Source organism: Typopeltis vanoorti, chromosome 5 (assembly GCF_054136105.1).
Source record: "Typopeltis vanoorti isolate ZY-2024b chromosome 5, IOZ_Tvanoo_1.0, whole genome shotgun sequence".
NCBI classification, from domain to species: domain Eukaryota; kingdom Metazoa; phylum Arthropoda; class Arachnida; order Uropygi; family Thelyphonidae; genus Typopeltis; species Typopeltis vanoorti.
In genome coordinates, this window is record NC_143553.1 from 2,124,935 (window position 1) to 2,362,940 (window position 238,006).

General features: G+C 36.8%; 1 protein-coding gene across 3 annotated transcripts; it reads left to right on the plus strand.

Annotated features, from left to right (window-relative positions):
- The first annotated feature begins 18,929 nt into the window (after positions 1-18,929).
- Positions 18,930-204,217, plus strand: LOC150106188 (uncharacterized). Of its 3 annotated transcripts, none has more exons than XM_090392218.1 (7): positions 18,930-19,129; positions 38,688-38,819; positions 79,091-79,249; positions 112,317-112,446; positions 161,060-161,196; positions 189,541-189,605; positions 203,853-204,217. In XM_090392218.1, exons 1-7 carry the CDS (start codon positions 19,039-19,041, stop codon positions 203,934-203,936), a joined length of 798 nt encoding a protein of 265 aa, XP_090248344.1. In that variant the 5' UTR covers positions 18,930-19,038; the 3' UTR covers positions 203,937-204,217. The 3 variants fall into 3 exon arrangements, with proteins under 3 accessions (XP_090248344.1, XP_090248346.1, XP_090248345.1); XM_090392220.1 differs by having other exon boundaries at positions 203,867-203,936; XM_090392219.1 differs by lacking the exon at positions 18,930-19,129 and adding an exon at positions 19,273-19,343.
- The last annotated feature ends 33,789 nt before the right edge of the window (positions 204,218-238,006 follow it).

A 238,006-nucleotide genomic window follows, 5' to 3' on the forward strand; every position in this document is an offset into this window, starting at 1 on the left:
TATTTATACAGAAAACAGATTACCTTTAATCGTCATCATTTACATGGTCTTTTACGAAGTAACTACCGTGAGACTCGATGCATTTGTCCCAACGTTGCGTCCACTTCTTAAACACATGTGAGAGTCCGTTTTTTGAGAGTTCTTTCAAAACCGCTTCCGCAGCTTTTACATATGCTTTGTTGCTTTCGAAATGGCGGCCTCTTAGTGGTTTCTTGAGCTGAGGAAACAGCCAGAAATCGCACGGTGCGAGACCAGGACTGTATGGAGGGTGTGGTAGGATATCTGTGTTGTTCTTCTGCAAAACGTCCCCTACACAACCAGCAATATGTGGCCTTGCATTATCGTGGTGCAATAAGAAGCCATTCTTCAGCAATAGACACTTCTTTTTTGACGTGCTTGATGATAATCGCTGCTGTGTTGTCATTGTCTCTGTGATGGACGTTGAAGGTCTTCCCTCACGTTCAAGATCTTCCACACTTTGGCTTCCTTCCTTAAAAGTTTTATGCCAGTGAAAAACACTTGCCCTCGACATTGCTTCATCGTGGAAAGCTTCGCGTATCATGTTAAAAGTGTCCGATGCCGATTTTTGCAAACGCACACAAAATTTAATCGCATAACGCTGGTCCAAGGACGCTTCTATTTCGAAAACTGGCCTCTTTTGTTAATACAGACAGCAACATTTCTTTATTCCACAGAAATTAATATTGTGATGAGTGGTTTCGCCACAGTAAAATTAGTCTTATTACTTATTGAACAGTCCACGTACATCACCGATATTATATTTTTGCATTTATTCCCTCTGAAGACTTCTCTAATTGTTTCTTGGCTTCGCATGATTCCTAAAATTAAACATATGCTAATGCTTCATGAAGAGGACACTTTTCGACATGTTGCATCACACTCGCGTTAGTAGCCCGGGCGTGCGGTCATAAATACGGTCACCTTTTTGCTCTTTGAAACGAACAGATGGCGCAGAGGATCAAAGTCTTAGCATTCAAGTGGTTTTAAACCACCCAGAAGGGGAGACTGGGTGTGTGCAGAGACAACAGCACCCAGAAATCAGTGACTGTGATTGGTTATTGTGTCAAACAATCCAATTGAACGTTGTCATTTGTCGTGAGTTGCTGGTTTTGTTTTCTGAGTTTCATCTGTTTTGTGTGCGCGAAATGTAAACTGAAGTGTTCAGAACACCGATATAGACAAATTTTTAATATATAATTTTCTATAAATAATTTATTACTTTTTTTGCCCATATTTGTAATGGGAAACGATGTTGACAATCTACTGAATGTCCCGTTTTTTACCAGAGTTTTCGCGGATTGTATGACTATGATTATAGTTGAAGGAGATTAGAACTTATGTATAAATAAGTAAACGAGTTATTTCAGCCTTTTTTTTTTTTTTTGGTTCAATCCAGAAAAAAAATTCCGAAGTGATTTTTTTCCCGATTTCTGTGCATATTATATGGCTGTATTTAAAATTCGCATCAAAATTCAAATTATCAGTGTCTCACTATAGTATTTCCCTATGATAATCTAATCTCACCACGAAGCTTATACTCTTTGTCACATAAACGGCACGCATGAAGCATAGATATTGTTCATTTGATCTTTATGCTTTCCATACATAAAAATACTTTAATCGATAAAGTATTCAAAGTTATCTTATAATTAATTACATTGGACCAATTAAGAGGAGCATTGATGCGCTATGCTTTCTTAATTCATTATAAGTGACGTCGCGTGTCCATTTAGGTTGGTTGTGCTGTCGTGTAGCTTATGTAACACGCGCTACAGACTTCACGTCAGTTTAACCGTATGATTGCATTTTTATTGATGTATGAATTAACCGAGCATAGCGCATCAATGCTCCTCTTAATTGGTCCAATGTAATTAATTATAGGATAACTTTGCATTTAGTTTTTCTTCTAGGGAAAAAAAAGTTTTCTAGTTCCCCCCCCCCCTAGATTAACTCAATCAAGAAGTATCTAGGGGAAAAAAATAGAAAAGTTCTTAGAGTCAATGATTAGATTTAACTTAAAATCTTCATTTGCTGTCTCAGCGTTATGGAAATTACCATATGAACTATGAAGGCATCCATTAGATTAGTAGTTCAGAATCACACAAATCTCCAGATATTTCAAGTGTCTCCTTGAAAATCGTTTACTGCTGTATCTTCTCCATCTTGAGTAGAAATGAAGGCAATGTTAAATGCATGACTGCAGAAAATAAAGCTTCATTGTCAAGAAAGGAAAAAAAAGTCAAAGAAGTGCGTGATAATCAGAATTTCGATAGCGATCGAAACAGTAAATAGATACAACCAAATGAAGTAGAGAAATTTGAAGTCAGAAGAGACTAAGAGGAGATGAGATTCTAATTCGGTATTTGCTAATGTATGTCATATTTAATGAATGCACAGATGTAACGCTTATGACAGAAGAAATAGCGTAATGTTCAGAAAACGGAGATGAACAGTAGTGGGTGGCAACATTTGAAGTTCATTTAAAGATAAGTTAAGTTTAACTGTCTCTGAGGATACGATGTATGTTAGTAATTTTTTCTAACGAGTTTGCTCTTTTTTAGGAGTTTTACTTAATTTTTTCCTTTCGCTTGTTTTCTGAAGATGTTTATTTGTAGTATTATTGAAAATAGCGGTGGTTGTCTTGCATTGTGAGAATTAGGGAGGAGTTAATTCTTGTACGGAGGCTTATACGCTGGTTAGACATGATAACTAATAATTAAGGAATTGACAGCGTAGACTAGAAATATAAATTAAATAAACTTTAATATATACTTTCCGATATTTCGGCAAACGTCACGTTGCCATCATCTTGGGAACTTAATACAAAGACAAGTGCACGCAAGTACTACATAACAGCATATGAGAACAGAAGCTAGGAAGCTACCGTTTTCCTAAAGCCCTGGTGGTGCCCCCTGGTGGGCTATATTGGTAGTTCTTGGCCTTTGGGCTGAAGTTCTTCTGATAAATGTTTCCCAAATTTGGGGCAGTCTCATGCATCCAAATTTGTTGAGGTTTGGCATGTTCCTAAGGGCTGAGGCTGATTCCATGAATAGTCCTTTCATACTTGAACTTGCTGCGGTGTATTACTGTGGCTTTCTTCCATCTTATTCTGTGGCGAGTATCCAGAGCGTAGTCTGCAAGTCCAGAGTGGCTGTACTGGTGAAATCGGATGTAATCCTTGTGTTCTGAGATTCTAATATTTGCTGTCCTGCCTGTTTGGCCAAAGTAGGATAATTTACAGCTGCAAGGGACCTGGTATACACCAGGTATGTCTAGGGGAAGTGGTTTGTCTTTAGTGGAGCGGATAAGGGATGCCAATTTTCTATATGGTCTGTAACAAGTGATCAAGTCATGTTTCTTTAAGATTTTGTTGATTTTTCCGAGGCGCCTTGGATGTAGGGAATGGTGATGGAATAAGAGTAATCTTTTTTGTGAAGGGGGGTTATGGATAACTGGTTTAAGTATTTTTTGGATTCTTTTTTTTTGGGGGGGGGGGGTAGCCATTGGCTGAGAAAGTGTCACGAATGTGATTTAGTTCGGTGGTTAGGGCTTGATCATTTGAACAGATTATTTTTGCCCTGTTGAATAGTGTCTTAATAACTCCATATTGTTGTGAGGGGGGGGGTGATGGGATTGTTGGTGAATGTATCTGCCTGTATGGATGGGCTTTCTATAAACTGAGAAAACCAAGGTCCCATTAGGTTGGCGGGTGACTAGTGTGTCTAGGAAGGGGAGGTTATTGTTTTTTTCTTTTTCCAGGGTGAACTTGATTCTGTTGTGTTGGTTGTTTAAGTGTGTTAGGAAGGAGAGGAGTGAATCCGGGCCATGTGGCCGAATAGCAAACACATCATCAACGTAGCGAAGCCATATGGTAGGTTTTTGTGGGGCTGAGTTTAAGGCTTTCTCTTCAAAAGTCTCCATAAAGAAGTTGGCCAAGGGTGGAGAAAGTGGTGAACCCATGGCTGTCCCCTCTATCTGTTTGTAAAATTTTCCCTGCCAAACGAAATAGCCTGAGTTCATTGTAAACTGAACATATCCATTAGTGAATACACATCAACACATCCAACCAACAAACCAACATATCCATTAGTGAATACAAGTCACTACAAGAATTGAAGAAAAACAAAGAAATAGTTATCACCAAAGCGGATAAAGGGAACGCCACTGTGGTACTCAATCTTAATGACTACACAGGTAAGCTTAAGGCATTACTATTAGATCGAGCCACTTACCTCCCTATTGAATACAATCCCACTAACTCTCAAATTAGAAAACTCCATAGGCTCCTTAAGAAGGTCACTTCTTGGCCTGTGGAGATTACCAACAGACTAAAACCATATAACTCTAGATACCCCCCGCATATATGGGCTCCCAAAAATACATAAAGAAAATGTGCCATCACGTACCATAGTGGATGGCATTGATTCCCCCACTTACAAACTAGCCAAGCATTTAGCCAAAGCGCTCTCACACTGTACTGGCAACACACCATCACACATAAAAAACTCAGCCCACTTCAAAGCCAGTATTGAAAACCTTACACTCCAACATAATGACATAATGATCAGTTTTGACGTCTCCTCCTTATTCACGAATGTCCCCCCTCAAAGAAACCGTAGAGCTAATCCAAGCTAAATTTCCTCCCGATATCTCATCCCTATTTCAGTTTACAATGAACTAAAGCTATTTCGTTTGGCAGGAAAAATTCTACAAACAGATAGATGGGACAGCCATGGGTTCACCACTTTCCCCACCCTTGGCCAACTTCTTTATGAAGACTTTTGAAGAGAAAGCCTTAAACTCAGCCCCACAAAAACCTACCATATGGCTCGCTACGTTGATGATGTGCTCACTATTTGGCCATATGGCCCGGATTCACTCATCTCCTTCCTAACACACTTAAACAACCAACACCTTAGAATCACGTTCACCCTGGAAAAAGAAAAAACAATAACCTCCCCTTCCTAGACACACTAGTCACCCGCCAACCTAATGGGACCTTGGTTTTCTCAGTTTATAGAAAGCCCATCCATACAGGCAGATACATTCACCAACAATCCCATCACCCCCCCCCTCACAACAATATGGAGTTATTAAGACACTATTCAACAGGGCAAATATAATCTGTTCAAATGATCAAGCCCTAACCACCGAACTAAATCACATCCATGACACTTTCTCAGCCAATGGCTACCCCCCCAAAAAAAGAATCCAAAAAATACTTAAACCAGTTATCCACAACCCCCCTCTTCACAAAAAAGATTACTCTAAATCCATCACCATTCCCTACATCCGAGGCACCTCGGAAAAATCAACAAAATCTTAAAAAAACATGACTTAACCACTTGTTACAGACCATATAGAAAATTGGCATCCCTTATCCGCTCCACTAAAGACAAACCACTTCCCCTAGACATACCTGGTGTATACCAGGTCCCTTGCAGCTGTAAATTATCCTACTTTGGCCAAACAGGCAGGACAGCAAATATCAGAATCTCAGAACACAAGGATTACATCCGATTTCACCAGTACAGCCACTCTGGGCTTGTAGACCACGCTCTGGATACTCGCCACAGAATAAGATGGAAGAAAGCCACAGTAATACACCGCAGCAAGTTCAGATATGAAAGGACTATTCATGGAATCAGCCTCAGCCCTTAGGAACATGCCAAACCTCAACAAATTTGGATGCATGAGACTGCCCCAAATTTGGGAAACATTTATCAGAAGAACTTCAGCCCAAAGGCCAAGAACTCCCAATATAGCCCGCCAGGGGCACCACCAGGGCTTTAGGAAAACGGTAGCTTCCTAGCTTCTGTTCTCATATGCTGGTATGTAGTACTTGAGTGCACTTGTCTTTGTATTAAGTTCCCAAGAAGATGACAACGTGACGTTCGCCAAAATATCGGAAAGTATATATTAAAGTTTATTTAATTTATATTTCTAGTCTACGCTGTCAATTCCTTAATTATTAGTTATTATATAGGGAGGAGTTAATCCGAGTAGCAGGATTATTAGATAATTGCTCGCGAAGCCTCTTGATGCGTGTATATTCGTTATGTGATATCGAAGACGCTGAGCGGATGACAGAAGCCAAAGATCCACTCCTGCTGCTAAATTCCACTTGAAGTCTCTAGTAAGCATGTATTTCACCTTGATGAGTCATATCCACCCAACCACCCAACCACCCAAAGTCTAGTTAGCTCGTAACTCCATTTCGGACAGATGTGCATTTTTAGTGTACACGTTTCTCTTTTATACGACGAAAACAAATAAAAGGGACATGAATAAATAAATCTAATGCATTTTATTTCCCTAATAGGGATTGGTGTAGCGTTTTAGTCCAATCTAATATATATATATATATATATATATTTTTTTTTAAATTTATTTATTTATTTTTTTTTTTTTTCAAACATTGCATTGTGGAGTGTTACAATAAGTTTCATCTGCAATCTCTAATTATATTCCTTACCAATAAGAATTAAATAAAAAATAAAAAAAACAAAAAACTTTCCCGAAGGAAATAGGCAAGACCATTTAACCTTAACTAAATCTGAAGCCTTCAAGGCCAATTTCTACTCTTCAGTAATCACAAATAGCTGGCTCTAAACTATCGATGATTTTTAATAGGCATCTGCGAAGAACAAATCACAGATTCCCCATCTCATAAACCCTAATGCTGTTTTGTCTGAATAGTGCGAGTTCTACGGTAGATTTTTTTTAGTTACAGGATTAAAAGCGCTAGGGAAAAGGAATAAAAACCCTAGTTTTCCCTTCCTGAGATCGATTTATGGAAACCAGTCGAAGAAAGGCTTAAATGACTCGGAAAAAAGTTCGTCTAGTCAATCACTAGAATCGAACTTATAACGGTCTTTCTGTAGGCAGCTGTATGGATAGATTTATCATTTCCAAACGGCTACACAGGCTTTATATGCTCGCGAGAAAATAAAAAATTTTTACAAAATTTTACCACATCGAATTTTACATTTAGAATGAAACTAAATTATTCTCGATGCCCAGTACAAGAGCACCACTCTGCTTATTGGAAGCGTAGAGGCTTGAAATTCCCTTTGTGATCTAGAGCAGAATTTCTGATCCTTATTCCACTAACAGTAATGACGTGCTTATATTCTTTCTTGGATGAATTCGCGTATAAAAATACAAGAAACAATTTCTTTATCTTTTTGTGTGTGTGGGGGGGGTGAATTTATTTAAAATTTATTTACTTCTCTATGTCTGATGTTCCCCCCACCCCCACCTCAAATGTATACAGCTTATTGCGCGTGGAAAAGAACTTACTTTGAAAGAGTGTTTCAAAATATCTGTGACGTCTGAAACAACTGCTTTCAGACAATGCCAGTGAAAAGAACATTGTGGCTAGCCTGAACAGCATCAACTCGTGATATTTAGCAATAAATAAACGAATACCCTATGCTCACCACATAGAAACGTATAAGGTGGACACTTGAGAATGGACACTTATAAGCAAATATCTACTTTCGACTGCAAAATTTTGGTGGAAGTGCTGGTTTAGAGGTGTGCTGTGAAATATATCACTTTTTATTGGAAATAATATTTATTTATAAGACGTCGATGACTTAAAAATTAAATATATGAAATTAATTCCCGAAAACATTAAATCCAACACAATATAAGGAATAATATTATTGGAAATAATATTTATTTATAAGACGTCGATGACTTAAAAATTAAATATATGAAATTAATTCCCGAAAACATTAAATCCAACACAATATAAGGAATATACAGGGTGTTCGGGATAAATTTGACAGTTTCGTAAGGAAAAAGAAAATCTTCTTTGTATCTATTAAATTTAATGAATTGACAAAAAACATTACAGGCAGAGTTAATTACAATACTATCAACAAGATTTACTCAAAATAACTACCATTAGCATCGATCACAGCTTCAATTCTGCTTCGGAACCTCGAACAAGCTGATGCTACAGTCTCCCTGGGAAGGGCCGCAAAAACTGTTTTAATTTTATCCATTAACTGGGCTTTTGTATTACTGGAAGTGCGATTGGTGTCTTTTTCAACTGCGCCCCATACAAAATAATCCATGGGGTTAAGGTCTGGGGAGTTTGGAGGCCAAACATTTGGACTGGTGAAGTCGTAGAAATTTTCAGACAACCATTTTTGACTTTTCCCAGAGGTGTGGCAAGGGGCCGAATCCTGCTGCCATACATACGGCCTACCATTGGCTACCCTTGTTATCCAGGGCTTGACTACAGTTAGCAACTCCACGAACAAAGCCCGAATTCCAATGCCAGGGTTCTTCAACACCTGTTCCTGCAGATTTTCGAGGAATTCTGCTGTACGAACGCAATCAGATCGTCTGCTAGGGATCTTTCTTCTTGCTACATCCTCGTAGTCACCATTGCAAGTCTCTAGTTCATGCCTGATTGTTTTTACTGCATTCAGGGAGCATTGGGCAGCAGTCGTAATATCCTTATTTTGATGGCGGGCACGAATCATCATGATACAAGTTATTCTCTTCCATGATTCAGGTGGGTTCCAGCTATCCATCCTTTCTGACATCTTGTATATGAATGAAGAAGGGTCCAAACTTTTAAATGAAGAGAAGTGTGTGTTAATACATGTAACTTACGGAAAAATATAATTAATTATAAATATGTCAAATTTATCCCGAACAACCTGTATTCCTTATATTCTGTTACATAAATAATATATATATATATATATATATATATATATATGTTGCATTAATAAAAGAGGTATAGATGCTATTTGAGATGTTTTAAAACATCATTCTTGTTTAAATTAAGGGGATATTAAATCCCACATTGTTTTAAATTGTTTTAAAACCGAATAAGAAACTCAAAGATTGGAATCAGAGAGTTTCTTGCCGAATATAGTATAGTAAACTATAAAGTATCGGCGATCACTAAGCGTCCGCTAAATGCAAGTGGCCCAGCACGTAGTGCAATACCGGAAATCTCGCAGCAAAGTTCTGATCACTATTCTTAGGTATTTACCATAATGTAAAAACACATTTCCTAGGAAATGTATGCTGTTATTACATTATGGTGGTGGGTCACTACCCAGACCGGTTTCAGCCTTTTTTGAGGCTTCATCAGTGAGTAGCTAGACCGAGTTAATACCAAAGTGTATAGCGAAAAGAACTTTATACTCTGCTATACGAGTTTCCGAACAGGTGCAACCATTAAGTTACTTAAATATAAAGAGCTAATAAGCTTCATTTCGGCAACAAAAACATTATTTAAATTAAGGGGATATTAAATCCCACATCGTTTTAAAACCGAATAAGAAACTCAAAGATTGGAATCAGAGAGTTTCTTGCCGAATATAGTATAGTAAACTATAAAGTATCGGCGATCACTAAGCGTCCGCTAAATGCAAGTGGCCCAGCACGTAGTGCAATACCGGAAATCTCGCAGCAAAGTCGGTAAAGTTCTGATCACTATTCTTAGGTATTTACCATAATGTAAAAACACATTTCCTAGGAAATGTATGCTGTTATTACATTATGGTGGTAAGGTCACTACCCAGACCGGTTTCAGCCTTTTTTGAGGCTTCATCAGTGAGTAGCTAGACCGAGTTAATACCAAAGTGTATAGCGAAAAGAACTTTATACTCTGCTATACGAGTTTCCGAACAGGTGCAACCATTAAGTTACTTAAATATAAAGAGCTAATAAGCTTCATTTCGGCAACAAAAACATTATTATTTTTTTTTTTTTTTTTTTTTTATTAATACTTTTGTATTAACTCGGTCTAGCTACTCACTGATGAAGCCTCAAAAAAGGCTGAAACCGGTCTGGGTAGTGACCTCACCACTATAATGTAATAACAGCATACATTTCCTAGGAAATGTGTTTTTACATTATGGTAAATACCTAAGAATAGTGATCAGAACTTTACCGACTTTGCTGCGAGATTTCCGGTATTGCACTACGTGCTGGGCCACTTGCATTTAGCGGACGCTTAGTGATCGCCGATACTTTATAGTTTACTATACTATATTCGGCAAGAAACTCTCTGATTCCAATCTTTGAGTTTCTTATTCGGTTTTAAAAAATGTGGGATTTAATATCCCCTTAATCTAAATAATGTTTTTGTTGCCGAAATGAAGCTTATTAGCTCTTTATATTTAAGTATCATTCTTGTTATTATTATGTTATTATGACAAAAACTGAATCCATAGCTGGTTTATGTAATGTATCCAGTTCATTAATTTTTTGTATTTTTTTGAAGTTTGTTAATAAATGCGTTTACAATTTAAATTAAAACATATCGCAGACCTGTGTAGCTCGGTGGAAGTGACGCTTGCATCCTGTGTGCTAGACCCCAAGAAGATGGATTTAAGTTCAAGTCCAGTCGCCGACTTGGGGCTTATCATAAGCCTTTCTTCGACCGGTTCCCGGGTTAATATGTGTCTGGCAAGGGAAAGCGTTATATATATATATATATATATATATATATATATATATATATATATATATTATCTCCAGGAAACTCGACTTTTTCGTCCCGTAATCTCAAGAAAATCGACAGTTGACCGCACATTATTCCAGACAAAAACATATCCTGTTAGGGTTAGGTGCCAAGAGATGGCAAATCCTTTGCGGCAACAACCACCGGAACACACATCATGGAAGGCTGTCTACAAGTTGCTGACACTTTCTGGTGGGAGCATTGCCATTCGGCTTTCAAATACTCCAACAATTAATGATGGTATGCTTTCGCCTGTAAATTGTGTGTTGTTTGGCCTATTCTATATGTTGGATAAAAAACCATCCTACTGCTCTATGAAATAAGCTAACTGATTTTCAACTGAAGTCCCTATAATGATTCCTCTTGTTACGACGAGATTCGAACTCAGTTGTTTTCTAATCTTAAACTGCCCCTGCATAAGTACGGCCCTGTATCTCTTCTGCCGAATCCATATTCGGTTTGTGCCACAGCTTTAGTATCTCCTCATCATACATCTGAGTTTCTTCCTCCAGTGTAGAAATAGCATTGCGTTCTATCCAGTTAACAAGCTTAAGTGTTGGATGTTTTTTACAACTCATTTTAAATGTATTATAACACAAAACAAACTAAGTTGTAAAATATGTTTATTAACTTGCTTATATGTATTTTGCTGGATTTCAACCAGCATCTTCAGAGCAGGCATGTTACTTTACATGTGACAATGTATAAGTGAAGTAATTTGCACTGAAATGTTCAAAAAATCTGAAGTCCTAATGTGGCACCCTCTACTTGGTTTTGTTCCATCTTATCCTATACGAAGGGGTGTCCACAGCGTAGTCTGCCATTCCAGACTTGTCATAACAATGGTAGCGAAGGTATTTTTTATGTTCTCCAAAACGGGTGTTAACAGATCTATTTCATAGCAAGCTAAGACTCAGGAAACATCACTCTAGAGGGTGGGTTTGTCCTTAAAAGATGTGGCCTGAAGGTTATATTTTATTCTTATTTTGGCTAACTTTTCAGACGTATCACAGATATATGGAATAGGAATAGTGATATTTTGCTCTTGTGTGTTTGGGGAGGGAAACGTAAGAGGGTCGTGGTGCATATTTTATCTATTTTATAAGAACTACGACCATTAGCCAAGAAAATATGGCAAGGATTGACGAGCTCTGTACGAACTTAAACGTTTGATGATGTGATTGTTTATGTTTTGTAGATATCTTCCTGTGTGTATTGTCTTTTTGTATTTTTATGAATGGAAAAATATGTATTTACCATTTGAAAGGCGAGTGACTAATGTGTCAAGACAAGGCAAGCAGTTGTTCGATTTTTTTTCTAATATGAAGTGAATTTTGTGTAACAAAGAAGGTTTCACTCCAGAAGAAGTTCATTCGAAGTTCATAAAAGTTTATGGGCACTTTTCTCCTTCGTTTTCTACAATTAAGAAATGGGCTGCCAAGTTTAAACGTGGCCGTACCAGCAGTGGCGGATTAAGGATAGTTGGGGCCCTCTAGGCAAATTATATTTGGGGGCCCACAAAAAATAATAAAAATAATAATTAAAAAAAATAAAAGTTAGGCGGTAAATAAATGAAATTTTGTACTTTTGAATTTTTTGTACTTCTGGATGTTTCTGGCTGTTAAAGGATGATAAATAATAAAACTTTTTATTTTATTTTTTTATTAGTTTTTTTTTTACAATTTTACAAAGTTTTTTTTTTACTTGCACTACACTCAAATAATGAAAACATGAAAAGTCACACTAAAAAGTTCTTTTTGAAACAAACACCTCACTCTTACACGATTCAGTAACAAATGAAGTTAAGAAGCAACCAGGCGAAACTTCCTATCTCGGCAATGCAATCGGTTTTCGTGACCTCGAAGCTGTCAACAGCGCCGTGCGCCGACATTTGTAATGCGGTTTAATTTAAAGCGTAGATAGCGTGCGCTGTTCAAAGTACAAAGTTTGTCAACTAGCGCCGACATTGGTATTGTGGCATTATTTAAAGCGTAGGTAGCGTGCTCTGTTCAGAATACGTATTAAAACGTAATAATTGTTTTGAAAAAATTTTCGCCTCAAATAATCAAGATTTTTATGATGTTTACTGAAAACATTAATCTATTTTAAAACACTATAGGAAAATGTCTTGGCGTGGGGCCACCTAAAGCTTGCGGGTCCCTAGGCACGTGCCTAGGGGCATCAAGCTTTGGTAATGAGTAATCCGCCATGGGTAATGGGTAATTCGCCACTGCGTAGCAGCCTTGAAGATGATCTACGTGAAGGACATTCAACAACACCAGAAATCATTGATCAAGTGCACTATGTATTATTCGATGACCGGCGAGTCAAATTGTGTGAAATTGCTGAGACTATAGGAATTTCAAAAGAACGTGTAGGATATATTTTGCATGAGTTTCACTTCTCTGAGTCTCCAAAAGTTAGATATTGCGAAAACAGTCCAGCATACTCCCAATATAGGAATAAAAGGCGTTAGCTGATTTTTTTTTTTTTTTTGAAATCTTTACTTGCATCAATTTTATAAAACCCCTTCGATATCTTAAAATTTCTATCACCTATCAAGTAAACTTTGTAACGCACAAGCCTTCAACCTATCCACGTAGAGAGTATTCCACAGACCTATCGCCATTTGGTCACTCTTTTCTGAACCGTTTCGACCACTTCCTGGTTCCCCAAGAAACCTACGTGACCATATCTGTGCGGAGTAGTCAAGATGTGATCTTATAAAGAGAGAGATAATGACTTCCTTTTTTACCAACTTTTGCAATATGCCCACTGGACTTGAACTCTTTGTCCACCATTATCCCTAAGTCAGGCCTCAACAATTTCCTGCAAACCTACACCATCAATATGATACACCATGTGCAACTTTTTCAACCCGAATTGCATAACCATATATTTTGTAACTTTAAATTGACAAGATTATCCTTTGTCCACAATGCCACTTTATTTAAATCATCCTGGAGGATATCTACATCACATTTATCAACTATTGCTCTATCTAATTTTGCATCATTAGCAAACAACTGAATATCCCCTCTTAAATCTTTGCCTATGTCATTGATATACAAATTAACCACCTTAACGGCCATTATGGATCAAATACGCATCCTTATACGCTCCGAATCCATCATATATTTCAACAAAAGATAAAAAACGCGATGTTGTTTCAAGTGCGACAGATATACCTATATTTTGTATATCTATTGAAAATTCAAGGGAGAAGCTAAACCGAACCCTACTGCAGTCGAAAACATACAGGTAAAATTCCAGAATTTTACCTGTATGTGGTTGGGTGTAATTAAATGTCTAAACGAAAAGGATCTGCGATATGAAACATAGAATATTCTCATAAACAATGACGCTTGCAGATGATATACCACATGCATGATTAGTGTTTCTGCTTATCGTCGTCGTCGTCCGGTAGCATTCTCTAGCAAGAGGTTGCAGCAGATGAGCAGCTCTTCTCCATTTTTCTCGGTCTGTCACCTCCGTCATTCTTAAACCAGTCCATTCCACGATGTTATTGAACCATTCTCTAGTTGGTCTTCCACGTCTTCTCTTCCCATCAACCTTCACTTCTAATATAGTTCTTGTCAGGTGTCCCAAAGAACCTTTCAGAAGATGTTCTGCAAATCTGGTCATTCTTTGCATAATATTCTTAAGCAGTGTTCTTTCCATCCCAACTCTTCTTAAAACTTCTTGATTTGATATTCTCCCTGTATAGCTAATCTTTTCCATCTTTCTATAACACCACATTTCGAATGCATTAATTCTTTCTATATCTCTCTTTCTGAGTGTCTGTGACTCACTTTCATAACTTGCAATACTCGAAACTGTTGCTTTAACTGTTCCAACACTAACACCTATTTTAATATTCTTGTTTATTAAAATTCTCTTCATTTCCTTAAATGTCGATTTAGCTTTGCTTATTCTATTTCTAATGTCCAACTCTGAAGTTCCTTTCTCTGAGATCCAGCTACCTAAATATTGAAATCTTTCCTCCACATCTTATCTTTACATTATCTCTTATTTTTCTGCCCATTATCATTATCATGGTCTTCTTTATGTTAATCCTTAGTCCGTACCCTTTACAGGAGTTTTCATTTCTTTGAAGAGTTTGTTGTAATCCATTTTCACTTTCTGCCATCACCACTACTACATCTGCATACCTTAAGTTATTAATGATTCTTCCATTTATTTTTATTCCTTCTTCTACATTCTCAAGTGCCTCTTTAAGCATTTGTTCACTATAAAGGTTAAACAATAATGGTGGTAACTTGCATCCTTATCTAACTTCTCTCTCCACTGGGAATTCTACTGTTTCCTCTCCATTAACACATACCGTTTCTTTGTAACTCTAAGGTGGTTTTTAATAAATTATTAGTTCTATTGTGTAGTTCCATCGTAGGGTAACAAGCAATTTCTGAGTAAGTCTCACTATTTAAAAGTTCCAAGATTTTATTATGGTAATCAGACTTCTCTAAGATGACAGTTGCATTCCCTTTGTCTGCTGGAAGAATAACATGTTACTATTATCTTTCAAGGACTTGATAGCTGTCCTTTCAGAGTAAGAAATGTTGTCAGGTGAAGGTCTAGCTTTATTTATAGAGAAAATTGCTTCCATACGGAGGAGATTAGCTTCTTTGTTTGGTAATAAAGAAGCTGCCTTTTCTATCTTTGTTAATAGATGTTCTCTAGGGATGGATGTAGGAGAGTGACAAAGTTGAGACCTTTGATGACAACTTTTTTTTAGATAGGTAGAGTCTAAATGAGAAAATGTTATCAGAGAAAATGAGTCAGAATGTTATCCTTCCAGCAGACAAAGGGAATGCAACTGTCATCTTAAACAAGTCTGATTACCATAATAAAATCTTGGAACTTTTAAATAGTGAGACTTACTCAGAAATTGCTAGTGACCCTACGATGGAACTACACAATAGAACTAATAATTTATTAAAAACCACCTTAGAGTTACAAAGAAACATTCGGCTTTCTCTTAGGTCACTTCATCCCTTGATATCTCGACTGTATGGTCTCCCCAAGATTCAGAAAAATAACTGCCCACTCAGACCTATAGTTGAGGGCATACACTCTCCTACTTATAATCTCTCCAAATATCTCGCGAGTTTTCTAAGAAATCTTTCTGGAATTTCCTCTTCACATATTAAAAACTCTGCAAATTTTGTTTCTAAAATCAAGGACATCAAACTTAAAAAAACAGATTTAATGGCCAGTCTTGATATTGTTTCTCTCTTTACAAATGTACCTGCTCAAGAAGTCCACGATCTTTTCAAGAACAAATTATCAAAAAAAGACTCTTTGCTCTTCTCTCCCATTGCATAAAGTCAGGATACTTCAAATATGATAATAAGATCTACTTACAAAACTCAGGTCTGGCTATGGGGAGCCCACTCTCTCCGATTCTCGCGGATATATTTCTCAAGGATTTTGAAGAAAAAGCTATTAACTCCTTTCACTTTAAACCAAAAGTCTGGTACTGCTATATTAATGATATTTTCCTCATCTGAGAAGACAATGTCAATGACCTCTATTTATTTTTAGATCACCTAAACAAGTGCCATGAAAAAATCTCTTTCACTTTCGAACTGGAATCAGATGACTGCCTTCCCTTTTTAGACCTCAAGCTTACCAGATGTGCTGAGAGCATTAAAATCTCAATTTTTAGAAAGCCTACTCATAGTGACAGATACCTTCATGCTTCATCCCATCACTATCCCCCACAAAAATGTGGTATTATTTTCACCTTAGCTCACCGAGCCAAATCATTACTTACAGAAGAAACAGAAATTGAAAATCAACTTCGTTTTCTTGAAAAAAACTTTTATTAATAATGGTTTCTCTCCAAATAAAATTGACAAATTTATTTCCCCCAGGCACTCAACTACTCCTAAAGATCCCTCTCCCCCAAGAGCCTTCATCTCCTTGCCTTACATCAGCTCTCTTTCACCAAAACTGGCCAAGATTCTCAAGAAATTTAACTTCAAAACTTGCTTCACTACGCTTCCAAAACTTCGTTCATTACTTAGCAAACATAAACAGAAACATCTTCCTACTCAGTTTCCAGGAGTGTACAAGATTTTGTGTGATTGTGGAAAGCCATACTATGGACAGACCGCTAAATCCATCCTTCTTCGTGTGGATGAACACCGTAGAGATATCTCCTATAACAGGACTAGAGCCAGCGCTCTCTCTAGCCACGTTCTCTTTTCAGCTAACTCAGACGAAGGCCGCCAACACATTGTAAACTGGACTCAAACTTCTAACATCCATGTGTGCTACGATGAGCTCGAAAGAAAGATTGTCGAATCGAAGGAAATTTCTCTAGATTCCTCTCATATCAACAACAGCCTGAGTTACAATTTCTCTGACGCACACGTTGCTTCTGTTCAGTACTGGCGCACTCGCGACAGCGCGTAGTATACGTTTGTTTGGAACTCATACTCGCATTTGTTTTTCAAACACGCTACTGTCTTTTTATACTTGTTCTGTTATAACAATTTTAAGTCTCTGTAATTTTTTATATTCATTCTTTGATTGTGATACCTGAGGATGTTGATCTATTCAACGAAACTAGTAAACTAGTAGTATCTTTTTAAATATATCTTGTTATCTTTTTATCTCTCGGTAACATTCATTAAAGTTTTTTTATAATATTCCAACCGAGTATAAATGAATTCTGAAAAAAAAAAAAAAAATATATATATATATATATATATATGTATATTACTGCAATGAGATTCTCTCTCTCTCTCTCTCTATATATATATATATATATATATATATATATATATATATATATATGTATATATATATACTGTATATATATGTTTATTTATGTTTATATATGTTTATTTATGAAATTACTTGGTAACCCTAATATATATATATATATATATATATATATATATATATATATATATATGTAGAAGGTATTTTACCTTGGGTATAATAAATGTTAAAAATACCAAGCAATTTTTAAACCTAGTTTTACTCCAATTCCCAAGTAAGCAAACAGACAAACACGTCACGTTTGCACCTGCTAGTGATGCAAGTCTAACTGATCCTACAAGTAGTGCAAGACCAAGGCAACTCGTGGAAAAGATGGTATAAGCTCTGATCACTAATCTTAATATTTACCCTTAATGCCAAAATACATCTCCAAGAAGGGGATGCATGATGTTTTGTATTAAAGGCAAGGGGCCACTACCCAGACCGGTTTCGACCTTTATTGAGGTCTCGTCAGTGGGAGCTAGGCTAGAAATATCAACATTTAGTAATACAGAGCTTATAAGTATTTTACCAGAACAAGTTGCCATAAGGTGTTTTAACCTTATTGTTTGCTTACTTGGGAAATGGAGTAAAACCAGTTTTAAAAATTGCTTCAGAATTCATTTTTCATAAATTCATAAATTCATAAATTCACAATAAAACTACGCTCTGCTAATAGTTTTTTTGAGCACCTCCATAGCGCAATTGGAAGAACGACTGTACACTGCACCCATTAACTGGAAGAGGCCAAGTTCGATTCTCGTTGTGACGGGAGGAATCTTTATATGGACTTTTTTCAATCGAATGTGAGTTAGCCGATCTCATATGGAAGTAGCAGGGTTTTTTCTCTCAGAAACTCTGGATTTTCATCCCACATACAGACAAATTGGTCCTTCAGAACACATGTAATTTACAGACAAAACATACTAGTTGTGGTGGTCGGCAGTAGATGCCATTGATGTAGATTATTGGTAGTAGAGGTTCGGTGTAGTTGCAGAGGCAGAGAGTTGTATAGTAGGTGTGCTCGCTCAATGTGCCTTCGGACTCCTTGGATGTGTCACGAATAATAATAAAACTCATTGTAACCTATAGTACAATGAGTGTTGTGGGAAACGTAAGGGGTTAAGTGACCTGAGAATCCCTCTCTAGACAACATAGACTTTTTTCCAGGTCTACTTCAGCTGCCCAATAAGTGGGATGGTGGTCTCAACCTAGTATTGAAAATCACGTGCCACCTAAAAAGTATTACAAATTTGTAATCTGCATTTGAAATACTTTATCCAAGTGTAAGTAAACAAATTTTGTATGTGAAGTAACTTCATGACTGAAGTACTTGTACACAGAGGTTAATGACTTCACATCAATTGCCTTAGTACCCCATAATGCAAACACACATATCCTTATGGACATATACTGTATATATATATATATATAATCTCATTGCAGTAAAATGTGTGATTTCTTAATATTAGCCGATTATTATACTGTAGAATCTTATTTTGAGTCAAATAATGTAATACTGTATTGTAATAGAGCTCCAGGTCTGGGGATAGTTCATGCTCTTATTTCCGAGAGAGGACGCAGTTGTAACTACTATAATGTGGATAGGGATTTATGTTAGTAAGATATGTTGGTATGATGAGTTTTCGAAGTGGCTATTTAAAAACTGGCAATTTGAATTATGTTGTAAAGCTGTTTAGATGAAGCGTGAACATTAATTAAAAATGGAATTATTCACGTTGGACTACTTTTTTGCGGAAGTTCTCATTTTTGTTTTACCATTTCGAGTTTCGACAATCGAACAAAGTGTAAATGGTAAGTTTATCTGTAATAGAATAGCACGAAAAGGAATAACAGCTGATTTTGACACAGGGTGATATGGAAATTGGTGTGGGTCAAAGGAAATGCTTAGTTACATTTTTATAAGAGATCTTGCTACTCGAAGCGCTGGAGTTGATGAAATTATTGTTAAGATAATCAAAATTTCTTTCTAGAATGATAGCAATAATAGTCTTCTTTTCCTCAAAAGGTAAACATTTTAACAGCAATTGGCGGTCAACAAAAAATACCGACTTTTAAGTTGAAAACATTAATTATACATTCAGATAGTAGGTAAGCTGTAGAAATAGGAAATTGTTTCAATTAATTCAGGAGCATTAAGTCCGTAAGCAATTTCAGTACACTAAATGCTCGTTATTACTTCAAAATAAATCAATAGTTTTGCATATCAATACATGAGAACCATTGAGGCATACAAAAAAAAAGCTGCATTATTATATTTCTACTGTAGAAAAATACAGGAACGGGTGGGAAATTGACCAATGCAACAAAATAATGAGATGAAAACAAGTACTGTGATCGACCAAAATCCATTCTAGCAGACAGATCATCAATATATATATATTTGGCAATTTAAAAAAAAAAAAAATGTTTGTGATCTTCTTTTAGTGCATCTCACTCAGTGAAGCAGAACAGATTTCAGTGTAGCAAATTCTGCGTTATATGGCCTGTAGCTGCACCCTAATAATTATCAGTAGAATAGTCCCCATAAATATATATGCGCAGAGGTCATTGTTAACCTGAAAGTGGCAATGGTGTATGCACCACTGTCACTTTCAGGATGAAACGAGACAGTCTAACTGGAAAAATGTACTTGAAAACGCTACAATTGGATGTGAGTAGAGGAGTAGGTTCTTTGCATGGTGAGTGGAATGCATTGCCTGAGTGTGTTGCTTATGTAGACACATTGAATCAGTTTAAAGCATGGTTGGATGAGCTTTGTGTATAATAGTGTGTACCTTCCACAATGAGTCTCCAACTCCATGGATATCAGATGTTAATAATAATAATAATAATAGTTTGAGTTTGTTGGAAAAAGTGAGTAGTTTTGTAGAATGGAAGTGGAAATGAACACCATTGTGATTGGAATCTTAGACTACATATATTTGTGAAGTTAATCTAGAAGCCATTGGGCGGTTTCCCTTTATTCACTTAATTATTTTCTTTCATTCATATGTAATCTGTTTGGCTTGACTTATGTCTCATTTGAAACTTAATGGCACATGAAATATACAGTAAAGGATTCTGTACTAAGCCATATTCATAGAGAATTTTATCAGTTTCTTTTGCAAATTGTCAAATTCTAATATCAGGTTTAATGCTGCTATTTTCTCTAAATGCTGACTTATAACTTAAATAAAGGTTATGTATTGCTCTGTATAATGTTCCTTTACTGTATAAGTGCAGTATTTTGAAAAGCTTTTCTCTGGGCAACTTGTTGAATGCCTTTTAAAGATCTACAAAACTTAAGTACAGACTTTTTTTTTAATATTCAAATGAATTTTCAAGTATTTGTTGTAAAGTGAAAATCTGATCTTGACATATCTATTTGACCTGAACCCAACTTGTTCAGGTTTTTCTTCCACAATTATTCTCAGCCTCTTTTCAGATATGTTTGCATAAATCATACCTGGAATATTTAGTAGAGTAATTCCTCTAATTCTCACATTCAGCTTTATTCCCAAGCTAAGGCAAAACTTTTATCTCCATATTTGAGCATTTTTGGTCGAATATCCTTTACTCCAGCTTGCCTTTCAAGTTTTTGATGGCTCTTTCTACCTGAAGTATTGATATATACTCCTGTTGCATTCCTCTTGAAAATTTTCTGCTACTGCTAGTTTCATATAACTTGTTCAAAGTGGTTACTCAACACATCTAGGATATTATCTTCATTTTCATGTCATCTTTATCATCTGATTCCTTTTACAGTTCCTCTATTTGTAAGCTTTTTTTTTTCAATAGCCCCTAGAACATTTTGTCACTTCCTGATATTTATTACTATTATTACTACCCAAGACCCCATGGAGTCAGACTCATCTAGAAGGTCCTTTTTATCATACACACAGCTCATCATACCATGCTTTAAACACACTCAAATTCTCTGCAGACACCACACTCTCAGGCAAGGCATTCCAATCATTCACAACTCTGCATGAAAAAAACCTGATTCTCACTTCACTACTCACACTCTCTTTATATAGTTTCCAGGGATGACCTCTGATTTTCCCCTGATCTCCCACTATTTGTTGTGGAACCTCTCCAGCATTGATCCTATAATAACCCCTTACTATTGTATCTCCCCTCTTCCTCCTATCCACCAGACTCTGCTAGCTGCATTTTCTCAATTTTTCCTCATACTCGACATTCCAGAGGTTAGAAACTACCTTAGTCAGTCGCCTCTGAACCCTTTCCAACATCTCTTCGTTCTTCAGAAAACCAGGTGACCAAATCTGGGCACAATAGTCCATGTGTGGCCTAATCAAAGCCTTATATACAATGGAACAAGAATCTCCCTACTTCTACAAGTCAGTGTCCTCCGCATCATTCCCAGAAACCTTTGTGTTGTCTTCACAATTTTGGCTATATGTCCCCTAAATTTCAGATCCTTATCCACCATCACCCCCAGATCTCTTATCTCCTCCACCTCCAACAATATATTCTCACCAAGCATATTTTCTGCATCCCATTTTTGTTTTCCAAATTTTAAAACTTTACATTTTGCAACATTGAACTTGCATCCCCCATTCCAATGCCCACTCACTCAATTTATTCAAGTCTTCTTGTAAGGCCACAACATCTGTAGTAGATGAACGGGTGGAGAGACTGATTGTATGTGAGCAAGAGATGTATGGGGAGTTGAGTAAACTAGATGTTAATAAGGCTGTGGGACTTGATAATATATCGGCACGTATTCTGAAGGAATGTGCTAGGGAGTTGATACCTGTCTTGACATATTTTTTTAATAAGAGTCTTGCACTCGGTCAAGTCCCTAAGGAGGGCAAGATTGTGCCACTTCATAAAGGAGGTGATCGAACTCAAGCATTAAACTATAGGCCTATCTGTGTGTCAGGTGTTGTGGTTAAGTTGTTGAAGCTTGTGAGAACTAGGATCCAGAGTTCGGTTGACAACAATGGTATCTTCTTTGATGGACAGTATGGATTTGCTAAAGGGAGGTCATGTTTTAGTAATCTACTTACTTATTACAATAAAGTGACTGCGTCCTTGGAGAGAGGAGAAGGATATGCAGTGATATACTTGGATTTCGCAAAGACTTTTGATAAAGTACCTCATGATAAATTGATAGTCAAACTGGAGCGGATGGGGTTGGATTGGAGACTGGCTGTCTGATAGGTATCAACAAGTTGTGTGTGTGTGGGGGAGTGATGTCAAGGAAAAGGAAAGTCACTAGCGGAATGCCTCTGGGATCTGTTTTAGGGCCATTACTGTTTAATTTGTATATTAATGATATAGGTGAAGATTTGGATGGAGATATTCAGTTGTTTACAGATGATGCAAAGTTGGGATGAACCATAAAGAGTAGTGAGGATGTTGTGACCTTGCAGGAAGACTTGAATAAATTGAATGATTGGGCACGGAAATGGGGATGCGAGTTCAATGTTGCAAAATGTAAGGTTTTAAAATTTGGAAAACAAAGATGGGATGCAGAATTTATGCTTGGTGAGGATACATTGTTGGAGGTGGAAGAAATAAGAGATCTGGGGGTGATAGTGGATAAGGATCTGAAATTTAGGGGACACATAGCCAAAATTGTGAAGACCACACAAAGGCTTCTGGGAATGATGCGGAGGACACTGACGTGTAGAAGTAGGGAGATTCTTGTTCCGTTGTATAAGGCATTGATTAGGCCAAGCATGGACTATTGTGCCCAGATTTGGTCACCTGGTTTTCAGAAGGATGAAGAGATGTTGGAAAAGGGTCCAAAGGCGACTGACTAAGGTAGTTTCTGACCTCTGGAATGTCGAGTATGAGGAAAGATTGAGGAGATGCAATTTGCAAGGTCTGGTGGACAGGAGGAAGAGGGGAGATATGATAGAGACCTATTGGTAAGGGGTTGTTATAGGATCAATGCTGGAGAAGTTCTACAAAAAATAGTGGGAGATTTGGGGAGAACCAGAGGTCATCCCTGGAAACTATATAATGAGGGTGCAAGTAAGGGAGTGAGAGGCAGATTTTTTCGTGCAGAGTTGTAAATGATTGGAATGCCTTGCATGAGAGTGTGGTGTCTAGAGGGAGTTTGAATGTGTTCAAAGCATGGTATGATGAGCTATGTGTGTGAAAAAAGGACCTCCCAGATGAGTCTTTGACTCCATGAGGTCTTGGGTAATAATAATAATAATAATATATCACCTCTCCTTCTTCTATCCACCAAACTCTGTCGTCCACATTCCCTCAGCTGATCCTCATAACTATCACTGTACAGTCCTCAAACCATCTTTGTTATCTGCCTTTACCCTTTCCACAATTAATTTTATCCCCTTCAAATCCTGGGGACCAGATCTGAGAACAATAGTCCAAGTGTGGTTTGATCAGAGTCTTATACAACGGAATGATGACCATTTTATCTCTGCAGGTCAGTGTCCATCTCATTATTGCAGCAGTCATCTGCATTACCTTCACTACCTTTGCAATATGTCCCCTAAATTTCAAGTTTCTATCAATCATCAAACCCAGATCTCTTGTCTCTCCTACCTCCTCCAGTTTAACTCCTCCCATAGAGCATGCAGCATCCCATCGATGTGTCGCAAACCTCAAGACCTTACATTTTGCTGCATTAAACTGACATCTCCATTCCCAGCTTCGCATCATCTGGAAACAACCGCATATCCCCTTGCAATCTACGACAATGTCATTGATATAAAGGTTAAACAATATAGGTCCCAGTACTGAACCCTGTCGAACCCCACTTGTAACCCTCGGCTTCCTTGAAACTGCCCCACCATACACAACTCTGTGATACCTATCGGACAGCCAATCCTGAATCCAGTTGACCAATCTGACATCCAGACCCATGTGCTGCAACTTGAATGTCAGCTTATCATGTGGCACCCTGTCAAATGCCTTTGCTAAGTCTAGGAAAATGGCAGTATATGCCTTTCCCTCATCTAATGCTCTTGTAACTTTATCATAAAAGGCTAGCATATTGCTAAAACAAGAGCGCCCCTTCACAAATCCATGTTGACTCTCACTGATGACATTACCCTCATCTGTCCAATGCTGTATATGGTCCGTCACTACTTTCTCCAAGATCTTACTAACTACTGATGACACACAAAAACTGGCCTATAATTAGACACTTCCAGTCTGTTACTGCCCTTATGCAAAGACTCATCTAGGAGGTCCTTTTTATCATACACACAGCTCATCATACCATGGTGATCATATCATAACATTGGAAAATCCCCCAAGCTGCATTGATCTCTTTTCCAGCTAACTCCTCATTCCATGCTACTCTTGGAAGCTGTCTCCTGAGTCTTCATAATCACTCCCCTTGTAGTTCTGCATATACCCTTTTCTTACAGCAGTCCTCACACTGCTGGCAACCACCCAGGTAATCACCTCATGATCACTCTCACCAATTGGTGGGTGATTTGACACTTCATTTATATTTACATCCCCTGATGAGATGACCAAATCCAAGACCCTCAATCCTTGTGTGCCATCTGTTACATACTGTCTCAGGTAGTTATCCCTCAAAAACTCAAACTTATTTTCTTTACTTCCAGTTGCTATCTTATCATTCCAGTCTATATTGCCATAATTAAAATCGTCCATAATGATCACTCTTTTCTTATTTGCTTGGCTAATTTGATTATACATTTCATAGTCACTACCATCCACATAACCTGGTCTATAACAACATCCAACCAAGTATTTCATTCCATTCACCTCTGTCTCACCATAGTGCTTCAAAACCGCTGTCACTATTTCTCTCTTGTATCTCTACTTTGTATGGACTTAACTCTTTCTCTATCTCCCCCTCCCTTTTTACCACTTCTATCCCCACGAAACAGATCATACCCCTCCATTTCTATTCCTGTGAGGATGTTGTCCTCATCTAACCATGTCTCACTTATTTCAACAATTTTTGGGGGAACCGACTCAATTAGTGCAATCATTTCATCTGCCTTGTTTCTTACACTTCTAGCATTTGTATACATTCTATATTCTATATTTTTATTAGTTTATATTTTAGTTTATATTCTATACTTTTACTGAAGTCTTCTCATGACTTTTGTTTTGCTACTTTTACACATAGGTTAGCTTGCTTACATTTTATTCTGCATTCTTTAAGGGCACCTACTGACTTATTTGTGAGGTACTTGTTTTATGCTTTCTTCTTTTCCAGGACTGCTTCTTTAACTTGTGTCCACCTTGGTGTTCTTATTTTTCTGTCCTTGCAGACAACTTTGAGTCATAAAGATAATTTATCCACAAACTCTGCTTTATATTTGGTAATGGGTTAAACAAGAATATAATTGAGTCTTAGTGATTATATTGTTATATGTTCCTATGATTATGCATATATTGTTTATGGTATCAGTGCAAACTAGAACAATGGTTGGCAAATTGAACATGTGGCTTTTTGTTTACTGCAGATGTGCCGTTGTGTGAGATGTATTCACTGTAACTTTTACTTAAAGTCATTAACTCAGTAACTTTTAATTCAGTAACTCATTAACTCTACAAGATGTTCGACAACAATGAGCAATAATAATACCTCCCTTGCTTGGTTTCTTAAACTGGTGCATCTCTAAGCTGCTTTCTCAGTTGTCATGATCACCAGCTTTGTGTGTCTGTGTACACACCTCTTCATTGAAAACTCCTTGTACTTGACCTTCTCCCAGCTGAAGACTTCTTGTCACTCTCTCCAAAATCGAAGTCAAAGTGGTTATCTTCGTTAGGAACAAATTCTCTAATGCTATCAAAAGATCCATTACTTTTAAACTTTGAGTATCTTTTAGGTAATTATTACCTTCTAGTAGTTGCATAAATTCCATTTTCTTTCATCTGTGCCCTTTTCTCTTTCCAGTCTGACCTTATTGTTGATATTTTCCATAATGTTTACTTGTCCTGTGCCTGTTGAGCTAATTTGGTGGCATATGGCATCTGTATTTCCTTTTGTTCTCTCTGGCCTATAGGAGAAATTCACTAAATGTTTTGTTCTGCTTTGTCACACCAAATAACTTTCAGTATACATTTCCTTCAAATCTACCTTCCTTTCTGAACTTTTATTGGTTGGAGTTCTTTTGCTATCATTAGCAGAAGAATCTATTTCCCAATATCTTATATCTTCTTCGCTTTTAAGGAAGATAGAAAGTTCAGTTCTTTCTATCATCCCTGTGACAATATCTTCCTCTTTAGCCAAGTCTTGCTTCACTAATGCCTGTAATTTTTGGTCATTTCAAGCTAACCTGTACCAGAAACTCCTCTTGTTCTTCATACCTCTGGCTTTAATACGTACAGAGTGATCCTGTAGTCACGCACACCAAAGTTGAAGCTAAGCTGCATCAAAATGTTTCAATTCTAATTACTCGTTTTGCCTATAGATGGCACCCTAGGATTATTGGCCAGTATTGTGTAATCTATCTGCCACGCGTTGGGTATTAGGCATCTGTTGCATAGTTCTGTTTGAGGAAATCAAAATGGCCAGAGTAACAAGTTATTTTTGAATGTTATTTTGCCTATCATTCTTATGCAAATATTGTGGAGGAGTTTGTCAGAAGTATCCTGACTCTGTTGTTCCTTGAAATTTGACAATTTCAAGATTAATCAAACTCTTTTGGGAAACTGGATCAGCTACAGACAAACAGCAGCATGGAAGTTCTTCCATTTTGACTGAGGTGACTGTAGTACACAATGAGTTGCAATGTTCACCTTCAAAGAGTTTTAGGAAACTCAACACAGACAGATGTGTCATATGGCACTACTTTGGAGAGCCACCAAGCAATTACAGTTTCTTCCATGACGTATTCATTCAGTTCAGGAACTGAAGCCACTGGATAAGGAAAAATGTGTTGTGTATTGTATATGGTTTCGATCATTTAGTAAAGAAAATGGAGTTCACAAGCTGGACAGTGTTTTTTTCAGTAATGAGGTGTTGTTCTTTTAAGTGTGATACATCAATAGCCAAGATAACAGAATTTGGGTATTGAAAAATCATGGTTTCCATGAAACGTTCATGCATTCTCTGAAAATTGGAGTGTGGTGTGCAGTGTCACATTGTTGGACCTATATTCTTTGAGATGGTATTGAACAGTGCACTGTACCAAGACAGCACCCAGTTCATGGCTCTCATTGAGAATGAAGAACATGATTGTTTTCAGCAGGATTGTGCCACCTGGAAGTTTCTACCAAGATGTGGGAGAAACAGAGTCAGAAGCTCTGCTCAACTTAAAACCTCACAAAAACCCCTAGGACAGCACTGTCATGGTGAGTCAGTGCTGCCATAAAAGCACCTGCCCTAAAGTAGTGAGCAGCAGTGCTACCAGTGCTGGATTGAGGCTGAAGAAGAATAATTCAGCAAGGCTCAAGACCAGACTAATGTAGACATGGACAATATAAGTCTTTAATGACTACATTACTGTGAGATGGAAGCTGAACTTAAAGATTGCTAAGTAAGGAAAACCAGCTCTCCTGAGAATTGGAGAGTCCTCTCTGTCAGGTGAGGAAATCATTGCAGGGCCTCTCAGGCTTCCAACCAACAAAATCTCTTCAAATTAGGTACTCGAAACTTGAGATCTATGAAGCAATGTGAATAACTAGAAAATGTAAAGTTATTAAACATTGATGTTCTTGGAGTTAGTGAGGCAGGGTGGCAAGACAGTGGAAATTTCTGGTATGGAGATTACGAAATGCTCTACTCAACTTCACCAAATGATAGCAGGTGTTGGATTCCTGGTGAATAAGATATTAGGACATAAGATTAAACCATTTGGGGATGTTATGAAAGAATAATTTTTTTCAAGAGGATAGAAAGGGCAAGAAGGGAGGGGGAGTGCTGCTGATAATAGTAGGCGAATTGAGTCCATATAAGGTAGACATGAAAGGGGGAAATAGTGGAAATGGTTATGAGTCAGTGTGGTGTAACATGGAGGTTGAGAGGAAGACATATTTAGTTGGATGTTGCTATAGGCCTGAGAATGTGAATGGTGGTGATGGAGAAATGTATAAACAATTTGGACTAGTGAACAAAGGATGGGTAATTATTATGGATGATTTTAATTATGGAAGTATAGATTGGAATGAAGAGAGCATTTGGGAGGAAAATAAATTTCTAGAATCTTGAGAGATAACTACCTCAGGCAGCATGTGAAGGAGGGCACACGAGGATCGAGAGTTCTAGATATGATCATTTCATCAGAGGATATAATTGTGAGAGGAGTTTCGCACCTTCCTCCAGTTGGTGAAAGTAATCATGAAGTAATCGCCTGTGTTGTGGCTAATATTATGCAGTCTTTTTGTGAGAAAAGGATAAATGTGGAATTATAAGGTTGGTGATTATGACAAGCTTACGAGATGGCTTGGAGCTATAACATGAAACGAGGAATTGAACAGCAAAGAAATGAATGCTGCATGGGAACTGACAAAGAAATACATAACAGCATAAATGTGTGAATTTATTCCGAAGGCCAAAAGGCTTAATAAGGTAGGTGTTAAATGGATGAGTATGGAGCTTAAGCATGAAATCTGGAAAAGTAAAATACTTTGGAAGGAGTACAAGATGAATAATGATAATAATCAGTTACATGAAGAGTATAAAGAACAATTCAGGAGAGTGACCCAGTAAGGAACACAAAAGTAGAGTGTGAGCAGAAATTGGCAAATCTGCAAAGAAAAACCCTAAAGAGTTTTTTTAGATATGTGGCAAGTAGAAGGAAGAATGATCATGGTAAGATGAAGTTAATGGATGAAAGTGGTAGAATGGTAATTGCTGCAGATGACATTGTTGAAGTATTCAGTGATCAATTTATAAGTGTTTTTCATCCTGATCATGGTGGAATCATGAAAAACTTAAGTGTAGAGGACATAGAAGAGGATGGCTTAATTGTAAGTGAACAGGAAGTATTTGAGGAAATAAACTTGATGTCAATAAGGTGATAGGATTTTATGACATGTCACCTCATATCTTAAGGGAATGTTCCAGGGAATTGACAGTAGCATTGGCATGCCTGTGGAATAAGTCTTGCAACAGAACAGGTTCCAATGGAGTGGAAGGAGGGTAGAATTGTCCCACTGCATAAAGGTGATAATAAGGTTGTAGCTTCAAATTATAGGTTGGTCTGTATATCTGGAGTTGTGGTGAAGGTACTGGAGAGATTGGTGAGAGGTAGGATACACAGCAGTATTCTCTGTGGTTATCAGCATGGATTTGTTAAGGGGAGATCATGTTTAACTTATGTACTATAACAAGGTGACAAATACCCTGTACAGGGGAGATGCACATACAGTGGTGTACTTAGATTTTGCAAAGGCTTTTGATAGACTGCCACACGACAATCTCTTAAAAAACTGAAACATTTGAGATTGGATAATAGACTTCTGAGTTTGATCGGTGACAGGTTGTTGGATAGCTATCAGAATTGTATATGGGTGTGCAGTATCCTGAAAGAGAAAGATCACTAGTGGTGTGCTGCAGTGGTCAGTTTTGGGGCCATGGTTTGTCAGTTTGTATGTTAATGATATTGGGATGGATTTAACTAGTGATATGCAGCTGTTTGTTACAGATGATGCAAAACTGGGAAGAGCAATGCAGAGTCCAGCAGATGTTATGGCCTTACAAGAGTACTTGAATAGATTGCATGAATGGGCAGGTAAGTGGAACTCTCAGTTCAGTGCTGCAAAAGTGTAAAGTTTTGAAATTTGGTGAGCAACATTGGGATGCAAAGTATACACTTGGTGGGGAAACTTAAAGGAAGTAGAAGAGATGAGAGATCTAGGAGTGATGGTGGACAAAGACCTGAAATTCAGGGCCATATTGCACAAGTTGTGAAGACATCGCATCAGATAATGGCTATGATGCAGAGAACCCTGACATGCAGAAATAGAGAGGTTACAATACCATTGTATAAGGCCTTGATCAAGCCTTATATGGATTATAGTGCACAGGTTTGGTCGCTGGGTTTTTATGGTGATGAGGATATGTTGGAAAGGGTTCAGAGAAGATTCACAAATGTGGAACAAGATACCGTGCTGAGGAAATAGAAGTATATGAACAGATTGAAGAAGTACTGATGAGAGTAAATGATCAAGAAAACTTTATCTTGATAGGAGATTGGGATGCTCATTGGAGAGGGAAAAGAGATTGTTGGCAAATTCTTAAAAGCCACAGTGGTCTTCTTTGGAATGTGGAGTATGAGGACAGATTTAGAGATTGTAAGTTGCAGAGCCTCATGAATAGGAGGAAAGGGGGGGGAGATATGATTGAGACATATAAGCTAGTCAGGAGTTTGTTATCAGTTGATATGGAGATTTTTCATAGAATATGAGAGGGGGTGAGAGGCTGTTATCACTAGAAACTGTATAAGGAGGGTGTGAGGAGTAGGTTCTTTGCATGGAGAATGGTTGGTGAGTGGAATGCATTGCCTGAGATTGTTGTGAATGTAGACATATTGAATCAGTTTAAAGCACAGCTGGAAGAGCATTGTGTGCAATAGTGTGTACTTTCCGTGATGTCTCAGACTCCATGGAGGTCAGATGTTCATAATAATAATAATAATCCTTATTAAGATTCAAGCAGAACCAAGAGACCTAGCCCTTATACAGATATACATGTCAACAACAAGATACTATGATGAGGAAATAGAAGTATATGAACAGATTGAAGAAGTACTGATGAGAGTAAATGATCAAGAAAACTTTATCTTGATGGGAGATTGGAATGCTTGTTGGAGAGGGAGAAAAGATTGTTGGCAAATTTGGACTAGGCAAATTCTATAAAAGCCACAACTGAACAATAGCAAATACACTATCTGAACAGCCAAAAAGAAGATATAATGGAAAGTACACACTACTTCATTGATCCAACTTGCAGTGTTTAAGGCTTATTATCTACGGAGAACTTTCACAAGTCCTTTCTGCCACTGAAGGAAATGACCAGACTCTCATGCAATTCTGGAAAACATTCAATATTTATCATGCTATTAAAAATATTGCTGTGGCTTGGAACGAGGTGACCTCTCAACGTATGAGTGGCATATGGAAAAAGACATTAACAAGGTTTGTGCATGATTTTGGAAGTTTTAAAAAGTATGAAGACCTTTGTAAATTGAGTGAAGAAATAGTGGAGCTAGCAAATAATCTGTCTCGAAGTGAATGATGACGACATAGTTAAACTCATTGTTAAATTGACCATATGTTTAAAATGTACTTCTGTTCGTACAAATTGCCTACCGGTTTCGCTAGTAACTGACTAGCTTTCTCAAGGCTTGCGCAGTACAAAAAATGGTAAATACAAAAAGGTTTAAGAATACAAAGAACCGTTAGTACCTGTTAGGTAGCTAAGGTAACACGTTCACGTGACATATCTACTCAACATCATGAACACACGTTACATGCAAATGCGTAATATGATTGTTTGCATACTCTAGCTCTGTTGAACTGAGGGAATTAATTAGATTTTTCCAAGTATCGTTCAGTATGGCCCCCTGATTTCTGTTTAGGTTAATTCCCTTCTGTTTAGTTTAATTCTGTTTAGGTTAAGGAAGCCTGTGAGATTATTATCAACCACCCCCAATCTAAACAATAATGATGGTCTAAAAATCCCAAACATATGGAAGGCACATATTCGACCCACAGAACCTTCCTCTCTAAGAGTAACTATAAACAGGACTGTAGATAATCCAGGATCCTAAATCAAAAATAACAGTTCTAATGCTAAAAATAAGACATCATTGTTACTTTAAGAAAACTATCTATAAGAAAGAGAGTTTGCTCATGTTATCATAAATAAAATTTAGCTTGATGTAGTTTCTAAATAATTAATTAATTCGTTTTTTTTTTTTTTTCACTAGAGGTCACCAGTAGAATAACCTGTGATCAAATCATTGTTTCTCTCTAGCTTACTGTATGTAATGTAACTCAGCTTGTCCTGTATATTTGTATATGCTCCAGATGATGATCTTAATATGAAGATCGAAACGTCAGGAAATTAAAATAGTTATTTATAATGGCTGTAAGTCCATAATTTCTAAAATGAATGCTGATCACCTTGCAACACTAAAAGAAAGGAAAAGGAAATATATACTATTTCTATGTCCTCAAAACCAATCAGAAAAATTTGGAATAGTCTGATATTTTGAACCACGCTAAAAATTATTCAAATTTTGTGAATGTTTTCTTTCTTATAATTTATATTACATTTTTATGTGTTTACATTGTCATATAATCTACATAGTACTTAGATTTAGATGATGCTAATTCACATTTGGTAATAATTATTTTCTATGCAATAAATTGCAAATCATTTGATACCTTTTTCTTTTATTATTCTAATTTTTTGATTCAGAGGTGTATAAGGCTGATTAGGTGACATATGGACTACTGTCACAGATTTGGTCACCTGATTTTCAAAAGGATGAAGAGATGTTGGAGAAGGTCCAGAGGTGATTGACCAAAATGATTTCCGATTTCTGGAATGTTGAATATGAAGAAAAGTTTTGACGATGCAGTTTGCAAAGTTTAGTGGATAAGAGGAAGAAGGGTGCTATGACAGACATACAAGTTAGTAAGAGATTGTTATATGATTAAGAGTGAAGAGGTTTTTCATAAAATGGTGGTAGATTGCGGGAGAACAAGAGTCATTGGAAGCTGTATAAGGAGGATGTAAGCAAGGGAGTGAGAAGCAGGTTTTTGCATGGTGTGTTGTGAGTGATTGGAGTGTCTGAGAGCATGGTGTCTGCAGAGAATTTGAATGTGCTTAAAGTGAGTTATGAGCTGTGTATATGACAACCTCCTTTTCTTGATAAGTCTGTGACTCCATAGAGTCTTAGGATAATAATGATGCATGTCAATCCACCTTCTCTCAACTACAACATCCCCGAATGATGACTTGTTTTCTCTCTCCTTAGAGCAAATTAAAGAGAAAAAACTATATTTACCCACTCCTGAGGACATGCTAAAAATGCTTCCACTGCACAGAAATCCACTTATTCAAAAAATAATGGAACATGTGCCATACAGGATTAAAGACATGTGTCCATTAATAGATGGCATGAACACATCTATTCCCCCACAAGAAGATAAAACAACAATCAATACTACCCTAGAGGGAATCAGTCCTATTTGGTTTTGGATATATTTCATGATAAAGAATTGACAGACATGACTGTCCACACATCTTAGAAGAAAAAAAAAAATCCACGGCTAATGAAAACAAAACCTCTCAATATAGGAAGCCAGTTGATATTGCCAAAAATGTCATGGATTCCCACAAAACATTGACATTGAGGCTCTCTCTTGCATAAGTATAATTCAATATGCTTTTACCTACAGGAAACATACCTGAAGCTTGGTGACTTCCATTTTATGAAACATAACTATCATTCATAAGAACAGGATAGAATGGTCCTTGACCATGGAGAAGTTGCTATCCTCATGCTTAACCACATTCCTTACAGCATATTCCACTTAATACAAATGTAGAATCAATTGTTATTAAACTCTGTCTGTCAGACTTCCATAAGAATATGCTGCATCTATCTTTCTCCTACTGCATTTTCAGGATATCATTTTGCAATTACCACTCTCTTGGGTAGTGCCTGAACAAACATCAGAGGAAGAGTTGTTAAATGAACATGTGACAACAACAATCTCTCCTTCCTGAACATAGGAAACAATGCATTTTTTCACATGCCTATATGCATGTTCTCTATCTGCCCATCCTCCCTTTTCTCACTATTCAAATAAGAACATGTAGACATCTTTTATGGGAATGACCACTTGCCTGTGATATCTGCCTTTTTGCATGGACAACTGTGTACTGCATCATGAATATTATGATAGAAAATCAAGCAAGCTGACTAGTCCCATCTCCTCTACTTTAATAGAATTTGATTTTACAATAGTCAGCTCATATGTTAGTGATGTACTAAACCACATGATGGAGTGTATAACAAGCTGCAACAACTTTTGCAATTCCTAAAACGTAGTTAGTTTTCATATTTCCCTAACCTGTGATGGGATGATGATTGCACAGCAGCCAAGGAAGCTCAGAAGAAAGCATGGAATATGTTCTGCAGATAGATACCCCCTACAACAACAACAAATTTGCTCTCAAATGTGCTTGAACTCAAGCAAGGTATATCTATTCTTGGAGCCAGAAGGAATCCTGCATCCATTATACATCTTTTGTAACAATAGCAAAGAAATATAGGATAAAATCTGGAAAATGAAAATATCCCACCCCACCAGCTTACCATCCTTGAACATAATAGATGCACAATTACTGACCCAACAGCAGTTTCTTATAAACTAGGGAAAAACATCAACAGTATCCCCCAATTTCTGTGCCCAAAAATGCAAAGCAGAAAAACAACAAATTTTGTTTTCCTTTCGAGTTATACTGAATACAATAAGCCATTCATGAAAGGAAAGAAAGCTGCTTTGTTTAAATGTCACCCAGCTGCTCTTGCACTAGATAGCATTCATTATGAGATCGTCCAATATTTTTCACCATCAGCCATGAATCAACTCTTCACCTTAGGAACATAATTTTCTGTGACAATGGGTCTCCTGATCTATCCCAAAAAGCTATTATTGCCTTTCCTAAACCAAGAAACTCTTCAGAATCTCCAATACTATCGTTTAATTGTTCTGATCAGTTTCATCTATACCTGGAACTCAGACTTTTACAAATATTAATCTTTTTTTATGTTGAACCCATACATGAGAGATTGGTGGATCAACCTATAGTACATTAGTACTGGGTTGGGAAAGAAGTTACTTGTTCACATTTGATTTAAATGACTGTGTATCGTATTCCTTGGGGAACACAACAGGGGGATGACTATTCCACAGTACAGCAGTTGCAGGAATGAAGGAGAAGGAAAAGAAACTTGTTCTGTGGGTTTCAGGATGCACTGTGAATGGCTGTTGAGCAGCAGCTGCATGTGTTCTGACAAACTTAGTACTAAGTGGGGGAATTATTGTGCTATTTCAGATGAACATTTTCTATGGAAATATTTGTAGATTACAAATATTGCAGAGACCATTCGTCTGTGCAAAAGTGGGGGGAGTGAGCTGGTAATCCCTGTTGCACTGGAAGTTCTTGGGACTTGTATTTGACAATAAACCTAGTTACCACCTTTTCATATGACAGTTGCAAGATTAGTACCATAAAACAATGAACATCATTTGCACTCTGTGTTTCACATCTTGTGTTGATGACAGATCTTTGCTTCGATTGTACTGGGCACTTGATTAAGACAAAGCTTTGTTATGAATCCCAATCCACCATCAAGCTATAAGAACTGTAACATTTTGAAGTTCGCCGCCTCTAGCCTGTCAAGGCAAATGAACTACTTTTGTTGCTGCTACAATTTCAACAGCTGTCTTTTATTATAAATTAAAGATACCAAGAAATTATATACTTGGTTTAATCCTTTATCCAAGTGTAAGCAAACAAAGTTTGTGCCTGAAGTATTTTCAGGACTGGGGCAACTTGTACATAGAACCTAATGACTTTACATCACTTGCCTTAGTTTTCATGATACAAAGCACATCTCCTTGCAGACATGTATAATGCTGTGCATTTTGGGAAGAGTCGCTACCCAGACTGGTTTCGACCTTTATTGAGGTCTCATCAGTGGGAGCCAGAGGTGATAGTAAGGTTGAAGTAATGCAGAAGTCATATTTTCATATATGAGTAGCCAAAAGGTGTCCCCCCTTATTATTAAAATACTCTGCATTATAGATAGCTGTCTCTACTGTATGCTATAAAAATAAAAATCCCCATCAGTCCATCCCATGTGGACTGATGGGGATTTTTATGGACACAATGGAGGAATCTGTACACCACCCATCAGACTGCCATAAAATCCTTTAGTTAGGGAATAAAAGCTCATAGGTTCTAGATATGGGCATAGACAACATAGTGCCGATGCCACTAAATACACTACTGCCATGCCCTTCATGCTTAGCACCATGCAGCTTCTCTTTCTGCAGGCTACCTGAACATTCTACCCATGCTGTTGTCTGCCAGCTTCTGTGTACTTGAAAGAGCACAGAAAGGAATTTTTTTACTTATGTACATAGGTAGTTCAAAATCAGAAAATCTAGTGGGAAGACCCGTGTTCCAGACAGCACAATATCTGCTCAGATCCCAGTGGAATGTATCAACTCTACTGCTGAGTTGTATGTGATAGAACTTGCTTTAAACTACATAAGACCTCAAACACTACCAAAGGTGCATTATGTATACCAATTCACAAAGTTTTCTACAGCCAATGGATGTTTAGTGCTGCAAAAACATGTCCAAGGTTCTCTCATCTATGCTTCTGTTGAATTCCAAGCTACATTGGAATTAAGAAATAATGAGATTATTATTACAGGCAACTTCAAGGAGTCCATAGCCTCATCGAGGCAGGCCCTAAACATCATGCCAAGAACTATCCAACATTTACTCAGTATCTATCTTACTTTGCTTTGCACTCATTCACAGTCATGGCACCCACAACAGACTCTGGCAACCTATTCCACTCATTCACTACTCTCTAAGCAAAAAACCTAATTCTAACACACTTGCTAACTACACTCTTACTCAGTTTCCATGGATGGTTCCTAGTTCTCCCACCAACACACCTGTTCTGAAAAACTTACTCTGAATTAATCTTGTAAAACCTTTCAGTAATTTGTTTTTCAATCATATCACCCCTTTTCTACCTATCAACCAGTTTCTGTAATCCACAAATCTTCAACTTGTTCTTGTAAGGTTCATTCCATAGACCTGCTACCATCTTGGTCACTTGCCTCTGGATCCTCTCCACCTCCTCATCACCAAGATATCCTGGTGCTTAGAATTGCATGCAGTAATCAAGATGGGATGTTATCAAAGCTCAATAAAGAGGAACAATAACCTGCTTGTCTCTGCTCATCAAAGTATTCTTCAGTAACCAAGTGATCTGATGAGCCTTTAGCCACTTTTGCTATGCTTCCCCTAAACTTTAACTCCCTATCCATTAACACTCCCAAGTCTCTGGCTTCATTAATTTCCTGGAGTACAGTTCCATCAATGTGGTATACAGCTGGTAATCTTTTCACCCCAAAATACATAACCTTACACTTTTGCCACAATAAACCAACATCCACTCTCCTTTGCCAAATCTTCCAATCTATCCAAATCATCCTGCAGAATTTTGACATCATCTGTATTAATTATTGCTGTACTTATCGATACAACTTTGCATCATTGGCAAATAACGGAACGGTTCCTCTCGCATCCTTTCCTGTATCGTTGCACCTTGAACAGCTCATTTCTAAAACTTTCATCTACCTGTACCCTGCGCTGTTAACAGGCAGATCATATGACAAACTTTTATCCTAATTTTATCTTTGATTCCATCGTGGAATCAAGAGACCAATAATAAGCTCCTTTGAATCAAGCCCGAAATTAAATTATGGCAATCTAGTTTATGCAAAGTCTGTAAAGAAGTTGTTGTTCTTTCTTGGCTCCCTAGGTCATAGTCATCTCGTGCACACTTTCTTATTGTGGGTGATGACATGCCTGTGTGTAAGTTCTGTAGTACCAGACATACCATCAATCATATTTTGATCCCTTATACACTCAGTCAAATTCGGTGTTTTATTATTGTTATTTTATATTGTGTTATACTTGTTTTATACACCTTTTTTTTACACTTATATTTTTTTATGCATTTTAATGCATAAATGCATAAACATGCATAAATGCCTGTTTATGCATTTATGTATTTATCATAGTTATTACTGACAGTTTGCCCATAGTTGTCCTTGAACCATGAAACTCCAAACAGATGAAAAATTCTTGCACCTTCATATGAAACTGACTAACTCATCTTTAACTGAAATGTACTTATGATTTGTGCACCCTAGATGGAATTCAGATCCTGTTCTTTCCGATCAACAAATCATGGTCACTTTCATGACTTCATTTAAGGAGATGCTCAAAAGAATTTTTTTCAGTTAAAGATGAGTTAGCTAGTTTAATATGAAGGTGCAAGAACATCTTCTTTACAGACTTTGCATAGACTAAATTGCCTTATTACATAAAGATCTAGATCAGAGTTTCTGGATTATGAAACTTTTTTTCAGGCCTCCAATAAGTGAGCAGTGGTCCCACTCGACTAAAGCCATTCGTACAAATCTGACAGTAGACATTAGATGTTTATGAAGAATGTTGATTAGTCTACAACAGGTTTTTGTGGGCCTGATATGACACTTATAGCTAGAAATTACTTAAGATTAAAAAAAAAAATTCTGTGATTATTCTATGCTTTGCTCTCAAATGTGTTTAATTTATACATACTGTATATATCTTTAGGGTATCCATGCACAAGAACAGAGGACTGCACAAGTGCCATATCTGGTAATGTCCAGTGCAATTTAGAGCAAAATCATTGTATTTGTGTTGAAGGATATGTTGAATTAAATAAAAAGCCAAAATGTGTTCCAGGTATGTATACTTGAACCTTACTATTGTATTATTTCTTGTTATTTCTCTTTAGATGTATTAAATATGAATTTATCCAGGTTATTACAGTCTACATATTGGTTTACATAAAATTTACTTCTGGTATTGAAACTGGTACAAATTTGACTGTTGATTTTGGAACAGTTTCACTATAACAAACTCTGAAAAAGTTCTCACCAAAGCATCTTAACATCAGTTCTATGTTAAAGAAAATTCACTATAACAAACTATTCATTTTATTATTATTATTGCAATCCAAGAACTCATTACCGAAAATCCACCAGTTAAATGAGGTATTTTAAGTACCTCTAATTTAACTGAGATATTTTGCCTGTCCTACTCAACTCTCTGGGATTATCCTTCTAGCTCATGCAGTGTCCATCATCCTTTTTAAATTAGCAGTCAGTGTACTCACCGCTTTCCTGGAAATACATTCCACTAATCATTATCATCATCATTTTCTTCTATCACTTATCAAAAAATTTGCTTTTTGTTTATATATAGAGCTGAAAGTCTTCAGTTTGGCTTAAGATATTAAAATAAAGGATATCATGGTTCCATCCATATTTTACAGCCAAATAGAGAAAGAAAGGTTTTGAAATTTACTGAAGATCTTTAATTATAATATACTTTCTGCATCGGAGTTGCCTTGGTATGCACTACTTATGACACAAGCTCTGCCTAGTAACTCATATTTTCACCTCTTAAATTAGGTTTCACTGGCTTGACAGTTTCAGGCTGTTAATTCTCATCACAGACCAGGCAGAAACTAGTTTCTGCCTGGTCTGTGATGAGATATACTTATCAACAGGTTAAGTATGAGGAAGTGGTATCCCAAAAGAAGGTCACAGGAATCTGTTTTGGTACCATTAGGTAGTTTAACTTGTATATGTTAATGATACTGGGACAGGCTCAACTGCTAGTATGTGGCTTTTTGTAGATAATGTGTGAAGTTGCAAAGAATGATAACAAGCAGTGCAGATGCCATGTCATTACAAGAAAATCTGAATCGACTGCATGGATTTTCAAATGAGTAGAGCTACCAGTTTAATGTTGCAGAATGTAAATTCTTGATATTCAGTAGGTAAGGATGACATGCACAGAACATAATGGAGGAAATTTTTTAGGAGGTAGAGGAGATGATAAATCTAGAAGTGGTTGTGGACAAAGACTTGAAATTTAGGGGTCACTTTGTTAAAATCACAATGGATTGTGGCAATGAAGAGGAGGAGGAATGTATGTGTATGTGTGTTTAAGAAATTTAATGACTTCTGGCCAAGAGATATTAAAATAGAAAAAAACTTATTTGAATGCATAACTAGTTTTGTCTTAGAAGACTTGATCAGGTGCATAAAACATGAAAAGAGAAATACAAAAGTATATATTACAAGAGAACAACAGCTATAAATTAACTCGCAAATGTATTGCTGACATTTGAAGGTAATTCTCAATACTATAGTATTGATGGGCATGACCTCGTGTACACCAGAGTTGGATAGCTGAAGAGTGACAATCATGTTATATCTAAGGTTAGTATTAATTCTGCTCACCCTAACATTGAAGATTCTGTCACTAGATGCTATAATGAGGTTGGAGAGAAGAATTATGGAATCAACAGAAATTGTCCTCAGTCCAGTCCATCTTAATACTAACCTTGGCTACAACCTATCTGATTCACTCTGCAGCTATCCAACTTTGGTGTATGCAAGTAAATGTCGGCATGAACAAGCTCAACAATATTGTGGCATCCAGAACACTTTCAAATGTCAGCAATATGTTTGCAAGTTAATTTATAGCCGTTGTTCTCTTGTAATATACATTTTTATGCCTGTTATGTTATGCACCCAATGAAGTCTTCTAAGAACAAAACCAGTAATATGTTCAAATAGTTTTCTCTAATTTAGTATCTCTCGGCTCTAGTCATTAAATTTCTTTGTCATATAGCCGAGTAAATTCATTGCATCAAATATATATCTTCATCAGCCATTGTCAATCCACTGCTGAATGAGAACCTTTCCAAGATTACTCCAAAATTGTGTATCCATGGTTCTCCTTTCCCATGTCACTCCTGCAAATCTGATGATATCATCAATCCACCATGATTTTGGTTGGTGTCATGATCATTTTGCCTCTGGTGGAATCCAATCCAGTGCTTCTTTTGTCCATCATTGATCTTGTCTTCAAGCAATATGCCCAGCTCATTGCCACTTCAGATGTTTCACTCTTCTTATGATGTCAGAGACTTTGGTTTGATTTCTTATCCATATATTTCTTTTGTGATCCAGTCTTGTGATACCAAGCCTACTTTCTATACTAAATTGTCTTGTTTTTAATTTTTGAATTTCCTTCATTTAGTGTCCATGTTTAACAGCCGTATATCAATATAGGAAGAATACATCAATTAAAAACTTCTTTTTTCAGGCATAATGGCAATTGGCTTTTTAAATAGCGACTAATTTTCCAAATGCTCTCCATTTAATTTCACCCATAATATTTTGTTCCATTGAGATACTTTGTCCTAAGTATGTGTAATGATCTGCTTGTTCAATTTCATCATTACTGATTTTGATTATTTCTAGTTAGACATAGCTATTGAACATAACTTGAGTCTTGTTCAGGTTTATCTTTAGTCCAGCTGCTTTGTTAGCAACTTGGAGTGCATGGATAAGAGTCTGTAATTCACTTGCAGTTGAAGTTGAAGATAATTGTCACCTGCAAAGCATAAATGGCTTAAATATCTTCCATTTATCTTCAGACCTTTCTCTTCCCAATCAAGAAGTGTGAATATTTCTTCTATAGACATGCTGTGGATAATTTTGGAAATATTGTGTCACCCTGTCTTATGCCTCTCTATTTCCACAGTAGAGATATTTCCATTGAAATAAATTGCTGCTATTGCATTGGTGTATGCTGATTTGATGGTTCTGACATATGGCTCCTCCACTTGCTGGTTTTGTAATACTTTTAAGTACTGCAACAAGTTTTTACCAAATCAAATGTTTTTTCATAATCAATAAGCCAATACATAATAACTGATGTTCATTCCTGTCCTGCCAGGTGTCTTCTCCCTCCAGGAGATTGACTACCATGTGTCTCCACCATGTCCTATTCTGCGCCTCTGCTGTATTCCTCATATGTTCATTACACTGTTCAATAATCTGTTGTGCATCTTGAATATGGTCCATTGTGCCAAAGCCACTTCAAAAGTCTGCCTGTTCTTTTGGTTATAGTAGGTCTAGAGTTACACAAAGCCTATAAGCCAAGACCTTTGTAAACACTTTGTAAACCATCAATAGTAGCATGATGAGTTAGTAGTTCATCAAGTCTTTTGCTTAACATTTTGTGTCTCTCAGAATTAGGATAGCATTCTTCCATGTTCTTGGTACGTCATTTCTCTTCAGACATAGGGTAAATAGTTTTGCCAAGATTTTGTAGATTATTTCCCCACCTGCTTTTCGAAGTTCAGCTATAACTTCATCCTCACCTGCAGCTTTTCCATTTTGCAAGGCTTTGGATGTTCCACATAACTTCTGGTATTATCGGTGGCACTTCAGCTACTTTGTAGTGGTCTTCTTCATTTGATTCATAATCCTGATTATTATTATTATTATTATTAGACACCTCCAGGGAGTCCAAAGACTCATCGAGGGAGAGTGTGCCAACAGCATCGAACGATTGGCCCCCTCCAACTACTAACCGCGCTCAAGCTTACTTAACTGAGCCATTAGTAGCAGAGGCTCTACCAATCGACCAACCTTTGCCGGCTGATATAATACTGAGTAAAATTCTTTAGTTCTTTTTGCTATAGCATATCTATCTCTGGTTGTAGTTTGATTGCAACCATCAGTTTATTGTTGTTCGTCAATTGTTTGACTTTTTTGAGACTGGTTGTTTTCAATTGTTAGTTTTATTGCATATTTTTATTTATTTTTTATTTCTTCAATTTTATTCTGTAGGTTATTTGCTTGTTTAATTTCTCTTCATTTCTTCATAAGCTGTTTTGTTTCTTCAGAATATTTGTCCTGTTTCTATTCTCTGGTATCATCTATTTCAAGTGAGCATTGTAAAAGGTGTTGGGTAATAATACTACTTTCTGATGGATCAGCATTGTAATCTGTAATAAGATTTTTAAATCTATAGTTTAGTTCATGTCGGAATATATCTTTTTTTAATGTTGCGTTTGTGTACATCTGTTTTGCTTTAATCTTCTAATATTTTCTTCTTTTTTTTTTTGGCAGTTTATTTGAATCTTACTGCATACCATACAATGGTTACTTCCATTGTTGAAGGTGTTGATAACAGACAGTCCTGAAAGATGTATTGCTAAGGATAGTCAGTTTCATTAGTTTTCCATGTCGACTTCCTATGTTTTTTCCCTTGAAAAAAGATTTTCATGAAGTACAGGTTTACTTTTTCCTGAAAATTCTATTTGCGTTGCTCCTCTCTCTCACACACACAGACACACACAGCATGGTGCTAAAAAGGTGGGGGTCGAACTTTAGTACTGAAGTTAGATACCCCCTTCATTACACACACAATGAGATATGCTGTTCAACTGCATGCACATTCATAGAAGAGCACGTGTAGAGTTTATGCCATTACATTTAGCTATAGCAATGATGTTGGAAGAAAAGACATTTATTGTTGAGCATTATTTTCGTTCATACAGAGTTGGTAGAACAAATGGTCCAAGCCTACAATGTGTTTGCGAGGCGTTTCTGTAAGTGTGCCTCAAGCAATAGTGTCATCATTGCCTTAAGAGGTTTCAATGTACCGGGAGTGTTCTGCTGCAATGCAAAGGGCATTCGGGGAGACCACGAACTGTTAACACAAATGAGAGAATCACAGGCATATGCTGGAGCAAGTGCAATAAACATCCATTTCATGCACAGGTATTCCAACAGGACAAAGCAACCTGTCACACATCACGTGGTTCTAGAACCTATTTGTCAGAACACTTACCCAGGAGGCACATTTCGAGGTTTGCAGATTTCCCATGCCCTTCACATTCTCCTGATCTCGCATCACTTGATATTTTCATTTGGGGTATATTGAAGGAATTGATATTCCACCATGACCTGCCTTCAGACCTTGATGAACTGAGGGATAAAATTGCACATCTTCAGTAGATGCTTCAACCCTTGTTCTTCAAGATCACAGAGAACTTTCACATGCTCTACGAAACCTGTCTTGAAAGACGATGTCCATTTTGAGCACATAATCTACTGTTGTTGATGCTTTATTTGACCAAGATTCTACTGATAGTTGTGGATATACATATCATGTGGAAACATATTTCTTTGTTAATAAACCAATTTACTACATAATATATATCATTATTCAGTACTTTTTTTTTTACCATACTGTGTGTAGCAGGTGGGAGGGGGCTGTCCAGAGAAGATTCAGTACATCAGTGTCAGGTCTCCAGGATATGAAGACAGATTGTGGGAATGCAATTTGATTATTAGATTATGCCTTGTGAAAAGAAATTATATGATTGAGACATATCACCTCAATTTGATGAGGGAGATTTTACCAGGTTAATGTGGAAGGGATTATTCATAGAGTAGAGAGAGGACAGAACAATAAGCCATCCCTTGTAGCTGTATAAAGGAGAGCGTGAGCAAGGAAAGTGAGGAGCAGGTTCTTTGCATGGAGATTGGTTGGGTGGAATGCATTATCTGATGGTATCATGAATATAGAAACTGGGAATGGGATTAATGCACGGTTTTAAATTTTTATTAGTGTGTGGACCTACCACATTGACTCTGTGCAGGTCTAATGTTAATAATAGTCTTAGTTCTAATTGGGTCTTGTAAGAATGGACAGAGGGGATATATTTGTTACATAAAGGAGGCTTCAAACAGATGTAGAAGATTGACCGATCATCATTTCAGGAGTGATGGTGGTCAGGATATTGGAGAAGTTGCTTAAGGGCAAAATTCAGGAATGGTTGAATAGAAATAGTATACTACATGGGGGAAGGTAACATGGTTTTGTGAAGATGGATTATGCTTCAGTAATTTATTCACTTTTTATAATAAAGTGAGCTCCAGGTTGGATAAAAGGAACAACTATTCTATATAGTTGGACTTTGCAAAGGTGTTTGACAACATATTATCCATATTGAACTGTTACATCAACTGTCGAAAATGGGTGCATAACTTATTTTAACAGTATTACAAAATTAAATGAACTAAATTATAAAAAATATGTACTGGCTTATGTCACTGGACTTCAAACCAGCATCTTCAGACCACAAGTTACAGTTAACATGCCTCATTGAGTAAGTGAAACATTTAAATTGTAATAGACAAAAGATCTGAAGTCTTAATTTTTACAGTCAGTGATGACTATGAATCATTCTCCTAAACTGAACAAGTATGGTTGCATTAATTTGCCAAAAATTTGGGAGACTTAAGTTCAACTCCTACATAGTTGTAATACTTTTTTATAACATTAGAGGGTGCCAGTTAATAAACCATATTTTTTATCACTTAGTTTATTTGGTATTGTAATACCATTGAAATAAATTATGAATAATGTTCAACACCTAAGCTTGTATATTAGATTGTAGAAAATGGTGTCGATATGAAGCTGGTGATGTGGATAACTGTGCAACTCATGGGCAGGCATCAGAGAATAGATTACGGAGAGTAGAGCTCTGGGGAAGGCATGTGACTAGTAGTATTTTGCACGGCTATGTATCATGTCACTATTATTTAATTTGTGCATGAATGCTATGGGAAATGATATGAAGGGAAATATTCAGTTGTTTGCTCATGATGTAGAAACTAGGTAGAGCAATAATTAATAAAGATGATGTCCAGATCTTGTAGGATGATTTAAATATTATGTGTAAAGGAGAGTAGTTGTCAGTTAATAATTGAACTGGGCTGAAGGAAATCGAGACTAGGAATGTGGAAGTGCTGGTGGACTGGGAGTTAGTTAGTTATTTTGTATGCATGGCTAAAATAGCTTTTAGGATTATCTGATTATTGAAGAACATCTGACAAGCAGAGATGGCCAAGATGACAAGCAGAGATAGGTGAACAGATTTGTCCACTGCTCTGGACAAATCTGATCACCTAGGTTTCTTGGGAATGAGGAAGAGGTAGCATGGATCCAGTGACCAAAAGAGTGGTCACTTGTCACTGGATTCTTTTCAGGATAAATTGAAGATTTGTGAACTGCAGAGATTGATTGATAGGTGGTAAAAGGGATAGGATATGATAATATAAGTTACTTTAAAGGGTTTTATAACCCTTTATAAGTGTGATACACTGGAAATCATTCAGTATTAGCATGCAACAAAACTAGGATCATCCCTGGAAAATAGGTGTTGGTTAGCATAAGAAACTAAAATGTTTTGCTTGAATGTGGCGAATGAGTAATAGGTTGCCACAGTCACTCATGAGTGCTTTGTTTGTGGATGAATTCAAGTGACCTCTGACAGGTTTTATGGAAATGATGGTTAGTGGTTTGGGAAACTTAGTGGCCTCCTGTGATGAGTCATGGACTTCATGGATATGCTAATATGATATAATGCATTTTTAATAAATGTAATCAGTACTATTTTTAGAGCTTAAATATGGCAAGACAAGTTGAAGTCTGCAGGACTCATGACTTTACCCAGGGTGTTACTGGAATGCAGCTGAGATTAGTTGTTAAATTATGATTATTCTTCTCCTTTCAGTACAGGTAACCCTCATATAATGCAGATGTTAGGTTCCATAGAAAAAGTAGGGTTATGTTCCGAAATCATTTTTTTTAAATTATGTAAACAACAATGACATATCCAACAAAAATATTTTTTCAGTTAATTCAGATAATTCATGTAAGTTAAGAAAACATATAAACTATGAAACAAATGCATACTATAAAAATTACATATTGTACGTAAACTTCATTGCACATAATGTATAAATGTTTTAGGCAAAATAAAATAAAGTGCATATTTTAATCGTCATCAGTGTCTTCAAAAATAACATTTCGTAGATGTTCCTTATTTACGAGTGGCCGGACGTCGTCATCACTTGAAATCTCTTGGACATCATATGCATAATTCTCATTGCTTATTTCGGCTAGTTTAGTTATCAAGAAGTCAGTAATAAGACCTTGCTTACCACCATGCTGCAGTTTTTCAATGTGCACTATAACTACCTTCTTCAATGGTTTTTAAAAGTTCTGCTGGGTATGTCCTGGCTGCTTCTACGTCTGCTGATGTTGATTCTCCCTGGATTTTAAGATTATGCAAAGAAAACTGCCTTTTAAAGTTTTCGAACCAACCCTTACTGGCACAAAATCCATGCTGAGAGCTTTTTATTTAATAAGATTTTCATCCAAAGGAATTTTCTTTTGAGTGCAAACTTCTATACAAATCATTAGCGATTTCTCCATTTTTTCCATTAGAATATCGCATACACGAGCAACGTGCTTAGCACTTACCATTGACCCAACAATAACACTTTCTCGGATTTTAAGTTCATTTTCTTTGATTGTTTGAATTGTTGATTCATTTAGATTCAAAGTCCTTCGAACTACTCATGGTTTTCCTCCATTTTTCAACCGATCTAATCCAAGATTTTATTTTTTAGAGAGAAATGAATTTTCTTTTCAATGTTGGTTTTTTACCTTTTTGTTGCAGTTTTAGTGGCCATTACTATAAAAATAATTTTTTACATAAAAAGAAGCATTACATATTAATTATGTAGGTAACTCACCAGGAAATAAAGTGCTCAGCTTGAGGTTAACACACTTATGATTTTTAATGCTCTTTCCTGGCAGAAAACGAAAACAATTATCAACAATAAGCACTTTGTACAGTAAACAGTTATATTTATATTTCTTATATCTTATATTTCTATCGTCTAAGGCACTTTGTACCATATCAATCCACCTATATCTTGGTCACTTGTTTTGCTAATCTTTCCTCGCCCATTCTGTTTAAGTGACATACCACCTGAGATTAGCTCTGCTAACACATTCCTGGATGCTGACAATGTCGAGTTCTTTCCTAATATCCTCATTTTTAATGATATTGCCACTGATACCATCTGTTCATGCCTTTAATCTTTCTCAGGACTCTCATATCTGCAGTCTCTAGTCTTTGGTCAAGTGTTTTACTTCTGACCCAGATCCATAAGTTAAAACTGGTTTGAACACTGTCTTGTATACAGCTAATTTAGTGTTCCGACTAATTTCTCTCTTATTCCATATGAATTTATTCAATTGACTTCCTACCATACCAGCTTTGTTGATTCTGTTGTCTATTTCCATATTTAATTTACCATCTTCGCTAAAAATCATGCCTAAGTAGGTGAAATGTTTTACTTGTTCCACAGGTTCTCCGTTCACAGCACAGTTGACATTTTCAACGTTTCTACCTATTTTCATTGTCTTTGTCTTTTTATTGCTGACCATCATGCCATATCTATTACAACAGTTATTCAGTTTAGTGAGGGAATCTTGCAGACTTGTAGTGGATTTGTTTAGAAGCATAACATCATCTGCATAAAGCAAAGAGCCGACATTAACATCTCCAATTCTGATATCATGTTTAATACCACTTTCCTTCATAATGTGATCCTTATAGATAATGAATAACAGAGGGGATAATATACATCCTTGTCTGACACCAGATTTAGCATTAAACCATCTTCCTATACTTCCCTCAATTCTAACTGCTGACTTACAACTCGATAAAGATGTAGTATTGCTTGATATAATATGATGCCGGCCTGGTTGGCCAAGTGGTTAGCGTATCCACTCTCCAACCAAAAGGCTGCGGGTTCGAATCCTGCCGTAGGCATGGATGTTGTGATTGTCTGTGGAAGTACTGGTGGTGGCAGTAGTCGGCAGTAGATGGCATTGGTTTTAGATGATGAAGATTGGTGGAGTAGTGAGACGAAGAGTTGTAAAGTAGATGCCCTCCCTCAGTGAATCTTTTGACTCCCTGGAGGTGTGATGTAATAATAATAAAAATGCTCCATTGACACCATATAACTGTAGCGTATTGAATAGCTTCTTTCTTGGCACCTTGTCATATGCCTTTTCCAGATCGACAAAACTTAAATACAGATCTTTGTTATATTCCCATGCTTTCTCAACTATTTGTCGTAAAGTGAAGATATGATCCTGACAGCCTCTATTTGGCCTGAATCCAGCTTGTTCTTCACCAAGCTTTTCTTTCACAGACTAGAAACTACCTTAGTTAATCATATCTGGACCTTGATATTTCTTCATCCTTTCAAATGCTAGGTTATGTCTGTGTGCAGCCTGATCAAAGCCTTATGCAAAGGAACTATAGCATCCTTATTTCGACACATCACTGTGTTCCATATCATTGTCCGCAATCTGCCTCGTCTCCTGATATAAATAAAGCATTTATTTAAAACCTTTCACTTCATAACATTGAACTGGTAATCCCATTTGGTTGTCCATTCTACTAATCAATTCAAGTCCTCTTATAATGCTGCAACTGCTATACTCCATATAGTTCCTTGCATCCTCTGCAAACACTGCATACCACCACTCAGACCTTCCCAATGTCACTAACATACAAGTTAAATAGCAACAGTCCTAAAATAGACTCTGGGGACACACCACTAGAAACTCTCGTCTTCTGGAATGTTACTTACTTCTCCCCCCCCACACACCTTATTGACACCTTGATTGGCTGTTTGATAACAGCAATCTTCAATCCAGTGCACTAGTATCATATCCCATCCATTCCAATTTTATTGCTAGCTTTCATGTGGCAACCTATCAAATGGCTTTGCAAAATTTAAATATATTACAGTAATACCCCACTTTACAATTTCTTTTATTATTACATGACACCTCCAAGGAGTCCAAAGACTCGTCGAGGGAATGTACTTCCTCTACAACTCTCCATCTCAACCACTCAATGTAGCAAACTGTATCATCTACACCAACGCCATCTACTTCCCACTACTAGTATTTTCACAGACAATCACAAACATCCATGCCCACGGCAGGATTCAAACCCGCAGCCATTTGGCTGTAGAGTGGATATGCTAACAACTCGGCCAACCAGTCCAGCAATGATTCACTCATACTTCATTTATGACCAATGGATATTCTGCTTTTGCTCATATGACTGTTTTCAATTATGATCAAGCCTTATTTATGATGCTGCATTCACTCATATGACAGTTGTCCAAATCAACGAAAACAAAGATAAAGTTCTTGATGAAAAAGTGCTACACTAGTTATTACCACAGTTATCTGCTAATCTAACAATCATTGCCAAAATGGAAGAACTTTTAGTGGTGTAGATTGATGATCAAAATGATTGATGTTCTCTGAATCCAAGCTATTCAGAATAACTTATGATTGTGGAAATTATTCTAAATTTTTTTTTTTTTTTTTTTTTTTTTATTTGCGTATCTGACATAAATAAATGCTTTATTTATATCATTTGCGCACATGTATGACTGCTTATAAAAAGTTATTAAACCATTACATGCATCTAAAAGTGGGAGGAGGAGGGGGGGGGATCGTAATTAGATACAGAACCCTTTTGCCTACCTTTATAGAGAATGTTGCTGTAGTCTATCGAAACGCGAGGATAGGCTTATGTGTTCATCACACATGTTGAATTGGATTTAAATGGTATTGATGCAAACACAGATTGATAAGAAAATAACTACTTATTAACTTAAAAGCTAATATTTTGCTGGTATTATATCCAGCATCTTCAGAGCACACAAAGTTTGTTACAAATGCGAGACAACTACAATTCGGTGTAATAACAGTGGGGCTAGTATAAGTAATTGTAGCGTGCAACACAAGACTAAAGTCCTAATACGGTGCCATCTAATTTAAAAAAAAAAAAAAAAAGTAGTCCAAAGTTTTGAAAAAAAATATAGTAGTCCAAATATTAGTCCTTGAAAGTTTTGAAAAAAATAAAATAAAAATAAATAGAATTAAAATAAATAAATATTAATTTAGTCTTAGGATGACTGTCTCCCAAATCTTTGGTAGATTTATGCAAACATACTTGTTAAGGTTTGGAGTATGTTTTAAGGCTTCTGTTGATTTCAGGAACAACCTCTCTGATTTGTAGAAGCTTCTGTGTAGTACTTTTATTTTTTTCAATTGATCCTGTGTGCTGGAGTACTCAAAGCATGGTCTGCCAGAATCGACTTGCCATAGCAAACGTGCCGGATATATTTTTTTTGTGTTTGCTGAGGCGGATGAACTAGAAGCCAGTGACTGCCTGCCTGCCCTTCCTGTACACACTGATCACACGTCTTCCAAAAGATTCCTTATCATTTTCGGTTTATAGAAGACCCACACATAAAGGGAGATATTTACACAAACAATCACATCATCATCCTTCTCAGCAATATGGTATCTTAAAAACACTAACCCATAGAGCTAGAGCAATCTGTTCCAATGACATTGTTCTCACTGCTGAACTTTCTCACCTGTGCCACACCTTCCTAACTAATGGCTATAATTCCCATAAGATAGATAAAGTACTAAATGCTACCCAGAACCCCCCCCCCCCCCGATCTACCTGTTCTTTTCATTGAGCCTACTACGGACAGACAGGAAGAACTGTGGACATTCGCCTCAGTGAACACAAAAATAATATCTGGCACTTTCGCTGTGGCAAGTCGGGTCTGGCAGACCATGCTTTGGATACCCGGCACACAGGATCAATTGGAAAAAAACAAAAGTACTGCACAGAGAGATTGTTCCTGGAATCAACAGAAGCCTTAAAACATACTCCAAACCTTAACAGGTATGGCTTTATAAATCTACCAAAGATTTGGGAGAGAGTCATCCTAAGACCAAATTAATATTTATTTATTTATTTCAATTTTATTTTTTTTCAAAACTTTGGACTACTATTTTTCAAAATTTTCAAGAACTACTATTTGGACTACTATATTTTTTTCAAAACTTTGGACTACTTTTTTTTTTTTAAAATTAGATGGTGCCGTATTAGGACTTTAGTCTTGTGTTGCACGCTGCAATTACTTATACTAGCCCCACTGTTACACTGAATTGTAGTTATCTTGCATTTGTAACAAACTTTGTTTGTGTGCTCTGAAGATGCTGGATATAATATCAGCAAAATATTAGCTTTTAAGTTAATAAATAGTTATTTTCTTATCAATCTGTGTTTGCATCAATACTGTTTAAATCCAATTCAACATGTAGTCTATCCAGTTCCAACTCTTGGTCCTTACTAAATTCTAACACTTTAACCATAACTCTAGACTCATTAATTGGACTATAATTTGAAGTCTTAGGCCAATGAAGGCAACAATTTTGAACTCTTTCCACCCTTTTTTAAATCAGCTAGACTGTTAGAGGTATGTGAAAGCTGTTAACTCCCTGGAATGTTGTTTGAAAACGGTGATATATCATCAAGCTGTACATGTTAATAAAGAATATCAGATATAACATTAACATCAAACTTATCATTATATTAACATCAAATATGCATATGAAAGACTTTGCCTTTAATCTGCCTCTGGCTTAAACTTGAACAAATTTGATTGCATTAAACTATCCCAAATTTGGGAAGTGTTCATCCTCTGTACTTCAGCCCAACAGCTGAGGATACCATTTTAGCCCACTAGAAGGCACTACTTATGACTCAAGGCTTACTCTGTTGATATGCCTCAGCTTAATTGCTTAGCATAGTGCCTGCATGCACATATCATATTATATTATGTTTCCTGATGATGACAGTTTGACTTTGCCAAAATATTGGAAGTATTAAATGTATTTTAGTTAATATTAGTCTTGTAATTTCATTAAAAAAATATGGTGTATAGTAAAGTGCAAAGAAATAGATTTAACCAAGACTGAGAAAATCAATATAGCTATAACAGTCATAAAAAGAAAGTGCCAGAAAAACAAGAAGCATAATTATCAAAAATAAACATGGGAGCATTCTTAATTCTTATAGAAAAAGGAAGAAATCTCGGAAAGATGGAAGAAGTACTATGAAGAACTCTATAATGGAGATCCAGAAATGGGCTATAGTAGATGAAACAAGACTTAATGTGGAAGAAATTGGCCTACCCATATTAAAAGATGAATTTGAATAGGTGCTAAATTAATTACCTGCTGACAAAGACACTGGGCATAACATTCTGTTAGGGATATTACATGAATCATTCCCAAAGATTTTATATTGTTCTATCATTCCCATTCTTATAATTAATAATGTAGACAAGTGTGAAAAAACATTGAACAATAAGTTTTAATTTCACACATTTTGAAAATATTACTAAAAATTATACAAAAAAAGTTTAACAAATAAGGATGAAGAATATATTTGCAAAGGCTCGACATGTACAGTTGCCTGTGGCAAGTAGATTTTGCAAGCTGGCAGTAGCTGCTGGAGTTAGGGTTAAAAAAAAAAAAAATACACATATCATCATCAATCTCCTGATATGTACCCCTAAGGTGTATTTGGGTTACTGTGATACATGATTAAGTTTAAGTTATTATTCTTCTATCAGCAATTTTCCTCCAAATCAGTGTTACTTGTGAGAACTCCAGTATTGTCATATCTAACATTTTGTGCTTCTAAGGCACTTCTAACTGAATCCATCCACCTAGACCTTGGGCTTCCTCTGGGTTTCTTTCCTCACCCATTTTATTTAAGTCGCCTTACCACCTTAGGATAGCTCTTCTGACACATTCTTTAATGCTAATAATGTCAAGTTCCTTTCTAATATCTTCCTTTTTAATATGATTCTGCCATTGATGCCATCGGTTCATTCCTAATTTTTTCAAAACCCTCCTATCTGTGGTCTCTAGTCTTTGATCAAGTGCTTTATCTTTAACTCATCTCTCAGATCCATATTAAAATAATTTTGAATACTGCCTTGTGTACTACTGCTAATTAAGTGTTTCTGATAATTTCTCTCTTATTTGATATACATTTATTCAACTCTCTCCCCGCCGTACCAGCTTTGCTTATTTTGTTGTCTATTTTCAGATTTCATTTACCATCTTCACTAAAATTATTCCTAAATAGTTGAAATATTATATTGTTCTACAGGCTTTACATTCAGAATGCAGCTGAAATTTTTATGTTCCTGCCTATTTTCATAGCATTGGTATTTTTATTGCAGATTTTCATACAAACTTTGTCACAACTGTTATTCAGTCTAGTTAGAGAATCCCTGGAGATTTCTCAACTATTTTATTTTTTTAAAGTCTCCAATTTGGTTTGGTTCTTGTTTTCCAACTGTTTCATTATGTACAGCATTATCTTAATAAAGCAAATAACTAAGTTTGATATCTCCAGTTCTAATATCAGGTTCAGTGCCACTTTCTTTCCTAATGTGATCCATATAGATGATGAATAAGAGTGGAGATAATGTGCATCCTTGTCTTACCCCCTGATTTTACATCAAACCATCTTCCTATATTTCCTTCAATTCTGACGGCTGACTTATAACTGAAATATAGACTACGTATTTCTCCGTATAATGCTCCATTCACCTCATAAAACTGTTCTGAAAAGTTTTTCTCTGTGCAGGTCCATTCCAGATGTACAAAACTTAATACCAATCCTTCTCATATTCCTATGATTTCTCAACTATTTGTTGTAAAATGAAAATCTAATCCTGACAACCTCTATTTGGTCTTAATATAGCGTGTTCTACCGGTTCCCATCCACAATGTTTCTTAACCTCTTTTTAAGTATACCTGCACAAATCTTCCCTGGAACACACAGTAGAGAAATTCCTGTGTAATTCTCACATTCAGCTTTATTCCCTTTTTATAGGTGGTAACTATGAGAGCTATTCCTTAATCATCTGGAATTTGACCTTCTGACAAGGCCCTCTGAGTTATGCAATATAGACACTGCATAATTCAGAGGATTTGTTAATATCTCCATATTTGAGCATTTCTGGTTCACTTCATCTACACCAGTTGCCTTTCCACATTTCAAGTTTTTGCCGGCTACTTCGTACGAGTATTGATATTTTCTCCTGTTTGCATTCCTCTTGAAAATTTTCTTACTGTATCTCTGTTTCATTTATCAGGCTTATCATCAACTTTCATGTCACATTTGTCATCGTTGAATCCTTTTACATAATCTTTTCTTCCATTTCTAAGCTCTTTCAAAAGATCAAGAGCAGTTAGTCCCCCCCCCTTCTTCTGTAAATTTATTTTCTACATTTTTACCAAAACGTTGTGACCCATGACTTTTGTTTAGCTACTCTTACATATGGTTCAGCTCTGTTACATTTTTCTTTGTATTCTTTTAGGGCATCTGTTCAATTATTCGACAGGATCTTTCGTCTTTTCCACGAATGCATCTTTAACTTCCTTTGCCCACCATGGCGTCCTTATTTTTCTATATTCTCAGACAACTTCGCCACTTTCTCTTCAGAGTTAGCCATTAAGACTATAAGGTTTGGTTTTCGTTTTCCAACTGTTTCATTCCTTTTTCAATAATGTTTGTATACATGAGTCTATAGTTTATCTGTCAAAGATGCTCAACTTTAAATTTTTAAAAAGTTTTACATGCTGTTTCGTTTGATATGATATTCATTTTATCCTGCTTAGTACTAAGTAATGGTCACTCCCAATTTCAAATCCTTTGTTACACTTGTATCCTGAACCAGCATATTGATATCACTATCAACAATGACATAGTAAGGCTTTTCTTATTTCTTGTCTTCTCTCCATGTGAACTTGTGCACATCTTTATGTTCTAACATGGTGTTAGTAATGACTAGTCCTTTCCTGAGCAGAAGTAAATATTTGCCATTATTATTAGCTTTGCTGTTTTCTCCATTTCCCAAAGTGTTTCTATATGCCTGATGGGATTCATTTCCTAGTCTGAACCATAGGCTCAAATTTCATTATCCATCTCCCCATTTTGTAGTTTGCCCACATAACTCGACTTGAAACTACCTTCCAATCAAGAAGTGCATCTTCATGTTTGATGTTGAATTCTTTTGCTACTTCTTCCTTTCCTTGATCATTATTGCCTGAAAATGACATCCTATACTTATTTAGTAAGATGTCATGTGTTTTTGTCTTTTTTGTCTTGGTAATGGCAATTATGTCCACATGATACTTTTCCAATTCCTCTGCAAGTTCGATTTTCTTTCTATTAATACTCCTCATATTGATGATTCATATCTTCAGTTCTTCTGATATGTCAGGTTTATTCTTGGAGCTTGTTCCAGTAGCTGACTTTTCACTGTTCACTCTGGTTCCCTGAGAAAACAGGGAACCAGCGTTTATATCCTGATTGTGTGAAGGAGGTTTAATTCCTTTTGTTAGATTCTGAATATTGGTACTGAGATATAAGACAGATTCATTAGACCAATTTTGTAACAATGAAGATTGTAATTGACTAGGTTAGATACCTGAACATATAATTTGACTAAGTTATATAATAAGAAGCATAACGTATTTATTCCATAAAAACTTGTGCAATACTTAAAGCAAGTGGAGGAGCCATATGTCAGCACCACCAAATTGGCATACACCAGTGCAACAGCAGTAATTCATTTCATTGGAAACATCTCTACTGTGGAAATGCAGAGAGGTATAAGACAAAGCGACACAGTATTTCCAAAACTATTCACAGCATGCCTAGAATAAATATTCAAACTTCTTGATTGGGAAGAGAAAAGTCTGAAGATAAATGGAAGATATTTAAGCCATTTATGCTGCTTTGTAGATGATATAATTATCTTTACTTCAACTGCAGATTGAATTATGGGCTTACAAAATTATCCATGCATTCCAAATTGCTAGCAAAGCAGCTGGCCTAAAGATAAACATAAAGATGACTCAAATTATGTTCAATAACTATGTCCAACCAGAAAAAATCAAAATCAGTAATGATGAAATTGAACAAGTAGATCATTACATATACTTAGGACAAAGTATCTCAATGGAACAAAATATTATGGGTGAAATTAAATGATGTACGATGCTTGGGTGGAAAGCATTTGAAAATTAGTCTATATTTAAATATCAATTACCATTATGCTTGAAAAGAAAAGTTTTTAATTGATGTATTCTTCCTATATTGACATATGTCTTTGAAACATGCACTAAATGCAAAGGAAATTCAAAAATTAAGAATTGAAGTGAAGAATTTATGGAGACACAGCACATGTTGGAATAATTACTTTACATAACATTAAGAAATTAATATTCGACATTTCGACCTCTGCGTTTTTCAACGCAGAGGTCGAAATGTCGCAGAAAAACATAGAAACGCAGAAAAACATACATCTGCACAGGATACAAGCTACATGACAATACACTACATAAAAGTAAGATGAATCTAAATGTTTGTTAATCATTTACCCTAGCCTGACCTTTGGCGGGGAAAAAAAAATGTAATAAAATAAAAATTAATAAAATAAAATAATAATAAATTAATTTAAAAAATAAAATAAAATAGAACTACATTAAACAGTTTCTTAAGTCCTCTCATATTAAGATTTTCTTCTGTTTGGGGTTGTTCTGGATGCTATACTAGTTGAAGATAGGTCCTCCAAATTCTTGGAATAATTAATCCATCATTCTTATTCAGATTTGGATGATGTTTCAGCATTTCACAGGCTTCTTTGAATATTCTTTCCAACCAGGTTTGGTGTGGTGTAGGGACTTGGTGTCTTTCCAGTCATTTCTGTGATATGTTTGGAGTGTGTGGCCTGATAGGCCTGTTTTACTATAGTGAAGGTATTTAATGTGGCATTTAAACCCCTGGGTGGGCAAGGTTTACAATTTTTTTTTTTTTTTTTTTTTTTTACCTACCTTACATAGTGGAAACAGGATACACCATCCCAATTAGAAAGGATGAACACAAATGCCACATTAAATGCCTCCACTATGGTAAAACAGGCCTGTCAGACCACGCACTCCAAACATGTCACAGAATTGACTAGAAGGGCACCAAGTCCCTACACTGCACCAAAACCTGGTTTGAAAGAAAATTCAAAGATTCCTGTGAAATTCTGAAACATCATCGAAATCTGAACAAGAATGATGGATTAATTGTTCCAAGAATTTGGAGGACCCATCTTCAACCAGCATAGCTTCCAGAACAACCCCAAACAGAAGAAAATCTTAATATAAGAGGATTTCAGAAATTGTTTAGTGTAGTTCTATTTTATTTCATTATAATTTTTTTTCCACCAGAGGTCAGGCTAGGGTGTTTAACAAACATTTAAATGCCTGTTAAAGGGTGTTAAATGTTTAACAAACATTTAGATTTATCTTACTTTTGTGTAGCGTATTATCACGTAGCTTATGTATGTTTTCCTGATGATGATGATCTCAATATAGAAGTCGAAACATTGAGTGTTACTTAATGTTAAGTAATTATTCTAACACGTGTATTGTGTCTCCATAATTTCTTCAGTATGGAAAGGTTAAAACCATGCTCTGTATTACAAGACTGGATCACAAAAGGAATACTTGGATAAGAAATCAAAACAAAGTCTCTGACATCATAGGATGAGTGAAACATCTGAAGTAACATTTGGCTGGGCATATTGCTCGAAGACAAGATCAGTGATGGACAAAAGATGTTAGATTGGATTCCATTAGAGGAAATACGACCATGATTCTGATCCAAATCACGGTGGATTGATATTATCAAATTTGCAGGAGTGAAATGGGAAAGGAGAACCATGATAGACAATTTTGGAGTAATCTTGGAAAGATCTTCAATCAGCAGTGGATTGATAATGTGTTATGATGGTGATAACTTATTTACATATTTACAAATTTTCCATAGCACCAGATGTATTAGAAGTTATAATTTTCAACAAATGTTTTCATATTCCAGATCCTATAAAAAAAACTCAACAGATTTTCTTGAAAAAAATCAAGGATATAAAAATTACAGATTCTGAAATAGTAGTCAGTTTAGGCATCATTTCTCTGTTCACCAGTATCCCATTAACCAACACAGTCAATTCATTATATGAAGATTACCCTCCAGATATTGCAAGGATATTTGAATATGTCATCCACTCAGGTTATTTCAGTTGGAAAAACAAAATCTACAAACAAATTGAAGGTATTGCCATGGGTAGCCCTCTGTCTCCAACCTTTGGCAAACTACTATTTGAAACAATTCGAAGATACTATGTTCTCATCCATTCATCCTCAACCATCTCTTTGGTACCGTTACGTCGATGATGTTTTTGCTTTTCTAATTTTTTTAAATTGTTTTTTGTGTTCTAATTTTAACGATCTATTGTTAGTATTCTAGCTTGTATTTTTTAAACTTTTCTTGTAATACCACTGAAGATGGTCTGCTATTTCCAGACCAAAATATTTGGTTAAATAAATATCTTTCTTGTGGTTATGTGAGTATATCATTCGATGTTTTTGCTGTTTGGCCACACACACTGAAAATGAACTTTCCACTTTTCTACAGCGGATAAATAACCTTCACCCACGCATCCAATTCACTATGAAAAAAGAAAACTCTGGTACTTTACCATTTTTGGACATCCTCCTTACTAGAACGTCTTTTGGTACCTTATCTACAAGTGTCTTTCGAAATCCCACTTTTACTGGCAGATACATTCACAAAAAGTCTGTGCACCACATGTCTCAAAAATTTGGCATTCTTAAATCTCTAATTCATAGAGCACATAAAGTTTGCTCTTCCCCAATAATCTTACAACAAGAACTTTCCATCATTAAAAAGTTAATGAATCAAATGATTACAACTCCAATCACATCCAACAGATACTTGACTCTTATGTTCCAACACCTACAGTTTCTTCAACAGTCCGCAGAGTTGAAATCTCAGAACTCAGAACCTATAGGTAGAATTCTGAAAAAGTATCAACTGATTCCAACATATATTCCTATCAACAAAATTTCTTCTTTATTACCTTCTACAAAGGATAAACTGTCTTCTCTATCTTTGGCTGGCGTTTACCAAATACCTTGTGAATGCGATGTCTCTTATTTTGGACAAACTGGCCGTTCTTTGGAAAAAAGAATAAAAGAATATCAATATTATATTGATTATAACAAACCTCTGAAGTTTGGTCTGGCACAGCACAGTATTGACTTTACTCATAGTGTCCAATGGGATAAAGCAGTTCTCCATAGATGCAGATTCAAATATGAACGCTTATTCAAAGAAAGTTGTGAAACTATCTTACACTGACCGAATTTAAATAGAAATGACTAAGTCTCTCTCTCTCAAAGATCTGGGAGACTTTTATCTTATGTAAAAAAACATTTATCTTAATAGATTAAATTTGTTATTTCTATTATTTCCTAGCATGCGGTAACAATTGTATTTTAATAGGTATTCCACCAAACATTTGCCTGTATTCCATTCCTATTACTGTTACAGACACTGAAGATTTACTATTATTTTTAGTACGAAATATCTGTCTTTTTACTAATTAAAGATTTCACTGTGGTTTTTATGTGTTACTTTATTATTTACTTATGTTCTCTGTAATACACTTCTGTACTTGCAAAGTTCAACATACTCTACTGAAGATATTAGTTTTTTTTTTTTTTTTTTTTTTTTTTTTTTTTTTTTTTTTTTAAGCTTCATATTTCTGCACAAGACTTTTTTTCAGTCTTTGCTGAAAACTTTTTTCCAAGTTTTTTTAGTTTCTCAGCCTCCTGTCTTTGTGAAACATTTTGGTAATCGCTCTGTTAATTACTATTGTCCCACCAATATGTAGTTTCTTCTCTCCTAAGATTTTTCTAATGGTGAGAAATGGGTTTTTTTTTTTTTTGAGTTCCACCTGAAATGTTTTACGGCTATTCTGAAGGTTTGTTGTAGTGTATCTCTTATTTGTTGTACTCTATCTCGTTATCAATTTCCATCTTTCTGATTGCATATTCAGGGACATTTTGCATCTCACCATTTGATAATCACTGCTATGTTGAATTTATTAAGAACAGTGCTGTGGTGAATGATATATTTTTTAAGATTTTGTTTAGTTTATCCTTAAAGTAGGAGTTCGTAGTGAAAATTTTTTCTGGGATTCTACAAATTCTACTAGAAGGTTATTGTTAATTTCTTTCACCATAGCAAAATTTACCAGTTGATGTATTCTGTTCCTGTTGTTCATTAATCCTGGCATTGAAGTCTTCCATAATAAATTTAAGTTGTTGTTGTTATTATTATTATTAACATCTGACCTCCATGGAGTCAGAAACTCATCATGGGAAGAATGCACTATTGCACACAATGCTCATCTAATTGTGCCTTAAACTGATTCATTGCATCCACATTCACAACACACTCAGGCAATGCATTCCACTCACCAACCACTCTCCATACAAAGAATCTGCAACTCACTCCTCTGCTCATACTCTCCTTATACAGTTTACAGCAATGGCCTCTTGTTTTTCCCCACTATCCCATTCTATGAAATATCTCTTCCATGTCAACCTGATAACTCCTGACAAGCTTATGTCTCAATCATACCACCCCCCTCTTCCTCCTATTCATGAAGGCTTTGAAACTTACATTCTCTTAATCTGTCCTTGTACTCCATATTCCAAAGACCACCGACCACCTTTGTGAATCTTCTCTGGACTCCTTTTTAACATATCCTCGTCACCATAAAAACCCGGTGACCAAATCTGTGCACAATAATCCATTTGAAACCTGATTAAGGTCTTATACAATGTCATCATAACCTCTCTATTTCTGCATGTCAGGGTCATCCACATCATTCACATTATCCAAAGTGACATCTTCACAACTTGAGCAATATGGCCCCTGAATTTCAGGTCCTTGTCCATCACTCCTACATCTCTTATTTCCTCTATGGCATTCCTTTAAAGTTGTCCCACCAAATGTATACTTCACATCCTATTGTTGTTTACCAAATCTTAAAACTGTACACTTTGCAATATTGAACTGATAGTTCCACTTACCTGCTCATTCATGCAATCTATTCAAGTCCTCTCGTAAGACCATAACATCCAATCGACTCTGCATTGCTCTTTCAATTTTGCATCATCTGCAAAAAACTCCAGATCACTAGTTAAATCCATCCCAAGACTATTAATATACAAATTGAACAACAATGGTCCCAAAACTAACCCCTGCAGCACACCACTAGTGACATTCCTCTTTCGGGATACTTCACCCTATATACGACTTTCTGATACCTATCTGACAGCCAGTCATTGATCCAACCCAGAAGTCTGTCATCCAGTTCCATATGTTACAATTTATTTAACAGCTTGTTGTGTGGTAGTCTATAAAAAGCTTTTGAAAATTCAACTACACCAATATATGTATATGCATCTCCCCTATCCAAGGTAATTGTCACCTTGTTCACAAGTAAGTTAATAAAACGCGAGTGGATTTTCTTTTTCAGCGAAGGAAAGGTTACCATTAGGAAGGCCTTACCTTTCCTTCACTGTACATAGAAAACCCACTCACACAGGCAGCTGCATTCCCAAACTTTTCCACCACCACCCCTCTCAACAATATGACAGTATTAAAACTATAACCAAGAGAGCCTATAATCTTTCTTTCAGTGGAACCTCTCTTTCAACCAAACTCTACCACATACACAACACCTTCCTTTCCAATGGCTACAGTGATTACAGAATTAAAAAGTAATCAATTCCTCTCCATTCCTTGGCCATCACTTCAGAAGATTTCATAAATGCCATCTCCATCCCCTGCATCCATGACATATCAGAAAAAATAGCCAGGTCTTTAAAAAAGTACAACCTCTATACAGTTTTTCAGCCCCACCAGAAACTTGCTACCCTTATCCATTCTACCAAAGATTAGCTCCCTCCTCTCTATGTGCCTGGAGTATATAAAGTACCCTGTTCCAAGCTAGCTTACACTGGACAGACAGGTAGATCAGTGACCATCTGTTTAGAAGAACACAAATCATACAACTGCAATCGCGACTATGGTCCATCTGGCCTTGCAGATGGACCATAGTCGTGATTGCAACTGTTTTTAGAATCTGCAGTGGCACTCAGAAGTCCACAGAATTTAAATAAATACAAATGCCTAAAACTTCCCAAAATTTGGAAAATGATAATTGTCAAAGTTCCCACTTTACATCCTAGGCCACCTACAAATACCCATAGATGGTGCTCCACCTAGATAGGACTTTAGTCACCCACATCTTTCATTTAGTATTTTTTTTTTTTTTTTTTTTTTTTGTGTGTGTGTGTGTGTGTGTTACAAGAGTAATTTGTAATCTCTGAAGTTTTTTGAGTGACTGAGACAAAATATTAGAAGCATTAAAATTAGTTTTAATCCTTTCCTAGTGCTGTAAATATTCCATTAAACCTCCAACATGATGTCCTCCTAGCACTTAAGTCTTAACACACAGCTTCATGTAACTGATTATTACCATTATTTCTGCATTACCAGCATTACTGCCTCCAGGGTATCTTCTTCCAGATTTCATGCTTAAGCCCTCATTCATCCATTTTACATCTACCTTATTCAGCCTTTTGGCCTTTGGAATACATTCACACATCGATGCTCTCATGTATTTCTTTTTCAGTTCCCAAGCAGTACTTATTTCCTTACCACTCAACTCCTCATTCCATGCAATAGCTCCAAGCTGTCTCCTGAGCTTGTCATAATCACCCGTCTTGTAGTTCCACATACTTTCTTTCCTCATAGACGTCTGCATATAGCTAGCCACAATCCAGTGATCACGTCATGATAACTTTCACCAACTGGAGGAAAGTTCAAAATGTTACTCACAATTAATGAATGAAATGATCAGATCTAGACTCTCAATCCTGTCTTGCCCTCTTTCACACGCTACCTGAGATAATTCTCTCAAGAACTCTAAAAATTCATTTTCCTTATTCATAAATGCTATCTGTTCATTCCAATCTATACTGCCATAATTAAAATCACCCATAATAGTTACCCTTCCTTTGTTCACTAATCCAATATACATTTCTTCATTACCACCTTCCACATTCCCTTGCCTATAGTAACATCCAACTAAATACGTCTTCCTGTCAACTTCCACTTCACACCACAATGTCTCATAACCACCATTGCCACTATTTCCCTATTTCATGTCAACCTTTTATGCACATAATTCCCCTGCTATCATCAGCAGCTCTTCTCCTCCATTGTCTTTTCTATCCTTGTGAAAAATACTGTATCTTTCCATTTCCATTCTCATTAGGATATAATCTTCATTCAACCATGTTTCACTTATTGCAATGATTTTGGGGCAAATAAACTCAATCAGTGAACCATTTCTTCTCCCTTATTTCTGATACTTCTGGCATTCGTAAACAGACATAGCAGTTCATTTTTGTGTCTATAACCAGTCCTATTCAAGCCACTTGTTGATTGTGATTTGCTTACCACATATATCTGCTCAGTCTCAGCTTCCCCACTCACATCGCAATATACCATCTCCATACACACATTCACTGCTACTTGCAACATCCACGCTTTCTATGCCATGTCGCCCTGTCCACCCAGGCACCCCACATTTCCCTGTTCCTCTTGCATTCCCATTTTCTCTCCATCTCTCATGTTATTACTGTTTCTACTGCCAAAGACTTCTGAACTCTTGTTTGCATCACACACACATTGCACTTCCATCTTGGTTCACCATCCCAAATATGGGATTAATATTCCATGGTTGGGTAGATTTCGTCTATATAGAGTTAGCAGATATGAAGTTGTCAAGTAGTGTCTTGTGCAAAAAAGTACACAAAGATTTTTGGCAACTGCAGAAGCTATAGTTGAAACATGGTTGTGCCAGGAAAGATCTGAATTGCAGGTTAGTCCAAGAATAGAAATCTGATTGTGCTTGGATATCTCAGTATTACTGAATGTAAGGGAGAGGCATGCAAGCTCTTTTTTGCGAGAGATCAGACAGAACTAAATTTTGGTGGCAGTGAAGTTTACAATGTTGTCCTTGACCCATTGACATATAGCCAGATCTGAGTTCAGGTTGCTGGTCGTGGTAGATCTTGAGGATTCTAATACTTGAGTACTACAAGGTTTGTCGAATGAAAAAGGAGGAATGGAATGTACTGTCATCAGCAAAGCTATGCAGAGGATTGGAAGTCAGAGAGCAGGTCATTTATATAGAAGAAGAAGAAAGTGGATGAAAGAACAGAACCCTGGAGTACTCCTGCATTGGTAGGGAATCTGAGGAGAATAAACCATCCACCATGACACATACTGGGAAATCAGTGAGAAAATTGGTGCTCCAGTTGCAGAGTGAGGAAGGCAGACCATAGGATGGCAGCCTAAGTATTCTCCTATGCTAAACCTGATCGAATGCCTTTTGAAATGTCGAGGTCAACCATGTGGGTTTCTCCAAATTTCTCCATGGCTTGAGTCCAGAGGTGAGTGGTGAAAGCAAGATCAGCTGTAAATCATGAATGGCAGAATCCATACTGCTGGTCACTGATCAGTTGGCATGCTTCTAGATGGCCCAAGAGTTCATCGTTGATGACCTTCTCTGTAGTTTCAGAGAGAACAGAAGTTAGAGCAGCTGAATGGTAGTTTGGTGGTTGATTTATCACCTTTCTTTGGGATGGGTTGGATGCGGACCTGTTTCCATGTGTAGGATAGATGCCAGTTGAATAGGATAGATGGAAGAGGTGATACAGAATAGGTGTTAGTTCTCGAGCACAATTTTTTAACACAGTAGGTCGGATACTACCAGATACTATTCTTATGTCCATGCGGTTAGTCTAGTGGCTGTGCACTTCGCAACCATATGCCTGGGGAAGGAGTGTGTCCTAGATTCAATTCCCGTTGATGACATGAGGAGCTGAAGGATTCCTCAGCCATAGCCAAGTTAGCCAGTCTTGGGCGTGGACAGTAGGGTTTTTCCCCCCAGTTTATTCTGGGGTTTTTCATCCTGCAAAGAAGGCAAACTGGCCTTGAGAACTCAACACTACAGACATAGGATAAACTGGGGCATAGGGCTGACCACCTTTGAATGGTTTGAGGTCTGATGATTAATAAACCCTCGACACTGCAAGGTAAAAGAGAGTAAAAGGAAAATGAGATGATTTCTTTTTGTTCGAAGACTATGGGAGACATGAAGGGAGCCGTTCTTTGTGGAGTGAGGGGGAACTTTGCCCAGGTCATCAGTTCAGGAATTGGAAGAGAAAACTGATGCCAGTAAGTTGGCCTTGTCTTTTGGTGGGGTGACTACTGGAATCCTGGATGGGCATAAGTTGCACCCAATGGCAAGGGACCAGAAGGACTGACTGCCATTTGGGCTGGAGGCGAGCTTTCAGCATTTGGCCCTTTCAAAGTCTGACTTGGGCTTGGCGATGATTCTTTTCTAACTGTTGCAAGCTGCAGAGTGGGCAGCTGGAGTTTTGGTCTTGAGCCATTCGTGTTAAGCAGAGGTTTTGTCTTTTACAGCATTGGCACACTTTTTTTAGATCCAAGGCAAGATCCAGTGACTGAGTGTTTAGAGTGGAAAGAGATGTGAACGCCTTCATTCCTGTGACGATGATTTCTGTTATTTGGTTTGAGTAGGTATTTGGATTAAAGTAGCTGAAGTAGTAGTCAGACCATGGGAAGGAGGAATAGAAATCACAGAGGTTCTCCCAGTTGGCACCTGTCTAGTGCCAATGGACACAAGGCTGTGAACTGGTTGATGAAGGTAGTTCTGTTGCAAAAGAGACTTATATGAGGTTGTTGTCCAAGTTACCAAGAGAACTGACAACCACAGTATACCTAGAAGGGGAACTTGTTATGAAGAGGTCAAGTGTATTGGCAATTTGAAGGAGGTTGTCAGATATTCTGGTCGGAAGATTGATGATCTGAGATAGGTCATTTTTGATGGCAAACACCTTGGCATTCCTGCTTGCTGGGTCAGTGAAGGGGAGCCGTGAGTTGTGGATATTGAAATCCCCAAGAAGGATGACGTCAGTATTGGGGCACTTAGACTGCAGAAAGTCGAGCTTTAGAGAGAGATAGTTGAAGAGGTCAAAGTGATTGAGGGAGCATATGAAAAGGGCAAGTTTCTTTGGTAGAGAAATTTTGAGCCAAAGTAGATCAAACAGTAGGGATTCAAGGGTTTGTAGTCTCTGGCATGGTATTTCGATTCTGATGAATACCTAAGTGTCACACTTGTGGTGGAAAGAGATGTGCATGTGTAGTTTGGAAAGTTTTGGTGGACAGTGGTTGTTGAGTTTGCTAGTTGGGGTTATGATAGGAATAGGATTTCTATTTTAGATGACTTTAGGTGGTGGTGCACATTATTTATGTTGCTATTAAGGCCATGGATGTTGGTGAAGTGGATGTGGAAATTTTTTTTGGTAAGAATTAATGTTGGTGGATTGTTTGATTGGATTTTTTTTTTTTTTTTTTTTTTTTGATTCTTTTTTGGTTGGATTTTTGCTGTTTTATTATAGTTAGATTTCTTTGTTTTATTTATTTTTATTTTTTTTTAGTTTTTTTTTTGACCATCTTTTGTAGGAGAATTTTTGTGATCCGCAGTTAAATCGCATTTCTTTGGGTTGTCCATTACAGGAAAACCTTGCTTAATGCGATTAATTAATCAATTAATGTGTGTTAATCAAAATCATGTTAAGCAAATGAAATAAACAATAGGAATAATTATAATTCATCCATCAGTTAGTGTAAATATAAAAAAAAAATATTACAGTATAAGATACATTAGAAGATAAAATTATCAAAATTAATGAAAATCAGTTGCTTAAATTTTTATTTAATGTTTAAACATTTGCGTTACTTTTTTACAAAATAATTGAGTAAAGATGTTTGAATAGTGGACTACTTTTTCATCTTGTCATGCAGTTGCGATACCTGGCAATCGCTTTATCAATATTTCTGTGGACTTCGAAGCTTCGTTTCATATCAGGATCAGCACAAACAAAATTTATTGTACAATGAAACCTGTGGAGTCACTTCACATGAAGTGACTCCACAGGTTTATTCATAACCACATGAAACATGAAGTTACTTCATGACTTCATGTGCAGACTTTGCTTATGTTTGGATAAAGGATGAAACCAAGAATATAATATCTTGACATCTTTAATTTACAGTAACACTGTATTTCCAGATGATAGTGGCATCATATTAATATTTTTAATATTAATAATTAATATACTAAAATATTAATATTTTCCTATATTTCGGCAACATTACATTGCCATCATCAGAGATCACAAAAACTGATGCGTGCACACAGGCACTAACACCAGGAAAATGAGGCTGAAGAAAGGCAACCAAAGTCAGGCCTAGAGTCCTAAATAAGTGGGCTAGATTGAATGGTCTTGGCAATTGGGCAGAAGATCTGAGGATGAGTGCTTCCCAAATGGTAATTTCTCAAAAATTAAGTTCTGTCTCCAACATATTGAAGGCTTTTTGTTTGAAGAAATGTTTTTCCAAGTTTTCCATGAATAAGTTGGCATGGAGAAGAGAGGGGATAGCTCTTGTAAATTTTCCCATTCCATCTGAAATAATTCGAGTAGAGACAATGCTTATAATGTTGAGCAGTGTCAGGAGAGAACAGATCATCTATAAGTTCCATAACTTTGTTCACTGGAACATTGTGAACAAAGATGACTGGTGAGATGAGGCAGAGAGCAAGGATTATGAATGATATGTTGGCTGAAATGTGTGAAGAGAGAGGAGTAGAATTTGTTAATGTGTGGAATGAGTTTGAAGGATGAAATGAACTGTATGGGAATAGACTGCATTTGAGTGGTTACGTTGTGAGTCTCTTGGAGAGACTGCTGCTGGAAGGTATAGAAGTAATAATGAGTACAGAGAATGAATCAGGTCAAGTGGGAAGTGATGTGGAAGAGCAGGAGAGTATGATAGGAGAGATTGAAGAGGTGGTTATGAATGAGGAAGTGAGTGGCATGAGTATAAAAAATGAGAGAATGGGTGTGCAAGATGAACAGGGACACAGGTAGGCTCAGGGTAGACGGGTACACAGCACGAGAAAGGTGGATGCTCCAAGAAGATATGAGAGCGTATGTTGACAGGAAAGGAAAGGGATGACCTGGAATCAAGAGGAAACAGTTGGAATTGAAGAGGGTTCTAAAATGAATAAGCAGAAAGAAATGTCCCCAGTTGAGCATGGAGAGATCACATTGAATGAGTGGTATCAGTGGAACTGGCTGTAGATCCAGGAATGAGCTGTTGTTTGTATACAAATGCTAGAAGTGTAAGAAACAAGGCAGATGAAATGGTTGCACTAATTGAGTCTGTTCACCCAAAAATTGTTGAAATAAGTGAGACATGGTTAGATGAGAATGACATCTTGACAGGAATAGAGATGGAAGGGTATGATGTTTTTCGTGAGGATAGAAGGGGTAAAAAGGGAGGGGGGGGTGCTATTGATGATAGAGAAAGAGTTATGTCCATACAAAGTAGAGATGAACAGGGAAATAGTGCTAGTGGTTTTGAAGGGGTATGGTGTGATATAGAGGTGGATGGAATGAAATACTTCGTTGGATGTTGTTATAGACCAGGAAATGTGGATGGTAGTGACTATGAAATGTATAATCAAATTAGCCAAGAAAATAAGAAAAGAGCAATCGTTATGGGCGATTTTAATTATGGCAATGTAGCCTGGAATGATGAGATAGCAACTAGAAGTAAAGAAAATGAGTTTCATGAGTTTTTGAGGGATAACTACCTCAGACAGTATGTAACAGAGAGCACACAAGGATTGAGGGACTTGGATTTGGTCATCTCATCAGAGGATGTAATTATAAATGAAGTGTCAAATCACCCACCAATTGGTGAGAGTGACCATGAGGTGATTACCTGGGTGGTTGCCAGCAGTGTGGGGACCTCTGTAAGAAAAGGGTATATGTGGAACTACAAGGGGGGGGGTGATTATGAAGACCTCAGGAGACAGCTTGCAGGTGTAGCATGGAATGAGGAGTTAGCTGGAAAAGAGATCAATGCAGCTTGGGGGATTTTCAAAAACTATCCAGTAGATGCAATGTCTAAATGCATTTCAAGGGTGAGAAGGTTAAATAAGGTAGATGTGAAATGGATGAATAAAGAGATTAAGCATGCAATATAGAGAAAAAGTGGATTATGGAGGTAGCATGAGAGGTGGAAATAACCAATTCTATGAGGACTACAAAGACCAGGCAAGGCAGGTGACTTGGTGATGGTAGCTAAAGAGAGGTATTAACAGCATTTAGCTAATGAAGCCAAAAAGAATCCTAAGGAGTTCTTTCGATATGTAGCTGGCAAAAGAAAGAATGATTATGGAAGGATGACATTGATTGGAGAAAATTATATAAAGACAGCTGTTGCAGAAGGTGTGGTGGAGATACTTAATGAGCAGTTCATAAAGGTCTTTCAATCTTGTGAATGTGACTTCATGGAAAGATTGAGAGCAGTTGATGATGGGGAAGAGAGAATGACTGTAAGTGAGCAAGAGGTGTATGAGGAGTTGAGAAAACTAGATGTAAATAAGACTGTCGGACTCAATAATATATCACCACGTATTCTGAAGGAATCTGCAAGGGAGTTGATGCCGGCCTTGACAAATTTTATTAATCCGAGTCTTGCACTGGGTCAAGTAACTAAGGAGTGGAAGGAGGGAAAGATTGTACCACTTCATAAAGGAAGTGATAGAACTCAAGCATCAAACTATAGGGGCATGTGTCAGGTGTTGTAGTTAAGTTGTTGGAGAAGCTTGAGAACTAGGATCCAGAATTGGGTTGTATCTTTGATGGACAGCATGGATTTGCTAAAGGTAGGTCATGTTTTAGTAATCTACTTACTTATTACAATAAAGTGACTGCTTCCTTGGACAGAGGAAAAGGATACACAGTAACATACTTGGATTTCGCAAAGGCTTTTGATAAAGTACCTCATGATAAGTTGACAGTCAAACTAGAGCAGATGGGGTTGGATATTAGATTAGTGCATTGGATTGGAGGCTGGCTATCTGATAGGTATCAACAAGTTGTGTATGGGGGTGCGATATCCAGGAAAAGGAAAGTCACTAGTGGAGTGCCTCAAGGGTCTGTTTTAGGGCCATTATTATTTAACTTGTATATTAATGATATTGGCGAAGATTTAGATGGAGATATTCAGTTGTTTGCAGGTGATGCAAAGTTGGGACGAACCATGAAGTGTAGTGAAGATGTTGTGGCCTTAGAGGAAGACTTGAATAGATTGAGTGATTGGGTATGGAAATGGGGATGTGAGTTCAATGTTGCAAAATGTAAGGTTTTAAAATTTGGAAAACAAAAATGGGATGCAGAATTTATGCTTGGTGAGAATATATTGTCAGAGGTGGAGGAAATAAGAGATCTGGGGGTGATTGTGGATAAGGATCTGTAATTTAGGGGACACATAGCCAAAAGTGTGAAGACAACATAGAGGCTTCTGGGAATGATGCGGAGGATACCGACTTGTAGAAGTATGGAGATTCTTGTTCCATTATGTAAGACTTTGATTAGGCCACACATGGACTATTGTGCCCAGATTTGGTCACCTGGTCTTCAGACGAAGAGATGTTGGAAAGAGTCCAGAGGCGACTGATTAAAGTAGTTTCTAACCTCTGGAATGTCGAGGAAAGATTGAGAAGATGCAGTTTGCAAGGTCTGGTGTACAGGAGAATAAGGGGAGATATGATAGAGACCTACAAGTTAGTAAAGGGTTGTTGTAGGATCAATGCTGGAGAGGTTCTACAGAAAATAGTAGGAGATCAGGGGAAAACCAGAGGTCATCCCTGGAAGCTATAAATAGGATGTCAGTAGGGGAGTGAGAAGCAGGTTTTTTCCATGCAGAGTTGTGAATGATTGGAATGCCTTACCTGAGAGTGTGGTGTCTGCAGAGAATTTGAGTGTGTTTAAAAGCACAGTATGATGAGCTGTGTGTATGATAAAAAGGACCTCCTATATGAGTCTTTGAGTCCATGGGATTTTGGGTAATAATAATATAAATTAAAGATGTCAAGGAATTATTTTCTTGGTTTCATCCTTTATCCAAGTGTAAGCGAACAAAGTTTGCTTGTGAAATCACTTCACAACTGGGTTCCTTGTATATAACTACTTCACACCAATTTCCTTAGTATCACATAATGCCACACACACATCCCTATGGACAATAATAATGCTATGCATTGTGGGAAGGACCACTACCCAGACTGGTTTCGACCTTTGAGTTCTTATCTTCAGACCCATAAGTAATACCAAGGTTGAAGTAATGCAGAAGTCATATTTCCATATACAAGGAGCCAAAAGGTATCATACCTTATTACTCTGGATTAGAGATAGATGATGCAAGTTTTTGAACTTGGTTATATTATAAATTAAAAATGCCAAAAAATTATATTCTCAGTTTCATCTTTTACCCGAGTGTAAGCAAACAAAATTTGCGCATGATATTTCATTGACGAGACCTCAGTAAAGGTCAAAACTGGTCTGGGTAGTGGACCTTCCCATAATGCATATCATTATACTTAGTCGCGAAGTGACTTCACGCACAAACTTTGTTTGCTTACACTTGGATAAAGGATTAAACTGAGAAATATAATTTCTTGGCATCTCTAATTTATAATATAATCAAGTGAAAAAATTTTCAAAGATATAATATTTAGACTTGCTAGAATATCTGATGGTATGATTGAAATTTCTCATAGTTTTTGTACAAAGCATTGCTAGTTTTTGATGGAAGTGTCTAATGTGGGGGTTTAGAAGATATATTTTTATATAGCAAAATGCTTTGATACCAGATGAGTAGGTAAACTAATGCCATCTATGATCAGCTGAAGTAGGAAGCCAGTCTTGTGTACCTTAGGTGCTCCATGATATTATAAAGTTAAGGGTGCATAAGTTTCAAATTTTTGCTTGCATCTATAGGCCAAGTGAGCATGTTGTGCAAAAGATTGTTACTCTTTATGATTTGTCCAAGTAGGGTTGTAATCTCATAGATCAGTGATTCTTAACTGGGGAAGGGGGGGGGGTGCAGAAAATTTATAGAATGTTTCTAGTTTTTAAAATTTTGAAATCTCTTAAATTATTAATTCCAAGTAATGAACTTGATTGTAGATTCAAGATCCATATATCTGCAAAAATACAAATTGATCACCAATGGACGATGACACAAGGATTTAAGTCTGATCTCTGTTTTCAAGGAAAAAAATTTGGTCCAATTTTGGATACATATTCAGAGAGAATATTTGTGTACCATTGCCATTCAGAATTTGTTGCCTTTTGTTTCTACATATTTATGTGAAAAAGGATTTTCCACAATGGTGAATATTAAAACGAAACAACAAAATCGACTCCAAATAGACTCCTGCATGCGAATAGCATTGAGTAACACTTGAAGCAGGAATAGACAAATTAGTAGAGTGTTCAACAACAGAGGTCACATTTAAGTAAAGTTGATTTCTGTTTTCTGAAATTTTTGTCATTATAACCACTAAGTAAAACCACTATTTTTTTTTTTTTAAAAGTTTAATTAATATTGTTATTATTATGTTATTACAAACTAGGGGACAGCAAAAATATTTTAGGATACTTACGGGGCTGCAACTACTAAAAGGTTAAGAACCACTGTCATAGTGGAGGAATCTGAGAGTAAGATAGAAATCTTAAACATATACAACTGTAATTTAGTTTAATCCTTTACCCAAGTGTGAGCAAACAAAGTTTGTGCCTGAAAATATCTTCAGAACTGAGGTAAGGTAGTACAACACTGGGCAACTCGTAGCAAAGGCGGACCAAGCTAACATCACTCCTATCTCAGTATCTCCCTGAATGCAAAACACATCTCCTTGCGGATATGTATAATGTTATGCATTAAGGGGAGAGCCACTACTCAGACCGGTTTCGGCCTTTATTGAGGTCTCGTCAGTGGGAGCCAGGCCCAGAAGTGGAGATACCAAGGCAGAAGCAATGGAGAGGTCATCTTTACCTATAGGAGTTACCAAAAGGTATGCCACCTTATTGTTAAATTATTCTGGATTTAGAGAAAGATGTTGAAAGTTTATTTTTCACTTGGTTGGACTATAATAAATTTAGTTTAATCCTTTACCCAAGTGTGAGCAGGGGTGCGTCGGCCATATGTGCAATATGTGCGCCGCACACAGGCGCTAGGATAGTAAAGGCGCCAAAGATTTGGTATGATATTTTAAATAAAGTGAATTTTGTCAGCAAAATACTGCAGTCTTCATCTATGAATCTCCAACTTACTGTAAATTTCTTTCAAAGAAATTGTAGAAAGCTAAAATTAATTGCAGCAAAATTTGACGCAGAATCTGTATTTTGTAATAGTAGACCACTAAGGTGACATAGAAAGACAACACAATTTGATTACGAACATGAAAATATAGTAGATCCTGAAATTTCATTTAAAGTAATTTTTTTTCTCTGCATAATAGATCAAATATTACAATCTTTGAAGGAAAGATTTACTTTATTAAGAGAACATATGAATTCATTTCAGTATTTGTTAAGTACTTCCCAAAATAAAGAATATTTATTATCTTGTAAAAAGTTACGACAAAAATTAACACATGAGAATCATTCAGACATTGACATAGACCATTTATGCGAAGAAATTTTACACTGTCATCCATTTATTTCTAATTTTAAAAACGATATATAAGAGATAATTCAGTATATTTATTCAAACGACTTAATCACAGTTTATCCAAACTTTACAATTGCTCTTCAGATTCTTTTGTCATTACCAGTATCTGTAGCATCTGCGAAAAGGTCCTTTTCTAAACTTAAAACTAATAAAAAATACTTGTGATCCACAATGGTACAAGGCAGACTTTCAAATCTTGCCAACTTGATATACATAATATTATTCTAGAATTTTCATTAATGGAAACTAGAAAAGTTCAATTCACTAAGTGATTTTTCTTTCTGTTTAAATATTTATTTAACTATTTCTTTACCCAATAATGTTTAATATGTTCCTATTTTATATACTTGTAAGTTTCTATTATTTATTTACTTTATTTTTTTTTCAAATTATTTTTGTTGTTTTTCTACTCTTCTTGTATGTTTATTGTTTTTTATACATGTTTTTGTAATTTCTGCTTTTTGTTCAATAAACGTATAATTACTATATTTTGTATTTCATTTTAACTCACTGATACGTTTTTATAAAGTGATTTTTTATTCGGGGGAGGGGGTATAGGGGCTCCAACTAAAGTTTTGCACACAGGCGCCGGACACTACTGGCGCGCCCCTGAATGTGAGCAAACAAAGTTTGCGCCTGAAAATATCTTCAGGACTTCAGGTAAGGTAGTACAACACCGGGCAACTCGTAGCAAAGGTGGACCAAGATAACATCACTCCTATCTCAGTATCTCCCTGAATGCAAAACAAATCTCCTTTCGGACATGTATAATGTTATGCATTAAGGAAAGGACCACTACCCAGACCAGTTTTGAACTTTATTGAGGTCTCATCAGTGGGAGCCATGCCCAGAAGTGGAGATACCAAGGTAGAAGCAATGGGGAGGTCATCTTTACCTATAGTTGTGAAGACAATAATAGATTTAGTTTAATCCTTTATCCCAGTGAGAGCAAACAAAGTTTGCGCCTGAAAATATCTTCAGGACTAAATATAGTGTTGTACTATCTTATCCAGTAAGTAGTGCAACACCAAGGCAACTCGTGGCAAAGGTGGAGCAAGCTACCAGGCACTTCTAACCCAGTATCTCCCATAATGCAAAACACATTTCCTATGTGGATGTGTATACTGTTATGCATTAAAGGGATTGGCCATCTACCCAGACTAGTTTCGACCTTTATTGAGGTCTCTTCAGTGGGAGCCAGGCCCAGAGCTGGAGATACCAGGCAGAAGCAGTAGCAAGTCATCTGTGCCTATGGGAGTTGCCAAAAGGTTTATCACCTTTTTTTTTTTTTTTTTTTTTTTTTTTAAAATTACTCTGGATTTAGAGAAAGATGTTGAAAATTTATTTATCACTAGGTTAGACTATAATAGATTTAGTTTAATCCTTTATCCCAGTGAGAGCAAACAAAGTTTGCGCCTGAAAATATCTTCAGGACTAAATATAGTGTTGTACTATCTTATCCAGTAAGTAGTGCAACACCAAGGCAACTCGTGGCAAAGGTGGAGCAAGCTACCAGGCACTTCTAACCCAGTATCTCCCATAATGCAAAACACATTTCCTATGTGGATATGTATACTGTTATGCATTAAAGGGATTGGCCATCTACCCAGACTAGTTTCGACCTTTATTGAGGTCTATTATAGTCTAACCTAGTGATAAATAAATTTTCAACATCTTTCTCTAAATCCAGAGTAATTTTTAAAAAAAAAAGGTGATAAACCTTTTGGCAACTCCCATAGGCACAGATGACTTGCTACTGCTTCTGCCTGGTATCTCCAGCTCTGGGCCTGGCTCCCACTGAAGAGACCTCAATAAAGGTCGAAACTAGTCTGGGTAGATGGCCAATCCCTTTAATGCATAACAGTATACATATCCACATAGGAAATGTGAATGATATAATCACGTAATCACAAGAAAGATATTTATTTAACCAAATATTTCGGTCTGGAAATAGCAGACCATCGTCGGTGGTATTACAAGAACAGTTTAAAAAAAATATACAAGCTAGAATACTAACAATAGATCGTTGAAATTAGAACATGTCGCGTGATGTTATATCACTAAGTATGAAACGAAATATTTTGAAGTAGAAACATGATTGAATTTGCTATAAAAAAAAAAAAAAAAAAAAAAAAAAAAAAAAAAAAAATTAATGAGTAATCTTGATTAGGCTTTCCCAGATTTTTGATATAGATATGCAGTCATTACGATTCAGGTTGGGATGAATCGTAATGACTGCATATCTATATCAAAAATCTGGGAAAGCCTAATCAAGATTACTCATTAATTTTTTTTTTTTTTTTTTTTTTTTTTTTTTTTTTTTATAGCAAATTCAATCATGTTTCTACTTCAAAATATTTCGTTTCATACTTAGTGATATAACATCACGCGACATGTTCTAATTTCAACGATCTATTGTTAGTATTCTAGCTTGTATATTTTTTTTTTAAACTGTTCTTGTAATACCACCGACGATGGTCTGCTATTTCCAGACCGAAATATTTGGTTAAATAAATATCTTTCTTGTGATTACGTGATTATATCATTCAGTCTTATGTCGCAAGTATCCTTAAAACAACATAGGAAATGTGTTTTGCATTATGGGAGATACTGGGTTAGAAGTGCCTGGTAGCTTGCTCCACCTTTGCCACGAGTTGCCTTGGTGTTGCACTACTTACTGGATAAGATAGTACAACACTATATTTAGTCCTGAAGATATTTTCAGGCGCAAACTTTGTTTGCTCTCACTGGGATAAAGGATTAAACTAAATCTATTATAGTCTAACCTAGTGATAAATAAATTTTCAACAGTTGTGAAGACAGTTGTCACGTGTACAACTATCACCACGAATTCAGTTGTATTCATGGTGACAGTTGAATTACTTTTGTCAGCTTTAAATATTATAATATTCTTCTCTTTTAAATTACAAAACTCTTTTTTCGAAGAAATGGTGTTGGTTTTTTGGAGGATGAGAAAAAAAAATGATAGCAGTCTTCAGTCTGTCATTTGCATCATTTCATAAAGAAATATCATGCACATATCACTGAACAATAGCTGACCCGTGCAAGCTTCCACACTCCACTTTTATTTTTAACTTACTGCTGTGGTTTGTGTTAACTCTTTATTTTATTTTATTTTATTTTTTATTTTTTATTTTTTTTCTTCATCCTAATCCAGAAGAAGCCACAAGTAAGCAAAACTAATTTGTTTCATTTAATTGTATTAATATGGCTAAATAAACCCAATACATTCCTTCTTATAATTTTTATCTCCTTATCCATGCTAGTCTTTGAAGGAAGGGTTGCAATTATTAATCTTCAGAGAGAGAGAGAGAGATGACAGATTGAGTCAGATGTCAAAGATTTTTTTTTTGTAGGGGGACTCAATCTGACAAATGAGAAAATTTCATTATGAAGTGATCCATGCTTTTCTATTTTTCTAGCACACTTTTTTTTGCTTTTGCCCTTTTATTTATAGTAATTTCTGCTTCCAGTGATTTTGTATTTATCCATTTATCCATTGTTTATATGCTTTCTTGTCTTTGATTATTGCTTTAATATTCTCATCTCAGTTTCTTATTCTCCTTTTTTCTCTTCCGTTTCTTTTTTGTTTCAGGACATTCTGTTGCTACATGCATTAATATGGTTTTTAAATTATTGTATTCTTTCTGTATCATCAGTTTCTTTTATTTGTTTTAGTTCATTTATTCTTTGCAAGTAGAGGTAATGAATTTTGTTGCTGGCAATCTCTTCTTTGATTTGGTTAATTTTAAACCATTTTGGGGTATTTTTAATTTTGCTTGTGATAGATAACGATCTGATTCTATTTCCGCACCTCTGAATACCTTGCTACCTAGTATCATGTTTTCTGTTTTCCTGTTAGATATTATGTAGTCTGTTATACTTTTTTCTTGTTTCCTAAGTGAATTTATTAGCAATGTTTATGCTTGAAAAAAGTGTTAGTTATATTTAAATTATTATATTAAATATCTAAGTTAGTATCCATTTTTATTGTACATGGTTTCATCACTTATTCTTGTATTTGTACCAAATGGAATGGTTTCTACTCATGCATTGAAATCGCCATTATTTGTTTATTCATCTACAATTCTTGATCATGTAATTCTTCAAGCTTATAGAATCATACCTCAACCATCTCTGCATTTTCATATTGCCCAGTATTCTGCAAATAGCCAGATTTATTTATTTATTTATGCTTATGGCTACATGAAACTGGTAAGTGAAAAGTACAATCACAATTTCCAGCAACAAATGATGAAAATCTTAACATATAAAAGTTCATTACATAAAAGGCACAACAAAATAGTTTCTGTGGCACTCAGACATTTTTAATTAACTTAGTTGGTACAGTCCAGCACAGTGAGGCCACTGCTGCCATCACTTTGGTCTGAAGATAAATCTTCATCTCCAATAACTGGGTTTCTGATCAATGTCTGACACTCACAATGATATTATACTCCTGGTTACCAATGTTTTGTTGGGGAGAGTGACCTTAAAAAAAAAATAAGATCCCAATTTTATTGGAATAATGTAATAGTTCAAGACACCTGTATGAAATTAACAGGTTTATCTTCATATTTAAAAATATTATTATAATATACATCAAAATTTGATATAATTATCCACAATAAATGTTTTTGATTAGTTTCAGGTTTGGGAGAAGTTTGTGAAGTTTCTGAACAGTGTAGGAAAAGTGATGCCAATAGTGTATGTACATTTTTTGATACCTTTCATCGCAATTTAATTTGTCAGTGTAGAGCAGGATATGAAGAAGATCTGGAGAGGAGGAGGAAATGTGTTATAGGTTAGTGAATTTCACTTGAATATGACTTGTAAATGGAACTTAAGAAAAAATTATTGAGCATGTAGAGATAGTTGTGGACAGTTTTTTGGTTGAATAGTATACAGGGTTTCACAAAGAATGCTAGATGTTTTTAATTTGAAATATTTTTGAAACCACACACCAAGATAGTTGTCTACCTACTCAGAGAATTATATATACTTATGCATCTGTAATTTCAGCCTCTAATCAGTGAGTATTAAGATGGTAGAAATGGTATTTTAAATTTGAATCAGTGATTCACTGAGATATTCAATTTGAATCAGTGATTCACGTACACTGAGAATTTAGCTGAATCTGTCAGACCAGTAAAGTGGCAAATTCACCAAATAAAAGTATCACTCATTAATAGTGAAGTAATTTTAAAGGAACTTATGATGTTGAGAAACAAGGTATTTAAAAACTTTGGAAGTCCTATTATTTCCTGAATAGGTATGAATAATCTAAGGCCCAGTTTCTTGGCTATCTTTTATTCTGACTTGCATGTAGATGTTACATGAAGGATAAAATATACATATCAAGATACTTCATTATAAGAATTAGACATTTTAGAGTTTCTGTAAACTGTAGCTACAGCTATAGTAACCAAAAAATGTTGGTGCACACAGGTCAATCACTGATTTGCATATTGGATGTATTGTGTGGAACTCGCTTTGAACTTTTTCACCTAAAATTAAAAAACTGTAGACTTCAACCTGCCATAGTGAGTGCACTGGAGAAAGAGTTGCTGGATGGAAGTACAGTGTGTGATGCGCGCAAGAGATCAGAAGAAAGAGATGAAGGAAAAAATCAGAGGAGTGGTAGTGAAGAGACAGAAGTGCTTGGCAGTGAAAGCAGTAGAAATAGTGTGAGAGATGAGAGAACAGAAATACAAGAGGAACAGGGAAATGGGTGGGGAGCTTGGGTGGACAGGGAGAGCAGATGGCAGATGTTGCAAGTGGCAGTGAATGAAGATGGAGTATATTGCAAAATGGGTGGGGAAGTTGAGACTGAACAAATATGTGGTATGTGGCGATTTAGGTGATTGGGCAGGTGTGGTGAGGAAATCACAACCAAGAAGTGGTTTGGATAGAACTAGTTATAGACCTAAAAATGAATAACTGTGTTTGGTTACAAATACCAGAAGTATCAGAAATAAAGGCAGAAGAAATGGCTTCACTGATTTGAGTTTATTCATCCCAAAATCATTGTAATACGTGAAACATGGTTGAATAAAGCTTCTATCCTAAAGAGAATAGAAATGGAAAGATACAGAATTTTTTGTGATGATGGAAAAGACAAGAAGGAAGAGGGTGTGCTGCTGATGATAGCAGGGGAATTATGTCCACATAAGGTAGATATGAAAGAGGGAAATAGTGACAATGATTGAGGTAGTGTGGGAAACATGGAGGTTGACAGGAAGACATTTAGTTGGATGTTGCTATAGGCCCAGAAGTGGAGGGTGGTGCTGAAGAAATGTAAACAACTTGTATTAATGAACAAAGAAGGGTAATTATTATGGGTAATTTTAATTATGGCAGTATAGATTGGAATGAAGAGATAGTATTTGGGAATAAGGAAAATGAATTTCTTGAATTCTTGGGAGATTACTATTGCAGGCAACACATAAAAGAGGGCACTCAAAGATTGAGAGCTCTAGATCTGATCATTTCATCAGAGGATGTAATTGTGAGAGAGGTTTCACACTTTCTTCCAGTTGGTGAAAGTGGTCATGAAGCAATCACCTGGGTTGTGGCTAGCCATATGCAGACTTTTGTGAGGAAATGATATATGTGGAATTATAAGCCTGATGATTATGACAAGCTTAGGAGATGGCTTGGAACTATAACATAGACAAGGAGTTGACTGGTAAGGAAATACATGTATGGGAACTGACAAAGAAATAACTTTGTTTCATTGTGTGAATGTATTCTGAAGGCCAAAAGGCTGAATAAGATTAGGTATTAAATGGATGAATCTAGAACTTAAAGCATGAAATCTGGAAAAAGAAGGTACTTTGGAGGAAGTACAAGATGAATAATGGTAATAATCAGTTACATGAAGAGTATAAAGAACAAGCCACGTGAGTGACTCAGTAAGGAAAACAAAAGTGCAGTATGAGCAGAAATTGGCAAATCTAGAGAGTATTTTAGATATGTGGCAGGTAGAAGGAAGAATGATCATGGTAAGATGATGATAATGGATGAAAGTGGTAGAATATAACTGCTGCATAAGACATTGTTGAGGTATTCAGTGATCAATTTATAAGGGTGTTTCATCCTGATCAGGGTGGAATCATGAGGAACTTAAGTGTAGAGGACATAGGAGAAGATGGCTTAATTGTGAGTGAGCAGGAGGTATTTGAGGAAATAAATAAACTTGATGTCAATAAGATGATAGGATTTGATGACATAGCACCATGCAACTTAAGGGAATTGGCAGAGCTTGGCTTGCCTGTTTAATAAGAGTCTTGCAACAGTACAGGTTCCAAGGGAGTGGAATTAGGGTAAAACTGTTCCACTGCGTAAAGGTGGTGATAAGACTGTAGCTTCAAATTATAGGCTAATCTGTATATCTAGAGTTGTGGTGAAGGTACTGGAGAGATTGGTGAGAATTAGGATACAGAAATGGGTTGATAACAGCAGTATTCTCTGTGGTTATCAGCATAGGTCTGTTAAAGGGGGATCATGTTTCACTAACTTATGTATTATAACAAGGTGACAAATACCTTGGACATGAGAGATGCATATACAGTGATGTACTTTGGATTGGATTTCTGAGTTAGATCAGGGACTGGCTGTCAGATAGGTATCAGAAAGTTGTATATGATGGTGCAGTATCCCGAAAAAAAAAGGTCAGTAGTGGTGTACCACATGTGTCAGTTTTGGGACCATTGTTGTTCATTTTGTATGTTAATGATATTGGGATGGGTTTAACTAGTGATATGCAGTTGTTTGCAGATTGTGCAAAACTGGAGAGAGCAATGCCGAGTCAAGTGGATGTTATGGCCTTATGAGAGGACTTGAATAGATTGCATTGAGACCTCACATGGATTATTGTGCACAGATTTGGTCACTAGGTTTTCAGGGTGATGAGGATATATTGGAAAGGATCCAGAAGATCCACAAAGGTGGTAGGTTGGTCTTTGGAATATGGAGTACAAGGGCAGATTAAGAGAATGCAAGTTTCAAAGCCTTGTGAATTGGAGGAAGGGGGGGGGGTCCGGATATGATTGAGACATATATGCTAGTCAGGGGTTGTTATCAGGTTGACATGGAAGAGATTTTTCATGGAATGGGAGAGTGGGACAATACAAGAGGCCATCGCCAGAAACTATAAGGAGGGTGTGAGCAGAGGAGTGAGTTGTAAGTTCTTTGTATGGAGAGTGGTTGGTGAGTGGATTGCATTGCCTGAGTGTGTTGTGAATGTAGACACATTGAATCAGTTTAAAGCACAGTTGGATGAGCATTGTGTGCAATAGTGTGTACCTCCCACGATGAGTCTCTGACTCCATGAAGGTCAGATGTTAATAATAATAATTTTCAATATTGGCTACTGCTGTATTTAAGAAAATACTCATTTAAAATGTTGGCATTTTTTGTGGAAACATATTATTGACAAGAAATTATGTTTCTGTTTTCATTTACATTAGTCATACTTGTGGCATCAAATACCCATTAAAAATGCTTTCACATAGTACACTATCCTTGTGCATAACACTGTTTAGTTTTCAAATTGAATATAGTCAGTAATGGTTTAAATTTGAAATTTTCAAAGCCTGTTATTAAATGACAGTAAAACACTGTTATGCTTCACCTATGTTAACAAAAATTGAAATGTGCAAGAATAGTTCCTGCTTTGAATTGAAAAGCTGAACAGACTATCCTGATCCTGGCTTAGCACTAAAGGAATATTGGAGGAGAATTGCATTCGTGTTTTTCCTCTCACAGAAAACATGATGATAGTCACATTATGCATGTCTGTTGTGAATTTATTACATGCATTACCAGCTGATAGCTTATTCTGCATCATGGCAGAGTAAAATTGAATCATTAGTTCTAAATTCATTACTGAGTGCTATCTATAAGATATGGGTCAGTCATTCCAAAAACCATTACTTCATGTATTGAGTGGTCATCTTTTTTTTTTATGCAAATTTGTCTTGTGGAATATATGTTAAGATATTTTTGAAAGATTGTTGCTTGACAGCAAGAATCTTTCTCAAGTTGTCTATCTGCCATCGAAATACCTGATAATCCTCTATTTTTCAAAACCACCCTTGATCATCTTAACCAGTTCTCTTGATAAATATAACATACACCTTGGTAACTCAGGACATAACCTCATCAGGTTTTTCCTGCTGGTTTTCCCTCATCAGGTTTTACCTTTGGGTAAAGGGCATTCAGCAGGAAAGAAAGGGAATGATTTATATTCCAGTTCCTTAGGCTGACTACTGTTCAAACCAAATAACTGAAATAATTCTTACTGGAATGATGACCTTCACTCCCCCCCATTGCACCCAAAAGCTTAAGCCACTATGCAGATACTCGATTTTCCGAAGTGTGGCAAGTATTGAAGAAAATAATTTAGCATGTTTGCAAGTGGTTCAAAACTGGAATTCTGGCATCTGACTTGTCTTACTAGGTGGTAAGCAACAGCAGCAAAAAGACCATCTTTGGGTCTGAATCAGACTTTGAAATTGCCAAGTGCAAACTTATATTCTGCTCAAATGCATTCAAGGTTTTGGATCCCTCACCAAGGCTGTTAGGGGCATCTTCCATGTTTCCACCTTTCTCACACATCTGGATAGTGCTTTTGTAATATCACCCAAATAGATGTCTGACCTCCTAACATCAAGGTATACTACTACTCCCCACTTTACTAAGAATTGCTGCTTACGTCAGAAAAACATCAAAAGAATCTTGAATAGCTTGATACCAACAAGTCTTCTGGTTCTGATGGTATTCCCCTTCCCCCTCCCCACTGTAATTTGACTTAAAACTTGTATTCTAGAATTAACAGCTGTCCTTTGTCTGTATGGTCTTTTATACTCATCTGGCACTGTATTACAGCATGTTAACAAGTCTATTTCATATACAAAGAAAAAAGATAAAAGCTAACCACCTAATTATTTCATGCACTCACCCCATTTCTATCAAAAATAATGGAAAGTCAACCTTTTCAGCACCATGAAACCACTATTTAATCAGTAACTTTTAATATGTAGTCTACTGCTCTTCATCCACAGCAGATCTTGTTACCATCATCACCCATATAGAAAGGGCTGGTGAAATCTGCATTATCACTCTAGACATATCTATGGCACTTGATTGAGTGTGACATAGGCCAGTTACCAAATTATCCACAAAATTAATATAGTCTACTCTCCATCCTTTATAATTGGATTGCCAGTTTCTTCTCGTTGTTCACTACTTGTCATTTGGATAACTTTCTTTCTTTCTTCAAATTTATCCATCAGTGTTCAAAGTGTTAAGATATCTATATTAAAATTTAGATATTATTATCCGAGCTCTCCAGGGAGTCAAGGACTAAGAGGTAGGTTATAAATCATCCTTTAGGGGTAGTGAGATGTACTCACTACCCCTAAAGGTAAACTATTCCATTCACTCACTGCTCTGTGAGAGAAAAACCTAGGCTCTTACCCCTTTCTTGACTGCAAACAAACTTAACTTCCATGGAATCCCAAGTGTTCTCTCCCCACCTTCCATATAACAAAAAATTTCATCAGACAATTTCCTCTAACACCCACTCAAAAGTTTATAGACCCCTATCATATTACTCCCTCTTTCTCCTGTTAACCAGAGTCTGTAATTCACATACTCATAACCTGTCCTCATAATCTAAATTGCATAATCCAGATATAATCTTTGTAATTCTTATTTGCACCCTTTCCACAAGTTCTTTCCTCTTGGAACCTTGGAGACCAAATCTGTGAACAGTTATCTAGGTGTGGTCTTATCAAGGCCTCATAAAGTGTCAAATTGACTTCCTTATCCTTACATCTCAAAGCTCAAATTTGCTTCAACATCACAATTATCCTCCAAGTTGTATTTGCAACTTTTTCTATGTTACCTCTGAACCTCAAATTCCTATCCACCATTATGCCAAGATCTCTAGTCTCATAAGTTTCTTATAGCATAATCCTGTTTCATATAATTTTGTAAGTGTTGTATATCAGTAGCATGCTACCTATCTTTTCATCATCAGCAAACAATTGCACATCTCCTGTTAAACCCTTCTTAATATCATTATTGTATAGATTGAACAATGGCCCAAGGACTGAACCTTGAGGTACACCAAATATCCCAAAAGTTAAAAATTGTATTAACTTAAAGTTAAGAAGTTAATAATGTGGTATTTATAAAATTGTTAACCATTTTTGTTTTTGTATGTCACAAGTAAGACATTTTGTGATATTATTTTTTGTCTTTGGCTATGGAAGTCTTGCTTAGATGGAAATAAATTTGTTTAAATTAAATATTAGTGGTTAATTATAATTAAGAAAGTTAAATATGAGAGGATTTAGTAATAATAAATTAATACAGATATGTGCATATGCAGACGATATAGCAATAAGTCACAGTAGAAAAGATTTAGAAGAGAAATTTGAAGAACTTAATAGAAACACTAAAGAAGTTGGATTACAAATTAATGAACAGAAGACTAAATATATGCAATGTGGAAAAAAATAAATAGCAACATTACAAGATATAATATAGGTGTAGATAGTTTTAAATATTTAGGTTCATTAATAACAATAAAATCTCATCTTCCTTTTACCCTCTTTTACCTTGCGGTGTCGAGGGTTTGTTAATCATCGGACCTCAAACCATTCACAGGATAAGGTGGTCGGCCCTACTCCCCGCTGTATTCTATGTCCTGTAGTGTTGAGTTCTCAAGGCCGGTTTGCCTGCTTTGCAGGATGAAAAACTCAGGATAAACTGGGGAAAAAACCCCACTGTCCACGCCCAAGACCGGATAACTTGGATATGGCTGAGGAAGATCCTTCAGCTCCTCACATCACCGACAGGAATCGAACCTAGGACACTCCTTCCCCAGGAATATGGTTGCGAAGCACACAGCCACTAGGCTAACCACATGGATATAACAATAATATATCTGAAGAAATTAATAGAATCATGGCTGGAAATAAGTGTTATTATATTTATAAAAAGTTAATGAGTAATAAGATTCTTAATCGTAATTCTAAACTAAAACTTTATAAAAAACAATTATAAGACCCTTAACAACACATGGATGTGAAACGTGGCAATTAACACAAAAAAGATATAGATAGATTGAGAATCTTTTGAAAGGAAAATATTAAGGAAGATAATCAAGATTTACAGGGTGGAAAGTAGGGAGTTCTTTCACCTGGTGGAGCAGTGAAAATCATACCACTCCTTGAATTCAATGAGTTCGAGTGGTATGATACTTTGTTTCCAAGGAAGGACCTCTCGTGATGAGTCTCTTGACTCCATGGAGGCCTGAATAATAATAATAATATATGGACCAAGAAAAGAAGAAAATGGGATATGGAGAATTAGAACAAATAATAAATATGAAGATTTAGTAAGATATATAATGTTACAAAGAATAGCATGGTTGGGGCATACTGAAAGAATGGAAAAGATACGGGAGTTAAAAAAAAATATTTAAATTGAAACCATTAGGACAAAGGAAGAGAAAGGTAGACCAAGAAAAAGATGGATTGATGATATACAAAAAGATCTTACAACTCTAAAAGTTAAGAATTGGAAGAATATTGCACAGAAAAGAAAATAATGGCTAAAAATTGGTCTGGAAGCTACAACTCTTAAAGAGTTGTAAAGCTAGAAGAAGTTAATTATAATTTTGTATGAGCTATCAAAACAAAAGTTTATAAACATTCTTTACGAAATGTTAATTATGAGGGAAGCAAAAGTTACTGTTGTATTCTTGTTTTGAACTTACCTCAGTGCATAAAAGATTGTGAAAGGAAAAATGTTATTAGCTCTTGTTTCATTTTCAAATTATAATTAAACTTTTCTTCACTGTGAATAAAGAAGTTTGTTGTTTCAAGCCCAATGCTGAAAGTAGTATGGTGACACAGAATAGTTGACCAGTGCAGAGGTTGCCCTAATGTATTTCCAAGAATGCGCTGAAGTGAAAAGAATGTTATTGAATTAAGCATTAGCTGTTTAGGAGTAGGAAAGGAACACAGTAGGAGAAAAAGTGTGGAGGACACTCTACTGCACACATCATGCTGTCTCTATTACTTAATTCTCTAAATGCACACAAGCACACTATATATGAAGACTGGACAGAGAGAATATCCTTGCATAAGGAGCTAAGTATAAAGTTTATAGTAGTAATTTATCCGTATAGGATTTATTTCAGTTAAAGCAGAATAGAACTTTTTAGATTTGAAGTTCTATTTCCTGTTCATATAGAAATGGGGCCCACAAAGTTTGTTTTATTTAGGATTCTCAGTATAATAAGTGATTTCTAACAGTTCATACAGTTTGTTATTTCTTCGAATGCTTTCATATAAAAGGAAAGAGTTGTTCTGAAATGACAACACTGTTGACAAAGTTTTAAGAGGAATGTGGAGTCTTACATATAGAAAGTTAATTCATTCTAATGTGATAAAGAAGAGTTCACGTATATTGCTGTTTTATAGAGAGCACTTTTGTTTTGTGTTAGCCTTTCTCTCCTGTGTGAACTCAAAGAAAAGTTCTTAGGAGGCAAGAGACTAAGGTTTCAGGAGTTTTGTCCATACAAGATAACTGTTGGCTTATGAGAAGTGAAGGAAGCTGTATAATAAATGTATTTTTCATGTTTGAAATTGTTTTAAGAATAATATAAATATGCTGTATATTGGCACTTGCCTAATTAAGTAGTTGATTTGATGTTGCATATATTTGTGCTTACTGTAAATTAAAAATGTTTATTTTGGTTTCAAGAGTGTGAAAACTTAATCTCTTAATGGGTTTAATAGCCAAATATGTAAATGTGTGTGCATGTTGTGTTGTTATTAGTGCTGATGAAAGATAAAAACTGGTGAATGAGTATTTATTAAGTGTTTTGACAGTGAGTGCCAGTTAGGTTGCGAGAACAAAATTAATGTTAGTAGGATAGACAGCATTGATGATAAAATGAAAATGTTAATGTTGGAATTATTGAACGTGCAGCAGTGGAATACAGGAGAACATAATAGACTTAAATAAGGAAATAGTGCATTTGAATGTTATCCTGCACAGGACAAACTGTGAAATTGAAAAGTTGCAGAAGTGGCATGAGCTTAGCAGGATTAAGAAGAGAACAAGAAGCAGGTGGTCTGAGGGGGGGGGGGGGGCAAAAAAACAAGGTAAGGAGGAAATTGTGCACAGAGACTCTTGATCAGATGAATGGTTAATGTATGATGATTTGAAGGAATTACTTGAGTTGGCAAAAGAGAAGAGTGAGAGAGAGCTGGATGGTGAGTCTGTTGCCGTGGTATGACAGTGAAGAGTATAGAGGGAGGGCCAAAATTGCTAATGACTTTATGTGCGGATTATGCAGGAGGAGTGTTGTGGATGTGTGGAGTGAGTTCGATGGGTGAAAGGATTTATATAAGATGGATGGTTTATATTTGAATGGATTTGGTGTACGGAGACTTGAAAAGGTGTTGTTGGACGAAGTGAAAGTGCAGAATCAGGGAAACTAGAGTTATTAAGGGGAGGGGGAAGTAGATATGCAGACTTTAGGGAGACAGTTGAGTGTATGAATGTGTTTGTAATATGCCCAAGCGAGTACGAAGGACAATAGATCAGAATGGGATAGTTAGTATAAGGCATCAAAATAGGAATGGGACAAATGGGCTTCTGCAATTCATGTATACTAAACCAGAAGTATTAGGAACAAGAAGGAAGAATTTTTGGCCTTGGTTGGCACTTCCAAGCCACAGGTTATTGGCATTAGTGAAGCATGGCTGACAGAAGATGGTATAGCTAGTGGGATTGAATGTTGAAGGGTCTAGTGTGTTCAGGAGTGACAGGAAGAATAAAATTGGGGGGGGGGGGTGTTTTTGATGATAGCTAATGAGCTGCAGCCAAGGAGAATAGAAGTGGAACTGCAGGATAGAGAAAAGAGCACATTTGGGGCTATTTGGTGTGAGATTGAGACTAGCAGAACAAAATATACAGTTGGGTGCTGCTATAGACCAAGTGATGGAATAGATGGTGGAGATAGTATGCATAAGCAAATAGAAGAAATTAGTGGAAGGAGGGTATTTGTTATGGGAGATTTCTACTATGGTAACATTGATTGGAAGGAGGAGAGGACACATGGGAGGAAAGAATTGGATTTTATGCAGTTATTAAGGGATAACCATCTGCGACAGCATGTAATGGAAAATACTAGGAGTCAGAGAGTGCTTAACCTAGGCATCTGAGAATTTGGCTGTAACGAATATGACCATGTTGCCAATAATTGGTGAGAGTGATCATAGGGTCTTGACTTGTTAGGTGGCTAAAGGTGTGGAATTTACAATTAATATAGGGTACATGTGGATTATTGGACTAGTAAGTATGACAAGCTTAGGAATTTGATTGGTTCAGTGCCATGGCATGTAAAACTTCAAGGGCTGGATGTTGATAGTGCATCGGAGGCGGTTAAGAAGTGTTTGCAGGAGGCAATGGCTGACTGTATACCTAGAGTCCGAATAATAAATCAAGTAAGGGTTAAATGGATGAATAACACCATTAGGTTTAGCTGCAAAAAAAAAAAGAAACAACGGTGGAGGGAATTTAAGGAGAAACGTGACCAGCAGGCACATGAACGGTATGAAGCGCAGGCCAGAAGGGTAACGTGTGTGGTAAGAAAAGCAAAAGCGGATTATGAAAGAACATTAGCCATGCAGGCTAAAGAGAATCCCAAACAGTTTTTTCGATATGTTGCAAGTAGAAGAAAAAATGTATATGGCAGAATGATTTTAAAGAATGTTGATGGTAGGGAGGTAACCGAATCAGTTGATATAGTGGAATTACTGAGCGAGCACTTTGCAAGAGTATATCATCCAGGTGGTGACATTGCAGGAATGAATGAACCAATAGCTTATACGGGAATTGAGGTGGATGAAGTGGAGGTGAATAGTCTGTTATAAAACCTCAATGTCAATACATCTGTGGGATTGGATGGTATACCGGTTCGCGTCGTATGTGAAGCAGCTAAAGAATTATCAGTGCCCTTGACCATTTTGATTAATTTGAGTCTCGGGTCTGGGTTAGTCCCGAGGGGGTGGAAAGAGGTGAAAATAGTTCCACTGCATAAAGGAGGTTCCAAGACTGCTGTGTAAATTACTGACCGATCAGCATATCAGGAATCGTTGTCAAGGTCTTGGAGAAAATAGTCAAGAGGAAAATACAGGATTGGATAGATGAAAATGGGATACTGTATGGGGGGGCAGCATGGTTTTGTGAAGGGTAGATCATGGCTCAGTAACTTGCTCACATTTTATAACACAGTGACGGCTGAACTGGATAAGGGTAATGGGTTTACAGTGATTCTACTGGATCTTGCTAAGGCCTTTGACAGGATACCACATGGAATTCTTATCAGTAAACTGCAGCATATGAGGATGGATATAGGGTTGGTGAGATGGATAGGAGGGTGGTTGATGGAGAGATATCAGAGAGTGGTTTATTCAGGAGTAGAGTCCAAAAGATGGCCTGTGACTAGTGGTGTGCCGCAGGGTTCTGTTCTTGGACTACTACTGTTCAATTTGTTCATTAATGATATAGGAAAGGATCTGAGAGGAAGTGTTCATTTGTTTGCTGATGATGCAAAGTTGGGTAGAGCAATAGTCAGTGCACAGAATGTCAAAATTTTGGAGGACTGGGCTAAGAAGAATGGATGTCAATTTAATGTGGCAAAGTGTAACGTTATGTATTTTGGGGTGAAAAGATTAGCAGCAGTATATCACATTGGTGGAACCATACTCCAGGAGATTGAGACCAGGGATTTGGGAGTGTTGGTGGATAGGGAGTTGAAGTTTAGGGGGCACATCGCAAAAGTGGCTAAATCAGCTCATTAAATCACTTGGTTGCTGAAAAATATTTTAACACGCAGAGACAAACAGGTTATTGTTCCTCTGTATCGAGCCTTGATAAGACCCCATCTAGACTACTGTGCCCAGATATGGGCACCAAGGTTTCTTCTTGTTGGGAGGAGGTGGAGGGGATCCAGAGACGAGTGACCAAGATGATAGCAGGTCTATGGAATGAACCTTATGAGAACAGGCTGAAGATTTGTGGGTTGCAGAAATTGGTTGATAGGTGGAAAAGGAGTGATATGATTGAGACATTCAAATTACTGAAGGGTTTCTATAAGATTAATTCAGAAGCTATTTTTGAGAATAGGACTGGTGGTGGGAGGACTAAGGGCTATACATGGAAGCTGGGCAAGAGTGTGGTTAGCAAGGGTGCTAGAGCTAGGTTTTTTACTTGGAGAGTGGTGAATGAGTGGTATATGCTGCCAGAGTCTGTTGTGGGTGCCATGACTGTGAATGAGTTCAAGGTGAGGTATGATAGATACTGTGTGAATGTCGAATAGTTGTTCTTGACATAATGTTAGGGCCTCCCTTGGTGAGTCTATCGACTCCTTGGAATTGCCCATAATAATAATAATAAAGTATAACAAAATTATGTTTCCCTGGCACAAAACACTAATGATATAGTCATATCATCCACATTCAAATAGTAAGGCCTAAGAAATTATTCTTTTGGCTAGCACTAATGATGTGAGAAGTATTCAATGAGGGATGATGTGAAGGAGTTATTGCATGGAAAAAAATGGAGAGTGAGAAGATGAAGATTGTAAGTTTCCTGCCATGCTATGATAGAGGTGAATTAAGAAGGATATTGAGAGCATACAAAGGAATGGTAAAGTTTGTGACCCTATATCCTGAGTTTGATGGGAAGAAGGATTTGTATAATGCTGATGGACTGCATCTAAATGGCTTTAGTGTTGGGTGTCTAGAGAGAGTTGTTCACCAAGCTTACAAATTTAGGAAAACTTAAGCAGTTAGAGTGGATGCAGGTGAATGTGTGTGTGTGCACGTGCGCGCGCAGGCACTCATGAGGCAAGTGAGTGAGTGTGAGAATTACCAACAAGTGCAGAATCTAATCTAGGCTGTTTAAGTCTCAGCTCTGGTAGAGTTCCAAGGCAGTGGAAAGAGGGCAAAATAATTCCCTTATGTAAGGGATGTTCTGAGATTCAAGCAAGAGATTATAGACAAATCAATGTCTCTGGAATGGTGGTATAATTACTTGAAAAAATTTGATCAAAAAAAGAATTCAAGAATGGGTGGATAAGAACACGATACTCTGAGGGGCAGCATACGATAACTCTTAACTTTGTGAAGGGTCTGTCATGCCGTAGTAATTTATTACCTTTTGAAATAGTGACAGCTGAGTTGGATAAAGGAAGGCTACACAATGATTCTGCTGGATTTTGCAAAGGCATTTGACAGAATATCATATGGAATTCATTATGCAAATTAGAACAGATGGGAATGGATATAACATTAGTTATATGGATAAGACTGCTGAACAGATATTAAAAAGTGTTATATGAAGGAGCAGAATCCAGGCGAAAACTCGTGACTAGTGGTGTGCCACAAGGTTCAGTGCTAGGACCAGGACTACTGCTGTTTAAATTGTATATTAATGATATGGGAAATATTCAGTTGTTTATTGATGATGCAAAATTAGGTAGAGTAATAGTGAATCAAGGTGATGTGGAGAGCTTGCAGAATGATTTAAGCACAGGCTGTCAGTGTGGGCAAAAGATAATGGATGTCTGTTTAACTGGAGAAATGTAAAGTTTTGCATTTTGGAATAACTAGATTACAAGCTGTGTACCACATTGATGGAATTGTACTCCAGAAAAATACACGAAGCTAAGGATTAAGGGGTGGTTTTAAACAGAGTTGAAGTTAAGAGGACATATTGCTAAGGCAGCTTACTTGGATAAGATTACTTGGCTATTGAAGAGTACACTTACAAGTAGAGATAAAGAAGTTGTTATTCCTATTTATAAGGCCTTGAAATGTCCACATCTGGATTATTGTGCTCAGGTCTAGTCTCCTGGGTTTCTTGGGATGAGGATTCAGAGGCAAGCGACCAAGATGAATATCCTTGTAGAATGTTTCCTATAAGGATAGATTGAGGGATGGTTAATAGAATTTGGTTAAATTTGTGAGAAACGGGATATGATAGAATCATTTAAATTACTTTATGGATTTTATATGATTGGTGTAAGGGAAATTTTTGAACACTTGGCTAGAGAGGGACAGAACAAGTGTTCATTCCTTGAAGTTGAGTAAAAGTGTGGTTAGTAGGAGAATGAGGACTACATTTTTGGTTGGAGATTTGTGAATGAATGGAATGGGTTGCCACATTTAGTTGTAAGCACTTTGTTAATAGATTCATGGAGAGGTATGACAGATTGTTTGGATGGTTTGGGTCTCCTGCGATGTCTTTGGGCTCTATGGAGGTGCCCATACAGTGATAATTTAATAGGTTAAGTTACATATAAGATCCTGGGATACAAACCTGTGTGCAAGCTTGATTTGGAGTTCAGTTAGTGTTTTCTTTTTATTTCAAATTTAAGAGTTTTTACTACTTGGAATGTGTAATGGAGAAGATAAAAAAATATATATATATACCCCCTTCCCCACACACAAACACCTTGGGGGGGGGGGGGGGGGGAGTAGAAAGTTCTGATAAACACCTAGAACAAAAATGACTGGTTTCTGCAACAAAGGAAAGACTTTTTTCTCAGAGGATTGCAAATGATGGAGCAGCATTGTAACAAGTGTATAACACTTTGTGGGGAATATGTAAGTTAAATGGTTCTACCTCAATTTCTTCAAATGGTGATTATCACAACTTTCCAGCCCCCCCCCCCTCTCCTCATACTTACAGGCTCATTCAAGGACTATATACTTTTGCATACGTTCTCCTTCTTCCTCTTGATAGTTTTGCCAAAGACGAATAATCTTGTAAAAAAAAAAAAATGGTCATAATTTACAATTATAAATCTTTTTACAGTTACTTCTCCACATTATGGTTTTATTCGCTTTGGTTTTGTAACCTCATATATAATCAGCACTTGTGATGTGCTTTCTAAGAAATTGATATTCATGTTAAAGAAAAAACTGTCAAGTATGTGCAATTTATTGTAACTTAACTGATTTCAATGGTTCTTTATTGTAATTGACAATTTTTAAGTGTGCAGTCATATCTATCTTTCATTGTAAAGACATTCTCTTTTCATTACTGATGATAACACATCAGCCATTACTTATAGACATCATTCAGTAACGAAGAACAAGACTAATTCTTGAAAATTTTTGAAAATTTTAGGAAGTTTTCAAAAACTTGACAGTTGGAATTTATTAATAGAAAATTCAGAAAATGGAATCTTAGCAAAGTAAATCCTTTGACTGGAAAAGTAACTGGCAACAAATGAATTGTATATAAAAAGAGATGTAAGTAGATGTTCTGTATCAATGTTCAAAGAAACAAAATGAAAAGTTTCATCTTCTGTCTCATGGACATGAGTAACATTAATTTCTTGGAATAAGTGACGAATTAAAGAAATCTGAAATTGCAAAGCGATATTAATGAAGCGCTTTACCCTGATACCTTTTTGTTATAAAATAGTAAAAGAAACTGTTTTTTCTCTGGTAATGAATTTGCAATTTGTGCATATTGTAATGAAACAGCCCAAGGTAAGAATATTTATACTGTAAAAATGATTTATGATTTTAATACTACAAGGACAGCAAAGGTCATACTGCACCATTTCAAAGATTAGAGCAGTACGCAAGGTAAGATGATCGCAAACATCCATACCTGCAGGGGGATTCGAATCCACGACCTGTTTGTTGGAGAGTGGGTATGCTAACCGCTTGGCCGACAGTGAGGATGAATGGAACTATATATGCTAAAGAGAGAAGTGCTGCATGGTCCCATGAAGTTACTATTGTTAAGTAAATTTAGAAGAGTTCAATCTGACTAGTGCAATGACTCTTCATTCCTTTTAGAATCCAGGAAATGATTGACTGAAAACCAAATAAAATATATTTGATGAAACTAAACACTACATACATGATTAATATAATTAAATTAATATATTCATCATCATTATCAGCCATTGTCAATCCACTGCTGGATAAATGCCTTTCCAAGATTACTCAAAACTGTCTGCCCATGACTCTCCTATCCCATGCCACTCCTGCAAATCTGATGATATCATCAATTCACTGGGATTTAGGTTGCGTCGTGGTCATTTTTCCTCTCGTGAAATCCAATCCAGCACTTCTTTTGTCCATGGTTGATCTTGTCTTCAAGCAATGTGTCACTCTTCCTATGATGTCAGAGACTTTTTTTCTTATCCACGTATTCTTTTTGTGATCCAGGTTTGTGATACCAACTAAATTGTGTTGTTCTTAATTTCTGCATTTCCTTTGCATTTAGTGTCCATGTTTCACAGCCATGTGTCAATATAGGAAGAATACATTGGTTAAAAACTTTTCTCTTCAGGCATAATGGTAGTTGGCTTTTGTGCTGTGTTTGTGGTGTAGTGGTTATCACATCCACTTTACACCAGAAGGTCTCAGGTTCATTCCCTGGCAGACACACGGTTTTTTTGCCAGCCTGGTTGGCCAAGTGGTTAGCTTATCCTCTCTCCAGCCAAAAGGCTGCCGGTTCAAATCCCACCGTGTGGGCATGGATGTTCGTGATTGTCTTTAAAATACTAGTGGTGGTAGTGGGCAGTAGATGGCATTGGTGTAGATGATGTGGTTCGCTGTAGTTGATGGATTGAGTGATGAAGATGGAGAGTTGTGGACTCCCTGGAGGTATGACATAATAATATTGAAAGTAATTTTCCAAATGCTTTCCACCCAAGCATCATAGGTCTTTTAATTTCGTTTATGAATTTTGTTCCATTGATATCTGTTGTCCTAAGTATATGTAATGTCGAACTTGTTTGATTTCCTCATTATTGAGGAAATTAAACAAGTTGGACATAGCTAATGAACATAACTTGGGTCTTCTTTAGGCCAGCTGTTTTGCTAGCAATTTGGAGTTCATGGATACGAAACTGTAATTCATGTGCAGTTGAAGTAAAGATAACTATGTCATATGCAAAGCGTAAATGGCTTAAACATCTTCCATTTATTTTCAGACTCTTCCCTTCCCAATCAAGAAGTTTGAATATTTCTTCTAGGCACACTGTGAATAATTTTGAGGAGATTGTGTCACCCTGTCTTATACCTCTGTATTTCCACAGTAGAGATGTTTCCATCGAAATGAATTGCTGCTATGGCATTGGTGTATACTGATTTGATGGTTCTGACTTATGGCAACTCCACTTGTTGGTTTCGTAATGCTTTAAGTATTGCACAAGTTTTTATTGAATCAAAGGCTTTCTCATAATCAATAAAACCAAGACATAATGGTAACTGATATTCATTACACCATTCAGTAATCTGCTGTACAACTTGAATATGGTCCATTGTACTAAAGCCACTTCGAAAGCCTGCTTGTTCTTTTGGTTGTGCTAGGTCTAAAGTTGTACAAAGCCTATCAGCTAAGACTTTTGTAAACCACTGATAGTAGACTGATGGGTCGGTAGTGCGTCAAGTCTTCTACCTCACCTTTTTTTATGTATCAGAATAAGGTAGCCTTCTTCCATGTTCTTGGTAAATCATTTTTCTTCAGGCATAAAGTAAATAGTTTTGCCAAGAGTTTGTAGATTATTTCTCCACCTGTTTTTTAGAAGTTCGGCTATAACTCCATCCTGACCTGCAGCTTTTCCATTTTGCAAGCTTTGGATGCTCCACATAGATTCTTCTGGTAGAATTTGTGGTAGTACTTCAGCTGTTTCGTAGTTGTTTTCTTCATTTACTTCATCATCCTGATATAATACTAAGTAAAATTCTTCAATTCTTTTTGCTATAGCATATCTATCTCTGGTTATGGTCACATCTTGTAGTTTGACCGCAACCATCTGTTTATTGCTGTTCATCAATTGCTGTTTGGCTTTTTTGAGGCTATGGTTGTTTTCAATTTTTTTAGTTTTCTTGTTTCTTCTGTGATACATTTTCTGATCGTTTTGCACAATTCAGTGTATTCAATTTTATTCTGTAGTAGTTTCATTTCTCTTTGTTTCTTCATAAGTGGTTTTGTTTATTCAGATATTTTGTCTTCTGTTCTGTGGTACCAGCTATTTCAAGTGAGCATTGTATATTAATATGTCAATTATATACACACACACGGACAAAGAAATTAGCGCACCTGGAAGAAAACATGGTACAACAGCAAAACTAAGCAAATAGCTAGAGTGCGGGATGGTATGCAAATGATCCAAGTTTGGTGCGATTGCGCATGCCCACACACCCTGCAGTGGCACTGCACCATGAACCGGCAGCCTTATAAAGCCGGCGTGTAGTTGATAGCCAATTAAAGCGAAAAGCACCGGCTGATGCAAGCTAGAGTACAGAGTGACAATAATGCCAGGTAGACGCCAGAGACATCGATTTAAGCAACTTAAAGACTTTGACAGAGGCATGATCATCAGCCTGAAAACCGGAGGGTGGTCAGCGTGCTGTCTAGGCATGCACATGAACTGTTCGGACCATACTGTCTGACACTGTTGGGAGCTGTGGACACGTTCTGGCACTGCCACATGGCAGAGCAGCACCGGTCGGATCAGGAGACCAACGCTAGAGAGGATCGACGGATCGTACGGCAAGCACGGAAGGATCCCACGGTGACCCGGTCCACTATACAGGCAGATGTAGGGGCTCCTCTGTGCCCACGAACCATTTCCTGATGCCTCACGGAGGCGAATTTATGATCCCAGTGCCCCTTACGTGTGCTCCCATTAACACTGCAACATCGCTGACCCCGTTTGCAGTGGTGCCAGGCGAGAGTGACGTGGAACGCCACAGACTGGCGACATGTGGTCTTCAGTGATGAGTGCCACTTTGTCTTGGGGGACAGATGATCATCGTGTCCGGGTGTGGAGAACCCCTGGTCAAAGACACAATCCCGACCTCGCTATCGAGCACCACACCTCCCACACTGCAGGCATTATGGTCTGGGGAGCCATAGCCTATGATAGCCGATCACTCATCGTAGTGGTACGTGGCACATTGACAGGACAGTGGTATGTGGACGACATCCTACTGTCCCACGTTCTCCCATTCCTGGCCGAGATACCAGGAGCGCTATACCAGCAGGATAATGCCCGTCCGCACACGGCTCAGGTTGCCCAGGCCTGCATACGTCATGTACAGGCACTTCCATGGCCTGCCTACTCCCCAGACTTGTCCCCTATTGAGCATGTTTAGGAGCAGCTGAAACGCTAGCTCCCACGTTCCACAATATCTGGGATTTGGAGCACAGCGTCCAACACGTGTGGGCCAGTCTGACGTAGGACAACATCAGGCGTCTGTTCGCCACCATGCCGGATCGTATTGCAGCATGTAACGCTGCACGAGGCGGTGCAATGTGCTATTGATGATGACTGGATTGCGTACCACAGATTCCTTTTGTAATTGTCCTTCAGCTCTGTTTTTGCCATTCATGTGCATCACTCACCTGTATCATTACACCAATAAAATTTCAGTTGAATCTTATGCATCCTTCTTGGTGTGCTAATTTCTTTGTTCTTGTGTGTATATTATATTAATTATATTAATAATTAATATAAAACTATTTGGATCTAGGGCCTTCTAAATAAAAAAAAAAAAATTGCACTTTAAGATCTCCTTTATCTTTAGTGAATATACTCATTCACTCACTGACCCATTCTATTAATACAGTAATCCACCATTTATCAGAACAGTCAATTTTCCAAACACTAAGTTCAGATAACTGAAGCACTATTACATAGTGCTATACAGGAAGTCAGTTGACATGCAAGGGTCAGGTAATCGAAGGGTCGATATTTTGAAGATCAGATAAATCGTAGATTACTGTAGTTTGTTTTATATGTACTTAGTCTACTAGACTGAACGTTTTTTTTTAACAACAAATTCCTACAAACAGTAAATGCCCATTACTCGGTTCTTTATTAGGCCCTTTTCTCAAAATATAAAACTTCTCAACTTCCATAGGATTATGCAGTGTTTGCTTATTTAGAATATTTTTTCCATTCATCCTCACTGTTTCGCTGAATATCAATATTCTTACCTTGGGCAATGTAATTACAAGATGCACAAATCATTGGTTCCTTAGCTGAGAAAAAAAAGAGACTTTTACTACCATATAAACAGTGTCTCAAAGTAGTTTCTTCGTTAATGCCACTTTACAGTTTCAGATTTCTCTAATTCCATCACTTATTCTGAGGAAATAATTCATATCACCAGTGTCCTTGAGACAGAAGATGAAACTTTTCATTTTCTTCGAATGTTGAAATAGAATGCCTATTTAATATCTTCTTTTATTTAATATTCACTTATTGTCAGCCTTAGTTTTCATTCAAAGGATTCACCTTGCTAAGATTCCTTTTCTGCATCCTCTATTAATTTATTTTGACAGTCAAGTTTTTAAGAACTTCCTAAAAACAAAATTCTCTTGAAAGTCTGCATTCTCAGACTTCCATTCTCTAGCTTCTTGTTTTTCATTACCCTGGTACCAAATGCTCTGTCAGCTGTCAATCACCCATCAATCTCCTTAGTGAATATGCACACTTGTTCAATTAAGCAGCAAGTAAAGTCTAATACATTATCGTTAGCAAAAAGAGGATGCCTTAACAATGAACCATGGATATCACTGTGCACTTCACAATTGTAAATTAGAATAAAGAACCATTGAAATTTTGCAGTTATCTGATATATAGTAAGTATTATAAAATTCATCACAAATACTTCACTTTTTTTTTCTTTAACATAATTATCAGTTTCTTGTTGGGCATATCACAAGCCACTCATGTGGTTAGGAAACTGAAACCAATAAAACTCTAACATAGAGAAGCACTTGCAACAAGATTTGTAATTGTAAATTATTATTATTTTCTACATTTTGAAATGTTCAGGCAGGTGATGATGGGAACTTTGAAAATGGTGTACATGGAAAACAATTGGAATTATTGATTGTAAGTAGGAATAACATCTGTGAGCAAGGAGAACAAATTCCTTGAGCTTATTAAGAATAAATCGCTATGATGCAACCAGTCTGGCAAAGAAAGAGAGATCATGGTTTTGATGTGGGAGGTAACTAGTCAAGTACAGGGCTTCACTGAACAAAACAAATGTCTGGAATCACTTAGAAGACCATAATGTCTTTGGTTTATGGTCTTGAGAGAGAAATCAGTAATACTTTGGAAGTCTGAGATTGATGGCAGTGCCATATTATATTCATGCAGATAATAATGCCAGATTATATTCATAATATTCCTAAGGTTATATGGATGATGGAATAAATGTGAAATGGATGATTCATGAAATTATTATGTGGGCACCTTCATGGAGTCCTAAGACTCATTGCAGAAAATCCAAACTATCCACACAACCTATCACTTGAACCCATTAACAACTGACTGGCAACCCACACCATTCATTAATAACTCCAAGTGAAAAATGTAGTCATGTTTCTACTAATCATCCTCTTACTCAACTTCCAGGGATGAAACCTTGTTTTGTCCTCTCGCCAAGTGCTGAAACATGTCCTCTGCATCAAACCTATAAAACCCTGTAAGTCACTTAAATGTTTCTTTTATATTCTCTAATTTTTACTTACAAATTAACTTATGCAGCCCACACACAACCTCAGTCTTATCATATAGGGAACTTTCTACAGATGTAGACATATCAAGGCCTTATAAAGAGGAATAACAACTTCCTTATCTGTACTTGCTTGTGTGGTCTTCAATAGCCAAGTAATCTTATGAGCTATCTTAGCAACCTTAGTAATATGTCCTCATTACTTCAACTCTGTTTACCACCACTCCTAAATCCCTAGCTTCATCTATTTTCTGAAGTACAGTTCCATCAATGTGGTACACAGTTTATAATCTATTTATCCCAAAATGCATAACTTTACATTTCTCCACATTAAACTGATATCATGAGTGGTCGGCATATCCGCTCTCCAACCGAAAGGCTGCAGTTCGAATCCCGTCGTAGGCATGGATGTTTGTGATTGTCTGTGGAAATACTGGTGGTGGTGGTGGTAGATGGCATTGGTGTAGTTGCGGTTAGTTATAGTTTGTGGATTGAATGGTGGAGACAGATGTAGAGTAGGTGTCCTACCTCGATGAGTATTTGAACTCCCTGGAGGTGTCACGTAATAATAATAATACTGACAGCCTATTTAAATCGTCCTGTAAGCTCTCCTCCACATCACCTTGATTCACTGTTACTCTACCAAATTTTGCATCAAACAACTGAATATTTCCTTTCAGGTTATTTCCCACATCATTTATTTACAAACTAGGGAGCCTATGGCACCCAACCCCCCAAGTGCCGGACGGGTAGGCTGGTTCTCCTTGAATTCTGATAACTCGAATTTTGAAGACTCAAAAGGGGGTTCTGCCCCCCTGGCACATACGGTGTCCAATCCCCCGAGTTCCGGACTTGTAGGCCAGTTCTCCTTGAATTCTGATGACTCGAATTTTGAAAACTCGAAAGGGGTGTTTCCACCCCTGGTGCCTACAGTGCCCAACCCCCCAAGTTCTGGACTGGTAAGCCAGTTCTCCTTGAATTCTGAAGACTCGAAAGGATGGGTTCATGGTGCACTTGGTGCCCCCCCCCCCGAGTTCTGGACTGGTAGGCTGGTTCTCTTTGAATTCAGATGACTCGAATTTTGAAGACTCGAAAGGGGGGTTCTTCCCCCTGGCACATACAGTGCCCAATCCCCCGAGTTCTGGGGGATTGGGCACCGGCTATGACTTACAAAGCCAGTGTGTTATGTCTGTTAATTTTGTGTGTTCTTCTGGTCAGTTTGTCTGTTTTGCAGGATGAAGATCCAAGTTTCAAAAGTAAAAACACTATCACTCTATACAAGCCCATCTAACTTGCTTTCATATGAATTGGGGGGGGGGGGGTTATAAAGGTCCTTGACATTCTAGACAGGATTCAAATCCAAATGTTTTCAACCAAAGTGTACATCTCATTGATAGTGACTTAGCTACAAAACTTCCTTTCATGTATGGAGTAATGTTAACAACTGAGAAGGAAGAATGGAGTCACTGGCAGTTCAGAAGCATGAACTGTTTGGAATTTTAAGAATCTTGATGCTTATAAAGCTGGATGGGATCATTATGTATGTTCAGGGAATGTAAAAGAAATGAAATCGCCCTTGATTTTGTTTAACAAGAGTCTGGCAAGTAATATGAAAATATTGCCATTTCATAAAGACGACTCTGTTAGTGGTGTCAAAGTATAGGCCTGTTGGTATGGTAGTGCAAATTGTTAGGGATAGCATACAAATTTGGATTAATGAGAATAGAAATCATTCCAGAGAGCACTATAAATGGAAATGTTGCCTCACTGACCTAGTTACATTTTATAATAGAATAACTATATTTAACAGATGAAGTGCTTATATCATGATTTTCTAGATTTCAAAAAGGCATTTGATAGAACAATGCAGAACAAACTGCTGTTGAAATTGAGTAGGATGGAGATGTGTAGGAGATCTGTATTAAAATTCAGATAACTCACAAGTTAAAAATAAATGAATTGAATTAAAGTTAAAACATTAATAATGCCAGACTCATTTGGTATTTGGAAAGTGTTAGTTAAATGTGTACGTTTCTTTTTGTATGTCAAAAGCAAAACGTCTTGAATGTTAGTTTTGTCTTGGGCTGCTGAACTCTTGCTTAGATGTGAAATAAATTATATATTGTGATTTTTTTTAAATTTTTTTTATGAGCCATCAAAGTTTGAAATATTGGTGCTGTTTCTTTCTATACAAACATGTTTAAAAAATGTTATCACTTATGAGAGAGAAGCAAAAGTCACTGCTATCTTATTGGAAGTGATTAAGTGTGAACTTAACTTGGTGCATAAATGATTGAAATTAAGGATTGCTATAATTTCTGCTACTGTCATTTTGAAATTATAATTAAATAACTTTCCTGTGCTACGAAAAGAACTCTATCATTGTTTCAAGTACAGCACTGAAAAAAGAAATGGCAGAACATGGTGGTGGATTGGAGCTGAAGTTTGTATATAGGATGTAATTCAGTTAAAGCTGAAAGGAACTTTATTGCTCTCCAGTTCATATAGTAATTGGCCCAGTGAAGTTTGTTTACTTAGGAATTTGTCTTAAAAGTTGTTGATATGGTTTTAGTTATTTCTTCAGAAGCTTTGGTATAGAAGACAAAGTTGTTTTTCTGAAGCTTCAAAACTATTAAGGTTTTTAGTAGTTTATGCAGTGAAGTTTGCTATCACTTTTGTATAGAAAGTGAATTAAGTTATTGAAGTGTTTTGGATAAAGACCAAAATTGTTTTCTTCAGTGTTACATGATTTGAGATAAAAGAAGAATTGATGTAGCTGTTATACAGGGCACAAGTTTTGTGTTAGTATTTCTTCTGTGTGTATTGAAGAAATAAAAGTGTCTGTTGGAAACATTGAAATTCAAAAAGCTTTTTCCATATAGGATAACTGTTAGATTTAACTGCACAGCTTCCCTTCAATTTTCATAAAGTGTTGTATGCCATTTGGATTAGTAATGTAAGAAATATATTGGTACTTGTGCAGTTAAATAGTAGATTTGATGTATATATTTGAGTGTTTTGTAAATTAAAGATTTTTATTTTAGTTATAGAGTGTGTGAAGTCTCCATCTCTTAATAGATGTAATGAGTTATTGGGTTAATTTAGAAGATATTTGTGATATCCTGGAGTTGTGTGCAAGCTAGATTTGTAGTTTAGTTTCAAGTATTTTCTTTTTGTTTTGAAATTAAATTTTGTCACTCAGAGTGTGAGGCAGTAAGTAAAAATAAAAAAAAAAATACATCCCATATACATAAAGATATAGTCCTTTGAACAGCCTGGGCGTAGGGATGGGTAGTTATAGGAGTCAGTGAGTTGTGTGATGCACTCTTTTGAAAGGTGACAAATGGCATATTACGTGGTTCAGTCCTGGGCCACTGCTTCTATAATTTATATATTGACAATATAGTACAAGGTTTCAGAGGAAATGTTTAGGTGTTTGCTGAGGATGAACTAAACTGTGGAGAGTAGCATCAAAACAACTTTGTGATTTGCTCTTGCTATAAGAGGATACTGAATAGGTTGATGGTTTTAGTAGATGGACTAGGATGTCAGCTCAGTTTTGTTAAATGGAATAGCATTATTATATTGGTGGACTCTCATTCCAGAACACGGAGGAGAAGAATCTAGGTGGCATTGAAGAATAAGGAGCCAAAGTGCAGGAGAACATATTGCAAAAGTTGTTAAAGTTTTCTAGGAAATTGCTGCCGTAATGTGAAGGATACTGACTCGAAGTAGGAATTAACTACTTCGAGTCAGTATCTACAAAATTAACAACTCTGGAGTATCGGGGTGCTTAAGGGTCAAAGCTGTATAACTGAGAGGAGACCTCCACATAGCCTTTAAAGGAATGGGGAGAACCGACCAGGACTTCTAACCTAATGTCCATTCCTCACCTTCTCGTGGTGCACTCTGTTGGGTATCTACCTGGATACTGAACGAACGAGGATGGGCTGGCAATTTGGGATTTAGCCGACCAAATTGCATTCCTATTGGTTAAACCAAAATACAAAATGATGGTACAACATGACAAAATTTCATGCCGGCTGGGGCATCGCCCAGTTAAACAAGACCCCCGTTGTTTTCACCAGGGAACCAGGGCGAACAGCGAAAAGTCAGCTACTGGAACAAATCTGAAAACACACCCTCAACTCAACATCACCAGAGTTAAAGATCGGTACTATCAACATAAGAAGCCTGAATGGCAAAGAAATGGAGTTAGCAGAGGAATTAGATAAGTACCAGATCGACATAATAGGGGTGACTGAAACAAAAAAGACCAAAACTGGCGAGATCATTCTGAGCAATAAATACAAAATGTTATATTCAGGCAATGACAATCAAGGAAAAGAAGGAGTAGCCATAGTATTCAACACAAAATACGAGCCTCATCTTCTTGAATGGCAGGCAGTGTCAAGTAGAGTGATTTGGGCAAATATCAGAATGGGGAACTGGACAATGAGACTTATTTGTGCCTATGGTCCCACAGAAGGCTCTGCTAAATTAGAAGTGGAGGAATTTTTTGAGGCTCTAGAGAAAGCAACTGACACAATGAAAAAGGAAAAGTTGGTCCTTGTTGGGGATCTAAATAGCAGAGTAGGAAGTGATTGTCAGACATACAAAAATGTTTTGAGAAAATTTGGAGAAAAGAGCAAAACTAATAATATTGGCAAATACCTGTTGGATTTTTGCTCAGGACATGGACTGGTTATTACAAACCAGTAGCCATAGTATTCAACACAAAATACAAGCCTCATCTTCTTGAATGGCAGGCAGTGTCAAGTAGAGTGATTTGGGCAAATATCAGAATGGGGATCTGGACAATGAGACTTATTTGTGCCTATGGTCCCACAGAAGGCTCTGCTAAATTAGAAGTGGAGGAATTTTTTGAGGCTCTAGAGAAAGCTACTGACACAATGAAAAAGGAAAACTTGGTCCTTGTTGGGGATCTAAATAGCAGAGTAGGAAGTGATTGTCAGACATACAAAAATGTTTTGAGAAAATTTGGAGAAAAGAGCAAAACTAATAATAATGGCAAATACCTGTTGGATTTTTGCTCAGGACATGGACTGGTTATTACAAACACTATGTTCCAACATAAAAATGTGCACAAATTCACATGGAGAGAAGAGGCTAGGAATAAGAAAAGTCTCATTGACTATGTTATTGTTGATAGTGATGTTTTCTCCCTGGTGCAGGACACCAGAGTGTACAGAGGATTTGAAATTGGTAGTGATCACTATTTAGCCTTGAGCAAGATAAAATTGAATTTCATATTGAAAAGAATGACATGTAAGAAAGTTTTAAAGCGAACAAAAGTTGAGCAGCTCTCAGATGTGAACTGTAGACTAAAATATACACAGATTATTGAAGAAAAAATGAAAGAGTTTGAGAACAGGAACCAAACCTTGGAGATTCAGTGGCAAGCCTTCAAGAAAACCCTAATTGATTCAGCCAGAGAGGCATGTGGCGAAGTTGTCTGCAAGGATAGAAAAATGAGAACTCCATGGTGGACACAGGAAGTTAAAGAGGCAGTGAAGGAAAAGAAGAAAACATATCAAAAGTTCCTGGCAAATTAGTCAGCTTGTGCTCTTAGAGAATACAGAGACAAATGTAAGAAAGCTAAACAGTGTGTAGTAGCTAAACAAAAGTCATGGGAGGACTTTGGCAAGAATATAGAAAATAAATATCAAGAAGGTGGAAAAATATTCTGGAGGTTGTTGCAGAAGCTTAGGAATGGAGGAAAGAGTGCTGTAAAAGGAGTTAGAGATGATAATGGTGACATGAAAACAGGAGGAAAAGATATCCTTGAAGTATGGAGTAATTACTTCGAAAATTTGCTAAATGAAACGAGCAGTGCTGACAGCACAGTGATAAAAAAAACACTGATCTAGCATGCAGTCAGGAATACATATCCATACTTGAAGTAGAAAAAGCCATCAAAGGCTTGAAATGTGGAAAGGCAGCAGGAGTAGATGATATTCGACCAGAAATGCTGAAGTATGGTGGTATAAAAGTCTTACAGTGGCTGCACTGCATAGTTCAGAATGCCTGGACAGAGGGACGAATTCCTGATGATTGGAGTAGAGCTCTCTTAGTACCCATATATAAAAAGGGAAATAAAACTGAATGGGAGAATTACAGAGGCATATCCCTACTGAGTGAATATGCAAGTATACTTGAGAAGCGGTTGAGAAGAATTGTGGAAGAAAAGCTTGGTGAAGAACAAGCTGGATTCAGGTCAAATAGAGGCTGGCAGGATCAGATCTTCACTTTACAAGAAATAGTCGAGAAATCATGGGAATATAACAAAGATCTGTATTTAAGTTTTGTCGATTTGGAAAAGGCATATGACAAGGTGCCAAGAGAGAAGCTATTCAACACTCTACAGTTATATGGTGTCAATGGGGCATTATATCAAGCAATACTTAGTCTTTATATGAGTTATAAGTCAGCAGTTAGAATTGAAGGAAGTACAGGAAGATGGTTTAATCTTAAATCTGGTGTGAGACAAGGATGTACATTATCCCATCTGTTATTTATTATCTATATGGATCACATTATGAAGGATAGTGGTATTAAACATGATATCAAAATTGGAGATGTTAATGTTCAGCTCTTTGCTTTATGCGGACGATGTTATACTTCTAAATAAATCCGCTACAAGTCTGCAAGATTCTCTGACTAAATTGAATAACTGTTGTAATAGATATAGTATGAAGGTCAGCAATAAAAAGACAAAAGACAATGAAAATAGGCAGAATCATTGAAAATGTCAACTGAATGGAGAACCTGTGAGAAAATAAAACATTTCAGCTACTTAGGCATGATTTTTAGCGAAGGTGGTAAATTAAATATAGAAATAGACAACAGAATCAACAAAGCTGGTATGGTGGGAAGTCAATTGAATAAATTCATATGGAATAAGAGAGAAATTAGTCGCAACACTAAAGTGTTCAAACCAGTTTTAACTTATGGATTTGAGAGCTGGATCAGAAGTAAAACACTTGACCAAAGACTAGAGACTGCAGATATGAGAGTCCTGAGAAAGATTAGCGGCATGAATAGATGGCATCAATGGCAATATCATATTAAAAACAAGGATATTAGGAAAGAACTTGACATTGTCGGCATCGAGGAATGCATTAGCAGAGCTAATCTCAGGGCGAGGAAAGATTAGCAAAACGAGTGTTCTCTGCCAGGTTGGCAGGAAAACGACCCAGAGGAAGACCAAGATATAGGTGGATTGATACGGTACAATGTGCCTTAGACGATAGAAATATAAGATCTAATAATGATAATATTGGAGTCTTGACAAGTAACAGAATGATTTGGAGGAAAATTGTAGATAGGAAGTTAGTAATGATGTAAATTTTTCATGTATTACTATCATATCCTGTACACCCGTTGAGAGTACATGTCAGAAATTTGATGATGATGATGAGTATCAGAGCTGAGTGATGAAGACTGTGTTGGACTCGAGTTGGAATGTTGAGTATAAGGACACATTTCCTTCATCTTTCCTTGTATTCAATATTCCAGAGCTTGGCAGATAAGAGAAATGACATGATTGAGCTATACAGTCAGCTCTCATTATAGCAGGCACAGTTATAGCAAACTGTTGAACTCTGAATGATCTTGTGACTTCGTTTCATGAGATCATACAGATTTCGACAAGTGCACCTTAGCATATTAAATTGTTCACATCAGAAAATACTTGTATTTTGGTAAAATTACAGATAATATAGGGTTTAAAATGTAAAACATTAAAGTATATAACATACAACATTTAGAAAGAATCAATTTAGAAAATTATAAAGATGTATAACAGATTTGGAAGTGTATTGTATTATTTAGGTTTTTTTTTTGAAATTATAAATCAGGATTGAGTATTGTAAAGTGTAACTAGGTTTTGCTTAAATATTCCACTGGTCTAAATGTAAGAATGGGTCCAAAGGTTTGGTATGTATTAGTGTAAGCGCCTGAGGCTGTGTGATAATAGGAGCAGATGCATATAACAACAGTTATGTGATTTCCTGCTGTAGAAAAAAGTGCTAACATCATTCAGAGTAAGAGACGAACATAGCGCTGCATAAGTGTTTCAGGAGAGGATAGGGACATTGTGTGAAGCGGAATATAAGGAATTGCAGGAAGAAACAGAAGGCTTTTTTTCTGGAATCTCGTGGTCAAGAGGAGAAAGTCCAGGTAGCTGTTTCCAGGCTGAATGACAGGCGAGGATGTGTGGCAGCAGGAGATTTGAATCAGGCAGTTCCTGAATCTCCGGACGGAGTTTCCAGCGCGATGCAGCCACCGCTTTCATTATAAGCGGGCGCTGAGTTGTCGAAGTTCCCGTGAAATCCTCGGATAACGAAGATAGTCAATGTGTGTATCGAGGATAGCAGATACAACATTGCAGATCATTGCAGATACAACACGGCGCACATTGTCCATAACAAAGAAACAAGCCTCAGGTTCTTTCACAATAGTATCAGAGCCAGCAGACCCATTCGAAGCCATGTGAAGGTAATGTAAAAGTTTTGTTATTTATGTTTTAGAAGCCTGTGAGTGAATGAAGAAATTGTAATACAAGAGACTAGATAAGGCAAAACTGTATAGGTTGGTGACTTTCAAGGAATTGTTCTATTAGGCTTAAGCCTGAATTCGAAGTTGTTAAGAGGAGTCTCATACAGTGCAGAGACAGAAAGTGTTGTGTGAAATATATTAGATGACATAAGTATAGGCAGTTTGCCAAAATGAGATATTGTTGGTTCTGGGATAACCCTGAATGAAATTAGTATTTTTATTTAATATTAATGTAAGATTGCAATCTTTAGTAGTGTGAGTTTTGTAATTAATTAATGTGTATTCATATTGTAGAATAAACGTGTATCTTTTTCTAAACTGAGTCTTGCCTGATTAAGAGTGTCAACTCGCCACTCTAAAAATACGTACCTGTCGTGGGAGGGTAGAGTTAAAGTGAGATAATTTTGGCCACGGCTGACCAGGAGAGTTAACAGGTAGTTACAAATCTGGATTATTGGAAGTATCTCCCTGAGTAGTATAATTTATTATCATAGGGCATAAGCTGGCGCAGTCATTAAACTAAATAAATGTGTTTATGCATGAAAAGGAGATAGACCCAAAATCCAGGTTGGTACATAGAGTAATTGGTTTGTGAAGTTGAAAGATGCGTAATTAAGTTAATTTACATAAATAACGATGCAACAAAACTACTGAAAAATTTTGAACAAAGCTCTTTGGGTATGATGCTATGATATTTAAATCACTGCAGAAAATTATCCACTATAACAAACCATTCGTATGGTTACCATGGGTTTGCTATACTGAATCAACTGTATATGTTCATGAGAGGAGGCTATCAGATATCTATAGTGGAAATATTACATAAAGTAATGTGAGAACAAGAGGTCATTTCTGGAAACATCAAAATCTCAAAAGCAATCATCTTTTTCTTATCATACTTGTCTAGGTTCCAGGTCTCACATCCATAAGTTGCTATTGAAAAAAGAGCTACATCTGGAATCATCAACTTTGTTCCTGTGGAGATAGATCTATCCTTCCAGATTTTAGACAAGTCTGACTGTTGTTTTAGCCATTCCTAGTTTTATTCTGTGTCTTCTGAACATCAATTCTTCACATTAATAACAGATTCCAGGTATTCGAACTTGCTGACTGCCTCAATTATTTCTCCATTAAGGTAAACATCTTTCTCAAGATCTTCCCTGTCTATATTTCCTTTGAGAACCATAACCTTTGTGTTGCTAGGATTGAGTTGAAGTCCTCTGTTCTTACTGATCTTATCAACTAGGATTCATCTTAGTTCTTCTTTGTCATTGTAAAGGAGTACTGTATCATCAGCATACCAATTACTGATCAATCTGCCACCTATGCTAATTATTGTGTTAAGCTCATCCAGTACTTTATGCATGATGTCCTCAGCATAGATACTAAATAAATGAGGAGAAAGTAGGTATCCTTGCCGACCTGAAGCCAGTCTGTTAATCCAACACCTGTTCTTACTGGGGCTTCCTGCTGACTCTACAAGTTAGCTATCAACCTGTTAATGTTAATTGAGGAAATCCCATTAATTTTATTACTTCCCACAATTTAATATGCTGAACGCAGTCTAAAGCCTTGGAGTAGTCTATGAAACGCAATACCATAGCAAGTCTAAATTCTTTATACTTTTCAATAATCCGTTTAAGGCAAAGGATGTGATTTACGATTCCCTTTCCTAAAACCTGCTTGTTCCTCAGGCTCAGATGGTTGGAAATAGTGAATAGTATTACAGACTTTGGAAGAATATAAAAAACAAATATCACAGATATCATGGTATGTGTGTGCGAAATTCACAGTTCAAAGAGGATGAATGGTGGTATTTATGTGGGAAAAACCACTTGGGTTAAAAATAAAACTTGGATAATTTTTAACATAGTTACTGATGTATAATTTTGTTTTTACTGTTTTCACCAGTCTCATTGAAATCAGAATTGAAATGACAAAATAAATTTTAACTGGGTTCCTATATACCAAAATTCATTCAATTATTTATATATATATATATATATATAGCCAGGACACAATTATTAACATCAGTTTGAATAATTTTTCAGTAAAAATTATATGATTGAAACTAAAACTGGACTACATGAACTTATGTGGTCCAGTTTTATTCTAGTGTGTACCTTAAATTCCCAAATATTATGACATTCCACACAGCCAGAGCAGTATTATTACACTATACAATTTCAGCATGTTGCTGCTTTGTGCTTCTGAAAATGGTCTGATTGAAACAAAAATTGTAAGGATTAGATACTGAACTTCAATAAAAGTTGTCCAAGAATATTTGTATATATAATCAATCAGATAGATTGACTAATCATGGCATAATTAAATGCTTATTCATTTTCCAAAATGCACTTAAAAAAAGGAAGTTTTTCATTTCGTCAGTTTCATTGCTTATGTAAGAGGCCAGTAGTTTAAAATTTTTTCCTTGATTTCTACAGAATATAGCTTAGTTATTCAATATTTAAGTTTCTGTCCTCTATGAAATTCTTCTGGTTTAAATCTCTGCTGAAGAATATAATTCAATTTACTTTAATTTTTGTTTCAGTTGCTTTTGACCTGATGTGTGCTGCCTTTTATCAACTTAGCATTTTATTTCAAGAATTTTTTTTTTTTTGAAAAATTTAAAATTTCCATATGAATATTACATTTTTATCCATGTTAATTCCCCCCCAACCCTTACAGCAAGACGAAGTAGTTTTCTTGGTGGCAGTCCTCATTTTGACAGTGGTGATACAGTTCCCATAGCAATGGGATGTTTGGCAGCTGGCTTAGCACTGATTGCTTGCTGTGCTGGTATTGTACAATTAATGAGGTAAGTATATTTAATTCTGTTATTTTGATCTAATATCAAACCAGTCACACAAGTAAAATTTTTTACCCCTCCAACATTTGCTACTCTGGTTTTATATATAATTTAAATAAAACTAGAATATTTGTTTTGACTGACATGAAAACTTGCATATTTGCTATAAGAGAGAAAAGTATTTGATAAAAGAATGAAGTAATTTAAGTAAAAAGTTTATGCAGAATCAAATTAAGAATTATCTTGGCATCATCAAACAATTTCATGTTGATTTCTGTCTTTTTATTTATTTTTTTATGCCATTACTAAATATGAAATAATGTTGAACATGTAATATAGTACTCCAAAAAGACAAAGAATGAAGGAATTTCCTAACCCTTAACCACAGTTCTCTCAATTTCTGATAGTACTACATACTACTTCGCATGGAGTAAGTTTTTAGTTTTATATTTTTTAATCTGTTTGAACTCTAGATACAAATAATAATATTCTTAAAAATTTGAGAAAACAGAATTCTGTTTAGAAGTACACCATTGCTTTATATCATTCTGACACACAGTGTTGCCAAATCTTTGCCATGTACGGGTAAGGATTAGGAAAGAAGGAACCTATTGGATGGGGGGTAAATGGCTGCAGGTTATAGCCCTTTGGGAACACATTATCAGAGAATCTGTTGCAGAGAATAGTTAGATGGAATGAAACAGAAGCAGGCTTACCAGATTAGTAGTTGGACTCTAAATGGATATTGGACATCTGCTGCTCATGTTATTTATAGGCCTAACAGAAAGTGGAAGAATTATAAATGCCACTTCAGTGGACAGCATCTGTGAAAGTAGAGTAACCTGTTTTTGGTTTGCATTGTTTTTAAAGGTAATTCTACAGGCAATCATCAAATAGCTAAACCATGCTCTTGAAAAATATCAAGAATTTTTAAGGTAGCTTTTAGTGTGTCACCCAGACGAGAAAAAAATTTTTTTTTTTAAGGTTGGCAAATATAGGATTTATAATATAGGAGTGGAAAAGGACAATATGCACTTGGGAAAAAAAAAAAAAAAAAAAAACTGAAATTTTTTGATAATTTTATGCAATTCGGTGAAAAGTAGCATGATATGGGATTATTATTATTATTATTATTATTCAGGCCTCCAAGGAGTCAAAAGACTCATCGAGGGAGGTCCTTCCTAAGACATAAAGTCTGTCAAGACTCACTGAGGGGAGGTCCCCCCCTGAGAAACACAGTCTATCATACCACTCTTTAAACTCACTGACCGTTCTCGCTCCCACCACTCCATCAGGCAATGCATTCCACGGCTCAACCACCCTCCACACAAAGAAACCACTCCTTACCCTCTTGCTCACAGTTTTCTTTCGTAACTTCCAGGGATGGCCTCTTGTCATCACTCCTTCCCGCTGATCAACCAAGCGAAAGAACTCCCCAGTGTCAACCCTGTAACCACCTCTCAACAGTTTAAAAGTCTCAATCATATCACCTCTCCTTCTTCTATCCACCAAACTCTGCAGTCCACATTCTCTCAGCCGATCCTCATAACTATCCTTATACAGTCCTGAAACCATCTTTGTCATCCGTCTTTGTATCCTTTCCACAGTTAATTTATCCCCTTCAAATCCTGGGGACCAAATCTGAGAACAATAGTCCAAGTGTGGTCTGATCAGAGACTTATACAATGGAATGATAACCCTCTTATCTCTGCAGGTCAGTGTCCTTCTCATAATAGCAGCAATCCTCTGTGTTACCTTCACCACCTTTGCAATATGTCCCCTAAACTTCAGGTTTCTATCAATCATCAACCCCAGATCTCTTGTCTCCCCTACTTCCTCCAGTTTAACTCCTCCCATAGAGTATGCAGCATCCCATCGATGTTTCCCAAACCTCAAGACCTTACATTTTGCTGCATTAAACTGACACCCCCATTCATTTGCCCATCTATCTAGCTTATTTAAATCCTCTTGCAGGGCTACCACATCTGCACTATTACTAATAATCCTTCCCAGCTTCGCATCATCTGCAAACAACTGAATATCCCCCTGCAATCCACTGGCTATGTCATTGATATAAAGGTTAAACAATATAGGTCCTAGTACTGAGCCCTGCGGGACCCCACTTGTAACCCTCTGCCTCCTGGAAACTGCTCCACCATACACAACTCTCTGATACCTATCAGACAGCCAATCCTGAATCCAGTTGACCAATCTGACATCCAGACCCATGTGCTGCAACTTAATTATCAGCTTATCATGTGGCACCCTGTCAAATGCCTTCGCCAAGTCTAAGAAAATTGCAGTATATGCCTTTCCCTCATCTAATGTTCTTGTAACTTTATTATAAAAGGCTAGCATATTGCTAAAACAAGAGCGTCCTTTCACAAATCCATGTTGATTCTCACAGATAACATTACCCTCATCTGCCCAATGCTGTACACGGTCCCTCACTACTTTCTCCAAGATCTTAACAACTACTGATGACACACAGACTGGCCTATAATTAGACACTTCCAGTCTGTTACCATCCTTATGCAATGGCACTATCTTACCTTCCTTCCATTCCCTGGGCACCTTTGCCAAAGCCAGACTTTCATTGAAAAGCCACGTTAAAGGTACTTTCAATTCCCTAGCACATTCTCTCAAAACTCGTGGCGAAATACCATCCAGTCCCACAGCTTTACTGACATCCAGAGTACTCAGTATCTGAAACACACTCTCCTCCTGTACCTCCAGACCTTGTACCAGTCCTATCCCTCTAGCATTAAAACTGACTCCTCTAGGATGAAATACTCCAATAAAGTGTTCATTGAACAATTCCACTATGTCCTCTGCATCAGTCACTCTATTCCCATTTTTATCCCACAATATCATTCTTCCACAGTCATTTCTCCTCCTACTGGCCACATAGCTAAAAAATTCCCTAGGATTTTCTTTGGATCTTAGGGCCAATCTCCTCTCATATTCCAGTTTCGCTTTCCTTACCACACTAGTCACTCTTCTGGCCTGCGTCTTATATTCCTCATGCATCTCTTCACCTATCTCCTTATCTCTTCCATAGCCTCTTTTTCGCATGCAATTCCTGTTTAATATTATTTGTCATCCACTTTACTCCAAATTGCGTCCTCTTCTTCACTCGTGGTATACAACTTACCATTGCTGATAACAAATATTCTTTCACAATTTCCCACGCACTGGTGATATCCCGGCCTTCCAATTCCTCCCTCCATGAAACTTCCCGAAGTTGACGTCTAAGACTATTATAATCACCTGCCTTATAATTCCACATAAGTTCCCGTCTCTTTGATACTCCTGCATGTCTATTCATTTTCCAAGTCAACACCATATGGTCACTCTCTCCAACTGGTGGGAGAGACGTCAACTCAGTTATTATCAACTCTTCTGATGCTATAACCAAATCCAAAATTTTTGAACCTCTTGTTTCCTCTGTTACATGTTGCCTAAGACATTTGTCCCTCAAGAATTCTAGAAATTCCATTCCCCTATTGCTACATGCATCTTCCTCTCTCCAATTTATACTACTGAAGTTAAAATCTCCCATAACAATCATTCTTCTTGCACTTGCCAAACTTAGCTGTCTAAACATCTCCTGGTCCCTATCCTCTGTGCTCCTGGGTCTGTAGCAACACCCCACTAAATATCCTGTCTTGCCTACCTCTACCTCACACCATACGCTCTCAAAATCATTTGTCTCACTTCCTTCCAAATTCTCCACTCTTAGAGGACATAGGTCATCACTTATCATAAGCAGTACCCCACCACCACACTTTCCCCTCCTATCCTGACGAAAAATGCTATACCCAGCGACTTCTATTCCTGTTGTTATATCCCATTCTGTCAACCACGTCTCAGTGATCGCAATAATTTTTGGCCAGGCTGATGCTATCTGCGCCACCAATTCCTCTCCCTTATTCCGGATACTCCTGGCATTAGTATACAGCATATAAATGCCATTGTTTCTATACCCAGCATTATCTCTTCTGGACTCCACTGGGTTCAGTGTTACCTGACATTGTCTCCCTTCTCCCAAGTATCCATTCCCACAAGAGGCCACCCCTGCTATCATCCTCCCTGGGACACACTGACTCGTTCAGAACAGCAATCTCTCCAGATGCCTACGTCCTTCCTCATTCAAATGTAAACGGTCTCTCGCATACAACTCCTCTCTTTCCTCAAACACACTCCAGGCATCCACATATACCAGTCCTCTCTTGTCACACATTCTGGCTATTATGCCATTCAATATCACCGCTCTTCTGCTCAGCTCATCATTATCATACCTAGGCAACACGCACACTATTTTTCCTCTCTCTGTCTTCTTCCGTACAGTCTCAAGCAAAAATCTCATATCTCTCGCTGCCCGACTTACATTACCACTCAAGTCATTCGTTCCTACCATCACAATCATCTCATCCACCCTTTCACCTCTCTTAATTGCCATAGCCACCCTTTCTATTATTCCTCCTGGCAAACACTCCTCACGCATCCTATCTTGAACACCACGGATCATTGAGTCACCATACATTATACCTCTTACCATTCCCTCGCTCCTATTGTTTCCATTCTCTCCTCTTCTTTCATTCCCATACCTCTCTCTTCTACTGTTTCCATTCTCTCCTCTTCTAGCACTCCCATACATCTCTCTCATTCCCTCTCTCCTACTGTTTCCATTTGCTCCACTTCTAGCACTTCTATATCCCTCTCTCATTCTGTCTCTCCTATTACTGTTTCCACCCGCTCGTCTTCTAGCATTCCCATACCTCTCTCTCATTCCATCTCTCCTACCGTTTCCATTCTCTCCTCTTCTAGCACTTCCATATCTCTCTCTCATTCCGTCTCTCCTACTGTTTCCATCCTCTCGTCTGCTAGCATTCCCATACCTCTCTCTCATTCCCTCTCTTCTACTGTTTCCATTCTCTCCTCTTCTAGCACCCCCATACCTCTCACTCATACTCCCTAAATTCTCTCTCTCTCCTACTCTGATTCGCCTTGCATTTATCTCTTCCATTCTCCTAATCTTATCTTTCATACTTCTGCTCTCATTCACAAGACATTCCACCTCCTCTTTCAACTCATCTATCTCCCTCTGCAGGTCAGTCACTCTTAATCTAAATTCACTCTCCCAAACAAAACCATCTCCTAAACTTCCACAGTCACTCACACCTTCCACACTATCAACTATTATTTTCTCATTCTCTGCTATCATACTACTTGTCTTCCTACATTCATTCCCCGTTCCTGGAGCAACAAAGTCGGATATCGATATATCTAATGTACTTATTTCCTCCAACTGCCTGCATTTTGCGCACATACGCTCTCCACTCTCTTTAACAAGCCACATATGTAATTCACGCCGCAAGTACTGCATGCCACAAAGTCCCTTATGATATTGCTAATAATTGAGTTCTTAAATGGCGGAGGACTTGGCGTTACGCCACTTGCGACTGCTGCTGAATCCACCATCATTCCTTACTGCCGAGTACCGTAATCTTTAATAATTATTCAATTAATAAATAAGAGGAAAAAAAGTACAAACATCAGAACATTTAAGTACTAAATATAATTAAATAAAATGAAATATAACTAAATACAGTAACTTAGCTTCGTTTTGTCTTCCACCGTTACGCGTTCGATTCCGACGGTACCAAAATATATTATATCGCGACAGCAACTAACTTCCAAAAAACAACCACTGAAGTACACTCGTATTCAGGGAAACAATTTAGCACTCAAAAACGTAGAAAAACGGGGAAAAAAGCGGACTATTCACCGATTAAAAATCACTTTCAAATAGGCTTAGAAAAATTTCTTCTAGTCGCCGACTAGACTCGAAATGAAGTCTTCCTTCGTGCGGCCAAGCGCGGTGTTGTGCAAACGCCACATCCACTGAGCTACACAGGCTCCTATGTGAAAGAAACACCTATAAAATTTTTAAATGAATAGTTAAATCTTCCTTTTTCCCCTCTTTCTTTTACCTTGCGGTGTCAAAGGTTTTCTATTCATTTAACTGCAATCGTACACAAGGATAGGGTGGTTATCCCTATGTATCCCAGTGTGTCTGTATTTTGTCTGTAGAAATGTTGAGTATTCAAGGGTGGTGCATGCTTGGGATGAAAACCCTTGCAGTCCATGCCAAGACTAGCTAACTTGGCTATCTCTGAGAAAGTTCCTAAGCTCCTCGTGTCAGTGATGGGAATCAAATCCAGGACACTCCGTTCCCAGGCATATGGTTGCGAAGCGCATAGTCACTCGGCTAAATGTGCAGACTTAAATTCAGTAATAAATTGATATATGAAGAAAGTAGTCAAAATGAGATTGCCAGTGTCTCAATAAGGGATATGGTCACCCCTCACAGCAGTACAGTGCTCACAACGATGTTGCATACTGTTCAAGAGCTCATTTGGTAATAACAACCATTGCTCATGCAAAGCTCTCCTAAGTTCCTCAAGATTTTTTTGGGGGTGAGAGCAGCAACACGTCTACCTAAGGTATCCCAGACATGCTCAATAGGATTAAGGTCATGAAAATGGTCTGATTGAAACAAAAATTGACACTATATATCATACATACAAACTGGCCAGTTTGTGTGTATGATAGTCTCATGAAGATATTGGTACACAATCTTCACTAGATGAGAACGAGCATTATCATTGTGTAGGATAAAGGTCCCCATTGCATCCAGATATGGACAAATGTAAGGGGTCCAGGACTTTCATCTATAAGCTGCAGCATTCATGGTTTTGCTAGGAAGCACGTACAGGTTGATGCATCCTTATACTGTCACACTACCTCCACAATATGCAGTACTGTCAACAGGATGTAGCATACAAGCAGCCTGCCTCACGGCACGGCTTAATAAGGGTACTCGTTCAGTCATATCGCAATAGGTGCCATAGCAAGTGCAGAAAGAAGTTTTTCCAAGCTTAAACTGATTAAAAATAATTTGCGAATAGCAATGATCCAAGAAAGATTGGTTGGTCTAGCAACTATATCAATAGAAGCAGACATAGCTTATAATTTAAATTTAGAATAGCTTATAAACAGTTTAATTGTGCAATATCCTCATAGAGCAAACATTTAATTAATATTATTATGTAATCGTTTCGCATTAATGTTTCTCTTGTAATAAAACAAAATAGCAATTGGAGATTTTCTTATATTTTGCTCTTATCATCAGGGGCGATATTTGTTTGCCTCAGGGCTCGGTCTAATCTGCCGATGGCCCTGACCATAAGTGTCCATTTAATGGATATTAGAGGGATGATGATGTGTTCCTCATTCTCTCCTGATCATAGCATTCCTGTTGTTGCCATGGGCACAGTATCATCCCTCTAATATCCATGAAGGGACACTTGTGATGGAGACTATTGTGTGTGTGTATGGACTTGCCAGCTAGGAGGTCTCCTGACCTTAATTCTGTTGAGCATGTCTAAAATGCTTTAGATAGACATTGCCATCTCCAACTCTCCCAATCTTCCTGCCAAAAACCTTGAGGGACTTATGAAAGATTTGCAGGAGCAGTGGTTGTTATTACAAACTCAGCTCTTGAACACCATTACAAACAGTATGCAACATTGTTGAGCACTGTATTACTGTGAGGAATGACCATATCTTAGTGAGGCACTTTGACAATCTTATTTTGACCATTGTCTTCATGTACCAATTTATTACTGAATTAAACTATTCATGTACAAACTTTTTGCGTTTCTTTCAAATCTCATATCATACTGCTTTTCACCAAATTGCATAAAATTTCATCATACAGTTTTGAGTTAGTGATTTTTCTCTTTGTTTCTTAATCTATGCAAACCATTGTATATAGTAACATCAAATATCATACCTGAGTGGCTGTGCACTTTGCAACCATATGCCTGGGAAAGGAGTGTCCGGATGTGAGAAGGTTAAGGATCTTTTTCAGACATAGCCAAGTTAGCTGGTCTCGGGCATGGACTGCAGGGTTTTTCTCCCCAGTTTATCTGGGGTTTTTCCTCCTGCAAGCAGGCAAACCAACCCAGTGAATACACATCTACAGACAGAGGACACACCAGGAGGCATAGGGCTAGCCACCTTATCCTCGGGACAGGTACGGCTTAGAAGGGCTAAGGATAGCTCCATAACAGGCCACTTGGTCTAATACGTGAAGGGAAGAAGAAGAAGAAATATACCTATTGAGATGTTGCTGTCTAACGAGCTGCTGTTTTTGTCAGGAAACCACAACAAACGTTGAAAAGTTAGCTGGTGCAAAAACCTCAACATGATTTGGCACACCATCAGCATTAGAAGATGCCTTAATGGAAAGGTAGACCTAGCAGAATTATTATATAACTACAATGTCAACTAATTGATGCAACTGTAACTAAGAAGAAAAACAGGCAAGGTATAACATGATAATATAATCAGATGATAAGAATCAGGGAGTAGAAAAGCTGTATTATTTACATTGAACATAAATTTCTTGAGTGGGAGCAAATATAAAATAGAGATGTGGGGAAATTTCAGTATGGGAAAACTGGACATTAAAACATTATTATTATTATCCCAAGACCCCATAGGGTCAGACTCATCTAGGAGGTCCCTTTTGTCATACACCTCATCATACCGTGCCTTAAACACATTCTCTGTATACACCACACTCTGGCAATGCATTTTAATCATTCACAACACTCCATGCAAAAAATCTGCTTCTCACTCTTCTGCTCACACTCTTCTTATAAAGATTCCAGGGATGACCTCTTGTTCTTCCCTGATCTCTCGCCATTTTATGAAAATCCTCTTCAACATTGATCTTGTAACAACCCCCTTACTAACTTGTACATCTTTATCATATCACCCCTCTTCCTCCTATCCACCAGACTCTGCAAATTGCACCTTCTCAGCCTTTCCTCATATTCAACATTCCAGAGATCAGAAACTACCTTAGTTAATCACTTCTGGACCCCTTTCCAACATCTCATCCTTTTGAGAACTAGGTGACCCAAATCTGTGGACAGTAGTCCATGTAGCCTAATCAGAGCCTTATACAATGGCACCAGAATCTCCATACTTCAAGTCGGTGTCCTCTGCATCATTCACAGAATTCGTTGTTGTCCTCTAAATTTCAGATCCTTATCCACCATCACCTGAAGACCTCTTATTTCCTCCACCTCCAACAATATATCCCCGCCAAGAGTTAATTCTACATCCCATCTTTGCTTTCCACATTTTAAAACCGTACATTTTGCAACATTCCATTGGCATCCCCATGCCCATTCACTCAGTCTATTAAACTCCTTTCTGTAAGGCCACAACATCTGCTTTATTCCTCATAGTTTATCCCAATTTTGTATCATCTGCAAACAACTGAATATCCCCATTCAAATCTTCCCTAATAGGGGATGAGTTTTACAGGCTAATACTAAGAACAGTGATTGTAGCTTTAGCCACCTTTACCACGAGTTGCCCCGGTATTGTACAACCAGGTATTTGCTTACACTTGGACTCGCCGAACTTTATAGCTTGCTATATTCGGCATGAAACTCTTTGATTTCTGTCTTAGAGTTTCTTATTTGGTTTTGAAATGATGTTGGATTAAATAATTCCCTAATATCATTAACATACAAGTTAACAGCAATGGCCCTAAAGCAGACTACTGAGGCACACTCCTAGTGACTTTCCTCTTCTGGGATATTGTTCCTCCATTCACAAGTTGTTGATACCTATCAGACAGCCAATCCAATACACTAGTCTAATATCCAACTCAGCCACTCTAGTTTGACTATCAACTTGTCATGCAGTAATCTATCAAAAAAGTTTTGCAAAGTTTAAGAATACTACTACTACTGTATATCCATCTCCTTCATCCAATGCTGCTGTCTTTTATTGTAGATTACTAAAACATTCCAGAGATCAGAAACTGCATTAGTCAATTAAACATGTCCTCACTTTAGCAAATCGGTGCTGTCCATTAAAGATAATACCACAGTTGTCAACCCAATTCTGGATAATGATTCTCAGCAGTCTTTTCAACACTTTAACCACAACACCTGACACACAGATCGGTCATTTGATGCTTGACTTCTTTTACCTCCTTTGAAGCGGTACAATCTTGCCTTCCTTCCACTCCTTTGAGTGTAATACTCATATTAAACATGGCAAGGCAGATGTCAAATCCCTGGCACATTCCTTCAAAATACACAGTGATATCATCATGTCCCACAGCCTTATTAATATCAAGTTTGCTTAATTCTGCATATACCTCTTCCCAGTGGCTTAGCTAGAGCTGTTGCTGCCCCTCTCAATACAAAAAGTCACCAAAAATATTACAAAAAGTCAAACCGACATATAGGGAAATAAATTAAAACACTATGTTTATTTTTGAAGCAATAAAAATGTTATTTTTCTTGCTTTTCCTGTTAGCAAAATCGTCGATGACATTGACGAAGTCTATTTCATAGTAATGTAGGTAATTCTTAATCAAATTTTATTTATAACTCCTCTCACAAGTAGCAACACTTACAGCAATTGTGAGGAAAATTCGCAGTAATATTACAATATTTGGAACTGAGTTCTCGAGACTGTATTTTAGAATTAACTGCAAAAGTTTCAATAAGGTTCAAAGTGCTGCCTGGGGCAGACCCCCCCCCCAGCTATGCCACTGCCTCTTCCTCACTTAGTCATTCTCTCCTCCTCATCATCATCCACTGCTGTCAAACTCTCCATGATGTCACATTCACAAGGTTAAAAGACCTTAATGAACTGCTCATTAAATATCTCAACTGTCCTGTGCAGCAGTTGTCCTTAGACTATTTTCACCAATCAATGCCATCCTACCTTAATCGTTCTTTTTGCTGGCTACATATCAAAAGAATTCCCTGGATTTTTTTTTTTTTCCCCTTCTTTACTAGGCTAACGCTACTCATACTGAACCTTAGCTACCCTTACCAAGTCACCCTCCTTGCCTGTTCTTTGTATTCCTCATGAAATTAATTATTACCACTTCTCTTATGTTGCCTCCATAATGCCTTTTTTTCTCTGTATTGCATGTTTAATCTTTTCATTCATCCATTTCACACTTATCTTATTTAATCTTTTGACCTTCTGAATTTTAGATATTGCTTCTACTATATAGTTCTTGAACATCACCCAAGTAGCATTAATCCCTATTCCACCCAGCTCCTCATTCCTTGCTATAGCTCCAAGCTGTCTCCTGAGCTTCTCATAATCACCAGCCTTGTAATTCCACACATATACCCTTTCCTCACAGAAGTCCTCACTGGCTAGCAACCACCCAGACAATCACTTCATGGTTACTCTCACCAACTGGAGGGTGATTTGACACCTCATTTATAATTTCATCCTCTGATGAAATTATCATATCCTCATGTGTCCTCTGTTACATAGTGCCTGACAGTTGTTCCTTAAAAAAATTCACTCATTTTCTTTACTTCCAGTTGCTGTCTCATCATTCCAGTCTACAGTATATTGTCATAATTAAAATCACCCATAATGATTATTATGATTACCCTTTTGCCATTTGTTTGGCTGATTTGATTATACATTTCCTGGTCACTACCCTCCACATTATCAGGTCTATAACAACATCTGAGTAAGTTTTTCATTCTATTCACCTCCATCTTGCACTGTACTGCCTCAAAACCATTACATTGATTTTCTCCCATGCATATCTACTTGTATGGTCATAACTTTTTTTCAATCATCAATAGTAGTCCACTTTTTACCTTTTCTATCTTCACGAAATACATCATACCATTCCATCTGTACTCCTATCAGGATGTCATCCTCATCCAACATACTTATTCCTGTGTGCTCTCATAGAAGCTTCTGATAAGGAAAGTGTAGGGGAATTTTTTGAGGTATTAATAGTGGTCATCTTATGTCAAGAAAAAGGAAAAGCTAATTCTTGTTGGAGATGTAAAATTTCAAATTTTTGTTTGAGAGCTACAAATGTTTGCCCATCAGAACAAATATTTATAGCTCTGTTTATGTGAGTGTGTTAATGACATCTAGATTTTATGTTGGATAGTGGTAAGTCTATGTACTGGTGAGTATGTGTAGGCTTATGGCAGACCGTAAAGGAAAGATCTGTGACAAGCGTATCTAGAAAAGGAAGCATGTTCTGACTTTTAATTTCATGATAAATTGTGTGTTTGTGTTGTTTATTCAGGTTGTTGTGGACGGTGTCTAAAGTTTGGCAGCTATGGGGCTAACATAAATATTAGTATGCCTGCACCAAGCTTTAAATTTCAAAGTAAAGGGATATAGAGAATGTTGCTATTGCTTATAAGCTTTCATATAAAAATTGGCAATAAGAGAGTATAATGGCAACCCTATAGCTGTACTTTTTTTTTTTTTCCCATAAAAAGTATTCTGCTGCATGAAATAATAGAATATAATACATAGGAAAGTGAACTGTGATATCAGACAGAAATATATCCTGTAGCTGTGTTGGATGGTGGATGGCTCTGATGTAGATGATTGGTAGTAGAGGTTCGGTGTAGTGGTGGAGACGGAGGGGGAGGGTTGTACAATAGGTGTCCTCCCACGATGAGTCTTCGGACTCCTTGGAGGTGTCACGAATAATAATAATAATAAAAAGAAGAACTGAAGATCTGTCACTAATTGGAGAGTGTTGGTAGCACAAAGACAGAGGTAGCATGTGTTGTGAACTGTTAAAAAATAAGTATTGGTTACTAGATATAATCTTTTTTTTTTTTTTTAAATAAAGTAAGGAAACTTATTATTATCTTTAAAGGTACCTGTGGCATGACTATAAACAAATTACACAATAACCACAGTAATTAACTTTAATGAAATTAAAGTACAGATATTTCGTACTGAAAATAACAGTACATCATCAGTGTGTAGAAACAAGCAAATCAAAGAAACTGGAATACAAGATACATACCACAGTCAGTGGTTTACCAATTAAAAGCTGTTGCCTCATGCTAGAAATTAATATTAATAAATAATATTATTAAAAACTATTTTTGATAGTTTCATAAAATAAGAATCTCCTAAACTTTGGGGGGGGGGGGGTGAGAGAGAGAGACAGTCGTTCTGATTCAGATTTTGGCAATGTAAAAGCAACTTTCTTTGAAAAGGTGTTCATATTTAAACCTGCTTCTATGCAGAAGACAAGCTTGATCCCACTGGATCCTGTGTTTAGTGTCAATACTATGTTGTGCCAGACCAGACTTTTGAGGTTTCATGTATTTGATAATACTGATGTTCATTAATTCTGTTTTCCACCAAATAGCCTGTCTGCCCAAAGTATGTTAGATTACATTCACAAGGCATCTGGTAAACACTAGTTAATGATAGAGGTGACAGTTTGTCTTTTGTAGATGGCAACAGATGAGAAATTTTGTTGATAGAAAAATATGTGGGAATGAGATGATACTTCTTAAAAATTCTACCAGTCAGTTCAGAGATACCAGAAATATAAGGGATTGGAACCATGCATTCTGTTGAAGAATCCTGAGGTGCTTGAACAGGAGTCAATTATCTGCTGGATTTGATTAAGGTTGTAACCATTAAATTCCATTAACATTTTGATAGTGAGAAGTTCTTGTTATAAGCTTAAGGGAAAGGAGCACACATTGTGTGCTCTATTAATTAAAGACTTGATAATGCCTTTTTTTTTTTTTTTAGAGGTGTGATGAGCAGACTTGATGAATGTATCTGCCGGTAAAGGTAAGTTTTCGATAAACACTGGTTGATACATACCGACTGTGGTATGTTTCTTGTATTCCCATTTCTTTGATTTGCTTGTTTCTATGCACTGATGATGTACTGTTATTTTCAGTATGAAATATCTGTAGTTTCATTTCATTAAAGTTAATTACTGTGGTTATCATGTAATTTATTGTTTAACATATTATGTTTATTTCATTGCCAATACTGGTTTTTAAGTTTGCACTATTCAGATTGGCAATTTTTTTGTTTGCTTGTCTGGTATTTTGTTAGGATTTTATTGTCTCAATATTGTATTCAACATTGCAGCCACCAGTTTTGTCAACACAATAATCCCCCACTGTTTAAAGATTAGTTTATTTATTTGTAGCATAGTTGACAATGTTGTTGCTTGCTATGCATGCAGTATGTACACATCCCGTTATTTTAAAAATGTGGCGAGTGTGGGACAGGAATGTATTATGTGCATGATATCTGTGGCAGAGGAAGGTGCTGGGAGGTATAAGTATTTCGATCTCAGAATTTAGTGGAAGCAAAGATAGTGCTTCAGAAATAGGTAAAATTCAGTTTGTGGATACCAGTAGTGTTGTTATAGGACAGGAAGAATATCCATAGATTTAACCTTGGGCAGTGTAGCAGACAGAGATGGTTTGTATGATGGTCATGATTGTGTATGTGAATGTAAATTGAAAGCAGGATGCATGGATAGAGAGAAATAGAACTGCTAAGAATGGAGATTAAAGGAATAAAGACTGAGCTGAAGAGGGTGAATATGAGGATGGAGAGATTGGCTAGTGTGAGAAGAACAAGAGTAGCTGTAAGAGAACAGCATCAGAGAGCAAGGGAGAGAGAAATCAGAGAGACAGTGGAAGAGAGGAAATTGCAGAATGTTGAGAGAGTGTGGAAGCAAGGAGTAGAGAGATGAGAGAGAGAATGGATGCTCTAAAAGTAGAGTGATGCCAGTAAGAGAAGGATGAATGAATATGTTCGGATCATCATGTATGGAGATTTGATGATTCAGGATGTACAGAGGAGTTTTTGCCTGATGGAATGATGGATTGTGTGGCACTGGCAGCAGAAGGGTGGGGTGAATGAGGTGGTAATAATGGTTGGGATAAATGGCATGAGAGGTAGTGTAAATTGTGCAGTGCGAGATTTGTGGTTGATGTTATAGTGCAGAAGAAATGTGTCTGGTGAAAGAGTGTTGTCCCGGTATGATAATGCAGAGTGGATGAGAAGAACTGTAATAATTAATGAGATAATGACAAGAATGTGTAGGAAAAGAGGCCTGGAAGACACATGCCACTCAATGAGAATGTGTGGCATACGTTTGAGGATAGAAGGGAGCTGTATGCAAGAGATGGATTGCATTTGAATGGAGAATAGTGCAAGCATTTGCAGAGACTGTTTTCAAGTTGAGTGTACTAGGCCAGGGAAAATAGAATTGCACAGGTGGAATTTAGCAGGATTGGCCTCGTGGGGATAGTGGCTTGAGAAGTGGGACAGTGTTCAATATATTACAGAGCCAGGTGAAGTGTGAGAGGAGTAATGGCTATATGAATACTGCCAATGCATTGGATTTCCGTGTACAAATGTCAGAAATATTAGAAATGAAGTGAATGAGTTTGTGGCATTGATTGGCTCATCCTCTCCAAAGGTTGTTGGTATCAGTGAAACTTGATTAATTGAGGGGGATGTTCTAACAGGGATAGAAATCAAAGATTATAGAATGTTTCAGCAGGATAGGGAGGATAAAGGTGGTAATGGAATATTACTCATAAGAGATGAATTGTATCCTCTCAGAGTGGAGAATCGTAGTTGGAGATAACACTGATTACTTTGAGAGTTATGGTGTGAGATTGTTTATACAACAAGATATTTAGTGGGATGTTGCTGCAAACAAGAAAATGTTTAAGAAAATTAATTTGGTGGGCAATCTTTATTGGGGACTTCAAGTATAGTGATATAAACTGGACAGAGGAGACAGCATGCAGGGAACTGAATTTTTGAATTTCTTGAGGGACAATTGTCTTAGGCAGCATGTGGTGGAGGATTGAGAGTTCTGGCTTTATAGCATCACAGGATCTGATTGTGACTGAGATGACATAATGGGATGTTAGTTTAATGCAACCAAATATAAGATTTTAAAATTTAGGATCCATAGAAGGGATCATTCGTACTCATTCGAAATTCCAAGGACTTTCAAAGGTTTTGAAAGTCCTCGGAATTTATGTATTTATTTATTTTTTTTACTAATTTATTTATTGCAAAGGTTGTGAAGACGTCTCAGAGAATTGCTTCAATGTTAAGGAGAACATTGATTGCAAGAGGTAAGTGTGGTCTCATTGTATAAAACTTTGATCAGATCACACTGGATTTCTGTGCTCGTATCTGGTCGCTAGGACTTGAAGTAACCTTGGGGAGTGTGCAGAGATGGATAACAAAAATGATATCAGTACTATAATGTTGATTATGAAGACAGACTGAGGGCATGCAGACTGTAGAGTTTGGTGGATAGAAAACAAAGGGGGGGGGTATGATTGAGGCATTTAAGCAATTGAAGGGTTATTGTTGTGGTAACACTGGTTAGAATTTTCATATGGTAGAATGAGGGGAAGGAGCAAGGACAAGCTGCCATCCCTGGAAGCTGAAAAAGGAAAGTGGTGAGTAAAAGGATAAGAAGCAATTTTTTGCAAGAAGAGTGGTAGGAGCATGGAATGGTTTGCCTGAGAGGGTGGTGAATGTGACAGTGGATGAGTTTAGGAATGGCATGATAGACTATATAGACCTCCCACGATGAGTCTTGTTACTCCATGGAGGTCAGGAAATAATTTGGACGTTTGTGAAATCAGCAGGTATGTCAGAACTGACTAATAAATGATTCATCGAGTGCGATGTTCTTAATTTTTTTTATGATGTTTTTTTTAATTTATATATATGTATATATATATATAGAGAGAGAGCCTGTGTAGCTCAGTGGATGTGGCATTTGCACACCACAGTGCTTGCCCGCACAAAGGAAGACTTGCTTTCGAATCTAGTCGCCGACTAGAGGAAATTTTTCCAAGTCTTTTTTTGACCGGTTCCTAAGTTAGTCGATCTTTGGCATGGACAAACGGGTTTTTTCTCCCGGAAACTCAGGTTTTTCATCCCATAAACTCAATAAAATCGACCATAGAACCCACATTATTTCAGACATTAAATATATTGTGTTGGGGTTAGGTACCACGAGATGGCAGCACTTGTTGAGCCGTCTCTCTTCACTGTGTGCCACATAATTAGTGATGGCCTTCTGCCAGCTATCTCTGATTAGGTACCAATGGAGATTGAACTGCCCACTCAGTCTCCAAAAGTTAGATAGGGCTAAAACGGCCTCGCCTACTTCCTATATGGGAATAAAAAGGCGTTAGCTGATTTTATATATATGTATAGGAGAGAAAATGACTTACCAACTCCTTGGATATTGATTCCGTGACTAGGTGATAATTTGAGCTGTTAAAACCTTCAACTACTAGTCAAAGTGACACAATTTTTAGTGTATTATTTTTGGAAATTGTACATTCACAGTGAACAAGTGTAGTGTAGAACTAGTTTATAACGGTATCTGACAGCCAGAAAGTGAATGATTTAAGTAATTCTATTTTATTTTTCCTCACCAGAAGAGCCAGAAGAATAATGGTTGACAAATTAGTGATGCTTTAGCATACTGTTTGAAATATAACATATCTTGTTTCTCTGTAATTATGTGTATATACCAGATAATAACCTTAATATGAAAGTTAAAACCTCAAGAAATTAGGTTATTACTCTTTTTGGGGATAATTTTACCTTATTTATTTATTCCTATGGCAAAAGCAACTACAGGTCAATGTCCAGACCAGAAAGCCAATCCAGGGCCCCATCTGTCACCACATGGATGTCCTGGAGGACACCACCATGAAATTGCCGCCTTGGGCAGTCATTCACAATATGAGTGATCATCTGGACCACAGGAGAACAGTCACAATAAGGGTGGACTGATAGTCTCCATTTATGTAGTAGATAGCCACATCTGCCCTGGTTAGTTCTGATCCTGTTGATAGATGACCAAATCTTCCTAGGAAGGGCAAAACCAGGCTGCAGAGCCCAGCGATCTTCAACCAGGAAACCATTTGTTGGAAGATTGTTGGACCATTGTTCTCTCCACATGTCAGATGTTGATGTTAAGGCAGCTGAAGAGAGTTTGTTCATGGACCAGAAAGGGTTTCGTGATTTTAGGCGAATACTAGGTGGATTTATGAGTCAGGGGCAAGAGTGGGTTGTTCGTTACTTTATTAAATACTTTAAATCGAGGCTTGTTTTTGTATATTTGATGGAGCAATGTTAGATAGGACAGGCAGCCAGTGGAGAGGTGTGCTTCTCAGTGTCCCACTAATTGCTGATTGTGTGCATGGTAGAATTTAGCTGGGTGCCTATAATGTTAGTGTGTGCACTTCTTTCCCAGACAGATGCACAGTATTCTGCTGCAGAGAATGCGAGGATTAATGCAGATGACATTAAGACATCAGCACCACAACCTCAGGTTGTTCCAGCAAGCTGAGGTGATATTATTTCTCATTTTAACTTTGTTGAACAGGTTGGTGATGTGCCTTTTATAGGTTAGGCTTCTGTCCAGGCTTGCTCCAAGGTATTTTGGGTTGAGGCTGATGTTCTACCATTTGTCACAGAAAGAGAGATTGAGATGTTGATTTGCCTCTGCATTGTTCAGGTGGAATGCTGTGGAAACAGTTTTGGGTTTGGCTTCAGGTATCACTGCTTGCGGTACACCTCCAGGATGTTCAGGTCTGTGTTCAAAGTTGTTTCCAGGTTGGCAAAGGAGGTAGACTGATGTAGGATAGCGAGATCATCGGCATATACAAATTTGCTTGAGCTAGTATGTCGTAAGTCGGACATGTAGATGTTAAATAGTAAAGGTGTTAACACAGAGCCTTTTACCTTATTGAATGCTGATCATCATGTAACATTAAAAGAAAGGATCTTACATGCTACTGTGCAGTACTCATCGAAACCTCAAAATTTTTAACATTGTGCTGTACTCTTTTTTTTTTTTTTTTTTCATATTTCCTTTCTCATATTGTCAACATCATGCATTCACACATTGCCAGTTCTTGCTTGCATTCTAATAAGAATGCAAGCGACAATGTGTTTACTAGCAGATTCCGGCATAGTCTCCTTCTTTTCCTCCCATTACTGCTTTCATTTGCTAACAATAATTTCTTTAATTTTATCATTCTATATTCTTAATATTTTCTTTTTAGCACTCTTCCTGCAAGCTGTGTTTGCACTGTGTGTAAACTACCGGCAGGAACCGCTGTTTACACAAGTATTTTCTGGAATTGTAAATTTGAAAGAGAATATTAAGACAAGTGCGTTTAGTTAGCTACTATGATTACTGCTGCAATAAATCTGTTTTGCTTGCATGCATGCACCACAGTTTGTGGGAGGGGAGTGTTTTTCATCATGAAGTGTCATTCTGGTTGTCTCTAATTACAATAAGTTTTGTGAAATATAGCACAGACTGTAAAATGTCTCCATACTGTATTTCATGATACAATAAAGCTACTTGCTCTTCTTGCTTCTGCATAGCATCTGTTAATGGTGGAATATTTTTCACGCTATAAGTTATCACGGTATCATTTTTATTCCAGTATTCGGAAACAACAGACGTAAAAATTGATCTACTCCTGAATAAAAATTAATGTTTCTGTGTAATATAAGAAGTATATGTACAGCAAAATGCTAGCAGATGTAAGATATCTATTATTGATAAGAAGACGAGTTGCCAACAAAACAGAAAAAGAGAGGGGATAAAAGTAATGAATGTAGGATTCACAAAAGGGTGGGTAATTCCAATCAGAAATTGTTTATGAATCCTGTTACTGTGTAAAAAGTGTATATTGATCCTCAGTAAATGAAAGAAAATTGTTAGAAAACCAAGTGAAATATAAATAAAAAAAAGTACATTGTGAAAATTATGGCTACAACTGTGTTAGAGTAAAACTTTAGTTTAATATAAACCAAAATATACGCTTGACATTTTAACCTTCACATTAAGGTCATCTTCTGGAGTATACGTATAAATATATATGTAGAGAGTTTTTTTACCTTGGGTATAATATATGTTAAAGATAAGAAGTTATTTTAAACCTGGTTTTTTCTCCATTTCCCAAGTAAGCAAACAGACAAATAAATCAAGTTTGCACCTACACGTAATGCAAGTCTAAGTGACCCGTAAAGTAGTACAAGTCTAGGCAACTCGTGGTAAAGTTGGAATAAGCTCTGATCACTATTCTTAATATTTACCCTTAATGCAAAGCCCATCTCTTTGAGGAGATGATGCTATGCATTAAAAGCAAGGGACCACTACCCAGACCGGTTTCGACCTTTATTGAGGTCTCATCAGTGGGAGCCAAGCTTGGAAATACCAAGGTTAAGTAATACAGAGCTATAAAATAACTTGGTATCTTTAACATATATTATACCCAAGGTAAAAAAACTCTCTACATCTATCTCTCATCCTCAGATTTTTATTTAAATAAGGTCAAAGCACCTTTTGGTAACTTGTTTTGGTAAAATACTTATAAGCTCTGTATTACTCTACCTTGGTATTTCTAAGCCTGGCTCCCACTGATGAGACCTCAATAAAGGTCGAAACCGGTCTGGGTAGTGGCCCCTTGCCTTTAATGCATAGCATCATACATCTCCTCAAGGAGATGGGCTTTGCATTAAGGTTAAGTAATACAGAGCTTATTCCAACTTTACCACAAGTTGCCTAGACTTGTATTACTTTACGGGTCACTTAGACTTGCATTACATGCAGGCACAAACTTGACTTATTTGTCTGTTTGCTTACTTGGGAAATTTAGTAAAAACCAGGTTTAAAATAACTTGGTATCTTTAACACATATATCTTTCTAAATATATATATATATATATATATATATATATATATATATATATATATATATATAGCCAGAGTCCTGTTATTATATTATCTATTAGGTTCCAAAGTTAAATTAAGCTGGAGAGTAACATGTTCAGAAAATAATAGATAAATAAATAAACAAAAAATAAAATTATTTATATAAGTATTGTTGTGTCCTGAAAAGGCTAAGAAATGTTTATTATAAACTATTCAGGTCACAACTTTAATACAACTTAGGCAGAGAATATGGAACGTTGGCAACAGAATAAGTGTAAGCTGTTTGTAAATGCAAATCAATTTAAAATTTAGGAATAGTATAAAATTGTATAAAGAGCTATTAAAAATAATCTGTATTAAGTGAGGGCCAGATGTAGAGATCGATGTAAGCTGGCAAATCCACTTAAGAACCCTGTCTCTTGTACTAAAATAGCTAAGCCTGTGAGTCAGGGTTCAAGGGTCACCTTTGCCGTCCTGTATTATGCATAAGAAGGGAGGGAAAGAAGTACTGGAAAGAAAAACCAAAGTGCCTTCCAGGAAGAGAAATCAGGTACATGTGCGACTAAATAGAGGGAGCTAAGGAGATTGACATAAACACACGTGATCGCGTTGGCGCGCATCGCAAAGATTGAGAAATACCGAGAGGAGAAAATTAAACAAAAAGGCCATGGAAGGCACCATTCAGGGCTTTTTTTCTTTGATTCCTGGTTCCAGATCTTGCGGACAGTGGTCGAGCTCGCCATTGGAGAAGTTCCTGGCTAGTCGAGGAAGGCATTTGGTTCATATGTTGCAGCATTAGGAATGGGCCAAGCTATATCCTTGGACTAGGATAGCTGTGCGTTGTCGTGAGACAGAGGAACCAAATGGATGCCGTCCGGTCAAGGCGACGTTACTGTGTCACCTCCAATCTTTCCCGCTGAGACTCCACTCGTACAGTCCGACTGGAGATGTCCTCATAAGGAACTAAAGCAGAAGGCCTTGATGACCAGACAAGGCTTGAAGAAGGTCAAGAAAATCAAGATCAGAGACGGTAAGGTAGACCTTTGAATTCCTATTTCCACTATAGAAGAGTGTGATCCCCTAAGAGAGTATTTTGTAATGGACTAACATTAAAGAACTAAGAATAGCCTATGACTTAGTACAGGTCAAGATTGTGTTAAGATTCGTTTGCCCTACGAGGCCAAGAATATCTCTGAACGAGCTAAACTTAATGTATGGAGTGTGTTATTGTGCTAATTTATGACCACGTGTATTAGGATGGTATGTTATTAGCCTATGAATTTATGCTGAAGATGCTTGTAATAGTGATCAATGCAAGTTTGTATGTGTGTGTCTAGTATATTGAATTTTGAGCCTTTGATTTACCTTGAGAATATTCCTAACAATATGTCTATAATGTATATTTGCATAATTCCTCAAGCTTATTAAAATGTTTCATTCAAGTACCTGCCTGATCTGCCTTTGTCTTATGAATTCAAAACTACCGCTCATAAAATACTAACGAACTAAGCGGGTTAAATCCTTGTATATAAACTCCTAAAGCGAGCCACGACTGTGAGGAAGAAATAAGAGAACGGAGGGACAAGATTAAATTCGATCTAATTTTTCATGTATCACTCTGAGAGGGTCGCCCTAGGTAAGAATCCCGTCTATCCAAGGTATTAGCTGGCACAGTGAAAAAATAAATTTTGTTAATACTTATTGGGTGAACTCTATCAGATTGTTGTGTGATTAGATAAAACATAAGATATAAAGAGGCCAATGAGACTGCAAAGAACTAATGGATAGGAAGTAAACGCTTTATTTGCATGTTTGAGAGAATTAAGATAGCAGCGAAAATATTAATGAGTAAATATTTCATTTAAGGGTATATAGTAGAAAAAAGGGGAGAAAGAACGTTATATCAAGTGACTTAGACGAATAGGGACAAATAAGTAAGAATAAAGTAATATATTAGACGAAATTAAAGATAAAGACCAGCAGCGTAAGATATAGAGAAGAAATAAAAGGAAAAGTAAGGACGTTTAACAGTATACATATAAATTGCAACAGCTGGTATGGATAGTGGCGAATAAAAGATGACAAATTGCTAAGAGTCCTAAAGTCAGGGTTTGCTGGAAACTAAGTGTGCCATCCAAATTCTTGGGATTTTTAAGCCCCCATTATTATTAAGATTAGGGTGGTTAATCAAAATTTCACAGGCTTCTTTAAATTTTCTTTCATACTAAGTTTTTGTATGATGCAAAGAACAAGTACTTTTTCCAGTCAATTCGATGTAGAGTGTTAAGAACGTGATCTGAGAGGCCTGCTTCACCAAAATTATATTTAATGTGTTGTTTGTGTTCTTTTTTTTTTACTGATAGGGATTGTATATTCAGTTTTCCCAGTATAGGATAAGTTAGGTGCAATAGATGCAATAAACTCTAGGGTGTGCCAATGGGAGAGAGGATCCTTAGAGGTGTTGAATATGTTTTTTAATTTTAAAGGTGGTTTAAAAGTGGTATTAAGATTATAATGATGTAGGATTCTATTAATTTTTTTGATAACCCTTTAATGTATGGAATGGTTATGGTTTTACTATAATCTATATTACTTTTTGATGAAGTTTTATGAAGAATTTTATTAATAGTATTTTTGCTATATCCATTATTTATAAATGTATTGCTGATAATTTTAAATTCTTGTTAATGAGCTTCTTCATTAAAGCAAATTGTTATAGCTCTGTTTTTTTGAGGGTGTTGATGACTCCAAATTTGTGTGAAGGGTGGTGATATGAGTTAGCATGTATATATTGTCCAGTGTGTGCAGGCTGGGTAAACAGTGAAGGATAGACTTGACTGCCTGAGAGAAGACATGTAACTAGTGAAAACAGGAGCGAGTTCTGATTTTCAATTTCATTTATTTATCCTTTTTATTTATTTATTTATTTATTATAATTTTATTTAAGAATAAAGAAAACAAATAATATCTGCATCTTGGTCTTCCTGTGGGTCTTTATATTATTAAACCTGCCAAAGAATACTTGTTTTGCTAATCTTTCCTCTCCCATTCGGTTTTTAGTAATTCGGATATACCAACCAAATACAGCATTCTCCTTAATTGTTTTCTCATGTCCTAAATCAAACACATTAGTTCTCCTCATCCCTATATGCAAATTTGGTTATAATCAAAGCACCTTCAAGATAAATGGTGCATCTGATGAAACACATGCATGAAATTTCTGCAGGCCACAGTATTTTTGCTTACCCCCCCAACTTGAATATATCAATAAATTTTTTGCTCTTGTAGGAGTTAATTTGTAACATATTTCTGACATTTTTATATTGTGCTTTTTTACTTTTTTTTTCTGTTTAATCTATATGGCTATCAATTCCCTGCGGTTGAATATGTGTGATTTAATAAGGTTTTAATAATGGGAAATTTGATAATTTTGTTTGTTGTTGTTGTTTTTTCATTACTGTAGCCCATTTAGATAGTAATCTTAATAAGAAAAATGATACATAATATACAGTACATATTAGGCACTTTAATGTTTTTATTTAATATTTGTTTATTTTAATGTATATTTAACATTGGGGGGGGGGGGAATATATATATATGCATATATATATATCAGTGGCGTCACTTGCTCATTTCGGTTGGGTGTGCTGTCGTGTGGGTTATGAAACCCATGCTACAAATTTCACATCAATTTGACCGTATGCATGAGCTTGCGTCCGCAGAAAATTTTCCGTGGGGGGGGCAAAGCTTGGAGACAAATAATTACATCAGTAAATTTTTATAATTATTGATTTAATTAAATAATTACATCAATAAGTCTTTTAGCTTTTTTTATGTAATTATTTGTTGATTCAAACTATAAATACATTATTTTCATTTTGCATCGATTTTAATGATCTTTAATTCTTAGAAAAAAATGTATTTGGAATTAACAGTTTTTAGCACAATTTCATATATAAAAAAAATTTACCAGCATATTTTATTAAAAATCAACTAATTAATTAATCCTAAATTAAATTATTTCAGTTTAAAAAAAAATCATGAAACTAACAAGTAAAATAATATTAAATTACATACACTTACCTTTTAAAAATGTATTTTTCTATTTAAATTTGTTTCACTATAAATTTACAATTCACACTTCACTCAGTAACTCACTAAACACAGAGAGCAAACTAACCGGTCACTTTTTACAAATCAGAAAAAGATGAACCAAAAACAGAAATACTTGTTTTTTTGCTGCAATAAAACACGTGTTGTTCTATAGCTACCCCACCGTCGGCCAGAACAGGCCAACCCATATTGAAAGTTTATTTTTCACTTGGTTAGAGTATAATAAATTTAGTTTAATCCTTTATCCAAGTGTGAGCAAACAAAGTTTGCGCCTGAAGTATCTTCAGGACTGGGGTAAGGTGGTACAGCACCAGGGCAACTCGTTGCAAAGGTGGAGCAAGATACCAACACTCCTGTCTCAGTATCTCCTATAATGCAAAACATCTCCCTGCGGATATGTCTAATGTTATGCATTAAGGGAAGGGCCACTACCCAGACTAGTTTTGACCTTTATTGAGGTCTCTTCAGTGGGAGCCAGGCCCAAGTTGAGACAAGTTGAGATACCAGGCAGAAGCATTAGCAGGTCATCTCTACCTATCAGAGTTACCAAATGGTGTGCCACCCTTTTTTAATAAATTACTCTGGATTTAGAGAAAGATGTTGAAAGTTTATTTTTCACTTGGTTAGAGTATAATAAATTTAGTTTAATCCTTTATCCAAGTGTGAGCAAACACAGCACCAGGGCAACGAGTTTCCCTGGTGCTGTACCACCTTACCCCAGTCCTGAAGATACTTCAGGTGCAAACTTTGTTTGCTCACACTTGGATAAAGGATTAAACTAAATTTATTATACTCTAACCAAGTGAAAAATAAACTTTCAACATCTTTCTCTAAATCCAGAGTAATTTATTAAAAAAGGGTGGCACACCATTTGGTAATGCTGATAGGTAGAGATGACCTGCTAATGCTTCTGCCTGGTATCTCAACTTGTCTCAACTTGGGCCTGGCTCCCACTGAAGAGACCTCAATAAAGGTCAAAACTAGTCTGGGTAGTGGCCCTTCCCTTAATGCATAACATTAGACATATCCGCAGGGAGATGTTTTGCATTATAGGAGATACTGAGACAGGAGTGTTGGTATCTTGCTCCACCTTTGCAACGAGTTGCCCTGGTGCTGTACCACCTTACCCCAGTCCTGAAGATACTTCAGGCGCAAACTTTGTTTGCTCACACTTGGATAAAGGATTAAACTAAATTTATTATAGGCCAACCCATAATAAAATTTTAAGACAAAGCATTCCCAGGGTCGAGGGTGTAAGATTACATATTGTTAGATACTGAATGGAGAACTTCTTGACAAGTTATTCATTCAGGATCTAACATGTAAGCCTTACAAAATAACAAAGAAATGTGCATAATACCTGCTTACCAGCAGAAGGTGAGAAACACCTAAGTTGTATATGTGAAAGTGTATATCAGAATGTGTAATGTATTGGAATTATTTATTGTCAAACAGAAAGCTAAAATCAAGAATTATGTCAGATTAGCATTTTATGTAATGGCTTAATTTATGTATTATAAAGCCATCAAAAAATCAGTAAGTCGCCAGGTAAGAAATGACTAATAGGATCAATGGTCACGTCTAAGCCGCAAGTACCTGTGGTAACGCCGAAGGCTGCAGCTTATGGGGAAGGCTGACGTAAGCGCCTTTCCTTGAAAACAACACCTAATAGCAAGGAGGGAAAGCAAGGGCGATGTAAGTTATGGATTGTGTGTAAAAACAATACAGAAAAAGAGGGCGCTGAGAAAGAATATTTAAGGCAATACGCACCAAGGTCTAGGCCTTTTTTCTGTTTCTTCTGGGATTTTGGAGATTGAGGATTCTCGATGAGTGATCGGAGATAGGACAAGCGGAGGGTGCTATGTTGACGGACAGCCGGCCGTATTCATGACTTGCGCTGAGAAGTATACCACGGAGACCCGCACAAGAATCGGCAGCTCATGCAGAATGGTGCCAAACTCTGAATGACCCACCTGAGTGAGCGGAAAAGGCTTGTAGTTCCAGCCATTTCCTGATTTGTGTCCAGTAGCAGAGAACGGAACAACTCAGTCATGAGGCCTGACCCAGAACCAGCCAAGACGAAGGATGACCCGTGCAACACGTGGCAGCTAATAGACCTTCGGAGGGACTTGGTAAAGTAAAGATCCTTTTGTTTTATATCTTGAGATTGTTTGAAGGGTAGAATTTGTGTCTTGATAAAGCAAGACTGAGGACATTTTAGAGAACTTTGACAGGATAGAATAATTAATACAGCCAATTCTAGTAGACAAAGAATTGTATAGGATAAATCTCTAACTTGTATATGATTGAAGTAGTGAAAACCCTTCGTTAATTGAGTAAATTTAACTAAGAGAGAAATGAGTTGTGAAATATCTATTTAAAGTAAATGTGAATGAAGGAACTTGACTTGAGTGTGACATTGTTTAATTATCCATTTGTATTACATGATTTTGCACGTCAGTTTATGTAAGAAGGATAGATTAGTATTTAACAGTTTGTATAGCTTATCATAAGACATTTACTTAGCTAGCAATTCAGAAGTTTTGATAACTTAATATAAGATTTAATGTACCTGTCTTTTAGCATTAATAAACATGTTTTGTTACTTGAACCTGAGTCTTGCCTGAATTCGAGGTGTCAAGCTACCACTTGTGAAAATAGAACCAAATAGCAGAAAGGAGTTTAGATTCAGATTAGATCTTAGGACACGACTGCAAGGTACCGAGATCTATATACTCGCATGTGAATTCTAGATTAACATATATGCCTAAAACCTAGGAATATATCCCAAAGCCTCAGCTGGGAAGCTGGTTGGCACAGTTAAAATATAAATTTGCCAGTTTCTGAAGAAGAAATATCCCTAGGAGCCAAACCAGGTTATATATTAAGGAGAAAGATATAAAGTTAAGGTGGAAGGATATAGAGAAGACTGGATCAATTTGGATCATACTTAAATATGTACTCTAATAAGGAAACGAAAATAGGAGACATAACAATATCACAATCAATTTTACAATTATAATAAGTGGAATTTTTTAATCGATCCCAGGAGGAGAGTGCCCAGTCCCCCCCCATGACCGTGTGATTGCATTTTATCGATGTATGAAAGTTTTGAGAGGGCATAGCACATCAGCGCTCATCTTAATTGGTCCAATGCATATAATTGCAGGATAACTTTATAACTTTGAATACTTCTGTGTAGTGGGGGGACAATCTGTTTTAGGATTTATTAGAAAACAACAATGAAGGAGAATGCTATATTTGGTTGGTATATTTGAAATACTCAAAGATGAAAATATGTGAACCATCATAAGACGTGAGAATAGGAAAGAATAAGTGCGAGTAGAAACACTTTCATTAATGGTAAACGAATAATTAATAATTATCATTTGTGACATGTATGTCCTATAAGTTGCTGGGTAGAGTGAATGGCACGATCCTATAAATTCTAAACATGAATAAGTGAATTTATGATGGCATAATTAAAAAAAAAAAAACTTATGAAGAGAGAGAGAGAGTATTGAAGGAATAAATGTGGTTTGCTGGAGCAGCAAATCATCTCGTAAAATTTGTTGCACATGTTATGTGTATTTCTCTGGTTTGTGTATATTTCGCCCCGTTTTCCAAGAATTTTATTTTGTTTACTGAGACTCAGTATACATAACATCCGATCTTTATCGGAATTATCCACACTTTCGGGGAATCCTAAATTCATTAGTTTTTTTTTTTTAGTTTCAGCAGTTCTTCTGTCTTATCAATCTCACATATGTTGGTATTTTGTTGTAGATCAACAACATCTTATAATACACAGAATATTAATTTTTATTCAGGAATAGATATTTTTTACTATCTGTTGTTTCTGAAGACTACAATAAAAATGTCTCTATTTATTGTTAAAAAACTTTGCAACCTCAACAGATGCTATACTGCACAAGCAAAAGAAAAAACAATTAGCATTTATTTCCTAACATCCAGTTTCAAATTTTCAGTTCTAAAAAACGTGTAACAACTGTTTGTAATATACATTGGATACGAAAAGCGCTCAACTCATGACAAGTGACAATGTTCAGTTGGATTGGTTGACACAATAACCAATCACAGATGCTTGGTGCTGAGTGAGCTCAAAATTTTAGCTCACCTAGCCATGCCTTCTCAGTGGTTTAAAAATACTACAATGCTAAGAATTTGACCCACTGCGCCCTCTTTATATATTTTCAAAGAGAGCAAAGGTGTATGCATTTCGAAAGCACACCCAGGATATTAACGCGAATGTGATGCAATGTTTATGTGGCGAAAAGTGCCCTCTTCATGAAGCACTGATGCTTTATTACTCTCCTGAAGAGGACAATGAAACATTAGTATATTGTGTTCAATTTTAATTCTGATGCCATCTGGGGGAGTCTAACGGAAATAAATGCAAAAATATAATATGGGTGATATTGATATTTTATGGATGAGCACTCCACACCTATCACACCCGGAATATTCACCCCTAATATATATATATATATATATATATATATATATATATATGAATGAGGTAATCCTAGTAAGGCAATGATAAAGGACTATTTTATAGTGTTATATAATCAAAAAAAAAATGAATCTGAATTTTTATTATCATTGTCATCCTATTGCTGATAAGGTAAATTAATCTTCAAGGTTGTCGCTAACTTATTTTGCATGATTCTAAAATAATATACCCTTGAGTAGTAATAATAAAATCTTATTATACACATAAAATTATACCAACAGTTACATGTTTACAATCATCATCATCAAATTCCTGCCATGTACCCTCAAGGAGTGTACAGGATATGACAGTACTACATGCAAAAATTACATCATTACTAACTTCCTATCTACAATTTTCCTCCAAATCAGTCTGTTACTTGTCAAGACTCCAACATTATCAGATCTTATATTTCTATCGTCTAAGGCACTTTGTACCGTATTAATCCACCTATATCTTGGTCTTCCTCTGGGTCGTTTTCCTGCCAACCTGGCAGAGAACACTTGTTTTGCTAATCTTTCCTCTCCCATTCTATTTAAGTGACCATACCACCTGAGATTAGCTCTGCTAACGCATTCTTGAATGCTGACAATGTCAAGTTCTTTCCTAATATCCTCATTTTTAATATGATATTGCCATTGATGCCATCTGTTCACGCCTCTAATCTTTCTCAGGACTCTCGTATCTGCGGTCTCTAGTCTTTGGTCAAGTGTTTTACTTCTGACCCAGCTCTCAGATCCATAAGTTAAAACTGGTTTGAACACTGTCTTGTATACAGCTAATTTAGTGTTCTGACTTATTTCTCTCTTATTCCATACGAATTTATTCAATTGACTTCCCACCATACCAGCTTTGCTGATTCTGTTGTCTATTTCTATATTTAATTTACCATCTCCAGTAAAAATCGTGCCTAAGTAGCTGAAATGTTTTACTTGTTCCACAGGTTCTCCATTCACAACACAGTTGACATTTTCAATGATTCTGCCTATTTTCATTGTCTTTGTCTTTTTATTGCTGACCTTCATAGCATATCTATTACAACAGCTATTCAATTTAGTCAGAGAATCTTGCAGACTTGTAGCAGATTTATTGAGAAGTATAACATCATCTGCATAAAGCAAAGAGCTGACATTAACATCTCCAATTTTGATATCAGTTTTAATACCACTTTCCTTCATAATGTGATCCATATAGATAATGAATAACAGAGGGGATAATGTGCATCCTTGTCTCACACCAAATTTAACATTAAACCATCTTCCTGTACTTCCTTCAATTGTAACTGCTGACTTACAACTCAAATAAAGACTAAGTATTGCTTGATATAATGCCCCATTGACACCATATAGCTGCAGCGTATTGAATAGCTTCTCTCTTGGCACCTTGTCATATGCCTTTTCCAAATCGACAAAACTTAAATACAGATCTTTGTTATATTCCCATGCTTTCTCGACTATTTGTCGTAAAGTGAAGATTTGATCCTGACAGCCTCTATTTGGCCTGAATCCAGCTTGTTCTTCACCAAGCTTTTCTTCCACAATTCTTCTCAACCGTTTCTCAAGTATACTTGCATAGATCTTGCCAGGAACACTCAGTAGGGAAATACCTCTGTAATTCGAGCCTTGTATCGAGTAACTATCCCCCCGATTCGTTAAGCGGGGGGAGTAGATATACAGTCCTTAGGGAGGCAGTTGAATGTAAGAATGAATATAATATGCTAGAGCAAATAAGGACAACAAACCAGAGTGGGATAGTTAATATAAGGCATCAAGGTAAGGTTGGGGCTAATGGGGGTCTTAAATTCATGTTTCTAATAATAGGAGTATTAGAAACAAGAAGGAAGAGTTCTTGGCCATGGTTGGCACTTCCAGACCACAGGTTATTGGTATTAGTGAAACATGGCTGACTGTAGATGATATAGCTAGTGGGATTGAATGTGATGGGTATAGTGTGTTCAGGAATGACAGAGAGAATAAAATGTGGGAGGAGTATTGTTGATGATAGCTGATGAGCTACAGCCAAGGAGAATAGAAGTTGCATTGCAGGATAGAGAAAAGAGCACATTTGAGGCCATTTGGTGTGAGATTGTGGCTAGGAGAACTAAATATACAATTGGGTGCTGCTATAGACCAGGTGATGGAAAAGATGGTGGTGACAGTATGCACAAGCAAATAGAAGAAATGAGTAGAAGGTAGGTGATTATTATGGGAGATTTCAACTATGGTCGCATTGATTGGAGTGAGGAGAGGACACACGGGAGGAAGGAATTGGATTTTATTCGGTTATTAAGGGATAACTATCTGCGACAGCTTGTAATGGAAAATACTAGGGGTCAGAGAGTGCTTGACCTAGTAATTACATCTGAGGATTTGGCTGTAACAAATATGACCACATTGCCACCAATCGGTGAGAGTGATCATAGGGTCTTGACTTGGGAGGTAGCTAAAGGTGTAGAATTTTCAATTAAGACAGGGTACATGTGGAATTATCGGGCTGGAAAGTATGACAAGCTTAGGAGTTTGATTGGCTCAGTGCCATGGCATGTACAACTGCAAGGACTAGAAGTTGATAGTGCATGGGAGGTGGTTAAGAAGTGCTTGCATGAAGCAATGGCTGACTGTATACCTAGAGTCCAAATAATAAATCAAGTAGGGGTTAAATGGATGAATAACACCATTAAGCTTGAGCTGCAAAAAAAGAAACAACTATGGAGGGAATTTAAGGAGAAAGGTGACCGGCAGGCACATGAATGGTATAAAGCGCAGGCCAGAAGGGTGACGAGTGTGGTAAAAAAAGCAAAAAAGGATTACGAAAGAACATTGGCCATGCGGGCTAAAGAGAATCCTAAACAGTTTTTTAGATATGTAGCAAGTAAAAGGAAAAATGTACATGGCAGAATGATTTTAAAGAATGCCGATGGTAGGGAGGTAACTGAATCAGTTGAGATAGCTGAGTTACTGAGTGAGCACTTTGCAAGAATATATCATCCAGGTGGTGACATTGCAGAAACGAATAAACCAGTAGATTATACAGGAATTGTGGTGAATGAAGTGGAGGTGAGTAGTCTATTGCATAACCTCAATGTCAATACATCTGTGGGGTTGGATGGTATGCCAGCTCGTGTAGTACGAGAAGCAGCTAATGAATTGTCAGTACCCTTGACCATTTTGTTTAATTTGAGTCTCGGGTCTGGGTTAGTCCCGAGCGGGTGGAAGGAGGGGAAAATAGTTCCACTGCATAAAGGTGGTTCCAAGACCGCTGTTGTAAATTACCGACCGATTAGCATATCAGGAATCATTGTCAAGGTCTTAGAGAAATTAGTCAAGAAAAGAATACAGGATTGGATAGATGAAAATGGGATATTGTATGGGGACAACATGGTTTTGTGAAGGGTAGATCATGCCTCAGTAACTTGCTCACGTTTTATAACACAGTGACAGCTGAACTGGATAGGGGTAATGGGTTTACAGTGATACTACTGGACCTTGCCAAGGCCTTTGACAGGATACCACATGGAACCCTAATCAGTAAACTGGAGCAGATGGGGATAGATATAGGGTTGGTAAGATGGATAGGAGGGTGGTTGAAGGAGAGATACCAGAGAGTGGTTTATTCAGGAGTTAGGGCCTCCCTCGATGAGTCTGTTGACTCCTTGGAGTTTCCCGGAACAATAATAATAATAATAATTCTCACATTCAGTTTTATTTCCCTTTTTATATATGGGTACTATGAGAGCTCTACTCCAATCATCGGGAATTCGTCCCTCTGTCCAGGACTTCTGAACTATGCAGTGCAGCCACTGTAAGACTTTTATACCACCATACTTCAGCATTTCTGGAAGAATATCATCTACTCCTGCTGCCTTTCCACATTTCAAGCCTTTGATGGCTTTTTCTACTTCAAGTATGGATATGTATTCCTGACTGCATGCCTGGTCAGTGTTTTTTATCACTGTGCTGTCATCACTGCTTGTCTCATTTAGCAGTTTTTCAAAGTAATTACTCCATACTTCAAGGATATCTTTTTCTCCTGTTTTCATGTCACCTTCATCATCTCTAATTCCTTTTACAGCACTCTTTCCTCATTCTAAAGCTTCTTCAACAACCTCCAGAATATTTTGCCACCTTCTTGATATTTATTTTCTATTTTCTTGCCAAAGTCCTCCCATAACTTTTGTTTAGCTAGTATTACACACTGTTTAGCTTTCTTACATTTGTCTCTGTATTCTGTAAGAGTGAAAGCTGACTTATTTGACAGGAACTTTTGATATGCTTTCTTCTTTTCCTTCTCTGCCTCTTTAACTTCCTGTGTCCACCATGGAGTTCTGATTTTTCTATCCTTGCAGACAACTTCACCACATGCCTCTCTAGCTGAATCAATCAAGGTTTTCTTCAGAGTTTGCCACTGAATCTCCAAGGTTTGATTCCTGTTCTCAAACTCTTTCATTTTCTTTTCAATAATCTTTCTGTATTTTAGTCTACAGTTCACATCTGAGAGCTGCTCAACTTTTATTCGCTTTAAAACTTTCTTACATGTTATTCTTTTCAATATGAAATTCAATTTTATCCTGCTCAAGACTAAATAGTGATCACTACCAATTTCAAATCCTCTGTACACTCTGGTGTCCTGCACCAGGGAGAAAACACCACTATCAACAATAACATAGTCAATGAGACTTTTCTTATTCCTAGCCTCTTCTCTCCATGTGAATTTGTGCACATTTTTATGTTGGAACATGGTGTTAGTAATAACCGCTCCATGTCCTGAGCAGAAATCCAACAGATATTTGCCATTATTATTAGCTTTGCTCTTTTCTCCAAATTTTCCCAAAATATTTTTGTATGTCTGACAATCATTTCCTACTCTGCTATTTAGATCCCCAACAAGGACCAACTTTTCCTTTTTCATTGTGTCAGTTGCTTTCTCTTGCCTCAAAAAGCTTTAGAGAAAGCAACACAGAAGGTTCTACTAAGGTAAAAACCTTCTGTGAGACCATAGGCACAAATAAGTCTCATTGTCCAGTTCCCCATTCTCATCCAATTCCGATCCCACATTACTCTACTTGAGACTGACTACCATTCAAGAAGATTAGCCTCGTATTTTGTGTTGAATACTATGGCCACTCCTTCTTTTCCTTGACTGTCATTGCCTGAATACAACATTTTGTATTTATTGCTCAGAAAGATCTCACCAGTTTTGGTCTTTTTTGTTTCAGTCACCCCTATTATGTCGATCTGGTACTTATCTAATTCCTCAGCTAGCTCCATTTCTTTGCCATTCAGGCTTCTTACGTTGATAGTACCGATCTTTAACTGTGATGATGTTGAGTTGGGGTTTGTTTTCAGATTTGTTCCAGTAGCTGACTTTTCGCTGTTCGCCCTGGTTCCCTGGCGAAAACAACGGGGCCTTGTTTAACCGGGTGACGCCCCAGCCGGCATGAAATTTTGTCATGTTGTACCATCATTTTTTTATTTTGGTTTAACCAATAAGAATACAATTTGGTCAGCTAAATCCCAAATTGCCAGCCCATCCTCGTTCGTTCAGTATCAAAGTAGATACCCAACAGGGTGCACCACGAGAAGGTGAGGATTGGCCATTAGGTCAGAAGCCCTGGTCGGTTCTCCGCATTCCTTTAAAGGCTATGTGGAAGTCTCCTCTCAGTTATACAGCTTTGACTCTTAAGCACCCCATAAAGGAATAAAAAATGCTTGCATGTTTTGGTTTACTGCACTAAATAGATAATTTTCAGTTGAATTTATGAAAATAATTTTTCATGTAGTCTGTGGAAACTTTGTTACAAATTTCATTTAATTTTACTTCAAAATGTGTTGGTAGAAAAAAAATTGCCATTAATTTTATCTGTATAAAATAAGTTAAAAAATTATTATGTTGGGCCTACTTATGTGTTTGCTGGATGTATCATCCTTCTCCAAATTTTCATGGAATAGCTGGCCTTAATTTGTCCCGGTCTTCGTTGATGCAGGCATCCCATGATAAGTGCCTCCACAGCGCAATTGGAAGAACAACAGTACGTTGCGCTCTACGACTGGAAAAGGCCTAAGTTTGATTCTTGTCATGACGAGAGGAATCGTTATATAGTTTTTTTTTTTTTTTTTTTCAATTAAAGGTAAGTTAGCCAATCTCATATAGAGTAACTCTGGTTTTTCATCCTGCATACAGACAAATAGACCTCGAGAGCACACACAGTTTACAGACAAAAAATACTAGGTGGTGGGCAGTAGATGACGTTGCTGTAGTGCATTAAGAGTGGTGGAGTTGATGCTCTCCTTCAATGAGTCTTTGGATTCCTTGGAGGATTCTAGGAACAAACTTCTATGCATAAATCACAACTGCACTGTATATTTTTATATACATAGATATATTTCATTACTCTGAAACTTATATATAACAGCAGTGACAAAATTGCAGTTTGAGAGTTGCATGTGACTTGCAAGGTCTTTATGATACACATATTTTTCAGGCATAAATACATATATTGTATCCATCTCTTGAACTTAGAAAAATTGGCCACCTGTGTTATATAAAATCAATTTTTTTTATTATATTTTTGTTTATACTATGTTCTTCTTAGATTCCTATATTATTATAAAATTCTATGTTTCCAAGTCTTGCATTTACATTTGCATTTGGTGAGAGTGACCGTGTAGTCCTGACTTGGAGGATGAATAGGCATTGGAGGTATCAGAAAAAAGTTATCTGGAATTATAAGGGATTACTATCATAGACTTAGAAACCAGCTTGCAGTAGTGCAATGGATGAAAGAATTTAAAGGAAGAGGGGTCATGGGTGTATGGGAGATACTCAAGAAAAACGTTGACAGTGATGACAGAATATGTACATCAAGTGAAGAAGATAAAGCAGTTCTGGAGTCAAATGGATAACAAAAGGAATAAAAGGGGAATTGCAGAAGAAAATGATTATGGAAGATATATAAAGAGCGTAGGTGGAGGAACAGTTGCATGAGGAATATAAGGCTCAGGCTAGTAAATTGACTAGTATTGTGAGGAGAGAAAAATTAGAATATGAGAGGAGACTGACACTGCAATCCAAGGAGAATCCTAAGAAGTATTTTTCCCATGTGGCTAGTATAAGTGGACGGATCTTGCAAAATGGAGATCGGAATTGGATGAACAAAGCAGATATGTTGAGCTATTTAATGGACACTTTATTAGCATGTACCATGCTGGTACTATAGGCTTTATTCTAGAAGGATAATAAGTGATGAAGTGTTAGAAGGGAATGAAGAGGATGTATTCCGAATGTCAATAAGGCAGCAGGACTAGATGGAATTTCACTATGCATTTTAAGGGAACGTGCCATGGAACTGACTGCCATTAATTTGGCTGTTTAATGAAAATCTTGTAATGGGGCAGGTTCCTCGAGAGTGGAAGGAGGACAAGGTAGTACGATTACATAAGGGTGGCGGTAGAATGGAGGTTTCAAACTATATGCCTGTTTGTATTTCTTTTGTAGTTAAGATTTTGGAGAAATTAGTAAGAACTCATATATAGAAAATTGTACAGGTGAGGGTAATAATGTTTATGTAGACCAACATGGATTTGTTAAAGTGTGCTCTTGTTTTAGTAATCTGGTTACCTTTTACAAGAGCAATGGAGATGAAGGTAAGGCATGCACTGTAGTTTTTTTGGATTTTTCCAAGACATTTGACAGAGTGCCACATGACAAGCTGATCTTTAAGTTGCATCACATAGGTTTGGATATCAAGTTAGTGGATTGGGTTGGTGATCGGCTCTCTGATAGACATCAGAGAGTTGTATATGTGGGAGCAGTAACAGTAGTGGGAAGGTTGCAAGTGGAGTTCAACAGGTTTCAGTCCTGGAACCATTACTCAATCTTTATGTCAATGATATAGTTATAGGACTAGGCCCTATATGTTCAATTGTTTGCAGATGTGAGGGTTATTAGTAATGTTGCTGATGTTTTGGCTCTTCAAGAGGATTTCATAAGCTGGAAGGGTGGGCAAAGGCATGGGGATGTCAGTTTAATGCAACTAAATGTAATGTTTTAAAATTTGGGATCCACAGAAGGGATGCCTCATACTCACATGGTAGAGTTATAGTGGAAGAGGCAAGGGATCTTTGGTTGATTGTGGATGGAGATTTCAAGTTCCGGGGACATACGTTGCAAAGACATCTCGGAGAATTGCAGCAATGTTGAGGAGAACTTTGAACATGAGAGAGATAAAAGTGTGCTGGTCCCATTGTATAAAGTTTTGATTAGACCACATGTGGATTTCTGTGCAGAAATCTGGTCACCAGGATTTGAAGGGGATGAAAATAACCTTGGAAAGAGTGCAGAGATTATAACAAAAATGTCAGGATTGTACAATGCAAGAGGGAAACAGGGAGAGTGAATGTTGGAGGTAGTACTGAATGTATGTATGGGGATGATCAGCATAGAAATGGAGTAATTTGGGATATGGATGGAAAAGTTGAGACTGAGTGGATATATGTGGTAAGTGGTGATACAGGTGAATGGGCAAGGACAAGTGTGATGGAGAAATCACAACCAATAAGTTGGTTGGGTAAGACCTGGTTATAGACCGAAAAGAGAACTGCTGAGTTTATAGAATAAGTGAAACATGGTTGAATGAAGATGGAAGGGCACAGTGTTTGGAAAATTATGAGAGAATGGGAAGATATGATCTTTTATATGAAAAAGCAAGAAGCATGAATCACAAGAGAAATGGAATTCAAGCTAGAGGCATAAAAAATAAGAATGGAGAAATCATAACTGAAGATCTATGCAAAGAAAATAGACCAAATGAGTTGCCATTAGAAGATATAAAGAAGGTAAATGAAGATGATCTAGGCCCAGAGATTTTGAAGACAGAAGTAGAAATGGCCATTAAAGAACTAAAATGTGGACAGGCAGAAGGAATAGATGAAACTCTTGCAGAATTCCTGAAGCAACTTCAGAAGAAAGGAACTGAAGAAATAACCAAAATAATAAATTAAATTTATAACAAAGGAGAACTACCAAAAGATTTTATGACCTTAATATTTATGCCTATACCAAAGAAAAGTAATGCAGTGAACTGCAAGGATTTTATAACAATAAGCCTCATTTCCCTTGCATCTAAAGTGGAAGAATTTCTTGGAGAAGATCAGTTTGGTTTCAGGAAGGGTAGGGTAACAAGAAATGCGATTGGACTGTTAAGAATAGTAAGTGAAAGAAGTCTGGAAGTGAATAAAGAAGTTAATATCTGTTATATAGATTTTGAAAAAGCTTTTGATTTTGTAAACTGGGATAAGATGGTGGAAGTAATGGAAAAGATTGGAAAGACAGAAGGCTAATTATTTCACTATATATGGGACAAACTGCCATGGTGAGAGACATATATGGTACAACAGAACCAGGTGTCATTGGACGAGGAGTAAGACAAGGCTGTTCTCTGTCACCAGTTTTGTTTAACATGTATTCTGAAGCAATGTTTAAAGAACCACTGGAGAATTTGGAAGAAGAAATAAAGATTGGAGGTAGACAGATATTTGCAATAAGATACGCTGATGACAAGGCATTGTTATCAAATACTGAAACAGGACTACAACACCTGTTGAACACATTATTGGAATCCTGTATCAATTGTGGAATGAAAATTAACATCAGAAAAACAAAGGTAATGAAAAAAGCAAGGAAAGAGACAAATATGGATATCAGAATAAATGGGGAAAAATTGAATCAAGTAAAGACATTTAAATATCTAGTAAGTGTTATTAGCAATGATGGAAGATGTAAAAGTGACATAAAAGCAAGAATAGCGATGGGACGATATGCCTTTAATAGAAAATGGAATTTATTCAGAAGTAAAATGAATAGAAACCTAAAGAAAAGACTAATAAAATGTTGTGTGGAGTGTTGTCCTCTTTGCAGCTGAAACTTGGACATTGAAGAAAGAAGAGATTAAGATTTTGGAAAGCTTTGAGATGTGGATTTGGAAAAGGATGAAAAAAATCAAATGGACAGATAAAATAACTAATGAAGAGGTCTTAAAAAGAGTAGAAGAAGAAGAAAGAAGTCTGTTAAGGAGGATAAAAAGAAGCAAGGGAAACTGGATCAGACATATTCTGAGAGGGAATGGAATCATCAGAGATGCCATCGAAGGAAAAATAGATGGAAAAAGACCCAGAAGAAGAGTAAGGAAAACAATGCTAGATGACATGCTGACATACACAACCTTGAAAGAGAGCGCTCAGAACAGAAGAGAGTGGAAGGAAAGTTTCTGCTACTAAAAGAAGAACCTGCTCAATTGCAGAATACTCGAAGAAGAAAGGACAAGGCCGGCAGGGGGGGGGGGGGTGCTGATGATGATGATGATAGCAGGGGAATTTATGTCCACATAAGGTTGATATGAAAGAGGGAATTAGTGGCAATGGTTTTGAAGTAGTGTGGTGTAAGGTGGAGGTTGACAGGAGGAAATATTCGGTTGAATGTTGCTATAGGCTAGGGAATAAGGACGATGGTGATGAAGAAATGTATACGCAACTCTGGTTAGTGAACAAGAAAAAGGTGATTATTGTGGGTATTTTTAATTATGGCTGTATAGTTTGGAATGAAGAGATATCATTTGGGAATTAGGAAAATGAATTTCTCGAGTTTTTGAGAGACAGTTATCTCAGGCATTATGTAAAGAAAAATGTGTAAAAAAAAAATGAGAATTCAGAGTTTTGAATCAGATTTCATCAGAAGATATAATTGTGAGTAGGATTTTGCATTTTCCTCCAGTTGGTGAGAGTGATCATGAAGTGATCACATGGGTTGTGGCTAGCCATATGAAGACTTTTGTGAAGAAAGGATATATATGGAAGTGCAAGGCTGGTGATTATTGACAAGCTTAGGAGACAGCTCTGAGCTATAGCATGGAATGAGGAGTTGAGTGGTAAGGATATAAATGCTGCTTGAACTGGCAAAGAAATACATAACATTTCAATGTGTGAATGTATTCCTAAGGTCAAAAGACTGAATAAGATAGATGTAAAATGGATTAATGAGGAGATTAAGCACAAAATCTGGAAGAAGGCAGCACAATATAAATAATAGTAATAATCAGTTTCATGAAGAGTATAAAGAGCAGTCCAGAAGAACAACTCAGTTGGTAAGGACAATAAAAGTGCAGTATAAGTAGAAATTAGCAAATTAGGCTAACAAAAACCGTAGGAGTTTTTTTCAATATGTTGCAAGTAGAAAGAAGAATGATTATGGTAAGATGCTATTAATGGATTACCTGTTTAACAAGTCTTTCAACAGGACAAATCCTCTAGGAGTGGAAGGAAGGCAAATTTCTTCCACTTAACAAAGGTGGTGATATGGCTAAGGCAACAAATTATAGGCTAATCTGTATATGTGGAGTTGTTGTAGTTAAGGTATTGTGAGATATAGGATACAAAAGGGGGTTGATAACAGTGATATTCTTTGTGCTTGTCAGCATGGATTTGTTAAAGGGAGATTGTGTTTTACAAACTTGCTATACAAATTGTTTTACAAATGTACTATACTGTGAGATTTTGGAAAGACTTTTGATAGATTGCCACACCACAGGTTGGTCACTAAACTGAAGCAGATGGGGTTGGATGATTAGCCTCTGAGTTAGATAGGTGAATTTCTATCGTATAGGTATCAGCAAGTGGTGTACGAGGGGCACTATCTTGAAAGAGGAAAGTCGCTAGTGGTGTGCTGCAAGGAGCAGTTTTAGAACCATTGTTATTTAATTTCTATATTAATGATATGAGGATAGGTTTAATTGGTGATATACAACTGTTTGTAGATGATGCAAAACTGGGGAGAGTGATAATGAATAATCAAGCACATGTTGTGGCCTGAAAGCAGGACTTGAATAGATTGTATAAGGGAGCAACATGTATGGAATTGTCAATTCAATGTTTCCAAGTGTAAGTTTTTGAAATTTGGTAGGCAACAACAGAATTCAGAATATACACTTGGTAGGGAAAGTTTGGAGAAAGTTGAGGAGTTAAGAGACCTTGGAGTACTGATGGACAAGGATCTGAAGTTCAGAAGTCACGTTGTACCAGTTGTTGAAGACATCACGTCAGATTATGGTAAGAATGTCGAGGACCTTGTAGAGGTTGTGGTTCACTTATATAAGCTATTGATCATGCCTCATATGGATTATTGTGTATAGATTTGCTCTGTTTTCATGGTGATGATGTTATATTGGAAAGGGTTCAGAGAAAGCTAAGGTTATACCTGGTCTTTGGGATGTGGGATATGAGGACTGATTGAAGGAATGCAGTTTGGAAAACCTTGTGAATAGGAAGAAGAGAGGGGATATGATTGAGATATTAAAGTTGGTAAAGGATTGTTACCAGGTTAATGTAGAATCAATTTTTCATAGAATGGGATAAGGGCGTAGAACAAGGAGATATACCTGGAAGTTCTACAAGGATGGTATGAACAGAGACATAAGGGGTAGGTTCTTTGCATGGAGAGTGGTTGGTTAGGTTAGAAGCATTGTTATATCGAAATTGAGTTGCTTAAGGGTCAAAGCCAAATAACCAGGAGGAGACTTCCACATCGCCTTTCAGTAATGTAGAGAACCGAGTGGGGCTTCAGTACCCAGTAAATACCTGCTAATGGGGTACACCACTAGTAGGTATTTACTGGGTACTAAACAAATGAGGATGGACTAGCAATTGTACTCTATTGTCTTAAACCACAAATGCATATGATGGTACAACATGAGATTTCATGCTGGCTGGGGCATTGCCCAGTTAAACAAGACCCCCCCCTCCCCCTACACACACACACACACACACACACACACACACACACACACACACACACACTGTTTTCATCAAGAAACCAGAATGAACTGTGAAAAGTCAGCTACTGGAACAAGCTCGAACTTAACATCTAGAAGAACAAGAATAAACCCAACATCAGAAGAACTGAAGATAGGAACCATCAATATAAGGAGTATTAATGGAAAGGAAATCAAACACTTGCAGAAGAATTGGAAAAGTTAGATCATAATTGACATTACTGAGACAAAGAAGATAAAATCAGTCGATCTTACTAAATAAGTGTAGGATGTTATTTTCAGGCAATAATCATCAGGGAAAGGAAAGAATAGCAGTAGCATTTAACATCAAACATGAAGATAAACTTCTTGATTGGAAGACGGCTTCAAGTAGAGTTGTGGGCAACTTCAAAATGAGGAAATGGGCAATGAAACTTATTTGTGCCTGTGGTCCCCCAGAAGGTTCTTCTGAGGAAGAAGTGGGGGGAATTTTTTGATAATTAGAACAAGCAGATGAATAAAGTGGTCCGTATTGGAAATCTGAACAGCAGAATAGGAAATGAATTCCACCAGGCATATAAAAACATTTTGGGAAAATTTGGAGAAAAGGACAATGCTCTTTTCTCCAAATTTGGTATTAAATAATGGTATTTACTGGACTTCTGCTCAGGACACATTCTAGTGATTACTAACACCATGTTTCAACTTAAAGATGTGCACAAGTTCACATGGAAGAAAGACAAAAAATAAGAAAAGACTCATTGACTATGTCATTGTTGGTAGTAATATCATCATGCTGGTTCAGTATACAAGAGTGTACATAGGATTAGAAATTGGAAGTGACCATTACTTAGTACTAAATGGATATCACTTTGAAAAGAACGGTATATAAGAAAGTTTTTAAAGGCATTAAAGTTGAGTAGCTTTTACAGGTAAATTGTTGACTTGACTATACAAACATTATTGAAGAAAAAATTAAACAAATTGAAAACAAGAATCAAACCTTGGATTGTTACTGGCAAACTCCGAAGAAGACATTGATTTAAGGTAGGGAGGCATGTGATGAAATTGCCTGCAATGATAGAAAAATAAGAACACCATGATGGACACAAGAAGTTAAAGAAGCAGTCCTGGAAAAGAAGAATGCATACCAAAAGTTCCAGCAAATAAGTTGACAGATGCCCCAAAAAAAACATAGAAAAATGTGAGCTAAGTTATGTATAAAAGTAGCTAAACAAAAGTCATGAGAATACTTTGGTAACATTGTAAAATAAATATCAGGATGGTGGCATAATGTTCTGGAGGCTGTTGAGAAGCGGAGAAAAGAGTATTGTAAAAGGAATCAAAGATGATAAAGGTGACATGAGAACTGAAGATAAGGATATCCTAGATGTCTGAAGTAATTACTTTGAAAGACTGTTAAACGAATTATGCAGTGACGGAACCGTACTAGAAAATTTTCAAGAGAAATGCAAAGAGGAGTACATATCAATACTGAATAGAAAATGCTGTCAAAAACTTGAAATGTGTAAAGGCAGCTGGAGTAGATGATATTTGACCAGAAATATTTAAGTATGGAGGTATAAAGTTTTTTTGGTGGGGGGGGGGGGCACACAAAAACTAATATTAAAAAATGTGATGCACATGAAAGAAGGTTGAGAAACACTGGTTTAGAAAGTTTTTTTTTAATTAAATAAGAAATTATATTTTGTCTAGTATACAGCTATTTGTCATGGGTGAGTGTATTTGTTGAGCCACATTTGTGTATCTATGAATTAGCAGGAATTATCAACTTGAGAACTTTAAAGTCAAGAATTTAGCTATTTGATAATTTGGAGAAGTGATGCAGTCCACAATGTGGAAAGAGGGAATGCCTTCTTTGTGAATCTTTGAAAGACCATAAAAACAGGGGAGGGGAGTAAAATGGATCCTTTTTCAATCGTATCTTAGTCCACACTATTAATATCATAGAGTAATAATTTTAGTTTGTTAATCTGGCTATTAGTGGGAATGCAATTAATTTCCTAATATGTCTGTCACATAGAAGGGTTATGCACTGATGAGATACAGGAAACTATTACCTTACCTTAGACTGACCTGTTAGTTTAACATGTATCCAAACGTTCACTCCACTGCTCTTTTAATATATACAACCATCTCTTGAACACAAATATCACTCCCTTTTAACTGAGCAGAGGCCAGCACATACTGAATCTGGAGAGGGAAAAAAAAAAAGGAGTTGAATTCAGTATATCTGGATGCCTTCTGACTGAAATTCCAGTCCTCTCCAAAGAATATGATATCACTACAGTTTTGGGGGTGTGTGGGGGGGGGATTTCCTCTGTAACAGAGAATGAAATTTATTCACCTTTTCCAGTGGCAATGCACGCTTTGTCAGGAAATTGCTTCTGTATTATTTAAAGCTAAACTTCTCTCCTCTAGCATCATCTCTGCAAAAACTATCTTACACCTTTAGGTGAGACAACTATCTAACCTTTACTAAGGCTAACAATGGAATATCCACTGTCATCATCGATACCACTGATTTAAAAAAAAAAAAAATGTACATGGCAGAATTGCATATCAGGAACTAAACAGCCAGATAAATAAACTGAACTCATTATTCAAAAGATCCAATTTGGTTGACCCCAAATTGGATCTTTTTCAATTTTATAGTCTTCTAAAGATCCACAAAGAAAGCATTTGCCCCTTCACGCCATCAATTCTCCAAATTATAGAATAGCTAAATTCTAAGCTTGGCTTTTAAGCTCTCAAATTAGCAATTCCCACACATTCATGAAATCTTAAGTTTTGCAATGTCTATGATGACATTGAAAAACTGACTATGATGTCAACTGGTTGAAGAGATCAGAAAATCTGATCTCTTCAACCAGCTGACGTCATAGTCAGTTTTGATGATAAATCTTTATTTACAAATGTTCCTCCTTATGTGATTCCTTCAATTATTTTCACAAGCCCCACCTGATATAATTATTTGATTTCATCATCCACTTCAGCTGCCAAAATAAACTCAAGCAGATATCAAAGGTACCTCAATGGAAAGCCCACTCTTGTTGACACTAACGATTATCTTGAACATTTAGAGGAAATTCTCTTCTCATCCATACAGAACCCAATCCATCATTTTGCAGATGTCTTGTGGATGATATCTTCATCATTTGGATCCATCCCAAAGATACTCTACCAGCTTTTCTAACAAAAATAAATAATATCCTACCCATTCTTCCACTTCCCATATAAACTTCACCACAGAAGTAGAAAAGGGTGGTAAAGTGACCCTCTTAGACTACTCCTCCATTCTTTGCACTAGGTATGATACATGAATGCCATTGTTGCCAATTGGACCCATCTGAAGGATACTTGAGATGAGACCAGGTATGTACTAAGTTCTGTGTGATTGCCATCTTTTTTTACTTTGGATAAACTTTGTGCCCTGAAGAACAACATTACAAGAACACTAATCATATATCACTAATAAGAAATCTTAGAAAACAGGACTGAAACGACACAGAATTTTTTAGTCAAGAACTTGTCTATGGAATGAATCCCATTAAAAATTCAAATGCTTATTCGAGGAGAGTTCTAAAGATGTACTACAGTGCCTGAATTTAAATCAGTTGACTGCCACTCATTGCCAAAAATCTGAGAAAGTCATTATCGTCAGGCATTTTTTGGGGGGGGGGGGGGGTCATTCATATATCATTCAACTATATCTTTCTGAAATCTTTTGTTGACTATACTTAGTTATAACATTATAAATGTTTAAAAGAAAAAAATCCAGCATTCTACCTTGTTTGAAACCCTTAAGCCTGAAGATCTGTCAAAATAAAGTTTTACTGTAAAATTCCTCAAAAAATCATAATGCTTCTAAAATTGTTTAAAGTAGAAAAGAAAAAGCCCAGCTTTTTTGCCAATAAAGTTGTCCCTTTGTAATGACTAGGCTAAAAAAAAAAAGTTAAATTTAAATGAGGTTTTAGTTATAGGATTGTAATTTACATACTTATGTAAAAATGTTTAAGGTAAAGACTTTAAACCAGAGCCGAGATGGTATACAATTAAAAGTGATGAGCACAAGATACCAACAACTGGTGCAGAAAATACATTCAGATAAATGATAAAAGTGAAACCAATAGCAAAAAAAAAAAAAAAAAAACTGCAAAGATGAGTTGTTTATATTTTGGATTTGAAAGAACTAAGAATAAAGAAAAGGAATAAAAACTTATTATATACATAGTAAACCGGCAACAAAAAATGACAGGAACTGTCCATTTCATTAAAATGTCATCAGATGTGAAAAACAAAAACTGTAAGCTAGCTGCATGGATTTTTGTGAAACATGTTAGGATGAGTTTGGTTGGTTCAAAAGTATTCAGGAATTGAGCTAGTTTGAGAGTATAGCAGAGTAATTTGTTTTGTTTAATTGCCACGAGGGGACAGTAAATAGTGTCTCTTTGTATTTATAGCAACTGGGTGGTTTTTATTGGTAGTGATTCAGAACAATGTAATTTGGATTCATTTTCTTGGAAATGAATACTGGTGACCTTTTCGATTTCAGGCATATGTTTAGTTTGTATTGCATGTAAGGATATTTCAGTAGGGATTTTTGTTGTTGCTGGTATGTTTTTTGTTTGTTTTTTATTTGCAGTAGAAAGTAAATAGTCAGAATCTTGCACCCTGACTGGCAGTTAAACTCATAAATGACATCATGGCATAGTAGCATGTCAGCCTGAGTTATTGTAGTTCTATGTTTTAGCAAATTTTGTAGTTTGTTGTTAGTGGCAAAGACAGTTCTGTAATTTGAATATTTGCAGATTAATTTTATGACTTTATGCAGTTGTTTGTTTAGATATGTGGCTTTGAGAAGAAGAAATGCGATTTTGGACTGAGTGAATAGTGTATGGGTTGTTTGGGATAATGTAGTTTCACATGGTGATATACTGTCAAATCCCATTTCCTTATTAATAACAAGTTTACTTAATTTGTCATATACTTCCTGCTCATTCATTCAGTTCCTCCTCCACCATACCATCTACACTCCAGCTTCTCCTGATGTTGTCATCACGAGGATTAAATACACTGATAAACCGATCATTCGATGATTCATCTTGTGTTTCTTCCACAGTGTTGTCTTCCAGATTTCACACTTAAATCTCTTCATTCATCCATTTGGCTTATATCTTGATTAGCCTTTTCACCCTTAGAATACACTGAGATGTTGCTGCTGATAAATAGCTCTTGATCAATGTCCATGCAGCACCTTCTTCCCACTGAACTCCTCTTTCCACCATGCTATAGTTCCCAGTTGTCTCCTAAGCTTTCCATAATCACCAGTATTGTAGGTTCACATATCCCTTTTTATATATAGAAGTTCTGATGTAACTGGCTGCAACCCAAGTAATCACTGTATGATTACTCTTGCCAACTTGGATAATATAACCAGATCTAAGACTCATAACAATCATGTGCCCTCCATTACATACTGCCTAAGACTGTTGTCCCTTAAGAACTCAAATTCATTCTTCTTATTCCCTAATGCTATATCTTCATTCTAATCAAAATTGCCATAGTTGAAATCGCCCATAACGATCACCTTTTGCTTGCTCGCTCGCTAAACCAAGTTGCCTGTACATTTCTTTGTCTCCACATGACTTGACCTGTAGCAACACCCCCACCAAATATCAACTTCTCACCATACTGCTTGAAAACCACTGCCACTTTTTTCTTCTTTTATCTCAGTCTTGTGCAGACATTATTCCCCTGCTATCATCCGCAGCACTCCTGCCTTCTTGCCTTTCCTGTCTTCATGAAAAACATCATATATCACTGTATTTCTATTCCCATCAAGATGTCATCCTTTATTGTTATCTGGCAATAAACAATAAAATAGAAGATAAAAATATAAAGCAGGATTTGATATAATTTTTGAACTTTTAAAAAAAGTGAAGATAGTGTTTCATTTTTTAATATGCTATAATTGTTTTCTGTTTTCTTGCTGACACTCATATTAAAGATTTAATGGAGTAAAATAGTACTGAGAAAGGATTAAAATATGTAATCCTGCCAACTTTTTATCTCTGTTACTGAGACATTGTCAGAGAGAGTATTAAACCTTAATATGAGTTTCTCCCAGCACTTAAGCCTTTACACACATTTTTTTTTTTACTGACACTTGTGATTTTTGTCATGTTATATTACTGATTTCATGTTATCTTGTGTATTTAGCATAATTCTGCATATATAAAAATAAAGGAGTGGTAGCCAGTACAAAAGTTCTATAAAGGAATTCATATATCTCCTGGACATTCCATATAGGAGCACTTGATAGTTTCAAGGGAAAATGCTGTTATATGTGTTGGTCTATACATTGAATTGGCAGTGTGATTTTAAAGCTTACAAACTATGTTACTATAATTAGGGAATTATGTTTAATAATTTTAATGTTTATATTTACCATTTAGGAAGATTTTATTTACTTATTATAATAGATACATTTAACTTGCAGGAAAAAGAATGGTACAAGAAATTTTAGGTGGAGTGAGTCTCAGCATCCTCAAGAGGCCCTTTCACTTAATGGTTTTAATGCATCGGCATCTTCTCAAGTGTGTGCAGATCCTTATGCAGCAATATGTTTAACTGGAGGTAGATATATTTACCCACATTTGCTGAATCCTTACGACATTTCATTAATTTTATTTTATATTCTTAATGTGGAATTGGTTATTTCAGTTTAATTTAGTTCTCATAAATTAAAAAATAATTCAGCTGTGATGAGTATCAAGAATTCATTTGGTTGGTGGTTAATTATCTGTGACTATTTTATAAATTAAAAATGCCAAAAAATTATATTCATTTAATTCTTTATCCAAATTTGCACCTGAAGTATTTTCAGGAATGGGCAAGTCGTATATAGAGGCTAATGACTTCACATTTCTTGCCTTAGTATCCCATAATGCAAAGCAAATATCCTTGCAGACATGTATAATGCTATGCATTATGGGAAGGGTCACTGGGATCAGAGTGGTCTTGTCAGTAGGAGCCAGACCCAGAGGTGATACCAAGATTGAAATAATTCAGAAGTCATATTTCTATATATGAGTAGCAAAAAAGGTGTCTTACCTTATTATTAAAATACTCTGAATAGAGATAGTTGTTGGAAGTTTTTCCACTTGGTTATACTATAAATTAAAGATGCCAAGAAATTATATTCTTGGTTTAATCCTTTATCCAAGTGTAAGTAAACAAGTTTGCACCTAAAGTAATTTCAGAACTGGGCAACTCATATATAGAGGCTAATGACTTCACATCACTTGCCTTAGTATCTCATCATCAGGACTTTTTTTCATCTGGAACACATTCCAGTAAACTTATAGAACTTTAATGGTCCCTAAACACATATTTTATAAGTACAGTATTTCAAAACTAGGACTGCCTCCATTTTAAATTCTCAATTATGGTCATTGACAATGTAAATCAAGGGTCATCTTTGGTTCAAACAATCTAGTGCTGCCATCTTGTGTTGTTGACACCGAACCTCGAAAATTGAAGTTTTCGATTAGAATCGATAGTCGGCCGCAAGTTACGGTAGTTACTGGAAGCAGAACTTCTTTGTGAACAATCATACAAGCAGATATTCTCTACGCAAATAGAGTCGCACTTTTACAATGTGGGTATGTGAGGTTAACGTATTTCATGGAAGTTTTACTAGTTTTATGCAATGAATAGTAAAATAACACAATTTTTCTCTTTTGCTCCCACACCTAAAAAGTTAAAGCTCGAGAACAGTAAGTGTAGCAATAGTGATGGGGCAAAAACAGACCCGATGGATAGTGATACAAAAACTGGAGAGATAAAACACATGACTGCTACGGTTGCTACAACACCGAGTAAAGATTCCCAAGAAGATCTGCCCGACTGTTGAACTCTAGATCAAAAAAGCTGATTTTTGCAACAAAAATGAATGACTGTTGGTGGAGAATAAAAACATTTCTTTACTTACATGTTTTTTCCTTACATATTTTATGCTGTAAAATATGTAAGGAAGTCGCAAGTTTGGGAGTAGAAAGGAATAAGCAAGGTATGAATATTTCAAACCCATGGACAAATATTCAAATTTCTCATTATGGCAGGAAACAAAAAAGAGCAAATGACTTTGCTATGTAAAAAAATTCACGATCATAAGAACAGTTCAGCTCACATTTGCCACTAAAATTATAGAAGCTGCAAAAGAACGAAAACTGGAGTAGCTTATTCAAAAGCATTTGAACATGAGAAAGAAGTCACTTGTGGAATCTTCAGAACAGCATATAAAGTTGCAAAGAAAACCCAGGCTTTCAGTGACTTTGAATTAGAAATTGACCGCCAAGAATTGAATGGCAGTGACATGGGTCGAATTCTACAAATACTTGTATGAATATTATAAATCATATTGGAACTGAAATAAAAAAAATCCTTTTAAAAAAAAATAACAGTCAAACGGTGAAATTTCCCTTTTGATTGACGAAAAAACCCCTATTAGCCAGTTGTCATCATTAATAATATATGTGCGCACAAAGCTACCTGATATGGAGCAACACACAAATATTTTTATTGATATTGTATAGTTAGAAAATGTATCCGCACGAGGTATTTTCCATAACTTGATGAATACCCTTAATGAATTGGGGTTTTGTGATGATTATTTGAAAAAAATCTTGTTGCCATTGCCTGTGATGTTGGGTATGAAAAAAGGAGTAGTAGCTTTGATTAAAGAACATTATCCTCACATTTTGGTTTGGCATTGTGTCCATCATAGACTTGAGCTCTCTGTTGGTGATGTTGGAAAAAAAGACTTCCCAGAACAAATCAACCACTTCAAGTCATTTCTTGACAAACTTTACTGTCTCTATCACAGTCATCCAAAAATGAAAATAGTTGAAGATCTTGACAAGGAAATCTTCAAAATTGGAAGAGTTTTAAGTTCACGTTGGGTGGCTTCTAGTTTTAGAAGTGTTTCCGCAGTGTGGAAAGATTATGAAGCACTTGTGGCTCATTTTACAGCAGCAAAACAAGATGAAAACAGAGACAAGTCTGAAAGAGTAATGTATGAAGGCCTTTTGAAGAAAATAAGTGTTGATTTTTGTTTTGGATCTTGGATTGATGTGTGATGCTCTCCAAGAATTGTCAGAGCTTAGTGTTGAACTGCAAGCAAGGGATATGGTTTGGCATTGTGCAAAGTGTACACGTAGCAAAGCTCATAACAGTATATCAAGGTAGGAAAGTCAATGGCAGGCCTTTTTATCATGAAGCTGTATAAGCAGTTAAAAATCTGAACTTTAAAGGAGTGACTTTGGAGAAGAGGGTAACCAGTCTCGATCAACAAATGTGAATCGTTCTCTTGATCCTACAAAATTTTATGACTGCTTGAAACAATGAATGGAAAATCGCCTTCTATCTGCAGAAGAGATGTAAATTCCAGAATGGACAAAAGTGTTGTATCCAGAATGTTGGTCAGACGGTGCTGAAAGGAATGATACTTTCGGTGAGAATGAAGTGGAGAGTTTGTGTAAGAGGCTAAGAATTCCAGAATGACAGGTTGTTAGAGGTTTTCGTGAATTCCTAACAGAGAAGAAAATGCCTGCTGCACTATTGCAGTTAATAAACACTATCAACAGCATCCCCATTTCTACTGCTGAATGGGAGCATGGCTTTTCCCAGATGAACCTGATTATCACACCGAAAAGAGCTTCTCTACAAATGAAGACCGTGAGTACACTGATGTTCATCAAGCTGGTTGGACCTCCTCTGCCTGTTTTTCAACTCTTACCATATGTCAATTTCTGGTTCCTGAAAAGCAGATATCTAGCAACAGACACAAAGAGTAAGGAACGAACTCATGAAGCACGAACTCATGGCAACACCAGTGTGATGAGCCCAATTTGGAAGCTACTGTGAAAATTAAAGTATTTTTTAAACTTTTTTTCACCTTTGCTTTAATGTTTTATTTCTATTTGTTATAAATAATATCCATTTGTCAGAAGTTAAAGAACGGGAGCTTCAAAGGCCTTCTATGTTTCAGTTTGATTGTTTTATGAGATGGTAAAGTTCCGGTAAACTTATATTTAGAAAAAAAGCCCTGCTCATAATGCAAAGCACATATCCTTGCAGACTTGTATAATGCTATGCATTATGGGAAGGGCCACTATCCAGATCGGTTTCGACCTTTATTGAGGTCTCGTCAGTGGGAGCCAGACCCAAAGGTGATACCAAGGTAATGCAGAACTCATATTTCTATATGTGAGTAGCCAAAAGGTGTCACACCTTATTATTAAAATCCTATGGCAAGTGATGTGAAGTCATTAGCATCTATATGAGTTTCCCAGTCCTGAAAATACTTCAGGTGCAAACTTTGTTTGCTTATACTTGGATAAAGGATTAAACCAAGAATATAATTTCTGTATAACCAAGTCATAGATGATGGGAAAACTTCCATCATCTATGACTATTTATTTAAAAAAATGTTTTCAATATTGTCATATGTAGACATCTACAGAAAGTCAAGGATTCATTGAAGTAGGGTCCTCATCATCAAATTCCTGATATGTCCATGATACCCTCAAGGTATGTAAATGATACTTTGTCTTCTAGGTTACTTCTAACTATATCAATCCACCTACTTCTTGTTTTTTTTTTTCTTGGTCTTTTTCCTGGCATCACACATCGCTTTGCTAATCTTTCCTCTCCCATTCTGTTTAAGTGACTATATCACCACCTAAGATTAGCTCTTCTCACATATTCCTGAACACTAAAAACGCCAAGTTTTTTTCCCTAATGTCCTCAATTTTAATATGATGTTGCTTTGATGCAATCTGTGCACTCTAATTTTTTCTCGGCATTCTCATATCTGTCATCTCCAATCTTTGATCAGCTGTTTTATTTCAAACCCAGCTCTCAGATATGCAAGTTCAAATTAGTTTGAACACTAACTTTTATATTTTAGTGTTTGAATAATTTCTTTCTTATTCCATATGAAGTTGATGTGATTTAATTCACAACACAAGCAAATAAAAATTAAGATATTTAATTATTAGTTGCTAATATTTGTGACAGAAAAAAAAGTTTGTCATAGTATACATATAGCAACAATTAGTTAATAGTGAGAATGGTTTAAAATTCTTATGAGCAACACCAGAACTAAAATTTTAATTTAGCACTGTCTTTTAAACAAGTTAGCCTTCTTAAAAAGATGCTGAGGTGTTAATAACATTTCTAACTGTGTCAAATTTAAACTATAGTTTTGTTTGGCCCCAACATATTATAACCAGCTACTCTGCACTAATACATTAATAAATTAGCACTGCTTCTATGGCGCTATCAATACTGTACATAATGAATTTTGTGAAATTTTAAATTCTGAAACTTTAGTCAGTCTTTATCAGGATCTCCAAAGCTTCAGCAGTTAAAGAATTCAATAAAGATAAAAACCAGCACTAGAAAAAACTTGAAATCATCATGCATGTCTAATGGGTCAACCACAACTATGTCAGGATTACATTGTTGTGAACTTATCTTAGGTAACCTCAGTGAAATAAACTGTCATCACATCAAGTTAAGTTTAACTTCACTGTTACACCTAGACAAATATGGAAATTGGAAATAATAATGTCCATTGAATGTAGAATGTTTAGCCTATCTCCTGTAATAGCCAATAATATTAATTTGGATGTAGCAAACTATGTAACAAGAATATTGTGATAACCAATACAGAGGTAGTACTACTGTTATAATGAATCAAAGAGATATAACAGAATGGCTAATCTTCCACAAGATCATTCTCCATACAAAATTATATAGAGAGATCCTACTAATTACACTAAAGAATAATAAGTTCATAAATGACTGAAGAAAGCCACATCTTGGTTCTATGACGCTTTCAGCAGACTCAAAATTTTTTCATGCAAAGACGTCAAATAGAATATTTTAAAACAATTCTTGATTATATAGAGTACTGCTTCCCAACCAGCATGCCATGAGATTTTGTGACAATTAGTGCAATTCACGTGCCTTGTCGACATTGTGCAATGCAGACACCAACTCACTGTACCTAATACACTCCAACTGCTCATTCTCAGCTGTCTTCAGTTTTCATGTGGTAGAGTTGGATGGACATTATTGTGTGTATATGATAATTTTGAAGTTCTGTTCATTGTTTCTTTGCCTGCAAGTTGTATGATTTTATTTGTTTATTCCTACAGGAAGATACTTAATATTTACTGATATTTATGCACAATGGACACGTTTCTGAAGGATACTGATAAACTGTCAGGTTGTTTGCAATATGATGCAAAAAAGAAGTTTAATAAATGCAGGTAGGAAATACCTCAACCAATATTTGAAATTTGGTTTTGTGTGTTCTGATAATCTTCCATTCCTAAACTGAAATGGCTTATTTGCCTTAAATAATTGTCAAATGAAGTTTTGGTATCAAGTAAACTTCACTGGCATCTGTTTACAGAACATCAATCTTACATTGATAATGACTTATCTTTTTTGAACTGACTGCAAATGCAGACAAAAAAAAACGAAAGTTCTTCCATGACATCAGCCATACCACTATCAGACCAATATCAGGAAGCTGGTTTTGAGGTCACTGAATTATTATTATTATCCTAAGACCCTGAGTCAAAGACTCATCTAGAAGGTCCCTTTGTCATATACACAGAACATCATACCTTGTCTTAAACACATTCAAATTCTCTGCAGACACCACACTCTCAGGTAAGGCATTCCAATCATTCACAACTCTGCATGCAAGAAACCTGCTTCCCATTCCCTTGTTCACACCTTCCTTATACGGCTTCTAGGGATGACCTCTTGTTCACCTCTTGATCTCTCACTATTTTATGAAAAACCTATTGAACATTGATCCTATAACAACCCCTTACCAACTTGTGCATCTCTATCATATCACTACTCTTCCTCCTATCCACTAGACTATAAATTGCATCTTCTCAACCTTTCCTCATCTCTTCAAACTACTCTCCTTTCATCCTTTTGAAAACCAGGTGCACAGATCTGTGCACAGTAGTCCATATGTGACCTAATCAAGACCTTATAGAATGGAGCAAAATCTCCTTACTTCTACAATTCATTGTCCTCTGCATCATTCTCCGAATCGGTTGTTGTCCTCATAATTTTGGTAATGTGTCCTCTAAATTTTAGATCCTTATCCACCATCACCACAAGACCTCTTATTTTCTTCACCTCCAACAATATATCCCACCAAGAATAAATTCTATATCTCATCTTTGTTTCCCAAATTGTAAAGCCTTACATTTTGCAACATTGAACTGCCATCCCCACTCCCATGTCCATTCACTCAATCTATTCAAGTATTCTTGTAAGGCCAGAATATCTGCTCTACTCCTCATAGTTCATCCTAACTTTGCATCATCTGCAAAAAACTGAACATACCCACCAAAAGAGGAAAAAGCCTCACACTACTGCAAAGTTAGTGATATTCCCAGTGTACTTGGGAATTGTAATTGCTATGCTTGGACTAAATGCAGCAAAAAAAAGTATCCATAGATGTATTGGCAAGATGTCAGTTAACATAGAAAGTACACTCATTCAGAGAATAATCATTTCAAAAATGTTTTCACTACAAATTGAGTCTACCAATGTCAGTAATTCAGCTCGATTGCTAGTCCTTCAAATTTCAAAAATTGCTTGAAAAAAACAAAAAAAAAATCTCATGGATACACTGTGCGAGTCTGAAAATGGATGGTGTGGCTGCAGTGATGGGAGATTAAGTGTTTGGCTCCAGAAGTTTGATCAAAAAAAACCTAATATTTAATTGATACATGTTTTGTTGATAGAGAGGCTTTCATAGCAAGGACTTTGCCACCAGATTTATTGTCCACATTAGATGATATCATCAAAATGATAAACTACTTCAAATCTAAACTCCTTTTTTGCAGCCTTATATAAAGAAATGGGATAAGATCATTAATCTTTGCTACTCCACACTAAAGTAAGTGCATTGGTTGTCAAGGGAGCACAGTTTTGGCAAGAGTTCATGTGCTTAAGAAGAATTAAAAGTTTTATTAAGAATGACTAATTATTCACATTTTCTGAATTATTATTATTACCCTAAGACCTCATGCAGTCAGAGATTCATCTAGGAGATCCTTTTGTCATACAGAGCTCATCATACTGTGCCTTAAACTCACTCAAATTCTCTGCAGACACCACACCCTCAGGCAAGGCATTCCAATCATTCACAACTTTGCATGCAAAAAACCTGCTTCTCACTCCCTTGTTCACACCCTTCTTATACAGTTTCCAGGGATGACCTCTTGTTCTCCCCCTGATCTCCCACTATTTTCTGTAAAACCTCTTCAACATTGATCCTACACAACCCCTTGTTAACTTGTAGGTTTCTATCATTTCACCCCTCTTCTTCCTATCCACTAGACTCTAAATTGCATCTTCTCAACCTTTCCTCATATTTGACATTTCAGAGATCAAAAACTCCCTTAGTCAGTCACCTCTGCACCCTTTCTAACATCCCTTTTGCCAGTAGTGGTGTAGCTGGGGAGGGTGGGGGATCCATCCCGAGTGGCACTTTTTTGAGGGTTTCCATGTGAGACACAATTTTATTTGTCGACAATTCTTTTATTTATGTTAAATTAGTAATTTTTATTACTTAATTAATAATTAGTTGTCCAGGTTGAAAAAATATTTATTGTATTCTTTATGTATGGTTAGTCAGAGGATGAGTCTCAATAGATCGCAGTATGGTGGCTGCTCTTCTAAGCACAACACCCAGATTTGGTGTTGTGCTTAGAATGGACGATTTGGTGCCTGCACGTCACACCTGAATGGTGCAGCGTAGGAAGCAGCTGCCGTATAGTCTCAACAGCTGCCTTGATGCTTCCATTCTAGTGACCTCATCACCAGAGCGATCACACCATGACAGTACGAAAGCAACTCCGGCTAACACTGCCTTTTAATGCGCGAGGCAATGAATGGTATCATTGCAGTGGCTAGATGGGATTCTGACTTAGAGGCGTTCAGTCATAATCCCACGGATGGTAGCTTCGCACCACTGGTCACTCAACCAAGCACATGCACCAAGTGTTCGAACCTGTGGTTCCTCTCGTACTGAGCAGGATTACTATCGCAACAACTAGTCATCAGTAGGGTAAAACTAACCTGTCATCTTTATTGGCAGGTTGGACTCTCTTGGCAATGTACTCGTATCTCGCATTAAGGACCTAAAGATGTTCAGTTCAGTTCATGCATTTACCACAGTATGACTATCAGCCATACTCGCCAGCACAAGACAATATCTAATTATTATACAATACACGGTTATTGTTCGTGCTGTCGCTAATGCCAGGATGAGCACCGCCCATGGATTTGGCCCAAAATTTGCAACATTCCTGTATTTATATATTTGACCAAGCACATGACTTGCTATTTTCCCTTGTTAACCTAACTTACATATTACCTTAATAGGGAAACATAAGCACAGTTAAAATTCTTCTCACAGAGTAGTTCATTACTAGTCCTGTCGACCCTTTGAGTCCCACAAACTACCGAGACACCACTGCCTGTAAGCCAGAAATACTATTTCCCTACGTTATGTGTGCATATGGGCACAGCGAGAGTCTTTAAGGGCACTCTCACCTCCCAACTCAAGCAGTGGAAGTCAGATAGCCAATTGCCTACGATAAGCTCATGTGCATAGGTGCACGGGTGCGATGGCGATTCCCCACATTTCTTAGAATAGCACTCGGCATTCTCTCTACAGGATACGCAAACGAGTCGTGCTGGACCTGGTCTTCCACCAGGAGTTTTCTAGATGCATTAAGCTGCATCTTACATGGTCAGGCTCCCTCTGATCACATAAGCTAATGAAAACTTATTTATTATTTCTGGAATATTTCTTATTATCCTGCAATATCTTTATAAACTACTCACCAAAATTAAAATTGTGCAATCTTGCACTCATCAGGCTTCCCCTGATGAAAGTTTTCAATAGAAATCATTAAGTAATCTAACCATCAAGAGCAGAGCTCCATCCAACATGTCTACCTCAATGGAGAGTCATATTTACTCGCGGTCTTGATTGATATTCTTTCACTTAAACATTCAGACCACTGGGCAGAAATCAAATTGGCAGCAACACCTCTCAAAAGTCACCTCAAGTTGCTTTGCTTCAATTAGACAGTCGGATTCCCTTGGTCCATGCCAATGCTGAGTCGGTTGTTAGTTGCTGGCTGAAACGGTCGCGCCAGACCGGCCATCCAGCGTGCAGCTGAGGCATTCCACGAGAAGGCCCCGATGCTGGTCCAGGCTCAACTGTTCCATCACTGGACAGTTTCACCCTGTCATGCAGTGCCATACCCGCTTTGGACCCCAGCCTGACCGGCCCAGTCCTCAGAGCCAATCCTTGTACCAAGCAGAGGTTATGGATCCGTCTTGCCGACTTCTCTTACCTACACTATTCTATCTACTAGAGGCTCTTCACCTTGGTGACCTGCTGCACACATACAGATGTGCTTGGACAAATATATAAATACAGGAACTGTGCAAATTTTGGGCCAAATCCATGGCTGGCGCTCATTATCGACAGTGCTGAAATCTGGCAAAAAATCTAAATAATATAGGTATTGATTTTGCAATGGCGAGTATGGCTGATAGTCATACTGTGGTAACTTCATGAACTGAACGACTTTAGGTTCATGTACCACAGGACATTAAGGACTTGAACGCCTTTAGGTCCTTAATGCAAGACAGGTGTACATTGCCAAGAGAGTGAACTTATATTAAGAATGGTAGTTTAGTTTTACCCTGCTTATGACTATTCGTTGCAATAGTAATCCTGCTTAGTACGAGAGGAACCACAGTTTCGAATACAGTACATGTTCTTGGTCGAGTGACCAGTGGTGCGAAGCTACCATCTGCAGAATTGTGACTAAATGCCCATAAGTGAGAATCCTGTCCAGCCACTGCAACGATACCTCGTGCGTTAACAGGCAGTGCTGGCTGGAGTTGCTTTCATACTTTCACGGTGCAGTCACTCTGGCGATGAGGCCACTAGAATGGAAGCATCAAGTCAGTCGTTGAGACTATGCGGCAGCTGCTTCCTATGCCGGTACCAAATCATCCACAGACGACTTAGGTACTGGTCTGGTGTCGTGCTTAGAAGAGCAGCCACGATACTGCAATCTATTGAGACTCATCCTCTGATAGTCATACTGATGACTAGTCATTGCGATAGTAATCCTGCTCAGTACAAGAGGAACCGCAGGTTCGGACACTTGATACATGTGATTGGTGGAGTTGACCAGTGGTGCGAAGCTACCATCCGTGGGATTATGACTGATCCCCCTCTAGGTGAGAATCCCATCTAGCCACTGCAATGATACCATTCGTGCCTTGTGCATTAACAGGCAGTGCTGGCTGGAGTTGCTTTCGTACTATCACGGTGCGATCGCTCTGGCGATGAGGCCACTAAAATGGAAGCATCAATCATCTAACATCCTTTTCATTTGAATGTCTGTTTCTTTGCTGGTGGTTGTGAAATTGTGAAGCACGCAATTAAGAAATAACATATAAGAAAGCAATTATTTAATTGCTTTCTTTATATATATATATATATATATATATATATATATATAAGAAAGCAATTAAATAATTGTTTTCTTCATACAGCTTTTAACTTTAATGAAGTTTAATGGCTTGGAAATAGGATCTTTGTTTCTTATTACTTATTATTACTAAAACAGTTGGTAGGGTTTGCTTCATTATTGCATTTTTATTTGGTATCACTGTACTTAATAAAACTGTATTATATTAAGTTAAAATATACAAGTCAGCGAAGATGTTTGAAATGTATTTATTTAATTATTTTTTAAGATTAGCCCTGGGTTGCATGCCAGAAAAAAGTCGTTGGCATGCCATATTTGGATAAAATATCAAAATTATGGTAAATATTAAAAAAAATTAAACATGAAAAAATATTGTTTATTATCGATAAAATTATACAGTTTGGTATAATTCAAAATTACTTAAAAATAAAATCCATTATCCCCAATAATGTTCTAAAATAAAAACTATAACAAATGTTATATCTTTAATTGTAATGTCCAAATATTTAAAGAGATGGAGTAAACATGCTAAACACTACGAACACACTACTACTGGCCAAACTGCATATAAATAACAGTGGAACTGCGCGACAGACAGTGCTACATTGCACTAATAGCTCACATCTCACTATGATGTGCATATGCTTGCATGCATAGCAAATACTTGCAATATGGCACAGTTCTGCTATCATCCTTCACTCTCCTAAGTGCTACAAGATGGATTTTTATTATTTTTTATACAAAATAAGAGAATTCTATAGGATTGTTGATGATAAAATTAAATATTACAAGCAAATATAAATAAATATATTTATATAGAGAGAAAAATTGGGGTGCTGCAGTTCCGCAGTGCCTATGCACAAGCCTCCCCTGGTGGGGAATGTATGTTTCCATGCCAGTGAGGATTATTTTAGTGATGCATTTGGTGCATATATTTGGGTTGGAAGCCCAGAAGCAATAGTCCAACCATGGAATGATGCATAGAAGTTACAGTACTGTATTGATCATGAGTTAGCTGGTCGCCTTTCTCCTTATATACCTTACACAACATTTTCTCTCAGTAAGTGTATAAATTCCATTTCCTTCTTGCCATGTGATCTTTCCTCCTTCTAATCTATGCCTTTGAAATTGAAGTCCCCCATAATAATTACTCGGCTTGCACTCATTATACTAATTTGCTGATGCATGCCTTGCATATCATCCCTGCCATTGTGGCCTATAGCAGGAAAAAATCCATCACATTCTATCCCTGTGACTATGTCATGTGCTGTTAGCCAAGTCTCACCAATGCCAATAACTTTTGGAGTTGCACTAACCAGTGCCAAAAACTCCTCCCTCTTCCTGATGCTTCTAGCACTAGCATATAAAAACTATAGCATTCTAATGCTCTCTTCTTGTAATAGATATGCTTTGTGTAGTTGTTCTATTTCTTGTGCTTTATATCTTATTTACTTTTCTCCATTTTTTTTTTTTTTTTTTTTTTTTTCTAAAAGATTTCATGTTTTCTGTAAATGTGTAGAACTCTCACATGTGGAGCTAGTTTCCAATTAGTAATGATGTAGTCAATAATAGATCTTGAAAATACAGAAGTCTAAGTAGTTCTTGACCATTGTTATTCATGCAGATTTCTTCAAATTTACATAAAACATTTGGGATTGGGTTATTTCCAACTCTAGCATTAAAATCTCCTACTATTGATATAGGCATTTTTATTACATTTACAGTGTTCATTTCATTTCAGTAAAATTATGGAAACTACAACCATGCTTGGAATAATTAATTTCCCGACTTTTCGACCTTCATAAGAAAAAAAAAAAAAAAACATTTACAGGATGTTTCAAATTAAAGTATTCCCTATTAGACAAAATGCCCTCTAACTCAGTAGGTATTCTACCCAGATCATGGTGAAGAGATTTTAACAAACAAAAAATTTGTTCAAAAAATGACTGATAGAGGAAATGTGACATAGTGAGCAAGAAAAGATGGTGAATTTTGCATACCATGTGAACATAACAGGGTACAAACAAAGAAGCAAGACTGACTCTACAGTGATTCAACTTGCACAATGAGTCTCACTTTGCCTGAATGTGCCTTGCCTTGTAAAGAGTTTCTATAGGAATGGAGAAAATACTGCAACAGTGCTTTGCAGGTACAAATGCCTAAGATTTTGCTAAAAAAGCCCAGTGATACCAAATGCAGTGCAACACCTTTTGTCAATTTGAGGAGACAGGCACTTTGACAGTCCAATCAGGAACAAGGCTAAATTTAAAATTTCAGTTGTAACATCCTCAGCCATGAAATGACTGAAGATGTTACAACTGCAGTTGAATCACGGAGAAACATTTGCGTTGACATTTCTGGCACAAAATATGAACTGGATAAGGACTGGCCTTGGAACATTCAGTGCAGCGATGAAGCGCATTTTCATGTTTGTAAAACAGTAAACACTGAAAACTGCTGAGAATCCCTATGCATTTCAGCAAGTTCAATTACATTTGCTAAAGGTTACAGTATGGATAGAATTTACAGCAGCCAAGTTTGTTATCAGGCTGGTTTTCTTAGAAGAAATCCATCAAATCAGACCTGTGACCTGCATTTTCACAGCTTCTCTTTATCAGGAAATATTGAGCAGTTCTGTCATCCTGCAACTGCAGCAAAGAGAGTGCCTGAAACAGAACAGTGTTGATGCAAAACGTAGCACCTCCCTGCATAAGATATGAAGCTCAACCATTATTGCCAACATTTCATACAGGATAGAGTAATCAGTCTCATTTTCTATGAACTGGCCACCTGTTAACTAAACCTTGGCCCCTGTGATGTTTGGCTTTGGAGATACCTCAAAAGCATGGTGTATCTGGGCAAAATTCTACATCTGGCATTGAAAGACAAAATCACACATGTGCAAAACCTTTCACCAGATCAGTTGCATTCCACTGTAGACAATGCTGTGGGATGTAACAGTTATTGGTCACAAAGGCCAGTATTGAATGTAACCTCCACTGATCATTTGGATCACATTGTGTTTATTTCACTCATTTCATTTGTGCATGGAGTAACTTCACGACTGGGCAACTCGTATATAGAGGCTAATGACTTCACATCACTTACCTTAGTATCCCATAATGCAAAACACATCCTTACAGACATGTATAATGCTATACATCATGGGAGGACTCACTAGCCAAACAGGTGTTGACCTTTATTGAGGTGAAAAAGTAAAGGGGTGATCATCATAGGCCTAAAGTAGTTAGTATAGGGGGTGCAAGAGAGCCTGATAGTATTAGGAAAAAGAAAGACAAGATAGATAGAATCAGAGATGGACAAAAGGCCTCAGCTGTTTTATATCATCATTATATCCAAAGGCTATCACTTTTTCTTTTTCACCAATCTCATATAGATGAACAACGAAAAGACCAATTGAAACTAAAGCGCAAAGATGACTGATACCTATGTAGTTAGCCTTATCTGAGTTAACTGCCTTGAGTTGGCCTTCTCTACCTTAGATTGCTCTCCAGTCATCCCTGCAATTGACTATAAGACCTTGAATTATTTAAGGATGGAACTATTTAAAGAACTTCTTATTTCAAAAATAGACAGAATTTTATCTCCCCCTGGTGAATATTGCATAATGTGGGTCTACACCATCTAGTCAAAACTTTGATATCTCCTAGAATACTTCTTTCTGAATACAAAAATTGTCTGACTGAACAACAAAATTTCCACAATACAATATTATAAAGCATTTGGATGTCATGTTGTCGGTTTTCAAATCCATATTTCTTTCTAACCTTCCATAGGTATTTTAATTCATTAATTATTAAAATCAATATTCTCTTCCCATTGCTGACAGGTGGTGGGTACTGCAAAAAAATAACATGCTCTGTTGTAAGTAATGAAATGCCCAACACATTACATAACTCTTCCAAATATGCAGGACAAGAGGGCAGCTGTAGAATGCATGTTATACTGTTTCCAATTGGTAACAGATGTCACAGATTGGATCTCTAATGTTAAAGTACCTCCATTTGATGGTATTCATTGGAAAGCGGCCATATACAATTCTCCAAGCAAGATCCCTCCTGCTAGGGTATCCTTGGAACTTCAGTAAGTTATGAAACAGTGCTGTTGTCAGTACCCAACTGTGGAAGTTTGCACCAAAAAAAGATTAAAGATTTCTTTATACCAAATTTTACTTTTTTAATGGAAAGAATGGCAATCCCAGAGCGTTGTGGTTTTCAGGAATAATCTCTGCTTTTGTACCTTTATAATTTACTCCAAACAGGGGAAGATGAAAACCCAAATAGTTCAGGAGAAGGTCTGTACATGTGTGATTGGTCTGCAATATTTTACGGATTTTTGAAGCTGTATTGCTTAAATAGCAGAATTTTTCCATTCTTTATTGATAGTTGAAGAAATTCCTTTTTAACTTCTTGGTATCAGCTGGGCCAAAAAAATTGCACAGTCTTACTATATAATTGCTTTTCTTTAGCTTCTTTGATGTCTGTAATATTTATTATGTATAGTTGAGCGGAAAGATTATGGTTTTCAGTACTATGGCTTTAGAAGAAAAGGAAAGTGGCCCTGTTTTCCATTCTTCTAATGTTTCAAAGTTCTTGTATATAAGTTCTTAAACTGGTCATATTAGGTAAGTGGAGAATGGAATTCCGGTATAATGAAGGGGTTCTCTCTTAGGGGTTAGTCCAAAAGGAATGCCTCCAACATCCCACTTTCCAAAAACTTAATTTTGTCTTGTCTGCATTAGTAGTTAATCCACTGATCTTGCTGAATTTTTTCAAAATACCAAAAAAGATGTATATAGAATCAGGGCCAGTTTTATCATAGGAGAATCTAGGCAATCGCCTAGGGGCGCTAAGACTTCGGGGATTATTTTTGTGTGAGTATGACAAAATATATATAGAGAGAGACAATGTATAGGGATGCCTAAATTTTCTTTGCCTAGGGGCATCAGATAATCTCAGACCGGCCCTGTATGGAATCATTATCCTTCAAAGTTCCCACTACATCATCGCCATATGCTATTACTTTATTTTCCTTCATAGTCGAAGGAACTGTTATTCCACACACGTCTATTGTCAACTTTCTGTAAGAAAGGTTCAAGAACCAATGCAAAGCGCAGCAAACTAAGATTGCAACCTTGCATGACTCCTTTTTGAATTTTGACTGGGTTTGACAGGAACCCATTAACTAGGAGATGGGTAGTTTAATTGACATAAGCTCCTTTGATAATGGATAGCAGCTTTTTACCTACACCAATTTGTGGAGGATGTAGAACAGAAAGGGATGCTGGACATTATCAAATGCTCGAGTCTACTGATAACACTGCCATCGACTGCTTTTTCGTGATTAAATTCTTTCATGATTAAAACAGATTAAATTCTTCTGCTCAGCCTGGAACTCCATACACCTGTGTGCTTTTAATTATGTATCCCATTCCCACTTTGAACCTGTTATTGATAATGCAGAAAAATTAATACTGGCACTCAATTGTCAGAAGCTAATGAGATTGTTCAGTTAATGAGTGCTCACTTTGCTAAGATATATCAACCAGGTATATGTAACATGGTGCACAATGCTATCGCTACATTGGTGAAGTTATATTATTATTATTACCCAACACCCCATGTAGTCAAAGACTCATCTAGTAGGTCCTTTTATCATATACACAGCTCATCATACCATGCTTTCAACACACTCAAATTCTCTGCAGACACCACACTCTCAGGCAAGGCATTCAAATCATTCACAATTCTGGATGAAAAAAAACCTGCTTCTAACTCCCCTACTCACATTCTCTTTATACAGTTTCCAGGGATGACCTCTGGTTCTCCCCTGATCTCCCACTATTTTCTATAGAACCTCTCCAGCATTGATCCTATAACAACCCCTTACTAACTTGTAGGTCTCTATCATATCTCCCCTCTTCCTCCTGTCCACCAGACCTCTGCAAGTTGCATCTTCTCAATCTTTCCTCGACATTCCAGAGGTTAGAAACTACCTTAGTTGTCTCTGGACCCTTTCCAACATCTCTTCGTCTTTCTGAAAACCAGGTGACCAAATCTGGGCACAATAGCCCACGTGTGGCCTAATCAAAGCCTTATACAATGGAACACGAATCTCCTTACTTCTAAAAGTCAGTGTCCTCCGCATCATTCCCAAAAGCCTTTGTGTTGTCTTCACACTTGGCTATATGTCCCCTAAATTTCAGATCCTTATCCACTATCACCCACAGATCTCTTATTTCCTCTACTCTGACAATATATCCTCACCAGGCATAAATTCTGCATCACATTTTTGTTTTCCATATTTTAAAACCTTACATTTTGCAACATTGGACTCGCATCCCCATTCCCATGCCCCAATCACTCAATCTATTCAAGTCTTCTTGTAATGCCACAACATCTTCTCTATTCTTCATTGTTCATCACAACTTTGCATCATCTGCAAACAACTGAATATCTTCATCCAAATTTTCACCAATATCATTAATATACTAGTTAAACAGCAATGGCCCTAAAACGCCTTTGCGAAATCCAAGTATATTACTGTGTATCCTTCTCCTCTGTCCATGGAAGCAGTCACCTTATTGCAATAACTAAGTAGATTACTAAAATATGACCCTGAGGCACACTACTAGTAACTTTCCTTTTCCTGGATATTGCTCTCTCGTACACAACTTGTTGATACCTATCAGATAGCCAGTCTCCAATCCAATGCACCAATCTAATATCCAATCCGCTCTAGTTTGACTATCAACTTATCATGTGGTAATCTATCAAAAGCCTTTGTGAAATCCAAGTATATTACTGTGTATCCTTCTCCTCTGTCCATGGAAGCGGTCACCTTATTGTAATAACTAAGTAGATTACTAAAACATGACCTCCCTTTAACAAATCCATGCTGTCCATTAAAGATAATACCATTGTTGTCAACCCAATTCTGGATCCTAGTTCTCACAAGCTTCTCCAACAACTTAACTACAACACCTGACACACAGATAGGCCTATAGTTTGATGCTTGAGTTCTATCACCTCTTTTATGAAGTGTCGCAATCTTGACCCAATGCAAGACTCATATTAAAAAAATATGTCAAGACCAGCGTCAACTCCCTGGCACATTCCTTCAGAATACGTGGTGATGTATTATCGAGTCCCACAGCCTTATTTACATCTAGTTTGCTCAACTCCTCATACACCTCTTGCTCACTTACAGTCAGTCTCTCTTCCCCATCATCAACTGTTCTCAATCTCTCCATGAAGTCACATTCACAAGATTGAAAGACCTTTATGAACTGCTCATTAAGTATCTCCACCACACCTTCTGCAACAGCTGTCTTTATACCATTTTCTCCAATCAATGTCATCCTTCCATAATCATTCTTTCTTTCTTTCTTTTGCTGGCTACATATCGAAAGAACTCCTTGGGATTCTTTTTGGCTTCATTAGCTAACTGCTGTTCATACCCCTATTTTGCTATCCTCACCAACCAAATCAACGCCTTGCCTGGTCTTTGTATTCTTAATGGAATTGGTTATTTCCTCTTCTCTTATACTGCCTCTATAATGCCCTTTTTCTCTGTATCGCATGCTAATCTCTTTATTCATCCATTTCATACCTACCTTATTTAACCTTCTCACCCTTGAAATGCATTTAGACATTGCATCTTCTGGATAGTTTTTGAAAATCCCCCAAGCTGCATTGATCTCTTTTCCAGCTAACTCCTCATTCCATGCTACACCTGCAAGGTGTCTCCTGAGCTCTTCATAATCCCCCACCCCTGTAGTTTCACATATACCCTTTTCTTACAGAGGTCCTCACACTGCTGGCAACCACCCAGGTAATCACCGCATGGTCACTCACCAACTGGTGGGTGATTTGACACTTCATTTATAATTACATCTTCTGATGAGATGACCAAATCCAAGTCCCTCAATCCTTGTGTGCTCTCTGTTACATACTGTCTGAGGCAGTTATCCCTCAAAAACTCATGAAACTAATTTTCTTTACTTCCAGTTGCTATCTCATCATTCCAGTCTATATTGTCATAATTAAAATCATCCATAATGATCACTCTTTTCTTATTTGCTATTGGCTAATTTGATTATACATTTCATAGTCACTACCATCCACATTTCCTGGTCTATAACACCATCCAACCAAATGTTATGGCCAAGTTGCATAAAAGGAATGGATGCACTATGATAATGTTGGATTTTTCTAAGGCATTTGATAGGATACCACATAAGGCTGCATAAACTGGAGAATATGGGATTGGAATACACTTGACTTGGATCAGGGAATGGTTGACAGATATATCGAAAAGTGGTATACAGTGGGTGTGAATCCACCAGATTTAAGGTGACCAGTGGTGTACTTCAGAGTTCAATTCGTTTTCCTCCATCTAATCCTGTGTGAAGGAGTGTCCAAAGCGAGGTCTGCCGGTCCCGACTTGCCATAGTAATAGTAGCGAATGTATCTTTCATGTTCTTCCAGGCGGATGTTCACTGATCTTCCTGTTTGCCTATAATAGGCCAAGTCACATGGAACTTCATACACTTCTGGGTGTGCTAAAGGGTGAAGTTTATCCTTTGGCGAGCGGATCAGAGTTGCCAGCTTGACATGAGGTTTGAAGGTGGTGCGAAGGCCATGTTTCAACAATACTTTGGCTGTCTTTTCCGATGTACCTCTGATATAGGGAATAGAAATGGTCATGTTGTATTCTTGTGTATTAGGGGAGGGCAGAGTAATGGGCCTATGTAGTATTTTATCTATTTTGTAGGGATTGTAGCCGTTGGCTAAGAACGTATGGTGCAGGTATTGGAGTTCAGTGGTCAGAGCTGTATCGTTAGAACAAATGGCTCTGGCTCTGTGTGTAAGTGTTTTTAAAATGCCGTACTGTTGGACTGGATGATGATGTGATTGTTTATGTAGGTATCTTCCTGTGTGTGTAGGCTTTCTGTAAATAGAAAAAGATAGTGATCCATCTGAAAGGCAGGTGACTAATGTGTCAAGAAATGGTAAACAGTTATTTGATTCTTTTTCTACTGTGAAGTGAATTTTGGGGTGTTGGCTGTTTAGGTAGGTGACAAAAGCATCCAAAGTGTCTTGTCCATGGGGCCAGATGGCAAACACATCATCTACATAGCGCAACCACACTTGTGGCTTGTATGTAGCTGTGGTAAGTACTTTGTTTTCAAAGTGTTCCATGTAAAAATTTGCTAACGGGGGAGAGAAGGGGGAACCCATAGCAGTACCATTAATCTGTTTGTAGAATTTCCCCCCCCCATGTAAAGTAACCTGCATTCATGGTAAACTGAAATAATTCAAAAATATCTGGGCAAAATTTAGACTTGATTAAATCTATAAGTGGTACATTGGTAAATAGGGAGGTGACATCGAAACCAACCATTATGTCTGAATTTTTTAGGATTAGATTTTTAACCAGTGTTTTGAAATGGATTGAATTTTTTTACAAAAGTAGAGGAGTTGCCAGTAAGAGGGGCAAGCGACTTAGCTAAATGCCGGGCCAGTTTATATGTGGGACTATCTATGCTATCAACTATGGGGCGTAGGGGAATATTAGTTTTGTGGATTTTTGGTAATCCATAAATACGAGGTGTTTTAACATGAATTGGTTTTATTTTTCTGATGATTTCTTTGGGCCATGATGTCACTTTTTTCAGTAATTTTCGGACTTTTTTCTTTTGTGACATCGTAGGGTCTCAACGTATAATTTGATGCGTGGAACTGTCACATATGAGATCTTGCATTTTTCTGTTATACTCTTCTTTATTCATGATAACTGTTGCATTTCCTTTATCGGCTTTTGTAATAATAATATTTTTATTATTATATAACTTTTTTAGGGCAGTTATTTGCTTACGTGGCATATTGCTTTTTGGAGGCTTAGCCTTGTTTATAATACTTGCTATGTCTAGTCGCACGTTATTGGCCATTGCTGGTGGAAGATCGTGGATACCCCATTCTACTTTCATCATAATTTCGAGTTTAGGAATTTGTTTGGGCGCGACGGCAAAGTTATGTCCTAAACTGAGAGCGTTCTTGGCTTCTTCAGTGAGTGTTTCCGACGATAGGTTTACGACCACGTGGTCTCGTCGAAGTTGCGGTCGGGACTTCGTATGTTGGCGCTGTTGTAGTAGTTCAAATTTCTTTAGGTGCTTGCTTTTAACTTTTGTGAATTCTTTTTTTGCTGCAACTTCGTCCTAAAAAAGTTATATAATAATAAAAATATTATTATTACAAAAGCCGATAAAGGAATTGCAACAGTTATCATGAATAAAGAAGAGTATAACAGAAAAATGCAAGATCTCATATGTGACAGTTCCACGTATCAAATTATACATCGAGACCCTACGATGTTGCAAAAGAAAAAAGTCCGAAAATTACTAAAAAAGTGACATCATGGCCCAAAGAAATCATCAGAAAAATAAAACCAATTCATGTTAAAACACCCCGTATTTATGGATTACCAAAAATCCACAAAACTAATATTCCCCTACGCCCCATAGTTAATAGCATAGATAGTCCCACATATAAACTGGCCCGGCATTTAGCTAAGTCGCTTGCCCCTCTTACTGGCAACTCCTCTACTTTTGTAAAAAAATTCAATCCATTTCAAAACACTAGTTAAAAATCTAATCCTAAAAAATTCAGACATAATGGTTGGTTTCGATCTCACCTCCCTATTTACCAATGTACCACTTATAGACACTTGATTTAATCAAGTCTAAATTTCCCCCAGATATTTTTGAATTATTTCAGTTTACCATGAATGCAGGTTACTTTACATGGGGGGGGGGGGAATTCTACAAACAGATTAATGGTACTGCTATGGGTTCCCCCCTCTCTCCCCCGTTAGCAAATTTTTACACGGAACACTTTGAAAACAAAGTACTTACCACAGCTACATACAAGCCACAAGTGTGGTTGCGCTATGTAGATGATGTGTTTGCCATCTGGCCCCATGGACAAGACACTTTGGATGCTTTTGTCACCTACCTAAACAGCCAACACCCCAAAATTCACTTCACAGTAGAAAAAGAATCAAATAACTGTTTACCATTTCTTGACACATTAGTCACCCGCCTTTCAGATGGATCACTATCTTTTTCTATTTACAGAAAGCCTACACACACAGGAAGATACCTACATAAACAATCACATCATCATCCAGTCCAACAGTACGGCATTTTAAAAACACTTACACACAGAGCCAGAGCCATTTGTTCTAACGATACAGCTCTGACCACTGAACTCCAATACCTGCGCCATACGTTCTTAGCCAACGGCTACAATCCCTACAAAATAGATAAAATACTACATAGGCCCATTACTCTGCCCTCCCCTAATACACAAGAATACAACATGACCATTTCTATTCCCTATATCAGAGGTACATCGGAAAAGATAGCCAAAGTATTGTTGAAACATGGCCTTCGCACCACCTTCAAACCTCATGTCAAGCTGGTAGCTCTGATCTGCTCGCCAAAGGATAAATTTTACCCTTTAGCACACCCAGGAGTGTATGAAGTTCCATGTGACTGTGACTTGGCCTGTTATGGGCAAACAGGAAAATCAGTGAACATCCGCCTGGAAGAACATAAAAGATACATTCGCTACTATTACTATTGCAAGTCGGAACTGGCAGACCACGCTTTGGACACTCCTTCACACAGGATTAGATGGAGGAAAACGAATGTGCTATTTAGGAGTCCTGGATAACTGCGTTTTTTTTTTTTTTTCCGTTAGAGGGCACCAAAAATAGGACTTTCGATCTTTTGTTTTTTGCAATTATATTGTTTCACTCACTCACTGTCGCATTTACATGTGTGTTGTGCTCTGATGATGCCGAGTTGAAAATCAGCAAAATATTAGCGTTAATAAAACATCTTTGTTGATAAAAGTGTTTGTGGTGTTGTTAATACCGTGAAAAATAAGTTATGAATAACCATCAACGCCTAAGCTTATCTGTTAGCAGATTTGAGTGATAGTCCTTTCTTTGCAGAATTTAGTGAACTCTCTTTTAAAGAATGCAACTGAAGGGCAGTCTACTAAGTGCTGTTGTATTCTTATTTTAAAATTTTTTCTAATTGTTTCTGCCTTTCCACTTCTATCTCTATGTTAATGTTTCTAATGATATTGCTACATTCTATACCATTGTGTTGGTTTGTTACAAACCAGCTTCTCTCTTTATACAGGTCGTTCAGCTTTTTTCTTTTGAGGAAAGCCTGTTCCTTTTCCCATTCCATCATATTCTGTTTTACTACTTGTTTTAATTTTAACCACATATCCCAATTCCAGGTAACATTATTCCAATTTGAGCAGAGGGCCTGGAATTTGGTTGAAAAGATCAGTGGAAAATTTGGAAGTCTCCATGGTCCAGAACTGATGTCTACTTCTTCCATGCAGTGGAAGATGATGAGTGCCAATATCTTGATTCATGTATGTGTAAGCCTGGTGATTAGGATTGTGAATCCTCCATATGTCTAGTTGAACTTTGTCGAGACACATTTTTAACTGTGCATATCCCACTTTTCCACTCCTGTCCTCTTATTTTGTCTAATGTGACATTTTCAATACAATTCCAGTCTCCAGCTGTTATGATGTAGTGGGCATCGTATAAATATGGCTCCAATTCCTGGAAGAAGTTTCATATAACTGTCCCATTGGGATGGAGTATAAACATTTATTACCGTTATTACACATCCACAGTATTTCCAGTCTATTGTCAAGAATCTCCCTTCTGCATCCCTTTTGATATTACAGAAGGACCCAAGGAGGTGGGGGGGGGTCAAGAATAAGAACTTCTATTCCAGCCCTGTTACATCTTCCAAAGCTTCAATAAGAAAGCTATTAAAGTTAAAGTTTTTATATCTGCAAAAGTATGTTTCTTGGAGAAGCAAAAACCTGATATTATGGCATGGCAAAGTTTCCATGTAGTTCCTTGTTTAATTTGTCTGTGGAATCCTTGTACATTTAATGAGGCAATGCAGAAAGTAGATGCTATGATTAATGAAGTGTCTCTGGTGGCAAGTCTTTAACTTCTAGATTTTGGATGAACATGATGAGGTCTTCAATCTGTGAAGGAGCAATTGTGTAGCCTGCTTCTTGTAAACTGTTTTCCATTTGTTGTTTTTTTCCAGTTTCTTTCTGTTGTTTTAATTACATGAAAAGAAAACAACTAGCTGATAATCGTATTGACTTTGAATCAGTAAACTTCAATTTTTCTTTAATTGTATCTCTCGCTTTCCCTTTATTAGCATGAGATGGTTCTTCATAGAGCCTGAAGAGTTTTCATTTGACGATCGACAGCCTTCTCCATCTTTACGTTTTTTATTTTTCTTTTAGATGTAGTTCCTTTTTTTAATTTTTTTGTTTCTCCTCATTTTTTTATTAATTCATCTTTCCTTTTCAATGATCTTGTTTGCATATTAAGTTCTTTCAGCTTTCTTACTTGCTCTTCTGTTTCTTCTCCAGTTTCTCTTTGTAGAACAGTTTCATATTTTTGCATTTTGTCTTGTTCAATTGCTATACTAGGTTCATTATTGATAATTTCAATTGATGTTGTTCCATCCATATTTGACTGGGAAAGTGGCTCCTGCAGTTCTGGAACTTTGGGACTAATTTCTAGCTGATTTGGTGATGCACTTCATGTGATTTTACCAAGTGCAGCTTGTTTAAAAGCATAGTCTTTACTAGACTGAATTGGAAGATCTGGGAACCCTTAATTATGCCTCTCTGATATATACAGTGTTCTAATTGGCTCAACTGGTGCTCCCATCTTTCAGTGAATGTTCTAAAAGGACAGGTGTTAATGCGGTGTTCAGAACTTTTGTATTTCTGACAGAGTTTTGAGACACTGATTAGCAATATGTCCAATCTCCATGCAGTTGAAACATTTAGATTTGGGGTAGTTACCACCCAAGTGATCATATAAACTACAATGCAGGCACTGCCTCTGTACTCCTGGATAGTTTACCATGACTCAGGTTTTACCGATGTTGACAAAATTTGGTATGAGCATCTTCATATCCATTGTGAAGGTGATATCACCAGAAAACCAGTTTGGATCTTCACCTGATAAACCCTTTTGTGTTACTAATCTTCCCCCATTTCAAGAATGTATAAGAATTTCATTACTGTTCTCTATATATTCCATTAGAAATCTTTCGATTTTTATTATTTTTACCTGCCTCATAACCATTTCAGAAATAACTGTGCTTCCTTCAAAAGTAAAACCCTGTAATAGTTTGTCCCTTGTTTCCACATCTTTAACTATGATTAAATATTTTTCTCCACTGGGACAAAAGAATAAATCTGATTAACACCAACTATCTCTTTTAAAACCGTTGTCATCTGTCTCGCTTCTTCACATCCTGAATTTCAATTCCTAGAGTTCATACCCTTGGAGGAATTGTTACCATTATCTCAGGTGGGGAAAAAAGACTAAAACCTTTGTGTTTGATTATAGGAAAGGGGAAAAAACTTTCAGTTGTAAGACTGAGTTAAATAATCCTATGATATAAAAATAATTCTACACCACCAGCAAATGCTCTATTTGAGCTACTATAAAATGGCAGCTGTAATGCTGCCAAAAGTAATCCTGTAATGCAGATATTAACTGCACTAGTAAAATAAAATCAAAGTTAAAAACAAGCAAAAGAAAACCAAAGTACATATCTTGCCGAAATCAGAGATATCATTAGTGGAGCCAGACCCAGAAGTGATACCAAGATTGAAGTAATGCAGAAGTCATATTTCCATATACAAGTAGCCAAAGTGTGGCAGACCTCATTACTAAAATACTCTGGATTAGAGATAAATGTTTAGTAGGTTTTCCACTTGATTATACTATAAACCAGGGGTCGGCAACCGGCGGCCCATAAAAGGTTGACCATACTTACATTCCACGTGGCCCATATCTTGAATTATTTAAATAATACATTTTATAATATGAATAAATTAAAAATAATTTTATACCTATACTTCGTGATATCGCTGTGCAACTTGGCACAAGTCAACCGTGTGAGTCATCACGAGTAGAGATAACAAAGGCGTCTACATTCGACGACAACTGAGATTTTGCCGCACTTTTGCAGTTGCGTTCCCTGGTCCATCTTTTAATATAATTCAATAACATTAACTATTATTTTCAGAGGATATATATTTCTTAAAAATAATTTAAAAAATGGGTTCAAGAAAACATAAAATTGCAGATGAAGGAAGAAGGTTTAATGATGAATGGAACAGCAAGTACTTCTTTATTGAAAATTAAAATAAGCCTCTTTGTCTTATTTTTATAAAAGTGTTGCTGTTGTGAAAGAATATAATATCAGACGTCATTACTAGAATGTCGTACTTTATCTTGTAATCTCGTAATTTAAATATTTTAAGATTGATATAATAAAAATTGATGACTTATTTTTTTCAGTCACTATTTTCTCTTAAATAAACACTTGCGACCTGATTATTAAAAATAAAAGTTGAATGTGGCCTGCGAGTCTGAAAAGTTTGCCGACCCCTGCTATAAACTAAAGATGCCAAGAAATTATATTCTTTAAACTTTTTTTTTTCATTTGAAATAACTTCATGACTGGGCAACTTGTATATAGAGGCTAATATAGACTTCACATCACTTGCCTTAGTATCCCATCTATCTCTAATCTTTTTCATCTATCTCTAAGTTATATTAATATGTTTGGTTTTTAGTTGGTTTACTAATTCCTATACCTTTATTGTTAAACTCTTACATTTCACGTGGCTGCTTTTTAAAATGGCTAAACTTTATCCTTTTCTGGTCATGATCTATTGTTTCTGCAGTGAATTTTCCATTTGAAGCATCTGAGTTAAAAATTAAGAATAATAATGATAAAGAAGATGACCTTAAAAATTTAGTTTATGAAATGAACAAAATAAGCTGACGATACAGAAAATTTTTCCAGAAGAAAAAAGGCATGGCATTTAATGGTTGATCATATTAGATCAAAAATAGTCAGCAAAGATATAATAATAGAACAGATGACACAGTTTAATTATTTAGGTTGCATGATAACACGTTTAAGAGACAAAGATATAGATGAAAAAATAAAGAAATTTCAGAAAATCTCGATCAATTAAAAGGATGCTGAATAAAAAAATAAGACTTGAAGCCCAACTTAAATTATTTGAAGTAATAGCCACTCCCACTGTTTTATGGTTCAAAAATATGGAGTGTTAAAAAGAAAGAACAAAGTAAAATACAGCCGGCAGAAATGAGATTTTTTAGTGCAACTAAAGGATACAAAATTAGACCATATAAAAATGAAGATATTAGAAGAGAGTTGGATATTTACAACATGAATCAAATGATAAAAGAATACAGTGAAGTGGATAAATATAGACCTGGGGGGGGGGGAATGACAAGAGAGAGAGAGAGAGAGAGGAAGATCAGCTGCAAGATGGAAAGACCACTGAAGTCGGAACAGACAAATGCATAAACCCTGATAAGATGACTAAGAGTCTAAAAAGCTGAATTCACTTGGTTGCTATGTGTTAGTTTGAGCATTTTGAACTCACTGGACCGTATTAAGACAAAATGAACTGAATTTATTAAGTCTGATGTCTTTCTAGATTTATGCTAGTTTTGTCACTGCACCAAAGCACTTCTTAGAAATATTAAAATATTACAGTCAAATGGAAGCAGTTCACAGTGTGAATGGAAGTGACAGAAGTGCCTTAGTGAGCACTCCCTGTTGAGTGCTCACTAAAGCATTTAGCTACCTCTATTTCCAACTCTAAAGAGCTAGCTTTAACACCACTTCACTTTCTGCAGATGTACTTATAAGTCATCTCATTTCCCTCTTAAAGATTACAATTTTATGCTGTGATAAGACATTTCATTCTGTCTGTATAGTCTGCAGAGTGTCAGAGTAGCCACCACAGTCTTCAAATTTAATTTATGGTCCTCTGGGGTATACATATAATAGATTACTGAAAAGTTTCAGCCACACAATAATGTTCTGCTGGATTCACTGTAACAAACTAAAAGTTCATTCAAGTAGCATTAACTTCATGCACACTGAAACTATAGCATGTGTATAGCATGCAAATTTTGTCAATATTGTTTACTTCACTCTTAACAACATAACTTACAATGAAATAAAAAAAAATATATAATATATTACTATTGCATAAATACTTAGAGCATATTATTTCCATAGAAGCATTGTCAAATCCATTTTAGTCAAACAAAACTGTTTTATTATATAGAGAGATGTATCATTCAAGTGCTTTAAGTGATTTATTCTCCTTTTTTTTTTTTTTTTTTAAAGTGACACCTCCTGGTAACAGTTCTTCGTTGTTGGTGCGACCACCACCACTTCCATTACCAGAAGATGTAAGTCATTATACTTGTACTTTCATTTATAAATGAATTAATTTAACATTAGATGGGCATTAGCTGTTTCAAAGAATATGTGAAAAATCTTTTCCCCTCTTGCAGCTAGAAAGAAAATGAATATTTCTTTCTTATGGTCTTTATCTTTCTAGTCGAACTATTTAGTTGTTTTTTTTTTTTTTCTGACTGCACCAGGGGATTCTATACAAGATGCCATAAAAAGTTACCAAAATTTTTGGAAAAACAAAAATGACGAGGTAACAGTTATAATTGTTCTTCCCTTATATTGGCATCACTCAACTAACTCATAATAAAGCAATTGCACAACACCTACTGGAAAGCTATATTACCATCAACATTTTGATGGTAGTATGACTGGTTGGATAAGTGGTTAGCATATCTCTTCTCCATCCAGTAGTGTGGGCATGAATGTTTTAATTGTCTTTAGGTTAGAAGATGAATTTCATTTCTCAGTGTGAGACCATCACCTTGCTTATTTGGAGGCCTGAAGTGACTTGAAAATATTCCATGTTTAGTCTCTAGAGCAGGATTTCCAAAAAAATTTAAAAATAAAAAAGGAAAAAAATATAAAAATTAATAAAATAATGAGGGGGGGGGGGGGGAATCCTGAGCCCACCTGTGGTACAGATCTACTATAGGTTTACAGAAGCCTTTCATGAGTAGGATTCACATAAAACAATAAACTAAAATATACACATACCCACAGTAGATCCTTGTTTTGTGAACCCCTTTCTTTCATGACATGTTAATTTTCTGTTATGACTGTGAAATATGATTGGAATTCATATCCATCAGTAGTAGGTTGCTGACTGACTAAGATCACAGCATAAAACTAACAAAACATTTTAACTAGTACGAGTGATTTCTGATAATTGAATCAACGTGGTTTATTTTTTATCCAATATGAAAAGTTTTACATTACAAAATTATTATTGTGTAGGAATATACCGGGTGTCTGAAAAAGAACTCTGGGGTTTCAGTGAAATTTATTTTATGACATTTTGAAGCAGGAATGTTGTCTTCTTTTCGGCCATTTTCTGTCTACTGCTGGACGAAAGCCTCCTCCAGTTCCTTCCAGCTTTCTCTGTTCGTGGCAGTTGTTGAACAATTTTTCCCAACAAAATTTGACAGTTCATCACTCCACCTTCTTTTAGGACGTCATCAGTCTTGTTTCCCTTCTTTTGGAATCCAGTTCATTAGTATGGTGGTCCATCGCTCATCTTTTCCTCTGGATAGATGTCCAGCCTATTTCCATTTTAGCCACTTGTATGAGTGATTTCTGATAATTGAATCAACGTGGTTTATTTTTTATCCAATATGAAAAGTTTTACATTACAAAATTATTATTGTGTATTGAAGATGATATCAGTGATACGAGTCTGGACTTCTTATCCAAGTGTTTCACTTCTTATCTTTTAGTGTGATACCTAGCATCAGCCACTCCATTTTTCTTTGAGTTGTTACTAGTTTATTTTTCAGTTAGAGACAAGTTTCATAACCATATGTGATGACTGGAAGTATACACTGGTTAAATGTCTTCCTTTTTTAAACAGAGTGGGACATCATTGCTTTGAAAACTGCTTTTCAATTCTGAATGCACTCTGGGCAAGTTGTTATTATTCAGGCCTCCATGGAGTCAAAAGACTCATCGTGGGAGGTCCTTCCTAATAAACACAAAGTCTCAAAAGATATATTTCGGTGATTTCACCACATTTTTTATTATTCGGTTATACAAAATACTGAAATAATAGTTCTTGACAAGTTTCGTAAATCGTAGGATTTACATCTTCGGGGGGGGGGGGGGTAAATAGTATAACTTAAGGTTTAAACAAGAGAATTAATAAATACAAATCATAAATAGTTATTTGAGTTTATGAATAGCCGTCTGGCTATTCATAAACTCAAATAACAGAATGCAGATATAAAACATTATTGACGTTAAACAATACTGGACGATGTCACGTGTTCTTGTTCTCGTTCATACAGTCCGAGCTCAGATTGAGGTAGATTTTTTATTAGAGCTGACCACACTTGATGGAGAATTAAACCTTGATTTTTATTGCATTGGCAATAAAAATCAAGGTTTAATTCTCCGTCTTTTAATTCAGCTTCTTTAAATTTTCTTATATGACTGTTGTTTTCTATGTATGACATCGTCGTTTTTTGCCAGAGTACATCGTGTCCAGTGGAAGTGGTATGGAAAGCAAGACCCGTTTTTTGTTCTCTTTTGTATTGTATTGCTTTCCATACCACTTTTATTTCAGTATTTTGTATAACTGAATAATAAAAAATGTGGTGTAATCACCGAAATATATCTTTTGAACCAATTAGCCACAGAAGTCTATGCCTGCAAACACACAAAGTCTATCAAGACTCATTGAGGGGAGATCCCTCCCCCCCCTAAGAAACACAAAGTATCATACCACTCCTTGAACTCATTGACCATTCTCGCTCTCACCACTCCATCAGGCAATGCATTCCATGGTTCAACCACTCCTCACCCTCTTGTTCACAGTTTCCTTTCGTAACTTCCAGGGATGGCCTCTTGTCATCACTCCTTCCTGCTGTTCAACCAAGCGAAAGAACTCCCCAGCGTCAACCCTGTAACCACCTCTCAACAGTTTAAAAGTCTCAATCATATCGCCTCTCCTCCTTCTATCCACCAAACTCTGCAGTCCACATTCCCTCAGCCGATCCTCATAACTATCATTGTACAGTCCTGAAACCATCTTTGTTATTTGCCTTTTTCCCTTACCACAGTTAATTTATTCCCTTCAAATCCTGGGGACCAAATCTAAGAACAATAGTCCAAGTGTGGTCTGATCAGAGTCTTATACAACGGAATGATAACTGTTTTATCTCTGCAGGTCAGTGTCCTTCTCATTATTGCAGCAATCCTCTGTTACCTTCACCACCTTTGCAATATGTTCCCTAAATTTCAGGTTTCTATCAATCATCAACCCCAGATCTCTTGTCTCTCCTACTTCCTCCAGTATAACTCTTTCTATAGAGTATGCAGTGTCCCATCGATGTTTCCCAAACCTCAAGACCTTACATTTTGCTTCATTACCAATATCCCCATTCATTTACCCATCTATCTAGCCTATTCAAATCCTCTTGCAGGGCTGCCGCATCTGCACTATTACTAATAATTCTTCCCAGCTTCGCATCATCTGCAAACAACTGAATATCCCATTGCAATCCACTGACAATGTCATTAATATAAAGGTTAAACAATATAGGTCCCAGTGCTGGTCCCTGTGGGACCCCACTTGTAACCCTCTGCTTCCTTGAAACTGAAACTGCCCCACCATACACAACTCCCTGATACCTATCGGACAGCCAATCCTGAATACAGTTGACCAATCTGACATCCAAACCCATGTGCTGTAACTTAAATATCAGCTTATCATGTGGCACCCTGTCAAATGCCTTCGCTAAGTCTAAGAAAATGGCAGTATATGCCTTTTCCTCATCTAATGCTCTTGTAACTTTATCATAAAAGGCTAGCATATTGCTAAAACAAGAGTGCCCGTTCACAAATCCATGTTGACTCTCACAGATAACACATTACCCTCATCTGCCCAATGCTGTATACGGTCCTTCACTACTTTCTCCAAGATCTTACTCACTACTGATGACAAGTTTGTAACTGGTCTATAATTAGACACTTCCAGTCTGCTACCCCCCCCCCTTATGCAATGGCACTATCTTACCTTCCTTCCATTCCATGGGCACCTTTCCTGCAGCCAGACTTTCATTGAAAAGCCAGGTCAAAGGCACTGTCAGTTCCCTAACACATTCTCTCAAAACTCGTGGTGAAATACCATCCAGTCCCACAGCTTTACTGACATCCAGAGTACTCAGTATTTGAACTCTTCTATTTATTTAAACTCTTCTAGTTTAACAGTTAAACTCTTCTATTTATTTCCTTTTGGAGTCCACAATTTAGATCAATGAGATGAGCTAAATATGTATGTGAAGAGACTCTGAAATTGTTTTTTTGGTGTTACAAAATGATTAAACATGATTTTAGTTTTTTTCTCTGTTTATTTTTAGACCGACTTTTCTGCTTTCATGATATAGGTCTTCTATCATTATATTAAGGTCTTCTGGAGTGTTTGCAAAAATTATGATAGCATCTGCATATCTTAGGTGTGTTAAGTTTCTGTTATTAATTTTCATACCAAGGTTTGTCCAGTTTATATTGTTTAATAGGTAGGCCTACCTGGATATATTTCTTGAAGGACTGCTGTAAAGATTTTGGGCGATAGTCTCCTTGTCGGAAATTTATTTTATGACATTTTGAAGCAGGAATGTATGTAGCATATATTATCAAAGTACAATGTCACAAGTTTGATTATCTGTTAGTGTAACTCAATATATGCACCATTTACAGTTCTACAGACATCAAAACAGAATTCCACTTGAGACCACACTCGGGTAAGCATATCCATAGGGATTGCTTCTATGGTTGTTTTTATTCTATGGCACAAGTGGGCAAGGGATTGGATATTTTCTTGATACACAGTCTTTTATGTAGCCCCGAAAGAAGAAATTGAAGGAGATTAGAATGCCAAAGTTGGAATAGATAATGATGGTTGGGAAAGAGTCATGGGAAAATATGGTTTCGGAGAAAGAAATGAACGAGGTGAAAAATTGTTAGAATTTGCTGTGGACCACGAGATAATGATCTGTAACACAAGATTCCAACAAAAGGAGTGTAGAAAAGGGACATGGCTATCAAATGATGGGAAAACCAAAAACATGATTGATATGATTAAAAGAAGATGGATAACATCAGTACAGCAATGTCGAACTTTTCAAGGAGCAGATATAGACTCGGACCATAGTTTAGTGATTGCAAACATCAGAATAGAAGAGATACAGCATGAATAAGTGAAGCAGAAATAGGAAGAAGGTACAGAACAGTGTTAGAAGAGAAACTTAAAAGTGTGGAGAAAGAAAAAAAAAACTCTAATTTAAGAGTGAAAAGAGTAATGAAGGGGATAGAAGATGCAGTCAAAGAAACAGTACCAGAAGAAGAGAAGATCAAGAAGAAATGGATTACACAAGAAACACTGAAGTTAGTACAGGAGAAAAGAATGTTGAAGATAAGAAGGGATACATCAGAACAAATAGAAGAGCAATAGAAGAAAGTGTAATGAGGTGAAAAAAAAGCAGTCAGAATGGATAAGATGAAATGGTTAGAAGCCCAATGCAACAATATAGAACAGTATTATGGAGAGCATAAAACAAGGGAGGTATACAAAATGATCAGAACCATTAATAGAAAGTGGCAACCAAAACAGACCACAATTAAAGATGGAAAAGGCAAAGTATTGATGAATAAAGAAAAAATTGTACAGCAGTGGACAAGATACTGTAGTGAGTCATATGAAGAAAACTAGATTCAGATAGCGTTGGGAAACTGACTGAAGAATTGAAGCAGATATCACGACCAGGTAATGAGCAGGATATGGACATTTTAAGAGGAGAGGTAGAAAAAGCAATAGGATGGCTAAAACACAACAAGAGTCCTGGTAAAGATAACATTACTGGAGAAATGATTAAATATGGTGGTGAAAGTATGGTTACAGAAATGTACCAACTACATAATATGGTATGGAAAGAAGGGAAAATGCTAGAGGAGTAGGTGAAATCAATATTAGTAACATTATACAAGAAAGGAAATAAGCTAGAATGTAAAAATTATAGAACAATTGCCTTGATAAGCCACCTTGGTAAAGTGATGATGATCATATTGACAGAAAGATTGAGAACACAATTGGAAGCATACCTTGCAGACTAGCAAGCAGGATTTAGGAAGGATAGAACTACAATTCAACAGATTTTGACAATGAGGTTAATAGCATAGAAAGCTAGGAGAAAAAACAAAAACATATATACTTGCTTTGTTGATTTTCAGAAAACATTTGACAGTATTGACCAGAAAGTGACATTAGCAGTTCTGGAATCCTATGGAATTGATAAAAAAAAACTAATAGCTGTATTAAAAGATGTTTATCAGAATGCAGTTGCAGCTGTTAGAATAGGTGATGATTTAGGGAAATGGTTTAAAACAAGCAGAGGTACTAGACAGGGAGACCCAATATCACCAAGCATTTTCATCGCACATTTAGAAAGAGCAATGGATAAAATGAAAGAAGATGCCAAAGGAATATCTGTATACATAGAATGAGAATTAACAATCTGAGATTTGCAGATGACATCGTTATTATTGAAGAAGACGAAAGAGAACTACAAAAAACACTGAAACTGTTAAATGAGGAAGGGAAGAGATTTGGACTTGTTATGAACTTTGAAAAAAACAAAAGACAATGATATTTGGTGAGAAGAACATGAAACAAAAGATACAAGTGGATGGAACTGATATAGAAAATGTAGAACAATTCACATTTTTGGGAAGTAAACTGACATATGACTTGGACTGTAAAAAAGAAATAAAGATCAGGATTGCAAAGGGAAGAACAAATCTGAAGGCCATGGAAAACATCTGGAAAAGTAAAGTGATCAGTCTGCAAACAAAACTAAGAGTATTGGAAACATGCATCTTCAGCGGTGTACTGTACAGATCTGAAACGTGGGTAATAAATAAGGAATCAAGAAAAAGAATTTTGGATTCTTTTTGAAAGAACTTGTTACAGGAAGAATTGTTACAGGCAGAAAATCACCAATGAAGAGTCTATCAGAAGATACAACCAAAACAGAATCTAATGCAGAAGATTATAAAATGGAAGCTGCAATTATTTGGACACATCTGTAGAATGAGTGAGGACCGGAAGATAAAGACATTTATGTTTGGTATTTTAGATGGTTTAAACAGAAGAGGTAGACCATACAGAGAATGGATAGACGATATAAAAGACTGGTGTGGAATGGGTGTACAAAAACTACGACACTGTGCACTGGACAAAGAAAGGTGGAAGAAGATAGTGAAACAGACATCAACGGGCAATGAGCCCACGGTTCATGATGATGATGAAAAGAAGAAATCCATTAGAGTCAAATCAGGACTGCTCGGTCACTAAGGAACGGGACCTCCTCTGCCTATTCATTTTCCTGGGAATCAGTTATTGAGTTTAGTCTGCACAATCGCTGCATAATGTGGCAAGGCACCATACTGTTGGAAAATGATGTCCTCCACAAATTCTCAATCTGGGGAAACACAAAGTTCTCTAGCATATCTAACTATGCCACACTTGTAATCATCTCCTCATGGAAAAAAAATAGCCCAACAATGCAATCATGATGCTGCACCAGATATTGATTTTCGGACTGTTATGGATGAACTTCAACTCATGCGGATTTTCTGACCCCCTCCCACACACATACACACATCCAGCAATTATGGTGATTGACAACTTCATGCACATGTAACATTGCTCATCAATGAGGTCTAACATGGTGGTCATGAACTGCACTCTTTGTGGCCTATCAGTAAGCCGAATGTGATAAACAAGCTGCAGTTTATAAGCATGAAGTTTCAATCTCTTGTAAACAGTGGCATGCACTGTGCTTTTAGGAATGTTTAATTGACGACTCGCACTACGAACTGAATGGTTAGGGCTATGCTAGAAAGACAGTCTAATTTGTTCCATGTGTTTTCAGCACTTGTTGTAGGCCTAGCTGGTTGATGTCCTTTTAAAACACTCCTGTTTCCAAGAACTGTTGATGCCACTTATGTTTTTGTCACTTAGAGCATTCCTACCATATTTCCACCTGAAATTCCTTTGGACAGTTGTTACTGACTTAATTTCTGAGAACCATAAGCACTGTGCTTTCTCTTGTGGCAATGCCATTACTGCAGCACAGCACAGCACATCTGCACAGCTATCTGGTGGACAACATTTGAACAACTTGAACATTGTCACTTCACGAATATGCTCAAAACACCATTGTATTGATGGTCCAAATAGAAAATAGTTGTGTTAGAAACCCCGAAGTTCTTTTTTGGACACCCAGTATGTGTAGTCTAAAGATTCATCGTGGGAAGCCTACTATCTACACCAGTACCTATTATACGTTTCCTTGAATGCATTCACTAACAAAACACTCACAGCAGGCTCTGGCAATCTATTCCAGTCAATCACCCTTCTTCAAACAAAAAATGTAGCCAATGAAGCCTTTACTAACCATACTCCTTACTCGGTAATCGAGGGATGATCTCCTCCTTGTTTTGCCCCCCCCTCTTAGCTGGGTGTTGAAAAATTTCATGTATATTGATCCTTTAAAATCTTTTTATTAATGTAAACATTTTTATCATATTCCTTATTTTCTACTTATCAACCAACTTCTGTAATTTGCAAACTCATCTATCCTCATATGTACCATTCCACAGACCACTCACATTTTGGTCACATACCTCGGGATTCTTTCACCAATTCCTCATTCCCAAGAAACCTAAGTGAACTAGAGCTGTGCATAGTAATCCAGATGAGGCTGTATTAAAGCTTTGTAATGGGGAAATGAAAACTTCTCTAATTCTTTTATGTTAGTGTATTCTTTAGTAACCAAATAGTTTATGGGATTATCTTGGTTACTTTTGCAATATCCCCACTGAGCTCCCTATACACCAACATCTCTCAAATCCCTACCTTCAATTTCTTGTAGTATAGTTCCATCAATGTAGTACAGAGATAACAAATGCATGAATTTACATTTTTCCCCAATTAATCTGCAATCCATTATCTTTCATCTATACTGTCAGCCTGTTTAAATCATTCAGCAGGCTCTCCTTATCTTAATTTTACACTACTCAGTTTAGCATTATTCCATAACAACTCATTATTTCCCTTTAAATCATATTTCCTGTTATTGATGCACAAATTAAATAGTAGTGGTTCAAACACAGACCGCATGGCATGGCACTAATTACCTGCCTTCTCCTGGATTTTATTCTACATACTACTCTTTGGTTTTTGTCCATCATCAGCCATCACTCTTATATCCAAATCACCAACTAGTTTTATACCTTATTACTCAGTAAAGAATTGGAAATCAAAGACTTCCTAAGAAATCAGTGCTACTATCTGACTGAAGTCATGGTAAAATCATTCATCATCATCAAATTCCTGATATATATCCTCAAGGGGGTGTACAGGATATGATAGTACTACATGAAAGATTACATCATTACTAACTTCCTATCTACAATTTTCCTCCAAATCAGTCTGTTACCTGTGGTGGTAAAATGGAAGCATTAAATTACAGATTTGTCTCTTATAATTTCTTATAAATTATAGATTAATAAAATTTTGGAAAAGTTATGAGGTAGGTTCCAAATGTTTCCGGCCTGACATACAAACTTCACACCAATTTTAAAATGCTATGCAAGACAGACAGCACCATCTATGTGGAGCTTGGTGTACCAGTTTCAACTCTACCTGTGTCATTCAGTTGGAGGCACTCTTTTGACTGACACATGGCACGCTGAGTGGCTGTAATGTTAAAAATCGAGTACCGTACTGTGATAAAAGTTTTCACCAAAGAAGGGCTTTCTCCAAGTGCTATCAAACTGCAGTTTGGTGTTTATGGGGAAGCTTCTCCTTCATATTCCATTGTGAAGGAATGAGCTAAACAGCTTCACCTAGGAAGAGAGAGCATTGAAGATGATCCTCGTGACGGTTGGCCTGTGGAAGTGATGACTGAGGAAAATGTCTCTTGTTGAGGAGAAACTGCTCAATGACAGACAGCTGAAGCTCAAATCTCAGTAAGTTTGGGGCTTTCTGTAATAACCAACTTTTTCATCATTCACGAGAAGCTTCACATGATGGTCAGTTCAAGGTGGGTGCCCTGACTTCTCTCTTCAATTCAGAAAGAGCATTGTTTGACCAATGCTCTTTCTGAATTGCAAGATTTTACAAGATTTTGCAATTCAGAGTTTTTGCCAAGGGAATCAGAAGTGCTGTTATCCATTGTCACTGGGAGTGAAACTGTGGTCCTTTATTATGATCCTCTTTCCAAAAGGGAATCCATGGAGTGGCGCAAACCAGACAAGCACTGCCGAGAAAAGCCAAGGTCACTCAGTCCACCAAGAAGATCATGGCAACAATCTTTTGGGATTGCTGAGAAATTCTTTCGATTGACTTTAAGGAAAGGAATACTACCATGAATGCAGATTATTTATTATGCTTCACTCCTGCACAAACTGTGTGATGCCATAAAGAAGAGATGAGGAATGCTGAGTCATGATGTTCACCTGCTTCTCAACAATGCTCCAGTTCGTATGGCTGTTGTTGTGAAGGACTGTGGCTTCAGGAGATTGAACACCCACCCTATAGCCCAGATCTAGCATCTAATGACTATTACCTCTTCTGGAAACTGAAGAAAAACCTTCAGGGAAGATAATTTGCAGATTACAGTAAGGTGAAAGATGTAGTTTTAGACCTTGCAGACAAAAGTACAGATTATATTTTCAAGGGCATAGAAATGTTAATTGGAAGATGTGAAAAGCCTGTTAAAGTAAGGGGGGATTAAGTTGAAAAGGGCCACAGTTGTTTTCTTTCTATCACCTCTAAAAGTTAGGCTGAAAACTTATGGAACCACCCTCGTATGAAGGACATGCAGACAGAACTGAATGGGTCGTAGTGATATTATTTATGGAAATCAATGTGAAGTTGTTAAAGAATGCTCTTTCTTTAGTAATTTAGTAACACTTTATAATAACATAAGAACAGTCCTTGAAGGAATGCATGTTTAATTTCTCTCTAGATTTAATCGACATTTGATGGATTGCTACATGGCAAGTTGGTATTTAAGTTGCACTGAATAGTTATCTTCAGGTTCTCACTTTAGTGAGTACAGGAATGGTGAACCTGAGGTACCCAATGCTGAACTTAGCTTACTTCATGCAAAGAACCTCTGATGTAGAAGACCATTCCCTACCTTTCATTCTTATCTCTCTTCCCTATCTTGCTCCTTCATCCAGTGCTCCTCCCTGTGAGGGCAGTTATTCATGGTGGATGGGACCTCCCAGTGATTGTACTGGTCCCTTTCATTCTTCCACTTTTTCTTTGCTTTTTTTCCTGTATTCTTTGTTCTACTTCTCCTGAATCTTTTTTAATATCCTTTCTTCTAGACCATTATTACCACAGGTTGCACAGGAGGCCAAAGTAGGATGCACTAGTTTGGCCCCTGCTTTGTCAAGACAGGCAGTCCTTGGCAGGATCGGTCAACTAGTGCACTTGCCTGCAAGGATCAACAGTGTTACAGTAAGTCTCTCACTTCATGTTCCGAGGTTGGGACCCAAGTCTTGTTGTGTTGCTGGTATAGTATCTGGCCGAACAATCAAAAACATCATCTTGATTTGCACTCTATCCAAAGCCTTGGTGGAACCCAGAGTGCCCAAGCAGCCCAAAAAAAAAAAAAGATCAAGAGAAATCATGGAGTATATTTCATAGATACCCTACGACAACAGACAATAGCATTTAAACATTTTCAAGCCAAAGCGCATTATGTGAGATTTTAGAGTCGAAAACATTTATGGATCCTATTTATGGCATTAATTAATCAAACAACCAGTGTAAAAATTGTAATGGATAAAATCCAGATGAAAGGTAGATACAGAATATGCCATTTGTCTAACTTAGAACATAATGAATGTATTGTTGCTTATCCAAAGCTATTGCAGACACTTTGTGAGAACGTTTTGCTGAAAACTCAGCATTGTATCCTCCTGATTTTTTTAATATCGAAAGAACAACAGGTGTTAAACGTTTGTACCAGTTAGTCAGAGCTGTACAATCAACCATTTATTAAGGCATCTCACCCTAGTGCAGTATGTTCTGATGACAACTATTATGAGATGATAAAACATCTTCCATGTATCTCCTCCTCTTAATATACAACAGAATACTTACAGAGGAAGAGGTTATGGATTCTTAGCATGAGTCAACTGTCATTGCCATCCCAAAACCAAGAAAGGATCCAGCAAAGCAAACAGCATCCTGTTGCAGTGAGCAGCTGTCTTTATAAGATCCTGATACTAGACCACAACCATGTTAGAAATAATTATGTTATTTCCTACATTTCGACCTTCATGTTAAGGTCATCATCTGGAGGATACATATATACACACACGGAGATAAGCTATATTACATTTCGCACAGTATGCCAAAGAGAATGATTTGATCAGCAGTTATTCTACTGGACTGACCTCTTGTGAAAGAAATAAAATAAATAAATAAAATAAAATAACTGCATCAAAGCTATATTCTATTTATGACAACATCAGAATATAAACAGTGCATTAAATTTCATAGCTATGGTAAAGCTGGCCTTTCTGATCATGCCATGAATACTCTACATAAAATTAACTGGAAAGGTAACTGTTGTTTACATCACACCAAAACATGGTATGAACGTAAATTTAAGGAGGCCTGTGAAATTCTTATCAACCACCGTAATCTTAACAATAATGATGGTCTAAAAATCCCAAGAATATGGAAAGCACATATTCTACCTGCATAACCTTCCTGCCTAAGAGGCAATTATAGGTAATCTAGGATATCTTAATTCTAATATAACAACTCTCATGTTAAATTAGGACATCACTTTCGCTGTTATAAAACTATCTATATGAAATTATTCGTTGATGTTGTCATAAATAGAATATAACTTTGATGTAGTTATTTTATTTTTTTTTTTTCACTAGAGATCAGTCTAGTAGAATAACTGCTGATCCAATCATTCTCTTTGGCATACTGTGTAAAATGTAATATAGCTTGTCTCTGTATACTCCAGATGATGACCTTAATATGGAGGTCATAGCCTTGGGAAATTAAAATAATTATTTCTAACACAGTTATAGTCTTCATGATTTGTCTGAAATGAATGCTGATCACTGTGTAACACTAAAGGAAACTTATTTTCAACATATAGTGTGACTTTCATAGAAACTGATTAACATTGGTCCATTTAGAAACATAAATATGAGATTCAGTCGAATTATTTCGGTTTTGTGACCACATTTTTATTAAAAAAGACTGTTTTTTAAAACTAAACAAGTACTAAAAAACAAACCAGACAAGTTTCGTTAGTCATCACACTAACATCTTCAGAGGTAAAGATAACTAACAGTTTAAAGCACAGACTATAAGAAATTACGAAAAAAACAAGTTCATTTGTTGGTATTATGAACATCAAAAAAGTTCTTTAAAAAACCGAATAACAGATCTATACCCATTAATACGTGTCTATCTATAACCATTAATATGTGTTAGCTGGAAACAATGATATTTGATGTCTCGTTCTGTGGTTCACTTTCACTCTGTCCAAGATCTGAATTGGGTAAATTTTTGATAAACGCTGACCAAACTTGATTTAAAATCAAACCTTGATTTTTGTTGCATTGCGTAGGAACTGGGTAAATTTTTGATAAACGCTGACCAAACTTGGTTTAAAATCAAACCTTGATTTTTGTTGCATTGCATAGGAATTCCTACTGTTCAATTTTAGTGGAAAAATTTTCTTTATACTTCCTTGCTGATTGGTCACTAACATTTGCAACACAAATGTTATTTCTTTCAGTTTTGAGAACAGAGGATACGCCACCCATTATTGTAATCGGCTTGCAGGCAATTTTTATGATCGGTCATAAACAGCAGTATTCTCTTTCCCGATTGTTGAAAGGTTTCGATGTGTGAAAATTAACGATAATTCATGAATACTTCCACGTTTAAAAATACATAGCTTGGTCACTAACATTTGCTACACAGATGTTATTAGGCGTTCTGGGTCTGAGCTTTTTGACATATTCACGAATATTATTCTCCTCAGAATATTTCCACTATAAAATATTTATTAATGAAAAATGCTTAGAAAACTAAAATGACAAATTCCAGGAGAACTTCTCGCAGAACACAGTTTGGGAAACCCTGATATAGAGCAGCCTACTTCATAAGATCTGATAATTTGCCTTGGAGTTTTTCCTTTTTTTTTTTTTTTCAGTAACTCCTGACTGAAATCTGAATTAAAGTGATATTTCTCTGAGTCAGTCAATTGTAGAAGAATATCTAGCTTAATGTGCATTGAGATTTAAGTCTTAAATTAATTAATTCAGCAGTAATTTTGAAGCATGGCCTCTGATTAAATGTTGTTGCATCACTGAACTCCTCTCCATATGTGAAATATTTTTAAATATTGTGAACTATTACATTTATAATTTCTCATTCTTTGCCTTCATAATTGTATATTTTCCCCTAGGATTTGCCTCCAAGTTATGAAGAAGCAATCAAGCAATCTGTACCTGTTGTAACTCTACCTTTGACTCAACCTGACAAAACATAAAATAGTTCTAGGTCATTATTACATTAACATGTACAGAATCAGAATTGTACATAAATAATCATTTTTGGGGGGGGGGAGGTTGTTGCGATTTTTAAGTTCATCATAGTTGTCAAAGCATAAAAAGTTCAACACGTAAGTTGTTGAAAGTGTTGTTACGTTGTGTCTGTATATGTATGTATGCGGCATGCATGTGCATTCATCCACATGTATATGATCACTTATTTCTGGCCATTACTTACATAGATTGTAATATACTCAAATAAAATATTCTTTAAAAGATAGATTTATCTCTATTTACATGGTATCACAAAAGTTACATTTACTCTTATTCATGTGAGAAACTGAAAGCCATAGAGTATTTAGATTTAAATAAAATATTAAAAAAAAAGAAGTTTCTGTGTAAATTTTGTTTTTCATTTTATTTTTATGTGTATAAGTAACAAAAGACATATATATCAGTCCAAGCTCATTTTTGGAAAGGGTAGTCTATAGACAATCTTGCAGTTTGCAATCAAGTTTTTTATTGAAATGTACACCAGTAGCTGAGTTAAGATTTCACTAAATCCTGATTTAGACTTAATAGCCAGTCTGTTTTTGCAGAAAGTAGTTGTGAGGTACTACATAGGGAAGTGGCATCTCATGACTGATTCTCCAAAGTTGGTGCTATGTGATGTCATTAACATACCATACCAATCAGTTGATAACAGCATCTTTTGGTTTGTAAGCCTGAACAAAGGTATCAATTCAATACTAATTCTTTTAAAAACAAATGAATAGAGTAATGGCATTGTTTACTTAATAGTTGTGATCACAAATAATTCATTAAAAATTCTATGCCATGGAATATTAAACAAAAGATGCTGAACAGAGAACAGTTAATCATTCTGATCTATTTCAGACAAGATTTTTAGTAATACACTTGATTCTCTCTATATCAATCAATGGCCAATTACAACAACCTCACTTGATATAACAGTGTCCTGATCTCTGAAGTCTTGAACTGTGAATTCAAAATTGTTTTTCAGGTGGCATGGTTGTGCAAAAGATGTTTCTATGGTCTGTCTGTGAATAACATACTTCTCTGCAAAAGTGATTGCGAAACTATATGCACAATACAAAAGAAATTTGGTATAGCAAACTACCCATATGATTCCTACGAGTTTGCTATAGTAAGAGTTGACTGTATGATGCAAGAAGAAGAAGAAAAAATAAGCTATGGGCTAACAAAACCATCATCAATTTCCTGATATATTTAATCTACTATGATAGCACTACATGATTAAGTTTACATTATTACTAATCTCCTATCAACAATTATCTTCCAGATTAGTCTATTACTTGTGTGCACTCCAAAATTACTGTATTTCAAAATATCTAACATTTCGTTTTTCTAAGGTCCACCTAAATCTTGATCTTCCTCTAGATCTCTTTGCTACTACCATCTTTGCATCAAATGCCTCCTTTGCTAACCTTTCCTCTCCTATTCTGTTTAAGTTTACTAATACCACCTTATATATTAGTCCTGCTCACACATTTTTGTGCAAACAATGTCAAGATCGTTTCTAATATCTCCATTTTTAACACGATTCTACCATTTATGCCATCTGTTCACTCCCCTAATTTTTCTCATAATCCTCATTTCTGTGGTCTCTAGTCTTTGATCAAGTGCTTTATTTTTAACCCAACTCTCAAATCCACAACTAAAACTGGTTTGAATGCTGTCTTGTATACCTGCTAGTTTCATGTTTTGGCATTTATGAAAGTATTCCCCAATGGTTCTAAGGTCATTTGTGAGAATATCTTCAGTTACTTCAATGCTCTTGTGTTGGATGGTGAGGGCTATATCATCAGCATAAGCAAATTTTTTTGACTTAGTTGTCGGTAGATCAGATGTATATAAGTTGAATAGGATTGGTGCTAATACTGAGGCCTGTGGGAACCCATTGTTTCCCAGTACCACATGGAAGAACCTGTCAGAAAGCATGTTACCAATAAGTCGTATGATGGATTGCATGGTATGACTTGTATCAGCTTGTATAGCATCTCCTCTTTCCACACCGTGTCGTATGCAGCAGTAAGGGCAACAAACACGACAAAGGTTTTCAAACATCTCTGGAAGCCTGCTTCGATATGGTTAGTAAGGCTTAGTACTTGGTCTGTACAACTACATTGAGTCCTAAAGCCTGCTTGCTCAATAGGGATAACTTCAGATATTTTTGGCCCAATTTTGTTAAGGAGGAATCTCTCGAGGAGCTTATAACAGGAACTGAGGAGTGCAATTGGGCGATAGCTCTCTGCTTGATCTTGAGGCTTGGTGGGTTTTAATATGGCTATTATTTTGGTTCTCTTAAAGGCTGTTGGAAGGTTTCCCCGTCCTTAAAATGTGAGAAAAGAATCTTTTTAGCCATCAACGAGCATTTTTTCCACAGTTTACCAGGAATTTAGGGTGAACACCATCAAAGCCTGATGCTTTGCCAGTTTTCACCTCAGTTATTTTGTCTGTGGTAAATTCTCTTGAAAATTGGGAGCTACCATCTGCACTTTGTCGTAAGTTTGAGTGTTTGTTTAACCTCCCGTGTGCGTTGATGATCTCGAGGGACTCTAGACAGCGAAGTTATTCAACAGGCAATTTGATCTGGAGTCACCAAAGGATCTTTACGAGTGATTTTTGGGTTACTTCCACCTAACTTCTCTAATAGGCTCCATGCTTTTCTGCTTGATTTTTAAAGTCTAAGTCTTCTGTAGTTTTTATCCATTTTTCTCTGCACTAATTATCAAGCTTCTGGAGTAATTCGTCAGCTATGTCACAGTCGCCAGATTCTAAGTAGACTTGGTATAGCTCTTCACAGTCTTTATTCCAGCCAGGTATGTATTCCTTTCGGAAACCCCTTGGAATATACTTCTTCACTGTTGATATGACTGCTCCAATGAATCTGTCAATGAATCACTCACAGGAGGTATCCATCTTACTATTTTATCCAGTTCTTTTGAAAAATCCTGTTAGTTCGCTTTTTGAAAATTCCATCTTGGTCGTGGAATGGACCGTATTATTAGTATTTGTATTCCTACTTCTACCAATACTGGTCGGCATTGGCTGTGTGGAAAATCTTCAAGATAAACTTGTCTTGTGTTTATCGGCTGATTTTGCAAATTTTGGATAACAAAAGCAGAGGTCTGGGTTGCATTTCCTCTTCCATGCTACAGCCTTAAAGGTTCCTTTGTATCAGATATTAAGCTAAGATTGTTTTGCTCAGCCCAGTTTGTTACTGCTTCACCATTTCCATCATTATTATTGTAATTCCACATGGTATGATGGCTGTTAAAATCTCCTATGGTGGAAATATGGGAATTACTTCAGGTGGCCATTCTACCAGGGGAGGCTTATAGATGTTAACCACTCTGAGATCTTCAATTTTGTCTATGATAGTGTGTATATTCTGATTAATATGTGCTGATATTAAGTGGGCATTCTCTATATTATTGCGTCGTAAGTTGCACAGCCATGAGCTTTGTGATGTGTAGCTCCTAGTATATCGTACCCTGCAATTTTTCCTCTAGATTTCAATTGTTGTTCATTATCTGTGTGCATCTCTTGAATGACAGCTATGTTTCTATCATTTTCTCGAAGGATTTGTGAGAGATATTGACTTTTAACAAAGCTGATTCCTTCAATGTTGAGTTGGCAAATCTGGAAATTAGCACCTAGTTTTCTTTTCTTGTGGTCCTGAAAAAGACCATTTGGTGACTGTATAGCTTGTAATTTCATGTGTCTATAGCCATGAGATCGTTAAGATAGGTCTGGCTGCCAGCAGTCGCTCTAGCTCATTTAGCATTACCTAGGGTGCACCATGTGGAGGAATACACCCCAGAGTGGAGATAATGTGCAGCCTTGTCTTAACACTGATTTTACATCAAACAATCTTCCTGTATTTCCTTCAATTCTAACTACTGAATGACAACTTAAATATAGACTATGTATAGCTCTCTATAATGTTACATTCGCTTAGTGCTTTTTTTCTGGGAAAAAAGGTGCTGGTACTCACCATGAAGATGTTATTATAGCAACTTCCACACTTTTAACATATTCTCCGATGCCCTCGTCATCTCGCTTTGTTGGCACACTTTGTGTGCTGCACTCTCCTTATAATCGTAAGTCTTTTTTCTTAATGACATTAACTGTTGTTTGCGAGATTCTCCAAAATAACTGATTTTACCATTTGCTCACTCGCTGAAATTTACTTTCCCATGTGTTTATCGATGACAAGACTTCCGACATCACGACACGCTTTACAGCCTAACATTTTATTCTTGACATACAGCCACTCGTTTCTCTCACAGAAGTCATTTTTCTGCAAAAGTATCCAACATTCGGGGCCAATCATTTTCAGAATCTGCTTCCTTTTGACCACATGGATCTTCGGTCTTGGTTTTGTGATCCTCTTCACCAAGTGTGTTTTCAGTGCTAGTTTTCTGTTTTACAGGATCACAAGTAGATTCAACAATTTCTGATTCTTCAGCCTTCCTTTTCTTATTCACTGGCATTAAGTAACTATTTGTTTTACTCATTTTGAACAATGATTGCACTGATTTAACTTAGATTAATTCAAAACTCATGTGAACACCTGCCTGTTGCAGAGTGAATATGGAAATGATAAACTGATATTGGAAGAAATCGAAAGTGAACACAACTTCCTGTTTCCGGTTGCGTACCAATCTATGAAAACAGGAAAGCAGGGTACCAACATATGAGTAATCAACGCTGAAAATTCGATTCGTGAACACAATTCCATCTACCGGAATATTTATAATACATTTTGCTGTCAATAAATCGCAAATTTTTAAAAACTTAAGAAAAAGGGTGCCGGTACCGCGTACCATTGTGTACCGCCAGAAAAAAAGCACTGCATTCACCCCATATAATTGTAGTATTTTGAAAAGGTTTTCTCTGGGCACCTTGTTGTATGCCTTTTCTAGATATACAAAATTTAAGTACCTGATCCTTGTCATGTTCTCTTGGTTTCTCAACTATGTCTTAAAGTGAAAATCTGATCTTGATAAATTCTATTTGGCTTGAACTGAGCTTGTTCTTCTCCAAGTTTCTCTTCCACAATCTTTCTCAAGCTCTTTTCATGTATGCTTGCATAAATCTTACCTGGAACACATTGGACTTCAGTTTGTGAAATTTTTCTTGGGAGAAATATGAAATTAAGAACAGCATGCATTGGCAATAATCACTTAACATTAAAAGAGATGAATGTTTCAAATGAATCTTCAAATGAATATTTTCAAAGTGTTATTTGTCTCTACTGTTTATCAAAGTTTTTATAATGCCGTACTGTTGGGAGGAGTGGAGATGGTTAAAGTATTTAATATACCGGACTTTGTATGTGTTTTGTGTTCTTTAAACAGCAAATGCCGTGAATAAAGAGGTTCCTCCCTTACTAAAGTGAATTGAGATGTTAGTTGTTCAGATGTATCTGATGTTCATGTCAGAACATGCACACCTGCATAGCACAGCACACAGTAAGTGTTTGTGGAGAAGTTTTAAAGTTTTTTCTTCATATGACTCCATAAAGAAGTTTTCTGGTGGGAGGAAGAGAAAAAAATAGAGCCATGGCTATACCCTCTATTTTGTTTGTTTCATCCCAGTGTCTGTCTTGCCACAGTTCAAGTTTAAGATGAATTGTAACAAGACTGACGTTGGGATGGAGGTCTTCACACTGATGCTACCATTTGGCTCCACTATTTTCCCACATGACTGACACTCTTGAACTCTTTATAACACATATTTGAAAAGCATACCCTTGGATTCAGTTTGTTTGTTTTTTTAAAAAAGTCATTTAGTCCTTCCTTGGATATATCAGTCGAATAGATCCTTGGTGTTCATTGTCTACACACACATCCATACACTAACAGTCCGGTCACTACATCTTTCAGTAGTATGGCATTACAAAAACTTTGCATAGTAATAGGGTATAATTGCTCTGATGAGAATACCAAAAAGATATACCTTTTTAGCCAGGCTAAGAAGGTATGATATATGTAACTTATACTACAGGAACCTAACTATGATATATCTAACTTATACTGCCGGAAATCCATACCATCCCATATATCCATGACACTTCTGCAAAGTTGGAAAAATACAATCTGCTGAGTGGTTAGTATACTGGCTCTCCAACCAGCAGGCTGCGAGTTCAAATCCCACCGTTGGCATGGTTGTTTGTGATTGTCTTTAGGCAAGAGATGAATTTCATCGCCTGGTGTGAGACCACTATCTTGCTTATTGGAGACCTAATATGGCTTAAAAAAAGTTTGTCTCTAGAGCAGTGTTTCCAGATTATGTAGAAAAGAAATTAGAAATAAAAAAAAATTAAAATAAATAAAATTCCTAAAAATAGAAAAATCCCTAGCCCACCCACTGTACAAATTGTACTATTAGTTTGCAAATAGCGTTTTGTGGGTAGGAAAAACATAAAAACCTTCAAACCACATAAAATTGGTAATAACTTATCTGTTCTCTGAATATACCAACTACAATCCCTAGATTTGCCTGTATCTTTCAAGTATCCTTCAGCTGCAATTTGTCTTACTTTGGCCAAACAGCAGGGCAGATTTCAGAATCTGAACACAGAGACTGCACCCAGTATCATTACCATGGCTGCTCATGACTTATAGTACCCAAGAAATCCTCCACAGAATACACTGGAAAAAGGCCACATTACTTTAGAAAGGGAATACAAGTTCAGCAGACTTTTTCTTGAGTCTGTTTCTTTATTCAAAACCTGTCCTGAACACTGGGAAACACGTCAGACCATCAGTACCTAAAAATACTAATGTGCGTTATGGTCAACATCACCTTGATCACCAGACTTCTAGAACATGAATCAGCAGCCTTTTTATACTTGCATTAGATGCAAAATTCATTGCCCATAGCCTTAAACATGCATCTTCTTGTGATCTTGCTCTTGCCTTCCTGTTTTTCTTCCAATGTTGATTGCAGTTCTTTGTTGTCTCAGCAATTCCACTCCCCAATCCTTTTCTGTCTTTCCTCCCATAAAATATAATATCCCTTATTTTATCTATAATTATATTCCTCTCCATTGACCAAATTTCAGGCCAAGTGAAATCAATCAATGCTAAACTCCTCACCCTTACTCGTAATGTTTCTAGCATTAATGTATGAATGCAATATCCTTCTCAAGTCCAGAAATTCTCTAGCACATCTTTCTGTAATTCCCATGTTCAAGTTCAAAACTAGAAATATTATATATTCGGCATAATTTGATCATTCTTACTCATTTGCATACTTGCCTGTTTCTACCTTAATTTCCCTTGTACTGCACATCAATTCTGTCTTTATAATCAACACTCCAAAAACACCCACCTCCAAATTCGTTTAAATTCAGACCATTCTTCATATATATCCTTTTTTCCATCAAATTCTCTTCATACATCTGTGAACTCGACATCAATCTTTCTACACATATATCCTTTTTTCCATCAAATTCTCTTCATACATCTGTGAACTCAACATCAATCTTCTTACACATATGGTGTGCATTGACTGATTTGCTATTATATTCTTTCTTCTCACATTGTGGCAACAAACTACAAATTTTCTCCCTCTTCTCTTGCTTCTTCAGCTAATATTTTCATTTTCTGTCAGTTCATACTTATCACCTTTCAAATCATTCATACCTGCCAAAACCATCAACTCTTTGAATTCTAGATAACATTGCTTACGTCTAATGTTCACTCTAGGAAAACTAAAATTCATCACATTATCATGAAGTACAACCCTGATATTATATGCTCCTGTTATTTACAACTTTGCAATAACACTTGACATAATTCCCACTTCTGGTTCTATCATTTGGAACACGTTCAGCCTATTATTTTCACCATTTTTTGCTTTCCATTTACAAGCCTCTTGCCTTGCTAATAAATACAACACGTTGCACTTGTTTGTGCACAGTGTTTATTAATAAAATGATTAAAACAGTTACTATTCAAAACTAGTTCATAACACATGTTAATCAAAATGTTAATCTTAACTATTTGCAAAGGGTATGTTTTTGTTCTGTTTTTTGAGGCTTCACTATTTTATTTTATGGTAAACCTCTGTTTTTCTCTCTAGCTAATGATTTTCTCTGAAGAAGTGAATTCCTATAACAAAATTTTCCAAGTGCTGTTTACCCAACCTTTTTTAATGACATTCTCACATATGAAAAGTTGTAAATCTATTAATGCAACATTAATATCATATACCTAAGCTTAGATAATTCAAGAAGATGCTCTAGAAACTTAAAATGCACTTTTTCAAACTACTTAAGGCCTACAATAAGCAGAGCAGCAGTCCCACACTGAATAGTAAAAATTGCCAACCACTTGGATATTTTCGCAACATCCATGCTGCAGTGGGATTCAAACCTATAAGTTGGAGTTCAGAGATGCCCACACACCTGGCCAATAAGGCACCAATGATCTTCCTACCACCACTAACTTCCACCCCATGCTCAACCTCCATTTTCCATCAGCATAAAGATACTTTACAGTGTACCCATAAAAGAGTACTTTCTGCAGCAATGCACATCTTTTATTCTGAAAGTGATTAGGACAGGCTGTTCCAATAAAGAATATTCTATTTGAAAAATTTATAAACAGATTTTTATTTTGAAAACTGCAGATATGATTATAGTGTATATGTTGATTGGGTAGCAGTGAAATCTCATAAAAAGAGTGAAGCCAAATTTATTGAGTTGGTGGGTGACAGCTTAAGCAGCATGTGATGTAACTTGAGATCAGTGAGTATTAGATCTGATTTTATATATATAATGTCAGAGGAGGTTTCAGTAAAAGATATGACTGCTCTGGTTGGTTGGTGACAGTGATCATTCTGTGCTGATGTGGAAAGTAGTTAATTATATGGATATTCTGTTTAGAAAAGGCTATATGCTGAACCTCAAAGCAGAAAATTATGACCAACTGAGAACAATACTAGGTTCAATCCAATAGTGTCAGTTGTTGGAGAGGAAGGATATCAACAGTGCATCAGAAGCATTTTAAAAATACTTAAATTATGCAATATTGGAATATGTCCCTAGGATTTAAAGAATAAACAGGGTTGGAGTGAAATGGATGTGCAATCTTATTAAAGCAAGATATTCTTATGAAAAAGATTGTGGAAAGAATACTAAATATATATATATATATAAAGAATAATGTCATTGAAACAAACTATTTGATTTTTAAGACCATGGATTTAATAAAGATTTATACAAATCATCTACTAGTTTCGCTAGCTGTAACTGTCTAGCTTTGTCAAGACGAGCAAGGTTATGATAGTATTAAATGCAAAAACATAAGAATGAAGTAACAGTTAAAAACAGACAAATTGGAGTGCACCCGTGACATCACATGCAATAAGGTGTGAAGACTTAGTTATTATTAAGTTGAGTTATGTAATTTTTCACGTAATTTAGTTCCGTTCAACTTAATGAATTTAACAAATTTTTCTACATGTTTTTTAATATTATTCCCTGGTTTCTATTGAGATTATTTCCTGTTCGTAGGACTACTGCAGCTTCTTTAAAGGTTCTACATCTAAAATCCTCTTCGATATATGGCATGGAACTGTTGTCCCAATCTATTGAATGGTTTCAGGTTGAGAAATGGTGTGCTAACCCTGAGGTGTCTGTTTTATTATGATTGACATCTCCGACATGTTCCTTCTTTTGAATTTCTAAGCTTCTTGAGGTTTGGCCTGTGTAGGTAAGTCCACACGTACATGGTATGCTACAAACACCTGCATATTTGTAGAAAGCGACGCTATCCTTCGTGGCTCTTAATAACTGTCTTGTAGTTGTGGTAGGTTTAATAACAATAACTAAGTCTTCGTGCCTTATGTGTGTGATATCACGCGTGCACTCAAATTTGTCTGTTTTTAACCGTTACTTCATTCTTTTGTTTTTGCATTTAATACTAGCATAACCTTGCTCATCTCGACAAAGCTAGACAGTTACAGCTAGCGAAACTAGTAGACGATTTGTATAAATGTTTATTAAATCCATGGTCTCTTAAAAATCAAATAGTTTGTTTCAATTTTAATGAAAAGGACCAAATAACTTTCAGTAAAAATGTCAGTTATGAAAATTATAAGGTGCAGGCCAGAAGGATTACAGCAGTTAGCTGTAATCCTTCTGAGCTACACAGGTTCTTTTTTTTTTTTTTTTTTTCCCAAGTAAAACATAATGAAAATGAATAACTCATCAGTGTGGATGGTATGATGGTGCAGATGCAGAAAAGACAATTCAACTGATGAGTGCCCATTTTTCTAAAAAGCTATGAACCTAGTGTATACAAAACTGAGCTCAATGATGCTACCTCCAGAAAGAAATTTGTGTGAGGAGGAGGTACTAGCTGTTGCACAGACTGAATATTAATTTGACAAAATGATAAAGTTATATGTAGGCACCTGAAGGGAGTCAAGGAAGGGCTGCAAAGGGTGTAATGCTATGATATGTCTCCTTAAAAACATTGGCTGATAATGCACTCAATGTCCACTGACAGCTTACTCCATTCACTCATTACACACCATGAAAAGAACCTGTAACCTGCAACATTCTTCTTAACTACACCCTTATTCAACTTCTGGAGATGATTTAAGTTCTTCCTTCACCTGCTGTGAGTTATAAAATTTCTCCTGTATCTATTGCTGGATTTACATTTCTTGTGGCATAGCCATGAGTAAGATGCTTTTTAAAATAAATCCATCTACTATTAAAGCAGTATACAGTGAAACAGTTTGCAGTGTTATAAAACTTTATTGAATTAGAATAGAATAAAACAGTGGCACACGAGGGGGGGCAAAGGGGCCTTGCCCTCCCCCAAAGAAAAAGAAAAAAAAAAACACTAGAAAATTTTCCAAAAATCATTTCCTAATTAAAATTCATTTTATTATTTATATTGCATCGTGTCTTCTATTTCTATACTACTTATGAATTAGCGATCATTGCAGATGCTCAGTCATAGGTCGTATGGGATGCGAAATCTACTCAACTCGGCACCCTTTCCCCCCCCCCCAAAAAAAAAAAAAAAAAAAAATTAAATCCTGAGTGTGTACTGGAATAAAATATGAACTATATACAAATTCTTTTTTTTTTTTTTTTCTAGATTTGACGCTTGTAAATATATATGCAAGTGATAATTTTACTACAAAAAAAAAAAAGTAAACCACACACAGTCTACAGTGAGCTACACAGGCTCCTGAGCTTTAAAAAAAAAAAAAATTATACTGATGTTAGCATAACATATGCTATTCATACCCAGTAGTAGTGCCATTAGTACAAAATTAAAAGCACATGCAATTAAAAATGACGAAAAGAAAAATCAAAAGAGATCTTAATTCTAGTAGGACGAAGGCGAATTAACAGCGATAAGTTCAATATAAAAGCATTGTTGAAAGAAGTGATAATGAGTAAGCGAAAATCATAAGCATATTACCTAACTGTGATATAAATGAAATAAGAAAGGCTGTGGTGGCAAATGTTTGCTAGCATAGACTGTGCAGAAGAAATGCAGTGAGTTCGAAGGAAGAATGGATTTGCATAAGAAAAGCGGGCCTACACTTGATGTGATAAGTATCAGTAACCTTGAGAAATTAATTGGCATGCAACCTAACACAGAGGGGTTGAGGTAACTACATTATGATGGGAGGAATGGAGAGAATCTAAGAACAACAGTGGTATGCAACTGGGTTAATTGCATTATGCAAAAATTGGCATTATGGGAGAGAAAAAAAAAAGGTTATTAGGAGAAAACGATTTTGTGTTCATCTAGTTCGGACCTATCAAGCATATAGAAGGATGTTTGCATAAATAAGGCACTAGATAAGCATAAAGATCTACATGTTGGTTGTCCAACTGTGTCATGCAGAATACAGAAAAGAGTATCCAAAAAAGCATGCAGGTAACTTATGTTTGTACATGAATGCCATGAATATAAGAAACATTAGAATGGTTTGTAGAAACTAGTGAGACTTGTCTTTCAGAAGCAGAGATACTAACTGGTATCCAGTGATAAGAGAAGAGGGGGCATGCTGCTAATAATATAGGATGACAAATCCAGTGTTGAGACCTGTGACTGCAACACTAGTAACAGTTTTTCATGTGGCAGCGAGTTTAAAGCCATCTGGTGCGAGGTGGAGTCTAATAAGTTCAAATACATATAGTGAGAGTGTTGTCACAGACCTAGTGGATCGGTTGCTGGTGACGACGAAATGTATTACCAAGTAAAGATAGGTGCGAAATTGGTAATTGTAATCGGGGGGGACTTTAATTATCCAAATATTATTGTGACACCTCCAGAGAGTCCAAAGACTCATCGGGGGAGAGTGTGCCAACAGCATCGAACAATGGACTCCTTCCAACTACTAACCGCGCTCAAACTTGCTTAACTTTTTGCGAGCCGTTAGTAGCAGAGGCTTTACCAATAGACCAAACATTGATTTTTTAGCACTGAAATTTCAGGAGAAGAATGAAATCAAGTTTATTGAACCATCAAGACAAATTCATCAATCAGCATATGACAGAAGAAACTCAAGGTCAGAGTTCTAAGTCAGATTACATTGTCAGAGAAGGATTCAATTAAAAACCTAACTATTCTGCCCCCAGATGTTTGCAGTGATCATGAAGTGGCTACATTTATAAATTTTAATTCAGTAAAAGGTACATGCTGAATTACAAAGCATGAAAATATTACCAACTAAGGTCTGCTGGATTCTGCTCCATGATATCAGTTGTTGAATTGGATACGAAAGATATTATTTTAACGGTGTCTCCATGGAGTCAAAAGACATCGCGGGAGACCCGACATTGACACACTAACCATTATTTACACAATACCTGTCATAATTCTCCTTAAATTCATTCACAGTTGAAGCATTCACAACCACCTCTGGCAAAGCATTCCACCCATTCACAACCCTCCAAGTAAAAAATCTAGTCCTAACACCCTTGTTAACCACACTCTTACACAATCTCCAGCGATGACCCCTCGTTCTCTCACATCCTGCACTGGTCTTAAGAATATCATCAGTATCAATCCTGTAAAATCCCTTTAACAATTTAAATACCTCTATCATATCTCCTCTCCTACGTCTATCAGCTAGTTTTTGGAGCCCACAGATCATCAATCTATCCTCATAGGGAACATCCCACAGACCTGCAACAATCTTTGTAATCTGCTTCTGAATCCTCTCCACCACTTCTGCATCATCAAGAAATCATGGCGACCAGATCTGTGCACAATAGTCCAAATGCGGCCTTATTAATGCCTTATGAACATATTAATTACTTCTAGTATTAGAAATACTTGAAGTAATATCGGAATATATCCGTACAGTTCAAAGAATAAGGTAGGAGTGAAGTGGGTGTGATCTTATTAAGCATGAGATTCGTAAAAAAAACATGATGTGGAAGGAATGTTATCTGCAAAGCGATGCCAATTATGAATGTTATAAGGAGTAGACCAGAAGAGTTACAGCTAAATCCGAGTAAGAAAAATTTGCTTTGAAAGATAAATACAACCCAAAGCAGATCTGTCACAATGCTTCAAATAAAATAATGAATGAATATGAAAACTCTACAGTGGAAATGGTATGTGGGTGACAGATGCAGAAAAGATTGTTCATCTAATGAGCGCTCATTTTGCTAAATCTATTAAACAGTATATGAACATTGAGCTCGCATTGATGGGAAGATAAGCAGGATAATATGGAATCCTGCTTATTATATGCAGTACTTTCAGAATGATTTCAATAGGCTGGAACTGTGGGCATGTGAAAATGGCTATCAGTTCACTGTTAACTAAATATAGTCATGCACTTTGTTGTGATGAGTTATCTAATGTCATATTAGAATGACGGGATTATGCTAGAAGAAACTGATCAGTTCAGGGATCTTGGTGTTTTAACATATAAGAAGATGAAATTCAATGGCCATATATTTATTTAGGCTGACCATATTTCTTTGAGACAAAAACGGGACATTGCGATGACAAAAATGGGACGTGGGTTATGTAATATTCTACAGGGTGTACCAAAATTCACACAAGAAGAAATTTTGATAGAAAACACAGGTTTTTAATTAAAAATTGTAATTTCTTATTGATTCATAAAGTATACAGTATAGGGTTATGCATGGAATAGCGTATCGGGTAAATGGCCTCCACGGCTTTGCTGGCACATACGCACTCTTTTGTCGAAATTTTCCATGCGCGTTTTGCATAAATGTGGCTGAATTTCGTTGATACAGCGCTCAATTTCCTCCTTCAAGGCGTGGGTGGTTGTGAGCTTGTTGGCATAAACCTTAGACGTCAAAAAACCCCAAAGAAAAAGTCCAACGGCGTTTAGTCGCATGATCTGGGTGGCCAATTCTGATCACCAAATCAGGCAATTAAACGACCAGGAAATGACTCTGCAGTAATTGAATTGTTTCTCGGACTGTATGGCATGCGGCACCGTCTTGTTGAAACCACATGTCGTCCACATCCATATCTTGCAATTTAGGCGCAAAAAACTGGATTATCATGTCGCGATAGCAAGCACCATTAACTGTTATTGCCTTACCAGCCGCATTTTCGAAGAAGAATGAACCGATGATGCCTCCAGCCCAAAATCCGCACCAAACAGTGACACGTGGTTGATGCATTTGTTTCTCAACAATCACTCGTGGATTTTCTGAACCCCAAATGCGACAATTTTGTTCGATTAACGAAGCCATCAAGATGAAAGTGAGCCTCATCGCTGAAGATGATTTTGTTCGAAAAATAAGCATCCACTTGTTGTTCCATAATCCATTCAACGAACTCCCTTCGCTGTGTGGTCAGTAGGCTTCAGTTCTTGAGTCAATTGAACTTTCTAAGCATAAAGATGCAAATCTTTCGTGAGAATACGCTGTAGAGAGCTTCTCGAAATTCCCAATTCAAGACCACGGTGCCGAATTGATGTTCCTGGACTCTCAACAACACTCTCACGAACTGCTTCGATGTTTTCTGTTGAACGACTTGTGGAAGGACGGCCAGAGTGTATAAGATCACTAATTGATCCAGTTTCCTTGAATTTTTTAATTTATCTTTTGACAGTTAATGAAGTTAAATCACTATTCCGACCATATTTTGTACGAAAATTGCGAACTGTAGCGGCCACACCTTCATTATTTTTAAAATATTGCTCAACAATCAAAATGCGTTGTTCTTTCGTGTAGCACTCCATTTTTAATAACCCTGAACTGTCAGCTGTCACGCTGTCTTTTTTTTTTCTCATTGGCAACACTTTACCACACAAATGGCGCTAAATTTAAATCTTGCGTGAATTTTGGGACACCCTGTATATTCGTGAAAAGGTAAGACGATAAAAAAAAAACTTTACTACATAAACATGCTTACAATTATTCTTCATTGACAGAACCTATACAAACATTTAGGTAGACGTAGAGGGGAGATTATTTCACCACGATCTTGAAATGAATATTTCTCTGATGAAGTGATCTTACGCCGCAAATTGCGATTCTTTCATGCCCTTATCATAAAACTTCTCATACTCCACGACACAGTTTTGTCTTACAACTAACATAGCCCTCTTTGTCTCAACACTTAATCTAGATTTCTCCTTTGACCACATACTGTTCATATCAGAAAATATTCTCTCAACAGGTTCTGTACTTCCTGGAAGACAAAGAATAAACTCTACAATATTACAAGTGTCTTAAAAGTCTAGGTTTTTTTCGCTCATTTCAGTAAAAAATCCGATTTATTAGAATAGAGGAATGTTTTCTTTATTCCATGTATCCAACTGCCTCACAATTATAGATATTATGAGGGTCCACTGATCGAATACACGAATTTCTTCTGTTTCTGTGCGTGTGACGAGTTCCTCGTTCATGTTGTCCTGTATTTCTTTCCGTTCAGGTGTCTTCCTTATTAACACGCACTTGAACTTCTCAGTGTTTCATAAACTGCACCTCCACTTGTTGATATATTCTAAGCTGGTTTTATAGAAACTCTCAACTACATCAAAAACCTTAACCTCATTAATTTCTCCTGAATCTACTAACACTTTCAGTTGTTTTTTGACATCAGTAGTTACAAACACTTCACTTTTTCTGAACTCTAAATTCTTTACAAGATTTTCAATATCCATGGCTACTTGTTCATGATTTGTTACGTGCTGAAGAAAATTTTGGTCTATAAATTTTATTTATAAATGGCAACAAGCAGTCATTTGCGCGAAAACTTTGGCCTTGACGCACAGTATGATAAACAACAGGAGCTTCACTCGCTGCAATTTTATCGCTTTCACTATAACCATCACGTCTCATAAACAAGCTGATGTTTTTAACTGAAGCCAACGTCTTTTCAGCATCCTTATGTTTCTGGTTACAGAGATGTTGGTTGATATGTCAGTTCTGCCTCCATGAGCAACGGAGAAATGGACATTTCAGTAATGTTGGCATAGCACATTTCTTCCATCGCTACACAGCTTGTCCAGTTTAATAAATTTGAATTCTTTCTAAAGATCGTCATTAAAACTGCAGTTTCGTCTCTTTGATATTGCAAGGAGAGACTTAAAACCTTAAAAAATAAGACTAAAAACTTTAAAAAATATATATGAAATCTAAACCGCCACAATGAATAACAAAGCCCACCGGTTAGCATCCTTGCAAAACAAAAACTAACGCTACAGCAGAACAGACGCCGAGTCTGAGACGCGCAAGTATTGCCAACATGTATTTTTTATTTTCTCTGAATAAATCACTACAGATATCGATATCAAGTATCTAGCAATGAAACTCCATGGTTATACAAATTACTGGTATCCATGATATTGATATACGATTATAGGTTATGAAAATAATTTATGATTGACTAATATTAAATTATATTTATAGTTTTTATTTAAAACGGGACAAAATTGAAATTATTATTAAAAAAACGACGGGACGACCGGAAAATATGAAAAAACGGTACATATGGTCAGCCTAGCCATATTAGACTCTTTTGTGCAGGTGTGGTCTCATGGTTTCCGTTGTGATTCTAATACAGCAAAGAGAGAGAGAGAGAGAGACGGCAAAGGAGAATGGGAAAGATGATGTTGGGATTGTGGAATGTAGAATAGGAAGACAAATTGAGAACTTGTCGATTACCCACACCAATAAACAAGATAAAGAGACATGATATCACTGAAACTTACAAACTTCTGAATAGTTCACACAGGATATCAGTAAATCGAATTATTCATTTATTCAAGGCTGTGACAGGACATTCTTTGCAGTTGAAAATGAATGGATCAAGAAAGGATTGAGAGCTTGATTTTCTCTCATAGAGAGAATGATTGAAATGGCATTAATGATGTGAGGATAACAAAGTTCATACTGCACCATGTCAAAGGTTATATAGCAATTCATAAGGTAAGACAATCACAAACATCCATGCCCACAGCTGGATTCGAACCTGCGACCTGTTGGTTGGAGACGCATTGGAATGGATTGGCATTGGATGTGGTGAGTGTTAGTAGTGTGAATGAGTTGACAAACAGATATGACAGCAGGTCTTGGTAAAATGTGGCTTTCTGTGATGATTCCTGGAGTCTCTTTTAATAATAATATTAATACCATAGAATCCACGCTATTTCAGATTTTACAAATATTGTGTTGGGGATCAGAAAATGGTGGCACTGTTAGCCGTCTCTTCACTGCATGCCACTTAAATTAGTGATAGTCTTGGGCAAACTATCTCTGATTGGCTACTAGTGAAGATTGAACTATTTGCTAAATATAACTACAACCGTTTTTGGAATTTTCATATTGCACAGCTATGGCAAACAAAAATTTGCATGAGATCCCATTTGCTGGTTTTGACAAATTTTTGCAAAATATATGACTCCCCAATCACAGTATTTTTCTTAGAATCTTATTTCTAAAATTAGTATTTTTGAAATGCTTAATAATAAATAATATATAAATAGACAAACAAACCCGCTAATACATTTTTTCCTCAAAGAAAGAATGCAAGGCTATTTAGCCCCAACTGACTTTTGAAGAGACAGGAAGCTTGGCTGTAACCATAAAATAGCTGAACCAAGTTTATTGATTTTAACTGTAACCCAGGAAGGAGAATACTGCACTCAGCAGCCGCCATGTCATGAACACTGGCATTACATATTATTGTCTCAAATTGTGTGAATCATACAGTCGATTGTCTTGTGTTTAAGGAATGAAAAACTCGACTTTCTAGAGAAAGAAATCTGCTTCTCCATGCCAGAGAGCAACTAACTGTCAAACTGGTCAAAGAAAGAGTTGTAAAAAAGTTCTCTGTTTCGCAACTAGAATCGAACTTCAAACGGTCTTTCTTTGAGCCGCCTAGCGCTTTGGATGAAACGTTATTTCCACAGGACTACACATGCTTTCAAAAATGAATTAATGTTATATAAAAACTGAAATGTAATGTTATATTGTTCTAAGGAATAAAGTATTTTCATTTGATAATTTAAATTACATTTGTTTGGATTTCACATATTAATAATGTGTGAATAAATAAATTTTCATTAATGTATCATTTTATTGTATTGCATAAATATTGTAACAAAGTGTTACAATGTTACAAATGTTAAATATTACAACGTGTGTAGGCCTGGTTGGCCGAGTGGTTAGCGTATCTGCTCTCAGCCAAAAGGCTGCAGGTTCGAATCCCACCGTGGGCATAGATGTTTGTGATTGTCGGTGAAAATACTAGTGGTGGTGGTGCACAGTAGATGGTGTTGGCATAGATCAGGGGTATCCAAAGTTATTTGCCCGTCGACCCCTTCAAGAGTTTCTTGACTTCTTATCGACCCCCCTATATTTTACGTAATTATAATAGGACAAGCAAAAAAGACGCTTATGTGAGTTTTTAGATTGTTTATTGTATAGTTACAGTGTTTATTGTATGTATAATATAGTATATATTATTATATTACTATTACTATCACTGGTATTACTAGTGATATTAATAAACTCTGGTATTACTACCAACGCTGCTCAACTCTACAACATAGAGAAGTTTAGTTTGTGAAAGAATAACGATTGAATTATAATATGTATGTTGATGAATTTTAGAACATTAACGCTCACTTGTATGTCGATGCGCAAAAATGAGACTGGGATCGAATACTTGTAAGTATCAGTAAATAAGAACCACGCACGTGTTGCAATCTCGCTCCCACTGCGCCGGCCGGCAGGAACCACCAACATCCGTTTATTGGTAAATACGTAATTTTGGCCTACTTGATTGGCCTCAGTAACTATTTTCATGACCTTACTCCATCTTACAGGTCCTATTCATGGACCTGTAAGATGGAGGTACTGATCCCACGATTCACTCTTAATTGCGTTGTCATTACCTCCATGTCTTTTGTCATGGAGGTAATCCAAGTTAAGCGAATTAAATATTACCCATGCAATGATGTCTTATATTTTTCTGTCGACCTCCAATCGACCCCTAACAATGTCATATCGACCCCAGGGGATCGATATCGACCCCTTTGGCGACCACTGGTATAGATGATGTGGTTGGTGGATGAAGCTGGGTGGTGGAGACAGTGAGTTGTAGAGTAGGTGCCCTCCCTCGATGATCCTCGGACTACCTGGAGGTGTCAGATAATAACAATAAAGTGTTACGATTAACAAAATACATTTTTGGCATGCAATTATTCAGTATGGTGTCTGGGAATCATGTTTTTCTTTTTCCACTATCCAGAGTCACATTCATTCCAATTGTTTCTTATTAAAATAATACTCTAATTACTCTACTTTTTCACTGAATACAGCACTTTCACCGAATGTACCGTATTTAGTGAACATTAAACTCTCCATTGTTTTGCTTGCAAATGCACAGTATCGTGTCAACCAGGGGCCGCGGTGTTTTTCTATATGTGCAAGATCATTTCCACTCTAGTTTTTACCGATATATACAGTATTTGCTAAAAGAGCATTTAGCTGAAATCGCTGTTTCTTTTATCTGATTGTATGATTTCAGTGTCTGCATGAGGAAGATTCTACAGGGATGGAAATAACGTATATGATAATCCAGTGTTAGACGAGTGGTTCTTAACCAGGGCAGTAGCGCCTCCTGGTGGCGCTGTGAACACTGAGGAGGAGGTAAGCGTTATAATAATAATATTATTATTATTATTATTATTATTATTATTATTATTATTATTATTATTATTCGTGACACCTCCAAGGAGTCCGAAGACTCATCGCGGGAGGACACCTACAACTGTCTCAACTGATACAACTGTCCAACCACTACACTGAACCTCTACTCCGAATCATCTCCATCAACGCCATCTCCCACCCACCTCCACCACCACTACAACTAGTATTCTATGTCTGTAAATTGCGTGTGTTCTGAAGGGCCGATTTGTCTGTATGAGGGATGAAAACGCGAGTTTCCGAAAGAAAAAACCCTGCTACCACCGTATGAGATCTGCTAACTCACCTTCGATTGAAAGTCATCCAGATAAAGATTCCTCCCGTCGCGACGAGAATCGAACTTAGGCCTATTCCAATCGAAGGGCGCAATGTACCGTAGTTCTTCCACTTGCGCTATGGAAGCACTTTTATCATTATCAGCATTATCATCACATTCATCATTATCATCACGAACCATGGGCTCACTGCCTGTTGGTGTCCGATGCCTCCTTCACCATCTTCTTCCACCTTTCTTTGTCCAGTGCACAGTGTTGCAGTTTCTGTACACCCATTCCACACTAGTTCTTTATGTCGTCTATCCATTCTCCGTATGGTCTACCACTTCTGTTCACACCATCCATAATACCAAACACGAATGTCTTTATCTTCTGGTCTTCACTCATTCTGCATCTGTGTCCAAATAATTACAGCTTTCGTTTTATAATCTTCTGCATTAGATTCTCCTTTGGTTGTATCTTCTTACAGATCTCTTCATTTGTGACTTTCTATATCCATCCTATTCTTAGAATCTGCCTGTATCAAGGTCTTCCAAATGCCAAAATTATTTTTCTTGATTCCTTATTTATTACCTATGTTTCAGATCAGTACAGTACACCGCTAAAGATGCATGTTTTCAGTACTCTTAGTTAACTTTGCAGTCTGATCACTTTACTTTTCCAGATGTTATCCATGGCCTTCAGATTTGTTCTTCCCTTTGCAAGTCTGGTCTTTATTTCTTTTTTTACAGTCTAAATCATGTCATTTTACTTCTCAAATATGTGAATTGTTTTACATTTTCTATATCAATCCCATCCATTTCTATATCTTTTGTTTCATGTTCTTCTCACCAAATACCATTGTATTTGTTTTTTTACAAGTTCATAACAAGTCCAAATCTTTTCCCTTCCTCGTTTAACAGTTTCAATGTTTTTGTAGTTCATTCATAACATCTTCAATTATAACAATGCCATCTGCAATTCTCAGATTGTAAATTCTCATCCCATGCACTGATATTCCTTTTGCATCTTCCTTCATTTTATCCATTGCTCTTTCTAAATGTGCGATGAAAATGCTTGGTGATATTGGGTCACTCTTCCTAGTATCTCTACTTGTTGTAAACCATTTCCCAAATCATCACCTATTCTAACTGCTGCAACTGCATTCTTATAAACATCTTTTAATTTAATATAGCTATTATTTTTCTGTCAATTCCTATGGAATTGACAGAAATTCCATTGTAAGTTTGCCAACTATTTCAGAATATTGTATGTCTGGCAATACTGTTCAAATTTATTTGCTACTTATTTTTTTAGAATTTTTACATTGAAAGTTAAGTAATTGGACTTGTATCTTTTGTTTCATGTTGGTCTGATTTTCTACATTGAAAATAATTAATTTGAGCTATTTTTAGCAGAATCCACTACTTTTATAAATTTTATCTGTTACTTTTCCTAACACCTATCTGACAACCCTGGTTTGCAGATTAAATCTTGCCCGTGGTATCGTGTGGCGCCCTTCGTTGACATTATGTAGCAATGTAGCGCATTAAAATGAGTGAAAAAAGAAAGTGTTGTCAATATTCAAGTGAATATTTAAAATATGTTATTCAGTCTATAAATGAGCAGTTACCAATGTGCTTAATATGTGAAAAAAACTTAAGTATAAAGACCTAATAAGCTTCATTTCGGCAATGAAAACATTACTTAAATTAAGGGGATATTAAATCCCACATAGTTTTAAAACCGAATAAGAAACTGAAAGATTGGAATCAGAGAGTTTCTTGCCGAATATAGTAAACTATAAAGTATCGGCGAACACTTAGCGTAAAGGGTTGGTTGCAAAACAAAGTAACCAAAAACAATGTCACTTGCATTAGCTCATGCTAAGTGTTCGCCGATACTTTATAGTTTACTATATTCGGCAAGAAACTCTCTGATTCTAATCTTTGAGTTTCTTATTCGGTTTTAAAACTATGTGGGATTTAATATCCCTTTAATTTAAGTAATGTGAAAAAAACTTTCTCAAACGAAGGAGCGTTCAAGAATGATTGCGCATTTAAGAACAAAGCGTCCAAATAAAACAAAAGTGGATGTGGAGTGCTTTCGTGAATTAAAGACTAAATCTTAAAATCGTCCTTGAATTAAAGGGTTGGTTGCAAAACAAAGTAACCAATAAGAGAATGAACTTGTTGTATCTTGCAAAATTTCTAAATTAATTGCCAAAGGCCCATGTAAAAGTAATATGGCTTCGTCAATACCTGTCAGCAATAGTTCAGTATCAACAGGAATTGACGAAATGCAAAGGACATTGAAAAAACAAACAACTTTGTAATGATTTAAAAGCCATAGATTTTTCTTTGCAACTTGATGAGACAACTTCACGTGACAACGAAGTTTTCTTTATGTCCTGCGTGAGTTATATAAAATACTAATGAAAAATTATTGAAGAGTTTCTATTTCCTGAAAATTTGAAAATTGGCACAAAAGGTTTTACAATTTTGAATATTGTTAAAGATTTTTTTAATACAAAAACATTCCTCTCACAAAAATTGAAATTTATTTGATGGAGCACCAGCTATGATTGGTCATCACTGTGGATTTATAGCACATTTAAAAGAAGGAATTCCAAATATCTTTACAATTCACTGCATTCTTCACAGACAGCACTTAGCTGCAAAACAACTTAGCGGTAGACTACATAAGACTTTGGATGATGTTATTAAGGCAGTGAATAAAATAAAAGCCAGTTATTGAATACCCGTATTTTTAGGGAAATCTGGAATGAAAATGAAGAAGAACAATTTGAGCGTCTTTTGCTTCACACTGAAGTTGGGTTGCTCTCAAATGTAAACTGTCTGCGACACTTTAATGATCTGTACGAAACTGTGTTGGTATTTCGTAATTCACGTGATGAGAACATGTGTAATGTTCTAAAAAAGGAAAAGTTGACATCGCATATATTTCCGATTTTTAGCAAATTAAATGAGGTTAACATGAAATTGCAGGGAAGCAACTTGAATCTTATTAAAGCAAAGGGAATTATAAATGCTTTTTCAGCAAACCTGGAAAGTCCGGTTTTTCGTTCCTTAACTCAAGAAAATCGACCATGGAGCCCCACTATTTCAGACATTACAATTTTATGTTAGGATAGGGGACCACGAGATGGCGGCACTTACTAGCCGCCTCCTTCACTGCGTACCGATTAATTAGTTAAATCCGTGGGCTCTGATTGGCTACCAGAGGAGATTGAACTGTATCAGTCTCCAAAAATTAGATAGGGGTAAAACGACCTAGCCTACTCCTCTTCTTCTTCTTCAGCTTCTCCCACTTAAGTGGGGTCACTGTTGATGATGAGTCTCCTCCACATCCTCCTGTCTTGGGCTGTCACCACATCCAAGCTCTCCATCCTCAAGTCCTCTTCTACCAGCTCCCTCCATCTCTTCTTTGGCCGCCCACACTTCCTCCTTCATTGCACATACATCTGCATGACCCTCCTTCCTTGCACATACATCTGCATGACCCTTCTTCCCACATATTCGTCCTCCCTCCTCATCACATGACCAAACCATCTCAACCTTGCCTCCTGTATCTTCGCTCCTAAGTTCGTAACTTTCACTGTTACCCTCACATAATCATTTCTCAGACGATCCTTTCTGGTCATACCGCACATCCCCTAAGCATTATCATCTCTGCTACTTCCATCCTGCTGATGTTATTTTTCCTCAGGGCCACAGTTTCTATAGCATACGTCATAGCTGGCCTCACTACTGTCCTATAGATTTTGCCTTTCAGACCGATCGGCACCCTCTTATCGCATAACACTCCAGCCACCTCCCTCCAGTTCCTCCAACCCACTTGTATCCTGCATCCCGCTTCCTTCTCAGCTCCTCCATCTTCTTCCACTGTTGAACTTAAGTATCTAAAGTCCCTCACCTTCCTTATGACATTTCCTTCCAGCTCCAGATCTGTCTCCTGGCCACCGCCCACTGTGCAACACATATACTCTGTCTTACTTCTGCTCAGTCTCATACCTCTCTCTTCCAGTACTTTTCTCCATCTTTCAAGTTTAGTTCCCACTTCTTCTCTTGAATCTACACACAGCAAGATGTCATCTGCATACAACATTGTCCAAGGTGCATCTTCTCTCATCTCCTCCGTCACCATCTCCATCACAATGTTAAACAGAAACGGACTTAATGCTGACATTTGATTCAAGTCAACTGTTACTTGAAAACTTTCTGTCTGTCCCAGACAGGTCCGAACACTTGTCTTCACATTTCTGTACATCTCCGCACCAATCTGACATATTTATCTGGAACCTTCTTCTCCCTCAGACACCTCCAGACTTCTTGCCTTGGCACTCTATCGTATGCTTTCTCCAGATCAATAAATGCCAGATGTAACTCCCTTTGTTTCTCTCGATACTTTTCCATCATCTGTCGTAACCCAAAGATAGCATCTGTTGTTGATCTACCAGGCATGAATCCAAATTGTTCCTTTGCAATCTCTACCTCCTTCATCAATCTTCCATCAAGAACCCAACCATTTCTAGGATTTTCATTGTGTAGGACATCAACTTTATTCCTCTGTAATTTTTACAGTCTTGTGCATTCCCTTTACCCTTGTAGACGGGGACAAGAGTACTCTCCCTCCATTCCTCGGGTATATATTTCTCTTGGCAAACTTTCATGAACAGGTCCCACAGCAGGCCAATTCCCTCTTCCCCCATGCCTTCCATGCCTCTACTGGAATCCTGTCGGGGCCCACCGATTTTCCATTCCTCATCCTCTTCATGGCCTCCATCACTTCCACTCTACTGATGTTCTGCACCATCCCCTCAGAAGGCTGCCTGTCTTTTCTGTGAGTTCTTGCATTTTCCTCATTCAAAAGTCCCTCAAAGTATATTCTCCATCTGTTTCTTATGTCCACATCCCTCCATAATACTCTTCTTTCAGCGTCTTTGATCTGCCTCACATGTAAGATGTCCTTTGCTGCTTTATTTCTACATTTCGCTAGTTGGTAAATTTTTCTCTGTCCTTCATTTGTTTCTAATTGATCATAAAGATCTTGATATGCCATGGCCTTTGCTTGTGCCACAACTCTCTTGGCTTCTTGCTCTCTGTAAACCTCTCTTTCCTCTTCCACTCTTGACTGAACCCACTTCTGCCTTCCTCTTAGCTGTCACTGCCAGTTGTACATTATTATTCCACCACCAACCCTCCTCCTGCTCTCTAATCTTTCCAGATGTCTCACCAAGCACCTCGATTGCACAGCTCAGGATTACTTTTGAATTATATTTCCACCAATCTTCTACACTTTCCAGTCCATCCGAAATCCTCTCTAACACCCTCTCCCTAAAACGATTATTCACTCTCTCTTATTTTAAGCGAAACCACTTAATTGTCTTGATCCTATCGCTTCCAGAGGTTCTTATCTTAGATCTTATTTTAAAGTCTGCGCACAGCAGTCGGTGTTGCTGTGCCACTTGATCTGTTGGAATTACTTGACAATTTGTCACAAACTTAAGATGTTTTCTTCTAGTCAAAATGTAGTCAATTTGTGAACTGTTGTTACCACTCCTAAATGTTATCAAATATTCTTCCCTCTTGTAGAAAAACGAGTTCACAATTGCCAGATCAAACGCTACTGCAAAGTCCACAACCCTCTCTCCTTCCTGGTTCATCATTCCCACTCCGTAACCACCATGCACCCTTTCACAGTCTCTATTCTATCTCCCAATGTGTCTTCAAGTCTCCTCCGACAATCATCATCTCGTTTTCTTCCAGTTCCCTCATTTCTTCATCTAACACGTTCCAGAACTCATCTTTTTCCTCTGCTGTACAGCCAACTTGCGGGGAATATACACATAATATGACCACCTGCTCTTCTCCAAGACCCAATTTCATTCGCATGATCCTGTCATTCCTTCTACCCACTTCGAGTTCTTTGCCCTTCATTCTGCCACACACCACAATTCCTACACTATTTCTTCCCTTGTTATTCGCTCCAGAGTAGAACACTTTATATCCATTTCCCAGTTCCTTTTCTTTTCCCCCTTCCACCTTATCTCCTGCACACATAAAATGTCCAACTTCCTCTTCCTCATCATGTCTGCCACCTCTCTTCCCCTTCCAGTCATGCTTCCAACATTCAGTGTTCCCACTCGCAACATCCTCTCCACCTGCTGGGCTTGCTTCTTTAACTGCACCCGCCTTTGATGCGGTAGCCCTCGTCCACTGCTTGCAGCTGTAGGGCGATGTGTCTGCGCGTCGCTTAAGGGGTACGCCCTAGCCCTTATATCATTTTCTCTTTGACTCATATCATAGCTAGAGCTGGCAGTGAAGTTTTACGACCGGATGCCCTTCCTGACATCAACCCTCGCCATTTATCCGGGCTTAGGACCGGCACCTATTGAGGCTAGCTTGCCTCCTTTGGTTAGCCCTCGAATACTCTAATAGAATCAGGGGGAAAGAGCAAGGAGAGAAGAAAGAAAGAAGGGGAGGGACCAGTCTGCAGAATTATATAACAGATGTATATTACATGAAGTAAGGCATGGTCCAGCATCTGGTACCTCAGGTTTACCATGCCCGTACTCGCTAAAGTGAGCCCCTGAGGTTCACCTCGCCTACTCCCTATTCGGGAATAAAAAGGCATTAACTGATTTTTATATTATTTTATTTTATTTTTTTTTACAAGCAGAGAATTGTAGGGAGAAATTTTCTGCAGTTCTTAAGTTTCAAATAATAGATGTTTTAATATTGGATACCTATTTTGATTGTTATTGTTTCCATCTTTTTACATTGAAAGAAGACTTGATGATCAGATTCAAAGACGTTGATGAGCTTAAAATACCCGATTTGGTCATAAATCCATTTCTTTCTGATGCCACATCTGTTCATCCAAATTTGTATGAAGAATTTATTCACTTTAAAAAATTTTCTGAAGCTCAACTACAATTTCAACAGCGTTAGTATGAAAGATTCTGGCCAAACATGCAATGCAACTATCCTCAGCTTTGACAAGAAATAACTGCTGCTCATTGCTTTTCCTTTTCATATTTGGTCGAGAAAGGATTCAACATCGTGTTACAACTATTAGCTAAGCAGCGAAATAGAGTGTAAATAAGTGAAAGAGGAGACTTGAGAGTTCCTTTGTTCAACATTGAACTTGATATTGAAAAATCATGTAACTAACTAATCTGGATTATTTTGCACACATCTGGTTTCTGCATTGAAGTAGATACAGATTGCCCATGCTAGTAAACAACTAACTTAGGAACCGGTCGAAGAAAGGCTTATAGAAATGTTCCTCTAGTTGCCAACTAGAATAGAACCTGAGTAATTCTTCTGGCGGCCTAGCGATATGGATTTAAATTCCACCACCAGAGTGCTACACAGGATCTTGTATTTTTATTTCTTATAAGCCCTGTAGAATTGACTTTTGAGCCATAGTGTTAAGCTGCCAAAGAAATCGTTTTCATTTCGAATCTAGTCAATAAATAGGCAAATCTTTTCTAACCCTTTCTACTACTAATTTCCTAGTTAGTCGATCTTAGGCAGCATGGTCAAACTGATTTATCTGTCCCATCCACTGAAAATAATTGACCTTAGAACCCATACTCTTTCAAACAAATAATATCCTGTGTTATGAATAGGGACCACGAGATGACGACCCTTCTCTCTCTCTCTTCACTGGATGCCGTTTATAATGAGTGATAGTCTTGAGCCAGCTATGTCTGATTGGCTATAGGCAGAAATTAAAATTCGTCCTCAGTCTCCAAATAGATCGGGCTAAAATGGCTAAGCATATTCACTATAGCGAATAAGAACGCGTTTGCGTTTCTATCCCCAGAAATCTAGCTCCAGAGCTAAAAAAGGAATCATTGCATGTTCCAGTTCAAAAACACCCATAAGAGTGGAAGTAATTTCACGCTAATTCATGAACATGTCACCTAAAAACAACCACAAGAATCCACTCACCAGTGCATGGATTTGAACCACAAGGAATATTGGTTTGAGAACTGAGATGATAATCACATAACCTAGCAAGCCCACTCTTATATAATAAGTTTAATTGGCTGAAATCTGAATAAATTCAAGTGGCACGAGTGACCTGGTTTTAGTTCACACACACACACACACACACACACACACACACACACACACACACACACACACACACACACACACACACACACACACACACACACACACACACACACACACACACACACACATTTTGTCAGAATTCATTTTTCCTTGGTTGGAATATTATGAAAAAGCTACCACACTACCGGCCAAGACGTCTATAGACGTCAAAGTTATTATGGATGCGAAGTGCATATTAAAATTATAATACCATTGGTATTACATTGAAATATGTGATGGATACGAAGCATATGAGGATGCGTATTTGATCCATAACGGCCGGTGAGGTGGTTAATGACTGATACCGAGAGATAAAAAGATGACATGACATATTTGAAAAGATACTACTAGTTTACTAGTTTCGTTAAATTGATCAACATCTTCAGGTATCACAATCAAAGAAGTATATAAAGAATTACAGAGACTTAAAATTGTAATAACAGAACAAGTACAAAAAGTTATTATGGTAGAGTGTTTGAAAACAAAATGCGAGTTTGAGTTCCAAATAAACGTATACTACGCGCTGTCGCGAGTGCGCCAGTACTAAACAGAGGCAACGTGTGCGTCAAAGAGATTAAAACTCAGGCTGTTGTTATATGAGAGGAATCTAGAGAAATATCGCTAGATTCGACAATCTTTCTCTCGAGTTCATCATAGCACACATGGATGTTAGAAGTTTGAGTCCAGTTCAGAAAATATCATCAATATAGCGATATGGAAGGAGTTAATAGCTTTTTATTCAAAATCGTTGAGAAATATATCTGCGAGAATCGGAGAGAGGGGGCTGCCCGTGGCCAGACCTGAGTTTTGTAAGTAGATCTTATTGTCATATTTGAAGTATCCTGACTTTATGCAATGGGAGAGAAGAGCAAAGAGTTTTTTTTGATAATTTGTTCTTGAGACGATCGAGGACTTCTTGAGCAGGTACATTTGTAAACAGAGAAACAATATCGAAACTGGCCATTAAATCTGTTTTTTTAAGTTTGATATCCTTGATTTTGGAAACAAAACCTGCAGAGTTTTTAATATGTGAAGAGGAAATTCCAGAAAGATTTCTTAGAAACCTCGCGAGATATTTGGAGAGGTTATAGGTAGGAGAGTGTATGCCCTTAACTATAGGTCTGAGTGGGCAGTTTGTTTTGTGAATCTTGGGGAGACCATACAATCGTGGGATTAAGGGATGAAGTGACCTAAGAGAAAGACGAATGTTTCTTTGTAACTCCAAAGTGGTTTTTAATAAATTATTAGTTCTATTGTGTAGTTCAATCGTAGGGTCACTATTAATTTCTGACTTAGTATCACTGTTTTAAAGTTCCAAGATTTTATTATGGTAATCAGACTTCTCTAAGATGACAGTCGCATTCCCTTTGTCTGCCGGAAGAATAACTATGTTATTATCATCTTTTAAAGACTTGATAGCTGTTCTTTCAGTGTAAGAAATGTTGTCGGGTGGAGGTCTAGCTTTATTTATGGAGAAAATTGCTTCCATACGGAGGAGGTTAGCTTCTTTGTTTAGTAATAAAGAAGCTGCCTTTTCCATCTTTGTTAAGGGATGTTCTTTAGGAATTGATGTAGGAGCAGTGACAAAGTTGAGAACTTTAGCAACTATGCTTTCTTGTGCCAAAGAGAGTTGATGGGATGACTTATTGATAACAACTTTCTTTAAATAGGTAGAGTCAAAATGAGAAGTTTTGCTATCGTGTATATATTTAAGAGAATCATATTTTCTAATGAGGTTGATTTTATTTAAATTCTGTATTTTAGAAGCTTTAAGAGTGCTAATTTCTTTTAAATAGTTCCAAGATGAACTGTTTAGAGAATGAGATAAACGTGATTCATGATAGGTCTTCATAGAGAAATAAGCGGCAAGACAACGTTTGGTATCACAAATGCGTTCCGATAAAAGATCTAGTTTTGTTCTCCTGTAAATCCTTTCAGCTCTAGCAGTTTTTATCGATTCCTTAAAATTAAGGAAGCGTGGAATAATAGAATTGCACTTACATCTTTTGAGAAATACAAGTCTGTTGATGTATAATCCAATCGCTCTGAGATTGTTCTGATATTCTTTGACCAGTGAATTTAATTCCTCGTCATCAGGAAAGTAGATATTTTCAGAATTCATTTTTACTTGGTTGGAATATTATGAAAAAGCTTTAATGACTGATACCGAGAGATAAAAAGATGACATGATGTATTTGAAAAGATACTACTTGTTTACTAGTTTCATTGAATTGATCAACATCTTCAGGTATCACAATCAAAGAAGTATATAAAGAATTACAGAGACTTAAAATTGTAATAACAGAATTGTAATTGTAATAATTAAAATTGTGATTGTAATAATTAAAATTGTAATTGTAATAATTAAAATTGTAATTGTAATACTGGCGCATTCGCGACAGCACGTAGTATACGTTTGTTTGAAACTCAAGCTCAAATTTTATTTTCAAACACGCTACTGTCTTTTTGTACTTGTTCTGTTATTACAATATCGATATCGTTTCTCTCTTTACAAATGTACCTGCTCAAGATGTCCTCGATCTTCTCAAGGATAAATTATCAAAAAAACTCTTTTCTCTTTTTTCCCATTGCATAAAGTCAGGATACTTCAAATATGATAATAAGATCTACTTACAAAACACAGGTCTGGTCATGGGCAGCCCGCTCTATACCGATTCTCGCAGATATATTTCTCAACGATTTTGAAGAAAAAGCTATTAACTCCTTCCATCTTAAACCAAAATTCTGGTATCGCTATATTGATGATATTTTCCTCATCTGGGAAGATGGTGTCAACAACCTCAATTTATTTTTAGACCACCTAAACAAGTGTCATGAAAAAAATCTCTTTTACCTTCGAACTGGAATCAGATGACTTCCTCCCCTTTTTAGACCTGAAAGTTACCAGATGTGCTGAGAGTATTAAAATCTTTTTAGAAAGCCTACTCATACTGATAGATACCTTCATGCTTCCTCTCATCACTATCCCCCACAAAAATGTGGTATTATTTCCACCTTAGCTCACCGAGCCAAATCATTACTTACAGAAGAAACAGAAATTGAAAACGAACGCCTTTTTCTTAAAAAAAAAACTTTTATTAATAATGGTTTCTATCCTACGAAAATTGACAAATTTCTTTTCCCCAGTCACTCAACTACTTCTGAGGATCCCTCTTCCCCAAGAGTCTTCATCTCTTTGCCTTACATCAGCTCTATTTCACCAAAACTGTCAAAGATTCTCAAGAAGTTTAACTTCAAAACTTGCTTTACTACGCTTCCAAAACCTCGTTCAATACTTAGCAAACCTAAAGAGAAACATCTTCCAACTCAGTTTCCAGCAGTGTACAAGACTGTATGTGATTGTGGAGAGCCATACTATGGTCAGACTGCTAAATCCATCCTTCTACGTTTGGAAGAACATCGTCGAGACATCTCATATAACAGGACTAGAGTTAGCGCTCTCTCTCTAGCCACGTTCTCTTTTCAGCTAACTCAGATGAAGGCCGCCAACACATTGTGAACTGAACTCAAACTTCTAACAACAATGTGTGCTATGATGAACTCGAGAGAAAGATTGTCGAATCTAGCAAAATTTCTCTAGATTCCTCTCATGTCATATTGAAACTCAGGCTATGAGAGATTCCTCTCATAGCCTGAGTTTTAATCTCTCTCTCTCTGACGCACACCTTGCCTCTGTTCAATACTGGCACACTCGCGACAGCGCGTAGTATACGTTTGGTTGGAACTCAAGCTCGCATTTTGTTTTCAAACACGCTACTGTCTTTTTGTACTTGTTCTGTTATTACAATTTTAAGTCTCTGTAATTCTTTATATGCTTCTTTGATTGTGATACCTGAAGATGTTGATGAATTCAACGACACTAGTAGTATCTTAACTAGTAGTAGTATCCCAAGTTAAAGAATTTATTACATCTTTATCTCCTCCAGAGATTTTTATTAAAATTAAAAACACCTTGTTGCAATTTCTATAATTAAAGGTGATAAGGCTCCGTATTAATAAAACCTTGGTATTTAGGGTCTAGCTACTCACGGAGGAGACCTCAAAAAAGGTTGAAACCGGTCTGGGTAGAGAGATATGCTTTACATTATGGGAAAATACTAAGAATAGTGATCAGAGCTTTACCCACCTTTACAATGAGTTGCACTGGAGTTGTACCATCTTTAGACTTGAAGTTTGTTTCAGGCGCAAACTTAATTGTTTGCATACTTGGGATTAGGAGTTAAAATAACCAAGTTTATAAAATTACTTGGTTATCCTAATATACAATATCCCCAAGGTAAAGAAATTACACACACACACACACACACACACACACACACACACACACACACACACACACACACACACACACACACATATATATATATATATAGAAAGGCCTGTGTAGTTCATTGGACGTGGCTTTTACACTGAACTACACTGAACTTACCTCTGCGCTAGGCCACTGAAGATAGAGTTCAAGCTTAATCGCCGAGTGGCTGACCTTTTTCTAATCTTTCTTCGACCTGTTCCCGAGTTAGTCGATCTCCAGCGCGGGAAAAGTTTTTTTCTCCCGGACCCTCAGGAAGAAAATCAACCTTAACATCCACATTATTTCAAACAGTAACATGTCCTCTCAGGGTTACGTACCAAGAGATGGAAGCACTTGTTTTCTGGTCTCTTCATCTGTGGTTACCTATAATTAGTGACGGGCATGGGCAGCGCCGGCCTCAGCAAATTTTTGAGTGTGTGCACGATTTATCCCCCCCCTTTGTTCGAAATTGTATATGTATATATAAAATTATATATATATATATACTAGGGGGCTCTGCTCCCCTGGCGCCCTCCTCCGAGTTCCGGGGATGGTAAGCCGGTAAGACAAAAAAACGTTTGTCTTACAAAAAACCGAGAGTAAAGGAAAAAGGTTTAATGGTATCACACGACTAGTTTCGGCTTTTTACAGCCTTCTTCAGGTGTTTTCATAAAAGAAAAGAAAAAGCATTAAACATTGCAGATAAAAACTGTGAACAGCACAGGAAAGTCACTATACATATTTTACGTGAAAATGTTGTAGTTAACATCTTCAAAGCTGTTCCTCCGTTGGCCACATTGTTGGGTGAGTGCGTGCGTATATCATCTCGTGTGCGCCAGTATGTGATCACAGCAGAATGACAGTCTGGGCGGTTGTAGCTTAAATTATTATTTAAATGTACAGGTTGAGGATGATTTCTCTAGATTCTACAATTTTTCTCTTCAATTCGTCATGGCAACGGAAAATGTTAGATCTATCCCGAAGGATTGTATGACTATGATTTTGATTATCAGAATCGGCAGAAAAAAGGATATAGCTGGACACAGTGCTCGCCATCTTCTTGACGACCCAGATGACCTTGATAAAGAAATCAATTTTCTTT

Bases quoted from the DNA above. Each gene is read 5' to 3' on its own strand.
- LOC150106188 (XM_090392218.1), top strand. From the start codon at position 19,039: ATGGAATTATTCACGTTGGACTACTTTTTTGCGGAAGTTCTCATTTTT. The intron at 79,250-112,316 runs GTTAGTGAATTT...CAACCCTTACAG, and splicing joins GAGGAGGAAATGTGTTATAG to CAAGACGAAGTAGTTTTCTT. The intron at 112,447-161,059 runs GTAAGTATATTT...TTTAACTTGCAG, and splicing joins GGTATTGTACAATTAATGAG to GAAAAAGAATGGTACAAGAA.